The sequence below is a fragment of the Lithobates pipiens genome, unplaced genomic scaffold (assembly GCF_037356315.1).
Source record: "Lithobates pipiens isolate NorthernLeopardFrog02 unplaced genomic scaffold, aLitPip1_a1.2 Scaffold_8, whole genome shotgun sequence".
Taxonomy (NCBI): Eukaryota; Metazoa; Chordata; class Amphibia; order Anura; family Ranidae; genus Lithobates; species Lithobates pipiens.
Window position 1 is genome coordinate 635,115,355 of NW_027507903.1, and position 278,219 is coordinate 635,393,573.

A 278,219-nucleotide genomic window follows, 5' to 3' on the forward strand; every position below is an offset into this window, starting at 1 on the left:
CCATGTGGTGGGACTATGTTTGCCCAGCTAATAATTATCTTGTGGCTGCAAATTTGACCTAAAGGTTTGCGAAGTTCGCCTCCCATTGAAGTCAATGGGGCCCGCCGCGAATGTTCGGTTTCGCGAACGGTCGGCCGCGTTCGCGGTCCGCGTTCGCGAAACGTCCCGTCGGAAGTTCGTCCATCACTACTCTTCATAAGCTAGAGGTGTAAGCATGCTTATGCACAAATCCCTGTCCTTTACTTTAGTTGATTTGCATCTGGATCCCAGGGGCAAATTTGTAATATTACATGCTGTCATTGCAAATGTACCTATGGCGGTGGTGGAGTTATATATCCCCACCGACCGGCATCTTTGACTATTTGGATTAGGATCACCCAATGTCTTGCCAACATACCTGTTAATAATGTGGTGCTGGCGGGAGATTTCAACATGCCTCCCTGCCCTGCACTAGACAGTTTGACACCACGGGGGCTGTGGACTCCGCGTTATCTCGCTGGGCTTCCACCTTCAACCTTACTGATGTATGGCATTGGAAGAACCCCCTACCAGAGAAGGTACACATGCCAATCTGCCACCTATGTGGCCATGTCCAGGATAGACCTAGTCTAGGCCAGTAGCTCAGTCCTGCCTAAAGTCCAGGAAATATCTATTTTACCAGGGGGGATATCTGATCACACCCCTATGCTATTACGCTTAAACTTTTGTCAGGCCCCCAATGACTGTCTGTGGCGCTTATCCCGCTTCTGGATCTCTGATGAAAGAGTAGCCCCTGATGCCGAGGTATATATCGCTGGATACTGGAATTCTAATCCCCCTGCAACCGACCCACATTCTAGCTGGGACGCATTTAAAGTCTATGCGCGAAGTTACTCGCCCTCCTTCCCACTCCACCAAGGAACCAGGCAGGGCTGCCCTCTATCACCAGATCTCTTTGCATTGGCGATCGAACCGCTGGCAGAACTCCTGAGGACCGCTGAAGAAGTCTGGGCCGTCTCTTTTCCCTCTCTGGTTGAGAAAGTGTCTCTGTATGCAGATGACATGTTGCTATATCTACAGGATACACACCACTCTCTTCAAGCAGCTTTAGCTATTATAGACAGATTTGGATACTTTTCTGGTTCTCCTGTTCCCCTTGACAGCGGGAAATCCAGTAGTAGACCTACAAATTCCCTTGCAACAAGTAACCAGATTCAAATATTTAGGAATCAACATTCAGAGAGACCTAAAAAAATACCTGGAGGACAATCTATATCCGGTCCTCCAGCAGCTGTTGCTCAAGTACGGGGTTTGGAGGAATCTTCCCCTCACTCCGGTTGGATGGGTTAATCTTATCAAAATCACTTTTCTCCCCAAATTTCTTTATGTGTTCCGACACACTCCGGTTCCTATACCTGCAGCCTTTTTCGTTAAACTAGATCGAATAATCTCCTCATTTATTTGGGCGTGTTCAATTCTCCAGGTAAAAAAAACAAAACTGCAAATGTCCCTCCCAAATTTCAAGAAATACTAATGGGCCGCACAACTGGTCACTGAAAGATGGTGGTTCACACAGGATATTACAAACCTGGCAGTAAATTTAGAGGCGTCCATCTTGAAGTCCTATTCGGAGCTCAGCAATCTTGTATACCGTGGACCTAGGTATAGCCCCCCAGTTGACTGTTTCCATGAAAACAACATTGCTGGCATGGAGACAGGTTACCAATTATCTAGCAGAGGTGGGTACCATCTCACCTCACACTCCGCTCTGGGAAAACCCCTCTCTGCAGCGTCTTAGGTCTATACCGGACCCCCAAGTCTGGGCTTTATTTCAGATAACCAAGATAAAACCCGTTATATGCCCAGAGGACAGATCCTCTCTTTGACAGAGCTCAAGTGGCAATTTCATCTACCGCTTTGGATGTATTTCAGATATATGCAGCTTAGGCATACCATAAAGGCTCAGTTTCCGGATGGGATTGGCCTTGTTGTGCACTCGGTTGAGTCCCTTCTAACAGCAGCTGAGATTGATTGTACATTATCCTCCATATACTTGAGACTCAGATGCAGAGATGCTCTGAACACGGCTAAGCTTTTTGAGGTCTGGCAAAAAGATATAATAGCTTTGACAGAGGAGGACAGGGCTGAGGGCCTACAGCAATGTATTTGGCTTATGATATCGACCAGGGATCGTTTTGTCCAGCTAAAATTTTTGCACAGAGTCTACTACACTCCTTCTAAATTATCCAGAATTTACCTGGGAGTGATACCTGCCCTAAATGCAGACAGTCAGTGGGCACTTTTATTCACATGGTGTGGTAGTGCCCTCTTATTCAAACATATTGGCGAGCAGTGGTCGATGACATAAATAAAGTTGTGTGTCTTTCATTGGACAGAGACCCCTTAATATTTCTACTAGGTATTACTGACAATCTAAACACTTCTAAACATAATGCATTATTTGTATACTTGCAAAATTTAAACTCCTAGAACCCCCTCAACTCTTGACATGGAGGGCACTTATAAACATGGTTCTGCCCCTATATAAACTCACTTACATGGGAAGGAATTGCCCTAAAAAATTTGAGGAAATCTGGATGCCCTGGGTGCAGGCCAGGCATAATAAGGTATAGATTAGGTAGCGCCTGCTCCTGAAGAGCACGCGCTATATGTTTTGAAAGTTAATGTTCACCCAAACTGCAGTTTGGTTTGGGTACAATTGTTCAAAATTTGGACCTCAGCATCAGTCAGACTGGACTATAGGATGTTCAGCCTGGCCATAGGGGGCACTGTCTCTTTTGGCAGGCGTGGAACCACAGTATGGTTGGGTGCTTTAAGGTTACTTTCTCTCAAAGCCTGCCCAGTGGGAGTGTCACTCTTGCTGTGCTTTCTGGGAGAGGGTACTTAAGATACGGATGTCACATGGTTTGGGGTTCCGGTCCACAAGTATGTTCTGACTCCTTGGTTCTGGTCCTCCTGACCAGCCCCCAGGAAGGCTATGGCCTATGGTGCGGTTCCACCTGACTTCATGTGTCGGGGCTGGCTAGCCCCAGGCAAGGAAACTGAAGAAGGGATTCTGAGGTGGTTCGGTGCTGTCTCCGTTTGTGGAGAAGCCCAGTAACTTCGTAGCTATCCAGGGGGGGACTCTTCAGAAGAAGGCCACGTACGGGTTGGCTTCTTAGCAAGAGCCTGGTAGGGCTGAAGTACCTAAGTGAATCCAATCTCGTGGGTATCGCCAAACTGGCTGAAAGATCCAGGTATCACACTAGTGTTCTGCAAGTTTTAATTTCCTACATGTTCTATAACAACGTCTGTGGCAGAGACGTATTCCTACATGTTCTACAACAACGTTTGTGGTAGAGACTTGTTCCTGAGTAAGCACCTTGTTGGCTGCTAGGCCTTGTGAGAGAGGGACTATCCAACCTGAGTGAACATCCAGTTGTGAATGGCTATTCTCTGGATTTTGTCAAAGTAAGCAAGTCCTTCATTATTGACTTTGACACTTATGCCACGTACACACAACCGGACTTTTCGAGGGACTAGGTCCGACGTTATTTCTGACGGACTTTCAGCAGAGTTCCGAGGGAGTTTCCGAAATGAACAGACTTGGCCACACACAATCACACCAAAGTCTGATAGATTTGAACGTGATGACGTACGACCGGACTAGAATAAGGAAGTTCATAGCCAGTAGCCAATAGCTGCCCTAGCATCGGTTTTTATCCATCGGACTAGCATACACACGAACGGATTTCTCTGTCTGGCGGAGTTCCGGTGGAAAAATTTAAAACATGTTCTATTTCTAAAGTCCGCTGGATTTTTGGCAAGCAAAGGTCTAATGGAGCCCACACACGATCGAATTGTCCAACAGACTCGTTCCGTCTGATCTTTTGCCCTCAAAAAGTCCCGTTGTGTGTACGCGGCATAAGAGTACCTGAACTTTTCTTCCTAACCCTCTGATCCTGTTTTAAGAGACTATTCGTTGACTACGTTTTTACAAATAAAAATCCCTTTCAGCGGATCTGTCGTCAGTCTCTAAAGTTACTGGGCCATCTACCACGGGAAACCCCTAATCGAGGAGAAGAAGGTAACGGTAAGCCCAATTAAACCAGCAGCTCCTTCGGGGGTTAGTGCTACAGATAGATACGAAGAAAATGAGCAATGCCTAAGACTGGGTGGCAATGAGCACTAAATACATGCAGGGCGGTTAACTACAGCACATTTCTCTCACTTTGATTGTAAACTGGGAAATCCGGTATATGAGACATGACTTGCCTTCTCTCTCCTCTCCACCTTTGCCCTCTCTTCACTCCCTCCCAGTTCTTTTCTCTCTCTCTTTCGTCTACAGGAAGTGAAAAGAACGGGTTGGGACTTTAAATGAAGCACCTCGGGGCAAGAGGTGCTTCCACCCCTAATTGCAATATAAAGAAAAGGGCAGTTTGGGACTTTAAATGAGGCACCAAGAGGAACCGGATGTAGAACAGATCCTTTATTATTAAGCCATAGACATGACATCATACTGTGAAGGATAAAAATTGCAGTAAAGATGTTATTTACAGAAACTCAAATAGTCAAAGCATTAAACACGAGTGGTATATGATATACAATAACATTCCCGTTATTTCTCCAAGAACACATTCATATGAAACTTAAAAAAAAAAAGAAGGGGAATAAGTGCATATGACACATCTGTGAAAAAAGTGTATATCATTGAATATATATTGATCCCAATCACCAAGGGAGATATAGGGGGAAAGGAGACATAGGCGGGAAATTGCCATTGAATCACTACTCACTTGACAGACACGACATGTCACTGGCAATCACTGAGAGATCAAGGGGCACCATAAAATGTCTCCACCGAGAGCTGAGGTAGGAGGAACCCCCCAGGACAGGAAAACAGAGCAGGAAAAAAAACTCCCCAACAAGGAAAGGAAATCTCCACTGCTGCTGCTGGTGGTATCAATGCGGACTCCAAACTGTCTATAGAAAATGTAACTGTGATAGACCTAGCTGGGACCGAGGTTCTTGGAGGGGACTAAAGGCGAGCCTCTTGCCTTGTGATTATGGGCCCTCGCATTTGGGGGAACAGTGCTCTTTGTGAGCTGTATGCCTGGGGACCCCTGAGGTGGTGTTACTTGAATTCAGGTCCGTGCCCCCCCCCCCCCCCCCAGGCACACAGACCCTGGATATGTAAATGCCATGTTAGCAATAGACTGAATCACACTATTGGGACACAAACTCTTAGATGCTAATGTCATCAACTCCAGCCAACTAATGTAAATGAGTCTAGTCTGGCTTGACACAGATTCTAAAGAGTATTTCACCTATTGTTGTTTTGTTGTTTGTGCTAATTAACCTGCAATTGAATGAAGGAGTCCAGTGTTGATTAGATAATTAGTTCATGCTAATTAGGTTAGGTTTTAGTCACCCTGCTGTATATATTTTGTGTGAGGTCGCAAATAAAGGTAATTCCTGATGTCCTCCAAGACTGGTGTTGTCTAGTTCTTGGGGGTTCCTATAGCCAGATCCATTGGACTCGTGTTCCAGGACTTAGGAAGCGGTATATAGATGGAAACACTCAATCGGAGTGTGGGGGATTGGTTCCGTCACAGTAACTGATGTAAGTATATGGTAAAATACCCATCTATATGTTGGTGTCAAATAATGATAATAATAATAGAAACAAGGAACCCAGTGTTAGAAAAAAGGAAAAATGTATGGATAATTGTTAAATTAATAGGCAAAAGAGTGGAAAATAAATGCTAGGAAGAGGGGCAGATAAAGCAGCGTATAGCCCCCTAGATAAACTGGGAGCAAATAATATGGGGGTGGGGTGACTAAATCAACACCCACAATGACCAGTGTACCTGAATGAGTCCTGTGTTGAAGTATAAAGATCTGTGGAAACCGCAACCAGCAGCCACAAGCAGTGAAGACAGACAAACCGAGCGGGGATATAAATAGCCCGCCCCACCACCCGAGGGTCCTTCTCCTTTCCTTCCTCTCTCCTTCTTCTCTTCTCTACTAGCTTCAAAGACATACTGGTGGGGTACAGCCTATTCAGGTATTGATATAACTGCAAGGGAGCTGCAGAGATTAATGTTGATTATAGTTGGAGGATGAGATACCGTTGAATGTGTGTTGATTGTGTTACTATGATGTATGCAATGAAATAACAAATGTTGTTAACCCCAGAGAAACATAAATGGTATTACAACTATTGTTAAGAAGATATCTATTGTCATGTTGACAACTGTTCTCATGTATAATGTTTAATAGCTTTAATAAACATTCCTTCTGTTAAACAAAAAAAAAAAAACACAGTTTCAGGTTCTCTGAGGGGAGAACTGACAGATCGTCTGTTCATACAGAGTATGAACAGCGATCTGTTAGCTTCCCTGCACAGTCCCCTCCCCCCTTCAGTTAGAACACACACTAGGACACACTTAACACCCTTCACTGCCCCCTAGTCTTAACCCCTTCAACTGCCAGTGATATTTTACAGTAATCAATGCATGTTTAATTAAAAAAATTAATGCCAATGGTCCCAAAAATGTGTCAAAATTGTCCGACGTGTCCGCCATAATGTCGCAGTCATGATAAAAATCGCTGATCGCCGCCATTACTAGTAAAAAAAATTATTAATAAAAATGCCATAAAACTATCCCCTATTTTGTAGACGCTATAACTTTTGCGCAAACCAATCAATAATCGCTTATTGCGATTTTTTTACCAAAAATATGTAGAAGAATACGTATCAGCCTAAACTGAGGAAAAAAACGTTTTTTTTTATATTTTTTGTGGGATATTTATTATAGCAAAAAGTAAAAAATATTGTGTTTTTTTCCAAATTGTCGCTATTTGTAAGCGTTTGTTTGGGAGCCTGCGTATCAGGACCGCGCAATTGTCAGTTAAAGCGACGCATTGCCGAATCGCAAAAAGTGCTCTGGTCTTTGGCCAGCCAAATGGTCCGGTGGCTTAAGGGTTAAAAAAAAGTGGGATATTTATTATAGCAAAAAGTACAAAATATTGTTTTTTTCAAAATCTTTTTTTGTTTATAGCGCAAAAAATAAAAACCGCAGAGGTGATAAAATACCACCAAAAGATAGCTCTATTTGTGGTAAAAAAAGACTTCAATTTATTTGGGTACAGCATCACATGACCGCGCAATTGTCAGTTAAAGCGTTGCAGTGCCGTATCGCAAAACATGGCCTAGTCATTGCGCAGTCAAATCTTCCGGGACCAAAGTGGTTAAATACTGAATTCCAAAAGGGAGGGAACAGAATTGCAGTACCACGAAATGTGGCTAATGCCGCGTAAACACGACCGGACTTTTCGACAGCAAGGGTCAGACGGAACAAATCCGTCGGACAATTTGAACGTGTGTGGGCTCCATTGGACCTTTGCTGTCCAAAAATCTGATGGACTTAAAAATAGAACATGTTTCAAATTTTTCGGCCAGAACTACGCCGGACCCCGTTCCTATAGAGAAATCCATTCGTGTGTATGCTAGTCCGACGGACAAAAAGCGGCGCTAGGGCAGATATTGGCTACCGGCTATGAACTTCCTTGTTTTAGTCCGGTCGTACGTCATCACGTTCAAATCCGTTGGACTTTGGTGTGATTGCATGTGGCCAAGTCCGTCGGAACTCTACCGAAAGTCCATCGGAAGACCTAGTCCATTGAAAAGTCCAGTGGTGTGTACGTGGCATAACCGATCCAACATCTCCACAGTTACGCCAGCATTGGGGTGAAGTATCAGGATAGTAATTATATTATCTAGAAGGGGGAAGATACCACCTATGAGTAATTATGAACTCCCTATGCAGATAATATTCTGCAGGGCCAGAATTTTTTTTGTTTCTTAAAGCTTTATCATTAAGATTTTTCCACCCTATTTCCTCGTACACACGATAGGATTTTCCGACAACAAAATCCATGGATTTTTTTTCCCGACGGATGCTGGCTCAAACTTGTCTTGCATACACACAGTCACACAAATCTTGTCAGAAATTCCGAACGTCAAGAGCGCGGTGATGTACAACACAGCCGAGAAAAATTAAGTTCAATAGCCAGTGCGGCTCTTATGCTTGAGTCCGAGCATGCGTGGAACTTTGTGCGTTGGAATTGTGTACATACGATCGGAATTTATGACAGCGGATTTTGTTGTTCGAAAATTTGTGAACCAGCTCTCAAATTTTGTGTAATGGAAATTCTGATGGAAAATGCCCAATGAAGCCTACATACGGTTGGAATTTCCGACAACAAGCTTCCATCGAACATTTTCAATTGGAAAATCCGACCGTGTGTCCGGGGCAAAATTCTGCTTTGGGAGGAAGTTGAAAGCAAACTGAAGCTTTCATAATAGTGACATTTATATCAACTGATAATCTTTTTTTAGATAATTACAGTGCAATAAAATGAGAGGTGTTACTATAACTCATATGCTCTATTTTTTTTATTTTTATTTATTTTGTTATTAAAAGTGTGCATTAATTTTTCTTCCAGCACATCATACTGTAGAAGTATTTCCTCATCTCGGAGGATGCAAAATAATAGATAAGAGGATCCAGACAACAGTTTATGCTGCTGATACTGGTGCAAACCATGTAGGGAATATAGAGAGAGTAATCCCCAGAAAGAATCTGCACATAGTGAATTAAATAAATGACAAAGATTGGCAAAAAAGAAAAGACAAACACACTCAGAACAACTACAGATAGGCGGATAGCTCGGGTTCTCTTATGTGTGCCATCAACATTTGACTTGTGGAGACTGCAGATGATTCCGATGTAGGAGAAAGTTATACATAACTGTGGCAAAAAGAAAATTGAGACGATAATGGTGCCAAAATAAAAATAGAAAGTATTAAAATCTTCAGCTTTCATGGCTTCATGACATATATTTTGTATATTGGATGTATTTATATTCATCTTGTATTCATAAATTTGATTTTTCATGAGAAGAGGCACAAAGCTGGCCAATGAGATGACCCAGATGACACCACACACTAGCCAGGCTTGAGTCACTGTGCGCCAGGAGAGAGACCGCACCGGGTAGACTATGGCCAGGAAACGGTCCATGCTGATACTTGCCAAGAGCAGGACGGAGCAACTCATGTTACAGTAATATGCGGCCGTGACAAAACGACACATTCCTTCCCCGAAGATCCAGTTAGATCCCAAGAATCTATAGACAATATAAAAAGGCAGGACACTAACGAGGAGGAGATCTGCTGTAGCGAGATTCAGCATGTAGACCACTGCCGGCTTCCTGACCTTTATCTTCACCAGGAATATGAAGATCGCCATGATATTGAGAGGAAGAGCCACCAGGAACACAACAGTATAGATGGATGGGATAAGTTTGGTCACACGCCAATTTATGTATGGGTTCTTATAATTATCATAAGAAACACTCCAATGTATGTATGGGCTCTCAGAAATCCCATAATAAGGTCCCTCGCTTTTATCTGGAAATTAAAACATAATATTAGAATAGTTACAGGATATGTGTCGCTACTGATTTAGAGCATCTTACAGTCGGGGGAATTATATAAGATCAAGTCGATTTTTGACCCCAGACTGGGTGTGATCACACTTATTCAACATTATTGGATGTTGATACACTTTATGAAGTAAAATAATATAAAAGGGGACTTCTGCGCCACTATACAACCAAACAAAATGTATGGAAATGCTGCCAAATCTAAAGTGATCACCGCTCACATGAAACTAAAAAAGCTCAATACATCCAAATATATATGACTTAGCGCATAACCTGCGTGGTCCAACGAACACCAAATTAATTAAATAAATTACTGAAAAGATATATAATAATAGAGGCTAATAAAGTGCTAGAACAATAAAGTGCTAGAACAATAAAGTGCATTAACAACAGTGCATATAATAATCAAATACAATATCTGTTTGTATACAGTGCACTCCTAGTGATGACACTGTGATGCATTCAATATGCATTCAACATAGTCCAGTGATATAGAGTGTTCTTAAAGTGTATAAAGTGCACTCACTGTGGAAATAATAAAGTGCTACCAGCTGTGTAAAATACAAATAAAGTGCAACAAAATGTCCAAAGTCCAAAAAGCTGTGTCCATTCACTCCCAATTCCTGTGATTAAAGTGCTTAGTGAATCCTATAAAGTGCTCTCAGTGCCCTTACCTCATGGGCTTGTAAAAAGCGCTCTTATAGAAATCTTATCCCCGCGTCCGTGATTGTTGGTCAATCCAGAAATAAAGGTTAAGTTCGGAAACAAATGGTCACTCAAACTCCATAATGGTATTCACATGTAAAATAAATGGGGCTCCGATACTGCATTACCCAAATAATATACACTTTATTAAATAAAAATGGCTGCTTACAAGTCAGCAGCTAAAAGTAGGCCAGACTCACAGTGTAACGGCGTTCCACGCCACTTCTAACGTTACTTCCGGTCAGCGGCATCCACTTCCGGTCAGTCGTAACAACTTCCGGTATGTGATGTTTACATAGTTGCCAACATTGTAAAAAAGAAATTCGGGACACTTTTTCTGGCAGTAGGCAGAGTTGTGTTATAATTAGGGGGCGGGTATGCGGTTATAGGTGTGGCATAGAAAAAGGTGAAAATGTGGCAAAATACGGGAGTGGTTTACGCAAAATAGTGGGAGTGGCTTACACTGGGGTGTGGCTGAAAGGGGTGTGGTTAGAGTCTGTGATGAATGCGGGATGGAGAGGGAAAGGAGGGGGCAGAGGGAAAGGAGGGGGAGAGGGAAAGGGGGGGGTGGAGGGACAGCAGCCCCCCTATCCTACACCACAATAGCAATATGTGTTTTCCAGAGTTTGACAATCAGCAGATAAAGATACTCCAAATACCTGGTGTTAGCACTTCAATCATCCTGGCGCCATGATTGTTATGGTGTCAGGATGATTAAAGCGCATTATTTCTATAATTACAGTGTAATATGAAATCAAATCATTCAACTCACCATAAAGCAGAATCAGTAGGAGCCCTGAGCGCGTCACTAGCCACGTTGCCTGCCACCAGATGCCATCAGGTGCACCCAGTAGAGTCCCTCATTACATCAGGTGCTCCATCAGAGGTACCTTCCGCATATCTGTGTCCATCAGCGCAGCCCCTCCTTACATCTGGTGCTCCTCTGACATCCAGACTGCCCCCCCCCAAATCCACAGACTGGACCCCCTGACATCCACAGACCGACCCCTCTGACATCCACAGACCGCCCCCCCGACATCCACAGACCGCCCCCCCCCCGACATCCACAGACCGCCCCCCCCCCGACATCCACAGACTGGCTCTCACATACACAGACTGGCCCCCGCATACACAGACTGGCCCCCGACATCCACAGACTGGCCCCCACATCCACAGATTGGCCTCCCACATCCACAGACTGGCCCCCGTCATACACAGACTGGCCCCCACATCCTCAGACTGGCCCCCACCTCTCCAGACAGGCCCCGGAATCTCCTCCAGATGCGGCACCCCGTCGTTGCCGCGCGGAATGACTTTGAACTGCGGCGCCGCCCACTGCACTTCACAGACACTGGCAGCAGGGGTGGGCGGCACCGCAGCATCTGATCTCTATTGAAGACCAGCTTCTGGTCTTCTTTAAAATGGCGGCCTCTAGCTGCCGGTGGCAGCGAAAAACGGGACAAACCGAAGTTCCCGGGACATTTCCCGGGACAAAATTAAATTGGGACAAATGTCCTAATCCCGGGAATGTCCCGAGAAATTCGGGACAGTTGGCAACTATGTGTTTATCTACGGTTTTGTGTTCTACGCATTACGTCAAGGTGCACACCTTCTGACTTCATCAGGGAATCGGGTTTGATGTAACGCACATCCTTTTATATACTGTATACGGGAAATGTTCAAAACGCCATTTTGTTGTGGACCAAAGAGCGCAATCTCTAAAATAGGATTGTTACTGGCAATGAGCTATATAATTCATGAGAAATATCTTCCATTAGCAAACTTTATTGGGGAAATATAATTAAAATTCAAAATGAAAAACGTAATGATTAACATTACTCTATCATTCCACTATTACGTACACCATTAAAACGTGAAAACTCAATCTCCAAGGATTATATAGTGGCATCTTGTGGTGAAATATGGGTACGGCATCTAACTTCTACATCAATTTAAATCGTCACATTGTAAAAAATATAGAGAAAAAATAAAAAATATTAAAAGTATATTAAAAATATGTGTATATAAAAATATATATAGAAAAAATACGCACCTTAGTGTCAATAAACATAGATTTTAGGGTATAGAATATCACGCTATAAAAATATATTGATGAAAAAATCTAAAGTGGATAAATAGCGCACACTGGAAATAAAGTAGGAAGTTTACATAAATAATTAAAAATCACTAATAAAACAATTTAAATCAAAATCAATATTTAACCCTTGAGGTGCCAATGTTTTCATTTTATATATCCACTGGGATCCTTTTTGGCTTATTGTTCTCACTTTATGATCCCCCCTCCATGCTTTCTTGTATATTTCTATCCCCCAAAATATTAACTCTGATGGATCATTATTATGGGCTGCGGCAAAATGGCTGGAAACATTATGTTTAGGAAATCCCTTAATTATGTTCTGTACATGTTCTTTCACCCTCACTCTTAGTTCACGTTTGTTTCTTCCTACATATAGTGATTTGCATTCACACTGTAGGACATATACCACCCCCTCTGTGTGGCAACTTAAAAAATCCCTAATTGGGTAGGAATTTCCCATGCTGGTTGCTTGGAATTCTTTCCTTTTTCCTTGGAATTTTTTCGAGTGTTGACAAGCAAAACAGTATTTACAAGGGTAGAACCCTTTCCCATTGAAGAATGTAAATTGGTTACTTGTGGGTGAGTCCACCACATTCTTCACAATTAGGTCTCTTAATGTAGTGGCTCATTTATAAATGATGACTGGTTTATCCGGTAGGAGACTTTTTGCTAATGTTTTTTACCTTTCAGGATGTGCTAGTGTTTCTTAAAGATTTTCTCCACATCCTTATATTGCACATTATAATCTAATATTAGGGCTTCTGTAAACTGTTGTACTTTCTTCTCTCCATAGATCATTGATTTTCTGTCCATGGTTTCTACCTGATCAATTTGTCTTTCCATAAACTGTTGGTCATAGCCTTTCTTAATGAACCCCTGACTAATTAGATCAGCTTGTATTTTGAAGTCAGAGTCCTTTGTACAATTCCTTCTGACTCTTACCAGCCGGCCTTTCGGAATATTGAACAGCCCCCAAATTCATGATGGACAGCACATAGAAGTGTTCAAGAACCTGGTCTTACAAGATCTAGATGATTTAAAAGTCAAGAAAATCGAGGATCCGATCCACATTAAAAAGGGCTTACGATTATTGGTGGCTAGAAAAGACCTAGTAATTAGACCAGCGGATAAAGGTGGAGGAGTAGTACTACAAAATAAACAAAAACATCAGGAAGAAATTAAACGTCAACTTGAAGATTCCTCCACCTACACTGCATTATTGGGTAACCCCATAATGCAGTGTAAAAAGCTTTGGAACAGATTGTACATTTTGGGTGTAAAAAAAAGAAATTTTAAACACCAAGGAAGCTAGATACTTAGTTTCAGAGTCATGTAGAATTCCAATAATTTGTACAGTCTCCAAAATACACAAAGACAGTATAAACCCACCAGGGAGACCCATTTTCAATGGGATAAACTCACTGACATGAAGGATGGGTCAATATATTGACAACTTTATTCAACCTTCTGTACAACAAACAACATCCTACCGTAAAGACACTAAACATGTCTTACAATTATTGGAGTCACCATCCATTTTAGAAGGAAGAACCCTATTGGCAACAGCGGATGTGTCATCTCTGTATACAGTGATACAACATCACCAAGCATGTGAAGCCACTAAGTGGGTATTGAGAAAACAGTAATCTAAAATGTACGCAGAGGAAGTTTTTGGTTAAGTGCATTGAATTCTGCCTGAAGAACAATTATTTCTGGCATGATCAAACATACTACAAACAGGCTACTGGTATAGCCATGGGGGCAAAATTTGCCCTGAGTGTGGCCAACGCTTTCATGGCACAATGGGAAGAAGATGCTGTTTATAAAAATCTACCTAGTGAACTAGGATTGTACAAAAGGTTCATTGATGATATTTTAATTGTATGGAATGGAAGTACAGAGACGTTGGAGGAATTCCAAAAATGATAGAAATATTATACTTACCTGGAAGATCGAGGCAAAGAAAATACAGTTTTTGGATTTGGAAATAAGTATTGAGGGGGATAAATTAAATAAGAAAACTTATTTCAAAGATGTGGCTAGGAACAGTTACTTACCGATCATAAGTTGCCACCATAAACCCTGGCTGTTCAATATTCCGAAAGGCCAGCTGGTAAGAGTCAGAAGGAATTGTACAAAAGACTCTGACTTCAAAAATACAAGCTGATCTAATTAGTCAGAGGTTCATTAAGAAAGGCTATGACCAACAGTTTATGGAAAGACAAATTGATCAGGTAGAAACCATGGACAGAAAATCAATGATCTATGGAGAGAAGAAAGTACAACAGTTTCCAGAAGCACCAGCCCTAATATTAGATTATAATGTACAATATAAGTATGTGGAGAAAATCTTAAAGAAATGCTGGCACATCCTGTTCAGTGCAGGAAGCTGATCCTGCCCCCTCCACGAGGCAGCATTCCGGAGGAAAGTTTCAGGAGGACAGCAGCATGGCGGCCATAGAGGAGCTGATTGCTAAGGTCAGGGAGGAGGCAGCCATTCGGGGGGAGATATGGGTGCATGATACTCTGGGGGCTTTGCTGGGGCAAGCGGCGGGAATGTCAGCAGACAGCGGAAGGGGGGCCGCCCACAGAGGTCACAGCCGCCATCTAGGTTCTCCCCTTAACCCCCCAGGAGAGAGAGGGCAGATGCCAGCAGTCCGGGGAGGGCTCCATCGGGCCCCCCGGCGAAGAGGTCAACTAGGACTGGAGGGGGAGACTGAGGAGCCCATCCCCACGGAGGCTGGGACAGAGGAGCAGGCCAGAAGGGGGATCAACAGGAGCTGCCAGGCCCCATAGGAGAGCTGTAGGAGCGGATGCGGCCCCCCCACCTGGCGTGGAGCACGCAGGGTTAGGGCCTCAGCAGGGGAGATCTCGGGCCACGGAGGCTGGCATTGGCAATTGGTGGTCAGTCGGTCGGGGCTGAGGTGGTCCGCACCGACCCTGCAAAGGCAACAAGAAAATCCGCAGGCGGGTACGCAGCACGGCGGCAGGCAAGGTCGGCTGTTTTACCCTCAGCAGCCAGGGCCGTGTCCCCTAGTGGGTTGTCTGGAGAAGATGCGCTGCTGTCCGGTCAAAGGTTGAAGGGTGAGGTGTCCGGATCGGAGGGGGAGGTTCCAAGGAGTCCAATTCCTGCAAGGGTGTCAGAGAGATCGGCTGGTGGGATCGCTCCTGTGCAGCCTGGTGAGTACCCTTTAAGTTTACCTATTGGTGGGGGAGTTGTATCGGCAGATGCCAGCGGTGTTGTGAGTGCAGGTACACAGGCGGTGGTAGAGCAAGGAGGTTTGGGGACAGGTGGGGCTGTCAGGGCGGAGAGTGGGCTATTGGTTTTTCTAGCTGGGATCAAGGAGCTAGTAGGCAGGTTTGAGAACCAGGAGAGGGTTGCCGCGGGCCCAGCTGCGGCGTGGGTCCCCTCTGGCGGGGTGTCAAGGGGAGGCGAAAAAGGCATGGGAGCGGTGGTCAGTGCCCAAGGGGTGCTTGTCACAGCGGTGATCACTAAGGCATCGAGTGGGAGGGAGTCCTCTACTAGACAGGACATTGTGCGTTTGGCGGACTCTTTGAAATGCGAGGTGTATGTCTGCTTTGAAGGGCCGTTGTGGGCTCATTTGAAGCCGGAGGTATGGGAGAAAATATGGAAGGGTGAGTATGTGGAGATATTTTCTCTACTACCACTGGGCAAGTTCAACCTGGACAGGGTCAAGCCGGAAGATACCAAAAAAGACGAGGAGAAGCGGAGGTACAGACTGATACCGAGGACCTTTGCGAATTGGCTGCAGGCATTCGCCATCATGGCAAGTGTGATTGGAGAAAATAATGCTGAACATTGCTTGGCTCTTTTCTGTTATATGGATTCGGTTGGGGAAGCTTACCGAATGTATGGGGGAACCGCGTGGCTGAGATACGATGAACAGTTTCGCCAGCGGAGAGCGGTACGGCCATCGCTGAGATGGGACCACAAAGACATTAGTCTGTGGATGCGCCTGATGACGTCGGCGAGGGCACGGGCCAGTTTTTTCAGTGGGGGGGGGGGGGGGCGGCGGATCTTCCGCTCCCGGACAATCGGCCAGTAGAAAGAAGGGAACATGTTGGCAGTTCAACGAGGGATCCTGTAAGTTTGGCGGATCCTGACGGTACAAGCACGAGTGTTCCGGCTGCGGGGGAACGCACCCTTTGTCACGCTGCTTTAAAAAGGGCAGGAGCAGATCTGGAGATGCTACACAAAAGAGGGAGGAAGCCAGTGATGGTGGAAAGGATGCGACCATATCTTGGTAGGTATCCGGATAGAAAAGCAGCACACCTATTGGAGGAGGGTTTCATGGAGGGGTTTCGGATACCGGGTAGGTTAGAGGTGGTCCTGCCGGTACCGCGGAACCTGAAGTCATTTTTTTCAGGGCTGCTGGAATGCGGGTCCCTGGCCGAAGTCGTAGGTGGATGCCGGGTTCACCAAAAATCTGGTGCTGCTGGAATTGTTTGCAGTGGTGCTGGCGGTGGAGCTGTGGGGGACATCGTTCCGGGACAGGAAGGTGCGGTTCCATGGTGATAACCTGGGGGTGGTGCAGGTGATCAACAGAGTATCTGCATCGTCCCCTCCGGTCATAAAGCTACTGCAACACCTGGTTTTACGTTGTTTGCAGCTGAATAGCTTCATTTATGCGGTGCACTTGTCAGGTGTGGAGAACGTGATTGCTGATGCGTTGTCTCACTTTCAGTGGGACAGGTTCCGGGAGTTGGCACCGGAGTGCCCTATCCCGACTGGTTGTGGAGGATTGCATTGGGTGAATCACGGGATGGATCATGAAGTCGGTGAGCGAACCCACATGGAGAGCATATGGTAAGGTATGGGAGGAATGGGAGGTTTTCGTTCAGGGTTTGGGTGAGGATCCCACGGGCCCGGTAGTTCACTGGATGGTGCTGTATTTCCTATCTACACAGATGGAGGAGGGAGCCTCAGGGGCCGCAGTGAGCAGGAAAATGGCAGGTTTGGCATTTCTGTTCAAATGGCAGGGGCTTCCAGATTTTACTAAGGATTTTTGGCGATAAAAGGATACAAGAAGTCGGTAGGGCGGAAGGATGCTAGGAGACCTGTGCCTTTTGCGATCCTGAGGGGCATTCTGGAGCAATTGGTGGAGGCTTGCTCCTCGACCTACGAGCTGGGGTTATTCAGGGCGGCTTTTCTGTTGGCGTTTTTTGGGGCGTTTAGAATTGGGAAATTGGTTAGCCCATCTAAGAAAGTCCAAGGGGGCATTGGGTTCCAGCATGTCCAGTGCACAGCAGACGGGTTTTCCGTTCGACTGCGGAGATTAAGAACTGATCAAGCGGGCAGGGGTAAGATGGTATACGTCTACCCTTTGCCGGGATCGGCTTTATGTCCAGTGGAGGCGGTAAGGGGATTTTTGGAACACAGACTGGGGTTTACAGGTTCTTTCTTAATGCATGAGGATGGGTCCCCGCTGTCAAAATTTCAGTTTGTCTCTATTTTCTGGAAGTGTTTACGGGGTATGGGTTTGGAGGACGGAGGTTTCTCTTCTCATTCGTTCAGAATAGGGGCAGCGACCGAGGCGGCTAGGTCCAGTTTGGACGAGGAAGCAGTAAAACGCATTGGGCGGTAGGAATCCAGGAGGTTTAGACTATATGTCCACCCTCACTTGTTGTGATGGCAGTTTGTTTTGGGGGGTTAGGGATCTGTTGAGTTGGGGTTTAAGTTGTTTTGGATGGTCATGGTGGCATGTTTGTCTTTCTTTTATTCCAGATGCGGTACAGTGCCTGATCTGGATTTTGGGCCATTCATATGTTTGCTGGGGGGCCAGAAGGGCAGATGTCTGGCCTAACGGTTGGCAGCTGGGGTGTCAGGTCACCTAGAGCCCAGGTGACAGATGCACACCGTAGGGTTAGGGGTGCACCGCAAGGTTGTGGACCCTACGGCTGACTGCTGCAGACGGGGGACAGATCCCACTGGGGTTAGAGTGTAAGATTCCCCGGGGCGCAGAGTCTAAAAGCCAGCAGGTGTTCACCAGCGCTTCGAGTGGTGAGGATGGACTTGGCTGCAACTGGCTCCAGGTCGCGACCCCCAGGGTCCCCCAGCTCACACCCACAGTAGGCAACAGGAGGATAGGGATGGTGAGGGACAAAGCCAAGGTCGGGGCCACAAGCAGACAATAATAGTCGGGTACACGCCAAAAGGTCAGGGTCACAGGCAAGCAGGGATAGTCAGAACACGCCAAAGTCGGTAACGGAAAACAGTAGCAGAGCACACGGCAGGAAACAGGAAGCTAACACACAAAGGTTGATCAGCAGGATAAGCTAGCAGTGCACAGGTTAATATAGAGTTGTCTGATAGGAGCTAGGGTGGAGCCATGCCAGAGGAAGGAAATAAAAGCAGTCAGGTGAAGCTCGGCTGGTCTCTAGAAATGAACACATGCAGACAGGTAAGCAGACGAACTCTATTGCATAACCATGACATGGGGTTTTCCAAGCGAGAAGCCTGTGTTCATTGGTTGGGGTTTCCGGGCATGTTATGGAGCAGAATGGTATCGGAGGTTCACCGTTTTGCACGGCGGGACAGGCCTCCAGATGTTTTGTTTTTTCATGTGGGGGTAACGATTTAGGAGTCAGGTCCATGTTGGATATCACACGGGATATGAAGTTCGACATACTGCGGCTGCGTATGTCTTATCCGGACACTATCATCGTGTGGTCCGACATGGTGGCTCATCAATCTTGGAAGATGGCCAGGTCGGTGGAGGGCGTGAACAGGGTCAGAAGTAAAATAAATAGGGGTATCAGCAGGTTTGTGGTACAGCATGGAGGTTTGGGGATAAGACATCTGGAATTAGAATTTGAGACTTGGCGATACTGGAAGAAGGATGGGGTGCACCTCAATGATGTGGGGCCTGATCTGTGGGCACTGGGGATCCAGGATGGAGCGCAGTGAGCATTGCGTGTGTGGAGGGGCTCCCAAGGGTAAGGGGTTACCCTTGTTAGCTGTGGCTGGCTTTGGTCTTTGTGGGTGAAGGAAGAGAGATCTGAAGAAAGAGTCAGGATCTGTCGGTGGTACGGGTCCTGTGGGTGGTACTCCAGTTAACGGAGGTTATCTGGTAATTGGTTATGGGGGCATTGCGGTAGGTGGGTGTCTCTGAGTCAGCCTGTCAGCTTGAGGCCCAATAACCCACGTCAGAGGGACCGCAGTGACATCATTTTTTGGATATAACTGAGTGTTATTGTTGGACCTGCAAAGACCAACACTAGGTGGAGCTGATGTTTTGTCATAACTGATGTTGTTATTGTTTTGTTACTGTTTTTTTATTGTTAATGTTATTTAAAGAGTTATATATTTTTGGATATTTATACAGTTTGATTAATAAATGAATGGCTGCTATGGCCTATATTACTCCAAAAGTGGTATGGTCTTATTTATTATATAATGGGGGGGGTAAGTGGAGTATAGGTTGGTAGCAAATGCATATATGTTATACACTAGTCAAGGGTTCTACCCTTGTAAATACTGTTTTGCTTGTCAACAAAAAAATTCCAAGGAAAAAGGAAAGAATTCCAAGCAACCAGCACAGGAAAATCCTACCCAATTAGGGATTTTATAAGTTGCCACACAGAGGGGGTGGTATATGTCCTACAGTGTGCATGCAAATTACAATATGTAGGAAGAACCAAATGTGAACTAAGAGTGAGGGTGAAAGGGGGCGTGACCGGATGGTGATGGCAGCGGTAGCGTGGTGTGAGGAGTGAGAGAGATGTGTGCTCTCTGCGCGCTGATGTAAGCTTGAATCAGCGGCGCCCGTGACACCCCTACTCGATTTCCCCAGCGGAGAAGCATAGACGGGCTTGGTGTACCTGGGGGATCTGTGGAGCCCAGTGGAGCGTGGTGCCCGGCGAGAGGAGGAGTGCGGCGGAGCGGTGGGGTCTCTCGAGTACTCCGGTGATGGTGTGTGGAGGACGGAGTACGGAGGAGAGGACTCCCAGCTCCTGGAGGTGAAGTCCCGCGAGACCCGTTCGGGAGTGGAGCCACAGCATTGAGTCTGGGGAAGGATCACAGCCATTGCCAGGTACAGCGAAGATATTTAAAGGCATAGTTATTGTATTATGCATGGACTGTGGAGAGACATTTTTCTTTATGTCAGTTCCCCCCACCATTGCCCCCTTTTCTGAGTTGAACTAAAGGAGAAGTAAGAGTTGAGTTGCTGGGAATGCTGTATCACCCTTGGAAAAAGTGTTACAATAAGAAAGTAATATTTATATATATTGGAAACCTAGCTGCCGCCTGCCTTTTATAAATAAGGGACTGGTTCACTTTCAAGTCCTGGAGCAACTGTGGAGTAGCTCAAACTGACTGGGGGAAAAGAAAAGAAAAAAAAAAAAAAGAGAAATTTTTTTTTGCCCTGGCCCAGGGAAATTTACCCCCCATTTCAATTTTTTTTTTTTTCTTGCGGGACACCTGCGGATCTGAGCGATGTCTGCACGGAGGAGAGGGGAGGAGCATGTCAGGCAGGAAAATGTGGGGGCACAATCACTGAGATCAGCTAAGGACAAAGAAAAAGACCCCCAGGCCACGGCAGCAACAGCTGGGATAGCTGCAGTGGCCAAGTTGGAAAAATATGCCCATGCTCATACCCCCGACAACACGCCAACTAAGGGGGGGCAAGGGAGTCAAGTGAAACCCCCAACGGACAGAAAGAGTCAAGGGCAGCTGACACAAGCAGGCGTAAAACATATAAATAATAAAAATGTGGGAGCAACTGGAAGATCGGAGATAAATCCCATGCAGATACCCATAATAAATGGTGAAGAAGAGCCGACGCTGAAGGAGGTCCTTGGGGCTGTTAATGTTTGTAAACAGTCATTATTAGAGCTATGTGATCAAACAAGAAGTATTAAAGAAGAGCTGGCCTTTATACGGCAAGAACTTCAGTTAACGGTTGACAGATTAACAGCAGCAGAAGGTAGAATTTCTCAGATTGAAGATGAGGTGTATCCATTAAACCAAGAGGTCAAGGATTTAAAAATACAGATGGGTAAATATGAAGGGAAACTGGATGAATTGGAAAACAGACTTCGCAGGGACAATATAAGACTGGTAGGCCTCCCCGAGAAGTGTGAAGGCTCTGACACAGCTGAATTTCTGGAAAAATGGCTGGTGGAAGTGTTTGGCAGAGAGACTTTCTCCCAACAATTTTCTATAGAAAGGGCACACAGAGTTCCGCTTAGAATCATGCACCGGGGGGGTCAGCCTAGATCTGTATTAATCAAATTTTTGAATTTCCGGGATAAGGTTGTGTTGCTCCGGAGGGCCCGGGAGATGGGGAGTGTCATCTATAAGGGCGCTAAAATTTCGTTTTACTCTGACTTTTCCCCTGATCTGCAGAAGCGCAGAGCAGAGTTTATAGAGGTCAAGCGCAGACTTCAAAAATTGGACGTTACATATGCTTTGCTCTATCCGTCAAAGTTACGGGTAGTAGCACTAGGAGAGACCTTATTTTTTGACACTCCGGCAAGGGTAGAAGCATGGATGCAGGAGAAGGGAGATCAGTTATTGAAGAAGTGATGTGCTTTTCTTTTTCATATATGTATGTGTATGACCCCCTTTTCATTCATTCTTTCCCCTTTGTTTTTTTTTTGTTTTATTCCCTCCCTCTTTTTTTTTTTCCAGGAGAGGGGAAGATCAGCGAAGGGGGGGTGTAACGGGTGCACTGTAAATGAAGAAAGGGAAGATGATATACCTGAAGTCAGGGTGTAGAGAATGACACACAGTATTAGGGATGAGCTTCGTGTTCGAGTCGAACGTACGTTCGACTCGAACATTGGCTGTTCGGCCGTTCGGCGAATTCCGAACGTTTTGGCCGTTCGCGTCAAAATTCGAGTGACGCGCGCGCGGACCACAATGCACTGCGTTGGCGCAGTGCATTGCTGCCCGATGATTGGCCAAGCATGCACTGTGACCCCGCATGCTTGGCCAATCGCAGCGCCGGCAGCGAGGAGAGCCATGATTGGCCACAGGCATCCTGCCTGTGGCCAATCATAGCTCAGGCTGTGTAGTGCACGCCCCACACTATATAAGGCCGCCTTTAAGGCGGCCTCCTGTAGTGTGTTACTTTGCATCTGAAGCAGTGGGTGTTCTGTGTACCTTCAACACAGTACACACCAATCGTTTTTGGCTGATTTCCTATCTTGCTGCTGTGTAGTGGTTGTTGTCTGTGCCCTGACTGCAGTATACACCACTATATTCACCTCACCTATATAGCTAGTGATCTAGCTTTAACCACTTAACAACTGCCCATTGCCGATTAACGGCTTCAGGGGGGTTGTTTAACTCAGAGAGGCCGTTAATTAACGGCCTCCCAGAATTCTGCTCTCGCGTGCCCCGAGGTGTGCGCACTCGAGAGCATCCGTGACCGCCGGGTCCATAGGACCCGGCGCATCACGGTAAACGGCCGCTCATAGCGGCCGTTTACCACGTGATTGCTCCGTCAAATGACGGAGTGATCACTTGGAAACAAACCGGCATCATGTTATGACGCCTGTTCCTCCCTCCCCTTTCTGTACCGATCGGTACAGCGGAGGGGAAAGAGATCGGTGTCAGCAGCGATGTGGGCTGCATCTGCAGTGCCCACATCGCTGCTCACCGAATTTAACCCCTCAATTCCCTGCCAATACTCTGCAATACCAGTGCATACTCTGCAGTACCCTGCCATTACTCTGCAGTACCCCGCCATTACTCTGCAGTACCCCGCCATTACTCTGCAGTGCAGTACCCCACCATTACTCTGCAGTGCAGTACCCCGCCATTACTCTGCAGTGCAGTACCCTGCCATTACTCTGCAGTGCAGTACCCTGCCATTACTCTGCAGTACCCCGCCATTACTCTGCAGTGCAGTACCCCGCCATTACTCTGCAGTGCAGTACCCTGCCATTACTCTGCAGTACCCCCCATTACTCTGCAGTAACCCCCATTACTCTGCAGTACCCCCCAATACTCTGCAGTACCCGCCATTACTCTGCAGTACCCCCAATACTCTGCAGTACCCTGCTATTACTCTGTAGTACCCCGCCAATACCCCGCCAATACTCTGTAATACCCTGCCATAAATTGCCATACCCAGCCATACTCAGAGATACCCAGCCATACTCGGTGATACCCTGAAATACCCAGCCATAGACGCCCCCCACCCCTCACCGCCCTCCGGTGCTTCTACCAACTCGCCAGTACGATCAAAGCCAGAATCTTTTTTTTATTTTTTATTTCAGGCTTCCCAGCCTAGAGGTGAGATGTGGGGTCATATTGACCCCCCAGATTTCACTGTAAAGAGGACCTGTCACCCCATATTCCTATTACAAGGGATGTTTACATTTCTTGTAATAGGAATAAAAGTGATCAAAAATATATTTTTGGGAAAAAAAATGTCAAACTAAAATAAATAAAGTAAAATGAACAATAAAAAAATAAAATAAAAATTAAAGCGCCCATGTCCCCATGTGCTCGCATGTGCCACACATGTGAGGTATCCCCCCGAGAATGTTAGAGCGAGAGCAATAATTCTAGTCCTAGACCTCCTCTGCAACTCAAAACATGTAACCAGTAAAAAAAAAATTAAAGCGTCGCCTATGGGGATTTTTTAAGTAGCGACGTTTGGCGCCATTCCACGGGCATGTGCAATTTTGAAGAGTGACATGTTTGATATCTATTTACTCAGCATAACTTCATCTTTCACTTTATGCAAACATTGGGCTAACAAGTGGTTAATAATAGAGCTTGCAGTCAGTAGTGTTAGGAGATAGTGCGTGCTGTCTGCGTGCTCTGTACCCAGTACATACCGCTATAATATAGGGCAGGCCCCTACTTTTAAACATCCAACTTACAAACATCTCCTACTTGCAAACGCAAGGAGACAGCAGCAAGTGAGATGAAAAAAGATGGACGACAAAACAAATTATACAGGGGTGATAACCCTTCCCTATGTTTTCCAAAAAGCTTAAAGATAGTTTTTTTGACTGGAGCTACACTTTAAAAATGTACCGGTTGAAAATGACAAACAGATTCAACTTAACACAACAAACCTACACAGTCCCTGTCTTGTTTGCACCGCCTGTATACTGCTGTTCTGAGTATATAGGGCCTGGGGGCCACACGCATTTCCTTTTTTTAATATGGGTACGGGGTTCCCCTTAATATGCGTACAAGACCCAAATAGGCTGGTAATGGGCAGGGAGGGCTACCCATGCCATGTTTCTCAATGATTTTCAACCATATTGCAGGAACCAGATATAACATTAAAACCGCAAGCAGTTTTAAATGGTGTTATTTCCGTTTAATGTAATTTTGTGCAGGGACTGTTCTAAACACGGGAAACACGTGGCACTTCACAGGCATACTACAGACACCCCGCAGGCACCATATTTAAAGGAATATTTCACTTTTTTTTTTTCACTTTAATCGTCATTAAAATCAGTGCTCCCGCCAAAACGGTAGTTTTTAAAACTTTTTTTTGCAGTGACCCATGTCCCCTGAGGCAGGAGGCAGGTCGCCAAACCCTTTTTAGGACACTATCTTGCATATTAGCCGTTAAAATGAGCACTTTCCAATTCGAACGTTCGAGTCCCATAGACTTCAATGGGGTTCTAACGTTTGTACCGAACGCGGGGGTCGTTCGCAAGTTCTGGTGCGAACCGAACCGGGGGGTGTTCGGCTCATCCCTACACAGTATAGTAAGAATTTATGTATGAGAAAGGGGAGGGTCAAAGGGGGAGGTTGTTGAGTATTAGGGGGGGGTGGGAGGTGGGTGGGGACGGAAGCATGAGAGAAGGAGGGGGGTGGGGGGTGCATGTGGGTGTATGTGGGAGTGTAGTGGTCACGGAAAAAGCCCCTAGGGGTAACCTTGATAGGTATGGAGAGGGTAGGGGGGAGGGAACAGGGAAAATGGGAACATATAAAATTCAGGAAAAGGAAAAGGGTAATATTTGCACAGTTATAGATGATAATTTAAAAGTAATGAGTAAACACGGGGTAATGGTGTGTATAGATAGAAGGTTTGGATCTCATGCTCACAAGAGGAGATTGGGAAGGGATTACACCACGAAGTATAAAAGATTGTATAATTTTATCAAAATACTCACTAAGTGGGATTGCACTTTCCTTTTTACATCCCCCCCTTGCATTCTCCTCCTCGGCATGAACTATAGGGAGAGAAGCAGGGATTATTTCTGCTCATCGTCAGGGAAGTCAGAGAATTTAAATGCTAATTTTGTGCCTCCAGGTTTTATTCCTTTTTCGCTCTTCTTTACTCTTTTTCCGCACTTCCTAGAGTCATGCAGTCTAGAGTTTTGAATATTGGCTCTTGGAATGTCCGAGGGCTGGGAGCTTCTGTAAAAAGAGCAGTAGTGTTTGACGCCCTGGAAAGGTGTAGGGTAGGATTGATCTGCCTACAGGAGACACACCTAATTAAAGAAACCATATCAAAAAGTCAGAGTAGGAAATTTCAAGTCCAGTACCATTCAGTCCACACCTCTTACTCGAGGGGAGTGGCTGTGCTGGTAAGTAGTGAGGTGGCGTTCTCCTGTCGGCAGATCAATATAGATAAAGAAGGGCGGTTTATTTTTTTACACTGTGTAATTGAAAATCAGGATTACGTTTTTGCAAATGTTTACATTCCCCCTCCATTTAAAATGGAAGTTTTATATTGTTTGATGGAATTTATAGCGGACAAATCGGGGATTCCTGTTATAGTAATGGGAGACTTTAATGAGGTTATAAATAAAAGCCAGGATAGGTTTCCGCCAGGAATATATATGCAAACGGAGGCTGAGACCCGGCTGTCTCGATTTTTGCTGGAGGGGTCCTGTCTGATATATGGAGAATGCGCAACCCGGACCAGTTGCAATACTCATGTTTCTCTAGCTCATACTCCTCACTCTCAAGGATAGATTTAGTCCTTGGGAATGAGGAGGCGAGCCGTGTAGTAAGGGAAATCGTTTATCAACCTAGAGGGGTGTCAGATCACTCGCTCGTGACAGTATCGGTAAATCTAGGGGGGATAAAGCCCCCAAGAGTATGGAATATGAATCCAGTGTGGTTTGAGTTAATAGGAGACCCCGAGAGGGTGCTGTGTAGAGTGGCAGAGTTTATGGAGTTTAACAGTGGGTCTGCAGAAGTAGGAGTAATATGGGACGCATTGAAGGCCTATCTTAGGGGTATTCTCATTCAACAGGTAGCGAATGTTAAGAAAACATCTAATGAATGTGAGAATAGGGTCAAAAGGGATTTAGTAATAGCAGAGAGAGCATATATAGAAAACCCTACCCCAGAGAAAAAAAAAATATGGTTAGAGAAACAACAGGAACATAAGGTAGTGGTTACTAGGAAAATAGAGAATAAAAGATTGTTCCAGAAACAAGTGGAATATGGGGAAGGGGAAAAAGTAGGAAAGATGTTGGCACAGATTGTAAGAAGCAACTCCTCGCCATCCACTGTCCCAGTGATAAGGACTGAGAATGGAGAAATATCAGCACAGAGCTCAGTGATTACTGATACCTTTAGGGTATTCTATGCCAAACTGTATTCCTCTCGGGGGACAGAGGTTGGCGAGGATATGGATAGGTTCTTTTCGAATATCAAAATGCCGTCCCTAACAAAGGAGGAGAGTGAGATAATGGAAGCCCCATTAACAATAGAGGAAATTCAGTGCGCAGTAGCAGAAATGGCCAATAAGAAATCCCCAGGACCAGATGGTCTTCCTGTGGAAACTTATAAATACTACAGTAAAATATTGCTTCCAGAGCTCCTTAAAGTATTTAATTGGGCAAAAAAGGAGGGGAGATTGCCGACGTCAATGACGGAGGCAACAATAATAGTCTTACACAAGGAAGGGAAGGACCCATTGGAAACTCAGTCCTATCGACCTATCTCCCTTCTCTGTGCGGACACTAAAATATTGGCCAAAGTATTAGCCATTAGATTGAATAAAATTATTTCCAGGCTGATACATCCCGACCAAACAGGTTTTATCCCAGGTAGAACTACAAGTACGAACATAAGAAGATTATATCTTAATATGCAGGTACCTATAGAGAATGATGGTAATGAGGCAATAATGGCTTTAGATGTAATCAAAGCCTTTGATAGTTTAGAATGGCCCTATATCTGGCGGGTACTGGGGGAATTTGGGTTTGGCCCTAATTTTATTGCATGGGTAAAAACTCTGTACAACGGCCCTAGTGCTAGAATTAGGGTCAATAATGAATATTCAAATAGGATTTTCCTAGAGAGGGGGACAAGACAGGGGTGCCCTCTGTCACCCCTGATCTTTGCCCTGGCAATAGAACCCTTAGCTATTGCAATTAGATCTAGTAGGAATATGGTCGGTTTTCAAAGGAGGACGAGGGAAGAGAGGATAGCGCTATATGCGGACGATATTCTCCTTTTTCTGGGGGACACAGAGCAGTCCCTCAGACAAGGGATGAAACTTATTACAGATTTCGGGAGGTTCTCAGGCCTGGAGATAAACTGGGAAAAATCAGTTCTTATGCCATTGGATAAAAGTAGGGCCCAAAGCCCAGGGACAGGCGCGCAGCTGGAAGTTGTGGAGCGCATGAAATACCTGGGGATACACATACAAAGAGATCCTAATAAATATATAAATGATAATTTGGTTCCATTAATAGCTAAATTCAAGAAGAAAATCGAAATCTGGAAAAGACTCCCATTATCGAATGCAGGGAGATGTAACTTGATTAAAATGGTATGGATGCCTCAGTTATTGTATGTGTTACATAACTCCCCGATTTGGGTAGACATAATGTGGTTTAGGAAAATAGAGGTACTATTCCGAGAACTTATATGGAAAGGGGGAGTATCCAGGATAGCTCTACAAACTTTGCAATCACCTACAAGAAAAGGTGGAATGGCAGTTCCACATCCAAGGAGCTACTTTTTAGCTGCTCAATTACAACACTTGGACATGAGTGAGGAGATGGGTGGAGGAATTAATAGGGCCTTAATATTAATGGAGACACCCCATAAGAATATGGTAGAAGCTCTGGAGGCAAACTCATTTCCCAAAAAAAAAATACCCACAATAAAATTAGTAGTAAAGGTGTGGAAGGCAGTTAAGGCGATTAAAGGCCTGGGAGGCTTAACTCAGTACACCCCATTGTGGGACAACCGGAACCTGCAGGAAATGGAAGAAATAGGGGTATATAAAGATTGGGAAGTCAAAGGGATAGATAAGTTGGCCCAGTTATATACAGGGAAAATATTAAAAACATTTAGCGCTTTAAGATCAGAGTTTGATATATCAAAACAATCATTTTATAAATACCTTCAAATTAGACATGCCCTAGGGAAACAATTTAATAGGCTAGGTCCTGTGTGGAATAACTCCCCTATTTTTAGCAGATTAAATGCCCCAGTGAGGACAAAAGGATTTATAGCGGATGTATATCCAGTTATATGTGAAGGAAGTATAGGAAGCCCAGAAGGGTTCAAATGCAGAAGGAAATGGGAGGAGGAGTTGGGAATATTTACGGATGAACAGTGGAGGAAAATACTGGAGGATGGTTACTCAATCTCAGTTTCGCCTGCCCAGAAGATGTCACACTTAATGCTGCTGCATAGGGCCTATTATACACCAAAAAGACTGTTTAGTTTCGGACGTAGAGCAGATGATAAGTGCCCTAGATGTCAAGAGTCTGGAGACCTAGCTCACATGTTCTGGCGATGCCCAAAATTGTTTCGCTACTGGTCAGAGATTGTTACCACCTTGAATGAAACATTTGGTGTAACGATCAGGGGGGATCCCAGGATATGTGTGCTGGGCCTGGGTGAAGCAATAGGGAGATCGCGACATACCAATAAAGCAATACTGAGATGTCTGTTCCAGGCAAGAAAATTGTTAGCTCAAAGGTGGCAAGCAAAAAATGCCCCTTCAGTAGCGGACTGGCAGATAGCAATTATGGAGACAATATGGAAGGAGAGGGTGATATATTTGAGGAGAGGAAATTTTAAAGAATTTAAAAAGATGTGGAAACCCTGGCTGGATAGAATGAGATACCCAGAATGAGGTATGGGAGAGGTGAAAGCTGGGTAGAGAGAGAGGAAGTAGGAGGGGAAGGAGGAATATATGAGCAATGAGTGAAAAGAGGGGTTAGATAGAAGAAATATTGACACATCATGGATAGGAATGTTTTCTAAAGGTTTTTATTACTCACTAAAGTGAGGGTGAAAGAACATGTACAAAACATAATTAAGGGATTTCCCAAACATAATGTTTCCAGGCATTTTGCTGCAGCCCATAATAATGATCCATCAGAGTTAATGTTTTGGGGGATAGAAAGATACAAGAAAGCATGGAGGGGGGATCATAAAGTGAGAACAATAAGCCAGAATCCCAGTGGATATATAAAATGAAAACATTGGCACCTCAAGGGTTAAATATTGATTTTGATTTAAATTGTTTTATTAGTGATTTTTAATTATTTATATAAACTTCCTCCTTTATTTCCATGTGCGTTATTTCTCCACTTTAGATTTTTTTATCAATATATTTTTATGGCGTGATATTCTATACCCTAAAATCTATGTTTATTGACACTAAGGTGCAATATATATATTTTTTCTATATATATTTTTATATACCCATATTTTTAATATATTGTTAATATTTTTTTTTTTTTTTCCCATATTTTGTTTATTGAAATTTTTTGGTTACACTTCATAAGTTTTCCCATTACACCACAAAATCCCTGACATGAAAAGATAAACAACTAAAAAAAAAGAAAGAAAAACGTAAATACAAAAACACAAAAGTGTGTTCTATAGAGACTTCTTCTTTAAAGCTACTGTGAGGATCAAGGTATAAGAAACCAAGATGGTTGACAGTATGTTTCACTAAATGCTTATCTTGTCTGTTTTATTCTCAGTTGTTTTAAAGACACATCATCCTTAAGTCCGGATGGGTGCAGTCACGTACACATTAGAGGAAACCATGTCGTAAGGGTCATCTGCCACATCAGCTCTAAAAGCAGAAGACACTTAGAAATTGCCTTTTATGGAAGTTGTTTTGTTTCAACATTTTTAACGCCTGTCTTTTTTAGTGTATAAAAAGAGCTGTGTTAATAAAGGACCTCAGAGTGGGTGCGACCATCTGAGCAGACATACTGAGAACTTCTTTCCGTGTCTCCTTGCTTAGATAAGAACTCTAATAACAATTGGGAAACGGTAACATAACTTGATGAATAGGTGACTTGCAGTAGTCACACCTAACATTCTGGCGCACGAACAGGGACTTCGCTAAAGAAACTACAAGAGGCGAACGAACATAAGGACGGAACGAAGAGGTCGGGCACATCAGGAACCACAGACAAAACCTGCGCAGGTAAGAAAAGCTTTATTTTCTTATAAACTCTGTGCTTCTTAGATTTGTGCCCACCCGATCTGTCTGTATTGTTCTTCAGGTAATACCAACCTCTGTAGTAAGCGAGTCTTGAATTTAATATTTGACTTATGTTACCGTTGTTTCTTGTCTGTCTCCTTGTCATCTGTCTGTTGTGACTGAGATAAGCCCTGTTTGTATGGTGTGAATTGAAACATATATCATCCCAATGGGTAACGGAATGCGCCCTTAACTCGTAAGATTACTTGGGGGGTCCGACACTTAAGTTTGATATACGTTTTTTGATTCATGAGCCTAAAAACGGGTTGAAAGTATAAGTCCTGACTGCCTCAATAAAGCAGGAATAAGAAACGATTGCTGAGAAATTCCATGTTAAAGGGAAGGGAATAAGGTCTCCACAAAGTCCCGGAGATCTAGTCATATGTGTTTGGCCACCTACAAGTGATGATTGTGATTATTGTTTCTGTTGTATTAGTAGTCGCATTTATCTGGTTGGGGTGTAAAAGTAGTTCGGTTTCAGAATAAGTACCCCAGACAAAGTTTTAGTATTTTGGCACCCTAGGAGGAGAAGGCAACGAGACACTTAGTAAGTGATCCAAACGCCACCTAGGCAGGACTGTCAAAATGGGCCAGACACATGGTAAACCCCAGGAGGAATCTCAGAAATGTTATGCTGTTAAAGACATAATTACAATGTTGTATGGGAAGGACAAGGCACAGGGCACGAATAGGGTTCTCAAGAAATTTGGAATGGATGGAGAAAATGGGCTAAGTGTAGAAGGTTGGGAGAATATAAAGAGAGACAGACAGGGAGAGGTCCTGCAGAACAGATGGGTATCACAAATACAATGTTTAATTAAGGTTTCCAACAGGGCTAAAGAGGAGGGATGGAAGTATTGTCATGAACAGGGTGGATGGGACATGAAGGTCCGACGCAAGAGTCTCCCTTCTGCTCCCGAGGATGGAGTAAAAACGGAAGGTACTCCACCTCCTTAGACCACTACCACACCGGGTAGCGAAAGACCAAAACTTTATCCTTCCTTAAGAGGAAGAGGATGGGTATGCCGAGTATGCGGTACCCAGAATACAGACTGGGCACAGGAATGTGTACATTGCGGAGCTCAAAGACCAGAGTCCGTAGCTCCAGTCCACAGTCGGACTAGGGTAATACAAGTAAATAATCCAAATGCGGGTCAAGCAGGACAGCCACCTACAGTGACTCAACAAGTCGTTCTGAGGACATGGGCACCTTGGTCGGCTGACACTCTTATGGCATTAATACAGAATGCTCCTGATCCCGTAGCAAAACCTGCCGCATTCTGTAGATTCGTGACACAATTACTAGACACACATGAAGCAGCTTGGCAAGATGGGGAAGATTTGTGTAGACATAAAATGACACTAACGATGTTTAATCAATTTATGAATGAAATTGCTCCACATAGACCACAAGGGGATCCAGCGACAAATCCACCAGGAGTACACCCCCGTCATATAGACTCTAGACCCCTGTTTATTAATCAGTTACGAGAATTTTGCCAAAGGAAACAGCAGGAAAGGGGTTCGACAGCGCCCATAAAACAGGCCCCAGGTCAGACTGTTACAGAATTTTACCTCAACATGGAAAGCATGATGGCTGACGAAGGTCTAGATTTAGCCTTACCCGTCACCATTAGGGCTTTCAATCGGCAGTTTATGGAAGGACTAGTACCCCAAATAGGTGACAAACTGAAGGCATGTACTCCCGAATGGAGAGCCATACGGGACAGAGGAACATTGTTGCAGAAAGCACAAGGCATAGAGGCTGATTTAGCAGAAACTAAACCCAGAAGGACACCGGGAGTTAACACTGTTGCCCGGGTCAATGAAGGAGGGAATTCCTCCCGTAAACCTCTTACCTGTTATTACTGCAACAAGGTGGGACATATAAAAAGAAACTGTAGGAAAAGAATAAAAGACGAACAGGAAGGAAACACGGACAGAGACACGAGGGACAACAGACAGAGGCGTACCAACGATAGGGACGATCCGACCGCATGACTTGCCCCAGTCCTAGCTGAATCAGAGAATAAAATGCTCCACATGTTGATGAAGGTGGAAGGTAAACATATTCCTTGTTTAGTTGACACAGGAGCATCACGCAGCTTATTATCTGATTCAGTAGTCCCTCCACACATGACATCCCGTGACACCATACCCATAAGTGGTTATGACGGTCTTTTGTCCGATGCCCCACTGACTAAACCTTTAAAAGTAAAAATAGGGAATCACATGTTTTTGTCACGCTTTTTGATTTCCAGAGGAGCCCCTACTAATTTATTAGGAGCAGATATTCTTCAGAAAATAGGAGCAAACATTACTTATCATCCAGATGGTATGGTCACCCTAGCAATAGGAGATGACCCAGAGGGTATAGAAATCTGTAATAAAATACAATGTTTGGAAGTAGAACCAGAACTGTCCAATACACCCTCGCCGGAAATAGATCAAATTCTGTCTAGCCTTCCGGAAGGGCTATGGGAAACACATCCAGCAGACGTTGGGCTTTTGCCCATACCCCCGGTTACTCTACAGCTGATTCCAGGAGCAGTTCTCCCCCAGCAGAAACAGTAGAACACGATTGTTTTCAACTTATGGAACAAGAGACCACGGGGTTCCCACATGTCACAGACACACCCATTGCAAATGCAGAACACACACTGTACATAGATGGTAGTAGATTTGCCGATGACAAAGGTAAATATCACACAGGTTATGCTGTGGTAACGGACACACAGGTAATTGAGGCAAAGTCACAACCAGCACACATGTCTGCACAGGAAGCGGAACTAACAGCTTTAGAAAAAGCCTTAGAACACTTAGAGGGACAAGAAGGGAACATTTACACTGATTCTGCATACGCCTACGGTGTGGCACATGATTATGGCCACATATGGAAAGCTAGAGGTTACCTTACAGCAGCAGGCACACCTGTTAAACATGGTGAAGGAATCAAAAGAGTCCTGAACAATCTTCAAAAAGTTAGAAGAGTAGCCATTATGAAGATAGCGGCACACACGAGCGCAAAAACAACTGAGGCAAAAGGAAACGCATTTGCAGATTTAGCTGCAAAGAAGGCAGCTCTAGGGGAAGTAAGCCCTGAGACCTTAGCCACGGTACAGGTGAGTATGCCCGAAACCACATGGCAGCAGCTGATCGAACTACAGGAACAAGCAGGGACTACTGAGAAGGACCGTTGGGTTAAGGAGGGAGCTGCACCAGGCCTTGACAATGTATGGAGAGAGGGAGACAAAATATGTCTACCCACCTCTCTATACCCCGCAATGGCAGCGGCTGTCCACTTGCCCACTCATGTCAGCTCCAATTCTATGTATAGGATTGTAAGCCAAGGATGGCTAGCCCCTGGATTCAGTAGTACTGCAAGGAACTACTGTACTGCATGCCAAATCTGTCTGTTAAATAACCCAGGACAGAGAGTGAAAACCCCACGTAAACATCAGGTTCGGGCCCAGTATCCCTTTCAGAGACTGCAAATTGACTATATCCAAATGCCTAAGAGCGGCCCATTTGAATTTTGTCTCGTGTGCATCTGCTTATTTTCAGGCTGGCCAGAAAGTTATCCAGTGAAGTCAGCCACAGCGAAAGCCACAGCGAAGAAACTGATCACAGAGTTAATACCTAGGTTTGGTCTTCCTGAAACCATAGAATCAGATAGGGGAACACACTTTACAGGAGAAATCATGCAGAATGTAATGGCTATGTTAGGGGTTCAACAAAGTTTCCACACCCCTTACCACCCACAGAGTTCAGGATCAGTAGAAAGAGTAAATGGGACAATAAAGTTAAAAATACAAAAAGCTATGCAAGAGTTAAATAAACCTTGGCCAGAATGTCTGCCTTTAGCTTTGTTCTCCATAAGGTATACTCCAACGGGAAAAACAGGGTTATCCCCATATGAAATACTTTTTGGGAATGCACCCAGACTAGGTTTATACTTTCCACAGAGTATGCAATTGCAATGTGATAGTTTGACTGCATATGTGATACAATTACAACAGCATCTAACTAAGATCCACAAAAGTGTGTATTCTTCTCTTCCAGACCCTAACTCAATAGCAGGTACTCATTCGCTGAGCCCCGGAGATTGGGTCTATGTAAAGAAACATACCAGAAAAGCTTTAGAGCCACGGTTTGAAGGACCATATCAAGTACTGCTGACCACTCCCACATCGGTCAAGTTGGAGGGTAAAGCAGCCTGGATCCACGCTTCACACTGTAAAAAGGAGCCAGTTGGCAAATGACAACATGTATCTTTTTATTCTTTTTGTTTCAGTAATCCTGACCAATAGTTTGGTTACCTCACAGAATGAAATTCACAAGGATGAAGGATTTTCTAAAAAAATGTTATTACTGAAGTTTAAATATGCTTATGCTCGGAAGTCAGGATATGAGAAATGTTGGATTTGCAGTAAATTACACCCCAGTACAGCAAACATACCACTGATGGCAGTTCCTATAAATTATACTGACCTTGCTAACAGTAGCATTAACATAACTGGAACAAATACCAGCAAGACAGTAATGTTTAAATCAAATGGTCTCGCCTTTCCCCCTGCCTGGTGTTTCAACTTAGGGAACACAACGGGAGGAAATAGAGAATGCCAAGACAGCAAGTTTAATTTGTCCATTGTCGTATTAAATGGAAGCTTCTACCCCAGTAATTCCAGCACACACCAGACATTATCTGACTTCCTCACTAACATTGTGGATAATAATGTTAGGTGGTTAGTATCCAACTTATCCCTCTATGGATACACCTCTCGTTATAGAAATGATATCAGTTCAAGATCAGTAGCTCTAGGAAACAATATATACATCTGTTGTGGGGATAAGTGTTATACCTGGATACCTAGAAGGGCTCAGGGATGGTGCTACCTCGCAAGTTTGGTACCGGTAATGGGAGTAGTGGGTGATGAACGAGGTGATCACCTACTAGAAGCTAGTATGCACCCCAGATATCCCCTCAGATATCGTAGCAAGAGAGAAATATTCTTAGAGCAGGACATGGCATGGGCTTGGTTCCCGTCCTGGACAGGATGGGGTATAGACTTAATGAAGCGACTAAATAACTATACTGGAATAATTAATGATATTTTGGAGAAAAACTCTGATGACATTACTAAGTTAAATCTAGAGACCAGAGCCATCACAAAACAAATAGAATTACATGAGTTAGCGATTGAAAGTATGAGTGCAGCATTAACAGGACTCTGTGAGGCTACAGAAGACTATGAATGTTGTACTTGGATACATAACACCAGCATCGAGATACCCGACTATTATGACATCATTGCACGACACCGCACGGAAGTAAAGGATCTACAGGAGAAGGCCTGTAATATTGGCCGTGACTGGGATCCGTTTGGTGGAACTTTTAGCTTCTCAGGGTTATTCTCTTGGCTTAAGAAGGCAGCGATGACAATTATAGTGGTGCTTTTATTTGTATTTCTTCTTTATGCGTGCTTTAAACTGCTCATGTGCTTTTGCAAGAAAGCCAAGGTAAATGCTGTAGAAAAGATGGAACTTTTGTAAGTTGATAAGTTGGATAAGATAGGTGGATTTGGTTCCTTGACATCACCCATCTTTCAGAAAAGCCACTCTTCCTGAATTTTAGATGTTGGTACTATCCAGGGGGATGGGTGTATACCCCTCTGACAACTCGCGGTCAGGGAGAGTACTTTGGACATAGGCCGACTAGAACTTGTTCAGGTGGACCCAGGGTAAGAGGGAAGGGTGATGTCAAAGGGGGAAATTGTGAGGATCAAGGTATAAGAAACCAAGATGGTTGACAGTATGTTTCACTAAATGCTTATCTCGTCTGTTTTATTCTCAGTTGTTTTAAAGACACATCATCCTTAAGTCCGGATGGGTGCAGTCACGTACACATAAGAGGAAACCATGTCGTAAGGGTCATCTGCCACATCAGCTCTAAAAGCAGAAGACACTTAGAAATTGCCTTTTATGGAAGTTGTTTTGTTTCAACATTTTTAACGCCTGTCTTTTTTAGTGTATAAAAAGAGCTGTGTTAATAAAGGACCTCAGAGTGGGTGCGACCGTCTGAGCAGACATACTGAGAACTTCTTTCCGTGTCTCCTTGCTTAGATAAGAACTCTAATAACAATTGGGAAACGGTAACATAACTTGATGAATAGGTGACTTGCAGTAGTCACACCTAACACTACCATGAGCAAAAGGACCAAAAATTGTATAAAACAATTTTAAGTTTTGGATGAAGTGGGGGAGGACTACTGTTTGGGTTTTATTGCTGTCTGTGTTTCCTTCATAGATACAGTGGAACCTTGGTGCACAAGTAGCACGGTTAACAAGCATTTTGAAAGATGAGCAACATTTTTTTTATTTTTTTTTATTTTTTTTTATTCTGACTCGGTTTGCAAGGGTTGTCTTGCAAAATGAGCAGAATTCAAGCTAATGGGCAGTGCAGTACCACATTTTGCCAGAGGCACGGGGGCTCCGGGGGACACTTAGAATTGTTCGGAGCTGTTTAGAAATACTTGGGATGATTCGAAAACACTCAGAAACACTCCATTCCTGAGTGTTTCTGAGGCTTTCTGAGCTTACCCGAGCATTTCCGCCCCACCTCTGGCCACATGCAATATTGCATGTAATAGAAGTCAATGTGAAATGAATTATCTTCATTTCTATCGACTTCTATGGGGAAACTCGCTTTGATATGCGAGTGATGTGGATTACAAGCATTCTCCTGGAAAGGACAATGCTCGTAATCCAAGGTTTCACTGTATTTGATCCTACTTCATGTTCCAGTGTTCTTTTTTTTTTTTGTTTCAAACAAATTTTATTTGAAAATGTAATAGTGCAAAATTACAAATATTCGTTTCCATCATACAAACATTCAAAAAGTCATGGAACATTCAGTGCATAATAGCGGAGACATCAGTATAACATAGGTAAGGGATTAGAAAAACGTTGCACGTAAAAACGGAACAGTACTGACAGGGTATCGCGCTTCTCCAACAGGTGGAGAAGGGAGTAAAACGTAACCTTTAAAGTGTCTGTTTATGAGTCCCAAAGTACAAAAGTATGCACCAGGTCTGGTTCTTGGAGCTACTGTCGGAAGGGGAGTTCCAGGTGGCATAAAGTGTTGTGGTGTGTTCGCATGGGAAGTCCATAATGACAGGGTCAGATGCTACTGACTGCGCCCTCATATGCGAGGGCTCCAGCAATAGCCGGTTTACAGGCGGGTCCTTAACAGGTACTGAGAAAGAGAGGAGGGGGGTGAGGAGGGGTTAGGTTAAGTGGGGGTGGAAGAAGGGGGGGATTGTGGGGGTGAATCGGGGAAGATGTTTATCTCCTCAGTCTCCGCTGAGAGTCAAGAAAGTGTGGCATGGAAATGCGTTATTGTGGATCGGACTAGGTGCGGGTGGAGTTGAATGTCCGGGAGATACGCAGCCAGAGCAATGACATGTGGACTCCTGAGCACTGCCCCTAGTCGGGGCGGGAGACCCATGTCCTTATAGGTGGGGGAGGGGAAAGGAAAGCGGGGGGGAGATGTTGGTGCTGAGAATGTGGCGTCGATCTCTTGAGATCGGCGTAAATGTCAAAGTCAGGGAGGGGTCATCAGTGAGTGATACCTATCGGTTGTACGGAAGTGCGTCCAACAAGCCCATGTTTTTCAAGAATTTGGCAGGAGAGTCCCGGGAAATGTGGATGAGCTCCTCCATTTCGGCTATTTTGTTAATTTGCCTGAACCATTCTGGGACAGTTGGTGTCCGGGGGGAGCCCCAGTGTCTCGGGATGCATAATTTAGCCGCGTTGAGTAGGGGTAGGAACAATGTCTTACGGTAGCCTGGGGTTGAGAGAGCTGAGTGGTGAAAGAGACACTGGGCCGGCATGTGGTCCAGTGTGAAAGTAGAAATTGCTTCGGTGAGTTCTCGTATTTGCTCCCAAAATGGTTGGATTAACGGACAGGACCATAGAATGTGGAATAGCGAACCCGGTTCTTCATTGCATCTCCAACATTTGTTGGGAAATGAAGGGTTGAACTTGTGTAGAATAGCTGGGGTTCTGTACCAGCGTACTAGGGTTTTGTAGTTGTTCTCCTGAATGGATACATTCAGAGATCCCTTGTGTGAAACTGTGAAGATGTGTTCCCATTGGTCATTAGAGAATGTTAATCCCATCTCCCTTTCCCAAATCGTGAATGCTTTCCTTTCTTTAGGAGAGATCTCCGTGAAAAGCAAGGTGTAAATATATGATATTAGGTGTTGTTGTGGGTCAGATTGGGAGCATAGGGCTTCAAAAGGAGTTAGTGGTCGTGTGATAGAGGAGTCATGGTTAATCGTCTTTAAAAAGTGGCGGATTTGGAAGTAGATCCAAATAGGGATAGGGGTGTCAGTGAGAGTAGGCGATAGTGCCAGGCGATCGAGGATAGAGCCGTCTTTGAAAAATTTGTGTGCTAATAAGTCCGACTGTAGCCCTTGGTGCGATAAGAATTGGGCAGACATTCCAGGGGGGAAAGCAGGGTTGTGTTTGATAGGAGTTAGGGGACCCGGAATGGATGAAACCTGTGTCTTTCGACATGCTTCCCTGAAACAATGGAGTGTCGGAGCTACAAGGGGGTGCTGTTTAAGCGTGGCAGGGACATGTTGAGGCGACAGCCAGGGTGTCGTTTGCAGCGGCAGCTCACACATTGAGCTCTCTAGCCTAACCCAATCTTTGTGCTGACCGTGCAAATTCCAATCAACAATTCTGGTGAGTTGACAGGCCCAATAGTATTTTTGAAGGTCTGGTAGACCAATGCCCCCTTTCGTCTTCGGTCGTGTGAGCAAATCATATGCGATTCTTGGACGTTTCAGTGTCCATAAGAAACTTGTACAGAGCCTCCTATATGACAAAAAAAAAAGACGTGGGTAGTTTAATGGGGACAGTCTGTAGTAGGTACAGTATGCGTGGTAGAATATTCATCTTGATAATTGCTGCGCGGCCAAACCACAAGAATTGTGGTTTGTTCCAGTTTTTAAGGTCCTCAGATATGGTCTTAAGGATGGGGAGGTAGTTTTTGGCAAAGAGATCGGAAAGGTTTGTCGTGAGGTAGATCCCTAGATATTTGATGGCATCGTGCCTCCATAGGAAAGGAAAGTTTTCCTCGCATTGTGTGACCGTTTCCCGTGGGATGGTGACATTGAGGGCATGGGATTTGGTAAAATTGATTTTAAAATTTGAGAGGTGTTGGAAGTGTTTGACTTCAGTTAACAAATTAGGTATGGAGATGTGTGTAAACTTCCTGCTTTATTTCCATGTGCGTTATTTATCCACTTTAGATTTTTTTTATCAATATATTTTTATGGCGTGATATTCTATACCCTAAAATCTATGTTAATTGACACTAAGGTGCAATATATATATTTTTTCTATATATATTTTCATATACACATATTTTTAATATATTTTTAATATTTTTTATTTCTTCTATATATTTTTTCAATGTGACGATTTAACCACTTAAGCCCCGGACCAATTTGCAGCCAAAGGACTAGGCCCCTTTTTGCGATTTGGCACTGCGCCGCTTTAACTGACAATTGCACAGTCATGTGAAGTGGCGCCCAAACAGAATTGGCATTCTTTTTTTTCCCACAAATAGAGCTTTCTTTTGGTGGTATTTGATCACCTCTGCTGTTTATATTTTTTGCGCTATAAACAAAAATAGAGCGACAATTTTGAAAAAAATAAATAATATTTTTGACTTTTTGCTATAATAAATATCCCCCAAAAATATATAAAAAAAATTTTTTCCCTCAATTTAGTCCGATATGTATTCTTCTACATGTTTAAAAATCGCAATTAGCAATTATTGATTGGTTTGCGCAAAAGTTATAGCGTTTACAAAATAGGGGATAGTTTTATAGCATTGTTATTAATATTTTTTTTTACTAGTAATGGCGGCGATCATCGATTTTTATTGTGACTGCAACATTATGGCGGACACGTCGTACATTTTTGACACACTTTTGGGACCATTGTCATTTATACAGCATTCAGTGCTATTTAAATGCACTGATTCCTGTGTAAATGACACTGGCAGTGAAGGAGTTAACCACTAGGGGGCGAGGAAGGGTTATGTGTGACGTTATGTGTTTTTTTTATTGTAGGGGGCGTGGCCTGGCATGTGACGTCACTGATCATCTTTCCCTATAACAGGGAACAGACAATCAGTGACAGCCACAGTAGGAAGCATAGGGAGAGGTTTGTTTACACAGACCTCTCCATGTTCTTCAGCTCTGTGACCCGATCGCAGGACACCAGTGGTGATCGGGTCCGCTGGTCCTGCGGCCAAGGTCACGGAGCTCAGGACCGGGTTCAGGAGCGCGCCGACGGCGCCGCGCTCCCGACCCACGGCTGGGCACTTAGAGCAACATACTGGTACGTGCTTGTGCCCAGCCGTGCTATTCTGCCAACATATATGTGCAAGAGGCAGTCCTTAAGCAGTTAAATTGATGTAGAAGTTGGATGCAGTACCCCTATTTTACCACAAGATGCAACTATATAATACTTTACGCCTGAGTTTTCAAGTCTTAATGGTGTGCTTAATAGTGGAATAATAGAGTAATGTTAATCATTACATTTTTAATTTTAATTATATTTCCCCAATAAAGTTTGCTAATGGGAGATATTTCTCATGAATTATATAGCTCATTGCCAGTAACAATCCTATTTTAGAGATTGCGCTCTTTGGTCTACGACAAAATGGCGTTTTGACCATTTCCTGTATAGACCATTTCCTGTATACAGCATATAAAAGGATGTGTGTAACATCAAATCCGGTTCCCTGATGAAGTCAGGAGGTATGCGCTGTGACGTAACGCGTAGGACGCAAAACCGGAAGTAAACATCACATACCGGAAGTCGTTACGACCGACCGGAAGCGGATGCCGCAGACTGGAAGTAACGTTCGAAGTGGTGTGGAACGCAGTTACACTGTGAGTCTGGCCTACATTTAGCTACTGACATGTAAGCAGCCATTTTTATTTAATGCATTGGAACCCCATTTATTTTACATGTGAATACCATTATGGAGTTTGAGTGACCATTCGTTTCCCAACTAAACCTGTATTGCTGGATTGACCTACAATTACGGACGTGGGGATAAGATTTCTATAAGAGCGCTTTTTACAAGCCCATGAGGTAAGGGCACTGAGAGCACTTTATAGGATTCACTAAGCACTTTAACCACTTGGGATCCGCGCTATTGCCGAATGACGGCATTAGCGCGGACCTAGATTGCCGGGACTACGTCTATTGAAGTCGTCCCGGTTACGAGCGGCCTGCACGTCCCCTGAGGGGCGCGCGCGGTGCGCTCTGTGATCGGCGAGTCCGTGAGACTCGCCTGATCACCGATCCGTGTAAGGGGTCGATCCCGACCCCTTATCACGTGATCAGCTGTCAGCCAATGACAGCTGATCATGTGATAAAACGGAGCCGGTAATCGGCTAGTATTCCTCCTCGCTCTGACAGCGCGAGGAGAAAAAAAAAAAGCCGATCGCCGGCGGCCGTGTTCGGGACATCAGTCCCGATCACGGCCAGCAATTCAAGCGGACACCTGCCCCCTGCCAGTGCCCACCTGCCACCCGCAGTGCCATCCTGAAATAAAGTAAGTGCCCCCCTGTCAGTGCCACCCAGCAGTGCCCATAGTGCCCACAGTGCCACCCAGCAGTGCCCACAGTGCCACCCAGCAGTGCCCACAGTGCCACCCACAGTGCCACCCAGCAGTGCCACCCACAGTGCCACCCAAAATCTGCCTCAAAGGTGCTGCACCCCAGTGCCGCCCATCAGTGCCCAGCAGTGCCGCCCATCAGTGCCCAGCAGTGCCGCCCATCAGTGCCCAGCAGTGCCACCTATCAGAGCCACCTATCAGTGCCACCTATCAGTGCCCATCAGTCCCATCTATCTGTGGTACCTATCAGTGCCCATCCGTGCCACCCATCCGTGCCACTTATCCGTGCCACCCATCCGTGCCATCTTATCTGTGCCCATCTTTGCCCATCAGTGCCGCCTTATCTGTGCCCATCGTTGCCGCCTTATCTGTGCCTATTAGTGCCGCCTTAACTATGCCTATCAGTGCCCACCAGTGCAGCCTATCAGTGCCCACCAATGCAGCCCATCAGTGCCCACCAATGCAGCCCATCAGTGCCCACCAATGCAGCCCATCAGTGCCCACCAATGCAGCCTATCAGTGCCGCCTAATCAGCGCACTTCAATGAAGGAGAAAAATGACCCGTTTGCAAAATTTTATAACAAACTATTAAAACATGATTTTTTTTTTTTTTTTTTTTGCATCTTTTTTTGTTTGTTTAGCAAAAAAATAAAACTCCGAGCTGTAACTAAATACCACCAAAAGAAAGCTCTATTTGTGGGAAAAAAATGATAAAAATTTCATTTGGGTACAGTGTTGTATGACCGCGTAATTGTCACTCAAAGTGCATCAGCGCTGAAAGCTGAAAATTGGTCTGGGACTGAGGGGGGTTTAAGTGCCCAGTAAGCAAGTGGTTAATCACAGGAATTGGGAGTAAATTGACACAGCTTTTTGGACTTTGGACATTTTATTGCACTTTATGAAGTGCTTACCATGGAGGATTCTTACAATTTCCATCTCAGGTTTAATATCTGAAAAGCAACAACTTAATACTTTGTGGCCACATTATCATCGATAATACTTGAGTGTCACTAATGCAGGCAATACACGGTCGAATTTCGAACAAATTTTGTTTCAAAGTCAGAACGTTTTTGTTTTTTTGTGATCCGATGGCGCCACCATTGATTTTTGAAATTCGATCGACCAAGCCTTCAATTTCACCTCCTGTTGCTACAGAAAAGAATTTTTGTGGCCGGGAATATTCTTTTCTTTCTGTAAAATTTTCTTTTCTTGCACACGCGCATTTTTTTTCTTATTACATTTCTCGCACGATTCTCCCATCATTGATTAGAAAATCGTTTGTTTTTCAAAAAATTTCCAATATGTCCGATTCCTTAAATTTGATTGTTGCACGAAAATCGGCAGTTGCTACAGCCCCACTAATGGAAATTTCGAACCGTGTATGGTCGGCATAAGTTTATACTTTGTTGAGTCTCACAAATAGATTATTCCGTCATTAGCAATATGTGGCAGTCATGTAAGCAAGTTTATTATTTATATTTTGAGGGCTTACTGCTGGCTCCTACAACAATTATATTAAACGGTAAAATTAAATACAGGTGGCGCCACCCCTACAAATATCTCTCTCTCTATATATATGTATATATATCTACAAAATACTGTGACAGCTGCCCCTTAAAGTATTATACATTACAACATAACAAACAGATATTCAAGGTTGGCGCTATTCCTCTACAAGTATATCAGTGATAAACTATACATACACTTAAAGCGGAGCTCCACCCAAAAGTGAAACTTCCGCTCATCTGATTCCTACCCCTCTCCGGTGCCACAATTGGCACCTTTCGGGAAGGGGGGTAAGGATATCTGTCTTTGACAGGTATCCTTTCCTACTTCCGGGAGCCTCAGCCACGGATATTGCGTTACAGCTGGGGCTCCCTCCTCCCCCTGTTGCTGGGCCAGTAGGAGAGAGGAGGGGGCCTCGCGCATGCGCAGAAAGGTTCCCAGAGTGAAGCCGAAAGGATACACTGCTGGGGACCCTTACCCACAATGGCGGCGGCAGCACCCGACAGCTGAGTCCATTTATTAACCACTTGCCGAACGTCTAATGTGTATATACGTCGGCAGAATGGTTCGTGTGGGGGGGATGCCTGTGTAAACACGGCATTTCCCTGCTCTGCCTTATGACAGGACACTGATCAACTGCTCCCTGTGATCGGGAGCAGTGATCAATGTCGTGTCACTCAAAGCCCATTTCCCCAAAGTTAGAATCACTCCCTAGGACACATTTAAAGTGGTGTTGCACACAAAAAAAAATGCATGAATGTTCCTAAAAAAAATTAATAATAAAAAAAATTTCGTTGTCTGCCTCCTTCAGTGCCTGGGCTGGTAACATCACTTCCCTCCCTATTGCCAATCATCTGGGACACGGGACAGGTCCCAGATGACTGAGCGGCCAATCACGGCGCCTGCTCATGCACAGGGGGCACAGTTACAATGCCGGCGCCGGCGAACGGAGGGGGAGACAAGCGGGTGTGTCCACCATAATGTTGCAGTAACGATAAAAATCACAGATCGCCACCATTATTAGTAAAAATAAATTAATAATAAAAATGCCATAAATCTAACCCCTATTATGTAGATGCTATAACTTTTGCGCAAACCAATAAATATACGCTTATTGAGATTTTTTTTTTTTTTTTTACCAAAAATATGTACAAGAAAACATATCGGCCTAAACTGAGGAAAAAAATTATTTTTTTTATATACTTTTTGGGAATATTTATTATAGCAAAAAGTAAAAAAATATAGCTTTTTTTTCAAAATTGTCGTTCTTTTTTGTTTATAGCACAAAACAATAAAAAACACAGAGGTGATCAAATACAACCAAAAGAAAGCTCTATTTGTGGGAGAAAAAGGACGTCAGTTTTGTTTGGGTACAAAATCGCACAACCGCGCAATTGTCAGTGACGCAGTGCAGAATCGCAAAAAGTACTCTGGTCAGGAAGGGGGTAAATTCTTCCGGGGCTGAAGTGGTTAAAAACCAGCGGTTGCAGTATATTTAGCTGCTGATTTTAAATTTTTTGTATTTTTTTTTTTTTTGGGCGGACCTCTGCTTTAATATCCAATGCTTTTTGTCATCAGAAAAAATGGAATATACATACAGTATGAACATTTGTGTTACCACAAAATGATAAACATGTGCAAAAATATAAAATGTGCAAATAATATAACAAAAAACTGCAAAAAATTTTTTTTTAAAGATAAATATAAATATAATAAAATATAGCGATACAGTCCTTTGTTGTGAAACAATTCAACATACAGTGCCTTGCAAAAGTATTCACCCCCTTGGCATTTTTCGTGTTTTATTGCCTCACAACCTGGAATTAACGTGGATTGTTTGAGGATTTGCATCATTTAATTTACAGAACATGCCCACAACTCTGAAGATTTTTTTTATTTTTTATTGTGAAGCAAACAACAAATAGGACAAAATAACAGAAAAATTCAATGTGCATAACTATTCACCCCCCTAAAGTCAATACTTTGTAGAGCCACCTTTTGCAGCTATCACAGCTCCAAGTCGCTTTGGATAAGTCTCTATGAGCTTGCCACATCTTACCACTGGGATTTTTGCCCATTCCTCCTTGAAAAACTGCTCCAGCTCCTTCAAGTTGGATGGTTTGCACTTGTGAACAGCAATCTTTAAGTCTGACCACAGATTTTCTATTGGATTGAGGTCTGGGCTTTGACTAGGCCATTCCAACACATTTACATGTTTCCCTTAAACCACTCAAGTGTTGCTTTAGCATTGTGTTTGTGGTCATTGTCCTGCTGGAAGGTGAACCTCCATCCTAGCCTCAAATCACACGCCGAGTGGTTCAGGTTTTGCTCAAGAATATCCCTGTATTTAGCACCATCCATCTTTCCCTCAAATCTGACCAGTTTTCCAGTCCTGACTGCTGAAAAACATTCCCACAGCTGATCATGCCACCACCATGCCATTTTGTTTTTTACTGAAAGTAATGGCTTTCTTCTGGCCACTCTGCCATAAAGCCCAACTCTATGGAGCGTATATGGCTTATTGTCATCCTATGTACAGATACTCCAGTCTCTGCTGTGGAACTCTGCAGCTCCTCCAGGGTTACCTTAGGTCTCTGTGCTGCCTCTCTGATTAATGCCATCTTTGCCCGGTCTGTGAGTTTTGGTGTGCGGCCGTCTCTTGGCAGGTTTGCTGTTGTGCCATGTTCTTTCCATTTGGTGATGATGGATTTGATGGTGCTCCTAGGGATCAGCAAATATTTGGATATTTTTTTATAACCTAACCCTGACTTGTACTTCTCAACAACGTTGTCCCTTGTTTGGAGAGTTCCTTGGTCTTCATGGCAGTGTTTGGTAATGACAGATTATGTGATACTAATGCCATGTACACACGCTCTGAATTTCCGTCAACAAATGTTCAATGTGAGCTTGTTGTCGGAAATTCCGATCGCGTGTAGGCTCCATCGAACATTTGCTGTTGAAATTTCCGACAACAAAAATTTGGGAGCTCTTTCTCAAATTTTCTGACAAAAAAACTTGTTGTCGGAAATTCTAATTGTGTTTACACAATTCCGACGCACAAAATTCCACGCATGCTCGGAATCAAGCAGAAGATCCACACTGGATATTGAACTTAATTTTTCTCGGCTCCTCAAACGTCTTGTATGTCACCACGTTCTTGACGTTCGGAATTTCCAACAACATTTCTGCGACCGTGTGTATGCAAAACTAGTTTGAGCCAACATCTAGGATTTTGACGGAATGTCCGAGCACGTGTACACGGCATTAGATTGCCCACAGGAGGACATAATTTCACTAATAATGTGACTTCTGAAGGGAAATGGTTGCATCAGAGTTTTATGTATATATTTTTCTAATTTTACTTCACCAACTTAGCCCTTGTACACACGGTCGGACATTCCGACGGAAAATGTCCGATCGGACCGTGTTGTCGGATAATCTGACCATGTGTGGGCTCTATCGGACTGTTTCCGTAGGAATATCCGACGGACCAAGTTTTCCAGCTTTGCTATAAAACTTTACGACAACATGATCTGATCGGACCTTGTCTGATTATGTGTAGAGAATTCTGACTGGGCAAAGTGCCACGCATGCTCAGATCAAATTCCTACACCAAAGCTATTGGCTACTAGCCTGAACGTAGTCCCGTCTTAACGAAATAACGCCATCACGTTCTGAACGATTGGATTTTCCGACAACTTTGTCCGACCGTGTGTATGCAACAGTTTCGGACAAAATCCGATGGATTTGGTTGTCGGAATGTCTGACCGTGTGTAGAAGGGCTTAGACTATTGTGTTCTGATCCATCACATATAATTCAGATTAAAAAAACACTGAACTAAAGGCTGTAATGTAGAAAACTAGGTAAAAAGCCAAGGGGGTGAATACTTTTGGAAGGCACTGTATGTGTTCTAGATAGCGATACCCCCTGCCTGACCAAAGCACTTTTTGCGATTCGGCACTGCGTTTAACTGACAATCGCACAGTCGTGCGAGGTTGCACCCAAACAAAATTGATGTCATTTTTTCCCACAAGTAGCTTTCTTTTGGTAGTATCTGATCACCTATGCGTTTTTTATTTTTTGCGCTATAAACAAAAAAAATTACATTTTTGAAAAAAAAAAACAATATGTTTTACTTTTTGCTATAATAAATATCCCCAAAAATATATTTAAAAAAAACGATTTTTTTCCACAGTTTAGGCTGATATGTATTCTTCTACATATTTTTGGTAAAAAAAAAAAAAAATCCCAATAAGCGTTTATTGATTGGTTTTTGCAAAAGTTATAGCGTCTACAAAATAGGGGATAGATTTATGGCATTTTTATAAAAAATTTATTTTGTTCTAATGGCGACGATCTGCGATTTTTATCGTGACTGCGACATTATGGTGGATACATCGCACACTTTTGACACTATTTTGGGACTATTGTCATTTATACAGCGATCAGTGCTATAAAAATGCACTGATTACTATGTAAATGACACTGGCAGGGAAGGAGTTAACTCGGCAACTGGTTACAAAATTCCCAGATATGAAGTCATTTTAAAGTGAACCCCGAAAAAAAACAAGAAAAAAAAAACGCAATTATTGGAGAAACTGCCTTGTGGAACATTTGAGTATCAATATTAGTGAAAGGTTCCGATCCAGTGAGCTACAAGGTCCAAAAATACATGATTCAGACTACAGATGGGTCAGGTTATATGCTCATTACACTTCGCCATCTGGTAAGCGCATTATCATCTTGGTGGTCGGGCATGTTTCTTCACTCTACAAAGCATATGTGAAGTCACCGTGGTGCTTTAATTAGGACCTTTTATTTGGACTTTTTTTCTTTTTTATAAAAACCATTTTCTAATGTTTGCTAATGAAACACGTTTATGGCATTGTCATTATCTGCCATTGAGGATTAATGGATACGGACTTATAGGTGTTGTTGAACTGGTCGAATATTTCAATCGTTCCTTATGTATTGAAAATTTTTGTTAATTTAATTAGTGAAAATTGGTGCAGCTCTTCAATAGTTTTCTTCTTACTGTCTGTGTGTGTGTATCCCACCTGGACTGCAGACTATAGAGTTTTTAGTGATCCTTTGTAATTTTTTAATCTTGTCAAGCGCTGTATATTTTTTCCATATTCTTCTGACCTAACAGAATAGGTACTTGGGACACTTCAATTTGCAGACTTTGCTAATTTATCTGGATGATATAATCATTTTCTCAAATACTTTTGAGGACCATGTCCAACACTTGGACCCATCTACCGCAGTATGGATTGTAACTAAAGCTCAGCAAATGCTGCGTGATGAGACAGAGAATTCAATATCTCTGGCACATTGTGAAGGCCAGGGGAGTTTTCCTAGACCCATCTAAGGTCCAGGCTGTCCAGGACTGGCACCCCCCAAAGACTGTTACTGAGCTGCATTGCTTTCTGGAGTTGGTGGGGTACTATTGGCGGCTCATCCCGAAGTTTACTCAAATAGCCACCCCTACCAACTAGCTGTGAGTGGTCAAGCCACCCAGAAGAACAGGCCAACACTGAAAATTTAATGGAGTACCTCACTGGAGTGGAGATTGAGGTCTTCACATACAACAATCCACTGGCCTATCTGAATACAGTGAAATTAGGGGAGCAGGAGCAAAGGTGGGTTGCCCGCTTTGCCTGTTTCAGGTATAAAATGTACTACAAGCCCAGGAAGCTTAATGGGCTTGCATACACTCTGTCCCGATACCCGTTGGAGCACCCAGTGGAGGATGTGGACTCTAATCAAGAGGATATTGAAGTAGCCCCTGTCCTGCCTAAGGCAGCCATTTTGTGCTCCCTTAAGGAGCAGGACCTCACTCCCCAAGATGGACCTGGCAAAATTTACACCCGAGAGGAGTGGGCACTGATTCAGCAGAAGGATCCTGTCCTCATGCAGGTGCAATGCTTCCTCTCGCGATGATGTAAGCCATCCTTTTGTCAGAAACTGTCTACCACAGCCCGAGCGATCCTAAGGCAGTGAGATTGGCTGGAAATGTGGAAAAATGTCCTATACCATCAGACACGCACACCGATATTTTGGAGCTGGACACACTTCTTACACACAGTCCTTAGTCAAGATATCCTTCTTTTACCTGTGACTGGTGGACTTGGTTTCACAAGGCTTTTTGGGATTGTCTCCCTGCATAAAACTCCTCCTGAAAAGGTCATGCACATATCCATCACTACGTTGGAGCCCTTTGAACTGGTCACCGTGGACTTCCTAACTGTATCCAGCACATGCTGGCTATAACTATGCCCTGGTTTTTGTTGACCACTTAACCCAGTTTGCAGTAGTGATCCCAACCAAGGACTAGACAGCACCAACCATGGCTAAGCTATTCTGGGAGCATGTGGTACAACCTTACGACTGCCCAAAATGGATCCATTCAGACCAAGGCCCAAACTTTGAATTGGTAATCTACTCCGAACTGTGTTGTCTCAGTGGCATCAGGAAGTCGTATACCACTTTGTATCACCCCTGGGTAATGGGGCCAATGAACAGTTCAGCTGCACTATTGTGGGCCTGGGAAGAACCCTTGAGCAGGAGCACAGTAATCTTCAGCATGTAGGGGCCGTAGTGTAGGCACCCGATGCCTAGAACCTTGGTGCATGAACACTGGGATTGAATTCACAAAGCCAAGCAAGTGGTACTGGATAGACAAAAAGACTTGGCCTTGGACCCAGTATTGGATGAACTGCCATTGTGACCACGGGACCGGGTGTTGGTGAAAAATACCAAAAATGAGAGGGGCACCAAACTGGAACCCAAATGAGATTGTACCCCTTATCGGGTGGCCTTTCTAATCAAGTCTGGTGTACAATGTAGCCATGGAAGGGTCTAATCCCATTAAGAGATATCTTCATACTAACCTAATGAGACCTTGTGTGATGAGTGGTGATTGCTCTACCAAACCAGCTAGAGACAGAGAGCCATTTAACTCTGAAAATATCCCATCAGTACAGAAGGTGCCAAAGGAATGGTATCTGCCCCCTCTCCTGCTAGAGCCTCTGGCTCCTGATACTTGAGAGGTAAAAACCCCCAGCACAACAAGTACAGATAGTCCAGCTACCCGAGGGAGTTACACAGACTGTTCAAATCGGTTTGACTTGGTTTTGACCAGAAGCTGATTACTTGCAACATAATTCCATAAAGGACACTGGGAATTGTCGTCCTTCGCAGTCCAACCGCAGGCAAAGAGTGTAGGCAGGTGCAGTCTATTTTCCAACCACAGCAACGGCAGTGCTAGTTTCCTCTTTGGTTTCCTGGATCACTGGGGCAGTGATCTAGTTGGATGCTGGAAACCCATGTGACTCTGGTGGCCATCTTAGGTCAATCAGAGTCTATTTAGGAACCTGGCTGCTGGGATTGGCACGCATTGTTGCAAGTGGGGACAGGTTAGGGACAAATCTCCTTTCTATCAGGGAAAGTGACTAGTGGTATGGAGAGGTTTCTGATGAGTAGGGACCAGCCAGGGGCACACCTTCCTTCTGGCATCCTCTCATTTGGGTGCTGACTGGCCAGTGTGCCTTCCACCCTCTGAGATAGATGCTGTAGTCACACTCAAGAACTGCTCAGTACTACCTGGACAGACATATTGTGAGTGTTCCCAGTGGAGTCCCTTCCATCTAGGCAGTTGTATCATTGAACTTTCTTCCCAAAACACGCCCTGTTCATTGCAACCGTGATCTGTGTCACCGTCACCAATGTAGCACCCACCCACATGTCCTCTTATACAAATCCTGTCCATAACAACATTAGGTGACATGCAGACCAATATTATTGGAACTAAAGTGACACAATTTCAGGGTAAAAAAAAGAACCCTTGTAGACATATTTGAAGTCAAAACAATAATATGTTGAAAGTAAAATTTCTTTAAATGATACATTTCTTACCGCATTTGACAATTGTAGTTGCATTATCTGCAAAAATGTTAGGATAAAATGTATGAGAATCATTGAAAGAGAACATACAATTCAGTTCTTTGATTAAACAGTTATTTCAATTTCTTGAACAATTGTAGCTTTCCCCTTTCCTTTTAGCTTCTGGTATTATAAACTTTAAGAGCAATGAGCAGTAAATAAATTGATCAGTATAGATACCTATTACCCCAATCATGTCCATAATAACACTACAGGTTCTCTAACCCCAATCCTTTCCATAATATAATTACAGGTCCTTTTACCTCAATCCTGTCCATAATAATGTTACAGGTCCTCTTACCCCAATCCTGTCCATAATAATGTTACAGGTCTTCTTACCCCAATCCTGTCCTTAACCACTACAATACAGGGCACTTTCACCCCCTTCCTTCCCAGCCCAATTTTCAGCTTTCACCACTCTAGCGCTTTCAGTGACAATTGCGCGGTCATGCTACGCTGTACCCAAATGAAATTTTTATCATTTTGTTCGCACAAATAGAGCTTTATTTTGATGGTATTTATTCACGACTCTGTTTTGTATTTTTTGCGATATAAGTGCAAAAAAAGCGGAAATTTGGAAAAAAAACAATATTTTCTTTTTTCTATTTGAAAAGAAATCCAATAAAATCAAATTTTGTCATAAATTTAAGCCAAAATGTATTCTGCTACATGTTTTTGATAAAAAAAATTCTGTTAATAATTGGTTTGTGTGATCAGGGACATATGTACGCAAATGATCATGTACATATGTGTGCAGGTGATCACGTACATATGTGTTCAGATAATCATTGGGACATGTGATTTTAGTGGGACATATGTGGGGGACATGTGTTTTTATTATTAGGGACATGTGTTTTTATTATTTGGAGACATGTATGTTTTGGGGACATGTGTGTTTTGGGGACATATGTGGGGACTGTGTTTATACTGTGTGGTGTGTTGTGTGTTGACACTAGACTGATGATCAGTGAGTAAAAAGCTGTAAAAAGCAGCCCATTCTCACTGATCATCAGCCGGCTGCAGCGTTCTGCTCTCCTCTCCTCAGCGATGACTTCCGTGTGAGGAGAGGAGAGCCGATTGCCTAGCAACCAGCTGTTTACATCACATGACGGCCGTGATTGGACACGGCCGTCATGTGATCAGCAGGGCCAATCACAGAGCCCTCCTGCCGATCTGAGATGTGCCGTGTCCGGGTGACACGAGCACATCGGGATCGCGCCGCTGCGCGGGCAATCCCGCTACTTCTGAAGGACGTTCCTGAACGTCCTATCAGGAGAAGACGGCTCCCACCCGGCCGTTTATATGCATTGGCCGGGTGGGAAGTGGATAATAACACAGCATGGGTGGCACTGTCGCAGCACATTATGGCATTGGCGGCACGGGTGGCACCTTCTGCAGCAAATTACGAAATCAGCGTCATGGGTGGCACTGTCTCTGCAGGCTGCCTGACAGATACTGCGGGCCAGCAAATGATCGAGTCTGAGCCATCCAGAAGGGTGCTCCTGGTGAGGATGGGTGCTGCATGCAGTCTGACCAAGAGGGTCGGTCCCTGGCCTAGATTGGGGCAGTTCTAGCTCTGGACAGTTTTTCGGGAGAGAACACCGGCATCTCCTCTTGAGAGGGGGAGGAGCAGTTAGTACTTCCCGAATGTAATTAGGCAGGAGTGATGGGAGCGACGGTGGAGCCTGATGGTAAAGAGCTCTCACCAAGCTCTCAGAACTTCATGCCCTCCTGCCTGGGGTGAGGGATGCTGTGGTCTGAGTCGTTGGTCAGGGTTGGTCTTTGAAAGCATATGGAGTATGTACTCCTGAAGTGGCAGTCCAGTTGGTGCCGTAAAATCACTGTGAGTGAGGGTCACTTTGATTTATGGCACCCCAGTCACTACACCATATAACATGCTTTTTTAGCACCTGCCTCTTGGGCCGGGCCTTTTGGCTGGAACCAGAGGAATTTTTTATTCCTTGGCCTGAGGGCCTGGTCATTGTTTTACACAATGGCCACCTTTTCACTCTCCTCTCCACTTATTCCTCCCTCACTTTATTTAATTTATTTCCTTTGTGTGTCACTTTTTGTATTTTTGAGTTTGTACACGGTTTTGCACATGTGACGAGTAGGGTGTAGGTCCTCGGGCCTGCACTGAAAGTCTTAGGAGGGGTGGACATGGCCTTTTGGCTTAGTTTACCGTCTCTCATAGGGTCTCTTCGGGGGAGTCCCACCGAGTACTTGGGTAGATCTGTTTTGGCAGACCCTCCAGAGAAAGGGGTCAGTCTGGTTTCGACCAGATGGACCAGTGTAAGTACCCTTGTCCCCGTCAGGAGCCTAACACCCCAGGGGATTCAGGGCAAGGCCCCATGGTTTTAGAGGGCTTGTGTACACCCGTTGCATGTTTTTGTGTCACCTCTTTATGGTTGTGCGCATTTTTTTGGCACCGGGTGAAGTTTGAGTGTGTTTTGTACGCCATCGGCTTTCAAAAATATAATAACCACCATATATCTTGCATAATAAAAAAAACATCCAATATAATAAAATATAGAAACATTTTATTCCATATCATAGTAACATAGCAATATAGTAACATATCGGCATAGCAACATATTGGTATAGCAATGGTAACATCGTAAAAACACTTTTAGATAGGTCTTAGAGAGTGTGGTTTGTGGGCCTGATTCTTTTGATTTTGGACCCCCACCACCTTTCCCTCTCCCCCCGCCCCCCCCCTATTCTATGCATACCCCATGTGGTTTGGGTTGGGTGTGCTGGGTGGTTGGCCTGGCTGGGGTAGAGCTGCAATGAGCTTCGGGAGTCCTCCCCCACTCTTCCTCTCACTGCATTGTGAGGATGAGGGCAGGCTTCCCGTTGCTCATTAGGGATGAGCTTCGTGTTCGAGTCAAACGTAAGTTCGACTCAAACATTGGCTGTTCGTCTGTTCGGCGAAATCCGAACTCTTGGTCCGTTCGCGTCAAAATTTGTGTGGCGCACACGGCCCACAATGCACTGCGATGGCGCAGTGCATTGCTGGCTCATGATTGGCCAAGCATGCAATGTGACCCCGCATGCTTGGCCAATTGCAGTGCCAGCAGCGAGGAGAGCCATGATTGGCCACAGGCATCCTGCCTGTGGCCAATCATAGCTCAGGCTGTGTAGTGCACGCCCCACACTATATAAGGCCGCCTTTGAGGCGGCCTCATGTAGTGTGTTGGCATCTGAAGCAGTGGGTGTTCTGTGTACCTTCAACACAGTACACACCGATCGTTTTTGGCTGATTTCCCATCTTGCTGTTGTGTAGTGGTTATTGTCTGTGCCCTGACCGCAGTATACACCACTATATTCACCTCACCTATATAGCTAGTGATCTATCTTTAATAATAGAGCTTGCAGTCAGTAGTGTTAGGAGATAGTGCGTGCTGTCTGTGTGCTCTGTACCCAGTACATACCGCTATAATCCACCTACATAGCTGTTCTCTATTTGAGCCCAATTGCCATCTGCAGGAGTTATTGGAAGTTGTGTGTGCCTCCAGCACAGTATACACCTGCATATACCCCTTTATCTCTGCTGTTTTCTGGTTATTGTCTGCGTGCCCTGACCGCAGTATACACCGTGATTTTCACCTCACCTATATAGCTAGTGATCCATCTTTAATAATAGAGCTTGCAGTCAGTAGTGTCAGGAGATAGTACGTGCTGTCTGCGTGCTCTGTACCCAGTACATACTGCTATAATCCACCTACATAGCTGTTCTCTATTTGAGCCCAATTGCCATCTGCAGGAGTTATTGGAAGTTGTGTGTGCCTCCAGCACAGCACAGTATACATCTGTATATACCCCTTTATCTCTGCTGTTCTATAAAAAAGGCATCTGCAGGAGTTAGTGGGTGTTGTGTGCCTCCAGCACAATATAAACTACCCAACTACTGTTTTACCCAACTCCCTTCAGGCCATTACCATGTCTGGAAGGCCAGCAAGGAAAGGCAGACAGGCGCGAGCCGATAAGAGGGCAAGCAGGCTCTGTGTCTAGAGACAACAGTGCTGGTCATGGACGCGGTGCATTGTCATCAGCACGTGGCCATGGGACATGCTTGTCCTTCTTTTCTGCAGCTGGACATGTTGAACCGCAACATGCCAACGACTTGGTAGAGTGGATGACCAAGCCCTCTTCATCCTCCTCATCCTCTCTCACCCAGTCTCAGGGTACTAGCAAAGCAGCTGCCAACGCATCGTCTTCCCTCCTCTCAATGTCATCATCAGTGACTCCTTCCCTAGACCCACCACGTCCTCCTGAGGAGTCTCCTGAACTCTTTGAGCACAGTGTTGGGTACATGCTCCAGGAGGATGCCCAGTGTTTGGTGGGCTCTGATGATGACACTCAGCTAGAGGAAGGCAGTAGCGTGAGCGCAGAGAGAGGGGATGCTCAAGAAGGACAGCAATCTGGCAGTCATGTTCCACAAGCTGCAGCATACTGCCAGGTTTGCTACAGCGATGAAGAGGGAGGGGATGATGAGGGCACTGACTCCACGTGGGTGCCTGGAAGGAGGGAGGAGGAGGAGGAGGAGGAGGAGGCACATGTCCAACGAGGCAGGATGCCCTCCGGGGGCCAGCTTAGGGGCAGCACACCGGCTGAATCACACCGCAGAGCTCCGCCTGCGCAGAGCTCCGCCTGCGCAGAGCGCTTCCTCTGCGCGTTATTCTAAAAGTTCTTTGGTGTGGGCCTTTTTTGAGACGAGTGCATCAGATCGCACCACTGCTATTTGCAACATATGTCTCAAGCGTATCTCACGTGGCCAAAACATCAGCCGCTTGGGCACCACATGCTTGACCAGACATATGTTGACCTGCCATGCAGCTCGTTGGCAAGCGTACCTCAAAGACCCACACCAAAGAACAAAGCGGACCTCTCCTTGCTCCTCATCAGCTGGCATCTCCAACCCCACTAGACCTTCAGTCCTCTCTGAAACCTGCTCTGAGAGGAATGAAGGTGTAGAATTAGGTGTGTCACAGCCAAGTGCTTCCGGGAACTCTGCTAGTGGTACACCCACGTCCGATTATAGCAGGCAAATGTCCCTGCCCCAGCTGCTGGACCGGCGGAAGAAGTTTATTCCCAGCCATCCACATGCCCAGCGGTTGAATGCTAGCTTGGCTAAATTGCTAGCACTTCAACTGCTGCCTTTTCAGTTGGTAGACTCGGCCCCCTTCCGTGAGTTTGTACAATGTGCGGTTCCTCAGTGGCAGGTCCCCAAACGCCACTTTTTCTCACGGAAGGCGATTCCGGCTCTCTACCGGCATGTGGAAGGCCATGTCCTTGCCTCGCTGGACAGGGCGGTCAGCGGTAAGGTGCATATTACCGCTGACTCATGGTCCAGCAGGCATGGACAGGGACGTTACCTGTCTTTCACGGCCCATTGGGTCACTCTTCTGGCTGCTGGGAAGGATGCAGGACAAGGTGCAGTAGTGTTGGAGGTTGTTCCGCCACCACGCCTCCAAAATGCTACTATTGGTTGTGACACACCTCTCTCCTCCACCCCCTCCTCTTCTTCTTCCTCCATGGCCTCTTCCAGTGCTCTGTCCTCAGAACCAGCGGTGCTCCGTAAGCGTTCCAGGGGCTACGCAAGTACGCAGGCAAAACGATGCCATGCCGTGCTTGCGCTGGTTTGTTTGGGGGACAGGAGCCACACTGGGGTGGATGTTTTGTCAGCTCTGCAGGGGCAGGCCGAGAGGTGGTTGATGCCACGCCAGCTTAAGCCAGGAATGGTGGTTTGCGACAATGGCACCAACCTCCTCTCCGCCCTCCGACAGGGACAACTGACCCATGTGCCCTGTGTAGCTCACGTTCTTAACCTGGTGGTGCAGCAGTTCTTGGGCAGGTACCCCGGCTTACATGATGTCCTGAAGCAGGCCAGGAAAGTCTGTGTGCATTTCCGCCGATCATTTAATGCCTGTGCTCGGCTGGCTGAGCTCCAAAAGGAGTTGAACCTGCCCAAGAACCGCCTTATATGTGACATGCCCACCAGATGGAACTCAACATTGGCCATGCTGCAGCGGCTGCACACGCAGCAGAGGGCCATCAATGAGTACCTGTGCGACTACGGCACCAGGACAGGGTCAGGGGAGCTTGGTTTTTTCTCACCACGCCAGTGGGGCATGATCAGGGATGCATGCACTGTCCTGTCACCGTTTGAGGAGGCCACAAGGATGGTGAGCAGTGACAGTGCATGCATCAGTGACACTGTACCTCTTGTCCACCTCTTGGAGCATACGCTGCGTGGAATAATGGACAGGGCACTTGAGGCAGAACAGAGGCAGGAAGAGGAGGACTTCCTTGCCTCTCAAGGCCCCCTTTATCCAGACAGTGTTCCTGCTGTGCCACCCATCACACAGGAAGAGGATGAGGAGGAGGAAGAGGAGGAGGATGATTGTGTCAGCATGGAGGTGGAGGCTGGCACTCAGCATCAGCATCAGCAGCAGCAGTCTTATAGGGATGATTTACAGTCCCAAGAAACACGTGGACTTGTACGTGGCTGGGAGGAGGTAGCTGCGGATCATGTTGTCCTTAGTGACCCAGAGGACTCCGGACCGAATGATTCAGCTAACCTACGCTGCATGGCCTCCCTGATCCTGCAAAGCCTGCGGAAGGATCCTCGTATTCTTCGGATCAAGGAGAGGGACCATTACTGGCTGGCCACTCTCCTTGATCCACGGTACAAGGGTAAGGTTGCCGACCTTATCTTGCCATCGCAGAGGAGCAGAGGATGAGACATCTCCGGGAGGCCTTGCAGAAAGCTCTGTGCAACGCGTTCCCAGAGACTGGGAGGTCACAAACTCCTGGTCCTGGACAACGTGTTGCTGAGGCATCAGTCAGAAGGAGCGGTGGAGAAGGTGGCCGTCTGACTGATGCTTTCAGACAATTTTTTAGTCCGCAGCCCCAAGGTATGATTGGTTCCAGCACCCATCGCCAGCGTCTAATTTACATGGTGCAGGAATACCTAGGGGCAAGGTCAGACTTGGACACCTTTCCCACCGAAAATCCTCTGGCTTACTGGGTCTTGAGGATGGATCACTGGCCAGAGCTTGCACAGTATGCAATTGAGCTACTGGCCTGTCCTGCATCTAGCGTTCTTTCGGAACGCACCTTCAGTGCTGCTGGTGGCTTTGTTACCGATCACAGGGTGCGCCTGTCCACCGAATCAGTTGATCGACTGACCTTCATCAAGATGAATCAGTCTTGGATCACCCACAGCTACCAAGCACCTGAAGCTGATGTAACCGAATAATTTTTTTTGAAATACCACATCCCTTCAAGACTGCCTATGCTGATGCTGAGTGACTGTCCTGTTATGTTGATTGTCTATCCTCTTCCTCCTCCGCTGATATGTTGGAAGAACATTTTTGGTTCTGGGTGATGCCAGAAGCCCAATTTTTCTGCCCCTGTTTAACAGGGGTGTTTAATTACAATTTTTGATGCAATGCTTTGCAGCAGGGCTAATTCCTGCAATAAAACTAGAGTATATGGCAGTTGTTGGAGTGTGGTGGCACCAGCAGCAGTGCCTAAGGCCCAATTTTTCTGCCCCTGTTTAACAGGGACATGTAATTACAATTTTTGATATAATATTTCACAGGAGGGCCCCTTCCTGTGCCGTGACCGAGTAACGGTGAGGATTTATAGTGTTGTGGCAGCAGCACCACAACCACCAAAGGTCAATTTTTCTACCACTGTTCAGCAATGGCATGTAATTACAATTCTTGATATAATCGTTCACAGCAGGGCGCTCCAGCGCCCACCAAGAGTCACTTTGAGGGCTTACAATGTTGTGGCAAAACCAACACCTTGTTCCGCCATTTCTGCAGAGCATATAGGGCAGGCCGCTACTTTCAAACATCCAACTTACAAACATCTCCTACTTGCAAACGCAAGGAGACAGCAGCAAGTGAGATGAAAAAAGATGGACGACAAAACAAATTATACAGGGGTGATAACCCTTCCCTATGTTTTCCAAAAAGCTTAAAAATAGTTTTTTTAACTGGAGCTACACTTTAAAAATGTACCAGTTGAAAATTACAAACAGATTCAACTTAACACAACAAACCTTCACAGCCCCTGTCTTGTTTGCACTGCCTGTATACTGCTGTTCTGAGTATATAGGGCCTGGGGGCCACACGCATTTCCTTTTTTTTTTAATATGGGTACAGGGTTCCCCTTAATATGCGTACAAGACCCAAATAGGCTGGTAATGGGCAGGGAGGGCTACCCATGCCATTTTTTTCAATGATTTTCAACCATATTGCAGGAACCAGATATAACATTAAAACCGCAAGCAGTTTTAAATGGTGTTATTTCCGTTTAATGTCATTTTGTGCAGGGACTGTTCTAAACACGGGAAACACGTGGCACTTCACAGGAATACTACAGACACCCCCCAGGCACCATATTTAAAGGAATATTTCACTTTTTTTTTCACTTTAATAGTCATTAAAATCAGTGCTCCCGCCAAAACGGCCGTTTTTAAAACTTTTTTTTGCATTGACCCATGTCCCCTGAGGCAGGAGGCAGGTCCCCAAACCCTTTTTAGGACAGTATCTTGCATATTAGCCGTTAAAATTAGCACTTTCCATTTTGAACGTTCGAGTCCCATAGACTTCAATGGGGTTCTAACGTTCGTAACGAACATGGGGTCCGTTCGAAAGTTCTGGTGCGAACCGAACCGGGGGGTGTTCGGCTCATCCCTATTGCTCATCAACATCATGCCCTTCCCACGCAATGCACGTCACGTCATCACCGGTGCTGATGCAGTGTTATTTATATCGGCGGATTCATGAGGAAATGTTTTGCTTTCCGCTAACTGACCGTTATGTGGCTTTGATGATCACCCCTGGTCACATTGGAGTTACATACTCCACACACCCAGCGACACATTCCCTGGGCTTACGGTTCTTTTGGACACTGTGCACCATTGGATTGAGAGATCCACACAGGAGTTTTCAAGTATCATTTTGGTAGTCTTTTCATTTTCATCACTTATCAATTCGCTTTTCCTTCTAGCCCTGTCACTGTATCTACCCATCACTACTTTGTACACATATCAGTATACCATGACACTAGTCACTATGATATATACACTCATAGGTCTCAATACATTATACATACAATTCAAATTTATTTTATAGATGGGCTTCCTTTATGTGGCTTACACTACACTAGACTATCCATGGGGGACTCGTCCCGGGGACTGCTTTCTTTGTTGGCCATTCCATTGGTGCCCTGGGGATTACTGCCTCAGGTCCCGGGGTTAATGATCGGCCCGGCTGGCCCTTGCCCTCCAATGCCTGTGCCCTCATGATTGGTCTGTAAGCATTAGAGGGGGACTTACTCTTGTACAATTCCTTCTATACACTACCCAATTTAATAATTACCTTTAATACCCTTATAGACATCTACACTGCATCTGCTCCTGAAGAGTGACAGTTTAGCCATGAAACACATTGAGCTATTAGATGCTGCCTATATTACTTGTATATACTATCAACAATATGTTCCAGTGAATTCTACCAATTTCAGTTATGTTTTATATTGTGGAGACAAGCACAATGAGTCTGGCATTTTTATGATGTTACCATTGTTATACCAATATGTTGCTATGCTAACATGTTACTATATTACTATGATATGGAATAAAATGTTTCTGTATTTTATTATAGTGGATGCTTTTTTATTATGCAAGATATATGGTGATTATTATTATGGTTTACCTACCAGACATCATTGTGTTGTGTCGCCTCTCTGGCTGCATGTTTCATAGAAAGTCCCAAACCTTTCTCCTATATATCTCAATTATCGGGGATGGAGGTACAGTCCTCCATATAAAGTCCCAAACCCTCCTTTTTTCTTCACTATGAGTTAAAGCTGCAGGTAAAATGTGCATATATATATATATATTAAGAAGAACCTGTTATCACTTTTCAGAAGAGCAACTTTACTTTCACTTATTTGGACATTTTGTTTGCATTTCACTTTATTGGACTGTATTATTACATATACTGGAGTTTTAGATTTTTAGATTTTATCACTTTAGGAAATTGCGCTGATCAATTCCCTCTTTGAAAATGTATCAATATTTTCATCTAGTTTGGCTTACCATTTCCAAAATTGCCTCCATTCACTTCAAAGGCCTGAACCTTGGCATTCAGAAGCACAACGCTCACATCGGGTGCAACTTCTAAGTTCACCTCCTTACTGGTAAAATAATGCCCAAGTGGGGTAATAAAGGTTTTTAGATGCACAGAAGCAAATGTGGCGATCTCTTCTGCAAAGAAAACAGAGACAGAAAGTTTATATCTGAGCATGCCTATCAAATGTAGAAAGACAAAATGTGTGGTCGGGACTGCTATACATAAAAAAACAAGGTTGGACATGGCTAGAGGTGGTATACAAAGAGAACAATGCTATACCTGCCTAAACTAATATACAAAGCAGTCCAGCTGAGCATAATGAGGGACATTACCCAAACAATAAAAATATATACAAGTAGGGTAAACAAGGAAAATGGCTGTAATCCTGCCTAGATTAATGCATGGATAGAAGGCTGAGCTCAGCTAAGGCTATTGCCAAAAACTAAAACAGATTATAGCTGGGACTACTAAAAGTGAGTGAAAGGAAAAAGAGTAGGACTAGTATTTACATTTTTATTTTAAAGTTACACCCTTTATAGGGTTAATGTGACCATAGTAAATATGTAGCCAACATCAGCATTAGGGATGAGCTTCGAGTTTGATTCTAACTCATGCTCGACTCGACCATTGCCTGTTCGCCCGTTCGACGAACAGCGAACAATTTGGGGAGTTTTTGGCAAATTCAAAAAGCCACGGAACACCCTGTATGGGAGAAATCTAAAAAGCTAATTGTATAGACATATATGCAAGTTATTGTCATAAAAAGTGTTTGGGGCCCTGGGTTCTGCCCCAGGGGACATGTATCAATGCAAAAAAAGTTTTAAAAATGTCAGTTTTTTCAGGAGCAGTGATTTTAATAGTGAAACAATAAAAGTGTAATATTCCTTTAAATTTCGTACTTCGGGGGTGTCTATAGTATGCCTGTAAAGGGGCGCATATTTCCCGTGCTTAGAACTGTCCCTGCACAAAGTGTAATTTCTGCAGTCATTTAAAATCACTCGCGGCTATTATGAATTGTCGGCTCCCCGTAATACCGAGAACAGTCATTGAAAGTCATTGATAAAAAAAAAAAAAAAATGCGTTCCCCCCCAACTTCAATTACCAGGCCCTTCAGGTCTGGTATGGATATTGAGGGGAACCCTGCGTCAAATAAAAAAAAAATTATGTGAGGTTCCCCCCCAAATATCCACACCAGACCCTTCAGGTCTGGTATGAATTTTAAGGGGAACTCCACGCCAAATTAAAAAAAAAATGGTGTGGAGTTCCCCCCAAAAATCCATACCAGAACCTATCCGGCCACATGCCCTCAACATTGGGAGGATGCTTTGGGGGTCTGTGAGGTCTGCGAGATCACCCATCGCTGGACCCCAGAGAAGAGATCACCCATCGCTGGATACCAAGATTACCACCTCTGAAATCTTTTTTTTTAAATTTTTTTTATTTTTAATAAAGGACTTATCCCAACTGTGTCTGTCTTTTTAAACAATTTTTTACTTTTTTTGAAATGGTAGGGGTACAATGTACCCGTTACCATTTTAAATGGAAGGACGGGATCTGGGGGTCCCCTTGTTAAAGGGGGCTTTGAGATTCTGATAAACCCCCCTGCCTGCAGACCCCCACAACCACTGGCCAGGATTGTGGGGGGATGAGGCCCTTGTCCCCATCAACATGGGGACATGGTGCTTTGAAGGGTCACAGACCCCCAAAGCATCCTCCCAATGTTGGGGGTATGTGGCCTGGTATGGTTCAGAAGGGAGGGGCACTCTATTGTCCCGTTTCTTTTCCTGTGGCCTGCCAGGTTGCGTGTTCAGATAAAGGGTCTGGTATGGATTTTTGGGGGGAACTCTATAGCATTTTTTTTAATTGGTGTGGAGTTCCCCTTAAAATCCATGCCAGACCTGAAGGGCCTAGTAATTGAATTTGGGGGGAACCCCATGCATTTTTTTTATCAATGACTTTCAATGACTGTTCTCTGTATTACGGGGAGCCGACAATTCATTATAGCTGCAAGTGCTTTTAAATTACTTTTTTTCCTGTAGAAATGACAATTTGTGCAGGGACAGTTCTAAGCACGGGAAACATGCGCACCTTTACAGGCATACTATAGACACCCCCCCAGGTACAAAATTTAAAGGAATATTACACTTTTTTTGTTTCACTTTAAGCATTATTAAAATCACTGCTCCCAAAAAAACTGCAGTTTTTAAAACTTGTTTTGTATTGATACATGTCCCCTGGGGCAGGACCCGGGTCCCCAAACACTTTTTAGGACAATAATTTGAATACTGGCCTTTAAAATTAGCACTTTTGATTTTGAACGTTCGAGTCCCATAGACTTTAATAGGGTTCTAAAGTTCACATGAATTTTAGGTCTGTTCACAGGATCTGGTGCGAACCAAACCGGGGGTGTTCAGCTCATCCCTAGTCAGCATACAAAGATGGTCTTAGGTAAAAACCAGGACACAAGCATACAATGCTGAGCACGAGACGGACTAGGACACAGGGAACCATGATGAGGGGGCCAGAGTCAGCACACAAAAAACATTTTACTACAATGATACATATCCACGCTGATGGCAACAGCCATGACCTTATATTCTTCTGCCTCTGCATTTCTCTCAATGTTTCCAATGCCCATTTTCCCTTACTATGACCTTAGAAGTTTCACATTCATCCTCTCCTCCAGCACTATTCCTCCAAATTGCAAGCAGTCACCTAAAGAAACCTTTACCATGTCAGCCTTTTTCTTCTCTATTTTGCTACTAACTACCGATACAATATTATCTCACCCCGTCCTACCTGACCTGGCCACTTCTGTCTACAACAGCTCACTCTTCTCCTCCCTGGACACACTTTCTCCCCTTACTACATGCAGAATTAGGCAAGAACTCTATAACCCTGGCAAACAGATGGTTCCCAATGTCTCAGACAGCATAGCCATTTGTGGTATAAAACAAGGTCGCTGTAGGAGTTGACCCTGTATAAAGCTGCTCTCCTAGAAAATAACTCCTCCCTCCATGCAACCAAACAACCAAACAGATGTGATTAACACCATCTAGTCCAATGCTCAACATTTCTACCTTTAACTTACTACAGGATATAACAAGATGGATGCAATTCGTGATGAGATCTCATCTCAGCACATTAGCAGAGCAAGAAGAAAGGAGATATTTTTAAAAAGAATAGCGAGATCATGTAAGTCCTACTATAAGCATTTCATAAAAAAATAAAATAAAAATGGTTTTAATGTAATTTTAAGTACAGTACTGAAGCCAGAGGGAACTACTGTAATGTAGTTCTGTTAGTACAATGTATTTCTGGAGTGGGGTAGAAGGTTAGGGTAAGGTGAGAGAGCCGGGGCACCAACCCTAAATTAGAAAATGCTGTGGCCCTGATACAGGAAATTAATGTTAGGGTAAAACCAAAAAGTTGTTAATTAAGGAAAAATGTGATGGACGATATGATGAGATGATTCTTCAGAGTTTGTTGATCCCCTCTGTAGTGGTAAAATCCGATTACCAAATTATACAGCACTGGACATACAAGGAGCACACAAAACTGATACATGTGGAGCTTGGTCAGTTCTTGGCTTCTTATATATCTTCATTCTTCCATTAGGAAAAGTGGGAACCCTTCATAATTGGTAAACACGGTGCAGGCACGGAAACTGCATGAAGGGTGGTTGTAACCCCTCGTATATTTGACACAGTTGGTGTGCAGCCCAGGTAACTCAGTGGAGGGGTGATTGGAAACCCTCATATTGGGCAACATCAGATGCAAAAACTGGGAGCAAAACAGGTATGAAGACTGGGGAACTCAGTGCAGACAGTGCATCAACACAGTCCCCAATATAAATACTGTAACCGGGTTTGGCTCTCCAGTAGAACTGCACGATTCTGGGAAAAATGAGAATCACGATTCTTTTGCTTAGAATGAAGATCACGATTCTCTCACGATTCTCAAAAAACTGTTTTATTTGAAAAATGTACAAACTCTGAGAAAATTAGGTTATCAGAGCTTTGTTAGTTTAATGTTGTCCATTGATGTTTGCAGATATAGTAATGAATTTGCCTCAGTACAGAATAGATCTTCACATTTTATCCAGTTATTTTTTTGCAGCGCCGTGGCATGGTTACACTGGCTGCTGATTTATGCAGGCACAGATGTCAATCTGTTTCTGAAAAACACCTCCACTTTCCTAAATGTGTCTGTCGGAGGGTTTTTATTTAATCCGTGTGTGTAAATATGTCCTGATGACTCAATAATGGCGTTGCAAACCCTCTGGAGCCTTGTCCTATGTTGGTTACCTTCACAGGAATACTTAATCTGTGATCTTGCCTGTCTTTTATTACTGCTGCTGTGTATAGCAGTGCACACTCACACTGCTGTTTCCCGGCCACTGTACCCGCCCACGTCCAGGCAGCGGCACGCGGCATCGCGCGCTTCAATGACCGACGCCAGTTCCGGTGGCTGACATCAGTTCCGATATACGCCATTTGCGTTCCACGCTGGTTACGTGGAACCATCAGCGGTAAAAGAAAATCGCGGGTCACCCAGAACTTAGATCGCCTGGGGGGGGGGGGGGGTGAATCTAGATCGTGATCGTTTTGCAATTAATCGTGAGCCTCTACTCTCCAGCATCTACCAAACACTAAAATATCAGTTTTGGATGGAGTGACCTTTTAACTTGACTAGTACTACTGAACACAGTGCTAACATGTTTGCTAAGTTATCCTGTAAGTACGATATCACGTTTTGTGTATTACCTCCCCGAATGTGCTTCAGATAGGCAACCCCAATGGTCTCCAGGTAAAACAAACTTTCCTTCTTGTTCTGAAAAAAAAAAGTACAAAAATATTTTATAAATCTAATTTTATTTTAATTTTATTTAATTTTAGATGATTTAGTACATTGGCGTAAATACACCCATGCATGTATGATGTATTTCAGAACTTCAAGCAAACTAAACTGATGGCCTTAGTTGTCTAGAAAGAGTTATATCCCTTACTGTGGCAAGTAAATCAATCTGTGCACAACAGGGAAGCACATTTCCACACACCAAAGCCCACAGGATAGAGCCCAACTCATAGCACTTTATTAATTAATGAAGTCGTGCTGTTATTTACTTAAAGCATTAAAAACACAGTGGTCTCAGCAAGGTAGTGATAAATGTCACTTCTCACCACTAGTTAGTGTGTGACTTTAAACGGTGAGAATAAAGGACAAACTCCAACCCAATACTCGCATAGATGGGGTATATGGTGGACGTAATAAAATAATAGTCCAAACAACACTCACTAATTGTCCATCCCACTCCTGTTTCCATTCAGTATAGCACGGTGTATGCCAATCAAACAAATGGAGGTAAACATGGGATCCCCCGCCTACCCCCTACAAAAATCATGTGAACCCAAACAACAAAAAGTTAATAGAATGTGCACCTAAAAACAAACAACGAACCATATATGTTTCACTCTAAAACGAGCATTGTCAGGGGTGCCAGTAAATAACAAAGTGCAGCAGATCACCACATGGCAAATGGCGACTTGAATTTTACTTCACCTCTGGTTATAGATATATTCTAAGCCCTTGTACACACGGTCGGAGATTCCGATGGAATGTGTCCTATCGGACCGTTATGTCGGATAATCCGACTGTGTGTGGTATGCATCGGACTGTTTCCGTCGGAATATCCGTCGGACCCAATTTTCCAGCTTGTTGGAAATATTTTCCGACAAACTGGTCCGATCGGACATACTCCGATCATGTGTAGAGAATTCTGATCGGACAAAGTGCCACGCATGCTCAGATCAAATTCCTACACCAAAGCTATTGGCTGCTAGTGTGAACGTAGTCCCGTCGTAATGAAATAACGTCATCACGTTCTGAACGATCGGATTTTCCGACAATTTGGTCCGACCGTGTGTATGCAACAGTTTGGGACACAATCCGTCGGACAAAATCCGTCAGACAAAATCCAACGGATTTGGTTGGCAGAATGTCCGACCGTGTGTACAAGGGCTAAGATGGCCGCCACATTGAGCGTGTCATGACAACATCACGCACGTATGTGTGATGGCGTCATCGCGCACACAGTCTGTTTCATCATTATCACCATCTAGAGGAAATAATAGAGAATGTGAAGTTCCAAAGACAAGCCAAACTATAACTGTAACAAACTCATTAATTCTCGCCTTAATATCAACCATGACTATAATGGCTACATATATTTGTACTGTTTTATGGAACCTTAGTCCATAAGAAAAAGAAAAAGGTTGCCATTGCCAATAATCAGTAATACCAAAACTACAAAATCCCCCCCCCCCCCCCTTAAAAAAAAAATGGAGCTAGCTGAGAAGCCTCAAATGACAGGTAAGTAAACCCTTATTTAACCAACATGGAGAGCACAATCCATATTCACCCATGGGTCCCAGAGTTTCTCCTATTTGGCCATTTTTCCAAGAGTACAGATTCAATTTTGTCATGGATCATAGCTTGTGTGACCCTATTTCGAACTGCCAGAACACAAAGTGAGGGAGTTTTCCAGGCTCTCGCTATGGTCTGTTTAGCCGCAGTGGTGACCTGGAGCAACAGTTTGAATTGTCGATGGCTCATGTCCTGTGGTTTCTTATTCAAAAGTGCCACAGAGGGGTCCGGTGTAATAGGCAAATGTCAAAAATATCCAACCAAAAGGTCTGTACAACTGGGCATTCCCACCAAATATAAAAGTGGGTGCCTATATTATTGCAACCACAAAATCATGGGGGGGGGGGGGGGGGGTAGTGTGAAAAAAAATTGGAGTTTGTTTCTAGTGTTACAATGTTCTGAGAGGAAGACTTGGTGGCTTCCCATATGTGGGTCGAATCAGAAGGATCTAAAATAATTACGAGGTCTCTCTCCCATTTAGCGACATATGAGGGGGTGTTAGTGCTGATGATATCTAGTAGTTGTTGATACGGATCTGAAATAAGACCCCTCCAGTAAGGGTCACTTTTACAAACATCTTTAAAAGAGGACATTTAGTATGTGAAAAGGTCAGAGGGGTCAATGGAATCAGAGAGGGTTTTATCTGGAGATAGGAAAAGAGTTCAGAGGAAGGAATATCGTAGGATTTGCATATGGGCGGGAACGACAGGATTGTGATGGAGTTAAAAAAACGTATACTCTCGGAAAGGCTGACTGAGGACCATGTCGAGAAAGAGGGGGTTGATGTTCAAGTCGGGAAGAATGCTGAATTGCGGAGAAACGAAAGGGGAGATTTGTGTGGCGAATACTGTGACGCGTTTTGAGCCTATCCCAGATGGAAGTAATGTAGCATTATAGGATTAGTGAGGGAGCAACCATGAGATAGATCGAGTTATAAGAGGTTAGCTACAGATAGGGGGTCACAGTCTACCAATTCCAGTGTCACCCATAAAAGTATTTCCTTGGAGGCATGGTATTTGGGGAGCTGGGCCAACTCAGAGGTCAAGTAATATTTTACTGGTGCATACTGAGTGGCCTTGGAGAACCGCTTGGCAGGCACTGTCACCAGTCTGGCAAGGAAACTTGGAAAAGGCAGCCGCACACCACATCGAGATACCAATAAAACTCCATTATTGTAGTGTAGACATATGCAGTCACAGGAATGACCAGAAAGCTCAGTTCATTCCTGTGACAGAATATGTCTACACTACAATAACAACGTATTATTGGTATCCCATTGCGGTGTGCAGCTGCCTTTTCCAAGTTTCCTTGTTGTGGTGTCGAGCCAGGCCAGCACCCGTAGGTTTACCTGCCGTGGAATCTCATCAGGCTCACCTGGAGTGGTGCTTTCTTCTCTGCCTACCAGCCTCGCAAGATGGGATGAAGCCTATTTGGTCCCTATGGATTAAGGAAACTATCATCAAGTTCAAGCAACTTGAAAAGTTTTTCGCTAAGATTTTTATATTGTGATTGAGGACAGAGATGGGTCTATAATTAGACCATGAGGTGCCATCTAAGTGAAGCTTAGATATCATCGAAATAGCAGCTGTCAAAGCTTTGTTGAAAGCTGCGACCAATAATGTGAGAAAGAAGGTCTGCAAATTCTCTATAATAGGTAGCTGATTGGATGTCAGGTCGTTTGTGCGGTTTTAAAGTCTTGATAGCCATTACAACTTCTGTGTCTGTAATAGGTTTATCAAGATTCTCTCAGTGTGAAAGGGTGGGGAGTTTGATGTTAGAGAATAGAGTTTTTGGTTGTGATTGGTCAAAGGTGTCTGAGTATAGATCAGTGAGCCTGCGGCGGAATTCATTAAGTATTATGAGAGGGTTACTAGTGTAATTATCTTAGGAGAGTTTCAAATGAACAGGTTTAGGCACTTGGTCTGCTCTGCGTTGAAAATTCTGACAGACCTAGAAAGGGTCTGGTATGGATGTTTAGGGGGACCCCCACGTCATTTTTTTAAATTTGATGTGGGGTTCCCCTTAATATCCATACCAGACCTGAAGGGCCTGGTAATTGAATTTTTTCACATTTTTTTTTTTATCAATGACTTTCAATGACTGTTCTCTGTATTACGGGGAGCCGACAGTTCATTACAGCCGCAAATGCTTTTAAATGACTTTTTTTCCTGCAGAAATGACACTTTGTGCAGGGACAGTTCTAAGCATGGGAAAAATGCGCCCCTTTACAGGCATACTATACACACCCCCCCCCCCCAGGTATGAAATTTAAAGGAATATTAAAATGTTATTGTTTCACTTTAAGCATTATTAAAATCACTCTTCCCGAAAAAACGGCTGTTTTTTTAAAACTTTTTTTGCATTGATACATGTCCCCTGGGGCAGGACCCAGGTCCCCAAACACTTTTTATGACAATAACTTGCATATAAGCCTTTAAAATTAGCACTTTAGATTTCTCCCATAGACTTTAACAGGGCATTCCGCGGCTTTGCGAATTTGACGTGAACACCCCAAATTGTTCTCTGTTCGGCAAACGGCCGAACAGGCAATGTTTGAGTCAAACATGAGTTTGACTGGAACTCGAAGCTCATCCCTAGTCCACAATAGGGTATCAGTGGTGATCTGCCTCAGGGGTCACCGTGGCCAACGTAAGGCATGTATAAGGTCAATACTAATATGACCCGGTTATGTTAAGGCTGTAGAGGAAGGTGGGAGTGGCATATAAGAGAAGGTGAGGAGGGTAGGGCTAGTTTAGGATGGCGGTCAGGGTGGATCCTATACAGTCTGTGATTTTAGCATCTAACAACATCACAGGGTAAATTGAACAAGAAGAAGATACTCACACACTAACAATATTCACAATGACAACAATTTCAAGCCCGAAGGGAATATAGAACATAAAAAACAGTGGTGTATGAACCTGTCATCAGTAGGCTCATCCCAAGCGAGGAAGGACACAATGTGTGGATAGGGCCCGCTACCAACACACACATTTCAGTAGTAGAGATGGGTTGAACGACTCCCTGTTCGGTTTGCGCCAGAACTCTTGAATATCACGAAAGTTCAGAGGCGAATAACAAACCCAACTATAGTCTATGGAACCTGAACTGTAAAAATTAAAAGTGCCCATTTTGAGGGCTTAGATGCAAGTTATTGGGCATACAAATGGTATGGGGTGCAGGAACTGCTCTGGGAGACATGTATCAATGAAAAAAAAGTTTGGAAAAAACATATTTTTAAATGAGCAGTGATTTGCTGATGCTTAAAGTGAAATAAAAATGAAAAATTCCTTTAAATATAGTGTCGGGGGTCCCCTTAGTCTGCATGTAAAGTGGAGCATCTGTACCATGCACCTGCTGCAGCAAAAATGACATTTTCCCTGCAAGATTTCTTTATTTTATAAACAATGGCTTGGGGAGCCAGTCTGTATAATGAGGTACAGAGTAACATAATTTCCTGCTTGTGTCGTTGGCTCACCAATTTTCCCAGAAGTCTGCGCTAATATACAAGTCAGATTTCAGGCATCCCCTGCAACAAAAATGTCATTTTTGGAGAGATACTTTCAAAAGGAGCATGTCTAAAGATATGCAGGGCCAACAGAATTCCTCATAGGTGCCCTGCAGCTGCACACCTGACATGCAATTATGAAACCACTCCCATTAGACCCACTCAGTACAGAGGCACAGACAAACACACATGAATTTCTTCAGAATAACAAAAGGTAGGAATCCACAACAAAGATTGTTATAATTGTAGCACTGACCCCCGAATGAGCTGCTGGTTTGATTGGGCTTACCGTTACCTTCTCCTCCTCGATCTGTGTCTAGGGGGTTCCTGTGGTAGATGGCCCAGTAAACTCAGAGACTGACAACAGATCCGCATAAAGGGATTTTTTATTTGCAAAATGTAGACAATGAACAGTCTCTTAAAATAGAATCCGAGGGTTAGGAAGGAAGTTCAGGTACTCTTAGTGTCAAAGTCCATAATGAAGAACTTGCTTACTTTGACTAAATCCAGAGACTAGCCATTCACAACTGGACAAGGCCTAGCAGCCAACAAGGTGCTTTACTCAGGAACAAGTCTCTGCCACAAATGTTGTCGTAGAACATACAGGAATACGTCTCTGCCACAGACGGTGTTGTAGACTTCAGGAAACCAACACTTATGGAACACTCGTGTGATACCTGGATCTTTCAGCCAGCTTGGCAATACCCACGAGACTGGATTCACTTAGGTACTTCAACTCCTCCAGGCTCTTGCTATGAAACCAACCCGTACGTGGCCTGCTTCTGAAGAGTCCTCCCCTGGATAGCTATGAAGTTACATGGCCGCTCCAACCACCAGAGACGGCACCGGACCACCTCGGAATCCTGCTTTAGTTTCCTTGCCTCAGGCTAGCTAGCCCCAAGACAATAAGTCGAGTGGATCCACACCCCAGGCCATAGCCTTCCTGGGGGCTGATCAAGAGGACCAGGACCATGGAATCAGAACATCCTTCTGGACCGGAACACCCGGACTACGTGGCATCTGCATCTTAAGTACCCTGTCCCAGAAAGCACAGCAAGAGTGACACTCCCACTGGGCGGGCTCCGAGAGAGAGTAAACTTAAAGCACCCAACTAGACTGTGGTTCTATGCCTGCCCGAAAAGACAGTGCCCCTTGTGGCCAGGCTGAACATCCTATAGTCCAGTCAGACTGATGCTGAGGTCCAAATTTAGAACAATTGTACCCAAACTAAACTGCAGTTCAAGTGTAACCTTAACTTTCAAAAAACATAGCGTGTGCTCTTGAGGAGCCGGCGCTACACAATCCTTGCAATGTACATTTTTTTCTTAACAAAAGTGGAGTTACGCTTTAAGTAAAAATGAACGGTTGCATTGCACTCACGCTGCACTATCACTAGTTTTGCACTAAACTGACACTAAAGTAAAAACAGTGCTAGCACTACCATGGGTCCTGGTGGGTCCATGGGACCCAGGCAGCAATTTAAGAGGATGGACTGCCCGAGGACCTGAGACTTCCTCCCTCTAGCGTGCAGTGTCATGCTTCTTGCTCTGCCTGCACATTGGGGGCCACCTCATGTCCTATAATGCCACTAGCATTGATTGAGGCAGCTGTAGTAGTCCACAGGGATGAAAGGAGGTGACAGGGTTGGGAGCACCGCTGACTCTCAAACTCCCCCCGATGTATGGTAGGGAGAAGGCCGAGGCAGAGGCTGCAGGTTCAGCTAAATAAGGAGTGGGAGCGGCAGTGCTGTGATCCCCAGAATGCTGATCGGATGTGGAGCGAGCTAGCTGGCAGGTCATTCGGCTTCTCCCCAATGTGATGCCTGTGTGGATTGTCTGACTAGGCTGCATTGATAGGCTGCACAGGTGGGCACTGATCAGGTGACACTGTTGGGCACTGATGAGGTTACACTGCTGGGCACTGATGAGTATATACTTATGATATCAATTAATGGATGTGGGGGCCTTTTGGTGGGCGTGATTTTTTTTTTTTGGAGGGGAGTGGGGCAGCATTTACTTCTTGGACCCAAGCAGCACAATGTCTTGGGCCAGCCCTGAGTAAAAATAAATGTTCGCACTACACTCACACTGCACTATCACTAGATTCACACTAAACTGATATTTTACACTCACAATAGAATCACAAAAGCACACTATAGCACACAATCTCGCTAGTATCACTGAACAGAGACCCACTATGGCTGCTATGGGAAGAATATTTTTACAGTGCGGGGGAGGGACTAAGAGCAATGAGCCATGATTGGATAGAGTCATCCTGACAGTGTCCAATCATGGCTCTGGCAGTGCTATGTGCCCTGATTGAACAAAGCTTTCATTGCTTCAGCCAATCAGGGCTTCAGTGCATTGGGGTCGTTCGGCGGGCCGAACAAACTGTCGAAAGACCCGATAATCCAGATGGTCTCTGAACGGGGGGCAAACAGCTAATGTTTGGCCCGAACACATGCTCGGGCTGAACCATTCTTCCAACACTATTCAGTAGTAAAGCACATAAAAACAATGATAACAGGGGATGCTAATGGTAAACACCAAGCTTAAATTTGTTGAAATTCTGGACATGCTTTTTTAATTCAAAGAAGTGAGGTACAAGGACAGTATGAACACCAGGAGCTAAGATAAATATTCAAATTAATATCGAACTAAGAAGGGGGTTGTAAGAAATGGAGGGGCATGCGAGATAAGGGGGTCCTGTATCGGCATCACTAAAACAAGAGATAGGGTAAAAAGGGTTGGTGGGAAGGGGTGGGCAAGATAGCAAAGCAAGGGGCACTCCTGGGGTTCATAGGGAGACTGTATTACCAATATTGAGGAGCTAAACCTTCAGGGTAAGGGTATGGGGTAGGGAAGGGGGAGGCAAGTGGATGGAAGAAGGTAGGTTAGGTAAATAGGTCAAACACATGGGCGGGGGGGGGGGTTGTCTAATGAATGGTGGTATATTCAGATACAGAGTCAAAGTTTATGGTGAAAAGTGGTTATGTTGGCTGGAAACTAAGGAATATTGAGGATGAAGCCAATTACCTCCTTCATACTGCTATACCAGTGGAGGTAAGGATGGAGAAATATAAGCGAGCTCACTGATGTAGGTGCAGTGTTCAATCCATGGAGCCTTCGTTAGCTGGAATAAGGGAGTTAAAGTATCCTCTTGTGGGTGCGGGAGTGGCGCTTGGAGATGCAAGGAGCTTCTTCTGAGACCAAGACGTGGGTCAGATGGTAGGCTTGTGGTGCAGTGTTGGCGTGAAAAATATTCCTATATCATTGTTATTCTAGCAGATTACAAAATCATCAAAGGTCTCCATTGCACCCTGCCACAAGATGAACACATTATCTATGATATATGCCCATAGTAAAATTCTTGATGTATAGATCTCAAGATCCCCTTTGAAGACCAGCAAAGAGGTTGGCATAGGTGGAGCACACACTGTTTCCATCACAGTCCCTCACTTTTGTTTGTATATCTTGCCATCAAATAGGAATGAGTTGTGCTCCAACACAAAATCTTAAGAGTTCTAAAATGCATTCTGTGTATGACTGGAAGGCAACACCCTGAGTATTAAAATTACATATTCACACACCTGGAGGCCCAAAGTATAGTCTACTGTGTGTTACTGTATAGAGCCTCTATGTCCAAGCTGGACACCCCATCTACATATGGTCACAAAACAAATATCTATGTATTTATTGGCATTCTTTGCCAGTAAATAATTACCCCCCCCCCCTCCCAGTCTGTGCTCTCCATACCTTTCTGAATTCCAGCCAAAGTTCTCCTCCTGGAAAAATGAATGCCAGATCCACAAAATTGTTATCACACCATCCATGGGCCTCTGTGATTGAAGGTGATAGGATGGTGACCTGAAGAACACAAGGATCCGTCAGACCAGGGTGATGGTTTAATGCTATTAATACTGCTATTCAATGCTATTAATATGCATAACATTTGTAGAGTGGGGATTCATTGTAAACTTAACAGGTTGAATAAACCATGTTCATTGCATGTCCCCCCAAACTATCGGAACTCATTGATGTAGGCAGCACTAGTTAGGCCCTGCGCTCCATCATGCCTTCCATCATCCTGGGGGAGCCATATCGGCCACCCGCACAGCTCTACCAGGCATAGTGCATCGGCTTTATGTGAACTTTCCAACACACAGGACAGGAACCAAGGAGCTGTATACCTGGACCATTATGTCAACTCAAGGGAGTGGTGAGAACCTCCGGGCAGTTTCTTAACAGGTGTATATGCGGAACTGTGCTGCCAATGCTCTAGAGCTCTTATGAGACTATTCAGAACCTGCACCTCCCGGGAACTATGAATTAGTACCTGGATTAAGGGACTGCTGTTATTGCTGTTCTGAGGCAGATTCTGGCAGTGCCAGACAGTATACGGACAGGTGCCTATCCACTGCCGTCTGCAACTTGAACCTACTGTACTTTGGCTGACATATTTATACCTAGAGAACTACAAGCCCGCTAAGAGCCAAACGTTGTACACTGTAAGATCAGGACATTGCTATAAATCCAGGCGGTTTAAACTATTTTGTAAGATGCTCTATCAAAGTTTATACAAAATCACCCTTGTCCAACTTGTTGTATAAGCACAAGCGCTCACACACTAAACGCGTGTGTGTACTGGAAGCCGTGGGATTCCTAATCCAATCTAGCAGCTGCTTTATATTTATTCCTCATAGAAATAAATCACAGTTATTATACAAACAGATCCATAAATAAATAAATATATATATACAGATAATTAATCACATATAGATCTAGCAGCACTATTTTATCAGTCAAAATGCAGATGTTAATGATAATATGTCCTCATTAAATATAAATAAATGTATCAATGAGTAAACATAAAACAAAAAGGAAATAAACCAATATATAACCTATCTAGATGTATATATAAAAAAACGAATAAGTCCTTTCATGTATTGAAATCTGCTGCACCACAGCCCGTCTCTCCAAAACACCTTCACACGTGTGGAGAAAACACACTCAAGGGGATATGTGATAGGTGAAACCCCCCTTTGGTAGTGCTCTTACCAGAACCCGCTGGTATAATCAGCATCTCCAGAATCAACGTGGCTTTTTCAGATCACTTCTCATTCCTGCATCCTACACATTTCATTAACCCAATATCTCCAATTAAACAAATGTGTGGAGAGAACAAATATAGTATAATTCCGCAAAACCATACTTTTTTTAAAGATTTTTAAAAAACAAAGAATTTTACACGCACAAACATCCAAGATTAATTAGGCATTGGTTAATTTGTTCACAACAAGATATTCAGGAGTATACAGATCGCCCTATCACTCTCCCATCCACGGGCTATGTCTCTTCCTATCTTGTGGCTCAGACCGACCTCTCCTGATCTCTCAGTTGGTGCTGTCTCACTGTTTGTCGTAAGGTTCTCACTAACGCATTTCATTTTACCGACATCATCTGAGGGTGGAACCTAGTCTGCTGGAAAAGTCACGTGTGTGGGCAGGTCCGCTCATTCGGACAGTCCAGTGGACTTTACGGCGGTTTGTCCGCCAGACTAAGTCCGCCGGACAGTCGTATCGTGTGTACGCGGCATAAGACTCCTTAACCACTACTCTCTGAATTCTGTCTTTTAGCCAGTTTTCGATCTATTTACAAACTGATATTTCCAAGCCTGTAGACTGTACCTTACACATGAGACATGTATGAGGAACTGTGCCAAACGCTTTTTCAAAATCCAAGTATACCACGTCCACCGCCACCCCTCTGTCCAAGGTTTTACTTGCCTCTTCATAAAAAGAAATCAGGTATGTTTGGCAATGGGGTTTAGGCCCCATTGTCTGTTTTTTTCTTATATAATTCACTTCTTCTGACATGTCTCCCCCTCTGCCAGGGCTTTGTCATAGAGGTAAAGGTGATAGAGAGGGATGAGGATATTTATATGCACTCAATTCACACAATTTCCAATCTTAAAAAGGTAGAACATATTCATGCTGAAGGCCAACTTCACCACTTCCTTAAACTTGCCCATGCAGATGGGGAGGGAGATGTTTAAAATACATAAATACACCTGTAGGCCTTTCCTTTTACCTGAGAAGCCCGACTGAAATACTCCCAATTAGGGATGGGCTCAGGCATGGTCAGATCGTAGTCCCAAACCCACCTGAGCAATTCTGACAGGAAGCCGGCACTGGACACCACCAATCATAAGCAGTCTGTGTGTGTGTGTGCAGCTGCGGGCCAGGAAATGCCTCACTGCCTATGTTTGGTGGTGTGCAGTGAGGGAGGGCTTCCTCGTGGGTATGATTCGAACAAGCCTGAGCCCATCCCTACTCCCACTGTTTACATTTCTATGTCCTGGCTTTTTACCAGGACATGGGCTACAATAAAATGGCCACTGAGCCTCCACGGAAAACTATAGTGATAATCTTCAAATGGGGTCTGGCTGCAGATTGGAGCTCCACTTTTGGCAGGAAAGTGACCTCCACTCCACCTTTTTTGATTAACTTTAATGTAACAAACAACCAATAGACACAACACGTGGAAGTGGAGGTCACATGTTTCCTGCTACATCTGCATTTCCCCTGAGGGTATCTGGCTGCAGATTGGAGTTCCTCTCTCCACATAAAACATGTGATCCCCACAGTTTTGTTTTGTTTTTTTATCAACTTTAACCTTTTCACTGCCAGAGCTATTTTTGCATTTTTTACACACATGTTTAAAAGAAAATTTTAGGCCTGAAAATTATATAAAACCCCCCCAAACAATATAGATTTTTTTGAAAGCAGACACCCTTAAGAATAAAATAGTGGTAGTTCCATTTTTTTATGCTGTACAATATTACCACAAAGGTATAGGAAACTCATTTTCAGGAAAATATAAAAGATGAGGTTGCACCGAGTAAATAGATACCCAACAAACCTTAAATTTGCGTGTGCAGCTGAAATTGCCATGAACTTCAGCAGCCTATATTTTATATAGGCGACACTTCAAAAGCCCCCTATAGTTCATTGGTTTAGTGTTACGAAGGAGGTCTTATGCTGTCACTCTGGCACGTGCGGCAATATGTAACATGCAGAGGGGGGGGGGGGGGGGATTATATGTGCTTGGATGTACCTTTATTTTTTTGCAAAATAGTTCCCTATGAGGATTTTTGGTGACAAGTTCTCTTTAATGAGACATGCAGACCCCACAATGTCTTCCCTGTGCTTCACTGAAACCATGTACCCCCTGGTACCCCCCCCCCCCCCCGGGGGTCTGTCAGTTGATGGAAGGGTGGTATTTGGGGGTTTATGGGTCTGTTAGTGGGGGAAGAAGTGGTATTTGGGGGGTAGGGATCTGGTGGTGGTATGCAGGGTGCATTTTTTGTTAGAAATTACTTTAACCACTTACAGACCGGACCATTTTGCTGGTCAAAGACCAGACCACTTTTTGCGATTCAGCACTGTGTCGCTTTAACTGACAATTGCGTGGTCGTGCGACGTGGCTCCCAAACAAATTTGATGTCCTTTTTTCCCACAAATAGAGCTTTCTTTTGGTGGTATTTGATCACCCCTGCAGTTTTTATTTTTTGCGCTATAAACAAAAATAGAGCGACAATATTGAAAAAAAACGCATTATTTTTTACTTTTTGTTATAATAAATATCCCCCAAAAATATATAAAAAAATGTTTTTTCCCTCAGTTTAGGCCGATACGTATTCTTCTACATATTTTTGTTAAAAAAAAAATCACAATAAGAGATTGGTTTGCACAAAAATTATAGCGTTTACAAAATAGGGATAGTTTTATGGCATTTTTATTAATAATTTTTTATTATTTTTTATTTTTACTAGTAATGGTGGCGATCATTGATTTTTATTGTGACTGCGACATTGCGGCGGACATTTTTGACACATTTATACAGTAATCACTGCTATATAAATGCAGAGATTCCTGTGTAAATGACACTGGCAGTGAAGGGGTTAACCAGTGGGTGGTAGTGTAGGGGTTAAGTGTTCCTAGGGGTGTGTTACTAACTGTGGGGGGGGTTGGGCTTTCATTTAGTGAACACTGATCTCTGCTCCAATCACATGGAGCAGAGATCAGCGTCACTAGTTGCTAGGCAGAATGGGGAAATGTTGTTTACACAGCATTTCCTCCATTCAGCCGCCCCGTGATATGATCGCAGGTATGCCCGCAGTGATCAAGTACGCGGGACCCGCGACCGGACTCACGGGGGTCCCGACCGGCACGCAAGCGTGCTCGTGATGGCAGGGCGGCATTGAAGATTGGACGTATCTGTATGCCAATACGCCTGTCCGTGCCATTCTGCCGACGTACATCGGCGTGCGCCAGTCAGGAACCGGTTAAAGGGGTTGTAAAGTTTTTTTTTTTTAAATAACAAACATGTTATACTTACCTCCACTGTGCAGCTCATTTTGCACAGAGTGGCCCCAAACCTGCTCTTCTGGGGTCCCCGGCGGCTGTCTCTGCTTCCTCCCGCAAGTACTTATCATGTTCATATGAGCTCCCTCACATGGTGAGAAGCACTTGTGGGCGTGCTCCCGTGATACAGACGGCAGCTAAAGTCGCTTGCTGTATCACTCGGCCCTGCCCCGGCGCGCTGCGTCATTGGATGTGATTGACTGCAGGGTGAGCCAATGGCTGCGCTGCTTTCAATCCATCCACTCTAGCCAATCAGCAGCCAGGCTGAGTGGCAAAGAAGACGGGGGCGAGCGCGGGACTTTCGAGGGGTCAGGTACGTAAAACGGGGGGGCTGGGGGCACCGGCACTGAGATGTTTTTTCACTATAATGCATAGAATGCATTAAGGTGAAAAAATATTTACCTTTACAACCCCTTTAACCCTCTACCCTCACCCCCAAATGTATATTGTTTTCTGAAACAAAAAGCCCTGTAGAATAAAATGGTGGCAGTTGTAATATTTTATGTTGCATGATATTGTCACAATTGTTTATCCAAAATATATTTTCAGGAGAAAATACAGTGAGCTTGTATTTACCCCTTGAATACCAGCATTTATGAATGTATCTTAGTGGACAAGGGGTAATACAATATTTTTACAAATGGCACGGTGTATTTTAACCACTTCAGCTCCGGACCAATAAATACCTTAAGGACCAGAGGTCTTTTTGCAATTTCGCACTGCGCTGCTTTAACTGGTAATTGCGCGGTCATGCAATATTGCACCCAAACGAAATTTGCGTCCTTTTCTTCCCACAAATAGAGCTTTCTTTTGATGGTATTTGACTGACTCTGCGATTTTTATTTTTTGCGATATAAATGGAAAAAGAGCGAAAATTTTGAAAAAAAAAGATATTTTCTTCTTTTTGTTATAAGAAAAATCGAATAAACTAAATTTTAGTCATACATTGAGGGCAAAATTTATTCAGCCACATGTCTTTAGTAAAAAAAATGTCAATAAGCGTATATTTTTTGGTTTGCGCAAAAGTTATAGCGTCTACAAACTAGAGTACATTTTCTGGAATTTACACAGCTTTTAATTTATGACTGCCGATCTCATTTCTTGAGGTGCTAAAATGGCAGGGCAGTACAAATCCCCCCCAAATGACCCCATTTTGGAAAGTAGACACCAAGGAAATTGCTGATGGGTATGTTGAGCCCATTGAATATTTTTTTTTTTTGTCCTAAGGGATTGAATAATGACAAAAAAAAAAAAAAAAAAAAATTTTTTTTTTACAAAAAGTTGTCACTAAATGATACATTGCTCACACATGCCATGGTTATATGTGGAATTGCACCCCAAAATATATTCCGCTACTTCTCCCGAGTATGGGGATACCACATGTGTGGGACTTTTTGGGAGTCTAGTCGCGCACGGCACCCCGAAAACCAATCACCACCTTCAAGATTTCTAAGGGTGCAAATTTTTGATTTAACTCCTCACTACCTATCACAGTTTCGAAGGCCATAAAATGCCAAAATAGCACAAAACCCCCCAAAATGACCCCATTTTGGAAAGTAGACACCCCAAGCTATTTACTGAGAGGCATGTTGAGTCCATGGAATATTTTATATTTTGCCACAAGTTGCGGGAATATTACAAACTTTTTTTTTTTTGCACCAAGTTGTCACTAAATGATATATTGCTCACACATGCTATGGGCATATGTGAAATGACACCCCAAAATACATTCTGCTGCTTCTCCTGAGTACGGGGATACCACATGTGTGGGACTTTTTGGGAGTCTAGTCACGCACGGCACCCCGAAAACCAATCACCACCTTCAGGATTTCTAAGGGTGCAAATTTTTGATTTAACTCCTCACTACCTATCACAGTTTCGAAGTCCATAAAATGCCAAAATAGCACAAAACCCCCCAAAATGACCCCATTTTGGAAAGTAGACACCCCAAGCTATTTACTGAGAGGCATGTTGAGTCCATGGAATATTTTATATTTTGCCAAAAGTTGCGGGAATATTACAAACTTTTTTTTTTTTGCACAAAGTTGTCACTAAATGATATATTGCTCACACATGCTATGGGCAGAAGTCAAATTACACCCCAAAATAAATTCTGCTGCTTCTCCCGAGTACGGGGATACCACATGTGGGGGACTTTTTGGGAGCCTAGCCACGTACGGGACCCCGAAAACCAAGCACTGCCTTCCGGATTTGAATATAAAATGCTACCAAAAAACCTGTTAGCGATGGCAGGGATCAGGCCTGACTCTGCGATCGCTGCAGTTATGTGTTTAGTGTTTTGTAAGTGACAGTGATCGATCGATACTGCACTTGGGTGGGCTGGGCAGAGGGGCAAAACGCAGGTGCCAGCAGGTATTTGGGCTGATCCCGCTAACAATGCGTTTTTTTGGAACCCTAAACTGCTGGGGACGCTAGTATAGATCTGATCAGATCAGATATTGATCTGTTCAGATTCTATACCACTACGGGAGGTGTATGCTTTGTGTGTGGGTGTTAGCGGTACTGGCACTAACCTAGCGCTGCCTGGGGCGACGCAGACCCTGACCCTAAAACCTAATTGATATCACCCGCCGGGTGATCAGGGGGTTAAACCTTTATTGGGTAATAAATGGTGGGTGCCCTGATGCTATAAAAAACAAACTAACCAGAGTCACCCGTAACACTTATACGGTGATCAGTGGTGAAAGGGTTAACTAGGAGCAATCAGGGGGTTCAAATTTTTATTAGGTAGTATATGGGGGTCCCTGGCGCTATATAAAAACCTGACGGGGAACCTAAATAACTAACTGGCTAACCAGCGTCACCAGTGACACTTATACTGTGATCGCTGGTGAAAGGGGGTGAAAGGGTTAACTAGCAGCAATCAGGGGGTTAAAACCATTATTGGGTAGTATATCGGGGTACCTAGCGCTATAAAAACCTGGCGGTGAACCTAAAAAAATAACTATCTACCTAGCGACACTAGCGACACTGATGCAGCGTTCAGAAAAATTATTGCTTAGTGACACTGGCAAAAGGGGGTGAAAGGGTTAACTAGCGGAAATCAGGGGGTTAAAACCATTATTGGGTAGTATATCGGGGTACCTAGCGCTATAAAAACCTGGCGGTGAACCTAAAAAAATAACTAGCTACCTAGCGACTGTAGCGACACTAATGCAGCGATCAGAAAAACGATCGCTTAGTGACACTGGCAAAAGGGGGTGAAAGGGTTAACTAGCGGCAATCAGGGGGTTAAACCCATTATTGGGTAGTATATCGGGGTACCTAGCGATATAAAAACCTGGCGGTGAACCTAAAAAAATAACTAGCTACCTAGCGACACATGCAGCGATCAGAAAAATGATCGCTTAGTGACACTGGCAAAAGGGGGTGAAAGGGTTAACTCTAGGGGCAATCAGGGGGTTAAATCTTTATTGGGGGGTGATAGGGGGCTACCCTGGACCTAACACTAACTGTCCTGACAGTTTTTACTGTCACAACTGACACTGAATGCATTGATCAGTAAAGAAATGATCAATGCAATCAGTGACACTGTGACTGGGGGGGGGGGGGGAGGGGGGATCGGGGGGCGATCGGGGGGGGGGATCGGGGGGGGGGTTTGTGTGCCTGTGTGTACCTACATGTCAGTGTAGTGTTGGTGCACACTTACTTTTACTCTTCTCCTCGTAGTCCGGTCAAAAAGACCGCCCCGAGGAGAATGACATCACTTCCTCCTTCCTGTGTAAACAATACACAGGGGAGGAAGCTTCTCATTGGCCAGGAGCGATCCAGAGGGGGTGGCCGAAAACCAACGGCCATCCCCTCATCACGGAGCGCTCCTGGACCGAATCGGACCGCCGTATCCAGCGGGAGGGGGTCCGATCGGACCCCCCACCCGCTGGAAGGCAATCACGTAGATGTACGTGATTATGCCTGCCTGTGCCATTGTGCTGACGTACATTGGCAATACGGCGGTCCTGAAGTGGTTAAGCACCTGGGGCCCGATGTCTGCATGGGCCTGTTGATCTAAAAGGTGAACTTGGCCTTTAACATTGTTATTTCTTCAGCTAAAAACAAGCACATAGGGTGATCCAGCTTACTGCAACTACTTTATTGTAGGGATGAGCGGATCTGTCCAGAAAAAAAAACACAACTATTGGCTCTCTAAGCATTAGGCCTGGTGAAATCCGACATTATTTTGCCTGGACCACCAACCATAAATGTACTGTGAACCCATGTTATACACAAACCATTATTTCATCACTACTCTAATATACCTACCCCTTATAAGAAACCCTCCCATGTAAAAACAACAATATTTAATAGTATAAAGCTAAGGTTAAAGCAACATTAATATTAAAATCCAGTGATGGATTGTGCAAATTTCTATCTTTTTCTATTTCAGCCATCTTTCTATCAATATTGTACAAGATGACGTTTCCACCTAAATAGGAAAGAAATATTTTTTAAAAATCAAAATGTACTTCTATGACCAAGCCCTGACAGAGGGTGAAATGTCATAGAGTAGAACAGATAGATTGGAGGGAGATGCAATGAACATTGTACAATAAAGTTTATTGAAAAAGAGCCATCATGCTGCCTTTGTTTGGAATACAATTGGATTGCTGGAGTGTTCCCGGGGAAAAAGATGGACCCCAAAGCTGGAAAACATCTCCCATGGCTGGTGAGCCCAACCAGTGTCAACCCAAAGAGATACCATTTTCCTGCATATAACTGTAGTAACCTGTCACCTAATCCCGATCATACAATCAGCGACACTGTGATTTCCATCTTTTGGAATGTTTCCAACTTTCATGTGACCCTTCTGTTACTTTGAGATAATCTAAACCAATCCTAACCTACAAGTATCTGTGCCCATCAGTGTCATCTACCAGTGCCCATCAGTGACGCCCATCAGTGGCACCTATCAGAGCCACCTATCAGTGCCCATCAGTCCCATCTAATCCCAATCCTAACCTACAAGTAGAATTAACATTCTTCATTGCCATTATTTCTTGAGCCTTTACAACTTCTAGATTATACTCAGGAGGACTAACTCACATTTCTGATCTCGGTGATGTTCAGTATTACTATGAAGGTTGCCTTTATTCTTAGATAGACTTCTTCTGATTCACCAATCAGGATGTATTCTGTGGGAGATGGAGGAGGAGAAGGCCCCTGTGTGGTATGATCGGTGCGTAGCACGGTGGTCATGTAATGTTTGGTCATTTCTTTTGTGCAATTATCACACTGTGGAGGGGTTACATTCTGCATAGTAGTCGGTCTTGGTGTGACAGTATGATTGTCAACAAGGAACTCTGCAATAAAAAGATAATATGAAGACAGATGATTGAGATTGTAACGACAGCTGCAACTAAAATGATTTTTGTTTAATAAAGCAACAGCCAATAGAATTCCCTATTGCAAAAACATTGAAAAACTCGCTGTAAAGCTACTAGTGTTTTTATAACGTTATCATAACATCCAGTGTGCATGAGGCCTAAATGTTAAAATTACATGTATAAAATAAAAAGAGAATTATATTAAATATTTACTGTAATTTTCCTTTCCTGGCCCCTGTCCATGTGAGCCTATCTGTGACATAGACTGGCTGTGACTCTTCCCTCAAGACTGGTGAATAGTATAACCACTAGAGATCCGCGCTGTAGCTGAATGACGGCTACAGCGTGGACCCGCTTTGCGGGGACTACGTTTATTGACGTCACCCTGTGCAAGAGCGGCCTCAGGGGGCGCGTGCGGTGCGTGTGGAGTGCTCTGTGATCAGCGAGTCTATGAGAAAAAAAAAAGCCGATCACCGGCGGCTGTGAGAGGGACTTCAGTCCCGATCATGGCGAGCTGGGGCCAGCTTATCAGTGTCCACCTGCCAGTGCCACCTAAAGTATGGCAAAAAGTGCCACCCATCAGTGCCACCCATTAGTGCCCACAGTGCCACCTATCAGTGCTCACAATCTGCCTCAACAACAGTTCTGCACCTCAGTGCCACATATCCGTGCCCATCAGTGTCATCTACCGGTGCCCATCAGCGCCCATCAGTGACGCCCAGCAGTGCCACCTATCAGTGCCCATCAGTCCCATCTATCAGTGGTACCTATCAGTGCCCATTAGTCCCACCCATCCGTGCCACCCATCAGTGGCATCTTATCTGTGCCCATCTTTGCTCATCAGTGCCACCTTATCTGTGCCCATCAGTACTGCCTTTTCTGTGCCTATCGGTGCCACCTTATCTGTGCCTATCAGTGCCCACCAGTGCAGCCTATCAGTGCCCACCAGTGCATTTCAATGAAGGAGAAAAATTTTATAACAAACTATTAAACATGATTCTTTTTTTTTTTGCATCTTTTAAAAAAAAGCTGTTTAATAAGGGGGCCCCCGGATCCTGGCCCCCCACCCTATGTGAATGAGTATGGGGTACAATGTACCCCTACCCATTCACCTGTAAAAAAAACACAACACACAAGGGTTAAAATAGTTTATTGCACAGCTCCGGGGGTCTTCTTCCATCTTCGGGGGTCTTCTCGTTGGACTCCTCTGCTATCTTCTGCTAGCTCTTTTACTAGCGGAGGAGCCCGGCATTCTTAACCGCCGCCCTCTTCTTCCGACTTCGGGGGTCTTGTCCCACTCTTCGGTTCTTCTTGCCGGGCCACCGCGCCTTGTTCTAGCTCTTTTACAAGCGGTGGCCCGGTCTTCTGTCGCCGCTGCCGCTGTCGCCGTCTTCTGTTCTTCTCTTCAGGAGATGTTGCCTCATCGCTGTCTCCGTTCTCTATGACAGGACATGCGGCATGCAGCGACTTATATAGGGACATCATCCGGCGATGTCCCTATATAAGTCGCCTCACGCCGCGTGTCCTGTCATAGTGAACGGAGACAGCAACGAGGCAACATCTCCTGAAGAGAAGAAGAGAAGAACAGAAGATGGCGACAGCGGCGACAGAAGACCATCAAGAAGAACCGAAGAGGGGTACAAGACCCCCGAAGAGGGGGACAAGACCCTTGAAGTCGGAAGAAGAGGGCGGCGAAGAAAAATGCCGGGCTCCTCCGCTAGTAAAAGAGCTAGCAGAAGATAGCGGAGGAGTCCGGCAATAAGACCCCCGAAGACGGAAGAAGACCCCCGGAGCTGTGCAATAAACTATTTTAACCCTTGTGTGTTGTGTTTTTTTTTTTTTACATTTTTTTCACAGGTGAATGGGTAGGGTACATTGAACCCCATACTCATTCACATATGGTGGGAGGGCCGGGATCCGGGGGCCCCCTTATTAAAGGGGTCTCCAGGATTCCGATAAGCCCCCCACCCGCAGACCCCGACAACCAACGGCCAGGGTTGTCGGGAAGAGGCCCTTGTCTCATCAACATGGGGACAAGGTGACGCGCCCCCCCCCTCCCCAAGGCACCCCCCATGTTGAGGGCACGCGGCCTGGTACGGCGCGCGGGGGGGTGCTCAGATAAGGGTCTGGTATGGATCTGGGGGGACCCCCACGCCATTTTTTTGGCGTAGGGGGTTCCCCTTAAAATCCATACCAGACCTAAGGACCTGGTATGCTCTCGGAGGGGAACCCATGCCGTTTTGTTTTTTTATTTGGTGTGGAACTCCCCATTGAGAACTCATTCTCTGATTGGCCAATGGCAAAAGTCGCCTGGCCTGAGGCGACTTAAAGTCGTGTTGTATGTCGCCCCAGGTCGTGTCTAAGTCGTGTTCAAGTCGTGTCCAAGTTGCCTTGAAAGTCGTGTTGCCCCTGTGTGAACTGACCCTCACTGTTTTCTTTTTTCATCGCCAGAATCTCTTCCATCTGATATAGGTACTGGACTCTGTCCAACCAATCCTTGACCAGAGGGAAGTGAGTGGTTTTCCAGTGTAGGGGAATGAGGGTTTTTGCTGCGGTTAGTAGGTATCTTGTAAGGGACTTTTTGTATTTACTCAAAGTGCAAGAATTAATACAGGATTTCTATAGCGCCAACAGTTTGCACCGCACTTTACAAAATGAAGGCAAACTGTACAGTTACAATACAGTTCAATAAAGGAGGAATCAGAGGGCCCTGCTCATTAGAGCTTATGATCTAAAAGGGAGGGTCAAGTGATACAAAAGGTAATAACTGTGGGGATGAGCTGATGGAGATAGTGGAAATACAGTTGTTTGGACGTGAGATAGGCTTCTCTGAAGAGAAGGCTTTTCAGGGATCGCCTAAAAATGGATAGAGTAGGAGATAGACAAATTGGGGTAGGGAGTCCCAAAGGATTAGAGAGGCTTGAGAAAAGTAAAATCAATATTTGATGTGACCGGCCTTTGCATTCAAACCTTCATTAGTTCTTCTAGTTAGACTTGCAGTTTTTGAAGGAACTCGGCAGGTAGGTTGTCCCAAACATCTTGGAGAACTAAGCACAGATCTTCTGTGGAAGTAGACTGCCTCATATCCTTCTGTCTCCTAATGTAATCCCAGACAGGCTCCATGATGTTGAGATCAGAGCTCTGTGGGGGCCAAACCATCACTTACGGTCTCCTTGTTCTTTATGCTGAATATAGTTCTTACTGATATTGGCTGTAAGTTTGGGATTGTTGTCCTGCTGCAGAATAAATTTGGGGCCAATCACGTGCCTTCCTGATGGTATGGCATGATGAATAAGTATTTGTCTGTATTTCTCAACATTGAGGACACCATTGATCCTGACCAAACCTCCAACTCCATTTGCAGAAATGCAGCCCCAAACTTGCAGGGAACCTCCACCATGCTTCACTGTTGCCGGCAGACACCAATTATTGTACTGCTCTCCAACCCCTTTGCCAACAAACTGCCTCCTTATACAGCCAAATATTTCACATTTTGACACAGTTCAGAGCACCTGCTGTCATTTTTCTGCACCCGAGTTCCTATGTTTTCCTGCATAGTTGAGTCACTTAGCCGTGTTTCCACGTGGGAGATATAGATTTGTGGCTGCAGTTCTTCCATGAAGACCACCTCTGGCCAGAGTTCTCCAGACAGTAGATGGGTGCACGTGGTTCCCACTGGTTTGCGCCAGTTCTGTGCTGATGGCACTGCTGGACTTATTCTGATATCAAAGGGAAGTAAGCATGAATCAAAGTAGCCTACATCCACAGAAGAACTGTGTTTTGTTCTCCATTATGTTTGGAACAACCTATCTGCCGAGTTCTTTCAAAAGCTGTGTGCAAGTATACCTAGAAGAACTGATACTAGTTTGAAGCCAAAGGGTGGTTACACCAATTTGATTTAGATTTTTTTTGTCCATTCCCTCACTTTGCATTTTGTACATTGATAAAAACAAACAATTGATATGAGAGATATATATATATATATATATATATATATATAGTAATATTTGGGGGTTAGTTTAGCTTAAAGGTAGAGCTTACCAGTGAGCTGGATCCACACCAGATGTCGTTTAAGGGCTCGTAGGCCCACTTTTATTAAAGAAAGAAAAGTCAGATAACAAAATAGTTGCCCACACAGGGGTTTCAGCTTTCCACAGCAGTAATGTATGTAGAACCAAAAATACCAAGCCACCTGTCTCTCTTTAGCAGCACTGCCGCTCAGACTTCTGCTGCAGCCCTCTTGGCTCTTTAACAGAGTTCCTGTACACCCAGTACCTCAGCACTCTTTAACAGCTTCTCTTTCAGCCCACAAGCTTGGACCCTCTGTCTACTCTGACAGACCGACCTGTGCAGACATGCACACTTCTTCTCCCTTACACGCCTGGACTCCTCTGGAGGGTGGAGCCCAGAACCATGGTGTTGGCTTTGTTTTAAGCCCAAGACCCACCTGTGCAATCATCCAGCCAGACTGCTGGCTGTTCCCAAAACCCGGTCCCAGGATTGGAGATTCACCACATATCCCCCCCCTTTGTTTCGACCCAGAGGGCGGAACACCCAAGTTACTTTTGGCACCTCTGTGCCAGATACCATTTACAGAAGTACCCTCCTGTCCAACCTCGCTTCTAACGGGGAACTCCACCCAATGCCTCCTTTGGTGTCTCCCTCTAAGCCTTACTGTCACTCTGCTATGCGCTTTGATGCGACCTTCCCAACTTTTCTTCCGAGTGCATTTCCATAAGCACTTCCTCTCCTGAAATCTTAATGGGTTCCCGTTGGTCTTCCTACCAACCCTTCTGCCTCCACGCTTCAGGTTCCCAGGTTTCCCCAAAACTCTCAGCAGTACTGTTCTGAGACTGTAGGGGGCCTATTTCTATAGTGTTTAGAACAGAACCCCACCTCTTATTTCTGGTACCTGACTCAGCAGTCACTAATTGATTACTAGGTTTACCTGTACCTTTGGACACCACATTATCATGTACCATTAACACATTATTTGGTTCATCATTGACAGACATATTCAAACCAACATTAGACCTCTCAATGTTGCACATGTCACAAATGCCTTTTTTTCCCAACATTTGCTAGGGTAGAGTCCACAGAGGGCACACATACTGGAGGGACGCCATGACCCACAGGAACCTCACAGGACGCCACCTCCCCTGGGTTCACCCACTCTGCAGGCAGCTGTCCTACCACTTGACCCGTTCTGATGCCATCTGTATTTTTATCCACGCTCCTTGCCCATTCCCCTGTCCCGGGGACCTTATTAGGTTTGTCACCTAGACCAAGCACTGGACTGGGGACCCCAGTCTCTTTAACCACCTTTGTTTGAGCCCTGGTCAGGATCTCTGCTGCTTTCAGGTCCACACATGGCCCTTCCACCTCATGTGGTTTTTCTACTGGTGCAGTATACACGCCCTTCACCAACTGACCAGCACCACACTGGACCATAGCAGCAGAAATGCTTCCCATCTGGCTGTTAGGAGGTGTAACCACAGGCAATTTAGGCTTAATTTCAACTTCTCCAACGTCTGTCTCAAATATTTCTTCTGGATCTAATCTAGCAGCATACGTAGCGGCAACTTTTAACAAAAGTAGCAAATTTAGGAATAAACCATTCCTGTCCTGTTTTGCTTTGCTCTGTACAGCCTGCCATACAGTGCTCCACCTAGTGGTACTGCGCAGTACCAGACCATCAGACTGTGGAGGAGACACACTAGTATAGATTGGCTGTACATCCCAAAGTTCAAGCATCTCTTTTAATGCTTTGGTTAATAACCAGGCCCTTGACTCCAGACCCAAGTCCTTCCTGGGAATTTTCATGACACTGGGGATACAGAGAGACTCACTTGCTGAGACTTGAAAAGTTGCAACGGTTAACGGAACCTCCTCCCGGCTGGAGGTAAACACAGCCTGGTGCTCCACCAGAGCGCTGCCAATTTCTGGACTCATACCCAACTTCTCAGGCTCAGCATCAGTGAACTGCTCCAGAACATTACCAGTGACGTCAAGTTGACACTCCATGTCAACCTCAGTTTTGTGGGTCACAGACAATGTCTCTGCTGTGCCCTTATTTGGTTCATCCTGCTCACCAGGGTTAACTCCTGCAGCAGCCACCGTGCCCTCAGGTACAGGCTGTTCTGCAGCCCCTCCTGCTGGCCCAGCAGAAACCGTGTCCACCTTATCTTTGTGCATAAAAGCCTTATCTATCAGGGAGATAAGATTTTTGCTCCAACTATCCCAATCTGTTGTATGTGCGCTCCCTTCTGCGGTACTCCTCAGCACCAATCCATCTGCCCAAGGAGACACATAAGAACAGACTGGCTTAGTTGCAGACTCATTACAACAGTCATTGTAAATCATGTCAGACTGTGGTAGCACAAGTTGCAATACACCATATTCACCACCTTTCTCAGCTTGCATTTCATAAGCCTCACACACCTTTGCATTTTTCACAGGTTGTGTTAATCTACCATTTACCTGCACATTTTTAGTACTAGCAGCTTGCACTAACACATTACTATTACATGGTACAGTTCCATTCTGTCCCACCAGAGTGACATCGCAGTTGTCCAGGGCAACCTCTGACTCCAACACATGAAGTTCCCTGGAGATTCCTGTGGACAACTGTGCTGTCTTACCACCAGTTGCTACAGGCAACGGCCCATTTTTGATAACCCCAGGTTCTTTCAGAGCAAAAGTTTTCCCAACAGCATTAAACTTTTCATTAACAGTAACACTTATAGCATTTTTTGCATTTGTAGGCTGTCCTAGCCCATGGTCAACTTGAGCCTGATAGTCATTAGACACAACACTTTTAGTCATCAACACAGGTTCTACTTGGATTTTAACCCTTGCATTCCCACTGTATAGGCAAAAGTCATTCTCAAGTGCACATTCAGTGGCCCCACTAACTGGGGTCACTCTCACATCATCATGGACAGTCTCGTAACCAGTCCTTTTACACATGAAATCAGCAGTTCCAGCCATCATTTCATTAAAGACAGTCTTACCCACCGCAGTAGTTGGGGTCACCATCTTCATTTGAGTACGTCGTCTTATGCACCAGTCCTCTGCTGCACTTTTACTGGCCAACTCCTCCTGGTGGCCATGGGATGAAACTACAGCAGGCATCTCCCACCGTTTAGCACCCCCTGCAGGCACAACAGGAAACTTCTTGTTGCTAGGGGTGACTGCAAACATATTTTCACCGGAATCTGAGCCTACAGACAAAACTTTCTCAGCAACATTATCTCCAGCCGTACTCCACAACCTAGGGCAAGAAAACATGCCATGCCCCAGCTGGCCACATTCCAGGCATGGTACTGGACGATTTTTTCCCAAAGCAATTCTCTCCTGGTGATTCCCAGCTGGCCGGAATGCACAGGCCTCTTTGTGGGGACGCTGAACCAAACCTCTACTGCAGCTCCTTTCAGGCATAAATTTCACTCCGGTTGCCATGGGAGACCGCACTCTCCCAGCAGAACTTTGCTGGCTCTCTCCAACATGATAAATTGGCTCCTCCTTAAGCCACTTTCCACGATCCTTATTAGACATAGCCCATGGTACAGAGACAGCCCGACTGGCTTCTTTTGCGTTGCTATGGGCAACCACTCTCATCCTCAGCCTTTGATCAGCCTCTCTCCTTGCATATCGCATGGGCTTCTCTCTGCTGGATCCCATCTCATGCTGTGACACATTCACATCTTTCACAATAGCTGTGGTTTTAACTGCAGCAGCTTTGCCAGAGGCAACAACAGCCCTCTTCCAGTTATGGACATCCAGCGGCTTTCCCCTTGCACTGAGGGTTGGCTTCCTTTCCTCTGTAGCTTGGTCCAGTGCTGCTAAATGCCGCTTGCACCAATCCACTGCAGATTCAAATGCTGGTGGACTCTCCATAACAGCAGTCACCTGTGCACTCATTGCACCAGGGTTGCTAGGGACAACCCCAGCCATTTTTCTCCTTGATAAACTCTGATCGGGTATGTATGGGGCTCGTTCAGGTGGTAACAACCCCTCCAACCACAGAGCTCTGTCTCTCATTTCAGCTAACCTTGCTTCTTTTAAGAGCTTTGACCGCCCCATACTTAGAGACTCCAGAACAACTTTAAACAGTCCAGGAAAATGAAAGTGTCTCTTTTAAAGCAAGTTGCTTTTCTCTTCATGCAAGCTTTCCTCACCTGCACATTGCACACACTGATTATGCTGTCTCATGCACACAAACACAGTTCATAGCAAGAGAAAAAAAAAAAAATTTGACTTTTCATTCACAGGTACACCACCTGCAACACGCAATGCCTTTTGCCTGGCTGCACTTCCACACACAGCCAATAGTTCCTGACTTGAACTTAATGTAGCGCAAGGACCCGGATTCCACCGTCTTCTGCCCGCATTCGAACACCACTTGTAATATTTGGGGGTTAGTTTAGCTTAAAGGTAGAGCTTACCAGTGAGCTGGATCCACACCAGATGTCGTTTAAGGGCTCGTAGGCCCACTTTTATTAAAGAAAGAAAAGTCAGATAACAAAATAGTTGCCCACACAGGGGTTTCAGCTTTCCACAGCAGTAATGTATGTAGAACCAAAAATACCAAGCCACCTGGCTCTCTTTAGCAGCACTGCCGCTCAGACTTCTGCTGCAGCCCTCTTGGCTCTTTAACAGAGTTCCTGTACACCCAGTACCTCAGCACTCTTTAACAGCTTCTCTTTCAGCCCACAAGCTTGGACCCTCTGTCTACTCTGACAGACCGACCTGTGCAGACATGCACACTTCTTCTCCCTTACACGCCTGGACTCCTCGGGAGGGTGGAGCCCAGAACCATGGTGTTGGCTTTGTTTTAAGCCCAAGACCCACCTGTGCAATCATCCAGCCAGACTGCTGGCTGTTCCCAAAACCCGGTCCCAGGATTGGAGATTCACCACAATATATATATATATATATATATATATATATATATATATATATATATATTATAAAACAAACATTCTTATTTTACAGCATTTCTTCACACCAGCCTAAAACCTTTGTACAGTTGATTCTATACTACATCCTTTCTCTACCTTTTCAACAGAGGAACCCTTAAAATAGTTCCCTGGTCTCGAGGAACCCCTGCTAAAAATTAGAACTCTACAACTCATTATTCATTATTATAATTGTAAGTGAGAGGAATGGTCCTTACACTTGTGGTCATTGGGAAGAATTATCTCTTTACAGATAGCTAAAAAGATCAATGGTGTGAGTGGGAACTTATCTGAGAGGCAGAAATTGCTGAATGCTGAAGGAACTCTTAGCAACCTTTGGAGGAACCCCAAGGGTTTCACTGAACCCTGGTTAAGAATCACTGCTATACTATATAGAGATCTATACTATATATAGAGATATAGAGATGTGATTCTATACTAAATTATATCAATATTTGTTTACCATAGTAAGAAGTATGTATCATGTTTGTATGTAATACTTAGGTGTAAATGTAAGGCATTAGAGCCATTGAATTAGTGAGAAAAATTCCACCCTGAAGCAACTCACTACCATTATATCATACTACAATGCTTTCAAGCCAGCTGATGTCATCCTAAGCTGAATCAAGATTGATTAATTCTAACACTGTGAAGTCAGACAAGTGAAATTAAAATTCTGATTGGCTGTAGCTTTTAATGGAACATCTAGCTTGGACTATTGTAAGGAAGATCTAATATTCTCACTACCTTCTGGTGTCTTCTCATAGATTCCCTGAGTCATGTTGGCCACATACAAGTACATTTGGTCATAGAGGTGACTTGGCAGCCCAATATTTTTACTAGCCCCTGTGTAATGTCAGTCTATCTGTCTGGAATAGATTGCCTACATAGGTCTTCATTTTGCTTAACTGTTGGTTAATTTTGTTGACCAGGCCCTATGAGCCAACTTACGGAATTTAGAATAGAAACACAGAAAGTAGTCTATCAAGTCTGCCTGTTTTTTTTTTTTTTTTTGTGACTATAGATCTATGTTTGTCCTAAGCATGTTTAATGCCATTTACTGTTGACTATCTCACTACCTCTGCTGGAAGTTTATTCCAAGCATCAACTACCCTTTCAGTAAACAAATACTTTCTAGAATACTTTCCTCCAGTTTGAGGTCATGTCCCCGTGTTCTTGATTTTGGTTTAATATTGAAAAAACTGCCCTCCTGAACCTTATTTACCCCTTTGATGTATTTAAAGGTTTCAGTCAGGCCTCCCCTTTCCCTTCTTTCCTCCAGACTGTACATTTTTATGTTCCTAAAGTCTCTCTCGATGCGTTTTATCCCCCAAAACCTTTCACCATTTTTATGTCTCCTGGGTACTCACCCTCCGTCATATTGTCACCTTTGACTGCACAGAACAAGGCGATCCCATGTAGAAGGAAGAGAGGTAAAAGTAGATGGACTTCCATCCCTTAAGGTTGAGCACCGAGCAATGAAAGAAACCTCAACTGATGCAACTGGTGAAAAATATGCTTTTCAGTAGAAGGGGTTGGATGAATTCTAAAGGTCATATCTGACAGATATTTTGTTATAATTACTAAACATGTCAGTTATCTAAAGAATTCAAAAAGGCATCTGCTTAAATACAAACAGCTAAATATGACCTGCCTGAGGTGCTGAAATTAACTACAACTGGATATACAGCTTACCCTTAGCTAAAATCACAACAGCATAGATGTATTTCTAAAGCCATATATTTTTGTAGGGATGAGAGAAGCAGCATAGTTTCACTTGTATGCGTTTCAGTCCACAAAACCAAACATGGTGGTCGATTTACTAAAGGCAAGTAGACTGTTCACTTTACTAGTGCAGTTGTTCCAGAGCTTAGTTACGTAGTTGGAGAAGGTTGAATAAAGACAATAGTCCATCCATTTCAACCTGTGTAGGTGTACTTGTGTTAGTGTCTATAATTATTTCCCATATCCCCTGTATGTTGTGTTCTTTGACCACTTGCAGACCGGACCATTTTCCTCACTTAAGACCAGACCGCTTTTTGCGATTTGGCACTGCGTCGCTTTAACTGACAATTGCGCCGCCATGCGACATGGCTCTGAAACAAAATTGAAGTCCTTTTTTTTCCCACAAATAGAGCTTTCTTTTGGTGGTATTTGATCACCCCTGCGGTTTTTATTTTTTGCGCTATAAACAAAAATAGAGTGACAAGTTTGAAAAAAACGCATTATTTTTTACTTTTTGCTATAATAAATATCCCCAAAAATATATAAAAAAACATTTTTTTCCCTCAGTTTAGGCCGATACTTATTCTTCTACATATTTTTAGTAAAAAAAAAAAATCGCAATAACCGATTATTGATTGGTTTCTGCAAAATTTATAGCGTTTACAAAATAGGGGATAGTTTTATGGCATTTTTATTAATCATTTTTTTCTTTACTAGTAATGGCGGCGATCAGCGATTTTTATTGTGACTGCGACATTATGGCGGACACATCGGACATTTTTGACACATTTTTGGGACCATTGTCATTTATACAGCAATCAGTACTATACAAATGCACTGATTCCTGTGTAAATGACACTGACAGTGAAGAGGTTAACCAGGGAGTGTAGGGGTTAAGTGTGTCCTAGGGGCGTGTTACTAACTGTGGTGGGCTGGGCTGTGTTAGTGAACACTGATCTCTGCTCCAATCACAGGGAGCAGAGATCAGTGTCACTTGTTGCTAGGAAAAACAGGGGGATGCTGTTTACTTCGGCATTTCCCCGTTTGGCCTCCCCGTCCTCGGAAGAAGAGGCCGGCGGCGAGGAAGAAAGCCGGGCTCCTCCGCTAGCAAAAGAGCTACAAGAAGATAGCGGAGGAGTCCGGCGAGAAGACCCCCGAAGACGAAAGACCCCCGGAGCTGTGCAATAAACTATTTTAACCCTGTGTTGTGTTTTTTTTGTACTTTTTTCACAGGTGAATGGGTAGGGGTACATTGTACCCCATACTCATTCACATAGGGTGGGGGGCCGGTATCCGGGGCCCCCTTATTAAAGGGGGCTCCCTGATTCCGATAAGCCCCCCCGCCCGTAGACCCTGACAACCAACGGCCAGGGTTGTCGGGAAGAGGCCCTTGTCCTCATCAACATGGGGACAAGGTGCTTTGGGGTGGGGGGGCCCGCATGCCCCCCCAAGGCACCCCCCCATGTTGAGGGCACGCAGCCTGGTACGGCTCAGGAGGGGGGGCCGCCCGCTCGTCCCCACCCCCTTTCCTGGCCGGCCGGGTAGCGTGCTCGGATAAGGGTCTGATGTGGATCTGGGGGGACCCCCACGCCGTTTTTTTCGGCGTAGGGGGTTCCCCTTGGAATCCATACCAGACCTAAGGGCCTGGTATGCTCTCGGAGGGGGAACCCACGCCAAATTTTTTTTCAGAAATTTGGCGTGGAGTTCCCCCTTCAGAGCTAATAATTCTGTCAAAGTCTCCTCCGTATAGGCAGATCCGACTTGGAGGCGACCTCCATTGAAATAAATGGGTACAAGTCGGATTGAAGTAGTGCAGGAACTTCTTTTAAAGTCGGAGGCGACTTCAGTAGCGTGCATTTAGATGGCTCTCATTCACTTACATTGACTTTTAAATGTTGTCCGACCTGAGGCGACTAGGGGCGACCTGAAGTCCGATCGCAGTCGCCCCTGTGTGAACCGAGCCTCACTGCAAATGCCTGGCATAGATACTATGATTTGACGCAAATAAACAAAGAAAAAAAGGTAACACCCCACTAAAGGGTCAGAGGGTGCTGTTCGCCCCTGGATTATATTGAAAAACAAAAAAGGAAAAGATATCCCCTGGGGTGGGGTTTTTAGACAGCAATATAATATCTGTAAAAGCGTATAATTGTACACAGTAGGAGTTATCTACTGAAAAAGCAGAAAAATAGAGCGAATTAGTTATTATATAAATGTTTATTAGTATAAAAAAGAGAATTGAATAAATGACACAATAGTCAAGAATTGAACTCCACTTGGCGATAAAAAAATGTACATATTGTGAGGGGTTAGCTCGGCAGCGGGTGTGTGTGACCCCCTGGATGGGTTCACAACACAAAATCAGGCACAGCAGACAGCGTTGTAGGTGCAAAAAAAACAGAAGATGCGGTTTATTTATGCTACATGCAGTGAAACATATAACAGCCAAACAAAAAATAAAACATGAAAATAAATCCTGGTCAGCTTGGCCTCTAATTACACACTTAGATTCCCTGTCTAACAACTGAGTGCAGCCTTGTGCTGCACCAGTCCTTGTCTCTGTTGTAGAGGTTTGCCACACAGGCGTTAACTCACCGCACAGAACAGGTGTCACACTCCCCAGTCTATACAAACACAAAACTGGTTCCAGGATGGAGCATCTCCCTAAGCATGCTGGGGTTTTTTGTAGAGGTCTTAATGAGCCCCTTTACTTCAGCTGGGCTCATTAACTCTTCCCCTCTAGTTGTACAAGTCTGCATAAAGCCTGAATCTAGGGCACACATATTTCCCATCCTGGATACAACCAGGTGACTTTACCTGCGTGCTGCCACACACCCCCCCTCTTGTTTCAACCTTGGGGTTGTAACACAAGCAGTCAGACACGCATGTATCCGAGACAAAGCATCCACATTCCCCATTTTAACACCAGGGCGATGCTTAACTGTAAAGTTAAATTCCTGTAGGGCCAGGAACCACCTATTTACCCTTCTATTGGTCTCCTTGTTTTGAGCCATCCACTTTAAAGGAGTGTGATCAGTCACCAGGTCAAAGTGCCTACCTAGCAGCCGAAGGGAATCTAGAGCCCACTTCACTGCTAAACATTCCTTCTCAAACGTGGAGTAATTTACCTCATGGGACTTCAACTTCCTGCTGAGGTAAATGACTGGGTGCTCTTCCCCGTTCCAGACCTGGGATCAGGGCCGGTGCTACCACTAGGCGGACTAGGCAGCCGCCTAGGGCGCACTTCCGCCTAGGGCGCCCCGCCACTGGTGACCCTCTTCCCTCTGTCTGCAGCCAGCAACTATGTCCGTCTCAACACAGCAGGTAGCCGCTCCTGAGGCCCTCTGTACAGTCTCAGAGGCGCAGTGGCTGCGGGTGGAGAACTCTGGTGCTGCCTGTGACCATCTAAAGGGATGCCGGGGATGCTCTTTGCTGGTGTTCTCACTTCATCCACAGTAAATCAGAGCGGAGAACAGATATCCCACTAACACTGATCACTGTAGGAGGAGGGGGAGGGCGGGGGACTGCGGGGGACTGAGCACACTTCACCTCTCCTTCCCGGGATCCTATTCAGTCTGGTGCCGGCTGGAGCTCTGTGGGAATCCACTGATAAGAGCCGCATGTGTGATCTCCTGAGAGCCAGAGAGACACAGAGTCCTCTCGCTGGTTGTCATCCGCAGCTGACTGACTAACCATCACCATGGGGTAAGTGTGTGCCAGGACACCCCCCTCCCCCCACCTGTATATGGTTCAGTCCTCCCACTATCACTTCTATGCAACTTTCTCTACTTTTGGTCACCGATGTGTAATAATGGGGGGGGGGGGAGTCACCCTGTGTGGTAATATGTAATAATGGGGTTCCTCCTGTGTAGTGATGGAGTATTACTACCCTGTGTATTAATGTGGGGTTATCTGTAATAATGGGGGCAACTCTGTGCAGTAATTAAGGGGTCACCCCCGTGTAATAATGGGGGTCAACTATTGTGTAGTGACGAGGGTTACCCCTGTATATTAATGTGGGGGTCACCGCTATGTATAAATGTAGGGTCACTCCATGTGTACTGATATGTAATAATGGGGTCACCCCATGTGTAGTGATGGGGGTCACATTCCCTTTTCACTTTATTGAGGACTTGCTCCCCCCGAGGTGTTTTAGAGTGTGTGTGTTCCCACGTATCGTGTTTTAGTGCCAGTTCACACTTGTGCGATGCCAGACATCACATGTAATTTGCAGCGCACTGCTGTTCATATTACATGCGATGTCTGTGCGGTGCGATGTCTGCCATACAGATAGAATGGCTGATGTCGCACCGCATTTGGTCCAAACACGCACAGGACCCTTTTTTCTGTTCGGACCAGAATCGGATCGCATGTATGTTCACACATATGCGATCCGATTCATGTCTGAACTGTCAGTTCGCAGTGCGATACACGAGCTGAAATGGGGGTGTCGTTAACATATAATGACACTCCCCAGCAGTTGGCATATGGCAGTGTGAACTGCCGTGCGTGTCGAGTGCGATGCGGGAACCCGCAGTTGATTCGCAGGGTTCTCGCATCGCACTAGTGTGAACCGGCACTTAAGGAAGCCTATTAATATCAATGGGCAGCCGTGTTTGCGTGAAATGTGCAATAAAGGTGCAAATGTGATTTTTTAAATCGCTTCACACCAATCTGCATTATATTGCAGTGCGGTCTGTTTTGGTGGGTGTGTTTGCTGCATGTGTGGGGATGCCATTAAAAAAAAAAAAAAAAATCAATGGATCCCATAAATTTCTGTATTTCATGTGGTGTGGGAAAAGTGCAGAAATCATACAATCTGGTATCGTACGAAGAAATTTTTCAAGCATGTCCGATCGTATATATCAGATGAACTATCATGATTGGCTCTGGAACGCTGTGTACAATCAGATTATCATACGATCGATTCAAAAGCAATATTTTTTGCTCTGATCATGTGTATGGGGGCTTAAATAAACAAAATATTGACTACCTGCTGCTGCCTCTGCAGCTGAAGAGGGTAGCAGTTGAGTGCTCAACCATGGAGATTTATAGTTATGTAGCGGGAACAGGGCCGGTGCTACCACTAGGCAAACTAAACAGCCCCCTAGGGCGTACTGTTGCCTAGGGGCACCTGGTCACTGGTGTTCTACTCTTTTCTCTCTGCAGCAAGAAACTTAGCACCAGCATCACCAGGCCGCCACTGCTCCGTTTGCACAAAGTGTCAGAGGCGCAGCGTTGGCAGAGGACTGTGTCTGTGTCCCAACTCCTGAATGAATGCAAGCAAACATTCATTGGTAGGCTGCATTGATGGGCGCTTCATTAAAAAGGTGGGGTATACATGGGCAGGGCAAAGGGGGTGGGGTCAGGGGTGGAGCCAAGGGGGCGGCAAAATGAGGTTTCGCCTAGGGTGTCAAAAATCCTTGCACCAGCCCTGCCTGGGATAACACTGCTCCTAACCCAACGTCTGATGCATCAGTTTGTACCACGAAGTCCTTAGAGAAGTCTGGTGAGTACAACACTGGCTGGCTACATAAGGCTGTTTTTAAGGACTGAAATGCTTCTTCAGCCTCTGGGGACCATTTAACCATGACCGACTCTTTCCCTTTTGTCAGGTTGGTGAGGGGCACAGCCTGAGAAGCAAAATGGGGAATGAATCGTCGATAATAGCCAGCGATTCCCAGAAAGGCTCGTACCTGTTTCTTGCTGTTGGGACGTGGCCAACTCTGTATGGCCTCGACTTTATTGACTTGGGGTTTTATCACCCCCCTCCCAATAGTGTACCCAAGATATTTGGCCTCCTTCTGTCCAATGGTACACTTCTTTGGATTGGCCGTAAACCCAGCTTCCCGGATAGAGTCTAGGACTGCTTGTACTTTTGGCAAATGTGAGACCCAGTCTGTGCTATGGATAATCACATCATCCAGGTAAGCTGCAGCATATTTCTGATGGGGCCTCAGAATCTTATCCATTTTCCGCTGGAATGTTGCCGGGGCATTCTGTAACCCAAACGGCATTCTCTTATATTGGAATGCCCCATCTGGGGTTACAAACACAGTTTTCTCCTTGGCCGACTCAATACCCTTTGGTGAGATCAAGAGTTGTCATATATCGGGCTGTTCCCAGCCGGTCAATCAACTCATCTATACGCGGCATGGGGTAGGTGTCAAATTTTGTAACTTTATTCAATTGTCGAAAATCGTTACAAAACCGCCAGCTCCCATCAGGTTTGGGCACTAGTACGATAGGACTGGACCAGTCACTCTGGGACTCCTCTATCACACCCAATTCCAGCATCCTTTGAACCTCCCCACGTATTGCCTCCCGTCGGGCCTCTGGTATTCTATAAGGTTTTAGTTTTACCCTTTCTCCTGGCGGGGTGATAATGTCATGCTCTACGCCAGATGTTTGTCCCGGCAGCTCAGAGAAAATCTCTTTGTTACGAAGTACAAACTCTTCAACCTCCTGTTGTTGGGCTTTCGATAAGGTGTCTGCTATTCCAACCTCAGGAACTAAGCAATCAGGCTGTGCTTGTGACAAAGTCTCTGCGACTAAGGATTCCCTATCCCTCCAGGCTTACAGCAGATTGACGTGATAGATCTGCTCCGGCTTTCGCCTTCCTGGCTGTCTAACCCTGTAGTTCACCTCACTAATTTTTTCAATTACTTCGTATGGACCTTGCCATTTGGCCAGAAATTTGCTTTCAACCGTAGGGACTAGCACCAAGACCCTATCCCCCGGGGAAAAAGTACTGGTCTTGGCCCCACGGTTGTACACTCTCTGCTGGGCTAACTGCGCTTGGGTCAAATGTTCCTTTACGATTGGAATTACCTGTGCAATTCTATCTTGCATCAGGGCGACATGCTCAATCACGCTCCTGTGAGGAGAACTCTCATTTTCCCAAGTTTCCTTGGCGATATCCAGCAGCCCTCTTGGGTGTCTCCCATAGAGCAACTCGAAGGGTGAGAAACCCGTAGAGGACTGGGGTACCTCCCTAATGGCAAACATCAGACAGGGTATTAGACAGTCCCAATTCTTTCCATCTCTATCCACCACCTTCTTTAACATTTGTTTTAGGGTTTTGTTGAATCTTTCAACCAACCCATCTGTTTGGGGGTGATACACAGATGTAGGCAATTGTGTCCCTTTGTACAACTTGCATAGTTCTTTCATAACCCTGGACATAAAGGGTGTACCTTGGTCCGTAAGCAGTTCCTTACAAATACCCACGCGGCTAAAAACAAGAGATAGCTCTTTGGCTATAGTTTTGGCCGAGGTATTTCGAAGAGGAATTGCTTCCGGATAACGGGTAGCATAGTCCAATATAACCAAAATGTACTGATGCCCCCTAGCAGACTTCATTATCAGACCCACCAAATCCATTGCGATCCTCTCAAAGGGGACCTCAATGATAGGAAGAGGTACCAGCGGGTTACGGAAATGTGGCATAGGTGCCGACTTCTGACACACAGGGCAGGAGGAACAATAATTTTCTGTTTCCTTCATGACCCCAGGCCAATAGAATCTCTGCAGTACCCTCTCTCTGGTTTTCTCGGTCCCCAGATGACCTCCCAGAATGTGCCCATGGGCCAATTCTAACACCAACTTCCTGTAAGGTTTGGGCACCACAAGTTGCTCAATGGTTTCTTCTGCCCTTTGAGCCACTCGATACAGCAGGTCTCTTTCCATAGTGAAGTACGGATAAGTGCAAGTCTTATCTGGGTTCACTAACTCGCCATCTATTTTCACCACATTTTCCCGTGCCTTTATCAGGGTGGGATCTTTTAACTGTTCGGTAGGAAAAATTTTCCGTGTGAACCTCAAGATCTGAAAACTCCACAGACGGCATGTTTTCATCTGAGGATGTTGGCTCCTACCCAGTTTCTCGAGTTTCCCCCACCAATACCGACAAGGGAAATTCAGGAGAGTCCTCACCACTCCCAGAGGAATTCTGGCCATTTTCCTGGTCTATAGGGGCACCAGTGGGGGGCTCAGGACAATCCCAGAGTTCCCAGAATTTTGGAAAATCCCTTCCCACAATAGCATCATGTGGTAAGTGAGACACTAACCCCACCTGATGAGAGGTTACCTTTGGGGGTCTCAAAAAACACTGAAGTTACAGGATACGCTCGGGTGTCCCCATGCACACAAATAACAGCCACCTTGTTCTTCCCAGAGACCTCTGTAGTAACTAATTCAGCTTTTATCAATGTTACCAGGCTACCTGAATCCAGTAACACATCAACATTTCTACCATTAATACACATTTTACATAAATGTTTCTCAGGTCCCCGAATGGCAGTGCATGCAACTGTCGCAAACAGCGACTGACGTCTCTCCCTTATAAAGTCACATTGCACAGGCTCATCCACAACTGGGCAATTGGCTGCAATATGTCCCTCTTGCCGGCAGCGGTAGCAAATAATCTTTTTCGCTGCCTCTTGCAGCCTGGGCTTCCCGGGCTTCTCCCGCCAGACCTTAGGTAGAACTCCCATCCTCTCACTCTCTCCACTCTCACCCCTTGGAGTCATCTTACCCGCCACTGGGGATGATCTGGTCTTAGGATGGAAAGTCCGTGAGTCCATGGAAGAGGTGGTCAAGTTCTCTGTAGCCAAGTACCTCTCAACCAGATCCACAAGTTTATCTGCATTTTCTGGGTCTCCATGGCTTACCCATTATTGGATGACAGTAGGAAGAGCTCTCAGGAAACGATCCATAACCACACGTTCCACAATGTTTGGTGTGGTCAAAATCTCTGGCTGCAGCCACTTCCTGCTCAGGTGAATGAGATCATACATTTGAGATCTGGGGGGTTTTCCAACCTGGAAAGTCCAATTATGCACACGCTGAGCCCGGACGGCCAGGGTGACACCCAGCCGTGCCAATATTTCTGTTTTTAGTACCACATAGTCTTTTGCTTGGTCAGGCTCTAGGTCATAATAAGCTTTCTGCGATTCCCCAGTTAACAGAGGGGCCACCAGTCCAGCCCATTGCTCCTTAGGCCACTTTTCCCTTTCAGCAGTCCTTTAAAATGTGGTCAAAAACACCTCCGGATCATCCTCTCCAGTAATTTTTGTCAGTAAACGGCTCACACCAAAGGATGTGGTATTATTGTAACCACTTGCTTCATTGGTCTGCGGACGTTGCTGTATCAATGTCTCTATTTGCTGTTGAAAACTCTGCTCTTGCTTCTGCAATAGGTCTATGAAGCGGGCTTCAGATTGCTGCTGGGCTTGTTGCTGAGCTTCCAGACTCTGCTGCAAAGTTGCATTTGTCTGCTGCTGGGCTTGTTGCTGAGCTTCCAAACTCTGCAGGTGAGCTTTCTGCTGAGCTTCCAGACTCTGCTGGTGAGCCTTCTGCTGAGCTTCCAGATTCTGCTGCAAAGTTGCATTTGTCTGCTGCTGGGCTGCAAGGCTCTGTTGAGCTGCAAGGCTCCTTTGTAAACCCGCATTTGTTTGCTGCTGATTTGCATTTGCTAGAGCCAGCTGTCTCAGTATCTCCTCCATGCTGGCCTTAAAAAAAAAATAAAAAAAAAACTGCCAAAATTCTCCACCAACTGTGAGGGGTTAGCTTGGCAGCGGGTGTGTGTGACCCCCTGGATGGGTTCACAACACAAAATCAGGCACAGCAGACAGCGTTGTAGGTGCAAAAAAAACAGAAGATGCGGTTTATTTTAAAACAAAAAATAAAACATGAAAATAAATCCTGGTCAGCTTGACCTCTAATTACACACTTAGATTCCCTGTCTAACAACTGAGTGCAGCCTTGTGCTGCACCAGTCCTTGTCTCTGTTGTAGAGGTTTGCCACACAGGCGTTAACTCACCGCACAGAACAGGTGTCACACTCCCCAGTCTATACAAACACAAAACTGGTTCCAGGATGGAGCATCTCCCTAAGCATTCTGGGGTTTTTTGTAGAGGTCTTAATAAGCCCATTTACTTCTGCTGGGCTCATTAACTCTTCCCCTCTAGTTGTACAAGTCTGCATAAAGCCTGAATCTAGGGCACACATTTCCCATCCTGGATACAACCAGGTGACTTTACCTGCCTGCTGCCACAATATATAGACAAAAAACGGTTATATCACATGGACACTATACACCTGTATACACAGTGAAAAAGTAACCCTGATGCGTTTCGACCCTCACGGGGGTCTTCTTCAGAAGGTTTGTCTATTATAGAAGAAAAAACAACTATAAATAGATATACATAAAATTTTCATTGTGATATGCTAAGAACAGTTTGCTGTAAGCAAAGTATATATCTGGCATCACAAGGTTATATAATTACCAATTGATGTACATCACAGACAGTAAAAATATGGTCCACAGTGGAGATCCTCTTTAGGAGACATAGGTAGTCTAAGCCACTTTTCTCCCGCCCTGTATATATGTGCCAAGAATCATACAGTTGATATTTATCGCTGTAACCAACCAAACAGGAAGGGAAGGGAACGGAGTCCAGAGGAATGGCTTACGAGGGATCACATACCTAAATCCACCTCCAGTGTAATACACGGAGGGGGATATAGGCGTCAACAACCAAGGATCAGATGGGACGCACCTGCAGCAGAATAGGGTGCAAAAACAGCTAATTAGGTACTGCCCGCTCCATAGGTAGTGGAGAGGGCCCCACCCTAGTGATGTATGGAAAGGTAAATAAAGACTGACAATTAGTGCCGAGAGGGAGTGTATTGATGAATCCAATGAAGTGCGTGAAGTGAAGGGAAAGGTCAGGAAGTAAAAATAAGTACATATAAATAAATAGGGACCCTGATACCATCCCCACCTAGTGGGGAAATTAAGCAGTGAGAAAAAAAGAGGAAAAGAAACAAAGCACCCACATGCAAAAGTGAACACTAAAAGAAAGTGAATGTGCGAGTTATTAAGGTGAAAGAAATATTACCTCTATACGTCTTCCAAGTGAATGAAAATTCCTTGAAAGATGGGCCCAAAAAGTGTTAGACGTGATAAGATAAAATAAATAAAAACTTGTAGTTCCAGCCTCAGGGGTCCTACGGACTCCCACTGTGCTCCTATATAATCCAATGGGGCACAGGAAGCCTTAGTCTGTGAATAAATATAAATAAGCAATAGGGAGCATAGTAACCTATGGTATAGGTTGAAGTGCCTATAAAGTAGAGAAAGTGACTTACCCTTTACAAAGCAAGAAGTCAGTGAGGATAATCTCCTGTACCGGGAGGGATAAATTGCCCTCCCTAAGGGTGGAGTATATATACTATATACATAATAGTTACCCAGCTGTATCGGCTTCCAAATCGCCACAGGTGGGCCCCGCCCAGCCCTCCGTTTGCTCGCCATAGTCGCCATAATGGCCGACCGCATGTGGTCCCCCCGGCGTTCCGGAAGTGACATTCCGGAAATGACGGAAAGAAAGCAGCTCCGTCGCACCGGCGTGACGTCAGCACGTCATGCCACCCGCGGAGATCGCGCGTGCGCAATGAAGTGCTGCATCCGAAGCTGTCCCGGAATGCCGCCGGCCAGGCGACATTTCCCAGAGGAGCGGGTGGTACCTACCCGCTTGATCCATGGAAAAATAGGGGAGGAGCCCGCACACGCATGGGTCTGTCCCCTCGCCGGGCCGGGAAGCCATGCCAGAGGAGTCCGCCCTATAGGGGACAGCGATGATGATGATGGGACAGCGCCATCTAGAGGCAGGGAGAGAGAAATATGCCTAGATAACCATATCACAATACATAAAAATTCCATTAAAAAATCGCTCAATTATTATTAGTATATATTACAGATATTATGAATGTACATGAAAACAACATCTGCTCCAGGGTGTATTGAAATGACAAAATGGTTGTAAAATAATAAAATAATACATTTTTTGGGGGATTTTTACAGCGAATAGTTGACAATGAACCCTTGAATAAATGTATTGTGGGTCATATATCTAGTATCAAAAAAATCGGGAGAAATCAAGACAAATCAAAGGAGAGTCAAAACGAGGCATACAGTCAAAAACAAATCAAAAACAAATCAACAAAGGTTCCTATTGTGTCTTGCCTGAGATGAATCCCTTAAGGAATGGAGCAAACGAAATTGCTTAGTTCGATCCTGGGTAGATGGTAGCATTTAGTTTGAAAATCCATCTCTGTTCGTGTTGGACAAGGATCTTATTCCAGTCTCCTCCTCGATTGGGGATATGTATACGATCGAGTATGGCAAAAGATACCTTAGGCATCTTATAGTTATGTATGGCGACCACATGTCGTCCTAGAGGTAGATAATAATTGCCAATCTCCATACTGTAAATGTGTTTCGCTATCCTTTTATGGAATTCCAATTTAGTTTTCCCAATGTAGTACGCACCGCATTCACACTCCATGAAATATACGACCCCCCGTGTTTGGCAATTAGCAAAATGTACAGGGCGAAATTTTGCACCTTTGGGTAGGCGAAAGGTTTCGTCTCGTCTAATATATCTACAAGAAGAGCAGTGACCACAGGGAAAGGTACCAAAAACTGAACAATGTCCAGCTCGTTTTGCTTCATCTTTATATTCACTTTGAACCAATTTGTCATAAAAAGAAGTAGCACGTCTATATGTAATTGAAGGATATGCTGAGATAAGTCTTCCAATTCTTTGGTCATCCTTTAAAATTTACCAATGTTTCTGGATAATGTTGCGGATGGTGGCATGTTGTCTGGAAAAGCGGAGGATGATCCTGGTTATCTGAGAACCAGACCCGTCCTTCACCCCCTTGGGAAGTAATAGGTTACGGCGGGATTGTGCTGCCGTCCTGTTATATGCTTTTCGCAAACATGACCGACTATATCCGTGCGCTGGAAGTCTCATTTGTAATTGGGCCGCCTCTTCCCTAAAAAGAACGTCATTTGAACAATTTCTGCGCAATTGCAGATATTGTCCATACGGACTGGACTGTTTTAGATTAGTTGGGTGAAAGCTATCCGCATGGAGTACAGTGTTACCTGCGGTGTTTTTTCGATGAAGTGTGGTGAAAATTTGATTGGCAGAGGAGCGCCCAATTTGTACATCCAAAAATGTAATTAGGTGATGGTCATATACCATAGTGAATTTTAGATTGTACTCATTCACATTGATACAAGACAAGAATTTCAACAGCTGGTCCTCCGAGCCCTCCCATATGACGAGGATGTCGTCGATATAACGCCGCCATAGGGAGATATGGCGTGTAAACTCGAAGAGATCCTCGTCACATAGGAGGGACTTCTCCCACTCCCCCAGATACAGATTGGTGTAGGCCGGGGCACAACATGTGGAAGGCAGTAGTAGGTAGCCTTTCTTGGGAATTTTGTATTGATGAACAAATATTGGTCTCTGGTGATACTACCCATTTCCAAAGCTGTTTCTATGAGCTCATGGAATTGCTGATGGTAGGATAGTATTAGCTTAGTTTGAATAGTCCTATACCAGTCAGTATTGTCTAGTATGTCCTGGCATATACTGACTTAGTTGGCATTGTCTATCAAGACCACATTACCCCCTTTGTTGGAGGGTTTAATGATGATATTGACATTGTTACATAGCGATTGAATGGCTTTGTATTCTTTGCTGCTTGGGTTGTCAGGATAAGATTTCCTGCAACGAAGTTTGGAGATGTCCCTCAATACTTGTTTTACGAAAATCTCAATACAAGGATTTAAGTTTAATGGGGGGAAATGGCCAGAGGGTTTTTTCAAAGACAGTTTAGATCTGACAGGATCATTGATGTTATCCAAAAGGAATTCTAGATCCAATTGGTGTTGTTTTCTTCAAATAGAAGTGTTAGATCCCGTAAGGCTCTAAATTCCCTCATACTGAGTTTAGGCCACTCCGAATCGTCTGTATTTGTACTATCCTTCGCATAGAGACTTTTCAAGAGGAGTCTGCGTGCGAAGAGTTGAATATCAGTGGTCACCTCAAAGTTGTCAAAATCTTCCTGTATACATTATTTTGGTCCGCATCATCGCTGTCCCCGATAGGGCGTGTTGACTATTATTTATGATTATGTGCATACCCCTCAATCATTGTAGTAGTATGGACATATACATATCTAGATCTGAGAGATCTTGTACAAAAGAAGTAGTTCAATCAGCAATACACATTTATTTATAGGGTTACATAATATATACAAATTACACACCAGACAGTATTTACATCACAATATACAGTGCAGGTCCCCTGGCTTACATGATATTTACAAATTACTCACAGAATCATATTTACAATACAATATAAGGTGCAAGTTCAGAGTTTGATTACCTGTTAACTTCAGGTCAGCCCATGGTGACTGCCGTGTGCTCCCACACCAGAGTGAGTTGGCTTGCTCACAAAGCATTATAGCCCCCCCCCCTACTTTCTGTAGTGTGGCTAATATAATTCTCCCTAATTGGTCACTGTGCCTAGTAAATGTATATTGGGAACAGCCTGATTGGATGAGTCAACGAAAGCTGTTGTTTACTTCCCAGGTGAGATGTTATCAGGGAAAACAAAAGGCCAAGCTTTGAAGTTGAACCAATTACAGTAACACCAACACAAACACTCAATACTTTAAATATATATTTAAATCTAATGGAAATATATTTCTAATTACAATATTGTACAGGTATTAATGGAGATTTCACATAAACTCATAAGGCTACAGATGGCCCCTTGTGGCCAGTTGAGAATATAAGACTTGGCCACACATAGAATAATGGTTTATGTGCAATCTTCTTTAATATTTGGAACGTTTGGCTTTGCCCTCTGAAATGAAATAAAACTCTTTGAGAAGAAAAAAAAAACTTTTAAACTCCCCATCTCTACAGTTCACATTTCTGGATCCCAGTATCGGTAGTCCTCACTTGTTCTGAATGTAATAAGTCCATAATAAAATCATAGGATATAAAACACAATAAAAAAAACAAGAGGGATAGAGAAAAAAACATGAGGATCCTTGTTTTCAACCGTCCAATAATGATAGTGTGAAAGTCAATAATGTCAGTCTGGTCATGTTGCCCTTGCTTCTGGGACAGCCTCCCATGGTGATTCCCGTTGGATACCACATACAGTAATGGCCTTTGGACCAGCTTTCCCGGCTAAGATTATACTTTGTTAATGTGGACAGAGGTAGAGAAAGAAAACCACAAGTACATTTGAGACACATGCATTCAAATTAATGCTTGTCTGGTAAGTCTGAGCAGTTAGGACCTTTTATTAGAATTACCATAGATATACTGCGACATACTAATGAGACCCCTTTCTCAGTGACATATGTAACAATTTGGTTACGCCCTTCAGCCAGGTGTCTGATTTTCATCCCCCATCTTTCTTCCTCCATGGTCATATGCATGCAAGTAACTCTGCTCTGCCTTCTGCTGTATACCACTGTGTGTCTGTGTATGACCCTTCAAGTGTCCAGGGGGCTCTTGTTGCCATCGCAACTCACCACTACCTCCTTTTACTGGAGCTGTGTTCCCTGCTGGTCCCAAACATTGGGCATTCAGCTCCGTCCTTGGCTACCATGTGTAGCTACTGTACGAGCCCTGCCTTTAGCAGGCTACGGAAGAGGTCATCACTTTAAGAGTTCTCATTGCAGATTAGGCAGTGTCGCCTACGCAGACAAACATAACTTGATTTCAGAATACAGATAGGTGTGATGTCACCAGTCACTAGTGGCTTCAGGAAAAATCTAACTAAAATACTCTTAAGTACAAATGTACTATACTCCCTGCTATTTCTCAATCACTATGAGTCTCACAAGTCCCAGTATATCTATGATATTCACGCAATACTCTTTGAACTTATTATGGCACAAAAAGGAAAAACTGAGCAACATAAAAAAAAGAAAAATGATCAATGACCACATCTGATGACTGCCCAACATTAGAACTATAGAGAGGATTGCATGTCACATATACACAGAAAATAGTCACATGGTTGTAGCTAAACCCTAATGTTACTATTGTCATGATAATAGCTACAATGACCTAAATTCATATAAAACAATTATCCAATGTCATAAGAGAAAAACCAAAAATTGTCGGATTCTCGACCCATCCCCAAAATGCTAAAGGGAAGCTTTTAATATTCTATATCAACATTTGTAATTGCCTTAAATGTTCTCCATATAATGTTCCCCATACTCCCCTCTTTTTTTATTTTTTTTATTTCACCATAGGCAAGCGAAACTGAAGAATCACCAAAAAAAAAAAAAAAAATAAGGTGATATAGGAAGTAAAGAAAAAAAAAGATAGATTTCCTTAAGAGAAAAAGTTGAAGGAAAAAAAACTAAACAATAAAGAAAAAAAAAAACTATTCAGATTGAATGCTGCCTCAACCTTTAATTTGTTAAAGAGCCTTGAATCTGTAATTGTGTTAAACAAAATGATCGAATCTGCCTTCAAACATTGCGCAACACCCTCTCTCGGTGGTGATAAACATATTAATTGACTCTCCGTGCAAATCCATTTGCAAGTCAAGCAGGCCACAAAAATTTGTATTAGAGAGCGCAGGACCTCTGTTTATTGAAACAGACCACCCTAAAAAACATTTTTTAGAATTTAGTTAGGCCTGACTGTAATTAATTCCATTCAAGGCTTCTCCTTAAAACCAACATAAAATTATGTTTTAAGGTCCTCATCTGTGTTTCACAATACTTTGCCCCGTCTGGGTCCAATCATCCATCCTCGTTTGGGCAGTTACCCTAAAATACAAAACTTAAAAATCATTAATAACACCTCACTGTACCTCTCTGAGAGGTTCATAATGGTCTACAATAGTAGTGGATGCTTGGAACAGACTTCCAGCCAAAGTAATGAGTCTATACTTTGACAGACCAAATATGGAAAAACTGGGAGGGTTTGTAAATACTTAAATTCTAAAATGACAACATGTAGATCTATAACCTTCACACATATTAGCATCACATGAGTTAATTTGGAAGGAAAAACAAAACAAAACACAAGACCTACTGAATCCATAAGATGTCACAAGGTGCAAAGTAATGTATCATGTAGTTTCCGAGTGTCAGAGTGAAAGACCCTTCAAAGGAGAAAACAAAAATATACACAACATCCCTACAGTTCCTCATAGTTATAGGGATTGAGATTTCATATTTTTGCACAGGTTATTTATTCGCAAGTACATTTAAACTTGTAAAAAAAAATATATATATATAAATGTAAACTGGTACCAGTATTGAGCTAATTTCCAATGAAAAAAAAAAAAGAAATTATAAAATAATCATAAACAGTACATCACATGCGCATTCGTGTGATCACACTTATTTATGGCCATAAAGCAATGTTGAGTACAAAAAAAAAATATCTTTGTTTACACATGGACAGTTCATACCCATGCATTCCATCACTCAAACATACATATTCATTTCGATTGCATCCCATACATCCTGGATAGCACTTGGTAATTGCAAATTAATTGTTACCGTATATACTCGAGTATAGGCCGACCCGAATATAAGCCGAGGCCCCCAATTTACCCCCAAAAAACTGGAAAACTTATTGACTCGTGTATAAGCCGAGGGTGAGACATGGCTGTCCATCCCTGTGTGTCCGTCCATCCCTGTGTGTGTGTCCGTCCATCCCTGTGTGTGTGTCCGTCCATCCATCCATCCCTGTGTGTGTGTCCGTCCATCCATCCATCCCTGTGTGTGTGTCCATCCATCCATCCACCCATCCCTGTGTGTGTGTCCATCCATCCATCCCTGTGTGTGTGTGTCCATCCATCCATCCCTGTGTGTGTGTGTCCGTGCAGCCTTGTGTGTGTGTCCAGCCTACCTGTGTCCCGAGCCTGTGTCCCGAGCCTCCGTCCCGAGCCTCCGTCCCGAGCCTCCGTCCCGAGCCGCCGTCCCGAGCCGCCGTCCCGAGCCGCCGTCCCGAGCCGTCGTCCCGAGCCTCCTCCGTCCTTCCAGGATCGCCGCTCTTCTCGGCGGCCATTCTAAAATTCAAAAGCCGCGCCTCCGCCTTCGCCTGTGATAGGCGGAACACTGAATTTCCCAGCAGCCTGTGTTCCGCCTATCACGGACATCCTCTCATCCTCGTCCGTAGTACGAGGATGAACGGATGTCCGTGATAGGCGGAACACTGGCTGCTGGGAAATTCAGTGTTCCGCCTATCACAGGCGAAGGCGGAGGCGGAGGCGCGGCTTTTGAATTTTAGAATGTCCGCTGTCTGTCTGCTCGATACGCTGATCGAGCAGTCAGACAGCGGTGACTCGAGTATAAGCCGAGGGGGCACTTTCAGCCTCAAAAAAGAGGCTGAAAATCTCGGCTTATACTCGAGTATATACGGTATGTGTTTCTGCAAACGGGAGAGAGAGAAAAAAAAACAACAACCAAGAACACCAACCAAAAACAAAAAATAAAAATAAATTGAAGCAAGAGTAAGTTTCTGTACTAAGCAACACTTGTACCCTATACCTTTGAATATTTATGGCGGTCTTCTGATCCTTTGGGGAAGATAAACACCTATATTACTAATAACCATGTTTGAATACCTAGCCTACTATACATTACCTTAGGTGTATGTATTTATGTATATACATCTATATTGATACATCTGCTTAACATGTAAATACTTTTTCATGCACCTGGAAAATATAACTTATACAAAAGGTATTACCCTTTTCCCTTTCTTTGGCACAAAGAAAGCAAACACTACCACATTGTTACATTTACATTGGTATATGTTCACTGACATCCGCACTTGGATCTGGTGAAAATAAATTACTCAGATCATAGACATCTGAATGACACATTAGATCTGGTACTTCTTTCACTGTTCCTACATTGCTTATATTTAAGTTTTGTTCCCCGTAAGAGGAAGTCCTAGCAGATAATATAGATAGATTGGGCCTCCCTCCTGTATTTTCTGTTTGAATGGAATAGACGGTTTTCTGTGGGGTCTTAACAATTGGATCAAAATATTGTTTTATTTCTTTCAGTTCTTTATTACACTGTACCACATCTGCATGGCATGCTTCATATTTTTCCTTAAGAACATGTTGTGATGTTTCCATTGTTTTATTGGTATTTTCCCAATTAGTGATGGCCGAACAGTTCGCCCGGCGGTCGTTTTGCGGCGAATTTCGGCTGTTCGCGGTCCGCCAGTTCGGCGGACTATTGGCGTCGTTCGCCCGGCGGACTTCCGTGTTTTTACCGTGTAAAGGAACTTTGACCTTATGACACATCCATCATGGGGTACAGAACAGCCAATTGAGACATGACAGCACATGGACACTTGGATATTCCCCCTAACTTATAAATACACCCGATCCGGCGGCCATTTTACATTCTTTCTTCTGTCACTATAGGGAAAGGTTGCTGTTTGGAGCAGGGACAGATAAAACGCTAGCTATTTGGTACACAAAAGTTCTTTTCAGGACTGGTATAGGTGTTAGGTGTATATAGGTTTGCTGTGCTACTGATTGTTGCAGCAGCCTGAGTGTCTTTTGTCAGTTTAGAGAAAGGGACAGAGCGCTGTGTCTGCTGCTATTTTAGGGACAGCCAGATTAGTCATCATCATCATCATCATCATTAGCTGTTACTATCAGGTCCACAAAAGAGCTATTCGAGTAACCAGTAATTGTTCCAGTCTCCTCTGTTTTGCCAGTATGTATAGTGACAGGAAGGAAGCAGTGTGTCAGGCAGTGAGGGTCAGTTTAAACAGTTGCTGTTACTATTAGTTCCACAAAGGTTCTTTTTAGGACTGGTATCAGTGGTATGGTAATAGGCTTGTACACGTATAATATTCATTCTTCCAAATATAGAAAGAATATTATACTTGACTGCTGCGCTTCTGCTGCAGTCTGCTAATCATTCGCAACTCACTTGTTCCACAAAGCTCTTTATCAGGACTGGTAACTTGGTCTGTGTAGGGTGCTACAGTACATAGGGTTGAGTGCGGTACAGTCTGCTGTTCTGTAAGGACCGCTGTCGGTCCACAATAGATAGGGTTGAGGTGCACCACTGCTGACCGCTGCCCTATACTGCAGCAGTCCTTCAGCAGTATAGGGACTGACGTACAGTCTGCTAATCAGTCACACACAACCTACTTGGTACACAAAGGTCCTTATAAGGACTGGTAACTTGGTTAAGGGTGCTACAGTACATAGGGTTGAGTGCGGTACAGTCTGCTGTTCTGTAAGGACCGCTATCGGTCCACAATAGATAGGGTTGAGGTGCACCACTGCTGACCACTGCCCTATACTGCAGCAGTCCTTCAGCAGTATAGGGACTGACGTACAGTCTGCTAATCAGTCACACACAACCTACTTGGTACACAAAGGTCCTTATAAGGACTGGTAACTTGGTTAAGGGTGCTACAGTACATAGGGTTGAGTGCGGTACAGTCTGCTGTTCTGTAAGGACCGCTATCGGTCCACAATAGATAGGGTTGAGGTGCACCACTGCTGACCGCTGCCCTATACTGCAGCAGTCCTTCAGCAGTATAGGGACTGACATACAGTCTGCTAATCAGTCACACACAACCTACTTGGTCCACAAAGGTCCTTATAAGGACTGGTAACTTGGTGAAGGGTGCTACAGTACATAGGGTTGAGTGAGGTACAGTCTGCTGTTCTGTAAGGACCGCTATCGGTCCACAATACATAGGGTTGAGGTGCACCACTGCTGACCGCTGCCCTATACTGCAGCAGTCCTTCATCGGTATAGGGACTAAGAGTTTTGTCACAGGGTGATTTAAAAAATGACAGGCAGAGGAAGATGCAGGCCCTTCCGCAGGGGTGGTAGGGATAGGGCAGGAGCACCAGCCTTGAGCCAAAGTGGGAAGTTGCAGAAGGTGCGTTCAATTACTTTAAAGGACGCACCAGACTTGGTTGAGTGGCTCACTCAGCCTTACTCTTCTGCAGCCTCCTCATCCTCTCGATCTGCACCCTCTTCTTCACTCTCTGCTATGTGCACCCCCAAAGACACTACCACCAACAACAACACCACCACCACCACATACCTTCCGCTTGAGTCACACGAATTATTTTCCGATCCATATCAAGAGGAAATTTCTGATGCGCAGCCACTCTTGGTATTGGATCAGGAAGAGGAGGTAGCAACAACCGCTACTCAGCAGTTTGACGACAGTACCCAGATCAGCCCAAGGAGGAGGTTGGTCCCCGGTGTTGCTGCCTACTCTGAGATCTCTAATTATAGCGGTGGGGAAGGTGACGTTGATGATGACGTGTCTAGTGATGTCACGTGGATGCCCACAAGAGAGGAAGAGGAGGGGAGTTCAGAGGGAGATATGGACCAGCAGATAGGGAGGAGAAGCAGGAATAACTTACGTTGCACAGGAGGGACAAAGCAGACTGCAAATGTATCAGGAGCGAGTCATCGACCATGTACGGTCACATCTGGCGCTCCCAGGACACCGGCACATGGCTCCGCAGTGTGGGCTTTTTTTAACGTGTCCGCTGCTGACAATAGCGTTGCCATCTGCAATCTTTGCAGTCAACGCATTCGTCGCGGTAAGCCCAACACTCACCTAGGCACGACCGCCTTAAGAAGGCACATGGGCAGCCATCACCGAGCCGAGTGGGCGCAACGTAACGCACAAAGCCACACTGCAGGCTCTCACTGTCCAGCCTCGTCTTCTACTTCTCCTTCTCCTCTCTCCTCACAATTGTCCTCCACTCCACCTTCCATCACGCCAAGCTCACATTTTTCTGCAAAAAGGCAGGCTTCCGTGGGCCTAATGTTCGAGTGTAAAAAAATGATGACGTCGGATAACCCTCTTGCCCAACGATTGACGGCTGGCTTGTCAGAACTGATAGCCCGCCAACTACTGCCATATAAACTGGTGGACTCGGAGGCCTTTCGCAAATTTGTGGCCATTGGAACACCACAATGGAAGGTCCCAGGAAGGAAGTATTTCTCTGAGAAGGGCATCCCAGAGCTATATGGCCATGTTCAGCGGCAAGTGAATGTATCTCTGGCACACAGTGTCGGTGCCAAGATACATCTGACCACAGACACGTGGTCTAGCAAACACGGGCAGGGAAGGTATATCACTTTTACTGCCCACTGGGTGAACCTTCTGACGGCCGTCAAGCATGTAACCGTGGCACCCATGTAGATTTGGTTTTACCGCCATGGATTGCATGCAGGCCTGACTCTTCTTCTCCTCCTCCTACTCCATCCTCCTCCCTCTCCTCCTCAGCTGCCTCCTCCTTTTCCGCTGCTAGCGTCTCTTCCGCTGCGCCGCCCAAGCTCCCCAGAACCTATTCCACATGCCAGGTGAGACGTTGCCATGCTGTGCTGCGTCTCTTGTGCCTGGAAGCCAAGAGCCACACTGGCCCGGCACTCCTTTCAGCTTTGCGTTCACAGGCAGATCAGTGGCTAACACTGCTCAATTTGACAGTTGGTAAAGTGGTGTGTGACAACGGTGCCAATCTGCTTAGCGCATTGAAACAGGGCAAAATCACGCACGTGCCATGCATGGCACACGTCTTAAACTTGGTCGTGCAGCGATTCCTTGTCAAATACCCTGGGGTCCAGGACATCTTGCGGCAGGGAAGGAAAATCTCGGCCCATTTCAGAAGATCTTACACGGCCATGGCTCGCCTTGCTGACATTCAGCGGCGACACAATCTGCCGGTCAGACGTCTTATTTGCGATTGCCCGACGCGATGGAACTCAACCTTCTATATGCTTGATAGGCTGCTCCAGCAGAAATGTGCAGTTAACGTCTACCTGTATGAACTCTGCGGCAGAAACGGTTCTGGGGAGCTGGGTTTTTTTTCACCGCGCCAGTGGCTGCTCATGCACGACGCATGCAGACTTCTGCGGCCATTTGAGGAGATCACCAAACTGGTCAGTCGCAGCCATGGTGCCATCAGTGACATGGTACCTTATGCCTTCTTTATGGAGCATGCATTGCATCGTGTCATTGATCAGGCTGTGGAGGAGCAGGAGCGGGAAGATGACGAAGTCGCAATGCTGGATGAATTCCCAGGGGGGGCTACTCTATCTGAGACAAGTCAACAACAGGAGTCTGAAGAGGAGTCAGAGGAGGATGGTGCTGGGGCGGATGAGGAGGAGCAAGAAGAGCATGCTTTAAACCTTTCTGGGATCCCTGTTGTGCGTGGATGGGGAGAGGAGAATGAAGAGGACGACATTATCCTGGATGATGAGCAGGAGCCAGGCCACCACACCGCTTCCACTTTAGTGCAAATGGGGGCCTTCATGCTCCAGTGTTTTAATAGGGACCCCCATATAAAAAGCATAAGGGTCAAGGACCAGTACTGGGTGTCAACGTACTTAGACCCCCGGTACAAACACAAAATGGCGGAAATGTTACCGCCGTCGCAGAGGGCTGTCAGAATGCAGCACTTCCAGGCCTTGCTTTGAGAAATGCTGCATTCTGCTTTTGCGTGCGCTGGCAGAGGAGCAATTCCCACTCCCAGAGAAGGATTTGCGGGTACCAATCCAACAGCGCCTGCAAGAAGAGGCCGGTTTGAAGATGTGTTGGTGACTTCGGATATGAGGTCATTCTTTCAGCCGACCCATCGACAGGTGTCATCCGGATCCAGCATCAGGGAACACCTAGACCATCAGGTGTCTGACTACATTGGGTTAAAGGCCGATGTGGACGCTCTGAGGAGTGATGAACCCCTGGACTACTGGGTGGGCAGGCTTGACCTCTGGCCAGAGCTTGCCCAATTTGCAATTGAACTGTTGGCTTGCCCCTCATCCAGTGTCCTGTCCGAAAGGACGTTCAGCGCAGCAGGGAGGATCGTGACCGATAAGCGTACTCACCTAGCTCACGACAGTGTTAACTACCTCACATTTCTAAAAATGAATGAGGCATGGATCTCGGAGGAATTCAACACATGTGACCAGTAGACCATGTATATGTCTATAAACATTTTTTTTAATCAAGCACACAGACCTTCTTTCTTCATTTGGCTCACTTCCTTGTCCCAAAAAAGCACACCGTACTATATGCCCCTACCCTCCTCTTTGAAGAGGTTGAGGTCATATTTCTACTGGGGCTGCTTATGAGGGGATCACACCATCCCTGTGCTGTGCTGACTTCCTCCTGGGGGTTCTTATTATGAGGGGATCACACCATCCCTGTGCTGTGCTGATTTTCTCCTGGGGCTTCTTATTATGAGGGGATCACACCATCCCTGTGCTGTGCTGACTTCCTCCTGGGGGTTCTTATTATGAGGGGATCACACCATCCCTGTGCTGTGCTGAGTTTCTCCTGGGCCTGCTTATAATGAGGGGATCACACCATCCCTGTGCTGTGCTGACTTACTCCTGGGGGTTCTTATTATGAGGGGATCACACCATCCCTGTGCTGTGCTGATTTTCTCCTGGGGGTTCTTATTATGAGGGGATCACACCATCCCTGTGCTGTGCTGACTTACTCCTGGGGGTTCTTATTATGAGGGGTTCACACCATCCCTGTGCTGTGCTGATTTTCTCCTGGGGGTTCTTATTATGAGGGGATCACACCATCCCTGTGCTTTGCTGACTTCCTCCTGGGGGTTCTTATTATGAGGGGATCACACCATCCCTGTGCTGTGCTGAGTTTCTCCTGGGCCTGCTTATTATGAGGGGATCACACCATCCCTGTGCTGTGCTGACTTACTCCTGGGGGTTCTTATTAGGAGGGGATCACACCATCCCTGTGCTGTGCTGATTTTCTCTTGGGGGTTCTTATTATGAGGGGATCACACCATCCCTGTGCTGTGCTGACTTACTCCTGGGGGTTCTTATTATGAGGGGATCACTCCATCCCTGTGCTGTGCTGAATTTCTCCTGGGCCTGCTTATTATGAGGGGATCACACCATCCCTGTGCTGTGCTGACTTCCTCCTGGAGCTGCTTACGGTGCTGCTGTCAGTGCTGTATATCACGGTGCTGGTGTGAGTGCTAAATGTCACGCTGCTGATGTCAGTGCTCTCTGTCACGGTGCTGCTGTCAGTGCTGTATATCACGGTGCTGATGTCAGTGCTGTATGTCACGCTTCTGATGTCAGTGCTCTCTATCACGGTGCTGCTGTCAGTGCTGTATATCACGGTGCTGATGTCAGTGCTGTATGTCACGCTTCTGATGTCAGTGCTCTCTATCACGGTGTTGCTGTCAGTGCTGTATATCACGGTGCTGATGTCAGTGCTGTATGTCACGCTTCTGATGTCAGTGCTCTCTATCACGGTGCTGCTGTCAGTGCTGTATATCACGGTGCTGGTGTGAGTGATTTATGTCACGCTGCTGATGTCAGTGCTCTCTATCACGGTGCTGTTGTCAGATGACTCTATCACGGTGCAGGTGTCATTGCTGTATGTCACGCTGCTGATGTCAGTGCTCTGTATCACGGTGCTGCTGTCAGATGACTCTATCACGGTGCAGGTGTCATTGCTGTATATCACGCTGCTGGTGATCATCTCCTGCACCCTCTTATTTGCCTACCCTGGTCCCTGACCTTCCCTCTCCTCCATTGCCTTCATGCGCTCCACAGTCCTGAATTGTCAGAACAATTTCCCATATAAAAAAAAAAATGCTTGTAGTTATCGATCCCAAATTCACCTCATACATGTGTTATGTCATTGGCCATGTGGTGGGACTATGTTTGCCCAGCTAATAATTATTTTGTGGCTGCAAATTTGACCTAAAGGTTTGCGAAGTTTGCCTCCCATTGAAGTCAATGGGGCCCGCCGCGAACGTTCCGTTTTGCGAAATATCGGCCGCGTTCGCGGTCCGCGTTCGCGAAATGTCCCGTCGGAAGTTCGTCCATCACTATTCCCAATTATGAATATGTGACTTCAGTAGCTCAATCTCATTTTCAAGAGACGTAATTGTGGTTATTAACGTAAGTTCTTTCAGAACTGATCTCCTGTGCTGTAATCTGAGATCGCTTTCCATGGTATTTACTTTCAAAGGGGAGCATGAGGCTATTTGCCTTTGACTAGTAACTGTGGAGCCATGCCTATAGATCTTATCTTTGGAGGCATTGTAATTGTAATGATGTCTCTTTCTGTTTGAAAAGGTGGCCAATTCTCCAGACATGTACGTAGCTGTAGTGCAACGTAAGCGTAGGACATACATGACAGGGTGCAAGGCTTACGCAGGGGAATGGTACGAGGGGTTAAGAATGTTACAAGGCTTACCTGATTGGAGGATGGTGTAAGAGGGGGTGGAGTAGAGTTGATGTGAAGGCACGTGAGTCTAGGAGGGTCAGCAGTCTGGAGCAGCAGGTCAGGAGGAACGTTCAGGATCAGCTACCTGGAAAAGATGAGTGGGTTAGAGCAGCTTTGGGCCCAGCTTAGATCAGCCGCAGAACAGCATGGCGCAGACTGGTTACAAAGCCAAATTGCGGCCACCCTTCAGGGGGTAGGGCAGGGACCTTCCGCAGATGGGGTACCCTCGACACGGGCAAGGAGGTCTCGGCCCCCTGTGCGCCTTAGCCCTGACATTGCCCCCCGTACTCAGCGCCGGCTTGGGAGCCCCAGTTGGGCCCCTTCAGGCCCCCCTGCTAAGCAGACACCCCGGTCGTCTAGTGGGGGGCCTGGGAGGAATCCCCGTCCACGGCTGAGTCCCAGAGGGAGGGGGGTCACTCACCGGATCCTGCCTCAGGCCACCTCCAGGACCGCGCGATCGTTGGTGGTTCCAGTGGTTCCCCCTGGCGATGCTCCGGTCGGGGGGGGCGCTCGACGGGGGAGAGTGGGGTCCTCGGGCGCCGGCCTTGTCCCGGAGGCGGCCGTCGGCCTGCCACGTGTGGGCGCCATCTTAGCTTCGGGGGGGGGGGGCCCATTAGAAGATGCGGAGCGGCAGTCGGGTGGCCACGCCTCCGGGCATGTTTCTGTGCCTGGGAGGGAGGGCCAGCGGAGGAACAGCGCGCGCGCGTTCGGCGCGGCGCACGCTGATGACGTCGGCGGAAGTGAGGTCGGCGCGACCGGAAGTGATGTCCTAGTAAACAAAAACATGGCGGCCGCCATGTACAACGGCAGGAAACCGGTCGGGAGCGGCCTGGGCCGTCTGGCATGCCAGCGCAGAGGCCCCCGAGGGTCAGGACACTGACGGAGGACAGCAGCATGGAAGAGGGGGAGCTGCAGGAGGACGAGTGCGATCCGGCGGCGGCAGTAGGGGCAGCGGCTGGAGAGCCTTCCAGGCAACGGCAGCCCGGTAAGTCCTTGGGGTCTGTGGGGGGGTTTCTTGCGGGGGTGAGTGGGGGGGAGGCAGGGGTGGGGGGGGCGAAGGGGGGGGGAGTTGTTGGTGGTGTTGAAAGAGCTGCTGCGCAGCCTGCAGGGCGACTCGGGGCCGGTGCACGCCCCGAGTACTCCATGGGTAGGGCCGCCCTCCGCGGCTCGGGTAGAGCTGGGGACGGCTGTCCCCTCCGGGTTGGGGTTGTCGGTGGGTGGGGTGGCAGCGGAGACGCAGACAGAGAGGGAGGTGCTGGCGCGGAAGGACGGCGAGGGACCAAGTGGGGCTGCGGTGGACAAAGACAAGGATGCTGAAAAGATTCGCTTGGCAGATGCGGCGAGGAGCGAAGTTTATGTGTGCTTCGAGGGACCGTTAGGGGCGCATTTGAAGAAGGAGGTGAGGGAGAAGATTTGGAAGGACGAGTTTGTGGAGATCTTCTCGTTGTTGCCGTTGGAGAAATTTAATTTAGACAGGGTCAAGCCTGATGAGAGCAAGAAAGAAGAGGAGGAGAAGAGGAGATATAGGCTTATTCCGCGCACGTTTGCGAATTGGCTGCAAGCGTTTGCGATTTTAGCTAGCGTGATTGGGGAAAAGGCGCCGGAGAATTGTTCGGCGTTGTTCTGTTACCTGGAGGCCATTAGTGAGGCGCACAGGGTTTATGGGGGCTTGGCCTGGTTACGTTATGACGAACAGTTTCGTCAACGCAAAGCGGTACGGACGTCCATTAGGTGGGACCACAAGGACATCAGCCTGTGGATGAAGTTGATGACTTCGGCCCGGGCCCCGGGACAGTTTTTTCCAGGGGGGGGCGGCGCCGCCGCCTCAGCGGGATCGCTGGCCCCAAAAAAGAAGGGGGTCTGCTGGCAATTTAACGACGGGACGTGCAAGTTTGGTAACGCCTGTCGTTACAAGCACGAGTGTTCGGGATGCAGTGGAGGGCACCCCTTCGCACGTTGTTTCAGACAGGGCAAAGGTCGTACTGGAGATTTCGCTGGAAAAAGGGATGACGCCGGTGAGGCTGGAAAGGATGCTTCCTTTCCTAAGTAGGTATCCTGATCGTGCGGCGGCGGGGTTGTTGGAGGCTGGTTTTCGGGATGGGTTTAGGATTCCGAGTGCGTTGAGGGAGGTTCCCCCGCTGGCCAAGAATTTAAGGTCGGCTTTGCTGCATGAACACGTGGTGTCGGCAAAATTGGCTAAGGAGGTGGCGTTGGGCCGGATGGCCGGCCCATTTCTTGCCCCTCCGATGGCGGATCTGGTGGTCTCGCCTTTGGGGGTTGTTCCGAAGAAGGAACCGGGGCAATTCAGGATGATTCACCACCTGTCTTACCCCAGGGGCGGATCGGTAAATTATGGTATTGACCCGCAAGCTTGTGCGGTTACTTATACATCATTTGATGCAGCGATAGCGTGGGTGAGAAAGTATGGCAGGGGGGCTCTTTTGGCTAAAACGGATGTAGAGGCGGCATTTCGTTTGTTGCCGGTACATCCAGGGAGTATGCGCTTGTTGGGTTGTTGCTGGCAGGGGTCGTATTTTGTCGATCGCTGCTTGCCCATGGGATGTTCTATCTCGTGTGCACTTTTTGAGCTGTTCAGTTCGTTTTTTGAATGGGCTGTACGGGAGACGGCGGGAGTCAACTCGGTCATACATTACCTGGATGACTTCCTGTGTGTAGGGCCGCCAGGATCCCGCGGCTGCGGGATACTGCTGGGGACGTTGCAACATTTGGCCGAACGGTTTGGGGTTCCCTTGGCGAGGGAGAAGACGGAGGGTCCCAGGTCGGAGATAGTGTTTTTGGGAATCACGATTGATTCCATGGCCATGGAATGTAGGTTGCCTGAGGAGAAGGTGGTGGCGCTGCGGCAGGAGGTGGTCGCAGCGCGGGGAAAACGGAAACTCAGGTTGAAGGAATTGCAATCGCTCCTGGGCAAATTGAATTTTGCTTGCAGGATTATGCCTATGGGGAGAATTTTTTGCAGGAGACTGGCGGCAGCCACAGCAGGGGTGAAGGTGCCCACTCATTTTGTGCGGTTGTCCAGAGACTTACGGGATGATCTGGGTGTATGGGGGGTGTTCCTGGTGGAGTTTAATGGGAGAGCGATTGTGCAGGAGGGACCGGTCAGCAACGCTGATTTGGTTTTGTTTACTGACGCAGCGGGTTCGGCAGGTTATGGAGCTTATTGCCAGGGGCAATGGAGTGCCGAACCATGGCCGGACTCTTGGAGGGAGGCGGGGTTTTTAACTAACCTGGCGTTACTGGAGCTTTTTCCCATAGTTCTGGCGGTGGAATTGTGGGGGGACAAGCTCCGGGATAAAAAAGTGCGCTTCCATTGTGATAACATGGGAGTGGTGGTGGCCATAAATAATGTTTCGGCCTCCTCCCCCCCGGTGGTTAGGTTGTTAAGGAGGTTGGTACTCAGTTGTTTACGGATTAATGCGTTTGTTTATGCGGTGCATATCCCTGGGATTGAGAATAAGTTGGCGGATGCTCTGTCTCGTTTCCAGTGGGAGGACTTTCGCAGAATGGCTCCGGACGCGAACAGACGCGGGGACCCGTGCCCTCCAGAGATGTGGGGGATTGCTTTGGAATCATCGGAGGACTGATTCAGCAGTCGTTGAGTGCAGGTACTCGAGCGGCTTATAATGCAGTGTGGAGGGAATGGTCGAACTGGTTGGGTGAGGTTGGGGGGTCGGAGGGCCCGGCTGAGCTGCTGCGGTGGGTATTGTGTTTTATCTGTTACAATTATGTGTCTGGGGTGTCGGGCTCGGCAGTCAGCAAGAAAATGTCGGCTTTGGCCTTTTTGTTTCAATGTAAGGGGTTGGCGGATGTGACTAAGAATTTTTTAGTTAAAAAGGCGTTGAGGGGTTTTAGAAAAGGGGCGGCAAAACGGGATTTGCGGCGCCCGATTTCTTTTGAAGTTTTGGGTATTTTGTTGAGCCACGTCCGGGAAGTGTGTTCTCTGGTTTTTGAACAACTACTTTTCCGAGCTGCTTTCCTGGTGGCATTTTTTGGGGCGTTTCGGATAGGAGAATTGGTGTCGCCATCTAAAACAGCTCCGGGGGGTTTGGGGAGGGGTGACGTTTCATGGGCCCCTTCTTCGGTGGTGATTTTGGTCAGGAAGTCCAAAACGGACCAGTTGGGTAGAGGGGTGCGGGTAACATTGTTTCGGGGGACGGACCCTAGTTTTTGTCCGGTGGAGGCTTTAAGGGTTTATTTGGAGGTTCGCCTGGACCGGGACGGGGTGTTATTTATGCATGCGGATGGTTCGTGCCTTTCGCGGTTTCAATTTACGGCAGTGTTGAGGAAGTGTTTGCGGAGCGGGGGTTTGTCTCCGGGAGAGTATGCTGCTCATTCCTTCCGGATAGGGGCGGCCACGGAGGCAGCTAGATGGGGATTGCCGGAAGAGGTTATTAAGCAAATTGGGAGGTGGGAGTCTCGGAGGTATCGGCTTTATGTGCGACCGCACCTCGTGTAAAAGGGGTGGGAGTATGGTCATTGGAGTGGTCGACTATATGTTTTTGGTTGTTTTGGGTTGGGTTGGTTAATTTTTGGTTATGTCATTTCAGAGCCGGGATGTCTCATTTGGATTTTGGGACATTCTTTTGTGTTCTGGGGGGCTAGACGGGCGGATGTACGGCCGGACGGCAGGCAACTCAGACTGTCCAGGGATGAAGGCCGGGTTCGATGGATTGGCATCCCGGGACTGATGTGGCACAGGGTGGTGTCAGAGGTTCATCGCTATGCGGGCCTGGATCGGGCACCGGACGTACTGGTCCTACATGTGGGAGGTAATGACTTGGTTGTCAGGCCGATGCGCAACATCATTAAAGACATACGGTGGGACTTCCTCAGGCTTCGTACTGCCTTCCCGGACATGATTATTGTGTGGTCCGATATTGTGGCCCGCATGTCTTGGAGGGGGGCCCGGTCTTGTGAGAAGATTAATAGGGCCCGGATTAAGGTGAACAAAGAGGTGGGGAGGTTTGTTGCCCGGAATGGTGGTATTGTGGTGAGGCATTGGGAGTTGGAAGTGGAGACGTGGAGGTATTTACGGGGGGATGGTGTCCACCTTAACCCAATCGGGATTGACCTGTGGGCTTTGGGTTTGGAAGATGGCATTGGCAGGGCTCTGCAGGTGTGGCGGCAGGCACAAGGGTGAGGTGTCACTCTTGTGCTGCTGTGGCGGTAGGGTCCTTGACGGCTGGTATGCAATCTATCTGTTCCAAATTAGGTTTTGGTAAAGTTAGGACCCATCATGGGTATGGAGTCCTCCCGGGTGGTCTGGCGGCTGGCCAGACTGACGGGCTAATAAGTTGGGGGTCTGTGGTCAATTGGTAAGTCCCCGAGGCAAGTTGGCGGCTGGGGACGAATGCCATAAAAAGTTGGGATTACAGGCTCAAGTTGAAATGGGGTCGTCAGGGATCAACAACTGTTTATCTGATGAGCTGGTTTTGGTTACAAGAAAATATATGGTAAAATAAAATGGTTACAGAAGTTTTAAAGAAAAAGTTTTAGTTTGGTTTATTGTTTAAATAAAGGCCTGGAAAGGCCATTTACATCCAGCAGGTGTCTGTGTCATTTTTTATAAGAAAAGGTATAAAAGGGGTGTACATGTATGGATTGGCGTAGTAAGGTATCTGGCTACCTTGTCAAGACATGTACGTAGCTGTAGTGCAACGTAAGCGTAGGACATACATGACAGGGTGCAAGGCTTACGCAGGGGAATGGTACGAGGGGTTAAGAATGTTACAAGGCTTACCTGATTGGAGGATGGTGTAAGAGGGGGTGGAGTAGAGTTGATGTGAAGGCACGTGAGTCTAGGAGGGTCAGCAGTCTGGAGCAGCAGGTCAGGAGGAACGTTCCCGCCCGCCCGCCCTGTTAATGGGGAGGGTTGGTTGGATATGGGGTGACCATGAGTACGCGTGGCAGTAGGGTCCTTGACGGCTGGTATGCAATCTATCTGTTCCAAATTAGGTTTTGGTAAAGTTAGGACCCATCATGGGTATGGAGTCCTCCCGGGTGGTCTGGCGGCTGGCCAGACTGACGGGCTAATAAGTTGGGGGTCTGTGGTCAATTGGTAAGTCCCCGAGGCAAGTTGGCGGCTGGGGACGAATGCCATAAAAAGTTGGGATTACAGGCTCAAGTTGAAATGGGGTCGTCAGGGATCAACAACTGTTTATCTGATGAGCTGGTTTTGGTTACAAGAAAATATATGGTAAAATAAAATGGTTACAGAAGTTTTAAAGAAAAAGTTTTAGTTTGGTTTATTGTTTAAATAAAGGCCTGGAAAGGCCATTTACATCCAGCAGGTGTCTGTGTCATTTTTTATAAGAAAAGGTATAAAAGGGGTGTACATGTATGGATTGGCGTAGTAAGGTATCTGGCTACCTTGTCATGTAGTGTGACTTGCTAAATAGGTATTTTTGTTTGTACGCTGGTGATAAATCTTTGATTTCACAGAATTAGACCTTCTGGCTACATGAAAATAATTGTGCATACAATCCATGATACTTTGATATGAATCTTTAAGAGGATTTATAAAAAATCCACATTGAATTTTACATTTTGGATGGGCATTAGATATTAGGAGGGTTTTGTACTCTGGGTCCTCTCTGTTTACATTTCTCCATTTGCCTACATAGTAAGCTGACCATAGCCTGTTTGCATAAAGAAGTGGATTCTCATTATTTTTCTGTTTTGTTCTAAACACTGCTATTAAGCCTAGGTCAAAGGGATATAATTTTAGCAGTTCATCTACAGTTTCATTGTAATCTGCTCTTCCTTCTTTAACATGGTCTAGTAAGGAAGACCATGTGTCTAAGTTAACTGTTAATAGTAAAACTTTAACCTGATCTCTGGAGTTGGCAACTCCCAGCAATTTACATCGTTGCAAGACATTATCTGCATGAAATGTTATGTGAACTCCTGGCAATAGTTTGCCAATATTGTTAGCTACAAGTAGCACATTTTCTAAAGACTGTCTGTCCTCCCTATCCATCTTTTGTGCTGTACTCACAATTCCTGTTACATGCACTTCATTCACTGCAGGAACCATCTTTCAAACTTTTTTTTTTTTTTTTAATCGACTGAATCTTCATGCATAGAACCATTGGGCAACAGCTGTTTTCATCTCCATCTAATGTATCTGGACTCTTCATGTACAAATTCTATATTATATTTAGCTTTTAACATAAGGGATGTGTTCCTTAGTATACTAACAGTAGGCTTCCTAATGATCACACACTGTACAACACAGCTATTTTTTATAGCCCATTTCTATATTGAGCACACAGAGCACCCAATGTTAATTTTTAGCATTCAGATGAAAAACCCTTTCATAGTGTGCCTTTTGTAGATATTGCAACCCCTTGAGATATTGCTAAAAGAGACCACAAATTTTTCCTGTCCCTTCGTCGGTCGCCATTTGTTGACTATTATTTATGATTATGTGCATACCCCTCAATCATTGTAGTAGTATGGACATATACATATCTAGATCTGAGAGATCTTGTACAAAAGAGGTAGTTTAATCAGCAATACACATTTATAGGGTTACATAATATATACAAATTACACACCAGACAGTATTTACATCACAATATACAGTGTAGGTCCCCTGGCTTACATGATATTTACAAATTACTCACAGAATCATATTTACAATACAATATAAGGTGCAAGTTCAGAGTTTGATTACCTGTTAACTTCAGGTCAGCCCATGGTGACTGCCGTGTGCTCCCACACCAGAGTGAGTTGGCTTGCTCACAAAGCATTATATCCCCCCCCTACTTTCTGTAGTGTGGCTAATATAATTCTCCCTAATTGGTCACTGTACCTAGTCAATGTATATTGGGAACAGCCTGATTGGATGAGTCAACGAAAGCTGTTGTTTACTTCCCAGGTGAGATGTTATCAGGGAAAACAAAAGGCCAAGCTTTGAAGTTGAACCAATTACAGTAACACCAACACAAACACTCAATACTTTAAATATATATTTAAATCTAATGGAAATATATTTCTAATTACAATATTGTACAGGTATTAATGGAGATTTCACATAAACTCATAAGGCTACAGGCGGATTCCTCTGGCATGGCTTCCCGGCCGGGCGAGGGTACAGACCCGTGCGCGCGCGGGCTCCTCCCCTATTTTCCCACGGATCAAGCGGGTAGGTACCACCCGGTCCTCTGGGAAATGTCGCCTGGCCGGCGGCATTCTGGGACAGCTTCGGACGTGGCACCTCATTGCGCAGGCGCGATCTCCACGGGTGACATGACGTGCTGACGTCACGCCGGTGCGACAGAGCTGCTTTCTTTCCGTCATTTCCGGAATGTCACTTCCGGAACGCCGGGGGGACCACATGCGGTCAGCCATTATGGCGACTATGGCGAGCAAACGGAGGGCTGGGCGGGGCCCACCTGTGGCGATTTGGAAGCCGATACAGCTGGGTAACTATTATGTATATAGTATATATACTCCACCCTTAGGGAGGGCAATTTATCCCTCCCGGTACAGAAGATTATCCTCACTGACTTCTTGCTTTGTAAAGGGTAAGTCACTTTCTCTACTTTATAGGCACTTCAACCTATACCATAGGTTACTATGCTCCCTATTGCTTATTTATATTTATTCACAGACTAAGGCTTCCTGTGCCCCATTGGATTATATAGGAGCACAGTGGGAGTCCGTAGGACCCCTGAGGCTGGAACTACAAGTTTTTATTTATTTTCTCTTATCACGTCTAACACTTTTTGGGCCCATCTTTCAAGGAATTTTCATTCACTTGGAAGACGTATATAGGTAATATTTCTTTCACCTTAATAACTCGCACATTCACTTTCTTTTAGTGTTCACTTTTGCATGTGGGTGCTTTGTTTCTTTTCCTCTTTTTTTCTCACTGCTTAATTTCCCCACTAGGTGGGGATGGTATCAGGGTCCCTATTTATTAATATGTACTTATTTTTACTTCCTGACCTTTCCCTTCACTTCACGCACTTCATTGGATTCATCAATACACTCCCTCTCTGCACTAATTGTCAGTCTTTATTTACCTTTCCACACATCACTAGGGTGGGGCCCTCTCCACTACCTATGGAGCGGGCAGTACCTAATTAGCTGTTTTTGCGCCCTATTCTGCTGCAGGTGCGTCCCATCTGATCCTTGGTTGTTGACGCCTATATCCCCCTCCGTGTATTACACTGGAGGTGGATTTAGGTATGTGATCCCTCGTAAGCCATTCCTCTGGACTCCGTTCCCTTCCCTTCCTGTTTGGTTGGTTACAGCGATAAATATCAACTGTATGATTCTTGGCACATATATACAGGGCGGGAGAAAAGTGGCTTGGACTACCTATGTCTCCTAAAGAGGATCTCCACTGTGGACCATATTTTTACTGTCTGTGATGTACATCAATTGGTAATTATATAACCTTGTGATGCCAGATATATAATTTGCTTACAGCAAACTGTTCTTAGCATATCATGATGAACAATTTTATGTATATCTATTTATAGTTGTTTTTTTCTTCTATAATAGACAAACCCTCTGAAGAAGACCCTCGTGAGGGTCGAAACGCGTTAGGGTTACTTTTTCACTGTGTATACAGGTGTATAGTGTCCATGTGATATAACCATTTTCTGTCTATATATGTACATTTTTTTATCGCCAAGTGGAGTTCAATTCTTGACTATTGTGTCATTTATTCAATTCTCTTTTTTTATACTAATAAACATTTATATAATAACTAATTCGCTCTATTTTTCTGCTTTTTCAGTAGATAACTCCTACTGTGTACAATTATACGCTTTTACAGATATTATATTGCTGTCTAAAAACCCCACCCCAGGGGATATCTTTTCGTTTTTTTTTTTTTTGTTTTTTTTTAACCAATAAAAGTTTATTGAAACATTGGACATCACAATACAGTGCAGCAAAAATTAAGGAACAGTCGTGGGGCCAAACCCACGATGCATGACAAATTATATCGTTCAGTCCTAGATACCAACACAGAGAACCTTACATTTCGGTAACATTAAGCCTCCTGGAGGGGAGGCCCTAGGAAAGGGGGAGACCCCCTCCCAACAGTAAGCAAGACCTCTGTAAATGCGGTATCAGATGAGATAGTCGCCCATAAACCCCCGATGGACCATGTAATAGGATATGTGCAAATGGGGGGGGTGAATTTTTAAGTGTCTATAAGGAAAGGGAAGAAAAGAAAGAAGGGTAGAGAGTAAAAGGAAAGGTGGAGAGCACCCCGCGACGGGGGAGGTGCGGAACAGAAAGAGTGAGAACCTGTCAACAACCTGTCTTGAGTACACTAGTAGGCTTCATAACGACAATAGGGATGTTACATTATAACCATCACATAACCCCAATTCAGGATGCGAATTAGTTGAGAACCGAAATGTAAGGCTTATCTTAATTCATATGAGACCCTTGTACCACTAAACAGACATGTGCGTAGCCAATATAGGGTTTCAACCGTTTTGAAGTTTCGCAAAAGCATCAGAGTATTTGAAGGTAAACCAGGGTCTCCATAGTCTGTGAAATTTGTCAGTCCGTTCGGTAGCCATCGCCACCGTTTCTTCCATTTTATACAGGGAGTCTACCTCCGCCAGCCATTCCCTCAAAGAGGGAGGGCGTGTGGACTTCCAATGTCTGGGAATAATCGCCTTAGCAGCGTTCAGCAGGTGGCGCACCATTGACTTTTTGTATTTGCTCAACGAATAGCTGGAGATGTGGAGCAAGCAGCATTCGGGGGTAAGGTCAATGCCCGTCTCCGTGATGGAGCGGATCTGCGAGCAGATCCCGTCCCAGAACCCTTTAAGGCTCGGGCAGCTCCACCATATATGTAACATATCACCGTCATCACCTCCACATCTCCAGCAAGAAGCCAACGTGCCTGGAAACCATCTATTAAGTCTAACTGGCGTAAAGTACCAGTTCGTCAGGACCTTATACGCCGTTTCTTGTGTGCTAGTGCTTATAGAGCATTTGTGTGCCAATATGCACGCATTACTCCATTGTTCGTCCGTAAAGGTCTTGGAGAAAAACCTCTCCCAGTCCAGTTTATGTCTGGTCGAGCAGTCAGTCCTGGAGGACTGCAACCAATTGTATATCAGGGATGTCGCCCTTCGCACTGGTTCACCCGTGATGCACAATTGTTCAAACCAAGTTTGTTCTCTCAAAACATGCGGTCTGTTGGTTGCGCAGTGAATATAGTCATGTAGCTGTCTGTACTGCCAGTAAGTGAAATGCTTTGCCTGCAAGTCCCGTGCCAGTACTGGGAAGGTTTTAAGTTTGTTCATCTCCAGGCAGTGTGTCACAGTCGTGGGTGTCCCATCAGCCTTATGTGGGAAAGACACCGTAGAGTGTCCAGACGCAAAGGAAGAATTGTGAGCTAAGGGTGTTAATGGGCCCGGCGTGGAAGCTAATCCACACCGGCGTGATGCTGCCCCAAAGGCTTCCAGAGTTGGGCCTATCAGAGGGTGTGTCACAAGCATGGCCGGTCTAGCCTCCTTCACGACCCACGGCAGTAATCTCAGTGGCGTATCTGACAGGCCAGCCTCCAAACCCACCCAGTCTTTAGTCGTGGCGTGGCAATTCCAATCCAGTATGCGAACCAAATGCGTTGCATAGTAGTAGAATCTGAAGTTTGGAAGATTGATACCTCCCTTTACCTTCGGCAAAGTCAAGGTAGAGAGATTAATTCGGGGTTTCTTGTGGGCCCATATAAAATTTCTCACTAGTGCTTGCAAGTGAATGAAGAACCGTCTAGGCAACTTAATGGGAAGCGTGTGAAAAAGATATAATACCCTCGGCAAGATTGTCATCTTAATAGCAGCCGCCCTCCCAAACCAGGACAACGGGTGGGTGTGCCAAGCCTGTAGGTCCCCACGTAGGTCACCCAAAAAGGGTTGGAAGTTTTGTGCGTATAGACTGTCTGGGTTGGGCGTGAGCCAAATCCCTAGATATTTGAGTTTGTGATCTACCCACTTAAAGGGACAATTAGACTTGGCAGTCCTCAGGCACGCAGGACCCAGAGATATGTTCAACGCCTCCGATTTCTCACAATTAATTTTAAAGTTTGAAAGGTAACCAAAAATCTCAAATTCAGTTAGTAAATTAGGGATCGAGATGTGGGGCTGTGACAGGAAGAATAGAAGATCGTCCGCATAGGCGGCTAGCTTAAGATGCAAAGTTCCCCGCCTGAGGCCACTAATGGAAGGGTTTGCATTGATCATGCGGATGCATGGTTCGAGTACAAGGATAAACAATATTGGCGATAACGGGCAGCCCTGGCGTGTGCCGTTGCGTATGTTTACCGGAGCAGAAAGAGCCCCATTTATTTTTAAACGAGCCGTCGGGCGGTGGTACAGCGCCGAGAGCCAAGCCAACAAACGCGTCTGAAAACCCACCCGCCTGCAAACCGCGAACATAAAGTCCCATGCCACTCTGTCGAAGGCCTTCTCCGCGTCCGTGGACAGGAGAAGGCCCTCGACCGCGCTCCCCTTCATACAATGCAAGAGATTCACCGCCTTGATAACATTGTCCCGAGCCTCTCTCCCGGGCATAAAACCCGCCTGTTCCGGACCGATCAGTGCGGGCAAGAATGTGTTCAGCCTAGTGGCTAGAATTTTTGACAGTAGCTTTATGTCCAAGTTGAGCAGCGAAATTGGCCGGTAGCTTGAGCAGGCGCTAGGGTCCTTCCCTGGTTTGGGAAGCACCGTAATGTGTGCCAAGTTAAAGGTCGGTGGAACCTCCCGGAGCTCGGGAAGGGAATTCAGGGCCCTCAATAAGGGCGGCACCAAAAGGTGTGCAAAGGTCTTATAGTAAATGGCGGAAAAGCCGTCCGGGCCTGGACTTTTCCCAGTTTTCAATGATTGAATAGCCTGTGTGAGCTCCGAGGCTGTAATAGGTCTGTCTAGATCCTCGGCATCCTCTGCCGAGAGACCCGGCATGCCACTGCGTTGAAGGTACTGTTCTATAATCTCGCGTCTCGACCCCTCCACCCGGACTGGTTTGTGCGGGGGGGAAATGTTATACAGCTTCGAGTAAAACCCGTGAAATTCCGCCGCAATACTGTCCGTATCGTGAACCAGTCGGTTTTCGCGATTCCTGATCTGGGTGATGGTATGCGAGGCCCGCACTCCTCTCAAAGCCCGCGCCAAAAATTTGCCACTTTTGTTACCGTGTTCGTAGAAAAAGCCCCGGCGGAAAAACACGATCCGCTTGGCCTGTAGGTCTAACTTCTCCTGGAGAGTCCTGCGTGCCAGCAGGAGATCATCAGCTAGTAACATTGCCACCGATCTCTTGTGTTGTGCTTCCAAAGCCCTCACTCTAGCAAAAGCATCCTTTAAGTCCTGTTCTGCCACTCTCTTCCTCTGTGCCGCCAACCCCATCAGTCTGCCCCTAAGGACACATTTGTGTGCCTCCCAAACAGTTATATGTGAGACATCAGCAGTCGTATTTTCACTGAAATAGTGTTGTATGGTCTCCCTTATCTGTTCCAGGGTCGGAGGATCCGTCAACAATGCAGGGTTAAGTCGCCAGTTACTCGTCTGTCGGCGAGTCGGTTGTAGTGTTAAGGTCAGGGAAATTGGTGCGTGATCAGACACCGATCTCGTCCCAATGCGTGCGTCCAATATAGTGGGTAGGTCCCTTTGTGTCAGAAACAGAAAGTCTATGCGGGTGTACTTGTTGTGGATAGCTGAGAAGTAAGTGAAATCCCTACCCTGGGGGTACTTGACCCGCCATGAGTCCATCAGTGCCATGGAATGCAGCAAAGAACTTATCTTTTTAAGTTTGCGGTATGAAATTGCAGACTTGCCGTCTGAAGTATCCAGAAGGGGGTCCAACGAAATGTTGAAGTCCCCCCCCAGGATTACGCACCCCGTAGCAAACCCAGAAAGCTCATCAATCAATTTCTGACAAAAACTCACATGTGCTACATTTGGGAAATAGACATTCGCCAGTGTGACAGGGAGCTCCCCCACCGTCCCCTTGAGGAAGAGGAACCGTCCTTCAGGATCCGCCAATTGCTGGGTGAGCTCGAAGCCAGAGTCTCTGCCCACCAGAATTGAGACCCCTTTAGTTTTCGAGTCAGGGCTAGCTGCATGAAAGGCTTTGGGGAAACATTGGTTGGTCAGTCTAGGGATCTCACTAGCCCTGAAATGTGTTTCCTGCAAAAACACAAAGGACGGCCTCCCCTTCCCCAAGTGGCGCAACAATTGTGACCGTTTTTGGGGAGTATTGAGACCAGGCACGTTGTGCGAAATTACGGTAGGGTTCCCCCCCAGAGCAGAGTAAATCATCATGCAGTAGGAGGGAAGTCGAGTGAAGGAGAGAGAAAGTGAGATTCAGAGAAAGGAAGTGGACGGGGGGAGCAAGGGGGAAGCCACAGGAGGTAGAGGGAGCAGAGGGGAGGGGGGTAGGAAAGAGAGAGAGGAGGGACGGGGGGAAAGGAAGGTAGGTAGGGTAGAAGACGGGAGGGGGTAGGAAGGAGCGGAAAAAAGAGATGAGAGCCCACTAACTGACACCAAGGAAGTGGGACAGAAGAACTGGTAAGTAGCCTCTGGAGAGCAGTCCCCAGAGGTGATTTCTAGAAGTGGGACCGCGGAATGACCCACCTGATGACAACCCCAGCAAGCTAGGAAGGTCAATCACGGGGTCAACCCACGGTGTCCCTTGTGGGGGTAGTGGGAGTAACACCCAGAACTACGTCAACAGTCCAGATCCCCGATAATCCGGGATAAGTGGTCTGTTCCAAAGTATCTGCTGCTCTCCGTGCCCCCCCAGCCCCATGTTTAACATGCTAAAACTAACCAAAATGCAACATAAAAATATCACCATAACCGTAAAACCCGGTAGCGGGAATAAACCTGTGTAACGCCAGTCTGTGGCACCTGAAATAGTTAGTTCAGCTGACCGCTGCTGCGGGTCTCGAATTCCATCGGTAAGAACATAACAGGACGGCATGTCTCTAAGCTCGATAGGCAGGGGTCAGGCCGTAGCAAGACAAAGGCCACAATTGTGCAGGTGAGAAGACCAACTCCAGCATCCGTTAGAAGAATGCATTCGGAAGGCCCTACCACTCAGAGCCACTTTGCATAGACACATAGTGCAAAAAGAAAAGAAAGCCGGTTCGAGCCCTTCGTGTATCCGAACAATGTGCCTCTACATGTCCAGCAATCGTTCTCCCGTAGGTGCAGAAGCCGAAAAAACAAAACGAACCAATCCTACGAACGAAGAGAAAAGATGCCAAAGATCCGGAATGTAAGCAGCGACAGCGAACGTTTAAAACGAAACCCTTTTGAATCCGAAGAGGTGCACGTCTAGACTTAATCGTTCCCATAAATACGAAAATTCAGACGGAGCACCCATGGTCGAACGAACCTCATTCTGGAGCCGGATTCATCTGCAGAGCCCTAGGCGTGGAGGAGCGTCGTGGGGTAGCGCTGGAGCCTGGAATAGGTTGTTTCATGAACTTCCCCCTTTTGTGCGGAGGTTTCGAGGGAGTAGAGTGGGGGGATCCCTGAGCGGCCTGAGAGGCAGGCGCGTAGTGAAATTCCCTGTACCAGTCGGGCAGCTCAATAGAAGGCAGTTGAAGGTCTCGGCAAAATCCTGGTAGCTCATCAGGAGTGCGTAGGTATAGTTGTCTGCCCGAGAAAGTTACATTCAAAGCAAAGGGGAATTTCCACTTATAGGGAATATTCTGTCTCCGTAAAGCCTCCAGCAGGGGGCGTAGAGCACGCCTGTTGCTCAAAGTAATGGGGGAAAGATCCTGGAAAATGGAGATTTCAGTATCATTGAATGTGATATGGGCATTACTTCTGGCTTTCGCCATAATGTCCTCTTTCAACTTAAAGTCCGAGAGGCAACAGATCACATCCCGTGGGGGAGCCGCCTCAGCAGGCCTGGCTCTCAGGGCTCTGTGGGCCCGCACAAAGTCAATTGGAGTATCGGTTTGGCGCTCCAGTAGCTCATTAAACACATATTGGAGGGCAGAAGGAATGTTGCTGGGTTCAACCGACTCCGGGATGCCCCTCACCCTAATGTTGTTCCTTCTCCCCCTGTTGTCCAAATCCTCCAACTGTCTGTTCATTGCAATGAGATGGGCCATGTGGGAGTTTGTGATTTTGTCCAGGCGCGCTATAGCTGTGTCTCGGTGAGTGCCAGCCCTCTCCACTCTCTCTAGCTTTTCAGAGATAGACAAAACGTCTGCCTTTAGCTCCGTGATGGCGGATGAAAAGGTGCCCTTGATATCTGCGGCTATTTTCATCATGTCTGTGAGGGTGAGAGGGTGATCTGTCGGTGCATCCCTCACCTCCTCCTCATATGCGGATTGAGAATCTTCACTGAACTCGTCCTCACCACGAGGCAGCGCCATCTTGGATAGGGCCTTGCCACGGCGAGGCTGTGTTTTAAAGATGTCTGGGATGCTCCTGGTGCCCGGTGTCGGTGTAGAACGACGGGAGCGGCTGCCAGAGTTGTGGCGGGCGGGTCTGTTCATGATCCCCGGTGGTTATGGTGGATATTGTGCTATCAGGGCTGAGGGTGTAACGGAGCTCCTCTAGTCTGCTGCCATCCGCTCCGAGCTCCAAGCCACGCCCTCGTTTTTTGTTTTTCACTATGATTTGACGTTCTTCTCCGTTTGGCTAATGATAGCCATCGCAAGCTTTTGGCTCTCCATATGTGAACTTTTTTGTTTTTTTTATGCTTATGTTTGATGTTTGTTGTTGGTTCTTATTGCATTACTCTATTTTTAATTGGGTATTGGGCCCTGGGTGGGGTCTGGTCGAAGTGGTTTGCACTGCGCCCCCACCAGTTTCGGAGTGACGTTTTTTTTTCCCCTCACTCAGAGACTCCCACACTTCCCCTTTGGTTGGGGATTTTTCCTGAGATGTTGAGTCTCAGGTTATGCATGCTGGGGACTGACTTGTGTCTCCCTCCCCTGCAGACAGTTAATTCTGTTACACAAGTTTATATTGGCTTTCTTAGCAAGCTAACCAGAGCTCCCAGGTGGAGTTTATGTCATCTTCTTTTTCTCTACAGGATCAGTCAACTCATCACCCCTCCCTTTTCTCCTCTTTTCCTTTTCTGGGTCTTCCAGGGTCCCTCTCTCCTGCTTGCTACAGTACCTCATACTGCGACACTTCCTGCCGGGGACGAGCCCTGCTTTCGTAAGGCTACGGTAGGATCTCCCTCTATGAAGTGTTTGCTATTGCCTCTGACTCGTGATGTCTGACCACAAGACCCCTCCAGCCCTCTGTGTGGCGACACATAATGTGCAGGGTATAAACTCTCCTATTAAAAGGAGAAAACTGTTTCAACTTTACCACTCCCACAAGATAGATGTTGTTCTCATGCAAGAAACTCACTTTAAGCCCTCTTACAATCCCTCCGTCCTGCATAGTTGTTTCCCTCAGTTCTTTCTTTCCAATGCCAAAAACAAAACGAAGGGAGTAGCCATATGTCTCTCCAGGAACCTTAGATTTGTGTCCACAGACATGGTTATAGATAAGGAAGGCATGTTTATTTTGGTTAAGGGATCCCTTGAAGGAATCACTTATTCGTTTGTATCCTATTACGCCCCTAATAAGGGGCAATCAAATTTATTTCGCTCCACTATGTCCACGCTGAGCCCTTTATTGGAGGTTAAGGTAATAATGGGAGAAGACACAAACCTTCCTTTTGATCATTCTCTGGATAAAGCAGGGAAGGGTTCCGCACGCAATAGGAAACCTCATAAACAGAGCACTAAAATTGCAGATACTTTGCACTCAATGGGTTTGGTGGACATCTGGAGGGAAAAGAACACCACATGTAAAGACTTCACACACTACTCAGCCCCTCACCAAGTACACGCCAGGATTGACCACATTTTTGTCCAGTCACACTCCATTCCCCTGGCCCTAAGGTCAGAAATCAGGGACACCGCATTATCTGACCACTCCATGGTGCTCCTATACTTTCAATGCGCACACAACCCAAGCACACGATTTACTTGGCGACTTAATGAGGGTCTTCTTAGTGACCCTGCTCATTGTACTGCTCTCTCTACTGACATACAAGAGTATTTCACCTTAAACAAAAACACCTTCACTTCCCCAGAAGTTTTATGGGCCGCACATAAAGCAGTTATTAGGGGGAAGATCATACAAATTTCTTCTCAACTCAAAAAGGGACGGAAGGCGAACATAGATACGCTTTCCAAGGAAATCCGATTGCTAAGCAAAGCCCACAAAAGTAATCCCACTAGAGAATCTTTAGAAGCCCTGCACTCGGCCAGGACTGCCCTCAATTTAGCTCTCACTACTGAGGCTGAAAAGCACTTGAGATGGTCGGGCGCACGGTTTTACTATCAGAGAGACAAGATAGGAGCAAACTAGCAGCCAAACTATCCCCGAAGCTCCGTTCCTCCACTTTCCCGAAAATCAGGGACTGATTCTGACACAGAATCCTCTCTGCATAATGTCTTCCTTCCACAAGTTCTACACCTCCCTTTATAAACATAAGGCTGACCCACGGACTTCAGTAGATGATTTCCTGGACTCTATTCCCCTTCCGAAGTTATCTCCAGACCACGCTAGTTTACTGGAGGAACCGATCTCGGTTCCCGAAGTTCTTGAGGTGATCAAACGACTCAAACCTAACTCTGCTCCGGGTCCTGATGGATTTTCTGTGGGTTATTACAAGAAATTTGCCTCGGTCATTGCCCCATTTATGGTTGACTTCTTCAACTCTACCGGTTCTCCCCTGGATAAAGCCCTAAACTTAGCCTATGTTTCGGTTATCCCAAAACACGGCAAGGATGCATCCTTGGTACAAAACTATTGTCCAATTTCGCTCATAAATAATGATCTTAAAATCTTAACTAAGGTGCTTTCCAATAGGATTTCAACATTTATTGCACGGTATATACACAAGGATCAGGTGGGCTTTATCCCGGGGAGACAAGGACTGGATCAGATACGAAGAGCAATTGACATAATCTCCATCCTTAACTCACGTTGGGATGGCGGTCCCTCCCAAGAAGGCTTTTTACTGTCTATCGATTTACAAAAGGCATTCGATACGCTTACATGGCCTTTCTTATTTAGTGTCCTGGAGAGATGGGGCTTTGGTCCTCTCTTTTTAGGTACCCTCAGAGCACTGTATTCTACCCCCAGCGCACAAGTCCGTTTACAAGGATGTTATTCTGAGACGTTTCACTTTGAAAAGGGCACCAGACAGGGGTGTCCACTCTCACCCCTGCTGTTCGCCATAGCAATTGAGACCCTGGCCATTGCAATCAGATCCCACCCAGACATCAGGGGAGTCCGTTGCGGCCAACAGGAACATAGATGCGCTCTTTTCGCAGATGACCTGCTCCTTTTTGTCACTTCCCCACTGACTTCCACACCCAAAATATTCGCACTCTTAGACACATTCGGACTAGTCTCGGGCTTAAAAGTGAATGCCTCGAAATCCCTAGCCTTAAATGTATCGGTGCCCCTGAATTTAGTAACTACCCTACAAAACCACTTCCCATTCACGTGATGCGCCGCTACTTTGCCTTACCTGGGCATTAACCTAACATCTAGTGTGGACACTCTGTACTCTGCCAATTTTTCCTCCGCCCTCTTGAAACTATCTGAAGAATTATTAATCTGGTCATGACTTGGCCTTTCTTGGCTAGGCCGCGTTTTTGCGATCAAAATGACCTTCCTTCCCCGTCTCCTGTACCTTTTTAGATCCTTCCCTATCCCATTGAAGAAATCACAAATCCAACCGCTTCAATCCAAAATCCTGCAATTTATCTGGGGTTCCAAGGGCTGTAGAGGTTCGAAACATCTTTTATATAGACTTAAAACGCAAGGAGGTTTAGCATTACTGAACATTTGGTGGTACTATCAGGCAGCACAATTGGCCCAGATTTCAATGGTCTATGCCCGGGGTTCCAAACCTGACTGGGTATCTATGGAAAGACAGGCTACTCCTCATCACACCATTGACTACCTCATTTGGTCCCCCCCTAAAAGCAGACCCTCTATCATGTCACCCACCCTCTCTCATTCGTTAGCCCTGTGTGATCAGCTACACAAAAATCCTGCACTGATCTCGGATCTCCGACCCTTAACGCACATCTTCCATAACACGGATTTTCCACCAGGTATGAACATCCTTGCTTTCAGTTGGTGGCTCAACAAAGGATTATTCAGGATTGGCAACTTTTTTACCGTGTCAGGCCCTATCTCTCTTGCTTTTTGCTTGAAAAAACTTGAGATGCCCCCTGCTGAAAAATTTTGATTCTCCCAACTCACCCATTTCCTGCACTGGCCCAATAGGCCTGATCGCCCTTTTATCATGACATATGAGTCTTGGTGTGCAGACATCGCGAGTCAAAGGGGAGAGATATCAACAATTTATACATCCTTAGCTTCTTCAGTGGCTAAACCACCCTATGCTTTAGCATGGGAAAATTATCTTAATATTTCCTGGGATAGTGACTTATGGTTTACCTGCTTCCAAAGATCCTTCACTGGGATCCTCAACGTATCCCTGATTGAAACTAGCCTTAAAGTAATCACTAGATGGTACAGGGTTCCCGCTCGGCTGGCTCAGATCTATCCCAAGGCGTCCCCGCTTTGTTTCCGCAGATGTGGCCACGTAGGATCATTAATCCACACATGGTGGACATGCCCACACATTAGGGGCCTTTGGAATAGGGTTTTTGCCCTAATTCGTAAGCTTGTGCTGGTTCCAGTGCCCCAAAGCCCTGAGGTGGCGCTACTTAACCTCAAAGTGGAAAAAGCCAATAAGCCCTCTCAGGCACTCCTGTTTTTTATCCTCCTGGGCACCAAAATCACCATAGCATTACACTGGAAACAAAATACAGTCCCATTCACTGCAGTGAAACGAAAAATGTCTTGGATTATGACACAAGAGAAGATTGTTGTTTTTTTTTTCCATTAAAGAGTTTATTGAGGCAAATAATAATACAATAGGAGCAAGAAACACAATGTGATCTACGGTTATACAATCAGATAAACTAAAAATTATCTTCAGAACCATAATACAACGTACCAGGAGCTGGCACCAAAGTATCAGAATATGATAGCTATCAACTAAGCCAAATAGTTCCACTTCAAGCGAGAATCCAAAATACTATAACAATGCTACTGAGTAGAGTTAGCAAACAGAATTTGAATACCTCGGGCAAATTTAACCAGAAAACATGTTTCCATTGTGTTTGACAGAGATTAGGAGAATCAGAGAGCCTCAGAAGAGAATTACAGAAAGAATAGATGTCAGGAAATATCAGAGAAAATCATGGAAAGGGGGAAGGGTAGGGACCTGGGGGGGGGGGGGGAGGTAAGACAAGGCAAATGGGTAAAGGAGGGATGAAAAGAATAGAAGGAGAAAAGAGAAACTAGAAATTAAGGGTCAACCCCTAGAACCAGAGGATTCGCCACCATGTAACTTCCAGAGATGTGGATCGGTCCTTTAGGGCAGTGTACTGCCCCGACTCAACCTGAGACAATCTCTGTGAATGTCGCAGAGTGCCTGAAAACTATCCATGGTTGCCAAGTTCCCAGGAAACTCTCCACTTTTTCATTTGCTTGAGCCCTTGTGTTTTCCATTTCGTAAATGTCTACAACTCTGTGGAGCCAATCCTTTACGGAAGGGACCAAGGAGGACTTCCAGTGAACTGGAATTAAGGACTTTGCTGCATTCAATAGGTGTATGGTGAGGGAGTGCCTGTATTTCTTCAGAGACCAGCTGGATATGTGCAACAAGCAGCCAGGGGTATCTAGGGTCAAAGTGGTTTCTATCATAGCTTTGATGTGCTTCCTCACGGCATCCCAAAAGGGAATAATCAGCGGACAGTGCCACCAAATGTGCAGTAAGGAACCAACCTCTCTCTGACACCTCCAGCAAATTTCGGGGACCTGCGGGTTCCATTTATGTAACTTTTGGGGTGTCAGGTACCATTGTGTCAGTAGTTTATAGGCCGATTCCTGAATCTTAGTGCTGATTAGACATGTGCATTCGTTTTCGTCCGAATGCATTTTCGTCCGAATTTCAGCTATTTTCGTTTTCGTTTTGACAAACGATAACGAAAGCACAAAATCCGAAAAACGAAAGATCCGACATAAATAAATGCTTTATTTTCGTTTTCATTGTTACAACAGTTCGATATAGAATAGGAGATTCGACATGACTCTGACAACAATCTGTGTCTATAGAACCTGTGTTCGAATGTGCCTAACCTTACCTCTATTAGTCCAAGATTATATAGAGAAAATATTCGACAGAGAAAAAAGATTTGACAGAGAGAAAAGATTCTGCAAGTTACTGTCCTAAAAAAGTGTTTGGGGACCCGGGTCCTGCCCCAGGGGACATGTATCAATGCAAAAAAAAGTTTTAAAAACGGCCGTTTTTTCGGGAGCAGTGATTTTAATAATGATTAAAGTGAAACAATAAAAGTGTAATATTCCTTTAAATTTCGTAGGGGGGGGTTGTCTATAGTATGCCTGTGAAGGGGCGCATGTTTCCCGTGCTTAGAATTGTCCCTGCACAAAGTGTCATTTATGCAGGAAAAAAAGTCCTTTAAAATCACTCGCAGCTATAATGAATTGTCGGCTCCCGTAATACAGAGAACACTCATTGAAAGTCATTGATAAAAAAATAAATAAATAAATAATAAAAAAAAAAGCGTGGGGGTCCCCCAAATTCAATTACCAGGCCCTTCAGGTCTGGTATGGATATTAAGGGGAACCCTGCCTCAAATTTAAGAAAAAATTTGACGTGGGGTTCCCCCTAAATATCCATAACCAGACCCTTCAGGTCTGGTATGGATATTAAGGGGAACCCCGCGTCAAATTTAAAAAAAAATTGACGTGGGGTTCCCCCTAAAAATCCATACCAGACCCTTTATCCGAGCACGCAACCTGGCAGGCCGCAGGAAAAGAGGGGGGGACGAGAGAGCGGCCCCCCCTCCCTCCTGAACCGTACCAGGCCACATGCCCTCAACATTGGGAGGATGCTTTGGGGGTCTGTGACCCCTCAAAGCACCTTGTCCCCATGTTGATGAGGACAAGGGCCTCATCCCCACAACCCTGGCCGGTGGTTGTGGAGGTCTGCGGGCGGGGGGCTTATCAGAATCTGGAAGCCCCCTTTAACAAGGGGACCCCCAGATCCCGGCCCCCCCCCTGTTTGAAATGGTAAGGGGGTACAAAAGTACCCCTACCATTTCACAAAGAAAGTGTAAAAAATGTTTAAATAAAACAAACACACTTTTGAAAAATTCCTTTATTAAAAATAAAAAAATAAAAAAAAGATTCCAGCGGCGGTAATCCACTCTTGCTATCCATCGACGGACGGTCATCTCTCCAGCGATGTCTAATATCATCCAGCGCAGCGCAGCATCCTTCTTCTGTCTCCGTGGAGGAGACACTACAGACATTCCGGCGGCTGACGTTTGTTATATACGGAGGGCGGGGCCACCCGTCACCTGACCCCGCCCCCCTCTGACGCAAGGGGAAACCCGGGGTTCCCTGTGACGTAGGGGTGACCCGCACCCCTCTGATGTAACACAGGCAGGTTTCCGTTACATCAGAGGGGGGCGGGGTCACCCCTACGTCACGGGGAACCCCGGGTTTCCCCTTGCGTCAGAGGGGGGCGGGGTCAGGTGACGGGTGGCCCCGCCCTCCGTATATAACAAACGTCAGCCGCCGGAATGTCTGTAGTGTCTCCTCCACGGAGACAGAAGAAGGATGCTGCGCTGCGCTGGATGATATTAGACATCGCTGGAGAGATGACCGTCCGTCGATGGATAGCAAGAGTGGATTACCGCCGCTGGAATCTTTTTTTTATTTTTTTATTTTTAATAAAGGAATTTTTCAAAAGTGTGTTTGTTTTATTTAAACATTTTTTACACTTTCTTTGTGAAATGGTAGGGGTACTTTTGTACCCCCTTACCATTTCAAACAGGGGGGGGGGCCGGGATCTGGGGGTCCCCTTGTTAAAGGGGGCTTCCAGATTCTGATAAGCCCCCCGCCCGCAGACCTCCACAACCACCGGCCAGGGTTGTGGGGATGAGGCCCTTGTCCTCATCAACATGGGGACAAGGTGCTTTGAGGGGTCACAGACCCCCAAAGCATCCTCCCAATGTTGAGGGCATGTGGCCTGGTACGGTTCAGGAGGGAGGGGGGGCCACTCTCTCGTCCCCCCCTCTTTTCCTGCGGCCTGCCAGGTTGCGTGCTCGGATAAAGGGTCTGGTATGGATTTTTAGGGGGAACCCCACGTCAATTTTTTTTTAAATTTGACGCGGGGTTCCCCTTAATATCCATACCAGACCTGAAGGGTCTGGTTATGGATATTTAGGGGGAACCCCACGTCAAATTTTTTCTTAAATTTGAGGCAGGGTTCCCCTTAATATCCATACCAGACCTGAAGGGCCTGGTAATTGAATTTGGGGGACCCCCACGCTTTTTTATTTATTTATTTATTTATTTTTTTATCAATGACTTTCAATGGTGTTCTCTGTATTACGGGAGCCGACAATTCATTATAGCTGCGAGTGATTTTAAAGGACTTTTTTTCCTGCATAAATGACACTTTGTGCAGGGACAATTCTAAGCACGGGAAACATGCGCCCCTTCACAGGCATACTATAGACAACCCCCCCCTACGAAATTTAAAGGAATATTACACTTTTATTGTTTCACTTTAATCATTATTAAAATCACTGCTCCCGAAAAAACGGCCGTTTTTAAAACTTTTTTTTGCATTGATCCATGTCCCCTGGGGCAGGACCCAGGTCCCCAAACACTTTTTAGGACAGTAACTTGCAAATTAGCCTTTAAAATGAGCACTTTAGATTTTGAACGTTGGAGTCCCATAGACTTTAATAGGGTTCTAAAGTATGCTATATACTAGCTCCGTCGAATCTTCTTTATACATTCGACAGACACCATAAGCCTTCAAAGACAGATTCGACCGTGATTCATGTGGATTTTCGGACGAATGCAATTTTTGAACGAAAAATGAAATAAATAAAAACGAATTTCGGGAGTAACTAAATAAATTACGTTTTCAGACGAAAACGAAATTCCGAAACGAAATATTTTACTCTGCACATGTCTAGTGCTGATTGAGCACTTATGAGCTAAAACACAAGCACTCCTCCACTGCTTCACACTGATTGTTACCTGTAGATCCTCCGACCACCGCCTTCTGGGCCCATCACCTGCTGGCTGTTTAGCCTCCTGCAACCACTCATAGGCTATCGAAGTAGCCTTGTTAATTTGTGTACCAGAGAGACACACCGACTCAAAGCCTGTCAAGCGCCTAGTGAACGTGCCTAGCTTCCCGTGTTTCTGGAGATAGCTCCGTACTTGGAGATAAGTCCAGAAAGCTAGCCCGGGCCGTCTTAATTCCCTTTTCATTTCGGGGAGATCTTTCAACTCGTTGTGTGTGTAACAGTCCTTGGCTAGTAAGGGTCTATCTCCGTTGGTGGTCTGAAGCTGTGGGTTGCCTAACCCCGGTAAGAAGTCTGGGTTGTCTTGAAGTGGTGTCAAGGGCCCCCTGCTTGAAGTAATTTCGGTCTTTTGGGGGAGGTCCTGTATCAGTTTAAGTGTCGTCCTGGTTAGCGGGTGTCGTTTCAAATCATCCGGATACGCCGCCCAGGGGATCCAAAGTGCGACAGCCAGCGGTATTGAAATGATTGACATTTCCAGTGCAACCCAGTCCTTAGTGTCGCCATGGAAGTGCCATTCCATGATTCTCGCTACATGTGCGGCCACATAGTAGTTGTGAAAGTCAGGTATTCCCAGTCCTCCATGTTCCTTTGACCTAATTAAGGATTTGTACCTAATTCTTGTTTTTTTATGCGCCCAGATGAACTTCATGATCATTGAGCGGAGAGCATGAAACCATCGCCTCGGGATCTTGATGGGGAGTGTGCGTAACAAATAAAGAAGCCTGGGAAGAATTGTAATTTTAACGATCGCCGCACGACCAAACCATGAGAAGTTTCCCGTGTGCCATCTTGTAAGGTCTTGTTCAATGGACTTAAGTATGGGCGTAAAGTTTTGATCATAGGCCTTGAAGATCCGTGGGGGCAATCTAATTCCTAAGTAATTCAGAGAATGGGATTCCCATCTAAAGGGTGAATTGGCTTTCGTCAAGATAAACGTCTGGGTCGGTAATGTCACGTTCATGTTCACGTTCATTTATTTTTAGGTTGGATATGTATCCGTATTGTTTATAAGCTTTCATCAAGTTAGGGAGAGACGTGTGTGGGGAGGTCAGAAAAACAAAGCAAGTTGTCTGCATAGGCTGCCACCTTGAACTCCCCGCCCGCCACCTGAAAACCTCCGCGTCCGTAGACAGGAGAAGGCCCTTGACACCGCCCTGTTCCACCACGTGGATCAGCAGCAAAGACTTGATGACATTGTCTGTGGCCTCCCTCCCCAGCATAAAGCCCACCTGTTCCGGGCCTATCAATTTAGCCAGAAATGGTTTTAATCTTTCCGCCAGAATTTTTGCGAAAATTTTCAAATCTAGGTTTAAAAGCGAGATTGGTCGGTAGCTGGCACACTCCGAGGGGTCCTTCCCTTGCTCTGCTCGACTCCCTCTGGTGACGCCTTCGTAGACTGGGGCAGGGAATTCAAGGCCCTCCCCAGGGGGCCTTCTAAAAGGTCAAGACAAGTCTTGTAGTAGGTCGCAGTGTACCCGTCAGGGCCTGGACTTTTGCCCAGTTTCAGTGCTTTGATCGCCTGTCTGATCTCCTGACCTCCTATCGGTTGTTCTAGGGAATCAGCATCTAAGCTATCAAAGGGAGGGGAGACTGCTCTTAGCAAGAAAGTCTGTAATAATCTGGGCTCTGTCGCCTAACATGTCTGGTTGTCTATGTTGTTGTGGAAGGTTATAAAGATTAGAGTAGTATGTATGAAAATGGCCTGCTATGGCTTCTGTGGTAATGTCCAAAGAGCCATTTGACTGTTTGATACCCAGTATGGCGTTGCTGTAGTTCTGCTCTTTGAGGGCTCTGGCTAACGTCCTGCCTGTTTTGTTCCCTGACTCGTAGTAGACTCTTTTCCTAAAGAACAAAAAGCGTTTAGATTTTGTTTCAAAAATCAGCTGGAGCATTTTCTGCAAGTCCAGCAGTTCCCTGGCCGAGTTTATCGAGAGCGACTGTTTGTGCAGTGCCTCTAATTTGTCAATGCGGTCTGTCAGTGCTAATATTTCCCGTTTCTCCAGCCTTTTACGCTGGGCCACCATTTTCATCAGCTCTCACCTCAGCGTACACTTATGAGCCTCCCAGACGGTCAAGGGGTCAACATCTGGGGTGTTGTTACGCGCAAAGAAATCAGTAATGGATTCCTTTAATTTAGGCAGTAACGTCTGGTCAGTAAGTAAGAAGGAATTCAGTCTCCAGGATTGCGCCGACGGGGGGGAACTTGTCAGGGTCAGAGTAAGAGCGATTGGGTCGTGGTCTGAGATTGTTTGCAGGCCAATACGGGCGTCAGTCAATTTAGCTAGGTCATCCTGGGTTATAAAAAGGTAGTCTAGTCTAATGTGCTTTTTGTGTGGGATGGAATAGAATGTGTAGTTGCGCCCGTTCGAATTCCGAAATCTCCATGCATCAACCACTTGCAGGGATTGCAAGAGCTTTTTGATACACTGGAGCGTTCTATATCTCACACTGGTTTTGCCTGTGGAGGTGTCCAATAGAGGACTCAGTGGAATATTAAAGTCTCTGCCCAGAACCAGGCAGCCAGTTGCAAAACCCATTAACTGATGGATCAAATGCCTGCAAAACGTCAGATGAGCTTTATTGGGAAAGTACACATTCGCTATAGTAATGGGTGTTCCGCCATACTTCCCTTTAAGGTATATGTATCATCCTTCTGTGTCAGCCAATTGCTCCGCCAATTCAAAAGGCGCATTTTTATGGATTAGAGTTGAAACCCCTTTGGATTTGGCTAAGTTATTTGTGGCGTGGAAAGCCCTAGTGTAGGCCGCATCAGTCTAGGCACATTATTTGTCTTAAAGGGTGTCTCTTGTAGTAACACAAAATGTGGCTTACCCTTCTTGACTTCTCGTAGCAGCGTGGTGCGTTTTTCAGGGATATTCAGTCCCCTTACGTTGTGGCCATGGCGCGTGACCAGGAGGCTCGAGGTTCGGAGGACTCTGTGCACTAAAAGAGAAAGCAAAAAGAGAAGTAGAGGTACCAGAGGGTGGCGTTAAAGTGTGGACACAATGGCAGACAGTCTTAAGCTATTAATCCAAGAGGTTGACCGAAAGCCCCTAAGAGAATAGAGGTCTAAGGCCGCGTACACACGAGAGGATTGTCCGTCCAACTTAGTCCGCTGAAACGTGTTTCAGCGGACAATCCGCTCGTGTGTGGGCTTCAGCTGACTTTTTCAGCGGACAGTCTGGCGAACTAAGTCTTTCGGAATTTCCGTAATTTTGTCCGTCCAAACTTGGTTTCAGTGGACAGTCCGCTCGTGAGTAGGCAAGTTGGACGGACTAAGTATGGCGCATGCTCAGAAAGGATTTACACGGCCGAAGGTTGCATTGCAGTGTATTGGACGTCTTATTTCTAGTCCCGTCGTACGTGCTGTACATGTCATCGCGCAAGCTTTCAGCGGACTGTCTGTTCATCGTATGTGGTCAAGCCCGTTCATTCAAAAGTTGGACGGACTGTCTGTCGGATTGTCTGACGAACTTAGTTGGGCAGACAATCCGCCCGTGTGTACGCGGCCTAAGGCTAAAGTAAAATGAGAATGAGTATTATCACTAGATAGATCCCTATCTAGCAGCTATGTGGTGACCCTGGTAGAACCAGAGCACCTTGTGGGGGAGAGAGGGAGACGGCAACTCGAAACCTATATGGAAACCAACACAGATTCCTATATACTGTAAATAAGTTTGTTGCTATAGAAAGATATCCCCATTCGACACACGGCCCAAATACATAAACTTAGTAAACAAGCGCATTAATCAACCCTGAGAGAACGGGATCCCGCGTCCCACCGAGGTGAGGCGCCCGATCCCGAACTACACCTGTTTTAAAGAACATATATAGCACTGCAAACATAGTGAACTGAACCAACACCCTAAACATCGGAAACCCTGCAGCAACCACCGTCTTCCAAGCGTTGTGGCGGCGTCCCATCCCCACCAACATCCCGCACACCTGTAAATGCGTGCCCAGCCACCTCCCAGATAGACCATGTAGCTTTGAAAGGCAAAGCAATAGACCGCATCAAGTTAATAAACATGTGCTGTTTTTCCTAAGGATTGAGCGGTAACCCTCCATGTGGCACCCCTCCCCAGTCCCGTGGGGAACCATCCAGCTCGCCAGATCAGAGTGCCAGTCGGAGCTCCATGTGGAGATGGGTAGATGTTAGTTTCTTCTTCGTGTAAAGGTGAAGCCCACTGAGCCGTTCGAGCGAGAGTGATGTTAGGTTTGGTGACCCCCAGTGGGAGCTGGGGTGGTGTAAAGTCCGCCGGTAGTCCCTGCAGGGCAGCCAAAACAACATAAAGAGGGTCCACACACTGTCAGATAGTGTTGGTCTATCAACCGTCTCGGTTTGCTAAAAGTAAGAGAAGCAAAAGCTGGTGACGGTGCTGCAAGGTGAACCTCATACTTTATTCTCCAGACCTGTCCCGCTCCAAGGCACCTCTCAGGTTTGGCGTGCAAACTTTCGAACCTCCAGCTTTGCCATATTTCAGTTTCTTGTTGCTGTGCTTCTCCGGGGTGGAGAACGGTGAGCGTGCTTGGCTTTTGCATTTAGGTGGAAGGGCAAATTCTGCATACCAATCCGGCAGCTCCACAAGCTCTAAGCCCAAATTTGCGCAAAAGTCTGGCAGGTCCAGAGGTGATCGCAGCAGATGTTGGCGACCGTTAGCTGATACAATAAGTGCAAAGGGGAAACGCCACGTGTATTTCAAGTCCTTTTCTCTCAGCTGCTCAAGCAGTGGGCGTAGTGCTCTGCGATTTCTAAGAGTGATCTGTGATAAGTCCTAGAACAGCATGATAGTCTCACCATTAAAAACAATCATGTCATTCCTGCGGGCCCTGCGCATTATGGACTCCTTTAGCTGGAAACTTTGGAGACAGCAAATCACATCCCTGGGAGGTGCATTGTCCAGACCCCTTGGTCTTAGGGCCCTGTGTGCCCCGAACAAATTCAATCACTGTGTCCTCTTGTCTATCCAGGAGGCTATTGAACACTCTTTGTAGCTAGGGGACTATTTGGTCAGCATCCACAGATTCGGGTATACCCCTCACCCTTATATTGTTCCTTCTAGCTCTATTGTTGAGGTCTTCCAAGTGTCTGTTTATTTCAATAATATGCTGTGCATGTGCCGTTGCCACTTCATCCAGTCTATGGAGAGCCTTGTCCCTCTGCTTGCCTGCATGCTCTGTGGCTGCTAGTTTTTCAGTGAGAACCACCAGGTTCGTTTTCAGGTCAGTGATTGCGGCTGAGAATGTAGATTTAATGTCCGCTGTAAAGCAGGACATGTCTGCATACAGTATGTCAGGGGCTGATTTGACTTAGTTTTCCCCCTACCTGGGGGCCTCCGTGGCTGAGTCTCCACTCTGGTCCACTTCATGGCGGGGAGTGGGCGCCATCTTGGATTCGGCCGCGCTGCTCCTGATGGCGGAGCTGTATTTAAACAGCTCCGAGATGTTTCTTGCTGCCGTGGGGGTCTGGCCACGTCGGGGGCGAGAGGGTGCCATGCTGCAGTGCTTTTTACCCGGCATTGAGGGCTGTGCGGTGGGTTTTCAGGCCGTAGGGCCGCGTGTCTGATGGAGCTCACCTAGTCTGCTGCCATCCGCGTTGCACGCCAAGCCACGCCTGAAGAGAAGATTGTTAATCGCATTCAGGATAGGTCTTGCTTCTTTGAGAGGGTTTATGAACCTTGGGCCACCTTCCACAACATTTCCCTTTTCCCGGGCTTATAAACTTGATTACGGTGTCCAGCCCTGGTAGACCCCCCTCCCTCCCTTCTGACTCCTCTCCTTGTCTTTGTCCTTTTTCTCTTTCTATCCCCCTCCCCCTCTTTTACTCCTCTGTTTTGAGTTGACTGATCCCATCTCTGAGATGATTCATGCACAACCTGCAATACTTATTACCCACCTCTCATACAGCGCTGTTTTTCAGGCATCATAGCCGGAACATAGTGCTACTACAGTCCTACTTGGGATTTTGGGAGCTAAGACCCTAGTGGGTCCAGCTCCGCGTTGGAGTACCTGTTTCAATTGGGGTATTTCGTTTTCCATACTTTTTGTGTTTAACTAGTTTGGTCTCCGATGGCCCCATATTCGTCTGGACACTGAATGGTTAACTGGGACTGGGACAGATGGGGGGGTCTCCTGCCACAGCAAGTGCCCTTTTCGGGGTGGTGGGAGACCCTCTACCATTCCTCCCCTGTCCTCACGCAATAGGGTGTAGGTGTGAGATACACCCTCAGCAATATGTGTGATTTTGGACGGGTAGTTACTTAGGCCCTCTATGCTTCACCAATTTATTTTGATTAAGGTTCTCCACTCCCGGTATGTTGCCTCAATGTTTTTTTTTTTTTTATGTGATCTAATTAGATTCCGGCCTCATTTAATAACATGTTCTGACCCTTTTTTTTCCTTTGTTTTTTCTCTGAACTATTTGACACCATATGTTACTCACATGCATATACTATGTTGTCTGTTCCTTTCTGCTGTTTTACCGCATGCTGATGTTTGATTGATGTACCTTGATTTTCTCCATTTAAAACCAATAAAAATTTATTGAAAATAAATATCCATACTCCCGCTGCCACCACCAATTGTGGAAGAGCGTTCCACATCCTTACCGCTCTGACAGTGAAAAACCCCCTGCTCAGTCTAAGGTTAAACCTCTTCTCCTCCAATCTCATTGGGTAGCCCCGTGTCCTCTTAGACGCCCTGAGACTGAATTGTTTATTTCCTATGCTGGGATCGCCATTGAGGTATTTGTATATCGCTATCATGTCCCCTCTCAAGCGAGATTAAATTTAGTGCTTGTGACGGATCCGATCCCACACTCCGATTGAGTGCTTCCATCAGTATATCCTTCTTCCTCCAATCTGACTATCAGAGAGATATATTCTCATAGCTGCATTGAATACAAGTCTAGCCAAAAATAGCTTGTAGAATCTTGAATGCTTTGTTGTACAGAATACAGCCTTTTATACACTTTTAACACAAGGGGTTAGATAACGAGGTAGGGCTGCTCATGAATACTCCCCCCCTCCTCTATAGCAACAACTTAAAATACAATTACATTAACATGTTAATTAACCCAGCACTTAAGGCAGCCTAGGTGACCAGACAGTCCGTCTCCAGAGTAATCAGCTCTTTCAAGGATTGGGTATTGTCCAGAATTAGCAACCTAAGAATAGTCTTTACATATATCCTGGGAGATACTGTGGATAAATATTACTTACATTTTAAGTAATCCAAGATATATTTTCTCACTCACCCTTTACCAGGATGGCACAGGGTGACTTAGACATAAAAGTTGTATGGGGAGCTGAAACATGGGTTTCCCAACCTTTCCAAGGGATTCTGGGTTCCACGTGCCCTCCCGTCAGTGCTTGTAGTCGTTCCTCTCTCCAGTTTCAGCACAACCCTTCTGAGGAATGGTGACCAGAACTGGGCGGAATACTCCAGATGTGGCCTAGTTTTATATAGTGGCAGGATTATCATTTTATCTCCGGAGTATATATATATATATATATATCTATATCTATAGATATATATATCCCCTTTTTGAAACCTGCTAAAATTATGGCAGCTTTGGTAGCTGCAGCTTGACATTGCATGCTATTGCTCAGTCTGTCTTCTACTAGGACCCCCAGATCTTTCTCCATCCTTGATTCTCACAGCAGTTCTCCCCCTAGTGAGTAGTTTGCTTTTATGTTTTTTGCCCCCAAGTGCATTACTTTACATTTCTCCACATTAAACCTAATTTACCATGTAATTGCCCACTCCATTAATTTGTTCAGGTTTTCTGTAAAATTTTCTGTATCCTGATATGAAGTTATTGCCCTGCTTATGTTTGTGTTGTCTGCAAAAACTGAGATTGAGCTACAGTTGCAAAAAAAAAAATATGTGAACCCATTTGGAATAATATGGATTTCTGCACAAATTGGTAAAAAAATGTGAGGAAGCAAAGATTACAGATATAACTTTATCACCACAGATTATACAGGGGAGGGGCTGCACTGTTGGGACCAAGTACCCTTTATTGGTGTAAGGCATAGAGTATTACAAATATACAGTTTTTTTAAAAAAAGTATGTGAACCCTTTTGCAATGATAATTTCTGCACAATTTGTGATCTGATCTTCATCTAAGTCACAACAATAGACAATCACAGTCTGCTTAAACTAATAACACACAAAGAATTAAATGTTACCATGTTTTTATTGAACACATCATATAAACATTCACAGTGCAGGTGTAAAAAGTATGTGAACCCTAGACTAATGTGATCCCCAAGAGCTAATTGGAGTGAGGTGTCAGCCAACTGGAGTCCAATCAATGAGATGAGATTGGAGGTGTTGGTTACAGCTGCCTTGCCCTATAAAAACACACACCAGTTCTGGGTTTTCTTTTCACAAGAAGCATTGCCTGATGTGAATGATGCCTCACACAAAAGAGCTTTCAGAAGACCTACGATTAAGAATTGACTTGCATAAAGCTGTAAAGGGTTATAAAAGTATCTCCAAAAGCCTTTCTGTTCATCAGTCCACGGTAAGACACATTGCTGCTGTCAATTACCGCCAGTGAGGAGGGAGCGGGGGAACAGAGTTGAGCTGTGCTCTCTGTGTCTTATGGATGCAGAGAACTGGCTCGGGAGTGAGCATGCATGAGTTCCCCACAGCAAGTGGCTTGCTATGGGGGCACTCTGCAATAGGGGAGGGGCCAGGAGGACCTGCCCGTGACCCAAAAAGAGGAGTATCCGGGCTGCTCTGTGCAAAACCATTGCACAGAGCAGATAAGTATGACATGTTTTTTATTTTTTATAAATAAAAGTTTTCCTTTACAATCACCTTAAACCATTTTCTGTCTTGCAAAAAAAATCTGCTCACTTCAAAATACTTTAGGTACTTTGAGGCAACGCATTGCTTACTTCACTCTCTCCTGGCCTGTTCCATCATATACATAGGCACACCTGGAGATTTCTTACCTAAGAGAGTCCGCACATAAAAACATAAAAGGCATATCACTTTTCTATGGATTGTTACAGAACAAACTATCCTTCACCAAACGAACCCCTCATTTTCATTGGTAATACGAAATAGGAGCCTCTTTCACAGATTCCCAATGGTTGGTAGCTCTGAAAGATCCATTCAAGGTCACAAAGTCCTTCAATCTATGGGAATAACCTCAGAAACGTACCCTCTGTTTGTAAGTGACTCCACACATTCTCCACAAAATTGACCCCTCTACAACCCCTTTTTGTTGGCTGTGGATTCAAAGGGGACATATACCACCTTTTTTTTGGTCTTGTAAACTGTCAACCTATTGATCAGATATTTTCCAACTAGTCCATTATGTTATGAACAACCAAATCACACACTCACAAGAACTTACTTTACTTACTACTATACGCATTGAGAATGTCCTCCCCCCACCACCTTTAAATGCCTCCTCATACATATTCTCCTACTTGTGAGATTAGCCATCACTCGACATTGACATTCTAGTTTCCCCCCTACTAGGCCTGAGGTTAATGTTCTAACTCACACATATGGCATACTGTATGTGAAGATATAATATTGCTGCGCTACCCTGATATATATATATGTAATAGAGAAGTGTATAGAGGGGCCCACACCATCAAGCGCTTAAGGACACAGTTAGATTTAACCACTTGCCATCCACCATATAGCAAAATGACAGTGGCAAAGTGGTTTTAATATCCTGACCGGATGTCATATGACATGATCAGGATACTAAGCCGCTGCACGCCCCCGGGGGCACGCATCCCGGCGATCATTGTTGTGGTGTGTGAGTCTGACACACCGCAACTACGATCTCGGTAAAGAGCCTTTCAAGGAGACTCTTTACCATGTGATCAACCGTGTCCAATCACGGCTGATCACAGTGTAAATAGGAAGAGCCGGTGATCGGCTTTTCCTCACTCGCATCTGTCAGACGCGAGTAGAGGAGAGCCAATCGGCTGCTCTTCTGATGGGGGGGTCTGTGCTGATCGATTATCAGCACAGCCCCCCCGAGGATGCCCTCACTGGACCACCAGGGACGCCACCAGACCACCAGGGATGCGCAGACAAGGTATGCCCCGCTAGACCACCAGGGATGCCAGTCAGTGCCCACAATGGATGCCAATCAATACCCATAATGGATGCCAATCAGTGCCCACAATGGGCATCACTGATTGCCATGCATTATTGTTTGGCACTGATTGGTATCCATCCCTACAATACTGTACACTACAATGCCCATCTGTGCTGCCTATCAGTGCCCATCCGTGTTGCCTATCAGTGCCCACCCATGCCGCTTATCAGTGCCCATCCATGCTGCCTATCAGTGCCCATCCATGCTGCCTATCAGTGCCCATCCGTGCTGCCTATCCATGCTCATCCATGCCACCTATCCATGTCACCCATCCATGCCAATCCGTGCCACCTATCAGTGCCTATTTGTGCCACCTATCAGTGTCTATCTGTGTCGCATATCAGTGCCACCTATAAGTGCCGCCTATCAGTGCCACTTCATTGATGCCACATCATTGGTGTCCATCAGTGCCGCCTTATCAGTGCCCGTCACTGCAGCCCCGTCAGTGCCCATCAGTGAAGGAGAAAATGTACTTATTTACAAAGTTTTGTAACTGAAACAAAAAAAAAACATTTTTTTTTTCAAAATTTTTGATCTTTTTTTATTTGTTTAGCAGCAAATAAAAATCCCAGAGGTGATCAAATACCACCAAAAGAAAGCTCTATTTGTGTGAAAAAAATTATAAAAATTGAGTTTGAGTACAGTGTAGCATGACCGCGCAATTGTCATTCAAAGTGCAACAGCGTTGAAAGCTCAAAATTAGTCTGGGCAGGAAGGTGTATAAGTGCCCGGTATTGAAGTGGTTAATTACACATTCAAGCCAAAACAAGATAAAAAAATAATCAGATAATAGCTAATTAAACTCAAAATAAAAAGGAGTCTTTGGCAACTGTTAAATAAATCTTCAACAACGATCCCCAAAATGTACCATATTATTACTGACATCAACAATGACACTGATACAGTAATCAGTGATAATATGGTACACTGACACTGTACCAATGACATTGGTTGGGGAGGGGTTAACATTTAGGGGCAATCAAGTGGCTAACTGTGTGCCTAACAATGTGTAATGTGTGCTCTGTGTGTTGATTTTACTAAGCAAGGTGTCAGTTCTTACTCAGAAAGCCATATAGCTGCTGTCTGTAGAGAGTTCTGTGCTGTTTACCAACACAGGGCTCTCTTCTGTCATTTGCTCAGCCGATCAGTGGGTATCGGCCAAAAATCATTGGCCAGGACACACTGATCAGCTTATGCTGTAGCAAATGATAGCACAGCGGGGGCGGTGGGCGCGTACATGTGTGCTCCCTACCCGGAAATATAAAATCACATACATGTACGTGATTCAGCGTAGCAGGACCGCCCTGTTGCAGTATAAGTGTGGTGGGCGGTCGTAAAAGTGGTTAAAGAGGCTGAACAAGGAAGAAGTGGTGGTAATTCTAAATAAAGAACATTAACGTTTAGAAGCTCTACAGTAGTTTTCGAATCGCAAGTGTGTACCACTTGCTCCCTCACAAGGTTTAAAATTAAATTAGCTGATCTACTTCAAAAGGGTAATGCCCCGTACACACGGTCGGATTGCTCCCACACAAGGTTTAAAATTAAATTAGCTGATCTACTTCAAAAGGGTAATGCCCCGTACACACGGTCGGATTTTTCGATGGAAAATGTTTGATGGGAGCCATTTTGTCGGAAATTCTGACCGTGTGTGGACATTTTCCATCGGAATTTCCGACACACAAAATTTGAGATCTGGATCTCAAATTTTCCGACAACAAAATCCGTTGTCGGAAATTCCGATCGTGTCTACAAAATTCCGAAGCACAAAGTTCTACGCATGCTCAGAATCAAGCAGAAGAGCCACACTGGCTATTGAACTTCAATTTTCTTGGCTCGTCGTACGTCGCCGCGTTCTTGACATTCTGAATTTCCAACAACATTGTGTGACCGAGTTTATGCAAGACAAGTTTGAGCCAACATCCGTCGAATTTGTTGTCGGAAAATCCGATTCATACATTTGGTATGTAAAAACAGTTTACACACAGTCGGATTTTCTGACGGAAAATGTTGGATGTGAGCTTGTAGGCTGAAAGTCCGACCGTGTGTACGCTCCATAGAACATTTGTTTCCGGACTTTCCACCAACAAATGTTGGCTATCAGTTTCCCAAATTTTCCGCCAACAAAACTTTGTTGTTGGACTTTCCAATCGTGTGTACACAAGTCCGTCGCACAAAAGTTCACGCATGCTCAGAATCAAGCAGATGGCTATTGAACTTCCTTTTTTATCCGCTCATCGTACATCTTGTACATCACTACATTTGTAATTGTTGGCCAACATTTGTGTGACCGTGTGTATGCACCATGTGTATGCAAGACAATTTGGCGCCAACAGCCTTCAAACAAAATTCCATGGTTTTGTTGTTGGAAAGTCCGATCGTGTGTATGGGGCATTAAACAGTACATCTGGAAAGTATTCACAGTGCTTACACGTACATTTTTCCACATTTTGGTTTTAAGGTCTTGAGACTGGCTAGGCCACTCCGGGACCTTAATGTGCATCTTTTTGAGCTACTCCTTTGTTGCCTTGGCCGTGAGTTTTGGGTCATTGTGATGCTACAATACCCATCCACAACCCATGTTCATTTCCTTGGCTGAGGGAAGGAGGTTCTCACCCAAGATTTGACAGTACATGGTCCATCGTCCCTTTGATGCAGTGAAGTTGTCCTGTCTCCTTAGCAGAAAAACACCCCCAAAACATAATGTTTTCACCTCCATATCTGATGGTGGGGATGGTGTTCTTGGGGTCATAGGCAGCTTCCTCCTCCTCCAAACGCGGTGAGTTGATGCCAAAGAGCTCATCTGACCACAACACTTTCACCCAGTTCTCCTCGGAATCATTCAGATGTTCATTAGCAATCTTCAGATGGGCCTGTACATGTGCTTTCTTGAGCAGGGGGACCTTGTGGGCACTGCAAGATTTCAGTCCTGCATGGTGTAGTGTGTTTCCAATTATTTTCGTTGTGACTATGGTCCCAGTTGCCTTGAGATCATTGTCAAGATTCTCCCGTGTAGTTCTGGGCTGATTCCTCACCGTACTCATGATCATTGAAACTACACGAAGTGAGATCTTGCATGAAGCCCCAGACCGAGGAAGATTGACCATTATTTAGTGTTTCTTCCACTTGGAATTAATCAGACCAACTGTTGTCCCCCCCCCCCCTTTATCAAGCTGCTTGGCGATGGTCTTGCAGCCCATTCCAGCCATTCCCGATTGGAATCTGATTGATTGATTGTTTCTGTGGACAGATGTCTTTTGTACAGGTAACAAGTTGAGATTAGGAGCACTCCCTTTAAGAGAGTGGTTCTAATCTCAGCTCATTACCTGTATAGAAGACACCTGGGAGCCATAAATCTTGCTGATTGATAGGGGTCAAATATTTATTTCACTCATTAAAATGCAAATCAATTTATAACGTCTAAAATCCATTTTTCTGGATATTTTTGGTGTTATCCTGTCTCTCAAATCTGCCATTAACATCATAGACTGATACTTTTTTTGTCAGTGGGCAAATGTACAAAATCAGCAGGGGGGTCAAATACGTTTTCCCCTCGCTGTATATCAGATATGGGCTGATGTGTGAGAAACTCATACCTGCACACATTGTTTTAAGTCTAATCTGATGCCTAATAAAATTGAATACCACACATGTGGTATCCCCTTACTCAGCAGGGGTAGCAGAATGTTTTTTTGGAGTGCAATTGCAAGTATGCCTATGCCATGTGTGAGAAATAACATTGTATTTAGTTTCTCCATTTTCCAAAAAATTGTGGGAAAAAATTACAACTTCGATAAAACACCATGCCTCTTACTAAATACCTTGGACTGTATACTTTCCAAAGGGATTTCTTTTGGGGTATATTTGTACTGTGCTGGCATTTTAGGGCCTTAAAAATGAGATTGGCTGTCCGTACATCAGGATTGATCAATTTGTAATGATATGTACCATAGCTTGTAGACTCCATAACTTTCACACAGACTAAATAATATAGACTGATTTGGGTTATTTTTACCATAGAAATGTAGTGGTATAAATTTTTGCTTACATTTATGAAGAAAAATTACTTATTATACATTTTATAATAATAACTAAGAAAAACGCATTATTTTTTTTCAAAATGATTGCAACTGATTGCTGTATTAATGCCAGTGGTTTAAAAGATTTGTCAAAATTTTCTGATGTGTCCGCCATAATGTTGCAGTCACAATAAAAATCGCAGCGTAGATCTCCCTCACCCTCAGACACTAGAGGCACGCCCAGGGGCCCGCGCCGCTCTCACAGCCCATTACACGCGCCAAGCTCTCGGAGAGCTAGAAGAGATCACTAAATTCGTTCTCAGGTACCTGCTACTTTGCCAATGTGTTACGTTTACACGCTTCAGTTTATTTCCCTGTTGTCATGTTGAACATTTGAAGCCTACTCTGATGACTGTCTCTTCGATCTACACGTTCATTTTCATCGGAATCATCTTTTGGTATACTTGCATTGCTATCACACAGTCAACTGCACACTTTGCGGCTATACCCTGTTTTTCACCACATCAGTACAGTATCATTACCTCCGCTATCCATTAACGTTCGCATTCTGCACGACTATGGACTTGTTACGAATCCTATTGCAACCCCTACGAATCCTTGCAGCAGGACGACCAACCCTTGTTGGATAAAGTCAGCGAAATCCCCACTTGATCACACTATCATACATCGGTCACACACTGGTACTCGTACTGTTTTCCTACCCGATTATCCTAACGCTGCCATCTTTTATGTGACCATTCCACCCCTCATATTCTTGTGGTTATATTAAACTAAGACTAATTTTATGTTCAATCCTCTGAGGTACTGTCCCCTTGCCTCTATATAGAACTGGTAAGCTGCAACGATTGTCGTTCCAAACAGTGACATCTGTGAGGTGTAATGTACTCATCGTACCCAGATATACCCCCCACACCCAACAGATTCGTTCAGGAAGACTGATCCTTTTATCATCTAAGAATATACGTGATAAGTTTGCAATAACACTATGTTTCTGCACCGCTTCGCCTGAGCGGTCCCCCTTTCCATTCGGATTTTTTGTTCTTTATTTAGCGCACTGCTGTTATAGATTCCTTGAAAAAAGCTCCAGCTTTTACTACAGAATGGTAACTATGTTTGCTTATTACATTGCTTCTGATTGTTATCGTTTTTACTAGTTATTGATCAACTTTTTTTTTTTGTGTGTGTTTTTGACTGCTTAAGATACTGTACCTATCCTGCATTAGCCGCGTAGGCTTATTTAGGTCTGGTGTGGCTGGTCCTGTTCGTAGTTGTGCCTTTCTTTTTATGATCTAGTATTTATTTCTACACATGATTTCACAATGCTAGACTGCACCAATCTATATCTCCCCGAGATATTTACAAACACCTATTCAATGAACCGACATGAGGCAGGTTCCTCTTATTCCCCATTAACTAAAATTCACTATCTCCTCCATCTTTAACCTGTCGAGTCGTGAGTCAGCATAACAGCGATACACCTCTGTACTTTTTCTTCTCTCTATCTTCTCCTCTTCCCGGTTAGGCTAGAGCCGACCCCCATGCAGTGGGGGCTAACAGCGAGTCCACCTGATATAGGCTGGGTTTGCTATCCCCACACTGTACACCTACCGATACTCCTTATACCGAGACAGGGTGTTACCCCCCCCTCCTACTGTCTCATCGGTTTCCCGGCGCTAGTCACCGTTCCATAGTCCACCTGTTTACACGGACACAGCGTCTCGCACTCTCATCCCTATACCCCCCACTACTCCCCCCCTCCCTGACTGGCAATTATGAGTTCAACCCCGGCATCGCAACAGGCAAACCCTCTCTACCAACAGCTTAAACTATACTCAATTAACATCCAAGGACTTAACACGCCGGAAAACGAACAAAACTATTATCTGCACTACAACACTCCAAAGCTCATATTGTTTTTGTCCAAGAAACCCACTTCAGGACAGACAACGTCCCAAAACTATATAGTAAACACTTTCCCACGGTTTATCACGCACCCAATAAAGATGCTAAATCCAAGGGAGTGTCTATTCTAATCTCACGACACTGCCCAATCCAAGTTGATGACACTATGACAGACACCCAGGGTAGATTTCTGTTTCTGAAAGGTACACTTTATAAAATGCTCATAACTCTTGCGAATATCTATGCTCCAAACACGCATCAAGTCACCTTCCTGCGCAACACCTTCCAACACCTAACTTTATTTCAATCCGGTGCCCTTATAGTCGGAGGGGACCTGAATGTGGCCCTCAATTCCTCCCTTGACATCTCTTCAGGTGCCACCACTATGGCATATAAGACTCTCCGCGCGATCAAATCACAATTTCACGACCTGTTGCTGCATGACTCTTGGCGCACATTACACCCCGTCAAAGACTTTACCTTTTTTTCTCCCCCCCATAATAAATATTCGCGACTTGATTACTTTTTTTTATCCCAAAATGAATTATCTTTCTTAACCAAAGCCACCATTAACCCAAAAATCCTGTTGGATCACAACCCAATCTCCATGACCCTATCTATTCCTGATACTTTGGCCCGCACATGCATTTGGGGTCTCGACAATTCCCTACTCACTGATTCCTATAATGTGCAAAATATCTCCGAAAGTCTCTCCAATTATTTCTCTGAGAATTCCCAAGACAGTTCCTCACCGATTGTGCTTTGGGCAGCCCATAAATGCGTTATTAGGGGAGATTTTATATCTTTATCGGCCTCGCGAAACAAACTTAGAAGAGCTCATATTGATGCCTTGACTAAACGCATACATAGCTTGGAAAAGAAACTTCTTTAGCAGCTAATGTACTCACAGAACTGACAACGGCACGAGAAGAACTTCTGGCAGAGCTTCATAAAAAGCTGAAACGGAACTTCACTCTATCCCAGAAAGTCTTCTATGAACATAGTAACAAGTCAGGAAAGCTGCTAGCTAAAGCCCTCCAGGCTAAGAAAGCGATGCTTACCATACATGAGCTCAGAAGTACTACAGGTGAAAAAATCTCCAAGACGGAAGATATAATGGACAAATTTGTCCACTATTTCTCAGAATTATATAACCTTCCCCCCCACAACAATCTACCTCCCAGACTGACCGTGCAACCGCTATCCATACTTTCTTGCAAAAATATTCTCCCACCCCCCTCACAAGCGAAGAGTCCGCTACTTTAAACTCCCCAATTACTGCTGAAGAGACCCTCAATGGCCTGAAACAAATGAAGTCTGGAAAAAGCCCGGGCCCTGGTGGCTTCACGGTGAGCTACTATAAAACTTTCCCAGATCTCTTACTCCCTCATTTGATCAATGCCTTTAACCAACTTCCGAATTCCACAGAAATACATAGGGATATTTTAGAAGCCCACGTTACCCTTATACCTAAACCTCATAAAGACCCAATAGTAGTCACTAACTACCGCCCCATCTCGTTGCTCAACGTTTACCTGAAGCTCTACGCCAAAATATTAGCAAACCGTATTCTACCCTTCCTCCCTCAGTTAATTGATTTGGACCAAGTTGGTTTTATCCCTGGCAGGGAAGCCAGGAACAATACTACCAAAGCACTAAATATCCATCATTGGCTCACTACAACGGCCACTCCTGGCTTTTTGCTCTCCCTTGACGCTGAGAAGGCGTTCGACAGGGTTGCCTGGGACTACATGGAGGCAACCCTTTGGGCAATAGGAATCCCTCAACATTTACTGCAGATGATCATGGTCCTCTATTCATCCCCCACGGCTAAAATCAGAATCAACGGTAGCCTGTCGAACGCCTTCTCCATCTCCAATGGTACCCTCCAAGGTTGCCCCCTTTCATCCCTGATTTTTGTACTCACTATGGAAGCCTTTCTCCACAAACTCAGAGACAACCCAGACATAAAAGGCTTGTCAATCAAACATAAAACATATAAGATAGCAGCATATGCGGATGACATTTTACTCTTCCTTTCAGATCCCATTACCTCTATCCCAAACTTACTAAAAGATTTTAAGCTCTTCCAAGACCTGTCTAATTTGAAAATTAATTTCAGTAAATCGAAAGCCCTTAACATTTCCCTACCACCGTCAATAGTAACACAATGCACTCACAACTTCCCCTTTGGCAAATGGGTCCCTTCTCATGGTTTGGCAGAATGGCCTACTAAGGCTAATTTATTTGCTTCAAGCTATTCCTATTAGTTTACCTCCATCCTTTTTTTGCTCATACAAACGCCTATGTAGACTTTTTTATATGGAAGGCCAAAGCTCCTAGAATCAGCTGGCAAAGACTCACATTTCCTAAACACCTCAGAGGTGTTGGAGTGCCGGACATCCAAAAATATCATCTGGCATGTCATCTAAACAGAATTCTGTACTGGCACTCCCACACACTTCACAAAGATTGGATTAAACTTGAGCAAGCTTTCTCTAACATTCCATTGGAAAATTGGCCTTGGATGCATAAGTCCCACATTCCACGTGATCTTCAAGCACACCCTTTCATACATGCCTCACTCCAACGTTTCCGGGAAGCATGCCCACACATGACTATGATACCCACCCACGGCCCAATGACTCCACTGAATCACAACCCAGAATTTCCGCCGGGCCTTCCTTTGCATTCACCACATACAACGCTAACGGGTCCTAAACCAAGAGCTTATCTCTTATTCCACAATGGCAAACTTCAGTCACATCAAATTATAACCTCAACTTTCCCAGACTACCACGTCCCCTTTTTCAAATACCTTCAATTGCGGCATTTCTTCCAAAACCCAAAACCTGGAACACAGTGGCACAGGTGCCTTACACCCTTTGAATCCATGTGCATTAGTACTGAACCTCAAAGACATGTCATATCTGCTGTTTACTCGCTTCTTTTCTCGTCCCATGATATTAAAGCAGACAAAATTGTCAAACGACGGGAATCTGATTTGCACCTAGATCTCTCAACGGCAGCATGGGAAACAATTTATCATAATATACACAGGTTCTATCAACGTCTCAATTCAGGAAAGTAGATACAAACTATATGCTAACTGGTATAGGACCACTGACAAAATCCACAAATTCTCCCCTACCGTCCCCCCGACTTGCTGGAGATGTACCAATGCCTTGGGCACCCTACTCCACATCTGGTGGGAATGCCCACTTTTGCAAATGTTTTGGACTGAAATACACCGTCTGATTTCTCAAATTACGACATATTTCCCTGACCTAACTCCTGCTCAATTCCTATTACACCACAACGCTACTACAACCGGGGCCTACGCCAAATCCCTGACCATTCACCTCATTAACGCGGCCAACCTATGCATCCCGGTGCACTGGAAATCTACCTCACCACCCACAATATCTGACTGGCTAAAGAGAGTAGACACTATAGCGGAGATGGAAGAACTTATTCACCAGGCAAGAGATACCCCGCACATTTACGGGCAAACCTGGGCAGTTTGGAAACATTTCAGATCTTCCATGATATCTGGACAACTTCGCCTTAACCCACCACAAAACTCTTACCTTGATGCACATCCATTAACGGCAACGTAACATATTCGCGTATCGCAGGTCCCCCTTTCCTACTATTTTCTAGTTCGGCCATCCCCTTATTTACCGAGTGAATCGGTCGACCGAACTTTAGCTGATGTTCACCTGCTATTGATTGGGCCACTTAACCTCGTAACTATGATGCCCTCCATGGGAACTAAACCACATTTCTCCCTCCCTTTACTGTCCAGAGAACTGCTGTCCTTCAAGATTCTAGACTCGGGGACAGTGCTCCCTCAATTGCAATGCAGTGCTGACCATTATCCTTAATTTCTCCCACCTTTGGTCACAGTCAGAGCCCAGTAGGGGTGACCGAGGCTGGGATTCTGTATTTCGGCTCAGCTCTGCACTGCCTTTATTTTTTGCATTAACATTTACGCTTTCTATGGCAAACACCACTGTATGATTGAGAGTATTGACTGGCTCCCTTGTTATATTCTCTCATGTGAGAGTGCTCTGACCGAACTTTACGGCTAATTGGCCTATATTGATATTTTCAGATTTTTATTTTGTGTAATGTTATACATATGTTTTACAATTTACCTGTTAACTTTGCTTAATGCTTTGAATACATACCTTGTACTTGCTTATGTACTCAATATATGTATGTACTTGATAAAACTTTAATAAAAATTAAAAAAAATAAAAAATAAAAAAATTGCAGCCGTTACTAGTAAAAAAAAGAATAATAATAAAAATGCTATAAATCTATCCCCTATTTTGTAGACGCTATAAATTTTGCGCAAACCAATATACACTTATTGCAATTTTTAACCAAAAATATGTAGAAGAATACATATCGGCTTAGACTGAGGAAAAAAAAACTTTTTTTAATATATTTTGAGGGATATTTATTATAGCAAAAAGTAAAAAATAATGTGTTATTTTCGAAAAAAGTTACTCTTTTTTTTTTGTTTTCTAGCGAAAAAAAATAAGGCGTTCAAATATCACCAAAAGAAAGCTCTATTTGTGGGAAAAAAGACGTCAATTTTGTTTGGTTACAACGTCGCACGACCACGCACTTGTTAGTTAAAGTGACGCAGTGCCGAATCCCAAAAAGTGCTCTGGACAGGAAGGGGTTAAATTCTTCCGTGGTTGAAGTAGCTAAATACTGTACCCCCTTCACTTCTGTATACTGAATATGTAATTTGGAAAGAAATGCCCATTGTAGACATGTGCACTGCCAAAAATTTTTTTCTTTTTTTTTGTTTTGTTTGTTTTTTGTTTTTGTTTGTTTTTTGGATCATTTGTTATGATCGATATTCGTTATTTAAATTCGTTACGTTCTATTCGTTATTTCAATAATATGTCATTTAGGATAAATTCAAATTTGTTATGTTCCATTCGTTTAGATGCGGTATACGTCATTTTGATAATTCGTAATAATTCAAAAGAATGAGAGACCGAAATTCAAGAATCCGAAAAATTTTAAATCAGAGAATCAGAACGAAAATCCAGAAATTCGAAAAAATGAAAATAAGAACATAAATCTGAAAATAAGAACATAAATCTGAAAATATTAAAATCTGAAATCACAAATAACATTCAGATAATTTCTATTATAATTAAAATATTATAAAAATAAAAATTGTGATGCGCTAATTTCAAACCATAAAATAATCGTAGTAAGCCACAAATATGCAATTAAAAAATACAAAGTGCAACTGTGCATAAATTAGTCAAATAATGCTTCTGTGCATACATAAAAGTGATAGCTAGTGCATAAACCATAAGGTGACTCTATGTGCAAACAAACGCAAATTTGTCATATAGACCAAAATACATACATATATAAAGTGTGTAAACTTATTGCAAAATGTATATAGTGAAGCAAAGACAAGTTCGGGGTATACGTTTAAGTGATAGCTAGTGCAAGGACCATAAAGTGACTAAATGTGCAAAAAACGCAAATTTGTCATATAAAACCTAAAAAAACGAAAACATATAAAGAGTGGATATACTTAAAAAGTGTATAAAATGAAGCAAAACCAGGTACTAAAATAACAAACAAATATAAAATGTTCAATTCAAGTGACCAGCGTGATTGAAGATAAAATGTCCCATACACAGTCAGATCATGCAATTCGGTAAATGCACTAAGTAAAACGTGCAACGTGCTGGGCAATCAATCCATCCGTGATGATCCGTGCAATAGAGTGCAAATAATATGCAATTACCTCACTGCTGTGAGTAAACAGCAATATAAATGATGATCACCAGGATGATTGCAGAAAACGGCTGGGTAACACAATCTTTAGGAGACTTCTCTAACTTCCTCGTGAATGGCAGGTAAACTCAAAGGAATAGATTAAAGGAGACCGCCATAGTGTAGTATTTAAAACATCTAAGTTTTATTAAACAAGTTTTAAAACTACTCACAAACGAAGCTGATATAAACACATCAGACAGACAGCATTAGAGTAAAACCGGATATGGACGTCACTTCCGGGTTCCTACGCGTTACGTCTTGGAGACTTCAACTGGGATGAACCCAGTTGAAGTCTCCAAGACGTAACGCGTAGGAACCCGGAAGTGTTCACCTTATGGTTTATGCACTAGCTATCACTTTTATGTATGCACAGAAGCATTATTTGACTAATTTATGCACAGTTGCACTTTGTATTTTTTAATTGCATATTTGTGGCTTACTACGATTATTTTATGGTTTGAAATTAGCGCATCACAATTTTTATTTTTATTTTCCAGTAGTGAGAGACAACTCATTTAGTGATTGCTGCTTTTTTCTAGTTACTTTCCATTTTTCCATAGAGCGCAGAAGTTTTTAGATATACAATTAAAATATTATGTTTATTAACCATTATTATAGTTTTTATTAAATAAAAATAATAATAATTTAAAAAACATTACATTGTAGGCATTGGATTCCCCTTTCAAATTTGGCTGTTAGTGAATGTAACGAATATGAATTTATCCGAAGTTACAAATAATCTGAAATAATGAATGCCGGATAATTTGTAACTTTGGAAAAATTCATATTCCTTACATTCACTAACAGCCACATTTGAGATGACATTTTCAATACCTATAAGTGAATCGTTTATAACCATTATTATAGTTTTTATTATTATTATTATTATTATTTATTATTAATAAATAATAATAATGATAAAAAAACGTTAAAACTGGTTAACCACTTAAGCCCCGGACCAATTGTCAGCCTAAGGACCGGAGGTCTTTTTACAATTTCACACTGCACTGCTTTAACTGGTAATTGCGCGGTCATTCAATGTTGAACCCAAATGAAATTTGCGTCCTTTTCTTCCCACAAATAGAGCTTTCTTTTGATGGTATTCAATTGCCTCTGCGATTTTAATTTTTTATGATATAAAAGGAAAAAGACTGAAATTTAAAAAAAAAAGATATTTTCTAATTTTTGTTATAAGAAAAATCGAATAAACTAAATTTTAGTCATACATTTAGGCCAAAATTTATTCAGCCACATGTCTTTAGTAAAAAAAATGTCAATAAGCGTATATTTATTGGTTTGCGCAAAAGTTATAGCATCTACAAACTAGAGTACATTTTCTGGAATTTACACAGCTTTTAATTTATGACTGCCTATCTCATTTCTTGAGGTGCTAAAATGGCAGGGCAGTACAACCCCCCCCCCCCCCAAATGACCTCATTTTGGAAAGTAGACACCCCAAGGAAATTGCTGAGGGGCATGTTGAGCCTATTGAATATTTTTTTTTGTCCCAATGACAAAAAAAAAAAAAGTTGTCACTAAATGATATATTGCTCACACATGCTATGGGCATAAGTGGAATTACACCCCAAAATAAATTCTGCTGCTTCTGAGTACGGGGATACCACATGTGTGGGACTTTTTGGGAGCCTAGCTGCGTACGGCACCCCAAAAACCAATCACCGCCTTCAGGATTTAAATATAAAACGCTACCAAAAAAAACTGTTAGCGATCGCAGGGATCAGGCCTGACTCTGCAAACACTGCCAGTTATGTGTTTAGTGTTTTGTAAGTGACAGTGATCGATCGATAATGCACTTGGGTGGGCTGGGCGGAGGGGCAAAACGCAGGTGCTAGCAGGTATCTGGGCTGATCCCGCTAACGATGCTTTTTTTGGAACCCTAAACTGCTGGGGACGCTAGTATAGATCTGATCAGATCAGATATTGATCTGTTCAGATACTATACCCCTATGGGAGGTGTATGCTTTACACATGGGGGTTAGCGATACTGGCACTAACCTAGCGCTGCCTGGGGCGACGCAGACCCTATCTGACCCTAAATCCTAATTGATATCACCAGCCAGGTGATCAGGGGGTTAAACCTTTATTGGGTAATAAATGGTAATGGTAATACTATGTCCTCTCCTTGCAGTCCGGTCAAAAAGACCGCCCTGAGGAGAGTGACATCACTTCCTCCCTGCCTGTGTTTACACTACACAGGCGGGGGGAAGCTTTTCATTCGCCAGGAGCGATCGAGAGGGGATGGCCAGAAACCAACGGTCATCCCCTCATCCCGGATCACTCCTGAAGCTAAACGGACCGCCGCAGCCAGCGGGAGGGGGTCCGATCGGACCACCCACCCGCTGGAAGGCAAGCATGTACGGCTACGTGCTTATGCTCGTACATGCCATTCTGCCGACGTATTTCTACATGCGGCGGTCCTTAAGTGGTTAAAAAAGGTAGAACATATTCATGCTGAAGGCATGAACTTCACCACTTACTTAAACTTGCCCATGCAGATGGGAAGGGAGATGTTTAAAATACATAAATACGCCTGTAGGCCTTTTCTTTTACCTGAGAAGCCTGACTGAAATACTCCCAATTAGGGATGGGCTCAGGCATGGTCAGATTGTAGTCCCAAACCCACCTGAGTAATTCCAACAGGAAGTCGGCACTGGACACCACCAATCATAAGCAGCGTGTGTGTGTGCAGCTGCGGGCCAGGAAATGCCTCACTGCCTATGTTTGGTGGTGTGCAGTGAGGGAGGGCTTCCTCGTGGGTATGATCTGAACAAGCCTGAGCCCATCCCTACTCCCACTGTTTACAGTTCTATGTCCTGGCTTTTTACCAGGACATGGGCTACAATAAAATGGCCACTGAGCCTCCACGGAAAACTATAGTGATAATCTTCAAATGGGATCTGGCTGCAGACTGGAGCTCCACTTTTAGAAGCAAAGTGACCTCCACTCCGCCTTTTTTGATTAACTTTAATGTAACAAACAACCAATAGACACAACGTGTGGAAGTGGAGGTCACATGTTTCCTGCTACATCTGCATTTCCCCTGAGGGTATCTGGTTGCAGATTGGAGTTCCTCTCTCCACAGAAAACATGTGATCTCCACAGTTTTTTTTAGTTTTTTTATCAACTTTAACCTTTTCACTGCCAGAGCTGTTTTTGCATTTTTTACACACATGTTTAACCGGTTCCAGACTGGCGCACGCCGATGTACGTCGGCACAATGGCACGGGCAGGCATATTGGCATACAGGTACGTCCAATCTTCAATGCCACACAGCCATCGTGAGCGCTCCGGTTGGGACCCCCGTGAGTCCGTTGCGGGTCCCGCGGACTCGATCACCGTGGGCATACCCACGATCGTCTCGCGGGGTGGCTGAATGGAGGAAATGCCGTTGTAAACAGCATTTCCCCATTCTGCCTAGCAACTAGTGACGCTGATCTCTGCTCCATGTGATTGGAGCAGAGATCAGTGTTCACTAAAAGAAAGCCCAGCCCCCCACAGTTAGTAACACACCCCTAGGGACACTTAACCCCTACACTGCCACCCACTGGTTAACCCCTTCACTGCCAGTGTCATTTACACAGGAATCACTGCATTTATATAGCAGTGATTGCTGTATAAATGACAATGGTCCCAAAAATGTGTCAAAAATGTCCGATGTGTCCACCGCAATGTCGCAGTCACAATAAAAATCGCTGATCGCCGGCATTACTAGTAAAAAAAAAAATAATAAAAATTTATTAATAAAAATGCCATAAAACTATCCCTATTTTGGAAACGCTATAACTTTTGCGCAAACCAATCAATAATCGCTTATTGCAATTTTTTTACCAAAAATATGTAGAATACGTATCAGCCTAAACTGAGGGAAAAAAAATTTCTTATATATATTTGGGGGATATTTATTATAACAAAAAGTAAAAAATAATGCTTTAATTATTTTTTTTTTGTTTATAGCGCAAAAAATAAAAACCGCAGGGGTGATCAAATACCACTAAAAGAAAGCTCTATTTGTGGGAAAAAAAGGATGTCAATTTTGATTGGGAGCCACGTAGCATGACCGCGCAATTGTCAGTTAAAGCGACTCCGTGCCAAATCGCAAAAAGTGGTCTGGTCTTTGACCAGAAAAATGGTCCGGTCTGTAAGTGGTTAAAAGAAAATTTTAGGCCTGAATATTATATAAAACCCCCGCAAACAATATAGATTTTTTTGAAAGCAGACACCCTTAAGAATAAAATAGTGGTAGTTCCAATTTTTTATGCTGTACAATATTACCACAAAGGTATAGGAAACTCATTTTCGGGAAAATATAAATAGATACCCAACAAACCTTAAATTTGCGTGTGCAGCTGAAATTGCCATGAACTTCAGGAGCCTATATTTTATTTAGGCGATGCTTCAAAAGCCCCCTACAGGTCATTGGTTTAGTGTTATGAAGGAGGTCTTCTGCTAGGATTCATGCTGTCACTCTGGCATGTGCGGCAATATGTAACATGCGTATGACAATCAATGTTTTCAAGCGTAGCCCCCCCCCCCCTGACACATGTTTATGCTCGTATGTGTGGGTTGCCTCAAAAAACATTTTTTTTTGGGGGGGGGGGGGTTATATGTGTTTGGATGTACCTTTATTTTTTTGCAAAATAGTTCCCTATGAGGATTTTTGGTGACAAATTCTCTTTAAAGTGGTTGTAAACCCTTACAACACACTTTGACCTACAGGTAAACCTAGATTAAGGCTTACCTGTAGGTCCAAGAAATATCTCCTAAACCTATACGGTTTAGAAGATATTTACCGAAAGACAGGCACCGCTGTCTATGGCGCATGCACCGTAGACAGCGGCGCGCAGGCGCACTGAGCGTAGTACCGTCAATGGCGAATATGCCGCGTGTAATGGCTCCCGTGCGCTTCGCCGAATGACAGCGGCGGAGCGGTGAGACCCACAGAGAAGATGTATGCGCTGGACTACAGGGGACAGCGGTGACTTCGCTGGCTCCTGTGTCAGGTAAGTGACACATAATGGACTAATATGCGATGCATAGTAGTCCATTATGCTTTACCTTTGCAGGGAATGAAAGAGGAAGTAAACTCATCAGGGTTTACTTCCTCTTTAATGAGACATGCAGACCCCGCACAGTCTTCCCTGTGCTCCACTGAAACCATGTACCCCGTGTGGAGGTCTGTCAGTTGATGGAAGGGTGGTATTTGGGGGTTTATGGGTATGTTAGTGGGGGAAGAAGTGGTATTTAGGGGGTAGGTGCATTTTTTGTTAGAAATTACTTTAAAGAGGTTGTAAAGTTATTTATTTTATTTTTTTTAAATAACAAACATGTTATACTTACCTCCACTGTGCAGCTCATTTTGCACAGAGTGGCCCTGAACCTGCTCTTCTGGGGTCCCCCGGCGGCTGTCTCGGCTTCCACCCACAAGTACTTCTAACATTCATATGAGCTCCCTCGCATGGTGAGAAGCACTTGCGGGCGCGCTCCCAAGATACAGCCGGCGGCTATAGCCGCTCGCTGTATCACTCGACCTCGCCCCGGCACGCTGCGTCATTGGATGTGATTGACAGGAGCGTGAGCCAATGGCTGCGCTGCTTTCAATCCATCCACTCTAGCCAATCAGCGGCCAGGCTGAGTGGCGAAGAGGACGTTGGGGGCGAGTGTGGGACTTTCGAGGGGTCAGGTAAGTAAAACGGGGGGGCTGGGGGCACCCGCACTGAGATGTTTTTTCACCTTAATGCATAGAATGCATTAAGGTGAAAAAATATTTACCTTTACAACCCCTTTAACCCTCTACCCTCACCCCCAAATGTATATTGTTTTCTGAAACAAAAAGCCCTGTAGAATAAAATGGTGGCAGTTGTAATATTTTATGTTGCATGATATTGTCACAATTGTTTATCCAAAATATATTTTCAGGAGAAAATACAGTGAGCTTGTATTTACCCCTTGAATACCAGCATTTATGTATCTTAGTGGATAAGGGGTAATACAATGTTTTTACAAATGGCACGGTGTATTTTAAACACCTGGGGCCCGATGTCTGCATGGGCCTGTTGATCTAAAAGGTGAACTTGGCCTTTAACATTGTTATTTCTTCAGCTAAAAACAAGCACATAGGGTGATCCACCTTACTGCAACTACTTTATTGTAGGGATGAGCGGATCTGTCCAGAAAAAAAAAACACAACTATTGGCGCTTCTAAGCATTAGGCCTGGTGAAATCCGACATTATTTTGCCTGGACCACCAACCATGAATGTACTGTGAACCCATGTTATACCCAAACCATTATTTCATCACTACAGTCCCTGACAAAAGTCTTGTCGCTTGTGTAAAAATTGACCTGAAGTGCCGCTAAAATATATTTCAAATCAAGATTTGGTTACAGGAAATGGGTCATTTTAATCCCAACAGCTTTTGTAATAACGTTTCAGTGCAAAACGAAACTGACAAAAAGTATTCTAATATTCACAGCTTGGTAAAGCCCATTGAGTCCATTTTTGCCAAGACATAAGTGTTGTCGCCTTCACCTGTGACTGATAATGGATCAATTAGGTCTCAGGTGTGTATAAAAAGAACACCAGTACACTAGACCTTCTCAACTGCAACTAGACCTCTGGAAACATGCCTAAGATTCACCCGGAGACTAAAGGGTTGATTACGCCTAGAGGCGATTCAGTTCGCATTGTGCGCTATACAAGTATTTCATTCATTCATTCATTTATTATCAAGAGGCTGAAGACCAGATCCATTGCTGATGTGGCAGACACCTTCAATGTGTCTCAGCGTCAAGTTCAGAGGATAAAAAAAAGATTTGAAGAGACTGGAGACATTTTGGACAAGGCCAGGTCAGGCCGACCCCACAAGACAACTGCTTGAGAGGACCGTTTGTTGGCTCGAAAATCCAAGGCCAGCCCATTTTCCACTGCAGCAGAGCTCCACAAGACCTGGTCACCTGAAGTCCCTGTGTCAACCAGAACAGTTTGTCGGATTCTGTCTCGAAATGACCTCCATGGTCGAATCAGTGCCCATAAGCCAGCACTAAACAAAAGACAATTGAAAAACTGTGTGGCATTTGCCAAGGGCCACAGCCTGCTAAAAAGATGGACTCTGGAAAAGTGGCAGAAGGTGGATTTTTCAGATGAATCTTCTGTTGAATTACACCGCAGTCACAGCAAATATTGCAGGAGACCTACTGGAACCTGCATGGAGCTGAGATTTACCCAGAAAACAGTGAAGTTTGGTGGAGGCAAAATCATGGTCTGGGATTACCTCCAGTATGGGGGTGTGCGAGGGATCTGCAGGGTGGAAGGCAACATCAATTGTCTAAAATACCAAGAAATCTTAGCTACCTCTTATATTCCCAACCATAAAAAAGGCAGAATTTTGCAGCAGGATGGGGCTCCATCGCATACTTCCATCTCCACATCAAAGTTCCTTAAGGCAAAGAAGATCAAGATGCTCCAGGATTGGCCAGCCCAGTCACCAGACATGAACATCATTGAGCATATGTGGTGTAGGATGAAAGATGAAGCATGGAAGACGAAACCAAAGAATATCGATGAACTCTGGGAGGCATGCAAGAGTGTTTTCTTCGCTATTCCTGGTGACTTCATCAATAAATTGTATGAATCCTTGCCAAACTGCATGGATGCTGTCCTTCAAGCTCATGGAAGTCATACAAGATATTCAATTTGGAGCTCACAGCACCACTACTTAATTTGCTGACATATTTTTGGATTTTCAGTAAAGTTGTTCAATTTCTGTATAGGCGACAAAACATTTGTCTTGCCAAAATTTGGCCTGTCTGTCTTGATTAAATGATAAATCTTTTTTCAGTGAAACTAATTTATTTCAGTGCATTAAACATCATCTGGGAGGGCTTTAGCTTTTCATATGAGCTATTTCTAACACCAATTGATTAATTAAAAGTCAGGTTAATAGCAGGAGTTTCTACAAAATAGAGAAGCGACAAGACTTTTTTCAGGGACTGTACTCTAATATCATACCTACCCCTTGTAAGAAACCCTCCCATTTAAAAACAACAATATTCAATAGTATAAAGCTAAGTAGACATGGGCGCCGTCAATAAATTTGTTTTGTTCCGTTCCGTTCCGGTTCTTGTTAGAATTAATTCGTACTTCGTATTTCGTGTCCGAAATTCAATTTCAATTCGTACGAAATACAAATTGTTGTTAGGTTCATTAACTTGTAGGAACGTTCTTTACGATGAATTTAAAGGAAAAAATATATACCTCAATATGACAATATGTCCAAATTTCGTTACTACGGAAACAACATGTGACTTGGTTGACCAATAAGAGGTTTTCTTCTGCTGCTGAGGCCTACAGGGCAGGCCCGATCATGTGACTTCCCTTTGTGGGTTAGTTAGTGTAGTGGAGCAGATCACACGATTATTTGTCTGTGCATCTGAGCGAATATCTTTGCAATCCTTAGTTTTTCATTGTTCATTTTAGTTTATATCAGTTGTAGTTTGCAAGTGTATCATCTCTTAGTGTTTAGTTTCTGGCTTTATTCATTTTTTGGTTGGTTTTGAGAGATCATTTTTTTTTTCCATTTCTTGTTTCATTTAGTTAATATTTTGTTATTTTCTGTTGGTATAATATTTCTTTTGTACATTTGGGGATTTTGGTGTTAGTTTGCTGCAATCAAAATCATATTTTTTTTGTCTACATTTTTCTAACTTTTAAAGGAAAAATGAGCAGCAAACAATGCCAAAAAAGCAGTAAGAGTGCTGCTGGGAGAGGGAGAGCTATGAGCTGTGTACATGAGCAGCAGGTGGAACGTTCTGTCTCTGCGCCCTCTGAGCTCAGCTCACCTCCCATAAAGCTGAGGCGACTGGGAGTGAAGACTGCTGGTGGTAAAGAGCCTGGCAAACAGCAGACATTTGCATGTCGCCAGCTGTTCCAGGATTTACCTCCTAGAACCCGCAGCACAATTCATAGCAAAAGTGGCGCTACCACCTCTGCCACTGCTGCTGGTAACATGCTGCCCATTGGTACCTTTTATGGAAGAGGGCAGGCCAAAGGGGTTCCCAGTGCACATACATTTGTGCAGCCAAAGCTGGGCAGGAGGCCGAGGCTCATGATGATGTCACCACCACCATTGCTGCCAGTGCCATCACCATCAGCACTACAGGGAGCTTGGCAGTGGTCAGCAAGGAGACTTACTGCTTCTAATGATCACTGTTCCCTTGGCAATGTGAAAGAGGTGGAAGCAGGCTTTCCTGACATTGTTGTAGACAAATTTAATTTCCAGCCCTCTACCCATGTTGGCACCACCGACAGCCCAGAAAGTATCTCCCCTCAGTCCCCACTACTTTTCTCTCCTGAAAAGACCTCTGCCCAAGTGCTTTCTAAGCCTCCAGCATCAGAATGGGCCAATGCAACCATTAGACCTCAATCCATCACAGCACCCAATATACCTGGGATGTTCAGGTCTCTTCCTCCCGCTCCTGCCGAACCTCAGAAAGAGAGTGTGACCACTGCAGTGGAAGGGATTCCATCAGGCAGTGTCCGAGGTGGGGGCTGCCGTTCCAGCATTTGGCAGCATTTTAAAAGAATTGGTGTTGGTCAGAAGGCCAAATGCAATCACTGTGGCAGGGAGGTCAGCTGGGGCCGAGACATAGGGCATCTCAGTAACAGTGGCATGAACCAGCACATGCGTGTGCACCACCATGCAGTGCTGTTAGGGGAGAAAAGTATCATGGCCACTCCTCCAAACACCAAAAGGGGAACCAATAGTGGCACCGCCACAGACACCATCCCGCATCCAATCCATACCAGCCAGGCCACCCTGGAAGATTTTGGTGGCTTTCAGAGTAAGGGTATGTCTCGGGCGCAGGTGCATAAAATAACACGCCTGATTGGCCAGCTCATTGCAGTTGGAGGAGCACCTTTCAACATGGTGGAAGGTGAGCCCTTCAAGCAATTGATGCAGGCTGTTGCACCACAGTACCGTGTGCTATCACGTAAGACCTTCAGCCAAACTGTGGTGCCAGCCTTATACAGGTCTTGTGTCGGGGTGCTCAAGGAGGAGATTGGAAGGGCAGGTGGACAGGCAGTGCACCTGACCACTGACCTGTGGAGTGCGTGTAGTGCCCAGCATGCCTTCCTGTCCCTGACGGCACATTGGTGGCAGGCCAAGGTGTCCCATGATGTAGTTCAAACATCTGGATCCTCGTCAGTAGTTGACAAACATGGGTACCAATCCTTCCTCCTGCATGCTGAGGTGCTTGATGAAAAGCACACAGCGCGAAACATCCTGCAAGCCCTGCAGAAAATGTTGTTGCAGTGTTTTGGACAGGCAGACAGCAACTACCGGTTTGGCTATGTTGTCACTGATGGAGGCAACAACATGGTCAAGGCTGTAAGGGATGGCAGCTTTGTGGGTGTGTGCTGCTCAGCCCACCTTCTCCACCAGGTGGTAACTGACAGTTTTTGGTTGGTGGAGACCATTTCTGGCGGCGATGGAAGGCTGTCCAAAGTGGTGGACTCTTGTCGGAAGATGGCTGGCCACTTCCATCGGAGTGTGAGGGACAGCCACCTCCTCAGGGTGGAACAGAGGAAGGCAGGCCTTCCAGAACACTGCCTAAAACAGGATGTGGGGACTAGGTGGAATTCAACCCTAGCAATGCTGGAACGCATCCTTGAGTAGCAGAAGGCTCTCCATGCCATGGCCTGTGATCATAACATTGGCATAGAGCGACCTTTAGGCAGGGAGGACTTGGCTATAATCGGGCAGATTGTGGCAGTCCTCAAGCCTTTCCTCTCTGTCACAGAACACCTAAGCCACGAGGATGCCAGCATTGGTCATTTGCTCCCACTCTTCAACCACCTTCAGAGCAAATTGGAGCGGTTCAAGACGGCTAAGGAACCTTTGCCTGGTGGTGGCCCTCAACCTGATGTGTTGGCTCTGCTAAACACATTTCTGATGGAGTTGGGCAGGAGCACGCAGGAGTTGACCGCCTCTTGCCCAGAACTGATGCTGGCTGCCATGTGTGACCCTCGCATCAAGGGCAAAATGGCTGTGCAGTGTAGTGCTCTGACAACATGGTGGGACAGACTAATCAACAGGGTGCATCAGAGGGAAAGGCAGATGGTAAGTCTGGGAGAAGAGGAAGAGGAGGAAGAAGATATTGAAGACCCCCTCTCCCATGCATCATCTACATCTAGTGAAGTGAGCAGAGCTCCTGCCAGCGGAGCATCTTCTGTCTTGGCTGAGGCACTTGACACCCTAATGGGAACCTCCAGCATAGTGCACCCCAAGAAACCCATATCAGCAAAGGAGGTTGTCATGTCCTATTTGTCAGCCCCACCAGTGCACCCCACCACAGATCCAATGTTTTTTTGGCAGGGGAAGAGCGAGGAGTGGCCTGCCCTCTCAGATATTACCAAGGAGCTACTGTCCTGCCCTCTGACAAGTGTCCAGAGTGAGCGGGTGTTTTCTGTGAGGGGAAACATCCTGTCACCCCAAAGATCCCAGTTGTCCCCCCAGCTAATGGAGCAGTTAGCATTTTTGAAAATCAATTTGCCAAAGCTGGGATACCCCTCCCTCACTCTGAACATTCCTTGAACTGACTGTCTGCAGCAGAGATGGCCATTTGGTCTTAGTAGTTGGTCCCTGTCCCTCCTCCACACAATCCCTCCCCTTGCTTCTCATCTACCCCTATTTGCTTGTGACATCATCTGGGATGGACGAGAAGAGAGGAGGTGCCACCAGGGAGGAGCGAAGAGAGAACTTATTACACACGCTTCCTGCGCTACTCTGCATGCTGGCTGGTAAACGCTGTGCCCTGATGTTCCCCATTGTACCCTGATGTTCCCCAATGTGTCCCAATGTGCTCCAATATGCCCTGATATGCCCCGATGTGCCCTGATGTTCCCCGATGTGCTCCAATATGCCCTGATGTGCCCCAATGTGCCCTGATGCTCCCCAATGTGTCCCAATGTGCTCCATTATGCCCTGATGTGCCCGATGTGCTCCAATATGCCCTGATGTGCCCCAAAGTGCCCTGATGTTCCCCAATGTGTCCCAATGTGCTCCAATATGCCCTGATGTGCCCCAATGTGCTCCAATATGCCCTAATGTGCCCTGATGTGCCCCAATGTGCCCCAATATGCCCTGATGGGCTCCAATGTGCCCTGATGTGCCCTGATGTTCCCCAATGTGTCCCAATGTGCTCCAATATGCCCTGATGTACCCCAATGTGCTCCAATATGCCCTGATGTGCCCCAATGTGTCCTGATGTTCCCCAATGTGCCTTGATGTGCCCTGATGTTCTCCAATGTGTCCCGATGTGCTCCAATATGCCCTAATGTGCTCCAATATGCCCTGATGTGCCCACGATGTGCCCCGATGTGCCCCAATGTGCTCCAATATGCCCTGATGTGCCCTGATGTGCTCCAATGTGCCCTGATGTGCCCCAATGTGCCCTGATGTTCCCCAATGTGTCCCAATGTGCTCCAATATGCCATGATGTGCCCCAATGTATTCCAATATGCCCTGATGTGCCTCAATGTGCCCTGATGTTCCCCAATGTGCCCTGATGTTCCCCAATGTGCCCTGATGTTCCCCAATGTGTCCCAATGTGCTCCAATATGCCCTGATGTGCCCGATGTGCTCCAATATGCCCTGATGTGCCCCAATGTGCCCTGATGTTCCCCAATGTGTCCCAATGTGCTCCAATATGCACTGATGTGCCCAGATGTGCCCTGATGTGCCCCAATGTGCTCCAATATGCCCTGATGTGCCCCAATGTGCCCTGATGTGCTCCCACCATTCTTCTCATTTACACATATGACTGCTAGAACAGATGAACAGACATTTAGGGAAATTTATCAAGCTTGAAGCGAACAGAATGTGGAGCAGTTGCCCATGGCAACCAATCAGCTTCTCTTCAGTTTTTTCCATTAAGATTTGAAAATACAAGAGAGAAGCGGATTGTCTGCCATGCATCGCTGGTCCAGTTTTCGCCTGATCACCCCACACTGTTTGGGGTCACTGGGGATGTGCGGAGAGCACATGCTTGGTAACACCAAACAATTTCCAGTGACCCCGCATATCCCCACTGACCCCGTACAGTGTGGGGGATAAAAACTAAAGCAGCTGTGCATGGCAGCCATGTGCTCATTATGAGGGGCTCCCACCATCCCTGTGCTCTGCTGACTTCCTCCCGGGGCTGTACCCCTGCTATGCTCAGTATGTCAACACAGGAATGATGGAAACCCCTCATAATGAGCACAGCAGAGGTACAGCCCCAGGAGGAAGTCAGCATAGCACAAGGATGGTGGGAGCCCCTCATAATAAGCAAAATGACTGAGTCGTCGATGCGGCGACAACTGATCCGAAATTCGTAAACAAAAGTTCGTATTGCGTACAAAATTCGGACGCATGGCAATTCGTATTCCAGATCCTCCCGAACGTACGAATTTAGGGAAACTAATCGCACATGTCTAAAGCTAAGGTTAAAGCAATATTAATATTAAAATCCAGTGATGGATTGTACAAATTTCTATCATCTTTTTACTATTTCAGCCATCTTTCTATCAATATTGTACAAGATGACTTTTCCACCTAAATAGGAAAGAAATATTTTTTAAAAATCAAAATGTACTTCTATGACCAAGCCCTGACAGAGGGTGAAATGTCATAGAGTAGAACAGATAGCTTGGAGGGAGATGCAATGAACATTGTACAATAAAGTTTATGGAAAAAGAGCCATCATGCTGCCTTTGTTTGGAATACAATTGGATTGCTGGAGTGTTCGCGGGGAAAAAGATGGACCCCAAAGCTGGAAAACATCTCCTATGGTTGGTGAGCCCAACCAGTGTCAACCCAAAGAGATACCATTTTCCTGCATATAACTGTAGTAACCTGTCACCTAATCCCGATCATACAATCAGCGACACTGTGATTTCCATCTTTTTGAATGTTTCCAACTTTCATGTGACCCTTCTGTTACTCTGAGATAATCTAAACCAATCCTGACCTACAAGTAGAATTAACATTCTTCATTGCCATTGGTTCTTGAGCCTTTACAACTTCTAGATTATACTCAGGAGGACTAACTCACATTTCTGATCTCGGTGATGTTCAGTATTACTATGAAGGTTGCCTTTATTCTTAGATAGACTTCTCCTGATTCACCAATCAGGATGTATTCTCTGGGAGATGGTGGAGGAGAAGGCCCCTGTGTGGTATGATTGGTGCGTAGCACGGTGGTCATGTAATGTTTGGTAATTTCTTTTGTGCAATTATCACACTGTGGAGGGGTTACATTCTGCATAGAAGTTGGTCTTGGTGTGACAGTATGATTGTCAACAAGTAACTCTGCAATAAAAAGATAATATGAAGACAGATGATTGACAATGTAACGACAGCTGCATCTAAAATGATTTTTGGTGAATAAAGCAACAACCAATAGAATTCCCTATTGCAAAAACATTGAAAAACTCACTGTAAAGCTACTAGCGTTTTTATAACGTTATCATAACGTCCAGTGTGCATGAGGCCTAAATGTTAAAATTACATGTATAAAATAAAAAGCGAATTATATTAAATATTTACTGTAATTTTCCTTTCCTGGCCCCTATCCATGTGAGCCTATCTGTGACATAGAATGGCTGTGACTCTTCCCTCAAGACTGGTGAATAGTATAAAAAGAATAGATAAGGACACCCCCAGCATTCTCCGTAAAGCTCTGATACCATGTGTGGGAATGTATGCTGTCATACTATAGATAGGCACTGGGAAAATAAAAATTATGGTGAAGCCTGGTACATACTATGCATTTTTTTTTCATTCAACTCAGTGGGCTGAACAAAGGAAAATTACAGATCTCCATTCTAACACACTCAATGTTAGCGTGGCAATCTCCCCTGTTGTGCCTTTGTCGTTAGACCAGTTTCTGTTGGACAGGCTGCTGTAAACACTGAACAAAAGTCAGTTGATTTCTGTTGAACCAGCAATACCAGCAATACTTGGCTCATGTGTGTACACCAACGTTCCTGGTGCCTCCATGGCAGCATATACCTGTGACAAATAACTAGCTGAAACGGGTGGGTTGATGCTCAATAGAAAAGCTTTATTTAGGAAAATACAGCTTGTCTTCCAAAATTTACTGTTGTCAAGACACCCTTGCTGATAAATTTGACATGTGTTTTGGTAACTCTTGGAAGGGTATCGGAATGGTATTTTTTGCAGGTTGTAAAAGGTATGTGTTAGGTGGAAGGTGGTTGAAGAGAGGTGGGTATTTTGGAAGAATGCCCAGGAGTGATGAGATTTAAGTAAGTGGTAAGGGTGTTAATTAAGAACACCCTACAATTGTTGAGGGTAAAGTAAGTGAAGTAAGAAGGTAAAGGAGAGATTTGAGTTATTTATTAAAGGAAGGTGTGCATTTTGCAAGGTTTTTCAATGCATTGTTCTTTTTAGACAAGCCGGTTTCAAAGCCGTTTTAAAACTGACACAGAGAAAGAGGAAAAAAAAAATGAATAGAAAGTACATTTAAAAAGGGGAAGTTAGCAGAGTTTGTTTTAAAATTTAAAGGGGACATTTTACTTGCGTTGAGGAAACAATTTTAAAGGTCAGCCAGGATAGGAGGTTTTGGGCAGGTAAGGAAATTAACACAGAGAGAGTTTTGTTTAGAATAAGGATTTTTAAAGTGTCACAGCTAGTTTCATTTGGATTATCAGATAAAAGGTGTTGTTAAAATAGAAATTTTTAGTGTAGACTTACCCTGTTACCCTGTTTGTTTGTTTGTTTATTTGTTTGTTGATTATTTGTTTATTGTTGTTTGCTGAAGTTATAATGAGTCGGTACAGGTGGGTTGGTAGAATGTGCAGAGCAGTGCAGATCACTGTTTGGCAACGGGCACGGGGAAAGGGTCAACCAAGGGTAAAAAAGAGAGAGAGTTGGTGGGGAGGCTAGAACCCTTGTTGAAAGCACCCCACCTCGTGCAATGAGCAGCCCTGGTGCTGGGGTCTCGTAGGACTTTTGCGGGATTACGGTACCAGAGATTCATGGAGACACCAAAATGTTGGTTTATTGGGCAGTGATTAGATTGCTGCTGGATGCACTGACAGGGGGACATGGTTACTGTTTTGGGGGGTCTGAATGAGGTAGAGGGAGATTATGAATCTTCCTCTTTCCCCCTGGGATTCACCCAGATTCCCTCATAGCTCTCCGATTCTCCACCTCTGAGCTGGGGGGTTTGGGGGTGTGAATTCTGACACGGATTTCCGGTGAGGTGCTAGGGTTGCAGCTTTATGGACTGACTGTTTCTGTGTTGATCAGTGAGGATTCTCAGAGTGCAGCGATCATCGGAGGGAGAACATGTTTAAACACTTCTCCCACGACTGTCTCTGTTTCATGGACTGTTTGTGGACTGTGATTAATGGCAGTCCTTGGGGGTCTCCCTGTTCGCAGTTTCATAAGACGGACACCTGGGTAGAGGAAACTGGTTAATAGAGAGAAATGCTTAATTTTATGTGTATGTGAATTTTTGTCGTCTTGGAATTCCAATTTAGAGTATAAGATTGTTTTTTTTTTCTGAATTCAGATAAATTGTTGGGTAGTTGATATATGTCCTATGACCCTGCCAAGACAGAGAGCATTGCTAAAGTGGGCAGGTGAAAGGAACAGAGTAGGGTACTCATCTGTATGTGGTGCTTTAAGAGGATTGAATCGCGGATTTGGACAAAGACAGATTACTATTTGAGTGATCCCTCCTGTCCAAAGTACTGTTTAGCACAGTGCAGAGATCTGCTGTTTTGTTTCTGATGGAAGAGGGGAACAAACTATCAACCATACTTTCACCATGGTTTTTGTGGGGAGCATACTTCTATATTTGCATTCCATAGTCAGCAAGTCAGAGACTTGCTGAGGTGGAAAATGAATGTTAAAGAAGGATCTGATTCAGAAAAGTTATCTATAAAAGGTACATGTTTATTGTTAAAATGTTGCAAATAGTGTCAGTCTATTCATGAAATGTGTTGGGCACATATTAAGCCCATATCCACTCCATAGTAAATTGGGAACATTAAAAGGGGAATGTGACATGTCACTGATAACATTATATGTATGCGCTGGTACCATATTTTTTTTTTAAAGAAATCTGATCAGATACAAATTTTTAGAGTCTGACTTTTAAGACTATTTTGGGTGTGGTTGCCTATACTTACATTATTAAAGTTAAAAGGTGTTTTTTTTCTGATAACAGCAAATGTGCTATATTTGTGCAAAATAGTTTTAATAGTGTTTAAGCTGTATTAACAATGATTTTAAAATATTGATTTTGACAGGGTTGAGAAGATTATAATTAAGAGTCCAGAATTTGAAAGTAAATGAAAGGAAGTTGTATATTCCAGGCGCCACGCCAGAGGAATTGTGGTTAGTAAAGAAAAAGGGAAGTAACTGTTGTGTAATTCCGGACACTATAGAGAAAAATATTAAGGTTTGAAGGTGTTTTGGACAAATGAAGGATGAATGGAATGGCCAAATGAATGTGGAATGAGAGTTGTTGTATTGTGTATAACGAACACACAGGGTATAATTTTGATTAGTAGAAATGTTTTAGGTGTGTGTCTGGAATGTGCACAACAGGGTGTCTCATATTGTGTTTAGGCCCATGTTATATTTTCCCTAAAAGTTTGGGGTTAAATTAAAAGAATTGATAAAGGGATTTTGGTAAAGGAAGGGTGAAAATTTGAAAAAATGTTTGAAGAAGTTACTGAAATGAAATGACTGTAATCAAGATACATTGCTGCATATATTGAATCCATGGGGTACTAAAATGTAATGGGAAGGATTTATTTGAAATAAGCAATCAGAATGACTATTCTGGATATTTACCTTCTGAATTCCCAGGGTGTCAGTCATAAGGTGTTGGTGATGTTTTACAAATGTTTGAGTCAATTAAGAATATTATTTTTAATATCTCCAATGGTTAAGGCCTGAATTGATCAGGTAGATTCTGTGACTACTCATGTCAGATTAGGAGTATCTGCCCAGCAAGCCTGCATTCACCCACAGCCCTATTCACATGAAGAAATGCCCACCCCAGTCATACCCTACACCCCATTCCCTATCCAGATGAAGTGATGACTACAACTTTAACATGGAAATCTCCATTGTTCATCTTTGTTGTTCAAATACCATAGGAGGTGCTCAGATGACTAAAGGCGGAAAATGTTCCTGTGAATGATACCTCAAAGGGGAGGCACATGACGCAAACCTGGGGTACAAAATTCCCGTGAGCACCACATGAAAAAAATCCAGATGTGACAGCCGAAAAGTCCCCGGTCTCGCCCAACGCATCAGTTCCAGGCTGTCTGTGGATATCAAGTTCTGTCCTTACAAAGAGGCAGTGTTTTGGGGTAGAGAATTCATGTCTGTGTCAGGGAGCGATTAGACCAGACTGTGTGGACTGCACAGAGGGAACCCAAAACGCATGTGAATGAAATAACAATGTGTTTATTATAAATAAAGGAAAGTGAAAAACAAACAGTGCACTATCAACCACAAAAACAAGTGATATATATATATATATATATAGATATATATATATATACATACACACACACACACACAATAAATGGGAACTACCACAGACATCAACGAAAGCCAGCCCGAGGTCAAACACCGGGGAATCAGTGGAAGGGTAAGGACGGATGGATGGGCTGCAGAGCAGGGATCTAGGTAGCAGGAGACAAGAGGGACAGGTCCAGGATGGGCTCAGAATCAGGAAGGAACAGGTCAGGTAGATACAAGGTTCAGGTTCCAAGGTTCAGGTTCCAAGGTACATGGAGAGAGTGATACAGAGACAAGCATGTTAGGGCTTGCCGGGTATTTATAAGACTACTGATTACCCTCACGTAACAGCTGATCGCAGCAGGTGCTGTCTGCTCCACACTGCTGGAGTACACCCGTTGGTGGGCGCTGGTACTACAGTCCAGGGATCCAATAGTGCCACCAGGAGGTAGGTCCTCTTATTACAGGCCCTGGGTGTTAGAAGACACCTGCTGGTGGACACTGGTACTGCAATCCAAGAGATCAACAGCGCCACCAATGGGTGGACCTTTTCATGACAGTACCCCTCCTCAAAGGAGCGGCCTCCGGATGCTCCAGCTAGGTGTAATTGTCCAAAGTTAATGGCCTCAAACCACACCATAGATGAGGGCACGTCAAGATGGGTATCGGGCACATCAGGGCAGACAGCGGGCACATCCGGGCAGACAGCGGGCACAGGCTCTGGGTCTTTGAGCTGGGCAGCAATTACCAGATCTTCGAGCTGGGCAGCAATCTCTGGGTCCTTAGGCCGAACAGCAAGTACTGCAAGGGCAAGCTGGATCACAGGGACTGGCTCAGCAAGCTGAGTAATGGGCCCCGGCCCAGCAGGCTGGGTGACGGGCCCCGGCTCAGCGAGCTGGACACCAGGCACTGGTCCGGCAAGCCAAATAACGGGCACAAGCTTAACAGGCCAGTTAATGGACACTGACTCCGCAGGCTGGGTGGCAGAGACATCAATCTGGGAAGCTGAAACATCCGGCTGGGAAACTGAAACATCCCGCTGGGAAACTGAAACATCCCGCTGGGAAACTGAAACTCCCGGCTGGGAAACTGGAACTCCCGGCTGGGAAACTGGAACTCCCGGCTGGGAAACTGGAACTCCCGGCTGGGAAACTGGAACTCCCGGCTGGGAAACTGGAACTCCCGGCTGGGAAACTGGAACACCCGAAACTGGAACTTCAGGCTGGGAAACTGGAACTCCAGGCTGGGGAACTGGAACTCCAGGCTGGCAGGCTGGAACATCAGGCTGGCAAGCTGGAACAACAGGCTGGCAAGCTGGAACAACAGGCTGGCAAGCTGGAACATCAGGCTGGCAGACTGGCACAACATCAGACTGGAAGGCAGGCACGTTGGACTGGAGGGCAGGCACTGGGATGTCCGACTGGGCAGCTGGAACGTCAGGCTTAGGTGGGCCACCGGATACAACTGGCATGCATGCAGGCTGGGCTGGGTTGGTTGGTGCGGAGGCGGGTTGGGTTACTGGCAAGATTTTGTGTGGGTCGGAAAGAACTTTCGTTTCTTTTTTGACTTAGCCGCTGCAGCTTTGTATGTAGGTGCAGGGCTGTGAGAAAAGAAAGTGTCTGGGCAAAAGGAAGACCAAAGAACAGTGGCAGGAGGAGGGTTTTATGGGACTGTTACAGGTGGAGGAAAGGAGGCAGGTGGGTTGTAGGCAGGATAGGTGCTACACTTGGTGACAGGATAGTAGTATTTGGTAGGAAGTGGAGTCGACTGGGCTGTAACTGAGGTTGCCATAGGCAATGGGGAGATAGATACTTGGGAAGGCAGGTGGTTAATGACAGGGCTGGAGTGTTGTGGCTTGGCTAAATGCAGGAGATCTGACCATGCCTGTAGCACAGGTTGAACAAACACTGAATCACACACAGCCTGACTAACCAGAGATTGCACTGAATGGATGCAATCAGACAACACCTGCTGTGGACAAGAGGAATAACATTCCATGAAATAGGCTGGATCATCCTCTAACAACCATACCAAAGATACAACTTGGCGCAAATTGAAGGGGGGAGAAAAATCACCACTTACTTTGGAATTGCATGACAGGGCTGGCTCTGCACATAATTGGATTAAGGGCTGAACATCCTCAAATGACATGTAGCCCTGATCCACCAGGGAATGAGCTGATCGGATGGTCTCCATCAGCCGGTCACTAGACCACCTTTTTAGAAGCTGGCGACAATATTCATCCTCTTCTGCCAGCAGAGAATAATACATGATTTCATTGAAATCCATATTGGCAGACTAACAGGTCAGGATGGTTCCTCAATGCAGCCACGTCTGGTCAGAGATGGTCTCGGTATACTGTCAGGGAGCGATTAGACCAGACTGTGTGGACTGCACAGAGGGAACCCAAAATGCATGTGAATGAAATAACAATGTGTTTATTATAAATAAAGGAAAGTGAAAAACAAACAGTGCACTACCAACCACAAAAACAAGTAATATATATATATATATATATATATATATATATATATACACACACAATAAATGGGAACTACCAGAGACGTCAACGAAAGCCAGGCCGAGGTCAAACCCTGGGGAATCAGTGGAAGGGTAAGGACGGATGGATGGGCTGCAGAGCAGGGATCTAGGTAGCAGGAGACAAGAGGGACAGGTCCAGGATGGGCTCAGAATCAGGAAGGAACAGGTCAGGTAGATCCAAGGTTCAGGTTCCAAGGTTCAGGTTCCAAGGTTCAGGTTCCAAGGTTCAGGTTCCAAGGTTCAGGTTCCAAGGTTCAGGTTCCAAGGTTCAGGTTCCAAGGTTCAGGTTCCAAGGCACATGGAGAGAGTGATACTGAGACAAGCATGTTAGGGATTGCCGGGTATTTATAAGACTACTGATTACCCTCACGTAACAGCTGATCGCAGCAGGTGTTGTCTGCTCCACACTGCCGGAGTACACCCGTTGGTGGGCGCTGGTACTACAGTCCAGGGATCCAATAGTGCCACCAGGAGGTAGGTCCTCTTATTACAGGCCCTGGGTGTTAGAAGGCACCCGCAGGTGGACACTGGTACTGCAATCCAAGAGATCAACAGCGCCACCAACGGGTGGACCTTTTCATGACAGTCTGTACATATGAGTGATCACAGAATTCAACCAAAAGGTTTTGGGAAAAGTTGAGCAGAATGAGAGTTATAATGTGGACATTTCCTTTTCTGCGAATTTAATGGACATTCAGAAGCCATCCAAGAGACTTTTCTTTTTGAGTTTTTCTTTGGGACTATTTTCATTTGGCCTAAAGGCTGTCATGCCCCTCCCACTTGTTTCTATGGACTGTCACGCCCCTTCCTCCCTTTTGCATTCCATGGACAATTGCTATACAGCTGAGATTACATGTTTGTTGTTTTTATATTTTTGCATGCTTAGAAGGTGGTCCGGGGGCATATTGGGATTGTTGTTGTAGTGTGCCCAGGACATGCTCGACCATTTCAGTGTATATACTGTTTGAAGGGATGCTGGCATAGGCACTGTATTGTATATGTATTGGTTCACATGTCATCTACCAGCCTCTGTGTTCTAGGGGGAGCCTTAAGGTTAAATGTGGCCTACCCGATAAAATCACTAGTAACACACTCATTGGACATAGATGGGATGTGCATTCAGAGTCTACAGGAACTCCACAGTGCTTGACACCTTAGATCGTGCCCTACATCACACTTCATGCATGCCTCTGACCCCCATACTGAGATGGCCAAGCTACTTTCACAGCTTGCTCTGAGGGTGCCCAACAGGTCCTTAAGCAGACAGCCACTGGCCTTGGACAACAGCACGTACATTTGTTGTGGAAGAACATGCCACCCATGGATTCTGAATGATTCCAATGGATGGTGTTACTTGGCTGGTGTTCGTCCTGGGTGCCCCCTCGGACACCGTTATGCCGGGTCATTGTTTCTGGAAAAGAACATGACCTGGGCATGGTTCCTCTCAGGAGCCTGAGGGGGTATGGACATGATGAAAAAGCAAAATAATTGCTTGAGAGCCCCCTGGTAACATGGGGGGTTTGGTCTCAATGCTGAATCCTGGATTAATCCTGGATTAGAGATATTGCAATGTGTGTTGTACTGATTTTGCTTATGGTATTACTTTTATATGCCTGCTTCAAGTATATTATGTGCATGGTTTCCGAGGTACTTGACCTTCCAACCCAGCTGCAGCTAATAGGATATATCTTAACTTTTACTATGACCACCGGGATGAGTATGTCACAGTGAGAAGAAGTAAGTCATGTTCATGGTTTGATTTCATGACTTAGAGGGGATTATTGTGATATGGCTGAACCAAAGTGACTCCATCTTTATAAGTTCACATAAGATTAACTGGGGTTAACCTATTAGTTAGCTTAAACTCTGTATCTGCAGACTATGGCAGTTTTTCTGTGGACATGCATATAAGAAAATATAGCTTGCATAAGCAGTTTTATTCTGTACTGTCTAAATAAAGAAATTGTGTGAGAAATATGGGTATGGGGAAAAGGGGATTATTGTGGTGCCTAGTATTAATGAGATGTAACATGGAATACCAAAATAGAAGACAATTAAATGCAATACATAGCATAAAATAAAAAATAAATATAGATTCTTTATTAAAGAGAGTTATTCATAAAATTATGTATTATCAAAAATAATACAATAGACAGAACAGTACAATAGGTAAAATAGTCGTCTACTCAATGTGATAAGATCGAAATTTTAATCGCTGGTCAAGAGAGTCCCAACATGTCTCACCATTACCATGGCTTCTTCAGGGGAACCGTTCTTTGGAAACACAGAAAGACGAACAATAACTATGAATAATAACAACAAATAAACAAACAATTATTTTTATACAGTATAATCAATCGAACACCGCCTGTTACCTCAAACGAGGCAATTATACATGTTAGTAATCAATTTTAGAAAATAGACAGAAAAGAAATAAAATTATTAATTATTCATGGGTACATACATACCCCTGGCTCTTCCACAAGTCCACAATTGATGAGGTGCTCACAGGGGGAGGAAAGGAAACATCCAGCCCTTTGCATCACCAATGGTGGCTGCAGGGGGTAGAGGGGAGACAGATCAGTACAGGAAATAGCAAAAGAATTAGTTGTACATATGTTGGTATGCAGGACAAATATGTACCTCATACTTACCAAATACAGAGTTAGTGTAGAAAAACTACATAGCAGAGACGCCGAAGATTTGAAAGGATTAGGGAGAGAAATTACACACTATCAGATGACCTAGATGCAAACAGTAATACAAATAAACCCAACAAACATGCCCATCAGAAAGGGGGCCAAATTAAAAATGGCCAAACTAGAAATTAAATAACCCGTGAATAAGCTCACCTGAACCCTAAAAAAAGGGGAGTTCTGTGGATATTCAGCAGCCAAAGGCAATGATTTTATCTCCGACATAGAAGCCCAACCTGAACATAGGCTATATAGTAGGCATACTGCTTAGTAACAAGGCCCCTAGTATGTTAAAGAGAAAAAAATGTGTATAATCAGTATATATGATAAAACCAAGGACAGGAGAGGCTGAAAAAGTGTGAATCAATGTCAGCCTGAACCTAATGCTAAACTTAAATCCCTGTGCCAGACAGGACGGCGTCCCCAGAGAGCCAGCAACCAGCCAGTATATACCCCCCACTCAAATCGGCGCTCAAGCGTGGACGTCCGCAGTTGGCGGCAATGGCGTCGCCGTGTGCAGGCGCCAAGCATGAGCGCCGACAGAGAGTGGACTAAACACGCTCCGTACGGTTACCCGCTCGGACTCCTGAGCCTACAATCCCCAGAATCCTAAGCAGCTCGCACTGCGTCATCACTAAACTGTGCATGACACGAGTGTTAGCGATGAAAATGCTAGGTAAATGAGATAGGATGATCCGGAGTAGAGATACTGGACGATGGAAGGAGGAGTCAATACAAGACGAGCATAGAGGCACAGAAAATGCTGTGACGGGCACTGTTTCCACAGTACAGCGCCCGGGCGTCCATACAGACACTGGGAGGCGAAACATCGAGCTGGTCCACCCAAAGGGGACCAAACACCAAACGGGACAAGGGAGAAGAAGAGCCAGAGGCAAAAACACTAGAAACAGTATGACCAAATCATGAAGATGTTACCAACAGAATAAATAATCACTATAACAAACTGCCAGACGAAAGGTCAGGCAGTACTCTATTGAAAGGTGTATAGTATGTAGTGTTGTAAAAGACACAATAAAGATAAATAGGGAATGATACATAATAGACATTTATAGGGTTGGAACCAAAATTAAAAATTCTAAAATTCTAAAAGAAAAAGGACAAATAATGAAGGAATGAAAAATAGAAAAAAAACACACAAAAAAAAGATGATAATAAACAATGTTGAACAATTAGTGTAATACAAACTTAATAAGGAAAAGTAATCAACAAGAGATTAATCAGAAGAGAAAAAATAAAAATAAATTAATTAACAAAATTAACCCCGCATACCACTCCCCAGCCCCCCCCCCCCACAAAAAACAACACCCAGTAAGTCTACGGCAGACATGGCGGGTACTCAAGCCGGGATAAGCCTGGGTAAATGCAGGGCAAGCTACAGGAAGTGTTTAAAAGTTATATATTCATTTAAACCAGGATATTGAATGGCATCTAAATTATAGATCCATTTTGTTTCAAGTTGTAGTAAATTGGAGTCTATTTCACCGCCCGAGCATGCATCGGTACATGCTCAAGGGCGGAAAACTGTACCACTGTCGGGTCAAAATTATGATGATAGCCAATATGTTAATTAAGTGCAGTAGTACATTGATGTTTCAGATGTTTCAGGAAGTGCAGTAAGAAAGTGGGACTAAGCCAGAACGGGAACTCGTTGAAGGCTGAGGGGTGGAAACATGTGAATGAGAAAGTTTAGGACAAACCGTAGGAGGTTGTTGTGCCGTACCAGACAAGTGAGGTGATGGGGTGGTGGATATGTCCGAGCGGTCCCCCTTCCTTTTTCTTTGGAATCCTTTCCTGAGATATATCTCTGTGTTATTTTCGTCATACCAATTATTGATCTGAAAATCAACTTGTTCCAACTCAGTTTCATATTCTTTAATTAGCAAAGAAATAATTTGGAAAGAACAGCTTTGCAAGTTGTCCTCCCGTGATTTTTTCAAGGAATCACTTGTCTTTCTTGTATTGGGAAAAATTTGGACTCTCAGGCCCCAGGGAACAACTTGATACTCAGAATACTTTTCAAAATAAGTTTTATGCCAGTAGATACGTGCTTTGCGTTCCAAGAACTCAATCCTGGGTTGGCATTGTTATATTGACAATGTCCTCCTATTTTGGACAGGAACTATTGATGAGCTGAAGCTGTTTTTTGATCAATTGGCTAGTAACAGCTTTAACCTGGGTTTCACTATGAAATATAGTCAATCCCGGATTGAATTCTTGTATTTGCAGATTTTGATTGATAATAATGTCAGGCTCAATGCATCTTTATATCGCAAGCCCTCATCGGGAAACACAGTTTTGCATGCTTCTAGTGCCCACCCTCAACCATTACTCAATAGTATCCCATATAGCCAGTACCTTCGTCCGTGACGTAATTGTACCTTGGATGCAGACTTTTATTTGGCCGCGAAAGATCTATCTACTAGACTTAATCAGCGAGGCTATAGTAAGTCACTTCTAAAACGCATTTTCAATAAAGTGGTTAATCTTAATCGAACTGATCTTATCTTTCATTCATGAAGGATCGATTGGTTACTAGTCATTTTACATCTAGCCGACAAACCAGGCACATTAGAAGGGGTACTTTCCCTTGTGGGTCTTGTGATGTTTGCCAATTTATTTCTAATTCTTCTCAGGTTCTCCTACCCAATGGATCCCAACATACTATAAAATATAATGTTACCTGTAAAACTATCGGGATAGTCTATTTGGCACAATGTTCTTGTGGATGTTTTTATGTTGGCAAAAGGAAACGCCCTTTTTTTAAACGTATTAGAGATCACATGCTGCACTTCCTGAAACATCTGAAACATCAATGTACTACTGCACTTAATTAACATATTGGCTATCATCATAATTTTGACCCGACAGTGGTACAGTTTTCCACCCTTGAGCATGTACCGATGCATGCTCGGGCGATGAAATAGACTCCAATTTACTACAACTTGAAACAAAATGGATCTATAATTTAGATGCCATTCAATATCCTGCTTTAAATGAATATATTACTTTTAAACACTTCCTGTAGCTTGCCCTGCATTTACCCAGGCTTTTCCCGGCTTGAGTACCCGCCATGTCTGCCGTAGACTTACTGGGTGTTGTTTTTTTGTTGGGGGGGGGGGCTGGGGAGTGGTATGCGGGGTTAATTTTGTTAATTCAATTTTTTTTTATTTTTTCTCTTCTGATTAATCTCTTGTTGATTATTTTTCCTTATTAAGTTTGTATTACACTAATTGTTCAACATTGTTTATTATCATCTTTTTTTTGTGTGTTTTTTTTCTATTTTTCATTCCTTCATTATTTGTCCTTTTTCTTTTAGAATTTTAGAATTTTTAATTTTGGTTCCAACCCTATAAATGTCTATTATGTATCATTCCCTATTTATCTTTATTGTATCTTTTACAACACTACATACTATACACCTTTCAATAGAGTACTGCCTGACCTCTCGTCTGGCAGTTTGTTATAGTGATTATTTATTCTGTTGGTAACATCTTCATGATTTGGTCATACTGTTTCTAGTGTTTTTGCCTCTGGCTCTTCTTCTCCCTTGTCCCGTTTGGTGTTTGGTCCCCTTTGGGTGGACCAGCTCGATGTTTCGCCTCCCAGTGTCTGTATGGACGCCCGGGCGCTGTACTGTGGAAACAGTGCCCGTCACAGCATTTTCTGTGCCTCTATGCTCGTCTTGTATTGACTACTCCTTCCCCCGTCGCAGTGCGAGCTGCTTAGGATTCTGGGGATTGTAGGCTCAGGAGTCCGAGCGGGTAACCGTACGGAGCGTGTTTAGTCCACTCTCTGTCGGCGCTCATGCTTGGCGCCTGCGCACGGCGACGCCATTGCCGCCTACTGCGGACGTCCATGCTTGAGCGCCGATTTGAGTGGGGGGTATATAAGACCCCCCAGCCAACTGGCTGGTTGCTGGCTCTCTGGGGACGCCGTCCTGTCTGGCACAGGGATTTAAGTTTAGCATTAGGTTCAGGCTGACATTGATTCACACTTTTTCAGCCTCTCCTGTCCTTGGTTTTATCATATATCCTGATTATACACATTTTTTTCTCTTTAACATACTAGGGGCCTTATTAATAAGCAGTATGCCTACTATATAGCCTATGTTCAGGTTGGGCTTCTATGTCGGAGATAAAATCATTGCCTTTGGCTGCTGAATATCCACAGAACTCCCCTTTTTTTAGGGTTCAGGTGAGCTTATTCACGGATTATTTAATTTCTAGTTTGGCCATTTTTAATTTGGCCCCCTTTCTGATGGGCATGTTTGTTGGGTTTATTTGTATTACTGTTTGCATCTAGGTCATCTGATAGTGTGTCAGTTCTCTCCCTAATCCTTTCAAATCTTCGGCGTCTCTGCTATGTAGTTTTTCTACACTAACTCTGTAATTGGTAAGTATGAGGTACATATTTGTCCTGCATACCAACATATGTACAACTAATTCTTTTGCTATTTCCTGTACTGATCTGTCTCCCCTCTACCCCCTGCAGCCACCATTGGTGATGCAAAGGGCTGGATGTTTCCTTTCCTCCCCCTGTGAGCACCTCATCAATTGTGGACTTGTGGAAGAGCCAGGGGTATGTATGTACCCATGAATAATTAATAATTTAATTTATTCTGTTGGTAACATCTTCATGATTTGGTCATACTGTTTCTAGTGTTTTTGCCTCTGGCTCTTCTTCTCCCTTGTCCCGTTTGGTGTTTGGTCCCCTTTGGGTGGACCAGCTCGATGTTTCGCCTCCCAGTGTCTGTATGGACGCCCGGGCGCTGTACTGTGGAAACAGTGCCCGTCACAGCATTTTCTGTGCCTCTATGCTCGTCTTGTATTGACTACTCCTTCCCCCGTCGCAGTGCGAGCTGCTTAGGATTCTGGGGATTGTAGGCTCAGGAGTCCGAGCGGGTAACCGTACGGAGCGTGTTTAGTCCACTCTCTGTCGGCGCTCATGCTTGGCGCCTGCGCACGGCGACGCCATTGCCGCCTACTGCGGACGTCCATGCTTGAGCGCCGATTTGAGTGGGGGGTATATAAGACCCCCCAGCCAACTGGCTGGTTGCTGGCTCTCTGGGGACGCCGTCCTGTCTGGCACAGGGATTTAAGTTTAGCATTAGGTTCAGGCTGACATTGATTCACACTTTTTCAGCCTCTCCTGTCCTTGGTTTTATCATATATCCTGATTATACACATTTTTTTCTCTTTAACATACTAGGGGCCTTATTAATAAGCAGTATGCCTACTATATAGCCTATGTTCAGGTTGGGCTTCTATGTCGGAGATAAAATCATTGCCTTTGGCTGCTGAATATCCACAGAACTCCCCTTTTTTTAGGGTTCAGGTGAGCTTATTCACGGGTTATTTAATTTCTAGTTTGGCCATTTTTAATTTGGCCCCCTTTCTGATGGGCATGTTTGTTGGGTTTATTTGTATTACTGTTTGCATCTAGGTCATCTGATAGTGTGTCAGTTCTCTCCCTAATCCTTTCAAATCTTCGGCGTCTCTGCTATGTAGTTTTTCTACACTAACTCTGTAATTGGTAAGTATGAGGTACATATTTGTCCTGCATACCAACATATGTACAACTAATTCTTTTGCTATTTCCTGTACTGATCTGTCTCCCCTCTACCCCCTGCAGCCACCATTGGTGATGCAAAGGGCTGGATGTTTCCTTTCCTCCCCCTGTGAGCACCTCATCAATTGTGGACTTGTGGAAGAGCCAGGGGTATGTATGTACCCATGAATAATTAATAATTTTATTTCTTTTCTGTCTATTTTCTAAAATTGATTACTAACATGTATAATTGCTTCGTTTGAGGTAACAGGCGGTGTTCGATTGATTATACTGTATAAAAATAATTGTTTGTTTATTTGTTGTTATTATTCATAGTTATTGTTCGTCTTTCTGTGTTTCCAAAGAATGGTTCCCCTGAAGAAGCCATGGTAATGGTGAGACATGTTGGGACTCTCTTGACCAGCGATTAAAATTTCGATCTTATCACATTGAGTAGACGACTATTTTACTTATTGTACTGTTCTGTCTATTGTATTATTTTTGATAATACATAATTTTATGAATAACTATGTTTAATAAAGAATCTATGTTTATTTTTGTTTTTATGCTATGTATTGCATTTGTCTTCTATTTTGGTATTCCATGTTACATCTCATTAATACTAAGCACCGCAATAATCCCCTTTTCCCCATACCCATATTTCTCACACAATTTCTTTATTTAGACAGTACAGAATAAAACTGCCTATGCAAGCTATATTTTCTTATATGCATGTCCACAGAAAAACTGCAATAGTCTGCAGATACAGAGTTTAAGCTAACTAATAGGTTAACCCCAGTTAATCTTATATGAACTTATAAAGATGGAGTCACTCTGGTTCAGCCATATCACAACAATCCCCTCTAAGTCATGAAATCAAACCATGAACATGACTTCTTCTCACTGTGACATACTCATCCCGGTGAGTTAAGATATATCCTATTAGCTGCAGCTGGGTTGAAAGGTCAAGTACCTCGGAAACCATGCACATAATAAACTTTAAGCAGACATAAAAAAGTAATACCATAAGCAAAATCAGTACAACACACATTGCAATATACCTAATCCAGGATTAATCCAGGATTCAGCATTGAGACCAAACCCCCCCATGTTACCTAGGGGGCTCCCAAGCAATTATTTTGCTTTTTCATCATGTCCATACCCCCTCAGGCTCCTGAGAGGAACCATGCCCAGGTCATGTTCTTTTCCAGAAACAATGACCCAGCATAACGGTGTCCGAGGGGGCACCCAGGACGAACACCAGCCAAGTAACACCATCCCTTGGAATCCTTCAGAATCCATGGATGGCATGTTCTTCCACAACAAATGTACGTGCTGTTGTCCAAGGCCAGTGGCTGTCTGTTTAAGGACCTGTTGGGCACCCTCAGAGAATCCTGCAAAAGCAAGCTGTGAAAGTAGCTTGGCTATCTCAGTATGGGGGTCAGAGGCATGCATAAAGTGTGATGTAGGGCACGATCTAAGGTGTCAGGCACTGTGGAGTTCCTGTAGACTCTGAATGCACATCCCCTCTATGTCCAATGAGTGTGTTACTAGTTATTTTATCTGGTAGGCCACATTTAACCTTAAGGCTCCCCCTAGAACACAGAGGCTGGTAGATGACATGTGAACCAATACATATACAATACAGTGCCTATGCCAGCATCCCTTCAAACAGTATATACACTGAAATGGTCGAGCATGTCCTGGGCACACTACAACAACAATCCCAATATGCCCCCGGACCACCTTCTAAGCATGCAAAAATAGAAAAACAACAAACATGTAATCTCAGCTGTATAGCAATTGTCCATGGAATGCAAAAGGGAGGAAGGGGCGTGACAGTCCATAGAAACAAGTGGGAGGGGCATGACAGCCTTTAGGCCAAATGAAAATAGTCCCAAAGAAAAACTCAAAAAGAAAAGTCTCTTGGATGGCTTCTGAATGTCCATTAAATTTGCATAAAAGGAAAGAAAAGGAAATGTCCACATTATAACTCTCATTCTGCTCAACTTTTCCCAAAACCTTTTGGTTCAATTCTGTTGATCACTCATATGTACAGACATGAATTCTCTACCCCAAAACACTGCCTCTTTGGAAGACAGAACTTGATATCCACAGACAGACGGGAACTGATGCGTTGGGTGAGACCGGGGACTTTTTGGCTGTCACATCTGGATTATTTTCATGTGGTGCTCACGGGAATTTTGTATCCCAGGTTTGCGTCATGTGCCTCCCCCTTGAGGTATCATTCGCAGGAACATTTTCCGCCTTTAGTCATCTGAGCACCTCCTATGGTATTTGAACAACAAAGATGAACAATGGAGATTTCCATGTTAAAGTTGTAGTCATCACTTCATCTGGATAGGGAATGGGGTGTAGGGTATGACTGGGGTGGGCATTTCTTCATGTGAATAGGGCTGTGGGTGAATGCAGGCTGGCTGGGGCAGATACTCCTCATCTGACATGAGTAGTCACAGAATCTACCTGATCAATTCAGGCCTTAACCATTGGAGATATTAAAAATAATATTCTTAATTGACTCAAACATAAGTAAAACATGCAGGAATGAAAATGTTTCTCAGCAAGGGTTTTCATTATATAGCTTCAATATATTTAACTAAACATTTTTCCAAATCCAGTATTATAGCAGAACTTCAACAAAACGTAAACCTCTTTAGTTTCTTCTATTCCCGGGATCCAAGTGGACCCAAGGGACTTAGGACAGAACATTTTACCCAAACACATATTCTGACTCAGAAGTCTCCCGACTGCAAATATGTCTGATCATCAGCAACAAACAAAACATTGATGGATAAACAACATTTCATCACCAACACCTTATGACTGACACCCTGGGAATTCAGAAGGTAAATATCCAGAATAGTCATTCTGATTGCTTATTTCGAATAAATCCTTCCCATCACATTTTAGTACCCCATGGATTCAATATATGCAGCAATGTATCTTGATTACAGTCATTTAATTTCAGTAACTTCTTCAAACATTTTTTCAAATTTTCACCCTTCCTTTACCAAAATCCTTTTATCAATTCTTTTAATTTAATTTAACCCCAAACTTTTAGGGAAAATATAACATGGGCCTAAACACAATATGAGACACCCTGTTTTGCACATTCCAGACACACACCTAAAACATTTCTACTAATCGAAATGATACCCTGTGTGTTGTTATACACAATACAACAACTCTCATTCCACATTCATTTGGCCATTCCATTCATCCTTCATTTGTCCAAAACACCTTCAAACCTTAATATTTTTCTCTCTAGTGTCCGGAATTACACAACAGTTACTTCTCTTTTTCTTTACTAACCACAATTCCTCTGATGTAGCGCCTGGAATATACAACTTCCTTTTATTTACTTTCGAATTCTGGACTCTTAATTATAATATTCTCAACCCTGTCAAAATCAATATTTTAAAATCATTGTTAATACAGCTTAAACACTATTAAAACTATTTTGCACAAATATAGCACATTTGCTGTTATCAGAAAAAAACACCTTTTAACTCTAATAATGTAAGTATAGGCAACCACACCCAAAATAGTTTTAAAAGTCAGACTCTAAAAATTTGTATCTTATCACATTCCTTTAAAAAAAAATATGGTACCAGCGCATACATATCATTTTATCAGTGACATGTCACATTCCCCTTTTAATGTTCCCAATTTGCTATGGAGTGGATATGGGCTTAATATGTGCCCAACACATTTAATGAATAGACTGACACTAGTTGCAACATTTTAACAATAAACATGTACCTTTTTATAAGGGAATACTTATTAAGGTTACCAAAAGATATACGGTACTAGGTTAAAGGTCTAAGATAATATGCTTAGGCGTGCATTTCACTAAGTTCAGAATTAAGATGCAAGATGTTGACATATTAGGATGCATCTGTCTGCGGTAAGAGGTACAAAGCTAAGATAGGACTGGTTACGCAAGAATATGGTCAGTCAGCAGATGTTGAAATGACGAAATAACTATCAGAAGACTGTATTTCACCTTTGACTTAGATAATGTCATGAGTTTAAGAAAAATGTCGATGTATGTATGAATTACCTGATTGGTTAAACCACAGGGCTGTCCTTCTGCTCAAACTAAATAAAACTGTTGTGTGTGCTTCAATAGGCACATTCATTATTCACGTACAATAGTGTGTATGTGTAATGTTTTGTCCACCGGTGAAAGGGACCTCCGCCCTTCAATCCTAGCCTAGGCTACCAGGGGTTACTTACAGAAGACGAGCAACCTAACAGTTTTGGTACCAGCAAAGTGGGGTTCGTCTCGTCTTGCGACAGGTAAGTCACTTTACTCTTTTTTACCTGATTGGTGAATGGTGTAAACACTTACTCTGTCCGGGCGGCCGCTACGAACTTAGTTTAAAATTAAAAGAAGTAACTGTGCCTTCGCGGTGGACTAGGCTGGTCCCTCGGGAGGTTAAAAGGGCTCGCAAGGAATTTATAGGTTTAGGGGAGTCCGACTAGGTTGGTCTGACTTAAAACTATTGGTGATAGTATTTTTAACACGGGAAGTAGTAGATTACGCCCGTGACAAAGGGATTGGTGGAGTGGACGCCCATTTGATTTTTTTTAAAAAAAAGTGCACTATAAATTGATAAATGTATTGCAATACGGTTATTTCATGTCTTAAAGTATATTAAGAATATGTCTGTTTCTCTCTAGGTACACGTGTAAGTATATAGAGTATAAGTTTTAATATAGAGTATAAGGAAAATAATTGTTGTTGTTTAAATGAGTGCAGAATATGAGGAGCCCTCTTGTAGTGACATAGCATCCGCCTGCCCCCATTGCACGTTAGGTCTACTCTTCCTAAGAATAGATGACAAGTGGATTTTACTGACCACCAGACCAGGGGGGTTCTCTTGCAGACTTGGTGTAAGAGGGGTATATCCCGCCACCAGGAAAAATTTACCCTTCATCGTATATTAAGGGTAAATCTTCATAGTTTTATATAAGTCCATCTGCCCCAAAAAAGATCAGGGATCCTACTCCCAGACCAGAGACCGGATTGTTGGACAAACCGGGTGTTATCACCTGTGTCCTGCCACTAGACACACACTGCCCAGACTACTAGATGGGGAATACTGCAGCAACCCAAGCTATGGCCACCCCATCACCCTATGAATTTGTCAGTAATATGATCCCTGGCCCCCAGGTAGAACCATTTTGGACACAAGTCCGAGAAAGGTGTCAGCAATTGGGGATACATGACCCAGGGCCATATGGTCCTTGTACTGAGGAAGACTGGCAGGAAGTAAGTAAAATATGCCAAATCCACAAAAATTCGTACCCTCCAGGGAAGTGGGAAAATATTCAATATATAAAAGATTGTTACCATGCATGGGATAAATGTCTACACAAATATAAAAAGAAGCATATTAATAAAACTACAAAGCTTACTCCAAATATAGGACCCAGTGCTATGGCTGAAGCCCCTGCACCCCCCTCACCTCCCCCTCCCCCGCCTCAATGTCCACCCCCACCTTATGTTATGGTAAAAAACGAAGATGGGACGCCAGGTCCATACCTTCAATTATATCCTTCACTGGATCCTGTAGTCCTAGCCGCCATAGCACACGCCACAGCAACACCAGAACAAGTGGCCCAATGGGAACAAATAAGTAGGGGCAGAGAGGAAGAGGGGAGACAGGAAGAAGTTACAGGACAAGAAGAAGTGGGTAGTCCCGAAATGCAGGAATTAGAGGCAAAAATAAAAGAGTTTGAAGAGAAGAAAAAGGAGGAAGAAGAGAGAATAGGAAAAAGGAGAACTGAGTTAGAAACACTTATGGAAGGCCTACAACAAAAAGAAATAGTCCTCAATGAGGCAGAAAAGGTACAAGTGGATAGGAAAATAGAGTTAGAAATGTATCAGAAAAACTTGGAAGTAAGGGAGAAGGAATTTCAGGAGGGAAGAGAGAGAGAGGTACATAGGATGGAGGACTTACAAAAGGAACTAGAAAAGTTAAGAAAGCAATTAGGGAAGAAGGAGGAAATGTTGAAAGAAGCGCAGGATAGGATTATAGCGCTGCCCCCCACCACTACAAGAAGCCATACAAAAGAGACACCTATTCCCAAAACTGAGGAGTCAGGTCCAATTAGTAAAACAGGGACATTATCCATAGAAGAGGAAACTGAGAGAGAAGCAGTAGGGGCTTCACTCAAAGCACCTTTGATGACTATGGGGAACACCGAGGTGCATATACCATTACCTTTGGGTACACTCTCCAAAATAAAAGAACTATGTCCCAATCCCAAGAAGTATCCACGAGATGCAGGTACCTTTCTGGCAAAATATAGTGCAGGCACAGGGCTTGACAAAGATGACATAAAAAGTATTCTTAGCATTGTAGACCCAGACAGCCCAGAAGTAGCCCCTGTAGACAACCTATGGACAACCCATATTCAGACCAATAAGGATTGGATATCCTTTTGGAAAGGCATGGGAGGTCATTGGTCCAAATTATACAAAGGATCATCTGCACTCCAAGAACTGATCCTAGCCAAGCAGGGACCTAAAGAGAAATTCTATGATTACTGTACCAGAGTATACTCCCTATGGAAAGCTGTAGATGGGGTCACACCACAATTATTTACTACTACCATCATGTCGGGAGGCGATCCCAAAGTGGCGCACTTGCTCAAATTCACAAACCCCAAATGGGCAGAGCAAGCACCAGATGAATTCATGAAGGACGCTAGGTCCAGAGAGACTTCAGGAGTCTTTGAACAAAAAGGGGGAATTTTCCCCTCCTTGACACAAACACAAACCCTAGTCACACCTGAAACCTCATCCTCACCACCGCACCTCATGACCATGCAGCCCTACCCACCTGACCAAGGATGTTTTAATTGTGGGGAACAGGGACATTGGAAATCACAGTGCCCATATAGACAGAGGGCGAGCTATCCAAGGGGCAGAGGAAGGGGGTACAATGCTACTAATCGCCCCCCCCCTCACACTACAAGGTACCCCCAATATCCGCCACCTCCCCAAACACCATCTCAAAACCATGGGCTTGCACAGCCACCCTACACCCCAACCTCTAACAGACCTCCCCCTCGAATCCCTATGCAGTGGCCGTCTACCCGACAAACACACCCCCAATAGAGATGCCTAGAGTATGTTCCTTCCCTCAGTCTGGTGTGCCACAACCTATCATGGAAGAGTCTACCACAAGTTATATTACGCGTAGACAACCACATAGTGTGTTTCCTGCTTGATTCAGGTGCCACTTTTAGCTCATTAAATGATGAGAGGTATGACACACCACTGTGTACTGAGGGACACTCTATTGGAATAAATGGGACATCGGTCACTCATTCCGTCACCCCGCCTTTACCAGTCTCTACCCCGGATGGACTAGAGCTATGTATGCAGAGTTTCGCTGTCCTGACTTCCTGTCCAGTGTCCCTCATGGGCAGAGATTTACTATCCCAGTTGAACATTACCATTAAGTTTGACAAAGACGGCTCCCTCACTGCAAGTTCCCCTCTTTGTGACTTACACAGCCCAAAAAGACATGCACACAGGAGTTTCTTTCTGATGATACCTTCCTCCCTTGACCATCACACGATTTGGGCAGAAAACAAAGGTAGTGTGGGCTTTATTAATTGCACACCATATGCACCCCAAATGCGATCAGATGCAGGGATACAATATCAAAAACAGTATCCCCTACCCCCAGAGAAAGTCCAAGGCATCTCCCCTCAAATTAATGATTACATATCAAAAGGTATCCTGAGACCGATCATCAGTCCCTGGAACACGCCCATTTACCCCGTAAAAAAGGCCAGTGGGGAGTGGAGACTTGTACAAGACCTCAGAGCAGTAAACAAACAAGTGATTCCCCTCCCACCCCTAGTCTCAGACATCACTTTTATTTTCTCATGCATACCGGCAGACTCTCTATGCTACACAGTAATTGATTTAGCGAATGCTTTCTTTAGCATTCCCATTGCGGAGGAAGCCCAACCTATGTTTGCTTTCTCCTGGGCCGGGGGCCAGTTAACCTGGACGCGTTTAGTGCAAGGGTATGTAGACAGTCCAGCCGCCTTCTCTATGGTACTCAACGAGACTGTCAAGTCTTGGACATCTGAGCGAGGGTCGGTACTGATACAGTATGTGGACGACTTGCTCCTGTGCAGTCGAACTGCTGAAGACTGTGCGGTCGATTCAACATCACTGTTGGGACACTTAGCCCGAGCTGGACACCTCGCCTCCAGGAAGAAGGTGCAATGGTGCCAGTCCCAGGTTGAATACTTAGGTTGTATCCTTAGAGAAGGAACAAGGCTGGTGTCACCTAAACGTGCCGCAGCCCTACAAGCTCTCAGTCCGCCAAAAGACAAGGCCGCCCTACTCTCATTTTTGGGTGCAATTGTATATTGCCGCCAATGGATCCCTGACTGTTCTCATTATGATAGTATCCTAAGAGAGGCTACTGGCTCGACAGCCCCTAAATTAATAGATTGGACTGAAGACAGACTACAAGCTTTTCAAGCTCTATTAAACAGTCTGTCAAATGCTCCCGCCCTGGGATTGGTAGACTATGGTAAAGCTTTTCAGCTGTACTGTGTAGTTTCAGGAAGCTCTTTTGCCGCCGTGCTAACACAACAGCATGGAACAGGCTACCGCCCTGTCTCCTACCTATCTAAAAAACTCCCCCTTCAGGTTCAAGGCATGCCATCATGCCTTCAGAATTTAGCCGCCTGTGCTATGGCCGTACAAGATGCCAACAAGATGGTCTTGGGACACCCGATGACACTTTACACCACACATTCTGTCACCCACCTCATACAGAACATGAACACCCAACACATGACCTCACAAAGACTCAGCGGATATGAGATTTCCCTCATGAACACAGACAATCTGTCTCTCAAATATGTTCCCGCCAACAACCCTGCCGTCCGTCTCTTGCACTCCATGTTACGCCTACCACAAGACCCAGACCAGTTTCATGACTGTATAACACGAGTGGAGTCTATCACATCACCAAGACCAGACCTCACCGACGTACCGATTACCAATGCAGACGATGTTTTTGTGGACGGTAGTTGCTCCCGTCCCTCTGATTCCACCTTCCAAACAGGATATGCAATAGTCCAGTTGCCAAACAAGGTATTAGAAGCCAAACCACTGCCCCCCTCTTCGGCTCAGGTGGCTGAACTGGAAGCCCTCACCAGGGCCTGCATTTTATTTACAGATAAGAAGGTGAACATTTACACTGACAGTAGATATGCATTTGGGGTGGTGCATGACTTCGGAGTAATATGGGCTAAAAAAGGTTTTAAAACAGCGGATAATAAACCTATTTCCAATGCTACCCAGATTGAGGCACTTCTTCGGGCTATTTTGCTCCCAAAAGAGGTGGCAATAATTAAAGTAAAAGCACATTCTTCAGATAATAGCAAACTTTCCAAGGGAAATGCTTTAGCTGACCGAGAAGCGAAAAAGGCAGCCCAGTCCTCCACCCAGGAGCCCACCCCCACGTCCATGTACTTTAAGGATCATTTCACCTGTCCTAACTTTAAATCTGTAGTGGCACAAATGCAATCATTAGCCACTGAGGAAGATGTCTTGTATTGGGTGAAGGCTGGCTTGACCAAAGACCCAGAGGGTCTGTGGTCAAAAGAGGGGAAGATATTGGGAATACCTGAGGCAAGCAGTATTCTAATTCTCTCCTACCTTCATGGTCCAGGACACATAGGTGCCGTCCCTTTAGCCACTATGTACACCAAATCTTTCTGCACAAACGCCTTGAACAAACAAGTCAAACTCCTGACCACAAGTTGCCTTACCTGTGCTCAAAACAATGTGCAGGGCAAACGGCATGGCCTACATGGTCATCTACCCCCACCAATGGGTCCCCTTACAGATTTACAAGTAGACTTCACACACATGCCAAAACAAAAGGGGAACTTAAGATACCTGTGCGTTGTCATAGATAAATTTTCAGGCTGGGTTGAAGCCACTCCCTGTGCAGGTGAGACAGCCAATATAGCAGCAAAATGCTTGCTGAATAACTGGATTTGTAGGTTTGGCATACCAACATCTATTTGGTCAGATAGGGGACCTGCATTCAGCTCCTCCGTTACCCAGGCTGTGGCTAAATTGTTAGGGCTGCAATGGAAACTACACATCCCCTATCACCCTCAAAGCGCAGGGGTAGTGGAAAGAATGAATAGAAATATAAAGGATAAATTGAAAAAGGCCACAGGGGGCACAATGAAGGGATGGCTTGATCACCTCCCTTCTGTGCTATTCCAGATTAGAACGGCACCCCATGCCAGAACGAAACTTTCACCTTTTGAAATTTTGATGGGAGTCCCCGCAAACATAGAATTACCCCCATTAGACCAAGACACTGATATTGACATTTATTCCCAACAGGAAATGTATGTGAAAAATCTGGTAAGTATGCTTCATGAAATGAACGAACACGTTTCTGTCACCTTTTCTCCTCTTTCCACAGAGCCAACACACCCCTTCATCCCAGGAGATCAAGTGCTAGTCAAGCAACTGGCCCACAAAAAGAGGATCGGACCAATCTACTCTGGACCTTGGAAGGTTGAAAAGGTGTCCAGAACTGCGGTCCTGACTGACCAAGGAAACACCTGGATCCACGCCAGCAGGCTGAAAAAGTGCCCACTGCTTCCCACAACCCCCGACCCCCCACCTATTGAAGGAGAACCCGACCCACCCGAACAGCGACCGGAACTGCAAGAGATTCAGGAAGGCATTGGACAATTAACCCTTGAAACCCTACATGATAGCGAAGAAGAAGGACAAGCATAAGAACTTGTAGAAATGTTTTTACCTTCAGTGTCAGGGAAGGCTGTATGCCTTTGGGGTAGTCTGGTACTATTTGTATTCCTGCCCACATGGTTTATAGCCAACTGTATATATCATCCAGAAGATTTAGGTTTATTAAAAGGGATATGTGGACCACCTAAGATGAATAATACCCCCGGCCAAAGACATAGTAGAAGTATTGTACCCGTTAATGAGTCACCTAAGGGACTGACTAACAAGATGTTACTACTAAAATTCAAATATAGCTATGCTCAAAAATCTGGTTTTGAGAAATGCTGGATTTGCAGCAAGCTACATCCCAGTACAGCTAGAATCCCTCTCATGGCAGTCCCCTTGAATTTTACCCCCCTCCTTAATGGAACACCCCCTATCGTCCTAACGAATGTTACTAGGACCCGTCCAAATAAAACCCTCACTTTCCAAATTATAGGTAGAAGCCACTTCCCAGACTGGTGTTTCCGACTGGGAAACACCACAGATGGAGCCGAGGTTTGCAAACAAGCAAAACTTAACATTTCAATGACATCATTTAACAGTCCTTCTTTCTTCCATACTTCAGATCCCACCCTAAATGCCACCTTTTTAGACTTTCTTAGCTCCAGTACCAAGACTACAATACACCAATTAATGTCAATTCTGGTGCTCTCTGGCCTTTCTGATACTCTTAGGAACGTGTTCCATAAACGACCCCTAGCTCTAGGAAATACCATATATATATGCTGCGGCAAACTCTGTCACCCCTGGATCCCAACCAAACCCCAGGGGTGGTGTTACCTTGCAGCCCTGGTTCCTATTATGGGGGTATTAGGGGATAACAAGGGAAGTCACCTCCTTGAAGCCAGCATGCATCCTAGATATCCCCTTAGACACCGTAATAAACGAGAATTGTTTTTAGAAAAAGATATGGCCTGGGCATGGTTCCCCTCCTGGACAGGGTGGGGAATTGACCTAATGAAAAGATTAAATAATTACACTGGCATAATTGATGAGATTCTGGAGGAAAATTCTGATGACATAACCAAACTAAATCTAGAAACTAGGGCAATTAGGAAGCAACTAGAACTACATGAGTTGGCTATAGAAAGTATGAGTGCAGCCCTTACTGGCCTCTGTGAGACTACTGAGGATTATGAGTGCTGTACCTGGATTCATAATACCAGCATCGAAGTCCCAGACTACTATGACGTTATTGCCCAACACAGGGAAGAGGTAAATAAACTACAGAAAGAGGCAAGGAACATAGGAAAAAACTGGGATCCCTTCTCGAGCAGTTTTAGTTTTGGGGGATTAATATCTTGGCTCCGAAATGCTGCCATGACAATTGTCACTGTGATTCTCTTCATTCTATTTTTATATGCCTGTTATAAGATAATCAAATGTTTATGTAAAAAGGGAAACACGGTCGCTCCGAAGGATCTGAAACTCACTTCCATTGTTAAGGATCCAACGGTATGGTATAGAAACCAAGAGCACAAGGGTTCGGAGTATGAAGCCTGTGCTATTAAATTAGAAAAGGAATGATCATTATGTAAATCACAGAATGATCAAAGGAAGGATTATAAGGGAATACTTATTAAGGTTACCAAAAGATATACGGTACTAGGTTAAAGGTCTAAGATAATATGCTTAGGCGTGCATTTCACTAAGTTCAGAATTAAGATGCAAGATGTTGACATATTAGGATGCATCTGTCTGCGGTAAGAGGTACAAAGCTAAGATAGGACTGGTTACGCAAGAATATGGTCAGTCAGCAGATGTTGAAATGACGAAATAACTATCAGAAGACTGTATTTCACCTTTGACTTAGATAATGTCATGAGTTTAAGAAAAATGTCGATGTATGTATGAATTACCTGATTGGTTAAACCACAGGGCTGTCCTTCTGCTCAAACTAAATAAAACTGTTGTGTGTGCTTCAATAGGCACATTCATTATTCACGTACAATAGTGTGTATGTGTAATGTTTTGTCCACCGGTGAAAGGGACCTCCGCCCTTCAATCCTAGCCTAGGCTACCAGGGGTTACTTACAGAAGACGAGCAACCTAACACTTTTATAGATAACTTTTCTGAATCAGATCCTTCTTTAACATTAATTTTCCACCTCAGCAAGTCTCTGACTTGCTGACTATGGAATGCAAATATAGAAGTATGCTCCCCACAAAAACCATGGTGAAAGTATGGTTGATAGTTTGTTCCCCTCTTCCATCAGAAACAAAACAGCAGATCTCTGCACTGTGCTAAACAGTACTTTGGACAGGAGGGATCTTATGCTCTAAATTGGAATTCCAAGACAAGACAAAAATTCACATACACATAAAATTAAGCATTTCTCTCTATTAACCAGTTTCCTCTACCCAGGTGTCCGTCTTATGAAACTGCGAACAGGGCGACCCCAAGGACTGCCATTAACCACAGTCCACAAACAGTCCATGAAACAGAGACAGTCGTGGGAGAAGTGTTTAACCACTTTCAGACCGGACCATTTTGCTGGTCAATGACCAGAGGTCTTTTTACAATTTGGCACTGCGCTGCTTTAACTGGTAATTGCGCAGTCATGCAATGTTGTACCCAAACAAAATTTGCGTCCTTTTTTTCCCACAAATAGAGCTTTCTTTTAAAGGTATTTGACTGACTCTGCGATTTTTATTTTTTGCGATATAAATGTAAAAAATCCAATAAACTCAATTTTAGTCATACATTTAGGCCAAAATGTATTCAGCCACATGTCTTTGGTAAAAAAAAAGTCAATAACTGTATATTTATTGGTTTGCGCAAAAGTTGTCACATTTACAAACTAAGGTACATTTTCTGGAATTTACGCAGCTTTTAGTTTATGACTGCCTATCTCATTTCTTGAGGTGCTAAAATGGTAGGGCAGTACAAACCCCCCCAAATAACCCCATTTTGGAAAGTAGACACCCTAAGGAAATTGATAAGAGGCATGTTGAGCCTATTGAATATTTTATTTTTTTGCCTCAAGCGATTGAATAATGACAAAAAAAATATTTTTTTTTTTTTTTTTTACACAAAGATGTCACTAAATGATATATTGCTCACACATGACATAGTTATATGTGGAATTGTACCCCAAAATACATTCTGCTTCTTCTCCTGAGTACGGGGATACCACATGTGTGGGAGCCTAGCCGCGTACGGGGCCCCGAAAACCAAAGCACCGCCTTCAGGATTTCTAAGGGCATACATTTGTAATTTCACTCCTCACTACCTATCACAGTTTTGAAGGCCATAAAATGCCAAGATGGCACAAAACACCCACAAATGACCCCATTTTAGAAAGTAGACACCCCAAGCTATTTGCTGAGAGGCATGTGGAGTCCATGGAATATTTTATATTTTGCCACACATGCCATGGGCATATTTAAAATGACACCCCAAAATAAATTCTGCTGCTTCTCCTGAGTACGTGGATACCACATGTGTGGGATTTTTTGGGAGCCTAGCCGTGTATGGGGCTCCGAAAGCCAAGAACCGCCTTCAGGCTTTCTAAGGGCGTACATTTTTGATTTCACTCCTCACTACCTATTACAGTTTTGAAGGCCATAAAATGCCAAGATGGCACAAAACCCCCACAAATGACCACATTTTAGAAAGTAGACACCCCAAGCTATTTGCTGAGAGGCATGTGGAGTCCATGGAATATTTTATATTTTGCCACAAGTTGCGGGAATATTACAAACTTTTATTTATTTAATTTAATTTATGTGATTTGCACCGCACTGCAGTGCAAATCATATCCGATCTCTGTGCGATGCGAGTTCAGCCATACAGATAGACAGGTGACACTAGTTAGGCAGGTAGGTATTTAGGTTCGGTGCAGCTTTTTATAGCGCCAGGGACCCCCATATACTACCGCATAAAGCCCCCTGATTTCCCCCTAGTTAACCCTTTCACCAGTGATCACCATATAACTGTTACAGGTGACGCTGGTTGGTTAGTTATTTTTTTATAGTTTCAGGGCACCCGCCATTTATTACCTAATTACCTAATAAAGGTTTAACCCCCTGATCACCCGGCGGGTGATATAAGTTTAAGGGTCAGATAAGGTCTGCGTCGCCCCAGGCAGCGTTAGGTTAGTGCCAGTACCGCTAACACCCACGCGCAAAGCATACACCTCCCTTAGTAATATAGTATCTGATCAGATCTATATTAGCGTCGCCAGCAGTTTAGGTTTCCCAAAACGCATTGTTAGCGGGATCAGCCCAGATACCTGCTAGCACCTGCGTTTAGCCCCTCCGCCAATACCAGCCCAGCCCACCCAAGTGCAGTATCGATCGATCACTGTCACTTACAAAACACAACACACATAACTGCAGCGTTCGCAGAGTCAGGCCTGATCCCTGCGATCGCTAACAGTTTTTTTTGTAGCGTTTTGATACAGTCGCTGACAGCCTAGGTGCTTTTTTACCTGTGAGTCTCACTAGTGTACCCCTAAATTTAGGGGTGTCTACTTTCCAAAATGGGGTCATTTGGGGGGGTTTGTGCCATCTTGGCATTTTTTGGCCTTCAAAACTGCGATAGGTAGTGAGGAGTGAAATCAAAAATTTACACCCTTAGAAATCCTGAAGGCGGTGCTTGGTTTTCGGGGCCCCGTACGCGGCTAGGCTCCCAAAAAGTCCTACACATGTGGTATCCCCATACTCAGGAGAAGCAGCAGAATTTATTTTGGGGTTTCATTTCACATATGCCCATGGCATGTGTGAGCAATATATCATTTAGTGACAACTTTGTGAAAAAAATAAATAAATAAATAAAAGTTTGTAATATTCCCGCAACTTGTGGCAAAATATAAAATATTCCATGGACTCCACATGCCTCTCAGCAAATAGCTTGGGGTGTCTACTTTCTAAAATGTGGTCATTTGTGGGGGTTTTGTGCCGTTCTCATAAACCGCTGCAATGTGAACCCAGCCTTAGTGACACTGGCGATGGGGGGTGATCATGGGGTTAAACCTTTATTGGGGGGGTTAGGGGGGTACCCTAGAGCTAAAGGGGGCTAACCCTAACTTCCCTAACAGTTATTGCAGTCACAAATGACACCAATGCAATAATAAAAAATAAAAAAAATGCAATTGGTGTCACTGTGACTGGGGGTGCAGGGGTGATTGGGGGGGTGATCGGGGGGTAAAGGGGGGGTGAGAGTGTGCCTGGCATGTTCTACTGTGTAGTGTAGTGTTGGTGCAACTCACCGAACCTCTCTCCTCGGAACGAAAAATACCGACACGGAGGAGAGATTACATCACTTCCTCTGTCAGTGTTTACATTACAGGAGAGGAAGTGATGCAATGCACTTCCATTCGTCAGGAGCGATCGCGAGGGGTGGCCATGAACGAATGGCCGCCCCCTCATCCCGGATCGCTCCTGAACGGATACCGACCGCCGCTGGCACCGGGGGGGGCCCCTGATCGGGCCCCCCACCTGCGGGAAGGCAGGGACGTAAATGTACGCCCATATGCCTGTCCGTGCCATTCTGTCGACGTACATCGTCTTGCGGCGGTCGGCAACTGGTTAAACATGTTCTCCCTCCGATGATCGCTGCACTCTGAGAATCCTCACTGATCAACACAGAAACAGTCAGTCCATAAAGCTGCGACCCTAGCGCCTCACCAGAGATCGGTGTCAGAATTCAAACCCCCAAACCCACCAGCTCAGAGGTGGAGAATCGGGGAGCTATGAGGGAATCTGGGTGAATCCCAGGGGGAAAGAGGAAGATTCATAATCTAATCACTGCCCAATAAACCAACATTTTGGTGTCTCCATGAATCTCTGGTACCATAATCCCGCAAAAGTCCCACGAGACCCCAGCACCAGGGCTGCTCAATGCACGAGGTGGGGTGCTTTCAACAAGGGTTCTAGCCTCCCCACCAACTCTCTCTCTCTTTACCCTTGGTTGACCCTTTCCCCGTGCCCGTTGCCAAACAGGGATCTGCACTGCTCTGCACATTCTACCAACCCACCTGTACCGACTCATTATAACTTCAGCAAACAACAACAAATAATCAACAAACAAATAAACAAACAAACAGACAAACAGGGTAACAGGGTAAGTCTACACTAAAAATCTCTATTTTAACAACACCTTTTATCTGATAATCTAAATGAAACTAGCTGTGACACTTTAAAAATCCTTATTCTAAACAAAACTCTCTCTGTGTTAATTTCCTTACCTGCCCAAAACCTTCCATCCCGGCTGTCCTTTAAAAACGTTTCCTCAACGCAAGTAAAATGTCCCCTTTAAATCTCAAAACAAACTATGCTAACTTCCCCTTTTTAAATGTACTTTCTATTCACTTTTTTTTTTCTCTTTCTCTATATGTCAGTTTTAAAACGGCTTTGAAACCGGCTTGTCTAAAAACAACAATGCATTGAAAAACCTTGCAAAATGCACACCTTCCTTTAATAATTAACTCAAATCTCTCCTTTACCTTCTTACTTCACTTACTTTACCCTCAACAATTGTAGGGTGTTCTTAACCACTTGCCGACCGCCTAACGCCGATGTACGTCGGCAGAATGGCACGGGCAGGCATAAGCACGTACATGTACGTGATTTGCCTCCCGCGGGTCGGGGGCCCGATCGGGCCCCCGCCCGGTGCCTGCGGCGGTCGGTTTTCGTTCGGGAGCGATCCCGGACGAGGGGACGGCCATTCATTCATGGCCACCCCCTCGCGATCGCTCCCGACGAATGAAAATCCCCCGTGACATCACTTCCTCTCCTGTAATGTAAACACAGGAGAGGAAGTGATGTATTCTCTCCTCGTGTCGGTCTTTTTCGTTCCGGCACCGAGGAGAGCGGATCGGTGAGTTGCACCTAACACTACACTAACAGTAGAACACGCCAGGCACACTTTTCACCCCCCTGATCACCCCCCAATCACCCCCAATCACCCCTGCCCCCCCCAGTCACAGTGACACCAAGTGCATTTTTTTTTTTTTTTTTTTTTTTTTTTTTTTTTTTTTTGCATTGGTGTCATTTGTGACTGTAATAACTGTTAGGGCAGTTAGGGCTAGCCCCCTTTAGCTCTAGGGTGCCCCCCTAACCCCCCCAATAAAGGTTTAACCCCGTGATCACCCCCCGTCGCCAGTGTCACTAATAAGCGATTTTTTTCTGATCGCTGTGTTAGTGTCACAGGTGACGCTAGATAGGCAGGTAAGTATTTGGGTTCGCCGCAGCTTTTTATAGCGTCAGGGACCCCCATATACTACCGCATAGCCCCCTGATTGCCCCCCAGTTAACCCTTTCACCAGTGATCACCATATAACTGTTACAGGTGACGCTGGTTGGTTAGTTATATTTTTTTGTTTCAGGGCACCCGCCATTTATTACCTAATAAAGGTTTAACCCCCTGATCACCCGGCGGGTGATATAAGTTTTTTAGGGTCAGATAAGGCCTGCGTCGCCCCAGCGTCAGGTTAGTGCCAGTACCGCTAACACCCACGCGCAAAGCATACACCTCCCTTAGTAATATAGTATCTGATCAGATATATATTAGCGTTGCCAGCATTTTAGGTTTCCCAAAACGCATTGTTAGCGGGATCAGCCCAGATACCCGCTAGCACCTGCGTTTAGCCCCTCCGCCAAGCCCAGCCCAGCCCACCCAAGTGCAGTATCGATCGATCACTGTCACTTACAAAACACAACACACATAACTGCAGCGTTCGCAGAGTCAGGCTTGATCCCTGCGATCGCTAACAGTTTTTTTTGTAGCGTTTTGAAACAGTCGCTGACAGGCTAGGTGCTTTTTTACCTGTGAGTCTCACTAGTGTACCCCTAAATTTAGAGCCCAAAATGGCAAAGCGAAGGTACACTAGTGATGAGGCCTACACGTTTCTGAGCATGACAGATAGTGAAGAGGACGTCACTCATCTGTCAGATTCAGGCTCAGAATACGATCCTGTAGAGGACAGCGGCTCCATGACAGATAGCTCTGACGACGGAGATGAGGCCGCTGTTAAGAACAGGTGTGCCCAATCCCGTATGTATTCTGTTGTTGAGGTGCAGGAACCGCAGGTCACTCGTATGGAGCAGAGACGTACTAGAGCCGCTCAACCTTCTGGTGAACTGGCAAGCACCAGCGGCCTAGTACACCCTGGACCTACATCCAGCACTGCAGTAACACGTGGTGACGTGGCGAGTCCCATAAGTGCAGTTCAAGCTGGCGAGGTGGCAAGCACAAGTAGTGTCCCGCTGCCACCAAGAAGAAGACAAAGACAGGCCCGTCGTACCCATAGTGCCCTTCCTGCAGAATTCGCCAATCCTATTTGGGTGCCCACCACTTCTGCAGAACCCGTACTTCCCCCATTCACTGGCCAACCTGGCATTAACGTGGAAACAGTTGATTTTACGACACTTGACTTTTACTCACTGTTTTTCACCGAAGATCTCTTTAGATCTATTGTGGACCAAACCAATTTGTACGCTGCTCAACACATCGCCACTATTCCCCAGTCCGCCCTTGCCAGACAATGGAAACCAGTTACGGTTTCCGAATTTAAAATCTTTCTGGGCCTCTCCCTCAACATGGGCATAACCAAAAAGAGTGAGTTGCGGTCATATTGGTCCATTGACCCAATTCACCATATGCGCGTGTTCTCTGCTTCCATGTCCAGGGCACGATACGAGATGATTTTGCGGTTCATGCACTTCAGCGACAATGAACTCTGTCGTCCTCGTGGAGACCCTGAGTATGATCGGCTCTACAAAATTCGGCCCCTCATAAACCACTTCAACCAACGTTTTGCAGCCTTGTTTACTCCCGATCAAGTTGTCTGCGTTGATGAGTCCCTGATTAAATTTTCTGGTCGCTTGTCCTTCAAACAATACGTCCCCAACAAGCGTTCCAGATACGGGGTCAAGATGTATAAGCTCTGTGACAGGGCCACAGGCTATACACGTAGTTTCATGGTTTATGAGGGAAGAGATAGTCACGTAGAGCCGGAGAACTGCCCTGATTACATAGGAAGCGCTGGCAAGATAGTGTGGGACTTGGTGTCACCCTTATTCGGAAAGGGGTACCACTTGTACGTGGACAATTATTACACAAGCGTGCCACTCTTTAGTCACTTGTTTGATCAGCAGATTGGAGCATGTGGCACCGTGCGACCTAATCGCCGGGGCTTTCCCCAGCGGCTTGTAGAGTCCCGTCTTAGGCTGGGGGAGAGAGCCTGCTTGCGCAGTAATAATTTGCTCGCTATGAAGTGGAGGGATAATAAGAATGTTTTCGTTCTTACCTCCCTTCATGCAGACACGACGGTCCAAATTTCTACGGCGACTGGTGTTGTGGAGAAACCCCTCTGTGTCCACAAATATAACCTTAACATGGGAGGGGTGGACCTCAATGACCAGTTGTTGGCGCCGTATCTAGTTGCCCGTAAGTCCAGACGCTGGTACAAAAAAGTGTCTGTTTATTTATTCCAATTGGCTATACTGAATGCTTATGTACTACACAAAGCTTCAGGACGGACTGGATCCTTCCTCAAATTCCAGGAGGATATCGTCAGAGCCCTTCTGTATCCAGACGGTGCTCCACCTCACCTTCCCCTACCAGATGCAGTAAGCCGGCTGCATGAGAGGCATTATTCTTATGTCATCCCGAGTACCCCTACCCAACGAGCCCCCCAAAAAAGATGTCGTGTCTGTAGCAAGCGCGGATTTAGGCGTGACACCCGTTCTTATTGTCCCCGCTGTCCTGACCAGCCTGGTCTTTGTCAGGGTGAGTGTTTTGAACGCTACCATGAACTAGTTGAGTATTAGCGCAGGGTACAGCATTGCACAAGCTAGGCACACGTTCACAGGGTCTCCCAAGATGCCATCACATTTTGAGAGACCCAAACCGCTGGAACCGTTACAACAGAAAAAGTGTTAAAGTTACAAAAAAAAGTGTTAAAAAAAAAAAAAAAAAAAAAAGTAAAAAAACCAAAAAAACCAAAAAAAATATAAAATAAAAAAACCAAAAATAGTTGTCGTTTTATTGTTCTCTCTCGCTCTCTATTCTCTCTCTATTGTTCTGCTCCTTTGTACTGTATTCTATTCTGCAATGTTTTATTGTTAACCATTTTTTGTTTTCAGGTACGCCATTCAGCTGTAGCGTGGATTTATTTATCTTGACAGCAACAGCGTTTGCTCCCACGATATGTAAAGCCACGACTCCAGCGCTGTCGGAGGTGATTTCACCACCACAGTTAAAAAAGAGCATATATGCCGAAGCATGGGGGCATAAGGGGTGGAGGATCGATTTTGCTCCTAATGCCGCGTACATACAGTCAAAATTCCGACGGAGGGCTTGCCCGTGGAAAAGTTTGAATGTATGTACGCGGCATAACTTTTTTGCGGGAGGATGCCCCCATGCTTCGGCATATATATATTTTAGGCACAGATTGTGTTAAATGTGTTATTTTTTGCGATTTTTTTTGTATTTGCTTTGCAGGTATGGTAAGTCCTACTGTTATACTGTAATGTTACTTTGTTTTATTGTTAACCATCATTTGCTTAGCAGGTACGCCATTCTGCTGCAGAGCGGATTTATTTATCTTGACAGCAACAGCGTTTGCTCCCACGATACATAAAGCCGCGACTCCAGCACTGTCGGGGGTGATTTCACCACCACAGTTAAAAAAGAGCATATATGCCGAAGCATGGGGGCATACGGGGTGGAGGAACGATCTGCTCCTACCTTTTGCGGGAGGATGCCCCCATGCTTCGGCATATATAAATGGTGCATGTATGCCCACCATTAGAAAGTGGGTGGATGAAGGGTGGTATCTAATGGTGGGCATGCCCACCGATCAATATTTTTTTTTCGTTCAGCCCACAGGCTGCATGAAAAAAAAAATACAATATATGCCCAACCAGTTCCAGCAACATACTGGTATGTTGCGGGACTTTGAGTGCTTATACCAGAATGATGCCTGCAGGTTTAGGTATCATCTTGGTATCATTCTTTTCAGCCAGCGGTCGGCTTTTATGTAAAAGCAATCCTAGTGGCTAATTAGCCTCTAGACTACTTTTACAAGCAGTGGGAGGGAATGTCCCCCCCCCCGCACCATCTTCCATGGTTTTCTCAGGCTCTCCTGTCCCAACAGGGAACCTGAGAATGCAGCCGGTGGTTCCGCCAGCTGACCATAGAGCTGATCAGAGACCAGAATGGCTCCAATCATCTCTATGGCCTAAGACACCGGAAGCTACGAGCATTTCATGACTTAGATTTTGCGGGATGTAAACAGCGCCATTGGGAAATTGGGAAAGCATTTTATCACACCGATCTTGGTGTGGTCAGATGCTTTGAGGACAGAGGAGAGATCTAGGGTCTGATAGACCCTAATTTTTTTAAAAAAGAGTACCTGTCACTACCTATTGCAATCATAGGGGATATTTATATTCCCTGAGATAACAATAAAAATCATAAAAAAATATATATAAATGAAAGGAACAGTTTAAAAAAAAAATAAAAAAGCAAAATAAATAATAAAAAAAAAAAAAAAAAAAAAAACCACCCCTGTCCCCCCCTGCTAAGGCGCAACGCGGAACACAAGCGTTGGTCTGGTGGCATATGTAAACAGCAATTGCACCATGCATGTGAGGTATCACCGCGAAGGTCAGATCGAGGGTACTAATTTTAGCAGTAGACCTCCTCCGTAAATCTAAAGTGGTCACCTGTAAAGGCATTTAAAGGCTTTTAAAAATGTACGTAGTTTGTCGCCGCTGCACGTTTCTGCGCAATTTTAAAGCATGTCGTGTTTGGTATCCATGTACTCGGCCTAAGATCATATTTTTTATTTCATCAAACATTTGGGCAATATAGTGATTTTTAGTGCATTAAAATAAAAAAAAGTGTGTTTTTTCCCCAAAAAATGCGTTTGAAAAATCGCCGCGCAAATACCGTGTGAAAAAAAAATATGAAACACCCACCATTTTAATCGGTAGGGCTTTTGCTTTAAAAAAACACTACATGTTTGGGGGTTCAAAGTAATTTTCTTGCAAAAAAAAATATTTTTTCATGTAAACAAAAAGTGTCAGAAAGGGCTTTTTCTTCAAGTGGTTAGAAGAGTGGGTGATGTGTGACATAAGCTTCTAAATGTTGTGCATAAAATGCCAGGACAGTTCAAAACCCCCCCAAATGACCCCATTTTAGAAAGTAGACACCCCAAGCTATTTGCTGAGAGGCAGGTCGAGTCCATGGAATATTTTATATTTTGACAAAAGTTGTGGAAAAAATACATTATTATTATTTTTTTTTTTTTTTTTGCACAAAGTTGTCATTAAATGATATATTGCTCAAACATGCCATGGTTATATGTAAAATTACACCCCAAAATACATTCTGTTGCTTCTCCTGAGTACGGGGATACCACAAGTGTGAGACCTTTTGGGAGCCTAACCGCGTACGGTACCCCAAAATCCAAGCACCACCTTCAGGATTTCTAAGGGTGTAAATTTTAGATTTCATTCCTCACTGCCTATCACAGTTTCGGAGGCCATGGAATGCCCAGATAGCACAAAATCCCCCCAAGTGACCCCATTTTGGAAAGGAGACACCCCAAGCTATTTGCCGAGAGGTATGGTTAGTATTTTGCAGACCTTCATTTTTGTCACAAAGTTTTGAAAATTGAAAAAAAGAAAAAAAATATACATTATTTTTTTTTTTCTTCATTTTCAAAAACAAATGAGAGCTGCAAAATACTCACCATGCCTCTCGGCAAATAGCTTGGGGTGTCTACTTTCCAAAATGGGGTCATTTTGGGGGGTTTTGTGCTATTTTGGCATTTTATGGCCTTCAAAACTGTGATAGGTAGTGAGGTGTAAAATCCAAAATTTACACCCTTAGAAATCCTGAAGGCGGTTCTTGGTTTTCGGGGCCCCGTACGCGACTAGGCTCTCAAAAAGTCCCACACATGTGGTATCCCCGTACTCAGGAGAAGCAGCAGAATTTATTTTGGGGTGTCATTTCACATATGTCCCTGGCATGTGTGAGCAATATATCATTTAGTGACAACTTTGTGAAAAAAAAATAAAAGTTTGTAATTTTCCCGCAACTTGTGGCAAAATATAAAATATTCCATGGACTCAACATGCCTCTCAGCAAATAGCTTGGGGTGTCTACTTTCTAAAATGGGGTCATTTGTGGGGGTTTTGTGCCATCTTGGCATTTTATGGCCTTCAAAACTGTAATAGGTAGTGAGGCATGAAATCAAAGATTTACGCCCTTAGAAAGCCTGAAGGCGGTTCTTGGCTTTCGGGGCCCCGTACGCACCTAGGCTCCCAAAAAATCCCACACATGTGGTATCCCCGTACTCAGGAGAAGCAGCAGAATTTATTTTGGGGTGTCATTTTACATATGCCCATGGCATGCATGAGCAATATATCATTTAGTGACAACTTTGTGAAAAAAAAAATAAAAAAAAAAAAGTTTGTAAATTTCCCGCAACTTGCGGCAAAATATAAAATATTCCATGGACTCAACATGCCTCTCAGCAAATAGCTTGGGGTGTCTACTTTCTAAAATGGGGTCATTTGTGGGTGTTTTGTGCCATCTTGGCATTTTATGGCCTTCAAAACTGTAATAGGTAGTGAGGCGTGAAATCAAAGATTTACGCCCTTAGAAAGCCTGAAGGCGGTTCTTGGCTTTTGGGGCCCCGTACGCAGCTAGGCTCCCAAAAAGTCCCACATATGTGGTATCCCCGTACTCAGGAGAAGCAGCAGAATTTATTTTGGGGTGTCATTTCACATATGCCCATGGCATGCGTGAGCAATATATCATTTAGTGACAACTTTGTGAAAAAAAATAAAAAAATAAAAAAAGTTTGTAATTTTCCCGCAACTTGCGGCAAAATATAAAATATTCCATGGACTCAACATGCCTCTCAGCAAATAGCTTGGGGTGTCTACTTTCTAAAATGGGGTCATTTGTGGGGGTTTTGTGCCATCTTGGCATTTTATGGCCTTCAAAACTGTAATAGGTAGTGAGGCGTGAAATTAAAAATTTACGGCCTTAGAAAGCCTGAAGGCGGTGCTTGGTTTTCGGGGCCCCGTACGCGGCTAGGCTCCCAAAAAATCCCACACATGTGGTATCCCCGTACTCAGGAGAAGCAGCAGAATTTATTTTGGGGTGTAATTTCACATATGCCCATAGCATGTGTAAGCAATATATCATTTAGTGACAACTTTGTGAAAAATTTATAAAGTTTGTCATTTTCCCGCAACTTGTGGCAAAATATAAAATATTCCATGGACTCAACATGCCTCTCAGCAAATAGCTTGGGGTGTCTACTTTCTAAAATGGGGTCATTTGTGGGGGTTTTGTGCCATCTTGGCATTTTATGGCCTTCAAAACTGTGATAGGTAGTGAGGAGTAAAATGACATATGTATGCCCTTAGAAATCCTGAAGGCGGTGCTTGGCTTTCGGGGCCCCGTACGCGGCTAGGCTTCCAAAAAGTCGACCACATGTGGTATCCCCGTACTCAGGAGAAGCAGCAGAATGTATTTTGGGGTACAATTCCACATATAACCATGGCATGTGTGAGCAATATATCATTTAGTGACAACTTTGTGTAAAAAAAAAAAAAAAATTTTTTTTTGTCATTATTCAATCGCTTGCGGCAAAAAAATAAAATATTCAATGGGCTCAACATGCCTCTTATCAATTTCCTTAGGGTGTCTACTTTCCAAAATGGGGTCATTTGGGGGGGTTTTGTACTGCCCTGCCATTTTAGCACCTCAAGAAATGAGATAGGCAGTCATAAAATAAAAGCTGCGTAAATTCCAGAAAATGTACCTTAGTTTGTAGATGTGACAACTTTTGCGCAAACCAATAAATATACAATTATTGACTTTTTTTTTACCAAAGACATGTGGCTGAATACATTTTGGCCTAAATGTATGACTAAAATTGAGTTTATTGGATTTTTCTAATAACAAAAAGTAGAAAATATCATTTTTTTTCAAAATTTGCGGTCTTTTTACGTTTATATCGCAAAAAATAAAAATCGCAGAGTCAGTCAAATACCTTTAAAAGAAAGCTCTATTTGTGGGAAGAAAAGGACGCAAATTTCGTTTGGGTACAACATTGCATGACCGCGCAATTACCAGTTAAAGCAGCGCAGTGCCAAAGTGTAAAAAGACCTCTGGTCATTTACCAGCAAAATGGTCCGGTCTGAAAGTGGTTAATTAACACCCTTACCACTTACTTAAATCTCATCACTCCTGGGCATTCTTCCAAAATACCCACCTGTCTTCAACCACCTTCCACCTAACACATACCTTTTACAACCTGCAAAAAATACCATTCCAATACCCTTTCAAGAGTTACCAAAACACATGTCAAATTTATCAGCAAGGGTGTCTTGACAACAGTAAATTTTGGAAGACAAACTGTTCAGTCAGCATTGTATTTTCCTAAATAAAGCTTTTCTATTGAGTAGGGATGAGCTTCTAAAGTGCTAATTTTAAAGGGTAATATGCAAGTTATTGTCCTAAAAAGTGTTTGGGGACCCGGGTCCTGCCCCAGGGGACATGGATCAATGCAAAAAATAAGTTTTAAAAACGGCAGTTTTTTCAGGAGCAGTGATTTTAATAATGATTAAAGTGAAACAATAAAAGTGTAATATTCCTTTAAATGTGGTACCTGGGGGTATCTATAGTATGCCTGTGAAGGGGCGCATGTTTCCCGTGCTTAGAACTGTCCCTGCACAAAGTGTCATTTGTGCAGGAAAAAAAGTCTTTTAAAATCACTTGCGGCTATATTGTCGGCTCCCCGTAATACCGAGAACACTCAATGAGTGTTCTCTGTATTAGCCGACAATTCATTCATTCATTGATAAAAAAAAAAAAAGCATGGGGGCTCCCCTAAATGCAATTACCAGGCCCTTCAGGTCTGATATGGATATTAAGGGGAACCCCGTGTCAATTTTTTTTTTTTATGACGTGGGGGTCCCCCTAAATATCCATACCAGACCCTACAGGTCTGGTATGGATATTAAGGGGAACCCCGCATCAAATTAAAAAAAAAATTGACGTGGGGTCCCCCTAAAAATCCATACCAGACCCTTTATCCGAGCACGCAACCTGGCCGGCCGCAGGAAAAGAGGGGGGACGAGAGAGAGGCTCCCCCTCCCTCCTGAACCGTACCAGGCCACATGCCCTCAACATTAGGAGGATGCTTTGGGGGTCTGTGACCCCTCAAAGCACCATGTCCCCATGTTGATGGGGACAAAGGCCTCATCCCCACAACCCTGAGCGGTGGTTGTGGGGGTCTGCAGGTGGGGGGCTTATCAGAATCTGGAAGCCCCCTTTAACAAGGGGACCCCCAGATCCCGCCCCCCCTGTTTGAAATGGTAAGGGGGTACAAAAGTACCCCTACCATTTCACAAAGAAAGTGTAAAAATGGTTAAATAAGACAAACACACTTTTGAAAAATTCCTTTATTAAAAAAAATAAATAAAAAAAAAAGATTCCAGCGGTGGTAATCCACTCTTGCTATCCAGCGATGGATGATCATATCCAGCGACGGGGGATCTCTCAGTCCAGCGCTGTCCATGCATACATCCGTCTTCTGTCTCCACTCCGGAGACACTGCGGGGATCCCAGCGCTGACGTTTCTTTTATTAGGAGGGCGGGGCCACCCATCACCTGGCCCCGCCCCCTCTGATGCTGGTGAGGGGAGCCAGGGGTTCCCCAGTGACCTATGGGTGACCCCGCCCCCTCTGATGTAACGGAAACCTGCGTTACATCAGAGGGGGCGGGGTCACTCATACGTCACTGGGGAACCCCTGGCTCCCCTCACCAGCGTCAGAGGGGCGGGGTCAGGTGACGGGTGGCCCCGCCCTCCTAATATAAGAAACGTCAGCGCTGGGATGATGATCCCCGCAGTGTCTCCGGAGTGGAGACAGAAGACGGATGTATGGACAGCGCTGGATTGAGAGATCCCCCGCCGCTGGATAGCAAGAGTGGATTACCACCGCTGGAATCTTTTTTTATTTATTTTTTATTTTTAATAAAGGAATTTTTCAAAAGTGTTTGTCTTATTTAACCATTTTTTTTTTTCCCACAAAAAGGTTTTTATTTAGCATAAAGGTAAATAGCAACAATTCGCTTCAAATGACACCGTATGATAGTTAACCGGCAAAGGATACAAGTAAAGACAGATATCACACAGGACATAGCGTGGATAGAGTGAAACAATAAAATATCCTACAATACAACCAGATCAGCATTGTGGTCGAAGTGGAATGAAGGTTCCTTGTCCATCTTCCCCCCCCCCCCCCTCCCCTTGGTGGAAAATCCAACCGGGGGGGAGGTAGTTAGTATGTTTGGAAGCAGTAGAGATGTTGGAAGTTGGGTATCCATGAAGTCATGTAGGCAGGGCTTTAGTACGGTGCAGAAGGGATGATCAGCCTTCAATTAAGAAGTGAACTCAGAAGAGGGAGGAGCAGTGGGTTTGGGTGGGAAGGGAGAGGGAAGGAGAGAAAGGTCCAAATAGCAAAAAAAAAAATAGTGAATTTGCCTGTATGACCAGAAGGAGAAAGACGCCAATTTAGAGATACTTACCAGGTTCTCGAAGGTGAGAGGGGTTCCGTTCGAGAAGAAGTGGATGGCCAGGACATCTTCGTGTGGCCACTCATGGAGCAAAAAGGTGCGCGAGTCCTCCGGGGGAAAAACTGGGTTCTCTCTTAGTGAAGTTAAGGGGCCTGGCACTGAAGTAGCCAATCCGGACCCCATCACTCCACGAAATGCCAGAAGGGAGGGGTAGATTAGAGGAAGCGTGACGGTCGCCTGTGGCCAGTGTTTGCGATCCAACCATGGCATTAATTGTAAAGGACCTGGTACAAGAGATTTTTCCAGTGACACCCAGGTCTTTCTGGTGGTGCGCACGTTCCAGTCCACTATCCTAGAGAGGTGACACGCCAGGTTATATTTCTATAGGTCTGGTAGGCCTATGCCACCCTCTTTTTTCAGAAGCGTGAGACGAGAGTACTTTATGCGAGGTGGGGAGTTTTTTCAGATAAAAGCAGAGCAAGCTTTGCGATAGATAGAGAAAAAAGTTGGGGTGAGGTGAATGGGGATAGTGTGCATAAGGTAAAGTAGTCTCGGAAGAATGATCATTTTAATCAGAGCAGAACGGCCAAACCATGACACGTTCAAGCCCATCCACTCCTTGAAGTGAGTTTGAATCCTGGAGAGAGCTGTGTGAAAATTAGACATGTAGAGGTCTGACAGGCGGGTGGTGATTCTGATTCCCAAGTACGTGATTGCCTCCTTCTCCCATCGGAAAGGGAAAGCCTTTGCCTTCAGCAACTATAACGCACAATATCTCCACAACCAAAGTGGCACAAACATTTGTTTTTGCGGCACAAACCAGCACAAATGTGGCACAAACAAATGGTGCATTTGTTTTTAAAATTCAGCAACATGTGATGCAAAGTGGGCGGGATTGCATCAATTATAACGCACAATATCTCCGCAACCAAAATGGCACAAACGTTTATTTTTGCGGCACAAACCAGCACAAATGCGGCACAAACGAATGGCACATTTGTTTTTAAAATTCATCACTATTTGGTGCAAAGTGGGCGGGGTTGCAGCAACTATAACGCACAATATGTCCACAACCAAAGCGGCACAAACGTTTATTTTTGCAGCACAAACCAGTACAAATGCGGCACAAACGAATGGCATGTTTGTTTTTAAAATCTAGCAACATGGGGTGCAAAGTGGGAGGGGTTTCAGCAACTATAACGCACAATATCTCTGCAACCAAAGTGGCACAAACGTTTATTTTTGCGGCACAAACCAGCACAAACACGGCACAAACGAATGGCGCATTTGTTTTTAAAATTCAGCAACATGGGGTGCAAAGTGGGCGGGGTTTCAGCAACTATAATGCACAATATCTCCGCAACCATAGCAGCACAAACGTTTATTTTTGCATCACAAACCAGCACAAACGCGGCACAAATGAATGTCGTGTTTGTTTTTAAAATTCGGCAACATGGGGTGCAAAGTGGGCGGGGTTGCAGCAACTATAACGCACAATATCTCCACAACAAAGGCGACACAAACATTTATTTTTGCAGCACAAACGTAGCACAAACGAATGGCGCGTTTGTTTTTAAAATTCGGCAACATGGGGTGCAAAGTGGGCGGGGTTTCAGCAACTATAATGCACAATATCTCCGCAACCAAAGTGGCACAAACGTTTATTTTTGTGGCACCAACGAGCACAAACGCGGCACAAATGAATGGTGCATTTGTTTTTAAAATTCAGCAACATGGGGTGCAAAGTTGGTGGGATTTCAGCAACTATAACGCACAATATCTCCGCAACCAAAGCGGCACAAACGTTTATTTTTGCGGCACAAACCAGCAGAAATGCGGCACAAACGAATGGAGCGTTTGTTTTTCAAATTCAGCAACGTGGGGTGCAAAGTGGGCGGGGTTGCAGCAACTATAATGCACAATATCTCCGCAACCAAAGCGGCACAAATGTTTATTTTTACGGCACAAACCAGCACAAATGCGGCACAAACGAATGGCGCATTTGTTTTTAAAATTCAGCAACATGGGGTGCAAAGTGGGCGGGGTTTCAGCAACTATAACGCACAATATCTCCACAACAAAAGCGGCACAAATGTTTGTTTTTGCAGCACAAACGTAGCACAAACGAATGGCGCGTTTGTTTTTAAAATTCGGCAACATGGGGTGCAAAGTGGGAGGGGTTTAAGCAACTATAATGCACAATATCTCCGCAACCAAAGCGGCACAAATGTTTATTTTTACGGCACAAACCAGCACAAATGTGGCACAAACGAATGGCGCATTTGTTTTTAAAATTCAGCAACATGGGGTGCAAAGTGGGCGGGGTTTCAGCAACTATAACGCACAATATCTCCGCAACCAAAGCGGCACAAACGTTTATTTTTGCAGCACAAACCAGCAAAAATGCGGCACAAATGAATGGCGCATTTGTTTTTAAAATTCAGCAACATGGGGTGCAAAGTGGGCGGGGTTGCATCAACTATAACGCACAATATCTCCACAACAAAAGCGGCACAAATGTTTATTTTTGCAGCACAAACGTAGCACAAACGAATGGCGCGTTTGTTTTTAAAATTCGGCAACATGGGGTGCAAAGTGGGCGGGGTTTCAGCAAATATAATGCACAATATCTCCGCAACCAAAGCGGCACAAATGTTTATTTTTACGGCACAAACCAGCACAAACGGGGCACAAACGAATGGCACATTTGTTTTTAAAATTCAGCAACATGGGGTGCAAAGTGGGCGGGATTTCAGCAACTATAACGCACAATATCTCCGCAACCAAAGCGGCACAAACGTTTATTTTTGCAGCACAAACCAGCAGAAATGCGGCACAAACGAATGGAGCGTTTGTTTTTCAAATTCAGCAACGTGGGGTGCAAAGTGGGCGGGGTTGCAGCAACTATAACGCACAATATCTCCACAACAAAAGCGGCACAAATGTTTATTTTTGCAGCACAAACGTAGCACAAACGAATGGCGCGTTTGTTTTTAAAATTCGGCAACATGGGGTGCAAAGTGGGCGGGGTTTCAGCAAATATAATGCACAATATCTCCGCAACCAAAGCGGCACAAATGTTTATTTTTACGGCACAAACCAGCACAAACGCGGCACAAACGAATGGCGCATTTGTTTTTAAAATTCAGCAACATGGGGTGCAAAGTGGGCGGGATTTCAGCAACTATAACGCACAATATCTCCGCAACCAAAGCGGCACAAACGTTTATTTTTGCAGCACAAACCAGCAGAAATGCGGCACAAACGAATGGAGCGTTTGTTTTTCAAATTCAGCAACGTGGGGTGCAAAGTGGGCGGGGCTTGCATTAAATTGAATGTTTAATATCTCAGAAACCGAACCGGCACAAATGCTAATTTTTGCGACACAAATCAGCACAAACGCAGCACAAACAAATGGTATATTTTTATTCAGGTTTTACAAACATGGGGTGCCAACTTCACACAGCTCACCAGGACCCATGGTAGGACCGGTGTCCTATCACATACAGTCCCCCATCGGATAGTGTCCGCTGTGTACTGCGCATGCGCAATACACAGCACACACAGATTACGAAAATAGCTGAGGATAAACGGCGCCTGCGCCGTGAGTCCAGGTTCTAGCCCCACCATCCAAGTGGACATAGAGCAGGAATAGAAAAGAGCCGAGCGCAGCGAGGCCGAGCCCGAAGCGTGGAGAGCGGCCCTTTAATTTTCCGAACCCTATATCTGCTTGGATGGTGGGGCTACCACCTCCACTCATGGCATAGGCGCCATTCATCTTCAGAGATTTTCCGAAAGCTTCTTCTGCCCCGTACTGCGCATGCGCAGTATGGGGCGGACACTATATGATGGCAGGACACTATCTGCCAGAACACCGACACTGTTTTTACTTTAGTGTCAGTTTAGTGCGAAACTAGTGATAGTGCAGTGCAACCGTTCATTTTTACTTAAAGCGTAACTCCACTTTTGTTGAGAAAAAAATGTACATTGCAAGGATTGTGTAGCGCCGGCTCCTAAAGAGCATGTGCTATGTTTTTTGAAAGTTAAGGTTACACCTGAACTGCACTTTGGTTTGGGTACAATTGTTCTAAATTTGGAGCTCAGCATCAGTCTGACTGGACTATAGAATGCTCAGCCTAGCCACAAGGGCCACTGTCTTTTTTGGCAGGCATAGAACCACAGTCTAGTTGGGTGCTTTAAGTTTACTCTCTCTCTGAGCCCGCCCAGTGGGAGTGTCACTCTTGCTGTGCTTTCTGGGAGAGGGTACTTAAGATGCAGATGTCACGTAGTTCGGGGGTTCCGGTCCAGAAGGATGTTCTGATTCCATGGTCCTGGTCCTCCTGACCAGTCCCCATGAAGGCTATGGCCTGGGGTGCGGATCCACCCGACTTATTGTCTTGCTGCTAGCTAGCCTGAGGCAAGGAAATTAAAGCAGGATTCAGAGGTGGTCCGATGCAGTCTCTGGTAGTGTTGGAGTGGCCCAGTAACTTCATAGCTATCCAGGGGAGGACTCTTCAGAAGAAGGCCACGTACGGGTTGGTTTCATAGCAAGAGCCTGGAGGGGCTGAAGTACCTAAGTGAATCCAGTCTCGTGAGTATCGCTAAGCTGGCTGAAAGATCCAGGTATCACACGAGTGTTCCATAAGCAGGCCCGGACTGGGACAAAAAATAGGCCCGGGCATTTTACATTGAGCAGCCAACTTTTCCAGAGGGACTGTATGGGGGGGGTTGGACGTCAGACATTCGCGGGGGTGGCTGGTATCGTTCTTCCACCTGTAATGTGCAGGGACACTGTAATATAAAGGGGACAGCACTGTAAAGGGGCACTGCAATGATTACAGTGCAGTCCCCTTTACATTATGATGTCCCAATCCTATTGTGGCCATACAATGCTTGTACTGTCTGTCTCCTATTGTGCCCACACTGCCCAGTGACACTGACCTGCTTTCTCTCTGGTGGTGCTGGACAGCATGGCACTCTCTCTCTGGTGGTGCTGGAGAGCATGGCTCTCTCTAGTGGTGCAGGTACAGCGTGGCTCTCTCTGGTGGTGTGGGTGCAGCGTGTCTCTCTCTTGTGGTGTGGGTACAGCATGGCTCTCTCTGGTGGTGCGGGTACAGCGTGGCTCTCTCTGGTGGTGCGGGTACAGCGTGGCTCTCTCTGGTGGTGCGGGTACAGTGTGGCTCTCTCTGGTGGTGCGGATACAGCGTGGCTCTCTCTAGTGGTGCGGGTACAGCGTGGATCTCTCTGGTGGTGCGGGTACAGCATGGATCTCTCTTTGGTGGTGTGGGTACAGCATGGCTCTCTCTGGTGGTGGGGGTACAGTGAGGCTCTCTCTGGTGGTGCAGGTACAGCGTGTCTCTCTGGTGGTGCAGGTACAGTGTAGCTCTCTCTGGTAGTGCAGGTACAGGGTGTCTCTCTCTGGTAGTGCAGGTACAGCGTGGCTCTCTCTCTGGTGGTGCGGGTACAGCGTGGCTCTCTCTGGTGGTGCGGGTACAGCGTGTCTCTCTCTGGTGGTGCGGGTACAGCGTGGTTCACTCTCTGGTGGTGCGGGTACAGCGTGGTTCTCTCTCTGGTGGTGCAGGTACAGCGTGGCTCTCTCTGGTGGTGCGGGTACAGCGTGGCTCTTTCTCTGGTGGTACAGGTACAGTGTGGCTCTCTCTGGTGGTGCGGGTACAGTGTGGCTCTCTCTGGTGGTGTGGGTAAAGCGTGGCTCTCTCTGGTGGTGCGGGTACAGTGTGGCTCTCTCTCTGGTGGTGCGGGTACAGCGTGGCTCTCTCTCTGGTGGTGCGGGTACAGTGTGGCTCTCTGGTGGTGCGGGTACAGCATGGCTCTCTCTGGTGGTGAGGGTACAGCGTGGCTCTGGTGGTGTGGGTACAGCGTGGCTCTCTCTCTCTGGAAGTGTGGGTACAGCATGGTGGTGGCGCTCTCTCTCTGGTGGTTTGGATACAGCATGGCTCTCTCTCTGGCTTCCCCCAGCACAGTCCTCTCTTTTTCCTTTAGTAGTCCACTCAGATTCTTCCTGGGTTCCAGGCTCTCACTCTTTCCCCCAGCAGAGTGCATGCTGGGGGCTGAAGTCTGCTGCCTGTGGATAACAATGAGGCTTACAATCCTTCAGTAATACATGTCCCATGATGCATGGCTAACCTCTTCTGATTGGCCCTCCACTGTGGCCAATGGGTACAGAAACAAATTGGCAACAAGCTGAGCAGCCAAATAAGATTAGAGCTGTGCTCTGCTGACAGGAGAAGGGGGGGGGGCGAGCAGGGGGGATACTCTGACGTCACACAGCTCGCCTCCCCCTTGTCACAGCGTGGCCGCTCTGCATCTCCGTCACCCTATGGCCAGTCCGGGCCTGTCCATAAGTGTTGGTTTCCTGAAGTCTACAACACCGTCTGTGGCAGAGACGTATTCCTACATGTTCTACAACAACGTCTGTGGCAGAGACTTGTTCCTGAGTAAAGCACCTTGTTGGCTGCTAGGCCTTGTGAGAGAGGGACTATACAACTTGAGTGATCATCCAGTTGTGAATGGCTATTCTCTGGATTTAGTCAAAGTAAGCAAGTTCTTTATTATGGACTTTGACACTAACAGTACCTGAACTTCCTTCCTAACCCTCTGATCCTATTTTAAGAGACTGTTCATTGTCTACGTTTTGCAAATAAAAGAATCCTTTTATGCGGATCTGTCATCAGTCTCTGAGTTTACTGGGCCATCTACCACGGGAACCCCCTAGACACAGATCGAGGAGGAGAAGGTAACGGTAAGCCCAATCAAACCAGCAGCTCCTTCGGGGGTCAGTGCTACAATTATAATAATCTTTGCTGCGGATTCCTACCTTTTGTTATTCTGAAGAAATTCATGTGTGTTTGTCTGTGCCTCTGTACTGAGTGGGTCTAATGGGAGTGGTTTCATAGTTACATGTCAGGTGTGCAGCTGCAGGGCACCTATGAGGAAATATGTTGGGCCTGCATATCTTTAGACATGCTCCTTTTGAAAGTATCTCTCCAAAAATGACATTTTTGTTGCAGGGGATGCCTGAAATCTGACTTGTATCTTAGTGCAGACTTCTGGGAAAATTGGTGAGCCAACCACACAAGCAGGAAATTATGTTACTCTGCACCTCATCATACAGACTGGCTCCCCAAGCCATTGTTTATAAAATAAAGAAAGCTTGCAGGGAAAATGTCATTTTTGCTGCAGCAAGTGCATGGTACAGATGCTCCACTTTACATGCAGACTAAGGCCCCCCCCCCCCCCCCTATATTTAAAGGAATATTTCATTTTTATTTCACTTTAAGCATCAGTAACTCACTTCTCATTTAAAAATGTTTTTTACAAACTTTTTTTTCATTGATACATGTCTCCCAGAGCAGTACATGCACCCCCATACCATTTGTATGCCCAATAACTTGCATCTAAGCCCTCAAAATGGGCACTTTTAATTTTTACAGTTCAGGTCCCATAGACTTCAATTGGATATGTTATTCGGCTCTGAACTTTTATGATATTCAAGAGTTCTGGTGCAAACCAAACAGGGAGTTGTTCAACCCATCTCTACTACTGAAATGTGTGTGTTGGTAGCGGGCCCTATTCACACATTGTGTCCTTCCTTGCTTGGGATGAGCCTACTGATGACCAGTTCATACACCACTGTTTTTTATGTTCTATATTCCCTTTGGGCTTGAAATTGTTGTCATTGTGAATATTGTTAGTGTGTGAGTGTCTTCTTCTTGTTGAATTTACCCCGTGATGTTGTTAGATGCTAAAATCACAGACTGTATAGGATCCACCCTGACCACCATCCTAAACTAGCCCTACCCTCCTCACCTTCTCTTATATCCCACTCCCACCTTCCTCTACAGCCTGAACATAACCGGGTCATATTAGTATTGACCTTATATATGCCTTACGTTGGCCACGGTGACCCCTGAGGCAGATCACCACTGATACCCTATTGTGGACTAGGGATGAGCTTCGAGTTCGAGTCAAACTCATGTTCGACTCAAACATTGCCTGTTCGCCCGTTTGCCGAACAGAGAACAATTTTGGGTGTTCGCGGCAAATTCGGAAAGCCGCGGAACACCCTGTAAAAGTCTATGGGAGAAATCTAAAGTGCTAATTTTAAAGGCTTATATGCAAGTTATTGTCCTAAAAAGTGTTTGGGGACCCGGGTCTTGCCCCAGGCGACATGGATCAATGCAAAAAAAAGTTTTAAAAACTGACGTTTTTTCGGGAACAGTGATTTTAATAATGCTTAAATAATAAATAACAATAAAATTGTAATATTCCTTTAAATTTCGTACCTGGGGGGTGTGTATAGTATGCCTGTAAAGGGGCACATGTTTCCTGTGCTTAGAACTGTCCCTGCACAAAGTGTAATTTCTGCAGGAAAAAAAGTCATTTAAAAGCACTCGTGGCTATAATGAATCGTCGGCTCCCTGTAATACAGAGAACAGTCATTAAAAGTCATTGATAAAAAAAAAAAAAAAAAAGACGTGGGGTTCCCCCTAAATATCCATACCAGACCCTTTCTAGGTCTGTCAGAATTTTCAATGTAAAAGTCAGATGGGGCATACACAAGATCGGAATATACGATGAAAAGTTCCCATCAGACTTTTTCTGTCGGAAATTCCACTCGGCATAACACATTTCTGGCCCTTGCCCTAAGTGTCTAAACCTGGTCATTTGAAACTCTCCTAAGATAATTACACTAGTAACCCTCTCATAATACTTCATGAATTCTGCCGCAGGCTAAAGGTGTCACTGGTATAGGTGCTTGACCACGTAAATTCTTTCACTCTACAGTTTAAGTAAGTAGTAAAGGCTTACCAGAGCCACCTTTAGTGTGCGCAAATACGAACTCCCCAAGTGTTGGGATCGGACAAGATCGTTCCTCCGACACTGCTCGTGTGAATGGATGACTCGAATCACCTTTCCGGATAGGAAGGTAAAGATTGACCCACACCTTCGGGTGTTCCTTGAACGTCGTCCGTTCCGGTCCGTTCGAAAAATGTTGGCGTGTCACCAGATGGATGAAAAAGGAAAAAAGCGCCCAATCGTGTGATAAAGTCTAAAACATATGTACTTTATTTTCCAACCAAATAGGCGTTGAAAGATACAAATGACTCAATGGAGTCGTATAAAATTGAACGAAAAAAATTGCTAGCAAAAATATAAAATAAAGCGGATAAAATTAGCACGAGGTGTAGACGTATCTACCCATGATGGACCCATTACTCTTTCAGTGTATACTGGAGAGGCCTGGCTCGTAGGGCCCCAAAAAAAGTTAGAATCACCAACGCCGCCTCCTCTGATTCCCTCAATATGCCCTGGGGGATGTAGACCTGGATCACCCATGGGGGGTGAGGGGGCCAAGTTCTCGGTAGAGACCTGCCATTTAAAGACAACATTGTCTTTATAATCTTTTTTGTCCCTATTGTATTTTTTCTTTTTCTTAGTTCTTTGTTCAGTTTCCTCTTTAGTCAGGATAGTTTTTAGGGATTCAGATCTTTGCATATACTCAGGATCATTTTTAAAGGGGACAAGCTTAGTTTTAATCAGACCAATCTCATAATCCAATGAGGCAAGTTTCCTCGATTTCTTAGCAATCAGGAATTTTAAAAACTGAACCCCTGCCTCATTGAAGTATTTAAACCATTCGGCTATTTCCGTGTCTTCCTTTTGTGGGTTAACCTCCCATCTCAAACTCCTGGGAACCATATTTTCCCTTACATATTCCTCCAAATAGGCTATATCCCATTTTGTGTGTAGTTCAGAAATGGTTAAATTCTTCAACCTCAGAAAACAACCGGACAGGTCATCCCTGGAATTCTCATTCCCATCAAAGACTCCTGTGGTGTCAATGACAGCTTGGGATCTATATTCAAAAACATCCATTGCGGATGAACCAGCAGCAAATTAGTGTATCGTATAACAGTAAAAAACAAAAGGAGTGAAACTTGCGCTTGGTAAAAAAATAGTTGATATGGGAAAAATCAATTAAGAAAATAGCAGCTGAGCACAAAAAAACAGATACTAGGTCCAACTAACAGAAATGTGGAAAACAGTGCAGCGCTTAATGTGTAACACGTGACTGAATGTAGTGAAACAATAAATCAGGAAAAAAACTTTCAAAGATAATGTTTCCAAAAAGTAAAACATCAATGATAAACAATACACATGTGCATATTGTGCAATAAACAAAAAATGGGTTATTAAACCAAAAAAAAGGGTCAAAAAAACACTTTTAGAAGGACAAAAAATAATTATTTAAACTACAGCTTAGTGCTGTGAAGCACAAACTTGTGATTAAGTGAAAAAAACAAACAACAAAATTGAAAAACAAATCAAAACAAATCCCAAGTTTGTGCTTCACAGCACTAAGCTGTAGTTTAAATAATTATTTTTTGTCCTTCTAAAAGTGTTTTTTTGACCCTTTTTTTTGGTTTAATAACCCATTTTTTGTTTATTGCACAATATGCACATGTGTATTGTTTATCATTGATGTTTTACTTTTTGGAAACATTATCTTTGAAAGTTTTTTTCCTGATTTATTGTTTCACTACATTCAGTCACGTGTTACACATTAAGCGCTGCACTGTTTTCCACATTTCTGTTAGTTGGACCTAGTATCTGGTTTTTTGTGCTCAGCTGCTATTTTCTTAATTGATTTTTCCCATATCAACTATTTTTTTACCAAGCGCAAGTTTCACTCCTTTTGTTTTTTACTGTTATACGATACACTAATTTGCTGCTGGTTCATCCGCAATGGATGTTTTTGAATATAGATCCCAAGCTGTCATTGACACCACAGGAGTCTTTGATGGGAATGAGAATTCCAGGGATGACCTGTCCGGTTGTTTTCTGAGGTTGAAGAATTTAACCATTTCTGAACTACACACAAAATGGGATATAGCCTATTTGGAGGAATATGTAAGGGAAAATATGGTTCCCAGGAGTTTGAGATGGGAGGTTAACCCACAAAAGGAAGACATGGAAATAGCCGAATGGTTTAAATACTTCAATGAGGCAGGGGTTCAGTTTTTAAAATTCCTGATTGCTAAGAAATCGAGGAAACTTGCCTCATTGGATTATGAGATTGGTCTGATTAAAACTAAGCTTGTCCCCTTTAAAAATGATCCTGAGTATATGCAAAGATCTGAATCCCTAAAAACTATCCTGACTAAAGAGGAAACTGAACAAAGAACTAAGAAAAAGAAAAAATACAATAGGGACAAAAAAGATTATAAAGACAATGTTGTCTTTAAATGGCAGGTCTCTACCGAGAACTTGGCCCCCTCACCCCCCATGGGTGATCCAGGTCTACATCCCCCAGGGCATATTGAGGGAATCAGAGGAGGCGGCGTTGGTGATTCTAACTTTTTTTGGGGCCCTACGAGCCAGGCCTCTCCAGTATACACTGAAAGAGTAATGGGTCCATCATGGGTAGATACGTCTACACCTCGTGCTAATTTTATCCGCTTTATTTTATATTTTTGCTAGCAATTTTTTTCGTTCAATTTTATACGACTCCATTGAGTCATTTGTATCTTTCAACGCCTATTTGGTTGGAAAATAAAGTACATATGTTTTAGACTTTATCACACGATTGGGCGCTTTTTTCCTTTTTCATCCATCTGGTGACACGCCAACATTTTTCGAACGGACCGGAACGGACGACGTTCAAGGAACACCCGAAGGTGTGGGTCAATCTTTACCTTCCTATCCGGAAAGGTGATTCGAGTCATCCATTCACACGAGCAGTGTCGGAGGAACGATCTTGTCCGATCCCAACACTTGGGGAGTTCGTATTTGCGCACACTAAAGGTGGCTCTGGTAAGCCTTTACTACTTACTTAAACTGTAGAGTGAAAGAATTTACGTGGTCAAGCACCTATACCAGTGACACCTGGGACCAATTTTAAAGCTTCATTCACGTTCAACTATAAAGTTCCATTCACGTTCCATCTAATGAACTTATATCTTCACATTTATGGGGCCTTGTAAATCACTTCATTTATCCAAAGCATGGGATTTGTTTTGATTTGTTTTTCAATTTTGTTGTTTGTTTTTTTCACTTAATCACAAGTTTGTGCTTCACAGCACTAAGCTGTAGTTTAAATAATTATTTTTTGTCCTTCTAAAAGTGTTTTTTTGACCCTTTTTTTTGGTTTAATAACCCATTTTTTGTTTATTGCACAATATGCACATGTGTATTGTTTATCATTGATGTTTTACTTTTTGGAAACATTATCTTTGAAAGTTTTTTTCCTGATTTATTGTTTCACTACATTCAGTCACGTGTTACACATTAAGCGCTGCACTGTTTTCCACATTTCGACTCGAACATTGCCTGTTCGCCTGTTCACCGAACAGCGAACAATTTGGGGTGTTCGCTGCAAATTCAAAAAGCAGCGGAACACCCTGTACAAGTCTATGGGAGAAATCTAAAGTGCTAATTTTAAAGGCTTATATGCAAGTTATTGTCATAAAAAGTGTTTGGGGACCTGGGTCCTGCCCCAGGGGACATGTATCAATGCAAAAAATAAAAAAAAATGGTGTGGAGTTCCCCCCAAAAATCCATATCAGACCCTTTATCTGAGCACGCAACCTGGCAGGCCGCAGAAAAAGAGGGGGGATGAGAGAGCGCCCCCCCTCCTGAAACGTACCAGGCCACATGCCCTCAACATTGGGAGGATGCTTTGGGGGTCTGTGACCCCTCAAAGCACCTTGTCCTCATGTTGATGAGGACAAGGGCCTCATCCCCACAACCCTGGCCAGTGGTTGTGGGGGTATGCGGGCGGGGGGGCTGTTTGAAATGGTAAGGGGCTACAAAAGTACCCCTACCATTTCACAAAGAAAGTGTAAAAAAAGTTAAAAAACACACACACCGTTGCAAAAGTCCTTTATTAAAAATAAAAAAAAATAAAAAAGATTCCAGCAGTGGTAATCCACTCTTGCTATCCAGCGATGGATGATCATCTCTCTGGGGTCCAGCGATGGGTGATCTGATCCAGCGATGGGTGATCTCTCCTTCCATCCTGTCTCCACCGGAGACACTGCGGGAATCCCGGCAGCCTGACACTTCTTAGCTGAGGAGGGCTTGGCCACCCGTCACCTGACCCCGCCCCCTCTGATGCAAGGGGAAAGCAGGGCTTCCCCAGTGACGTGTGGGTGACCCCATCCCCCTCTTATGTAACGGAAACCTGATAAAGAGTCTGGTATGGATTTTTGGGGGGAACTCCACGCCATTTTTTTTTTAATTTGGCATGGAGTTCCCCTTAAAATCCCTACCAGACCTGAAGGGTCTGGTGTGGATATTTTGGGGGGAACCCTACGTCTTTTTTTTTTTTGACGTGGGGTTCCCCTTAATATCCATACCAGACCTGAAGTGCCTAGTAATTGAATTTGGGGGAACCGCACGCTTTTTTTTTTTTTAATCAATGACTTTCAATGTTCGTTATCTGTATTACGGGGAGCCGACAATTCATAATGGCCACGAGTGATTTTAAATTACTTTTTTTCTGCAGAAATTACACTTTGTGCAGGGACAGTTCTAAGCACGGGAAACATGCGCCCCTTTACAGGCATACTATACACACCCTCCAGGTATGAAATTTAAAGGCATATTACACTTTTATTGTTTCACTTTAAGCATTATTAAAATCACTGCTCCTGAAAAAACGTCAGTTTTTAAAACTTTTTTTTGCATTGATACATGTCCCCTGGTGCAGGAGCCAGGTCCCCAAACCCTTTTTATGACAATAACTTGCATATTAGCCTTTAAAATGAGCACTTTTTATTTTGAACGTCCGATAGACTTTCATAGGGTTCTAAAGTTCTCACAAAGTTTAGGTCTGTTCGCAGGTTCTGATGCGAACTGAACCGGGGGGGGGGGGGGGGGGGTGTTCGGCTCATCCTTAACTGTGCACTACACTACACTGAGAACTACACTGTCCACTACACTGACCATACCACTACACTGACCACTACACTAGCACTTATAAATGATGGGAAGCCAGGAAGAATTAAATGCATTTATGTGTCACATTGGTGCAAACCAGTGTGGTATCAAATTCACTGTGAACACAAATAGGGACACCATACATTTCTTGATTTGAATTTGGAAATATTAAAAAATAGGCATTCCCTTCATACCAGAACACACTTTAAAGAAACTGACCAAAATGGTTATATACCGTTAAGCAGCTGCCACCACCCGCAGCGGAAAAAGTCCATCACTAAGGTACAGTTTTGTATTTTTTTTTTAATTCAGTCTTTTTAAAAAAATTTTTACAAAAAATAAAAACCACAGAGGTGATCAAATACCACCAAAATAAAGCTCTATCTGTGGGAAAAAATGATAAAAATGTAATTTGGGTATAGTGCTGTATGACCACGCAATTCTCATTCATAGATTGACAGCGCTAAAAGATGAAAATTGGTCTGGGCAGGAGGGGGGTTTAGGTGCCCAGTAAACAAGTGGTTAACACACTCCTACTGTAGTATTGAGCTATCCTGATATCTTGATTTTTTGGGTTAGACGACTTGGTATTGCTTCCATTTGATCGAAAATGTGTTATTTTGACTTGCAGAGCTCATGTATAGAACATTTATCTTTATTTTTTATTTTTTTTCTTCCATAAAGTTTTTTATTCATTTATCTTTAAATGAGTCATGGCCAAAAATATTGCAAGGTTCTGCCCAGAAAATTGTTGCAATGACAAATGTTTAGGCATTCTCATGTTTATTTATTTTGTTTGTAACGGTATGACACAAAAAAGTGGAGAAACAAAAATCCAAATCTGACACATTCCACGCAAAATTCCAAAAATGGACTGGACACAATTATTGGCACCTTCTCAAAATTGTAAGAAATAATTGCATTCCAAGTTTGTGATGCTCCAATAATTTGTAATTAAACTTCCCTGTATAAACAGGTGCTGACAATATAGTGTGAGGGGTTAGCTCGGCAGCGGGTGTGTGTGACCCCCTGGATGGGTTCACAACACAAAGTCAGGCACAGCAGACAGCGGTGTAGGTTCAAAAAACAAAAGATCCGGTTTATTTAGGCTACATGCAGTGATACATATAACAGCCAAACAAAATAAAACAAGAAAATAAATCCTGGTCAGCTTGACCTCTAACTACACACGTAGACTCCCTGTCTAACAACTGGGTGCAGCCTTGTGCTGCCCCAGTCCCTGTCTCTATTGTAGGGGTTTGCCACACAGGCGTTAACTCACCGCACAGAACAGATCTCAGACTCCCCAGTCTATACACACAAAACTGGTTCCAGGATGGAGCATCTCCCTAAGCATGCTGGGGTTTTTTGTAGAGGTCTTAATGAGCCCACTTACTTCAGCTGGGCTCATTAACTCTTCCCCTCTAATTGTAAAAGTCTGCATAAAGCCTGAATCTAGGACACACATATTTACCATCCTGGATACAACCAGGTGACTTTACCTGCCTGCTGCCACATACCCCCCCCTCTTGTTTCAACCTTGGGGTTGTAACACCAGCAGTCAGACACGCATGTATCCGAGACAAAGCATCCACATTCCCCATTTTAACACCAGGGCGATGCTTAACTGTAAAGTTAAATTCCTGTAGGGCCAGGAACCACCTATTTACCCTTCTATTGGTCTCCTTGTTCTGAGCCATCCACTTTAAAGGAGCGTGATCAGTCACCAGGTCAAAGTGCCTACCTAGCAGATAGTACCGAAGGGAATCTAGAGCCCACTTCACTGCTAAACATTCCTTCTCAATCGTGGAGTAATTTACCTCATGGGACTTTAACTTCCTGCTGAGGTAAATGACTGGGTGCTCTTCCCCGTTCCAGACCTGGGATAACACTGCTCCTAACCCAACGTCTGATGCATCAGTTTGTACAACAAAGTCCTTAGAGAAGTCTGGTGAGTACAACACTGGCTGGCTACATAAGGCTGTTTTTAAGGACTGAAATGCTTCCTCAGCCTCTGGGGACCATTTAACCATAACCGACTCTTTCCCTTTTGTCAGGTTGGTGAGGGGCACAGCCTGAGAAGCAAAATGGGGAATGAATCGTCGATAATAGCCAGCGATTCCCAGAAAGGCTCGTACCTGTTTCTTGCTGTTGGGACGTGGCCAACTCTGTATGGCCTCGACTTTATTGACTTGGGGTTTTATCACCCCCCTCCCAATAGTGTACCCAAGATATTTGGCCTCCTCCTGTCCAATGGTACACTTCTTTGGATTGGCCGTAAACCCAGCTTCCCGGATAGAGTCTAGGACTGCTTGTACTTTTGGCAAATGTGAGACCCAGTCTGTGCTATGGATAATCACATCATCCAGGTAAGCTGCAGCATATTTCTGATGGGGCCTCAGAATCTTATCCATTTTCCGCTGGAATGTTGCCGGTGCATTCTGTAACCCAAACGGCATTCTCTTATATTGGAATGCCCCATCTGGGGTTACAAACGCAGTTTTCTCCTTGGCCGACTCGGCCAGGGGAATTTGCCAATACCCTTTGGTGAGATCAAGAGTTGTCATATATCGGGCTGTTCCCAGCCGGTCAATCAACTCATCTATACGCGCCATGGGGTAGGTGTCAAATTTTGTAACTTTATTTAATTGTCGAAAATCGTTACAAAACCGCCAGCTCCCATCAGGTTTGGGCACTAGTACGATAGGACTGGACCAGTCACTCTGGGACTCCTCTATCACACCCAAATCCAACATCCTTTGAACCTCCCCACGTATTGCCTCCCGTTGGGCCTCTGGTATTCTATAAGGTTTTAGTTTTACCCTTTCTCCTGGCGGGGTGATAATGTCATGCTCTACGCCAGATGTTTGTCCCGGAAGCTCAGAGAAAATCTCTTTGTTACGAAGTACAAACTCTTTAACCTCCTGTTGTTGGGCTTTCGATAAGGTGTCTGCTATTCCAACCTCAGGAACTAAGCAATCAGGCTGTACTTGTGACAAAGTCTCTGCGACTAGGGATTCCCTATCCCTCCAGGCTTTCAGCAGATTGACGTGATAGATCTGCTCCGGCTTTCGCCTTCCTGGCTGTCTAACCCTGTAGTTCACCTCACTAATTTTTTCAATTACTTCATATGGACCTTGCCATTTGGCCAGAAATTTGCTTTCAACCGTAGGGACTAGCACCAAGACCCTATCCCCCGGGGAAAAAGTACGTGTCTTGGCCCCACGGTTGTACACTCTCTGCTGTGCTAACTGCGCTTGGGTTAAATGTTCCTTTACAATTGGCATTACCTGTGCAATTCTATCTTGCATCAGGGCGACATGCTCAATCACACTCCTGTGAGGAGAACTCTCATTTTCCCAAGTTTCCTTGGCGATATCCAGCAGCCCTCTTGGGTGTCTCCCATAGAGCAACTCGAAGGGTGAGAAACCCGTAGAGGATTGGGGTACCCCCCTAATGGCAAACATCAGATAGGGTATTAGACAATCCCAATTCTTTCCATCTCTATCCACCACCTTCTTTAACATTTGTTTTAGGGTTTTGTTGAATCTTTCAACCAACCCATCTGTTTGGGGGTGATACACAGATGTACGCAATTGCTTCACTTTGTACAACTTGCATAATTCTTTCATAACCCGGGACATAAAGGGTGTACCTTGGTCCGTAAGCAGTTCCTTACAAATACCCACGTGGCTAAAAACAAGAGATAGCTCTTTGGCTATGGTTTTGGCCGAGGTATTTCGAAGAGGAATTGCTTCCGGATATCGGGTGGCATAGTCCAATATAACCAAAATGTACTGATGCCCCCTAGCGGACTTCATTATCGGACCTACCAAATCCATTGCGATCCTTTCAAAGGGGACCTCAATGATAGGAAGAGGTACCAGCGGGTTACGGAAATGTGGCATAGGTGCCGACCTCTGACATACAGGGCAGGAGGAACAATAATTTTCTGTTTCCTTCATGACCCCAGGCCAATAGAATCTCTGCAGTACCCTCTCTCTGGTTTTTTCGGTCCCCAGATGACCTCCCAGAATGTGCCCATGGGCCAATTCTAACACCAACTTCCTGTAAGGTTTGGGCACCACAAGTTGCTCAATGGTTTCTTCTGCCCTTTGAGCCACTCGATACAGCAGGTCCCTTTCCACAGTGAAGTACGGGTAAGTGCAAGTCTTATCTGGGTTCACTAACTCGCCATCTATTTTCACCACATTTTCCCGTGCCTTTATTAGGGTGGGGTCTTTTAACTGTTCTGTGGCAAAATTTTCCCTGTGAACCTCAAGGTCCGAAAACTCCACAGACGCCATGTTTTCAACTGAGGATGTTGGCTCCTCCCCAGTTTCTCGAGTTTCCCCCGCCAATACCGACAAGGGAAATTCAGGAGAGTCCTCACCACTCCCAGAGGAATTCTGGTCATCTTCCTGGTTTATAGGGGCACCAGTGGGGGGCTCAGGACAATCCCAGAGTTCCCAGAATTTTGGAAAATCCCTTCCCACAATAGCATCATGTGGTAAGTGAGACACTAACCCCACCTGATGAGAGAGGTTACCTTTGGGGGTCTCAAAAAACACTGAAGTTACAGGATACTCTCGGGTGTCCCCATGCACACAAATAACAGCCACCCTGTTCTTCCCAGAGACCTCTGTAGTAACTAATTCAGCTTTTATCAATGTTACCAGGCTACCTGAATCTAGCAACACATCAACATGCCTACCATTAATACACATTTTACATAAATGTCTCTCAGGTCCCCGAATGGCAGTGCATGCAACTGTCGCAAACAGCGACTGACGTCTCTCCCTTATAAAGTCACATTGCATAGGCTCATCCACAACTGGGCAATTGGCTGCAATATGTCCCTCTTGCCGGCAGCGGTAGCAAATAATCTTTTTCGCTGCCTCTTGCAGCATGGGCTTCCTGGGCTGCTCCCGCCAGACCTTAGGTAGAACTCCCACCCTCTCACTCTCTCCACCCTCACCCCTTGGAGTCATCTTACCCGTCACTGGGGATGATCTGGTCTTAGGGGGGAAAGTCCGTGAGTCCCTGGAAGAGGTGGTCAGGTTCTCTGTAGCCAAGTACCTCTCAACCAGATCCACAAGTTTATCTGCATTTTCTGGGTCTCCATGGCTTACCCATTTTTGGATGGCAGTAGGAAGAGCTCTCAGGAAACGATCCATAACCACACGTTCCACAATGTTTGGTGCAGTCAAAGTCTCTGGCTGCAGCCACTTCCTGCTCAGGTGAATGAGATCATACATTTGAGACCTGGGAGGTTTTCCAACCTGAAAAGTCCAGTTATGCACACGCTGAGCCCGGACGGCCAGGGTGACACCCAGCCGTGCCAATATTTCTGCTTTTAGCACCACATAGTCTTTTGCTTGGTCAGGCTCTAGGTCATAATAAGCTTTCTCCGATTCCTCAGTTAACAGAGGGGCCACCAGTCCAGCCCATTGCTCCTTAGGCCACTTTTCCCTTTCAGCAGTCCTTTCAAATGTGGTCAAAAACACCTCTGGATCATCCTCTCCAGTCATTTTTGTCAGTAAACGGCTCACACCAAAGGATGCGGTATTATTGTAACCACTTGCTTCATTGGTCTGCGGACGTTGCTGTATTAATGTCTCTATTTTCTGTTGAAAATTCTGCTCTTGCTTCTGCAACAGGTCTATGAAGCGGGCTTCAGATCGCTGCTGGGCTTGTTGCTGAGCTTCCAAACTCTGCTGGTGAGCCTTCTGCTGATTTTCCAAACTCTGCTGCAAAGTTGCATTTATCTGCTGCTGGGCTGCAAGGCTCTTTTGTAAACCTGCATTTGTTTGCTGCTGATTTGCATTTGCTTGTTGCTGGTTTGCATTTGCTAGAGCCAGCTGTCTCAGTATCTCCTCCATGCTGGCCTTAACAAAAAAAATAGTGCCCGCATTCTCCACCAACTGTGAGGGGTTAGCTCGGCAGCGGGTGTGTGTGACCCCCTGGATGGGTTCACAACACAAAGTCAGGCACAGCAGACAGCGGTGTAGGTTCAAAAAACAAAAGATCCGGTTTATTTAGGCTACATGCAGTGATACATATAACAGCCAAACAAAATAAAACAAGAAAATAAATCCTGGTCAGCTTGACCTCTAACTACACACGTAGACTCCCTGTCTAACAACTGGGTGCAGCCTTGTGCTGCCCCAGTCCCTGTCTCTATTGTAGGGGTTTGCCACACAGGCGTTAACTCACCGCACAGAACAGATCTCAGACTCCCCAGTCTATACACACAAAACTGGTTCCAGGATGGAGCATCTCCCTAAGCATGCTGGGGTTTTTTGTAGAGGTCTTAATGAGCCCACTTACTTCAGCTGGGCTCATTAACTCTTCCCCTCTAATTGTAAAAGTCTGCATAAAGCCTGAATCTAGGACACACATATTTACCATCCTGGATACAACCAGGTGACTTTACCTGCCTGCTGCCACAATAGTCACAACTTCAGCCAGTTAAAATGGTAAAAAACTGACTCAACCTTTCTGTTGTGTGTCTCTGTGTACCACACAGATCATGGAGAAGAGTAAGAGCAGCAAAGAATTGTCTGAGGATTTGAGAATAGAAATTGGAAAGAGAGGGCTCATGCACGGCATGCAGGATGGCGGACTTGTGAGAGAAGAGCTCCGGTCCCCGTCTCACAATCCGCGGCTCCTACACAGTTAACATAGCACCAAAAAGCACAGGAGTGACACCGCCAATTGCCAGAGGCTCCCAGGCACCGTATGGGTAAAATTGCCTTCTAGAAAGGTACCTACAGAGGCTTTATCCCCGTGTGTTGTTTTTTCATTTTTATTATTTTTCTTTTTTTTCAGTTATTTTTTTAAGTTTCAACTCACAGGTCTCTTTTTTCTTGACCTATATATGTTTTTTTATTGCTTATAATCCTTTATCGACTTTGGTATACATATACCCTTATGTGTCTTATCTCAAGGATGCTCATTTGCTTATTGATAATGTGTAAAATGTATTACTTAGCATTACTCTCACCTGACCAGATATGGCTCTTAAAGTATATTCATGCAATGTTAAGGGCCTAAACTCCATCAAGAAACGATGGCCACCTCTGAAGGAGTTTAGGTCCTCCAAAGCGGAGGTGGTTATGATTCAGGAGACCCACTTTAAATCCGGGGGCTCATTCAAATTTGCCTCCAAACATTTCCCCGTGGCCTACATGGCCTCAGATCCCTCTGGAAAGGCGGGAGTAGCAATTCTCATCAAACGATCCTGCCGATCCAGTCATCTTATCTAGACCCTCACAGTCGTTTCATACTCCTGAATTGTAGCCACCTGAATGCCCACTTCTCTTTCGCTAACATATATGCTCCTAATGTAAGACAAATTGGTTTTCTTACATAGATTTTTGAGAAGTTACATTCCTTTTCTCAATCTTTTATGATATTGGGAGGCGATTTCAATGTGTGCATGTCCCCGACCAAGGACAGACGAGCTCTATTCCAAGACTCCCTACGAATCACTTCCAAGAAACTATCCACCTCTTTTCACAAACTAACAAGAAAAAACTGTTTGTGATCTCACGGCAAAGTATATTCCCATGGGCAATAAGTTTAAAAGGCTAAAAATAAAACCGATGTGGCTCACGGCCAAAGTTAAAAAAGCTATAAACTATAAAAAAAGAGCTTTTAAAAAATATAAAAATGAAGGAACGCTAGTGTCATTTAAATGTTACAAGGAATATAACAGAATATGTAAAATCAAGGATGCAAAAATTCAAAATGAAAGACAGATTGCAAAAGATAGTAGGACAAACCCCCAAAAATTATTCAAATATATTAATAGTAAAAAGGTTAAGTCTGAGCATGTAGGCCCTTTGCAAAATAATCTGGAGTGGGTGACTGGGGACAAAGAGAAGGCTAACTTATTAAATACTTTCTTCAGCTCTGTGTATACAAAGGAGCATGGGGGAGCTCTTGTCCATAATGGGGGTGGTAGTGAAGCAGCCCCAAATCCACAATGGCTCAAAAGTGATATGGTCCAGAAATATTTGGACAGAATAAAAGTGGATAAAGCACCTGGACCTGATGGCATCCACCCACGGATCCTAAAATAATTGAGCTCTGTAATTTCAAAACCATTGTATCTAATTTTTAGGGACTTGTTAATGATAGGAATAGTACCACTGGATTGGCGCAGGGCCAATGTGGTGCCTATATTTAAAAAGGGAACAAAGTCTTTACCAAGTAACTATAGACCTGTTAGTTTAACTTCTATAGTTGGGAAGATACTGGAGGGATTAATAAAAGACCACATAGACGAGCTCTTGCAGGAAAAAAATATTTTAAGCAACAGACAACCTTGGACAGAGGGGTGGCGGTGGACGTGATATACTTGGATTTTGCAAAAGCGTTCGATAGAGTTCCGCACACACTGCTCATGTGTAAGGTAAAGTCTACAGGTTTGGAAATATCAGTTTGTAAATGGATAGAAAACTGGCTAAAAGACAGAATTCAGAGAGTAGTGGTTAATGATTCTTACTCTGCATGGTCTAAGGTTATCAGTGGTGTACCCCAAGGTTCAGTGTTGGGACCCTTACTTTTTATTATCTTTATAAATGATATTGGGTCTGGGATCAAAAGTAACATTTCCATCTTTGCAGGTGACACCAAGCTATGCAGTGGAATAACGTCCTTACAGGATGTCTCCAATTTACAAGCCGACCTCAATGCTCTGTCTAATTTGTCTAATCTAACTTTCTCCAACCACTCGGATTTGTTAAAGCGGTTTGCATTCACCTTGATAGATGAGGTCGAACAATGGAGTGAGATGTTGTTACTCCCACCCCCTAGGTGGCAATCAAGATAGTCAACATTGAGAGAACTAGATATTCTGTCCCCTTGTGTTCCCTCCCAGTGGGCATACGGGGGATTATCTATACCCTTATGGGTGGAATTTTTGCTTCCATACAGGTTGCAGAGCAAAAATTGTTCAAGTTCAGATTGTTATTATTTAACTTATATACATGTACGGTACAGTTTGTTTGATAATTTTTCTTTTTCAGGTTCAATGGACTTGTCTAATGCCGCGTACACACGAGCGGACTGTATGGCATACTTAGTTCGTCATACAATCCGACGGACAGTCTGTCGTACTTTCGACTGAACGGACTTGACCACACACGGATGCACAAACAGTCCGTCCAAAGCTTGCACGATGACGTGTACAGCACGTACGACGGGACTAGAAATAGGAAGTCCAATACACAGCAAAGCACCCTTCCGCCGTGTAAATCCTTTCTGGGCATGCGCCATTCTTAGTCCGTCGAACTAGCATACTGACGAGCGGATTGTCCGCTGAAACCAAAGTACGACGGACAGAATTTCGAAAAATCCGAAATTCTTAATACGCCGGACTGCACGCTGAAAAAGTCCGCTGAAGCCCACACACGAGCGGACTGTCCGCTGAAATGTGTTTCGACGGACTAAGTACGCCATACAGTCCGCCCGTGTGTATGCGGCATAAATTTCTGAGAAGTTTGTTTATTTAGACAATCTAACTAAACAAATCTTTCTCTCATAGGAGAACCCATGCTCCTCCTGTTTTATGATACAATTTATTTTACTAATTATCTCTGTTATTTACATAGAGAATTTAAATTTGTGACTGCTTTTAGGGTGACCACGCCACACACCCACCTAGAAGTTATTCAACTTACTAAACACAATATCCTGTCACAGTTTCATCTTTAACAAATATATAGACGTAAGGGCGAATAATTCTCTGCTTACGTTACGTACGTATTACCTTTTTTCTTTTAGTTTACGCCCCTCTTTTTTACCGTTTTTCTTTTTTACTTTTCCTTTTTTTCTTCTTTTTCCCTTTTATTTCCTTTTTTCCAGTTTATCCACAATGGCTTACGCAGGTTTAGGTAAATCACCTACTATAATATCCCACAATGTGAACGGCCTAAACATTCCTGCAAAAAGACATAAACTACTATATGAACTCAAAAAGAGTAATCCTCAGATTGTATACCTACAAGAAACACACTTCAAAAGTACACAATTCCCCAAACTAACGAACAACCTCTTTACACAAGCTTTTCATGCATCGAACTCACACGCCAAAACAAAAGAAGTATCTATACTCATTAACAAAAACTCAAATTTAGATATCAAACACTAATTACTAGATCCAGAGGGCAGGTATTTATTTCTAAAAGGCACAATAAACGGCAAACCGATCACCCTGTCGAACGTATATTTTCCGAATTCCTCACACGTTTCTTTTTGCAGATTAATTGTAGACAAACTCAAATGCTTCGCGGAAGGTTGCATCTTACTTGGCGGAGATTTCAATATCCCCTTAGAACCACACTTAGACACTTCCTCCGGCAAATCTAGTATTGCCTACTCCACACTGAAATAAATGAAAAGCCTTCTAAAATCCCTCACCCTTATTGACACTTGGAGATCACTACATCCATCAGAAAAAGATTTTACCTTTTTCTCCTCTGTTCACAACAGATACACCAGAATAGATCATCTATTCATCACACAAAGAGACATACAAGATCTTGATAAAGCTGAAAGAGGCTCGATTAATCTTTCAGACCATGCCCCTGTAGCAATTAAACTCCAATGTAATACCGGACTTCCTCGTCCCTTTAGCTGGAGGCTCAACTCTTCACTTCTGGCAGACCCAGCTGTTCAAGCTCAGATCCACAAAGCAATAACAGACTATTTTACAGAGAACACTACCTCTGACGTGTCCCCAATGACAGTGTGGGAAGCACACAAAAGCGTAATAAGGGGAGAGTTGATCAGATGGGGTGCCAGAAAGAAAAAAGAAAAAAATACCTCAACGAACTAGCTCTAAAAATTGAGAAACTAGAACTGACCCACAGGGTTTTGGGATGAGTGACAGACTAGCCAAGAGCATCTCCTCCGGGAAATGTTTCCCTTGTAAAATAAAATTATAGAGCTTGGTCAGTTCAGGGAGTAAGGAGTCCGCAATTTTTTTATAGTAGGTTACGGAGAACCTGTCGGGGCCCGGGGTTTTAGCAGGCTTAAGGGAGGAAATGACAGAGGCCCCCTCGTCTGTCGTGCAAGGGGCATTAAGGGCCTGTAATTGTTTGTCCGACAGACAAGGAAGCCGTAGAGGGTCTAACCAGGACTGGGGAGGAACCGGGGGGGGGGGAAATGTGGAGCAGCATACATCTGTTGATAGAAGGAGGTGAAAATCTGCAACACCTCCTTAGGGTGAGAGGTAAGGTTACCATCCCCGTCCCTCAATTTATATATGTGTGTGGGTTGGGTATGCTGTTTAAGTTTCCTGGCAAAGGACGTAGAAGCAGAGTTTCTGTGTCGGAGGAACCGCGCTTAGGCCCATCCGAGGAATTTTTCAGTATGTTCTGTCAGGATGGTGTCTAGGGCCCTTCGTTTATCATTAATCTGGTTCAACAGGTCTTGGGACGGGGAGTGACTATGTTGATGGTAAAGTTTATGAAGAGCTAAGGTGAGCTGTTGGGCTTCATGTGCTTTTTGCCGCTTCCTTGTTGTGGAGATCTCTATCAGGTGTCCCCTCATGACAGCCTTATGGGCCGTCCAAAGGGTAGTCGGGGCAATATCCTCAATGTCATTGAGTCTAAAGTATTCTGCGAGGCGTTCGGTCAACTGCGCGTGCACCACCGGGTCTGCAAGGAAAGAGTCATTGATGCGCCAGGACCTACATGGCAGGCCTATACTAGAGAGATGGCAGGATACAATGTGATGATCCGACCATGGGCAAACATGTATGTTGGAAGAGGTAGAGTTTTCAAGCAAAATGGGGGTGCAGAATAGATAATCTAAGCGAGAGTAGGTATCAGGGTGGGAGAAAAAGGTGTATTCCCTGGAGCCTATGTTGTGCGCCCTCCAAATGTCCGACAGTTGCTGAGCCTTCAGGGAGTATTGGAGAGACTTGGGAAACGCAGTGCCGGACAGGCTATCGCTCAATCTATCCAGCTTTGAGTGAGCCACCAAATTAAAGTTCCCCCCCTATTAACATGTGGGAGGAGTGAAATTTTTCTAGAGTTCGAAAGAAACTCTTGAAAAAAGTAGCCTGAGCGGAGTTAGGGGCATATACGGAGGCCAGGGTCAGGGTCTTATCTTATACAGAGCCCTGTACTATAACGAACCTGCTAAGCGGGTCAATATAAGGCTGTTGTACCTGGAATAATACAGAGTTTTTTATAAATATGGCCGCCCCTCTGGTCCTGGACTCATAGGTCGAGTAAAAGCATTGTTTGTAGGACTTGTCAAAGTAGGAAGGAAGATTATTAGCGGAGAAGTGAGTCTCCTGTAAAAGGAGGATCTCCGCCCCTAAGGACTTATACATTCTGAAGGCCTTCCTCCTCTTTTGTGGGGAGTTAAACCCCTTAACATTGTGAGTTATAATTTTAAGGCTCATGAGTCCACATCTGAGGAAAGCCACAGGGATGGGAGGAGTCCAGGCTGAGAGGGGCGCCCATGCACAATATCAGCAAGACAACCCAGGAATATATAGTGTCCTTGGCATGGGAAGGTACAGTAATATCCAAGCTAGCATTCAATGACAGCTTAAATTCTACATCATGAGCAGCACTGAAAAAGGGCATCAAGGTATCAGAAAAAGAAAAAATAAAGGAACCTAAACAAACAGAGAACAAATAGTAAAGAATTTTTAGTAACCTTAGAAATTTGCCAAAAAGTGGCATAACACAGTCTTGGGGGGTGGGGGGAGAAAAGCTCCCCTCTACCCAAAGAAAAAAAGTAATCTGGACCAAATGATCCGAAACTTCAACCCCACGAGTCCAGCAGTGCAACACCCAAGTCAAGTCTCTATAAGATGTTACCTGCCGAAGGCCTAGCAGCCTGAACAGCGAAGAGTCCTGGGGGAGCCTGCAGGGCTCAACGGTTGCGGAGTTGGGGGGGCAGGCCAGTGAGCGGAGCAGAGATTCGGCTTCCAAGCAGGAGACTTTCTGCGTTTTCGAGCATGTCGGGAGGGTCCATGTAGTAACCAGCCGCGGGCCGACCATGACCTAAAGAGAAAAAAAAAAGGGGGGAAGAGAAAAAAGGGGGGGCAAAAAAGAAATGGGGGAGGGGGGGAAGTCCAGAATGAACTTCAGGTGGCCCAGATGGCAGAATGGCGTGGAGTAGATGGCATTCTCGGCAATGTGGCAGCGTCCAGGAGGCCCAGCTTGACGAGAAGCTCCTTCCCTTCTGTGGGTGTGATCTCCAAATACGGAAAGGTTTCTTCACAGTAAGGCCGCGTACACACGGGCGGACTGTTCGCCCAACCTTGTCCGCTGAACAGTGTTTGGGCGGACAGTCCGCTCGTGTGTGGGCTTTCAGCGGACAGTTTCAGCGGACAGTTGGACGGACAAAGTCTTTCGGAAATTCCGAAAAACTGTCCGCTGAAACCTTGTTTGAGCGAACAGTCCGCCCGTGTGTAGGCCACTTTCGAAATGAGCAAACTGTTCCCGCTCGGAGGAAAGTCTGCCCATTTCGAGCGCGTGTGAAGGTAGGCGGGGCCCGCGACGGAGACGTCGCGGGCTCCGCCGCCTGGAATGGACTTAAAGGGGAACCCCAACGCCGAAAAAAATCGGCGTGGGGGTCCCCCCAAGTCCACAACAGACCCTTGTCCGAGCACGCTACCCGGCCGGCCAGGAAAGGGGGGCGAGCGCGCCCCCCCTCCTGAGCCGTACCAGGCCGCGTGCCCTCAACATGGGGGGTGCCTTGGGGAAGGGGGGGCCGCGCAGCCCCCCCACCCCAAAGCACCTTGTCCCCATGTTGATGAGGACAAGGGCCTCTTCCCGACAACCCTGGCCGTTGGTTGTCGGGGTCTGCGGGCGGGGGGCTTATCGGAATCCGGGAGCCCCCTTTAAGAAGGGGGCCCCCGGATACCGGCCCCCCACCCTATGTGAATGAGTATGGGGTACAATGTACCCCTACCCATTCACCTGTAAAATAAAAGTACCCAAAAAAAAAAACACAACACACGAGAAAAAATATTTTATTGCACAGCTCCGGGGGTCTTCCGTCTTCAGGGGTCTTCTCGCCGGACTCCTCCGCTATCTTCTTGTAGCTCTTTTACTAGCGGAGGAGTCCGGCTTTCTTCCTCCCCGCCGCCGGCCTCTTCTCCCGACTTCGGGGGTCTTGTCCCCCTCTTCGGTTCTTCTGCCGGGCCACCGCGCCTTCTTGTAGCTCTTTTGCAGGCGGTGGCCCGGTCTTCTGTCGCCGCTGCCTTCCGTTCTTCTGTCGCCGCCTTCGGTTCTTCTGCCGGGCCACCGCGCCTTCTTGTAGCTCTTTTACAGGCGGTGGCCTGGTCTTCTGTCGCCGCTGTCGCTGTCGCCGTCGCCGCCTTCCGTTCTTGTTCTTCTTCTTGTTCTTCTTCTTCTTCTCCAGGAGATGTTGACACGACGCTCTCTCCGGCCAGAATGCCAGAGCCGCCCTGCGCTGCCACTTATATAGTGACAATGGGGCGGTGTCACATGGTATATGTCACATGGGTTGGTCACATGGGTTGATGTCACATGGGGACTATGACATCGTAAGGGGGCGGGGTCACCATGTGACCAACCCATGTGGCATATACCATGTGACACCGCCCCATTGTCACTATATAAGTGACCGCACAGCGCGGCTCTGGCATTCCGGCCGGAGAGAGCGACGTGTCAACATCTCCTGGAGAAGAAGAAGAAGAACAAGAAGAAGAACAAGAACGGAAGGCGGCGACGGCGACAGCGGCGACAGAAGACCGGGCCACCGCCTGTAAAAGAGCTACAAGAAGGCGCGGTGGCCCAGCAGAAGAACCGAAGGCGGCGACAGAAGAACGGAAGGCAGCGGCAACAGAAGACCGGGCCACCGCCTGCAAAAGAGCTACAAGAAGGCGCGGTGGCCCGGCAGAAGAACCGAAGAGGGGGACAAGACCCCCGAAGTCGGGAGAAGAGGCGGGCGGCGGGGAGGAAGAAAGCCGGACTCCTCCGCTAGTAAAAGAGCTACAAGAAGATAGCGGAGGAGTCCGGCGAGAAGACCCCCAAAGACGGAAGACCCCCGGAGCTGTGCAATAAAATATTTTTTCTCGTGTGTTGTGTTTTTTTTTTTGGGTACTTTTATTTTACAGGTGAATGGGTAGGGGTACATTGTACCCCATTCACATAGGGTGGGGGGCCGGTATCCGGGGGCTCCCTTCTTAAAGGGGGCTCCCGGATTCCGATAAGCCCCCCGCCCGCAGACCCCGACAACCAACGGCCAGGGTTGTCGGGAAGAGGCCCTTGTCCTCATCAACATGGGGACAAGGTGCTTTGGGGTGGGGGGGCCGCGCGGCCCCCCCTTCCCCAAGGCACCCCCCCATGTTGAGGGCACGCGGCCTGGTACGGCTCAGGAGGGGGGGCGCGCTCGCCCCCCTTTCCTGGCCGGCCGGGTAGCGTGCTCGGACAAGGGTCTGTTGTGGACTTGGGGGGACCCCCACGCCGATTTTTTTCGGCGTTGGGGTTCCCCTTTAAGTCCATTCCAGGCGGCGGAGCCCGCGACGTCTCCTTCGCGGGCCCCGCCTACCTGTACACGCGCTCGAAATGGGCGGACTTGCCTCCGCCTTACGTGGGCGAGTACGTTCATTACAAAAGTTGAGCGAACTGTTTGGCAAACAGTTCGCTTAAACAGTCCGCTCAAAAAGTGCCGTGTGTGGCCATGTCCGTCCATGCTAATTTTGAGCGGACTGTTTGCCGAAACTGTTTGACGAACAAAGTTGGGCGAACAGTCCGCCCGTGTGTACGCGGCCTAAGAGCTGTGAAAATGTGGAATAGACTCCCTGCAGAGGTGGTTATGGCTAGCTCAGTGGATTGCTTTAAGAAAGGCCTGGATTATTTCCTAAGTATACATAATATAACTGAGTACTAACATTTATAGGTAAAGTTGATCCGGGGAAAATCCGATTGCCTCTCAGGGGGATCAGGAAGGAATTTTTTCCCCTGCTTTAGCAAATTGGATCATGCTCTGCTGGGGTTTTTTGCCTTCCTCTGGATCAACTGTGGGTATAGAATTGGGTATATGGGCTGGTATTATATAATATAATATGATATTATATATATATATATAATTTTTTTTTTTTTTTTGTGGTTGAACTGGATGGACTTTGTGTCTTTTTTCAACCTGACTAACTATGTAACTATGTAAGATCACATAATCTCTTTAATACATGGAGAGTAAAACACCCCACTCAAAAAAGCTATACATTCTACTCCCCCTCACATAAGCTATATTCTAGATTGGACCATTTTCTAGTCACATCCCCCCTCCTCCCCTATGTAATTTCCTCCTCAGAGATAAATCCTATTACTTGGTCGGATCATGCACCCATTGAACTCGACATTGTTCTGACATCTTCCACTCCCAAAACCTGTCATTGGCATCTCAATGAATCCATGATTAAAAACCCAATATCCCAAATCCCACCTACAACAAAAGCTCACCGAATTTTTTCAAGTAAATAATGGCTCGGTTTTGGAGATCTCCACTTTGTGGGAGGCCCACAAGGCTTTTTTTTTTAGAGGTGAATGAATATCTACAGGCTCTCGCTTAAAACGAGACTCTGCTAAATTAAAGACCGATCTCCTTGCCCAACTACTATCTGCAGAGAAACATCTGTTGGCATCCCCAATGGTGGAAAAATTGAGAACTGTCACCTCACTCCAAAACCGAACCAAATCAATTGATATGAACAATATTTCTAAATCTATACTGTGGGCCAAACAAAAATTTAATGAATTTGCAAACAAACCGCATAGTATGCTGGTTAACAGATTAAAACCATGACCCTTCCTGTCAATACCTGACCACTTAATGCAATCTGATGGCACCCCTACATACTGCCCTAAGTCTAAAACATTTGGAGATTTTTACAACCAACTATATAACTTCCTAAGCTCTGACCCAAATACCCAATTCTCGCAATCTAAATTTGATGAGTTCATGTCCTCCCTAACACTACCTAAACTATCCACTGAACAAATCTCCATACTTAACTCTCCGATCGACATTGAGAAGATTGCCTGAGTAATCAAAAACCTGCCAGCTTACAAATCCCCAGGTCCAGATGGCCTCCCTTACGCCTATTACAAGACTTTTTCACAAACTCTAAACCCCTATCTACAGTCCCTATACACATCCCTCCTTAAAGGTACCATTCCACAATCACAATTTACGCACGCCAACATAACAGTTATCCCTAAACCGGGTAAGGATCCCGCACTACCAGACCACTACCGCCCCATTGCTCTATTAAACTCAGACTTCACCAAAATACTGGCCAATAGGCTATCACCCACGCTGACAACTCTAATCCATAAAGACCAGGTGGGATTCGTCCCAACGAGACATGCTGGAGACAACACGAGAGGAACCATAGACTTGATTGACTTAGTAACCAAAACCAAACAACCCACCATAATTTTAAGCTTAGATGCACAAAAAGCTTTCGACCGTTTAAGTTGCCCACTTATGCTTGTGGTTTTAGCCAAATTTGGATTCTTGAGCCCCTTCGTACAGGCTTTACAAGCCCTATATTCCTCCCCCACCTCTCAAGTACAGATGTTTTCCTACACGTCGTAGCGGTTCACCCTTAGTAATGGTACTCGACAGGGCTGCCCCCTGTCCCCCCTACTGTTTATACTGAGTCTTGAACCACTTGCAACAGCCATCAGAACTCACTCTGAAATACGAGGTGTTCCTCTGCAACAACAGGATTACAAGTTGTCATTTTTCACAGATGATATTCTACTGACTATTACCCAACCTGACACTTCCCTTCCTCTTCTACACAATATCTTATCCTCTTTTGGAGCCATATCAGGTTTTAAAATCAACCAGTCCAAAACAGAAGTCCTTCCCATCAATATTACCTCAGAATCACTTGTTTCTTTACAAAACAAATTCAAATATAGATGGTGCACATCCTCATTGAAATACCTAGGCATCCACCTTACCCCCTCATACACCTCTCTCTACCAAGCCAACTTTCCTCCTATGCTTGCAGAAATAACCAGACTTCTAAACCTCTGGTCTTCAATCCCAATCTCTCTTCTTGGGCAGAATTAATGTTCTCAAAATATCAATCTTGCCTAAACTGTTGTACCTATTTGAAACACTTCCTATTCCGGTCCCGATGTCGCAGCTGAGAAATCTCCAGAGAAAGTGTCTTAACTTTATTTGGAATAATACCTCCCATAGAATTGCTCAATCAGTAGTTTTCGCCCTCAGATCTAAAGGTGGACTGGCAGCCCCAGATCTCATTAAATATTACTACGCCTCTCATCGCAGGGAGATGCCTACCTGGACTTCTAGGAAAGCCCCGAGCAGATGGGCTGAAATTGAAATGGGGATTACTGCTCCAGTACACCTCTGCTACATGTTATGGCCATCCTCAAATAAATTAAATTGACATCTGTCTGTCTGGCCCAGATGGTTTTCTCCCTATCTATTTGGAGGAAGTGTGCAGTCTGTTTCTCCCTTTCCTCTCCTGGCTCTCCAGTTCGAAATATCCTTTTTAACCCGGACATTCTGGATGGACTGTCCTATCTGAGAACACTCCTATGGGCCCAAGCTGGCATCTTTCAGCTGCGACACCTGGTACATCCGATATCATGACAACCCCTTACTTTCATTGAGCTGCAAAAGAAACACGATCTCCCTGCCTCCCTGGAATATTCGTATATACAATTTAAACATTTTTTCCTTGCCAAATCCCCCTCCCTATCCTTAGAGAAACCCACAGATTTTGAAATATTGTGCAAATGGCCCTTACGAACCCAAATTAATTTCATCTATGTATAAAATGCTTCATGAGACCCCCATTCTGACAGACTCTTCACATAACTACATGAGAAAATGGTCTCGGATATTAAATCACCCAATTTCATTTCTAGATTGGTGGAACATTTGGGACGCATCCTCTAAAATTTCATGCTGTGTTACACAAAAAGAAACTGCCATTAAGATACTTTTTTTTTTGGTACAGAACTGCCAATATATTACATGCTCAAAACCCTAATCTATGCTGGAGATGTGGAGAATCTGTGGGCACCCATCAGGGAATGTCCGGTCATTGGTCCTTACTGGTCTGAGGTCCACAAGCTGTTACAATTATTGCTTTCCACAACCATTCAAATGACTCCTATACATTTCCTTTTGGGCCTCCCTCTCCCAGGCATTTCCAAACCATTACAGAACCTTGGGTCCTTTATACTACTAGCAGCAAAACGAGCCATCCCTCTCTCCCTCTCCTCCTACTTTCCACCATTTTCTCTCTATAATTGCAGATATACACAGGATGGAACACATGTGTCACGTACCTGGTTGGAGAGCCCAAACGTGCAGGGAGCGGCGCCTCGTAAGCCTCCGGCTCGAGAGCCCCTGGAGATGGGAACAGGGATTCAGGAGTCCGGAGGGCACAAGTGCCAGGCTGGTTAGCTGGTAGTAATGGCCGGAGCAGGTGGTAGACTGGAACGGCAGGTGCAACCGGTGCTGGATGCTGGACAGGAACTGCTGGACAGCTGGCACAGGTGAACAGGCAGGAACTGCAGAAGTGGTAGTCAGCGCAGGACTTTAGGCAGACTGGCAGGCGTGGTCAGGGACGAGCTGGGTCGGCAACACTCGGGCAGCAGAGGTACAAAAGCAGAAGGCAGAAGCGTGGTCAATCAGGCAAAGGGTCGGAGGCAGGCGGCTAACAGGCAAAGTCCAGGAACAGGCCGGGTACAGAATCAGGAACACACACACACAGAAACGGATAGCAGGAGTCTCGGGAACGCTGTAGACAGGACAGCACAGAGGAGCAGGAGCAGGTCCCTTAAGTAGGCAACTGGGCGCCAAGAACGGTCGCACGGTACGTCTGCGTACCCCCGCGGGTAACCGTGCTCCCGTTCGTGACCCCGCGTACGCCCGTTCGGCTCGTTGCGCACCCGCGTGCGCCCGCTCGTGTCAACGCGCACCCGCGTGCGCCTGTTGGGGACTACGTGCACTCGCGTGCGTTCGTTAGCGCCAACCCGCGTCCGAAGGCACGGACGATCCCCTCGTACAGGGAACCTGCGGGTAAGTCTTCCTTGGGCGACCGGGGTAGTGGAACGACCGTGACATTGCCCCCCCCCAAGGGGCAACCTCCGGATGCCCAACTGTGCCATCCTATCCGGATGAGCCCTTTTGAAGGCATGGATCAGTCTTTTAGCATGCAGGTTGGACTCCGGTTCCCACAAATTCTCCTCAGGGCCATATCCCCTCCATTTAACCAGGAACTGGGTCTGGTTACGTCTCCTCCTGCAATCCAAGATAGATTCAACCTCAAACTCCAATTCCCCATCACGGGTTCTGGGGGGTTGGTACTCCGATCGGCAAAGGGGTCCGGAACCGCAAGCTTGAGCAATGAAACATGAAAGACCGGGTGGATCCGGAATGACCCCGGGAGTTTCAGCTCAAAGGCTACTTCATTTAATTTCCTCAGAATGGGGAATGGACCCACAAACTTCGGGCCCAGCTTCCTGGAAGGGCAAGCTAACTTCAAGTTTAAAGTAGACAGCCAGACCTGGTCCCCGACCTGGAGGTTAAGTTCGCCCCTTCTCTTCTTATCGAAGACTTCCTTATAGTGTTCCTGGGTCTTAGCCAGAGTTTCTTGAAGGATCCTGTTGTTATTCCTGAAGAAGTTAAGGTCCTCCTGAACCGCCGGTACTGAACACTCGGGAAGATTACCGGGTAGAAAAAGTGGGTGGAAACCAAAGTTTGCAAAGAAAGGGGACTGTTTGGTGGCCGAATGGATAGAATTATTATATGCGAATTCTGCTAAAGGTAGAAGCGATACCCAATCGTCCTGGGAGAAGGAAGAGAAGCAACGCAGATACTGCTCCAGCGTTTGGTTGGTTCTCTCGGTCTGGCCGTTAGTTTGAGGGTGATAGGCCGAAGAAAAGCGAAGCTCAATTTTCAGGGCCCCACAGAGAGCCTTCCAAAACCTGGACGTGAATTGAACTCCCCTGTCAGAGGTGATGTCAGCAGGAATGCCGTGGAGCCTTACCACTTCTTTAATAAAAGTCCTGGCCATCTCTGTGGCCGACGGGGTCCCCTTCATGGGTAAAAAGTGGGCCATCTTAGTAAACCTGTCTACCACCACCAGAATCGAGGAAAAGTCTTCAGAGGGGGGCAGTTCCACGATGAAATCCATAGATATCATCTTCCACGGCCTATCCGGGATGGGCAATGGTCTCAGCAAGCCCCAAACCTTCGATTTACTCCCCTTATTCCTAATGCAAGTGGTACATGCTTCTACATATTCCCTGCAGTGTTTCTTCATTTGAGGCCACCAAAACGTGCGTCGAAGTAAGTCTGTGGTTTTGAACGCCCCAAAGTGACCGGCCAATGGGTGGTCGTGGCAGGAGCTGAGGACCGCAGTACGTATCTCCTGGGGGACAAAGATTCTGTCCTGGTGCCAGAGAAGACCGTCTTTGGAGGTTAAGGAGGTGTCAGATGATAGAGCCGGATCACTGGAGGCCTGCTTAATTCGGGACAGGAGATCTTCCTGAAGCAGGAGAAAGTTTCCTGGGGGAAGAATGGTGTCTGGAGTAGGAGGTACCACTGGTTCATTGTACATCCGGGAGAGAGCATCGGGCTTCACGTTTTTCGACCCGGGCCTGTACGTGATATGAAACACGAATCTGGAAAAGAAAAGTGCCCACCGAGCCTGTCTTGGCTTCAGTCGCTTGGCTGATTTAAGATACTCCAGGTTCTTGTGGTCCGTATAAACCAGGATCGGGTGGGAAGCACCTTCAAGGAGGTAGCGCCATTCCTCCAACGCTGCCTTGATTGCCAGTAATTCCCGGTCACCGACGTCGTAGTTCCGCTCAGCTTCTGAGAGTTTACGGGAGAAAAAGGCCACCGGGTACAAAAGTGACTTAGGTCCCTGTCTCTGGGATAATACTGCCCCAACGGCTACTTCCGAAGCATCTACCTCCAGGATATAAGGCAGCGTGGCGTCGGGGTGTCTCAGGATCGAAGCAGAAACCAACAGATTCTTCAAGGTTTCGAAGGCTTCTTGTGCCTTGGGAGTCCACAGGAATCTTTGACCCTGTTTGGTCAGTTCAGTGATGGGGGAGATGATGGATGAAAATCCTCTGATGAACTTTCTATAAAAATTAGCAAATCCCACGAACCGTTGGACCCCTTTTCGGTCCGAGGGAGCGGGCCAGTCTAGGATGGCTGAGATTTTCTGGGGATCCATTTCTATTCCATTTACTGAAATGATCAAGCCCAGGAATTGAATGCTCTGTCGCTCGAAGACGCACTTCTCCGGTTTGGCGTACAGGCCATGGAGACGGAGACGAGCCAGGACAACCTTCACATGTTCCCGGTGTTCGACTAAAGAGGAAGAGAAGATTAGAATATCATCAAGGTATATGACAACAAACAGGTCTAGGTACTCTCTAAAGACATCATTAACGAAATGATGGAATGTAGCAGGGGCATTACAGAGTCCGAAGGGCATAACAAGATATTCATAATGCCCGAAGCGGGTACGAAAGGCAGTCTTCCACTCATCGCCTTCGCGAATACGGACCAGGTTGTAGGCACCCCGCAGATCCAGCTTGGAGAACACCCTAGCCGACCCCAGTCTCTGGAATAATTCGGGCACCAACGGTAGAGGGTAGCGGTTTTTTACAGTAACCTTGTTGAGTGCCCGGTAGTCTACACATGGCCGTAAGGAGTGGTCCTTCTTCTGGACGAAGAAAATCCCTGCACCTGCCGGGGAAGTGGATGGTCGGATAAAGCCCTTCTTTAAGTTATCATCCAGGTAGGTCTTTAGGGCTCCCAGCTCGGTCTCAGATAGGGGAAAGATTCTCCCGAAGGGAATCTCCGCTCCCGGAAGCAAGTCTATGGGGCAGTCATATAGTCTGTGGGGAGGTAAAGTCTCTGCGCCCTTCTTACTAAAAACGTCCAAAAATTGATGATAGACTTCGGGCACTGCCTGTCGGATCTCGGTGTCTGTCTCCAAGCAGAGCAGGGAAGGAGGGTCCGTCTTGATGGCTGGAAGGCAATACTGATGACAATAGGCAGATGGGAACTCGATTCTTCCAGTGAACCAATTTATCAAGGGGTTGTGGGCCTTCAACCAGGGCATGCCAAGAATTATGGGAAAGAGTGGAGACTCGATAATGTCCAGACACAGGTGCTCCTGGTGGTCCCCCGTGATGGTGACAAGAAGGGGGGATGTTTCCTGGGTTACAGGTCCGGATCTCAGAGAGGAACCGTCGGCCAAATAGATTGGAAGTTCCTTGGCCCTAGGCCGAAGGGGAATGTTGTTTCTCAGGGCGAAGGATAGGTCCATAAAACCGCTACAGGCCCCAGAGTCAATAATCGCGTTGACGCTGATAGTCTTTCCGGAGAACTGTAAAAGAAGAGGCACAGCCAGGTGAGAGATGGTACTGGTACTAGGCGGAGTAGGAGAAGAGGCGGGAGGTATAAGAAGGCACTTACGCGACTTGGCGGGGCAAGTGCGAACATAATGTCCAGATCCCCCGCAATAGAGGCACAGGTTACCAGATCTTCGGCGTTGGCGCTCCTCGGGGGCCAGAGATGGACGAAGTAGTCCCAGCTGCATAGGTTCCGATAAATCCGGAGAAGAAGGACCAGGAAGAACCGGTGGATTGGAACTTGGAACCCGTGGCATCATCCAGACTGGGCGAGAGGTGGAAGAAGAGCGCTCCAGACGACGCTCTCTTAAACGCCTATCGATCTGGACAGAGAGGTCGATGAGCGCTTCAAGGGTCTCAGGGGTTCCTACACGGGCCAGTTCGTCTTTCAATGCCTCCGACAGTCCCATGCGGAACTGGTAACGGAGAGCTGAGTTGTTCCACTCCGTGTCGGCGCTCCAGCGCCTGAACTCAGACACATAGTCCTCTTCTGGCCTGCGACCTTGCTGGAGTACGTGCAAAGCCGCTTCTGCGGTAGCTGCAAGCTGGGGGTCCTCATATAGACGAGACATGGCTTGGAAGAAAACATCTAGGGAGTCCAGAGAGGGGTCTTTTCGTTCAAGAAGGCGATGTGCCCAGGCCTGGGGTTCGTCGGTTAGCAGGGAGATAACGAACCCTACTTTCGTTGCCTCGAGAGAGAAGGTCCGGGGTTGAAGGGCGAAGAAGAGCTCGCAGGAATTCCGGAAGGCCCTGAACTTATTCCGGTTACCGGAGAAACGGTCTGGTGTAGGGACCCTTGGCTCTGGCGGCAACATGACCACTGAAGGTGGGCCTGGAGGTCCAGAGGCAACTGGAGCTGCGGCAGATAGGGCTTGAACCCGTTCCTCCAAACGACCGTAGCCCTCTTGCAGGTTCTTCATGGCCTGGGTGAGGCCGGCTAGATGGTGGCAAAGTTCATCCATTGGAGACGCTCCCTGCGAGGGCTCGGACCTGGCTGTCCTGTACTGTCACGTACCTGGTTGGAGAGCCCAAACGTGCAGGGAGCGGCGCCTCGTAAGCCTCCGGCTCGAGAGCCCCTGGAGATGGGAACAGGGATTCAGGAGTCCGGAGGGCACAAGTGCCAGGCTGGTTAGCTGGTAGTAATGGCCGGAGCAGGTGGTAGACTGGAACGGCAGGTGCAACCGGTGCTGGATGCTGGACAGGAACTGCTGGACAGCTGGCACAGGTGAACAGGCAGGAACTGCAGAAGTGGTAGTCAGCGCAGGACTTTAGGCAGACTGGCAGGCGTGGTCAGGGACGAGCTGGGTCGGCAACAATCGGGCAGCAGAGGTACAAAAGCAGAAGGCAGAAGCGTGGTCAATCAGGCAAAGGGTCGGAGGCAGGCGGCTAACAGGCAAAGTCCAGGAACAGGCCGGGTACAGAATCAGGAACACACACACACAGGAACGGATAGCAGGAGTCTCGGGAACGCTGTAGACAGGACAGCACAGAGGAGCAGGAGCAGGTCCCTTAAGTAGGCAACTGGGCGCCAAGAACGGTCGCACGGTACGTCTGCGTACCCCCGCGGGTAACCGTGCTCCCGTTCGTGACCCCGCGTACGCCCGTTCGGCTCGTTGCGCACCCGCGTGCGCCCGCTCGTGTCAACGCGCACCCGCGTGCGCCTGTTGGGGACTACGTGCACTCGCGTGCGTTCGTTAGCGCCAACCCGCATCCAAAGGCACCGACGATCCCCTCGTACAGGGAACCTGCGGGTAAGTCTTCCTTGGGCGACCGGGGTAGTGGAACGACCGTGACAACATGACTGCAAAGATTGATGGTAACCTACCCCAGCTAGATCGCACAGTTGCTGCTGAAACGCAAGGTTGCTGCTTAAGCAAATAGGTTGCATAAAGATACGTGATCATGTGTATACAAAATGCATGTTTGGATATGTTTTGTGTTTAAAAAAAAAAAAAAAAAAAAAAAGAGGCTTGACCGCATAAAGATGCTTTATCATCGGGCTAAAAAACCTCCACAGGATCCTCATGCAGGTGCTTGATTTCAAGCTAGCCAAGTGCACAACTACTGGGATGCACAGTTGCTGGTGCGCATTGTTGCTAATGGTTAAACCACATGATTACGGAAGGTGATTACCTAGGTGGTCCAGTATGGTCAAGTATCTGGAACTCCTGGGTTGGGATCCCAGTCTAAAGGTACTTTCTTACGGTCGGTAAGGAGCTTGGAGTGTTTGGGACTAAGCCCAAAAAGGGGTCAAGGCAAGGAAGAATTCCTTACTTTTTCCTTTTCTAGGGAAGATGGCTTCATTCAAAGTGGTTCCCTATGCTCAATTTCGTTCAAGGCTGCTATAAACATTATTTTGGTGTTCCTGGAACAAGTAGATCCTAACCTAGGCATTATCCAAGGGTCTGGTCCCAGGGATACACCAGAACCTCAGCAAAGATGGCAGAAAGGAAGATCCTTTATGCTGATTTACTTAGGAGGTTGTGGCTATAAAAGCTGGCTTCTAGGGATGGAGACCAATCCTGAAAGAGACCACCGCCCAGGGGAAGTGATCCAGCTCAGAGAGCCTTGACTGTCAACATTCTGGAACTTCCGATGGTACGTCTGGCTTAATGGCCTGGACGTTTAGATTGCAGGATTGTTCTCTCAGGGTACAATCCGACAATGCCACATCAGTGGTTTTCTTCAATTACCAAGGAGGCACTAGAAGTCACGTGGTCAGAGGGAAGTGGGCCATGTTCTGCTTTGGGCAGAGGAGCTTATACCTTGCCTATCGACAATCTTCATTTTGTGAAATGGAGAACTGACAGGCAGCTCTCTGGAGGCATCAAAAATTGTTCCTGGGAGAATGGCCTCTGCACACTGACTTTTGCTGACCAGATAATTTTGGGCGTCCAGGTTCAACAACAAGTTGGACAGCTTTGTGTCAAGGACTAGGGATTCACTCATGTATGGGACAGATGCGTTAGTGACCCCAGTGGGATCAGTTTTTCACTGATTTATACGTTCATTCCAGTTCAGCAGCTCCCACAGCTTCTACGCAGGTTCAAAGTGGAAAGGAAGCCGGTAGCACTACTAGCCCGGCATGGCCCAGAAGATCCTGGTATGCAGAGATTGTGAGGTTGGCAGTAGGGAAGCCATGGACTCTTCTATCTAGTCCAGAATTGCTTTCGTAAAGGGCTGGTATTCCAAGTGTAAATAAATAAATAAAGTCGCGCTATGGAGAAACCAAAAACAAAGCAAGATCTCCAATGTGATAAAAATATATAAAAAAAATATAAAAAAATATATATAAAAAAATATAAAAAAAATATATAAAAAAATATATATACAAAAATATATAAAAAAATATATATAAAAATATATAAAAATATAAAAAAAATATATAAAAAAAATATCTAAAAATATATATAAAAAATATATAAAAAAATATATATAAAAAAAATATATATAAAAATATATAAAAAAAAATATATATATAAAAAAAATATATAAAAAAATATATAAAAATATATATAAAAATATAAAAAAATATATAAAAATATAAAAAAAGTGAAGGAAGAAAAGAAAATATACTGGGTTAGAGATGCCTGTGCCTGAAGCCCTCACTTCCTTAGTGGGGAGGAGAGGGAAATGAAAAGTGTAAAATAAAAAGGTTATGGCGCTAAACCCTATCAGTGATGTGATAAATTAACCTATCACCAAAACCTGGTGTTTTTTTAAAAAGAAAAAGCTATTGACAATAGCGTGCAAAGATTTCCTAAAACAATTTTGTATCCTAATTGAGGACGTCAGAGGGACGAAACGCGTAGGGCGTGGCCACGTTGTGTGCACTCGTTTGAACGGATAGAGACGAACGGCTGAGTTTTTTCCATATGCATGTGCTTTTAATGTCAAATGTGAGTAGTTTTTTATACTAATAAACGAACGATCTGGTTAAGAATGTATTACACTATGGATATGTCTTTCCTCATATATAATTAACGTTGGAGACCATACGGACGGAATAACGAAGCTTCACCCAGTGCACCAGCAGCAGCCAGAGAGCAGCACAGTGGCTTACATTGTGAAGGTCCATCCAGCCCCATAAGGGGCATTAACTCTGGTGAGAGCATTTACATACTATAGCACTGAGTGCCGCACCGGGGAGGAAGTTTTCTAATTGAAGACCCGCACTGTTTGCACGAGTGAATGAAATATTCCCTATTGACTTTATGCATCAATTACAGCAATAATCTGAGGAGGCAGTATCATTAAGCCAAACATTAATTTCGGACTTATATTGGACATAGATGCGTCTTCATGCGATTATTGGTTGAACATATTTCTGATCCCTGGCTGTTCTGATCCCTAGTCGCTTTTTTGCACTTATTCTGCACATGTTTGCACAGTTTGTTCTGAACTAGCACATTGTTGGATACAAACAACATTTTCACCATTTTGTATAACTAAATGAATGTTTATATATTTTTGGTATTCACTCATAGCAGGCTGACACGTATAAGATAATTTAATATCTATTTTGGATATAATTATGATGGAACACGTATGTTGATTCAATATTGATCACACATATATTCTTTCAATTAGGATACAAAATTGTTTTAGGAAATGTTTGCACGCTATTGTCAATAGCTTTTTCTTTTAAAAAAAACACCAGGTTTTGGTGATAGGTTAATTTATCACATCACTGATAGGGTTTAACGCCATAACTTTTTTATTTTACACTTGGTATTCCAAGTGGCCTTACAATCGCTAAATTTAACGGTTTATCTATTGAAGCCCACATTTTAAAGAATCAAGGGGGTTTCAAGTTCAGTGGTAATGACCCTGATTAATGCAAGAAAGCGGCCATTTATTATAGGGTCTAGAGGGCCTATTTTTCCTAGTATGAAACCAAAAGATGGCATTCTCGGAGGTATGTCATAGGTAGAATTCTTGCCTTCCTTCAGTTGGGGGCAAAAATTAAGCCAGCTTGAATACCATCAAGGGTCAGATCTCTGCCTTTATCATTGGTTTTGAATTGCCGCTTGCTTCACATTCTTTAATGTGGGCCTTAAAACGGGTACACTCTCTCGTTGTAGTGAGAGCAGTCAAGGCCTATCTGAAGCCATTGCTCAGATATGGAAAATTAATATTTTTGGTGCTACCAGGAGGTCTCAGGAAAGGGCAGATAGCGTCTAAATCAACTATTTTAATGTTGATTCCTTAAGTTATTATTCAGGCTTGTAGTTTGAAGAAAATGTTTTCTCCTTTAGAGTGCACTATACCAGGGCAGTAAGCGCTTCATGGGTGGTGCGTTACCAAGCCTTTATCAGATTTACAAGGTCGCTACTTGGTCCTCTATACATACGTTCACTCATTTCTATCAGGTGAATGTAAGATGGCAAGAGGATGCCGCTTTTGGCGCAGTGTACTGCAGGCAGCAGTATAGGTCCTCACATCTGATGGAGATCTGCATTTATTTGTGTCTCCCTCCCCTCGGTAAGCATTGCTTTAGGACATCCCACTTAGTAATTACTATGATCCCCTGTGTCCCGTGATGTTTAGAAAACAGGATTTTTATAACAACTTAAGAAAAGGATTTTACAGGTAAGTTGTTATAAAAATCCTATTATTTTGTCTGTATTGCACACCACACTCACTTTTCACATAGCTATAAAAAAAATTCATTACTTGCATGAATTCTTTTGAGTCCTGGTTAGAATTAGCCTGCCTATGTTACGCCCCTTGTTACCATACAAGTACAATTGTAATATTATTGTGATGCCTATGTAATCCTGTGTATAAAAATCTTCAATTGTATCAAAATAAACATAACAGTTTTTTGCAAAGATGCTGAGTGCATCCTTTGTGTCTGTTCCCTTACTGCATTCATTTGGAACCACTAATCAATATTAGGATAGGAGTTGCCTATCCAGAACAGATGGCAAGCTTTGCCTAGGAGGGAATTTACAGGTGACCCTGAGAATCCAAAACGAGGAGCTTGGGACGATCCAGGAATTTCAGATATTAAGCCCTTTGCATACATTAGTCTTCCTTGATCAGTAAGGCATTTTCGGGACAAAATATACCTATTTTACTCCCCATAATCAAACTGTATTGATTGGTGGTTATATATTATGTTGTCACTGTCTACTGTCATTTGGAGTGTCATATATAGGAAAAGGAAGAATAGTGCTGTTCAAAGGTAATATGCAGTACCAGTGTCAGCTGGTGAAGTTTTAGGATAGAGGGGTGCCAGACCCCGCCCTTCATTTTTGCCCCCTCCCACTTGGTGAAAATGGGCGTGGTTTCAGCGAGATAGCGGGTGTGGCTCTAAGGTGGTGTGGTTAGCGTCTCAGAGTGAGGGACAGCATGCCCAGATCCTACACAACAATAGAAATGTGTGTATTCTAGAAAGTTTAACAATCAGCAGATAAAGATACTCCAAACACCTGATGTTAGCACTTCAATCATCCCGACACCATGGTTGTTGTGGTGTCAGGATGATTGAAGCGCATTATTTCTATTATTACATTGTCAATTACACCATCAATTTTACCAAGTGCTTATTGATTAAACCGGTCATTGTCACCAAAGGGCATCTGTAGTAATCCAAACCTCAATACCTAAATTGTTATAATAGTGCAGCTTTACCTTTGAGATGTTAATAGACATTTCATTGCTTGAAAGTTGCTACAAATATATCTTCTATTACAGGCAAATGCTGCTGGACACCAGGCTGAATTATACACCAAATAGCTGCATACTGCACTCAATAAAAGTGCTCTAGTGCAATAACTTAAAAATTCATATATAAATTATCAAATTATCAAAGTACTACAGTGCAAATTGTTTCACATTATTAATACGCTATTAAACAAAAAAATAAAGTACCCTTGTGTATTCAAAATAAATATAAATATTCCAACTGGCTTCATAAAACATAAATTTAACTGATACTGTAAGAAATCCACACTAAAGTGTAATAAACAGATTCCAACAAAGTGCTCCTGTGCCCTTAAATATAAATAAACCGAGTCCCAGAAAGTTAATAAATTATTAGGTGAACTAGTGCAATAAGAATCAACTCCAGCTTCACTGCTGTGCAGCCACCACTACGCATGCACAGTTCAGAATCAGACATTTTTTTCCCCCAAAGTAATACATACTACAGCGCCGGGCGGAAACTACTCAGCGCTTCAGAAAGCCCCCCCAAGGTGGGCTAAACTCCCGCAAATGAAGCGCCACGTCTGCAATCTCATGATTGCATTGACGTGGCGATTCCCATAGTGCACTGTGCCTGGCGCTCGAACACAGTGCCCTTCCTTAAAGAACTTTTTATTTTTTTTAAATGTGCAGTTTTAAACTTTTTTTTTTACATTTTTATTTTTATTTTTTTGTGACTACACAGAAGGGGGGGGGGCGGCGCCCGTGCGCCCCCTATGGACGGACTGCCACTGTCTACTACACTCCTTCTAAATTATCCAGAATTTACCTGGGAGTGACAGATACCTGCCCTAAATGCAGACAGTCAGTGGGCACTTTTATTCACATGGTGTGGTAGTGCCCTCTTATTCAAACATATTGGCGAGCAGTGGTCGACGACATAAATAAAGTTGTGTGTCTTTCACTGGACAGAGACCCCTTAATATTTCTACTAGGTATTACTGACAATCTAAACACTTCTAAACATAATGCATTATTTGTTTTCTATGCGGCCTATTCTGCTAGAAAAGCGATACTTGCAAAATGTAAACTCCTAGAACTCCCTCAACTCTCGACATGGAGGGCACTTATAAACACGGTTCTGCCCCTATATAAACTCAACTACATGGGAAGGAATTGCCCTAAAAAATTTGAGAAAATCTGGACGCCCTGGGTGCAGGCCAGGCATATTATGGAATAGATATGTAGCGCCTGCTCCTGAAGAGCACGCGCTATATGTTTTGAAAGTTAATGTTCGCCTGAACTGCAGTTTGGTTTGGGCACAATTGTTCAAAGTTTGGACCTCAGCATCAGTCAGACTGGACTATAGGATGTTCAGCCTGGCCATAGGGGGCACTGTCTCTTTTGGCAGGCATGGAACCACAGTATGGTTGGGTGCTTTAAGGTTACTTTCTCTCAAAGCCTGCCCAGTGGGAGTGTCACTCTTGCTGTGCTTTTTGGGAGAGGGTACTTAAGATACGAATGTCACATGGTTTGGGGTTCCCGTCCAGAAGTATGTTCTGACTCCATGGTCCTGGTCCTCCTGACCAGCCCCCAGGAAGGCTATGACCTGGGGTGTGGATCCACCTGACTTCATGTCTCGGGGCTGGCTAGCCCCAGGCAAGGAAACTGAAGAAGGGATTCTGAGGTGGTTCGGTGCTGTCTCCGTTCGTGGAGAAGCCCAGTAACTTCATAGCTATCCAGGGGAGGACTTTTCAGAAGAAGGCCACGTACGGGTTGGATTCTTAGCAAGAGCCTGGTAGGGCTGAAATACCTAACTGAATCCAATCTCGTGGGTATCGCCAAACTGGCTGAAAGATCCAGGTATCACACGAGTGTTCTGCAAGTTTTAGTTTCCTACACGTTCTATAACACCGTCTGTGGCAGAGACGTATTCTTACATGTTCTACAACAACGTCTGTGGCAGAGACTTGTTAATGAGTAAGCACCTTGTTAGCTGCTAGGCCTTGTGAGAGAAGGACTATCCAACCTGAGTGAACATCCAGTTGTGAATGGCTATTCTCTGGATTTTTTCAAAGTAAGCAAGTCCTTCATTATTGACTTTGACACTTATGCCATGTACACACAACCGGACTTTGAGGGACTAGGTCCGACGTTCTTTCTGACAGACTTTTGGCAGAGTTCCGAGGGAGTTTCCGAATGTTATGGAAATTTGTAGGTTCTGTATATAATTGTATTCTATTTTATATGTATTGCACAATGCCCTCACTGTGCACACGGCACTAACAATGTTTTCAGTACATGTTTTGCATTCTTTCAAGTCCAGATTAGAATTAGCCTGCCTATGTAAAGCCCCTTGTTACCATAAACGTACAATTGTAATATTAATGTGATACCTACGTAATCATGTGTATAAAAGCCTTCAAATGCGTCATAATAAAGGAGAACGGTTATTTGGAAAGATGCTGAGCGTATCTTTTGTGTCTGTTCCCTACTGCAGTAGTTATTAATTTGGAACCACTAATCAATATGAGGATAGGAGTTGCCTATCATCAGAATATCCATTTCAGGTGGCGAAGCCAGCCCAGCAGGGGTTATCAGGTGACCCTGAGTATCCGAAACGAGGAGCTTGAGATGTTCTGGGAATTTCTGATAATCAGCCGGCTGAGGTAAGCCTTTTGCTTACATTTTGAGTTATCAGACTTCCTTGATCGGTAAGGCATTTTTGGGACAAAGGGTACCTATTTTACTCCCCTTAATCGAACTGTATTGATTGGTGGTTATATGTTATGTTGTCACTGTCTACTGTCCATCGGAGTGTTATAGAGAAAGGGAAGAATAGTGCTGTTCACAGGTATATGTAGTACATCTGCTAGATAAAGTAGTTTAGAGGCAAAAGGGTATAGGCACACGTAGAGAAGACTGGCCAGTCATTATAGGCATTAAATTAAGTAAGGGAATGACAGGTAAGAGACCCTCAAAAATGCCCAGCGCAAGAGGAGCGCTATATATGAACCGAAGGTGCGGTTCCGCCTATACTGAGCCCCTAGATTAATGGTTAAAGTGGAAAGGGATCCACAAAGGGTAACTGGGTTACCACCAAAGTCCATAGGGACAAAGAATCATGCAGAGTATACAGCTAGAGAAACAGTTATTTATGTGAGCAGGATGGATCAAGAGTGACATTAACACTAGACAGAAAGGGACTTTTTGATGTTAAGTTGTGGGATAAATTTGGGGTCAGGCACTACAACTAGTAAAGTCAAGAAACAATAAAGAGAGTTAAAACAGAATGCTTTATATGTTGTCAGAGAGGGAAGATGGGATGAGCACTATAGCTGCCCGTCTGATCATAGAAGGTACAGTATGTGAAGTATGGAATTACAATACATTGGATGCAAAGGATATCAGAACAAAAATAAAGAAAGCAGAAATTTAAGCAAGAAAGTATTAAAAAGTGTTAAAAGAAAGTGAGAGAATAATAGGCATGTGTTGTGTACAAATGGGAATAATGTAAGCGATTTTAGAGATATATTTGAGTATGTTTGTGAATGCTGGAACCTTTAGTTCTATCGCTTGTGTCATGTACGCAGATGTGACCCCCTCCTTTGTGCTCTCCTGAAAGAATGTGGCTGACATGAGAGATTGGTGATAAGCTGCAAGGACACCATGCCAATTTCAGTTTTTTAGACAAAACATTTATAACAAAATGTGCCGGGTTTAACGAATCTAATGATAAACAATGTGATCACAATTATTTTTGAATCTGTTTTCCAAACATGGTAAAATGAAGGTTACAAATTAACCGTGTCTTACACAAATTTAATATCCTGTGATAGTGGAAACAGTGCATTAAAAAAAAAAAAAAAGAGAGAAATTGAGTAAAATTAAGTAATATGTCCCCCTTTAAGGACATTTATCTGTGCATACATATTGGTGTGTGATATTGGAATTATCATATGAGTATTAATTTCTAATATGAGTTTAACAATTTTATTAATAAATATAGATATATTGAAACTGGTTTAGACAACCTTTGGTTGGAAATGAAATCCAGGTTAATGGGGAAATTGGTAAAAAAAGGAATTTGTTTAGATTAAGATAACAATTTTGTAATTTTACATTTATTAAGTGGAAAGAAAAAAAAGATTAAGATGAGGTTGTTGATTTGAATACAGCTGCAATAATGTTTAACAAAGCCAAGATGAATGGGATACATAAGGAAGTTTTTCTACAGAAATGAAATCTTAAAGTCTGATAATAACTTAATGTGCGGTCCATGATGTGAGAGTAATAATTACATGTAAATATAACAGACCCATCACATCTAGTCCATACATCCTGTTAGGATAGCTGCTGCCTGCAGCCAGTTGGTTTATATATAAGGATGGCCAAGTGCTTTCTGGTCCTTCATACATATTGTTGGTCCTTTTGTTTTTATGTATTTTTATTTTTGAAATCCAAAGCAGAATGTGTGGATTGTGAAATTATGCGCCCCTTTTCCTTGTAAGTGCAGTGGGTATAAGTAGAAGAATATTTTGGATTTATGGACATCTCTGCATGACTGCAGGGAATTCTTATCATTTATTATAATATTGCCAGGAAAAAGTTGTCTTTTTGAAACATGAAACTGGAGTTTTTACACAAACAGCATGATAGAAAACAAGCCATTGTTATATTTATGCAAGCTGGACCCAGTAATGAAGGGTTCACTCCGGTGTATCAGAGCTGTAGCTTTATGCAAAGTTGCTATTAGACAAAGTTACAGATATTATTTTGGTTGAATATTGAATTTTTAATAGTCCGACATTCTGCACAGCAAATATATAGCTAAGTTTTTGTCTAATGAAAGGTTCAAAATATGAATTTTTGTTGTGTGTTTATGTACAAATCTAACAATGAAAAATGTGTACATTTGAATCCAGCCACCTTATTGCCTCTATTGAAGGAGGCTGGAGACAAAGAAAAACCACATGTGTTAAATTGATGACGTAGGAATCAGCTGCTGTGAGCCAAGTGCAGGACACACTCCCTGGAGACCCGAGTATTTACTTTTTTGTAGTGTTATTCCCGGTTTTATACCGAGGATGAAGTTTATCACCCAGAAGGATTCCCTGTATTCAGAGTCATTGGATCCTTTTTCCCCAGCTCAAGAAGCAGAGCTCCATGTTTAAGTAAAGCCTGTGAGCTATAAAAAGAGTATATATTTATATAGATAGTCAAGAGATAGAGAGCTTTTGGTTCCATTTGAAGGGCCAGAAGTTTGTTTTTACTTCGGCAGGTAAACCAATCAAGCATGCCAAGTTAATTTGATTGGCTGTTTTCAGCCTTCCAGGTTCTTGCTGAGGTAGCCATACTAACAGTAAAACTCACATATGGAAGCAGACCAGGCGACTCTAAGGATGCTGCATTTACAGCCCCGGACACTTGCTGGGTCTGTGCAACTCACAGATTCCACCCTAGTTCTGGCCCAGTATAGCTGGGATTAATAATTCAACTTTAAGGACCCCAGAACGAGAAGCACAAGTGGTCCACAGAGGGCAACTTCTTACGAAACAGGACTTTGGAAAAGGTGATCATTTGTTTGCCAGACACTCTTTTCCCTTCAGCTTGACATGTGGACCGTGTCATCAGTCACAAGTAGTTATGGCTGCCTTAGTAAATGAGCGTGGGATAGAGCCAGGGTTCTCCACAGTTGTTTTTATAACATACCACTTCTTGTTTTACCTGTTACCAAAGGTGTTACCAAAAGCTGAACATCCCTTCCAGAGATAGAGATAGATAGAGATCTATCCAGATGCCCAAGTCAGGATCTTATGAGTATGTATTTTGTTTGTATTGACAGGTTTTCTGGATGTCCAGTGGCAAATGCTACTGCAAAGGCCACAGTTAGTAAAAAGGTGTTCTCAGAAGTAGTTCATAAGTACAGAGTGCAGAATCTACAGACAGTAACAGAGGAAATAATTTTTATAGGAGAGTCCTTACTGGAAGTTTTGAGGTTTTATTTTTACACCCCCTACTGTCTACAATGTAGCAGACAAAGTAGAGTAAGAAACTAGAAAACTTTTGCCTGAATGTTTTATTATATTTTATCAAGCCCGTAGGGGGATGTTGGACTCTCTCCCTATGGGATTTGCTTATATTTTGTCTCAGCAGCTGAAGTCCTCCATTCGGATCTCACAGAGAATGTTGCTGATCTTTTAAGGTTTTTGACAAACTCATTTATGTGTTTTCTCCCCAATTCCAGATCCTAAAAGTTTGGAAGGATCTAAAACTAAAGCCAGTTGACTTGTGGATTGTTAAGAGACATTTATATATAAGGATATGTTTGGAGACTCAATACAGCATCTATTTCATGTACAGTTTTGCAAAACTTGAAGGAAAAGTCACCTGGATCCACACCAGACACTGTAATATGACTAAATGAAAGAAATCTCTGTGTTTGATTTGTTTCCCTCTTGCGATAACAGTCTAGGGTACTTTTTGATTCAATTACTTTAATTGTAAGGGATACATATATTTGAAAAGTAGTTTAGCCATGTTGAAGTCATATTTGTCTTTTGTACCTCTTCCATTTTATGTACAATTGTCTGTGTTTACATGTGCTGATAAGTCAGCATACCAGCAATTAAGCTAGAAGGCCATTCTGGCCATAGGAGTGTACA

The 278,219-nt window shown here is 44.8% G+C and overlaps 1 protein-coding gene across 4 annotated transcripts; it reads right to left on the minus strand.

The window, feature by feature from the left end:
- Positions 1-4,450: 4,450 nt before the first annotated feature.
- On the minus strand, positions 4,451-183,975 carry LOC143961557 (proteinase-activated receptor 1-like). Of its 4 annotated transcripts, none has more exons than XM_077470867.1 (7): positions 183,839-183,975; positions 85,459-85,715; positions 75,728-75,838; positions 66,805-66,871; positions 62,005-62,172; positions 51,855-51,881; positions 4,451-9,454 (listed from the first exon to the last, which is right to left on the minus strand). In XM_077470867.1, exons 2-7 carry the CDS (start codon positions 85,669-85,671, stop codon positions 8,475-8,477), a joined length of 1,566 nt encoding a protein of 521 aa, XP_077326993.1. In that variant the 5' UTR covers positions 85,672-85,715; positions 183,839-183,975; the 3' UTR covers positions 4,451-8,474. The 4 variants fall into 4 exon arrangements, with proteins under 4 accessions (XP_077326993.1, XP_077326990.1, XP_077326991.1 ...); XM_077470864.1 differs by lacking the exon at positions 183,839-183,975 and adding an exon at positions 96,070-96,221; XM_077470865.1 differs by lacking the exons at positions 51,855-51,881; positions 183,839-183,975 and adding an exon at positions 96,070-96,220.
- Between the last annotated feature and the right edge of the window lie 94,244 nt (positions 183,976-278,219).

Coding starts and splice junctions, on each gene's coding strand:
- LOC143961557 (XM_077470864.1), bottom strand. CDS start 96,154: ATGGAAGTCCATCTACTTTTACCTCTCTTCCTTCTACATGGGATCGCC. Junction 66,872..75,727: donor TTTGGCTGGAATTCAGAAAG/GTATGGAGAGCA, acceptor TTTTTTTTTCAG/AACAAGAAGGAAAGTTTGTT. Junction 62,173..66,804: donor TCTGAAGCACATTCGGGGAG/GTAATACACAAA, acceptor TTTTCTTTGCAG/AAGAGATCGCCACATTTGCT.